General features: G+C 57.8%; 13 protein-coding genes and 1 non-coding gene across 20 annotated transcripts; 4 read left to right on the plus strand and 10 right to left on the minus strand.

Moving 5' to 3' along the window:
* Nucleotides 1-18,513: 18,513 nt before the first annotated feature.
* WNT10A (Wnt family member 10A) lies at nt 18,514-35,541 on the minus strand. Its single transcript, XM_076340786.1, has 4 exons — nt 35,267-35,541; nt 32,149-32,411; nt 23,861-24,237; nt 18,514-19,016 (listed from the first exon to the last, which is right to left on the minus strand). Exons 1-4 carry the CDS (start codon nt 35,323-35,325, stop codon nt 18,549-18,551), a joined length of 1,167 nt encoding a protein of 388 aa, XP_076196901.1. The 5' UTR covers nt 35,326-35,541; the 3' UTR covers nt 18,514-18,548.
* Nucleotides 21,488-21,560, minus strand: TRNAV-GAC (transfer RNA valine (anticodon GAC)). The gene has a single exon. It is a non-coding gene; the product is annotated as a tRNA-Val (tRNA).
* A 22,132-nt stretch (nt 35,542-57,673) lies between the features above and the next one.
* WNT6 (Wnt family member 6) lies at nt 57,674-71,007 on the minus strand. 2 transcript variants are annotated; one of them, XM_076340787.1, is made up of 4 exons: nt 70,662-71,007; nt 61,941-62,156; nt 58,656-58,957; nt 57,674-58,366 (listed from the first exon to the last, which is right to left on the minus strand). In XM_076340787.1, exons 1-4 carry the CDS (start codon nt 71,005-71,007, stop codon nt 57,905-57,907), a joined length of 1,326 nt encoding a protein of 441 aa, XP_076196902.1. In that variant the 3' UTR covers nt 57,674-57,904. The 2 variants fall into 2 exon arrangements, with proteins under 2 accessions (XP_076196902.1, XP_076196903.1); XM_076340788.1 differs by having other exon boundaries at nt 61,941-62,161; nt 70,662-70,811.
* Nucleotides 71,008-80,025: 9,018 nt separating this feature from the next.
* On the plus strand, nt 80,026-85,506 carry CYP27A1 (cytochrome P450 family 27 subfamily A member 1). The gene is made up of 9 exons (XM_076342837.1): nt 80,026-80,259; nt 82,399-82,589; nt 82,861-83,060; nt 83,137-83,334; nt 83,473-83,633; nt 83,979-84,145; nt 84,465-84,546; nt 84,633-84,833; nt 84,928-85,506. Exons 1-9 carry the CDS (start codon nt 80,026-80,028, stop codon nt 85,051-85,053), a joined length of 1,560 nt encoding a protein of 519 aa, XP_076198952.1. The 3' UTR covers nt 85,054-85,506.
* Nucleotides 85,507-86,842: 1,336 nt separating this feature from the next.
* Nucleotides 86,843-91,646, minus strand: PRKAG3 (protein kinase AMP-activated non-catalytic subunit gamma 3). Its single transcript, XM_076342840.1, has 13 exons — nt 91,614-91,646; nt 90,907-90,946; nt 90,364-90,599; nt 90,198-90,279; nt 90,053-90,111; nt 89,703-89,748; nt 89,519-89,573; nt 89,297-89,423; nt 89,022-89,187; nt 88,822-88,859; nt 88,446-88,592; nt 88,192-88,361; nt 86,843-86,970 (listed from the first exon to the last, which is right to left on the minus strand). The coding sequence occupies exons 1-12, from the start codon at nt 91,644-91,646 to the stop codon at nt 88,245-88,247; spliced, it is 1,146 nt and encodes a 381-aa protein (XP_076198955.1). The 3' UTR covers nt 86,843-86,970; nt 88,192-88,244.
* Nucleotides 91,647-93,277: 1,631 nt separating this feature from the next.
* On the minus strand, nt 93,278-120,533 carry TTLL4 (tubulin tyrosine ligase like 4). 2 transcript variants are annotated; one of them, XM_076342838.1, is made up of 19 exons: nt 120,497-120,533; nt 111,985-113,355; nt 111,166-111,275; nt 110,681-110,744; nt 108,852-108,976; nt 108,340-108,450; nt 107,271-107,347; nt 106,171-106,365; nt 106,005-106,087; nt 104,781-104,909; nt 103,987-104,109; nt 102,366-102,464; nt 101,664-101,798; nt 100,790-100,924; nt 98,861-98,963; nt 98,057-98,267; nt 95,686-95,756; nt 95,009-95,091; nt 93,278-94,177 (listed from the first exon to the last, which is right to left on the minus strand). In XM_076342838.1, the coding sequence occupies exons 2-19, from the start codon at nt 113,331-113,333 to the stop codon at nt 94,036-94,038; spliced, it is 3,345 nt and encodes a 1,114-aa protein (XP_076198953.1). In that variant the 5' UTR covers nt 113,334-113,355; nt 120,497-120,533; the 3' UTR covers nt 93,278-94,035. The 2 variants fall into 2 exon arrangements, with proteins under 2 accessions (XP_076198953.1, XP_076198954.1); XM_076342839.1 differs by lacking the exon at nt 120,497-120,533 and adding an exon at nt 117,965-117,985.
* Nucleotides 120,534-120,792: 259 nt separating this feature from the next.
* STK36 (serine/threonine kinase 36) lies at nt 120,793-133,875 on the minus strand. The gene is made up of 27 exons (XM_076342842.1): nt 133,835-133,875; nt 133,357-133,469; nt 132,213-132,353; nt 131,203-131,280; nt 130,665-130,795; nt 130,166-130,415; nt 129,668-129,761; nt 129,228-129,397; nt 128,810-129,009; nt 128,604-128,730; nt 128,349-128,492; nt 127,903-128,082; nt 127,585-127,682; nt 127,121-127,226; nt 126,580-126,721; nt 126,159-126,286; nt 125,443-125,547; nt 125,126-125,224; nt 124,818-124,912; nt 124,434-124,497; nt 124,128-124,238; nt 123,901-123,975; nt 123,292-123,463; nt 122,727-122,874; nt 122,346-122,505; nt 121,306-122,052; nt 120,793-121,206 (listed from the first exon to the last, which is right to left on the minus strand). Exons 2-27 carry the CDS (start codon nt 133,438-133,440, stop codon nt 120,991-120,993), a joined length of 4,065 nt encoding a protein of 1,354 aa, XP_076198957.1. The 5' UTR covers nt 133,441-133,469; nt 133,835-133,875; the 3' UTR covers nt 120,793-120,990.
* Nucleotides 133,876-133,977: 102 nt separating this feature from the next.
* RNF25 (ring finger protein 25) lies at nt 133,978-138,894 on the plus strand. The gene is made up of 10 exons (XM_076342843.1): nt 133,978-134,015; nt 134,128-134,202; nt 134,282-134,384; nt 134,484-134,551; nt 135,270-135,339; nt 135,466-135,537; nt 136,282-136,422; nt 137,243-137,332; nt 137,691-137,825; nt 137,941-138,894. Exons 1-10 carry the CDS (start codon nt 133,978-133,980, stop codon nt 138,664-138,666), a joined length of 1,518 nt encoding a protein of 505 aa, XP_076198958.1. The 3' UTR covers nt 138,667-138,894.
* A 3,781-nt stretch (nt 138,895-142,675) lies between these two features.
* BCS1L (BCS1 ubiquinol-cytochrome c reductase complex chaperone) lies at nt 142,676-147,399 on the minus strand. Of its 2 annotated transcripts, XM_076342844.1 has the most exons (8): nt 147,357-147,399; nt 146,049-146,425; nt 145,633-145,772; nt 145,323-145,517; nt 144,892-144,955; nt 144,366-144,535; nt 143,795-143,912; nt 142,676-143,099 (listed from the first exon to the last, which is right to left on the minus strand). In XM_076342844.1, exons 2-8 carry the CDS (start codon nt 146,366-146,368, stop codon nt 142,847-142,849), a joined length of 1,260 nt encoding a protein of 419 aa, XP_076198959.1. In that variant the 5' UTR covers nt 146,369-146,425; nt 147,357-147,399; the 3' UTR covers nt 142,676-142,846. The 2 variants fall into 2 exon arrangements, with proteins under 2 accessions (XP_076198959.1, XP_076198961.1); XM_076342846.1 differs by lacking the exon at nt 143,795-143,912.
* Nucleotides 147,400-147,480: 81 nt separating this feature from the next.
* Nucleotides 147,481-157,898, plus strand: ZNF142 (zinc finger protein 142). Of its 3 annotated transcripts, none has more exons than XM_076342847.1 (9): nt 147,481-147,569; nt 148,019-148,346; nt 148,950-149,588; nt 149,855-150,118; nt 150,641-151,453; nt 151,704-151,881; nt 152,571-155,808; nt 156,766-156,871; nt 157,264-157,898. In XM_076342847.1, the coding sequence occupies exons 2-9, from the start codon at nt 148,064-148,066 to the stop codon at nt 157,761-157,763; spliced, it is 6,021 nt and encodes a 2,006-aa protein (XP_076198962.1). In that variant the 5' UTR covers nt 147,481-147,569; nt 148,019-148,063; the 3' UTR covers nt 157,764-157,898. The 3 variants fall into 3 exon arrangements, with proteins under 3 accessions (XP_076198962.1, XP_076198964.1, XP_076198963.1); XM_076342849.1 differs by having other exon boundaries at nt 149,858-150,118; XM_076342848.1 differs by lacking the exon at nt 147,481-147,569 and adding an exon at nt 147,703-147,710.
* On the minus strand, nt 157,872-168,398 carry PLCD4 (phospholipase C delta 4). 2 transcript variants are annotated; one of them, XM_076342852.1, is made up of 16 exons: nt 168,341-168,398; nt 165,498-165,550; nt 164,997-165,155; nt 164,242-164,470; nt 163,897-164,026; nt 163,052-163,283; nt 162,466-162,667; nt 161,989-162,133; nt 161,358-161,510; nt 160,849-160,986; nt 160,325-160,481; nt 159,803-159,919; nt 159,338-159,516; nt 159,037-159,172; nt 158,794-158,943; nt 157,872-158,669 (listed from the first exon to the last, which is right to left on the minus strand). In XM_076342852.1, exons 2-16 carry the CDS (start codon nt 165,520-165,522, stop codon nt 158,563-158,565), a joined length of 2,259 nt encoding a protein of 752 aa, XP_076198967.1. In that variant the 5' UTR covers nt 165,523-165,550; nt 168,341-168,398; the 3' UTR covers nt 157,872-158,562. The 2 variants fall into 2 exon arrangements, with proteins under 2 accessions (XP_076198967.1, XP_076198966.1); XM_076342851.1 differs by lacking the exons at nt 164,242-164,470; nt 165,498-165,550; nt 168,341-168,398 and having other exon boundaries at nt 163,897-164,004; nt 164,997-165,081.
* An 857-nt stretch (nt 168,399-169,255) lies between these two features.
* CNOT9 (CCR4-NOT transcription complex subunit 9) lies at nt 169,256-188,046 on the minus strand. Its single transcript, XM_076342853.1, has 8 exons — nt 187,969-188,046; nt 183,406-183,585; nt 182,178-182,293; nt 176,220-176,329; nt 175,322-175,431; nt 174,270-174,368; nt 171,682-171,773; nt 169,256-170,969 (listed from the first exon to the last, which is right to left on the minus strand). Exons 1-8 carry the CDS (start codon nt 187,990-187,992, stop codon nt 170,801-170,803), a joined length of 900 nt encoding a protein of 299 aa, XP_076198968.1. The 5' UTR covers nt 187,993-188,046; the 3' UTR covers nt 169,256-170,800.
* A 335-nt stretch (nt 188,047-188,381) lies between these two features.
* On the plus strand, nt 188,382-223,826 carry USP37 (ubiquitin specific peptidase 37). Its single transcript, XM_076342854.1, has 24 exons — nt 188,382-188,426; nt 189,329-189,536; nt 193,121-193,292; nt 193,845-193,945; nt 195,290-195,471; nt 195,833-195,907; nt 196,494-196,591; nt 198,113-198,197; nt 199,128-199,289; nt 199,761-199,892; nt 201,991-202,114; nt 202,385-202,590; nt 203,672-203,789; nt 205,021-205,100; nt 206,470-206,634; nt 208,102-208,167; nt 209,345-209,495; nt 213,314-213,566; nt 215,994-216,160; nt 217,983-218,043; nt 220,241-220,356; nt 221,623-221,692; nt 222,065-222,203; nt 223,018-223,826. Exons 2-24 carry the CDS (start codon nt 189,381-189,383, stop codon nt 223,103-223,105), a joined length of 2,967 nt encoding a protein of 988 aa, XP_076198969.1. The 5' UTR covers nt 188,382-188,426; nt 189,329-189,380; the 3' UTR covers nt 223,106-223,826.
* A 3,485-nt stretch (nt 223,827-227,311) lies between these two features.
* On the minus strand, nt 227,312-233,055 carry VIL1 (villin 1). Its single transcript, XM_076340790.1, has 19 exons — nt 232,981-233,055; nt 232,683-232,757; nt 232,348-232,544; nt 231,983-232,091; nt 231,570-231,680; nt 231,270-231,472; nt 230,683-230,761; nt 230,462-230,560; nt 230,212-230,365; nt 230,003-230,103; nt 229,723-229,860; nt 229,396-229,554; nt 229,129-229,308; nt 228,868-229,013; nt 228,602-228,746; nt 228,123-228,311; nt 227,900-227,968; nt 227,576-227,713; nt 227,312-227,494 (listed from the first exon to the last, which is right to left on the minus strand). The coding sequence occupies exons 1-19, from the start codon at nt 233,053-233,055 to the stop codon at nt 227,381-227,383; spliced, it is 2,481 nt and encodes an 826-aa protein (XP_076196905.1). The 3' UTR covers nt 227,312-227,380.
* Between the last annotated feature and the right edge of the window lie 4,964 nt (nt 233,056-238,019).

The raw sequence follows: 238,019 nt of genomic DNA on the forward strand, positions 1-238,019 counted from the left end.
AGAGAGGAAGCAAGGGAATAGATGGCATGTGGGAAGGGGGAGCAGCTCCTCCCCAACACATCTGGCAGATGAACGTACCCCCAGACCCACCAGAGACCCTCCAGGCATTTGCTTGCAGCCCCCCAGGCAAATAGAGGTGCTGCAGAGAGAGGCTGGATCCGGCCCTGCTGACACCCTCCTGCCCTGTCTCAGCATCACGTGGGGGCTATGCCTGGCTAGACCCCACTGGCTTGTTGCAATCAACTGCCATATCAGTTGGGCATGAGGGCTGATAAGAGGTGCCCCACACCTCTGGGGCAGGGTGGAGCGGAGCATGGCTGCTGGAGGCAGCTCCGGCACCATTCGGCATGGCTTTGGCAGGTTCACTGCTATCCCACCGCACCCGGCTGCTGACAGCCGGCTCCTTGGTACCTCCCAGCTCCTGGTTATTAATTCATATGGATCTGCTTGGCTGGGCCTGGGGGAAATAAAAACTAGCTGGACAATTGCACATACACCCCCAAGCAAATATGGGAAGCGGGAAAGAGAGGGACCCAGCTTAGTGAGAAACTAGGAAAGCTATGGGGAGGGAAGCCTGGGAGCAGCTGGGAACGTCCCAGCATGGGGACAAGACCTCAGAGCCAGGGGTCAGGGGACTGGGGCCAGAAAATAGCACCCGGTGAGAGCTGAGAGGTCGCATTACCCCTGCAGTGTGGGATGGAGGGAAGCAAACCCAGCCCCTCACAAAGCTGCCTGTGCCCGTGGCCGGGGACAGTGCCTGGCCCAGCCCCAGCCCCAGCCCCGCACCGGCTCAGCCCCGGCCCCCAGAGCCCAGCGCCGGGTGAGCTGCCCGCACTCCCTCAGCAGAGGGCAGTGGATGCACATGCACACGCCTGCACACCTGTGCTGCACACCCGTGGCCACCCACCCCTGTGTGCCCGGGACACGGAGGGACACGGCGGCAGGGACCGGTTCTCGGTGCTCCCGATGCTGCCGGCGTGTTGAAGGAAGAGCCTGGCACCCCTTGGGCGAGAAACGGGTCCCCAGGGGCTGGCAGGCGAGGGGTGGCAGCGGGGTGAGCGCTGGCCCTGCAACGCTTCCCCAGGGCAGCCTGAGTGGGGACCACTGACCGGCGAGGGTCTCTGCCTGCATGACCCCAGCCCTTCCCCGTGCTCTGACCTTGTCCCCAGTCCTAACCCGTCTCTCTGTCCTCTCCCTGGTTCCCAGCGGAGGACACACTGTCTCCGGCCCAGGTGGGTGAGCCCCCACACTGCTCTGCTCACCCCTGCAGCTAGCCACATGCTGGAGATCCCTGCCTGCCCTCCGAGGCTCCCCTGCCCACTGGGATGCTGGAAGCTGTCTCTCCTGGCTTATTTTCATGGGCATTTACCACAGCAGCAATTCTGAGCCCTGGGCAGCAGGGATGAGTCTATAAAGGCAGCCCTGAGGCCCAGAGGCACAGGGAAAGCGTCCACACGATACTGTGGGCTGTTAAACTGGGACCCCATCTCTGTCACTGGGCAGGGGGAGGTGAAGAAGTGCCTACGTGCATGTGGGCAGCCTCCCAGGTCAGAGTGGTGCTGTCAGAGTATAAAGGGGGCCCCTATAGCTGCGTAAGTGGGGGTCCCTATAGTTATATCAGCAGGGGCACTATAACCATATAAGCAGGACCACTATAGCAGTGTAAGGCACATGACAGACAGCCACAGGATCCCCCCTCCAGCTGCAGGAGGGTCCCCAGTGCCAGCCCCTCCCTGTGGAAAATGAAGCAGCATCCCCTCCTGGTGCATCCCAGCCTCTCCCAGTATCTCTGGCCTCATCATCTCAGTGCTGCCTGGCCCAGATGTGCTGGGAAGAAGGAGGGGGCAGCCCCGGCAGCTGTGGAGCATTCAGGCCAGATGTGGAAGGTACACTTTGCGACAGCAAGCCATGAGGAGGCTGCTGAGCTGGAGGCCTGTACTTATCCGGCCACGACATGGCACAGGAAGAAAGGACATTCCTCCCTTAGGAACAGCTTGCGCACATGGCGTCATCCCCTCATTATTAGGAGGGAAGCCACAGAGAGGGTGTTCCCAGACCCCAGCCCCACCGCCCCCCCCCCCTCCGCAGGCCAGGCTGGCCCCAGGAAGGGCGGTGGGAGCCGGGCAGGGAGCAGGGGGCTTGTGGGATGCTGCCTTTGCCATTCGATCCCCGACTCTGAGTCGCTCTCAGCCTCTCAGTTTGCTGCGAGGGCAGGAGCCATCCTGGCCTGGATTCAGCCGACTCAGCACTTTGGGCTGAGCCCGGCTGTCACCGAGCCCAGGCTACGGCTGAGCGTGCTGGAGCCTTGCCAGATGCTGGTGTACATGTGCCTTCACTGGCCATCCCCTCGCGGCTCTCCTGGGCGATGGGGAAGCTTGCGGCAGCGCCGGCTGGAAGAGATTCCCAGCCCATCCGGATGGAGGCTGCTGTCTGCCTCGCTGGGAGAGGCCCGGTTTGAGGCACTTGGCTCAGCATCCCTTCCTCGGAAAACCCTCCTGGGAGAGGCCCCTGCCCTGGCCCAAGGGCAGTTGGGGCATGGCACTGAACCGCTCCGTGCTGGGGGTGGGACATGCCCTCTGTCTCCCCTTACTGCCCAGCAGAGCTCCTGCTAAGTCAGCAGGAGCTGGGCATGTCCCAGTCCCCAGGGCCTGGCCCACCAGCCCAGCTCTGCAACGAGTACCGGTGACACCAAGCCTCCAAGAATGATTTCCCTGCTAAGGGACCGTGATGCAGGGGAACCAAGTCGTCCCACCAGCAAGATCCTCCTCCCCGAGCCCTGCTCAGAGCTCACCCAGAGCCCTGCCGTGAGATGGGGCATGGAATGTCAGAGATGGGACAGAGCAGTTTGGCTTCAGAGCCAGGAATTAAAAGCTCAGAGAGATTTGCAGAGACCAGGGAAACCTGGAAAGCAGACCAGAGGGTTTGTTCCTGGCTCTGCCAAGGAAGGCTATCCGCTACTGGAGTGGCAGCAGGAAGCAGACTCGGTGATTCAGGGCAACAACAGCTTGGGTATATGATAGGACTTGCCTAAAGCCAAAGGATGCTCCAGAGTGGTGGGACAGAGGGAAGGGCAGAGCATTGCTGCTCCCTTTGGAGCTGGTTTTGTCCTGTCCGGAGTAAAGCTGCCTTGGTAATCTTTGAAAAAACCCTGCGTGTTTGGTGTCTCATGACCTGTGTCCTGGGAAGGGCAAACCCTGAGCCGATACCCTCCCATGGATTCCAAGGTCTTGGAGAGAAACTAACCCAGCCCCCCCACCAGTGTTTCCAGCGACCATAAGCCAGCAGCGATGCCGGGTGTCAGCCAACATCAGAGCACGTGTCTCCTGTCCGCACGGGCAAGAGCGGCGTGTGGGCGTCGGGACACGCCTGGCCAGAAGAATCCCAGCAAATTACTTCTCCTTGATGTCTGCTGGTTCGTCATGGCAGAAACACGGCGTGCAAAGGGCTTGGCTTTGAAGGAGCGCCGAGGGATGCCGGAGCCCGGTTGCTGCCAACTCACCTGTCACTCCTTGCACGCTGCCCCGGGGCTCGCAGGCTGGGGGGAGACAGGTGCTGGGGAGCCAGCTCGGCCGCGGAGCCATGGCCGAGGAAGCGAGCAGGTAGAGAGCTGCCTCTTCCAGGCTCCTCGCTCCCGCTCTGCCAGGCAGTATTTGGCTGTGGAAAGTGCAAGGCACTTCCAGCCTTGGATGTATTTTCCACACCCCCCATGACTTTCACAGAGGGCTTTGCAGTGGTGTCAGTGGGGAGGTTGTCCTGAATTGGAAGCGCTCAGTGGGGGGGGCACAGGACTGCAGGGCTGGGGGAGACCTGCTCACCCACCACAGCCAGCCCAAAAGCCAGGGGCTGGGTGTGTTGGGAAGGACCAGCAGGCAGGAGACCTGCAGAACAGCCTGTCCCACTCAGGGACCAGCTCTGGGGGCTAGGCAGAGATGAGCAGCAGGCAGTGAAGGGGCCATGCCTGCAGAAGTGGGGACAGTCAGAGACACTGGGGTCCATGGAAGCAGCTTGGGGAGGTGTCTGGATGCTGTGCAGCCTCTTGCAACCCATGAGGCCATTGCACAGTGTGAGCCAGACCCTTGTGCTTCTCCTCCATTCCATGTGAGCCAGCAAAGCCTCAGGGCAGGCGGGCTCAGAGGGGCTGAGGTACTCCCCTGCAGCCAAGCAAGGAGCCTGACTCAGGCTGGCTTTGAGCACAGGATCCTGCTCAGCAGAAGAGCCCAGGGGCATCTGTCCTGCAGTGGGACCTCCCCTGTGTGGGCACAGCTGAGGAGCAGATGGGGGCTGGTGGGCACGGACCCAGGGTGAGAGAGGAGCTGTGCTGCTGTGAACCTGAGCCCCAGCCTGGCTTGGTGGGGGTAAGTGTGTGAGCTGGCCAGGTCCTTGCCTTTTTTTGCAGGGTTTTAGTGCAGAGACACGCACTGTGTCTGGTTAGTGGCAGGGGATGTGCTGGGGATGGGCCAGGGTGGTGCTGGGGATGTGCAGCTCAGGGAGGGAGGTCAGCAAAGCAGAAGGCAGGGCAGTGTGGGCAGGGACATGCTGGCAAGTCCTGAAGACACTTGCCGGTTTGATTGAGGCACTGGCAAGCAGAGAGGTGGCATCACTGCCAACCAGGTTTGCAGGTGACGCACGGGCTGGAGGGTGCTGGCGGTGAGCAACACAGAGCCTGGCTACGTGGATGAGCACAGCGTGTGCAAGGCAGCGCTGGGACGAGGACAAGGGCAGGTTATACCTGCAGGACAGGAGGCTCCGCTTCAGCAACGTGCGATGGTAGAAAGGGCTATGGGTGCCCCAGAGCCAGCTCTGCACCGTGGACACCCCACGGACCCGTCTGGGGCACACACAGGGGAACTGAGGCCTCCCATGGGGAATTGTTGTGCTTTAGTGCATAATCCAGGTGTCTGCTAGACCCCAGTGCCAAGGAGATTTGGCACAAGAGAGACCTGATCTGTTTGTCCAAAGCAGTGATGGGTCTTCCCTTCTTGGCTGGTAGCACTGCAGGCAGCAAAATCTTCCCCTGGCAGGGAGGGGCCATGTCCCAGCACCGTTAGCCATCAGGACATCATCTCTAGCGGGCACGGGCATGCACTTGGAGGCTTGAAGGCTGAAGGAGCTTGTCCCAACAGCCAGGGCCTGTCTCCTGCCAGACTGGGGCATCTCTCACCTGCCTGGTGTCCTTCCAGGGGACCGTGGGGACTATGGGCTGGCCCAGCAGATGCTGTTGGCTCTCAGCAGCCCTGTGCCCTGGGTGTGAAGCCAACGTGGACCAAAACTTCTGCCCCAGGTGATGCTATTGCCAGTAGCCAGGACCATGATCGAGATGGGGGGGTTACAGCCTTCAGCCCACTGCTGCTGCCCTCAACCTGCATTCCAGACAAAGGCTGCCCAAGACAAGGTCAGGCTGTGACCACCGTCCCCCAGTTCAGATAGGGAGGCTTCACCCCCTCCATAACCCCCGCACCCCATGCTGCTCTCTCAAGGGTTTTTGAGGCTGCTGTTTCGCAGGGGGTTTGGCACCAGCATTTGGGATAGACCTGAGGCAGCCCCGCCCTGTCCCCCTCCCCTCACCGCTGCGTCCTGGTGAGGCACGGCTGCTGGGGAAGGTTTTGCAAGGCTCCGCAAAGCAGCCGCCTGGCTCCCTGTCATCAGAGCAGCACAGGGTGGTACCTCCCAGCCACGAAACCCCAGGGAGATACTGAACAAAGCCCAACTTGTGTAAACCAAGCCAGCCCTGGTGAGGTGTCTGCCACCTCCCTGGCCTCCTGCCCTCCCTGCTCAGCCTATCTCAGCCCACATTTAACAATTACCTCCTCTCCGCACGACTCCCCAAGTGCTCTGAGTGATGTGGGCCAATTCCCCGCTGGCAAATCCCAGCTGCCTCCCAGGAGTTACGTCAGTGGGGAGTTGGACCATACGCATCCTCTGTGCAGCACCTGGCAGTGTGGCAGCCAGCACCTCCCCTGGGCCTGCCAGGGCTGACGTTAGGCATCGGCCGAGCACCCCCGGGAGGCAACAGCATCCCTTCTCCCCCCCCAGCAATGGAAAGATGGTGCCCTACCCTTGAATTGCAGGGAAGGGGGTTCTGGCAGGTGTAGTTACCTGAGCTGGAAGTGGTCCAGGGTGGTGGATGTAACACCCTGGCTCTGGATGTAGGAGGGCATCAAGCCATCAGGGCATAAGGCAGCATTTTGCGTCCGATGCTTCCAGTAACGATCCCAACACTGGTCAGTGCCCTTGCTGGGGTGTGCTGAGATAGTCTGACCCAGCCATAATATGCCTGCCCTTGGCTAACAACCTGGCACTGTGCAGAGAGTCAGCCTGAGGTGCCTGGAAGCCACCACCCGTGTGCCCAGCGCTGTCCCCTTGCTGCCAGCACACACAGCTCGGCACATGGTATCTGGGCGTTACGGCCAGCAGGAATTGCTCCCACAAAACCAAGCGTCTCTCGAAGCATTGCCACTGCGTGTCCTGGGAAAGCCGTGCCCAGAGCCGTGCCCATCTGGCATGCCAGGGCACTGGACTCGCCAGCTCTCAGCCTGGCATCACCATGGGGTGACTGCAGCAGTGCGGGCTGTCCCGTCCCTCCCTCTCCCTGCATGGATGCTGCGCTGGCACCACGGGAGAGAGCGGCACTCCTCCCCACGCCGGCAGGACATGCACCACCTCCTTCCCCAGAGGGACCCAGCTGCACCAGGCTCAGCGCGGGAGGCTTCTGGTGACACCGGGCTGGGCGAGCAGCAGGAGCGGGGCACGGAGGGGAGCTGAGGAGGCGCACGGTGATGGTGAGCCAGCACTTGGGCAGAGGGGCCCAAAGCTCAGGAGCATCTGTGCTCAGGGCTGCATATCAGGGAGCACTGGAGGGGCTGGGAGGCGAGGCAGGGAGCGAGGGTCTCCTGCGCTCACCTCTCCCAACCGGGACAATCCTCTTTCACTCCATCACCTCTCCCAACCCTCTTCCACCCACACAGCCTCCCCAGCCCTTGCCCTCTGCTCCCCGCACACCTCCTCTCCTCTTCAGTGGTACCCAAGGGACCTCCGGGTAGGGCTGAGAGACAGGAGCAGGGAGCAGGACCGGGGGACACTGCAGGGATGTAACATCCTTGTGCATGGAGTGGGACATCCCACATGTGATAGTCTGGGCTCGCTCTGCAAGAGGTGACATCACTGGGGATCTTCTGGTCACCTCTCCTTGTGGGCAGCCACACCTCTCTGGTCTTGAAGGGTGCCCATCACCGAGGTATCTGAGCGCTTGCTCTTGGTCCGTTGGCTCTGAAGCAGCCACAGCCCTGGAAGTGGCGGTGTGAGGGAGCGAGATGGGTGGTGATGTGGCCCAGGGTGGTGATGTGGCCCAGCCATCCCTTTGTGCCTCCGGCTGCCAACCCTTCTGGGCACAAGATGGCTCTTTTAGCTCCTGGATGGCTGGTGCCAGCCCTGGCCCGGCTCTTTGAGATTCCCTGTGCCCTCACCCATCCTGTCGAGAGAGAGGGAGCCAGCGACTGGCCCAGGGGCTGGGAAGGGCAAAGAGACTCAGCTACCCACTGGGAGGTGGAAAATGGCCCAGAGCAGGCAGTGCAGCGAGGTGGGGTGTTGCCAGCTGCCATCTATTATTCCTGCCCGGCATAAAAAGGCCAAGATGAAAGTCTCCAGCCACAGCCCTCACAGTAACAATGTGGACCCCCCTCCTGAAATTACTGCTCCCATGAAGGAGGTTGCTTTTGCCTGAGCAGTGGAGGAGAAAGCCATGTTTACACACCAGGTTTCAAGCGCTGCTTGTCAGCTGCCTCACTGTAATTACAGTTGTTAGGAGGGGATGAGTTGCTGGGGCTCAGTGCTGGGGTGTTTGTTTGTTTGTTTGCAGCCCCAGCGTGGGGCAGCTGTTGAGGGAGGGCTGCTCTGCTGGCAGCTGGAGAGCCAGGCTCCCGCAGAGCCTGGCTGCCTGGCCGAGGGATGCTGTGGTCCCCAGTGAGTGTGGGGCCAGGCCAGCCCTGGGCTTTGCAGTGGCACAGGGGAGAAAGGTGCCTGGTGCGAAAGGGCATCTCCCCAGAAGGGCAGGGATGGAGCTGAATCCCCAAATCCTAAAGTGCTGTGACTGTGGCAACAGGAAGCCTGCAGTGGGGATGGAGAGTCAGGAGGGTCTGGGAACCACAGCCATCACGGACTGATTGCGGCTGCAACTCTGCTTGCAGCCTGAGTACCCCCTGAAGTGTGCATGGGCTGAGCAGGGACAAACCTCCTCTCTCGCCCCTTCTCCAGCTTCTGGTCCCCAAGTCAAGCGACAAAAGTCGCTTCAGCCTTGATTTAGCACTATGCTTTGCTGCAGGGCTCACCCGCCATGGGGATTCACATCCTGAGATGCCTCTGGGGGAGTCTCTTCAAGGCATCTCCTCCTGCTCCCTCCAGCAGCAGCACCAGGCTACAGAGACAGCACAAGGACCAGGCTCCCTCTCAGTCTGGGTGACACGTGGCATGGAAGTGGCACCAGGACCAGGACTTCTGGGTCCTATTCCCAGCCTGGCTGCTTCTTGCTGTGTTATCCACAGGAGCTCTTGTGCGCTGGCACTGGAGCTGACAGCATCCATCTTGCAGGCAGGTTGCAGGGCTGAGCTGTCAGCTGCAAAGTGCTTCTAGGGAAAGACTGCTTATCGTCCAGCACATCCCGGGTTTCCCATTGCTGCCAGGCTCCTCTTTCAGCCCAACCAACACCACGTGAAGGGAAGCCCCTGCAGTATCTGGGATATCTGCCCTGCAGCCAGGGCTGCTGCCCAGGGACCTTGCAGGAGTGGTTTTAGCAGGCAGCCACATCAAAGCCAGTCCAGGATGCTCCATCAGGCTTCAGCACCCATGAGCAGTGAGCATGACACATCATGACAGCACAGATTGTTTCTCCTTGTAAGGCTGAGCAGGCAGTGTGTGCGGGGCGGGATGTGAGGGGGCAACAATAGTGCTGCCCCCTTCCACTTCACAGCCACGTTGGGCTTGCTCTGGGTCCTACAGCTGGAGGAACGTGGCAGAAGTCTTCTCCTGATTTTGCACCTCTCCTGTCACAGCCCCCACCTCCTGAGGACAAGTGTCCTCAAAGGTTACCTACCCGCCTGGCTCAAATGCCTCCAGCACTGCAGGCTCCCCAGTCTTGGCCAAAAGCGCTTCAGTGTTCTGGCTGCTGGAAATGTGCCTCCTTGCTAGCCCAAATGTACAGAGTGTGAACTCCCAGACCTTGGCTCCCAGGAGGTCTGGAGAGCACCTTTAGCCAACACAAGGCTACCAACACCAGTCCAGACCTGGCTTTGCTCTGAGATGTCACTCAGCAAAAGTCCCTTCCTTCAGCAGGTATTTACCCCAGCTAGCCACGGCAGAGGATTTGCACTGGCAGTGTCATGGTGCGGTGCATCCTTATTATTAGGCAGCTGTTGCAAACAGCTGGAGACTTTGGCTTTGGCTTTTTTCCTCATTCTCTACTTGGAGTCAGCCCTTTAGGATGCCCCTGGGGATATGTGCATCGGTACCTGGGCTGAGGGCACAAGTGAGCAGAGAGTCTGGGACCTCTTGGGATGACATGTGCTCTTGGTCTGGTGCAGGCAGTTGTGATCAACGGAGTGGCAGAGGGGTGCAGCCTGTCCCAAGCAATAGGATCCTGCAGCAGCAGGGGCACAGTGAGCTGTGCGTGAGCAGCAGGGATGAGGCTCACATGGATGTGTCCCCATGCATGTGACAGGGATGCTGTCCATGTCCATGCAAGCAGCAAATGAGGGCAAGTCACCAGGCACCGCTACTTGTGCTTCTCTTCATTCTTTTACTGCCTTGCATATCTCCTGATTTCTGATCCTCGCTCAGCAGCTCCCTTGGCAATTCATTCAAGTAGCGATGCTAAGGCTGGAGGGATCCAGTGAGGCCACCCAGCCCACCCCCAGCCTCAGGCCAGGCCCACTTGCACCCCCTTTGCCAGGGAGAAAAGGGGTATTCCCCCCCTGCAAGACCCGTGCGCTACGTGCAGAGTGTGATGGGGAAGTGGGTCGCTGGCGGGGGGGAGCTCGCCGTTCACCAGCGCGAGTGGGAGGGCGAACTGGAAAGAGCCTCCTCTCCCGGTGGAGCACCACCGCCCAGGCTTGACGAGGCGTGTGCTCCTGCGCCACCCGTACACGCCTTGGGTGCCTCTAACCGCCTGGGACAGGTATTCATGGTCCGGCGGAGCATGCCCTATCATGCCTTCATGCCACGGTGCTCGGCAAGCGCCTCCCCTCCCTGCAGCTGCAGCCCTGCTGGAGCATTCTTCTGGGGAGGGCTGGCTCGTACCAGGAGGGATGGGGGGCTGCGGATGGCCACCCCCTGATCCCCAAGTGCACTGGGCTCTTCCCCACTGCAGCACCCTCATCACCTCTTCAGCTCGGTCCCTGCAGTGAGAGCCCACTGTGGCCATGGAGGCAGCGTTCCCGGCCGGCGCGGGGAGATATTCCCAGGAGCAATTTCAGGGCTGCTGTCCAGGCATGGGGAGAATCCTGGGGTGGCTGCACCCCTTCTTTCACGTGCGTGTGGCTGAGGGTGGTGCGACCCTTCCTGACTGGTGCAAAGCGGGAGCCAGATGTGGCAGGGGCAGGGATAGTGCGTTAGGGCTGGGATGTCCTTGCCCCACGGAGAGTCCCCTTCCAGCTCCTTGCTGAGGGTGGATGGGACTGCGGGGAGGATGGGGTATTCTGGAGGAAGTCAGAGCACTTCCAGATGTAGCCAAAAAGATGGAGTTAGATGGGATCTCCCCAGAGGGGCAATACCTGTGGAGCTGACACAACCCTGCTCTATGAGAGCCTTTGGAAGGGGAGGGTCCTACAGAGTGACACTCTTGCCAGGGGCTCGGATGAGATCCCTGGCCATGCTGCCAAGCACCAGTCCTCTTTTGTTTTGAAAGTGGGGTTGGGGAGAGGAAAAGCCCTGAGACAGGAGGGCAAAGGCAGCTTCTTGTGCTGCCCAAGCTCAGTCAGAGTTGCTTCTAGCTGAGCCCACCAGGTTCACATAGGCACGCAAAAGAAGGTCGGCATGGGCAAAACTGAGACAAGGAGGAAGGGAGACATATGGAGGACCCCCCATGGGTACCAGCTCTGCTGCTCCACCTGCTCCAAATCTGAGAAGAGAGCCCAGCATCCCTGCAGAGCCCAGCATCCCTACAGTCAGCAGTGGTGAACAGGAGACTGTTTGGCAGCAAGGTCATCTGCTATGGGAAAGAGCCCCCCTCCGGTGGCCTGAGATGGGCATGGAGAACGGAGATATCCCAAGTCACAAGTGCCTTGGAAATGCCACTTCAGTATCCGTTGTGGCCTGCATTCTTGGTTTGCTTTTGAGCAGTAAAGTAAGTGACCCAGTGACCCATCAGGATGGGTGCCAACTTCGTCTGCCAAGTTCTGCTGCATCCCTGGTACCCAGAGCCAAGCCCAGCAGGCAGGAGGGTGGGGTATGGCACTCAACAGGGGAAGCAGGGGAGAAGGACCAAGCCCATATGGCCTCTGCACCCCCCCACATTCATGCCCTCAGGGGGTGCCCCTAAGGTGCCGGCCCCGTACTGCCGCCGGTGCTGTTTGATCCAGGCTCTCCCCGGCTCAACCCGGCTCTTGCGTGCGTGTATATCCACCTTGGAGCTCTGCTCATCAACCGGCTGGGCTCATACCCCTTTCACCCTGCTCTGGGCCACTTCTTCCCGGAGCAGAAGGGACCGTGCCTGCTGGCTGGCCCTGGCCCCGGTGAGTTGCAGCATCCTGGGGCGTGCCGCGTACCGGGGTGCCCCCGGACCCCACGTGCGCCGGGGCCTGGCAGGCACTGGTTAAGTCATGTGTTTTGTGTTGGGTTTCTCCCCCTCCTGGAAAGTCCCAGTGCGGAGCGGTGGGGCTAAGCCGACCGCACACAGCTGCGGGCCACCACATGAGAAGAGCCAGCTCCCCGGGGATTACAGAGCCCCGGGAGCCTGGGGAGGAGGCAGGAGCACCCGCTCCATGGGCCTTTCATCTCTCCCCTGCCTCACTCCCCCTTTCATGTCTGCCTCTCTGGCCACGCTCTCTTTTCCTCTGCTGCCTTTGCTCTCTTTGCACTTGGCCTCTTTTCCCTGCCTTCCCCCCAGCCCTTCCCGCTGCACCTGGCTGTGCTGGCTGCCTCTGCACCGCTCCTGTCACCTCCCCCCCAGGACCCTGCGCTTTCATCCCCCGACGTCCAGCCACCTGCTCCCACCTCCCCTGCACTGGCATCCTGCCCCCACACCAGCTCTGCCCCTCCATCATCTCCCTCCCCAGCCCAAAACCTCACATTGCCATGGGGGGAAGGAGAGGGGTGGCACAAAGTCCCCCCAGGTGTTCTCCATCCATGTCCAGAAAGCTTATCCCCCTTTCTCCCATCAGTCCTGTTGTCCCCACCAGGCTGCTTCCAGGATCACCCCCCTCCCCACGTGTGTCCTGCACTGTCACAGCCAGGCATCCTCTTGCCTCCTCCATCTGCCTCATGGAAACAATGAGCTGGGGATGCTGGTGGACCCCGACGTCCCTCCCTGTTGCTGGCACAACAAGGGGGCTCCCTTCAGCTCCAGCTGGAGGACAGAGAAAAGGCACCCGTTCATGCAGCAGCCAGGGTTGGGCACTCCCTGTGAGAAGTCTCTGGTCAAGGGATAAAGGAAAGTGGTGGGTGCCCTATTCTTGTGGGTCACAGAGCTGTGCCAGGGACCAGTGTCCCTCACACACTCCTCAAGAGGCCTGGGGTGTCCCTGGTGTTTCCTGGGGCAGGGGACCACATGCAGGACTGAATATTGGGATCCAAACCTACCTGCAGCCATTGCAGCAGGGGGCACGTCACGAGCAAGGTGGTCTAACGGTTAGAGCATTTCCTCTGAGTCCACAGGCTCCCTGGGGAGACTTTGTGCCCACCTGCTTGGTGGGGATCTCAGCCATCGGGGTTTGGGCTGTGGAGGACCTCCACATCACCCCCTTCCCAGACATAGTATCAGCCTCCTTTCTCGCGCATCTCCCCCGCCTGCTCTCACTCTGGTGCCTGCCCACCCTGCTCCTCTGCACCCACTGCCCACTGCTCAGATCTTCTGCCTAAGGGGCTCAGTGAACCCCAAACTCTGCTCCCAGCTTGCTCAGCCCCTACCTTCCCCCTCCCTTGTCCAGCCTCCCCCGGGAGCTCTTCCTACCCCAGCCCTTGGAGCTGCCCTGGCTTCATCACAGCCTTCAGCCCAAGCCCTCCCTCTGCTCTCCATCTCCACATCCCACCTGTTTCCAGACACTGCTGGCCCTTCTGCAGGCACGTGGCAGCCCCGTGTCCAGGGGCACGCAGCCGTGGAGCACCAAGGGCTGGTGCAGCTGCGGCTGAGCAAGGAGGCCGCAGTCCTCCCAGGCAGCGGGGGCGCTCCTGCAGAGTTGGGCTGCTCCTGGCATGTCTGGTCACTCAATGAGCTCAACACAGTGGTGGCTGTAGCCTCCTCACTGGGTAGGTGACCCACCCCTCATCATGGAGGGCAATGCCACCAGGATGCTGTGCCAGGGGGTGGTGGGCAGGAGCTGGGCACGGCAGGGGGAGCACAGGACTCCTGGGCTCCTCTCCCAAGCCAGCTGCTGCCTCGCTGTAGGTACTTCGCCTTGCCAAGCAGGTCAGTTAGGGCCAAACTCTTTTTTTTTCTTTTTTGGGGGGTTGCACGGGTGCTGGTGCCAAGCATGACATGTTGGGGCTGAACTTCAGGAAAGCCTCGGAGCACCTCTCTGCAGCTCAGGTTGCAGCACAGTGCCAGCCAGCCTCTCAGGAAGGGTCTCAAGCCATGGCCACACGCTTCTCAGCCAGAGGAAGCATGGAGGCCAGTTGCCCAGACCAAGGCAAGGAAGGGTCTGCCCTCTGCTCCCCTTGGACCAGCAGATGCAATGAGGCTTTGCTCTCCAGTAACTTCCAGTAGCCCAGGTGCATCTGGCTGCTTTTGTGGGTCAGCAGCCCACCAGGCTCTGCCAGCCAGCATTGCCAGCCCTGCTCATGGCCATGCTCATGCCACCCCAGCTGGTGGGATGGGACAGGGGTACCAGGGAACCATCCCTTTGTGGCTCTGCTTCACATCGACTCTGCTGGGAGCAGGAATGGAATTTGGATGGGGCTGGGCGTTCCCATGTAGTGATTCCCCCGGGCAGGATCTGGCTCTGATGACTGTTCTGTGCGGGGAAGAAATACCAGAGGAGTTACTCACGGCTCATTGGGGCATGATGTAGCAACTCCTCACCGGTTCCCCCCACCCTCCAGCCAAAGTTCCTCCTCTGATCTCCTGGGGAAAGTCCCAGCCCCCCCACTCCCCCCCTGCCACCCCCAGAGACCTTCCCCACCCTTGCTGGAGCTTTCCAGAAGAAGGAGATGAGCTGGGGCTTTGGGTGAGAAGAGAAACGACCAGAGCAACCTGCTGTGCTGGAGGGAATCCGCTGTCCCCTTGGCTCTTCCACGCTGTATCTGGTGATGGGCACAAGGCCAGGGTCTGAGAGAGCACCAGCCTGGGGTATTCACATCTGGACAGCCACACACCTGTCTTCAGACCTGGCAGAAGTGCAAACCTACTGGGCCAGCTCAGGTCTCTCTATTGCCTTTTCGGCGGTCAGACTCAGGTCAGGTTTTCCCATCGCTCTCCATAACTGCAGGGGCAAGAAGCGAGATTTACTTTCAGTTTGCTGGAAGGAGTTGAGAAGCTCTCCTGCTTCTGGGACTGGGAAGTTCAAACTTTGAGAAAACCACCGGACTTCGCACGGCTCTAGCAGAGCCACCAGGCTGGTGGTCCCCTCTGCAGCAGGGACCCTCAGGGATGGAGGAATCTCTAGAGCTTGGGCCAAAATACTTGACAAAACTGGAGTAAGTTCCACCTGTTTTTGCCAGCACGGACTTGCTGCTGTCTTTAGAAGTCTTCACTACCCTTTTCACAACATGCACGTGAAAGAAATGGCCATTTCTTTTTTAGTTTTGGAACTTCCTTAGTGATTTGCCTCTGCGGGGAGATGATAGAAGAGCGTTGGGAAAATCTGGTCCCCTCTGCTGAAAACCACCTCCATCATCTGCCTGGGCTCTTCTACCCTGATGGTCATTCCTCTCTTTTGAGTGAAGCACCTTGAACCTTCCCATTTCAGCCCAGCCCCATGTGCAGTGCCCCGCAGGGTGGAGGTGTCCCTCACGGGACAGGGGGGCTGTCCACCAGAAGGTGCAAGGTTGAAGCAGCTCAACAGGATCAGATAGTCCCTCCATGTAAGGAAACATGACTCTCTGGTGGGACTGGGACAGTTCCCACCTGTGGATCAGGAATGAAGTGAAGCAGACAAACGGAGGGACATGGAAGGAGACAAGCCAGTTACATTGAGTGCCCAAAGCCAAAGGATTGCTAATCCAAGCCCCAGAAATCCTCCATGGCTCCAACTACGCAAAGCCAGACATCACCCCTCTTCCCAGGCCCTAGCGAGGTATATGGGGCATTTATTTCTTGGGGAAGGAGGGAGGCTACACTCAGGCTCCACGGAATAAGAGAGGTTTGGGATGCCCAGACTCCAGGGAGCCAAGTCCTTGCTGGCAACTGGCTCTGGAGGCTCAGCAGTGGCCGTGGAGAGAGGAGGTGTCCTGCACGCTCTCTGTGCCCAGCGGTGCGGTTGTTAGGATGGCTGCCCGGCAGCTGGTTCCCGGTTAGGGAAGCATGGAGACACTGTCTTCATAACCACAGGCACGCTGGCATTTTGCCTGGGGCTCTCAGACACTTGGCAAGGGAAGCCACCAGAACAGATCTTGAAGGTTGGTATTGCGTTGAGAGCCGGCGGGCCCCAGGAGGGAATGAGCTCCTGTGACCAGGGAGCCTGTGCCCTGGAGCTGCCTGCACCCAGAGCATGCCGCCTGCACCTAGACCACACTGCCTGCAGCCCAGAGCACCCTGCCACACCGCACCCCTACAGCACAGCACTTGCACCCCTGACCATGCCACCTGCAGACCCACCAAGATCAAGGGTTATCTTGTTATGTTTTCCCCTGAATGTCCCAGGGTCCCAAGCTCAGACGGGGTCTCTGCAGAACCAAACAGCACCAGGCACTGTGGCTTGCCAGGCTCAGTGGCCAGGCTGTGCTGGGAGTCTCACTCCAGTTGTGCTGGCATTACTGGTGTGCCATTTCACAGTGCTATGTTCCCAAAATGGGGGACAAGGGGAGAGCAAGCTGCAGTCTTTGTAGCCCCAGGATGCTCAGAGATTGGTCCCTCACTGGGGGATGCGAGATGTGCTTGGGGGGAATGGCCCTGCCCTGCATCCCCTCTCTGCATCATCAAACACACCTTGTCCCTACTCTGGTCCCCTCCCCAGCTCAGCCCGGCCAGGGGAGCTGTGTGCTGGGACACAGCTGCTGCAGCACAGGTGGCCTGGGATTAGCAAGCAGGGGAGTGAAGGGGCCAGCGTGGTGCGGGGAGAGCTCGGTGGTGAGTCAGTCATCACCCCAGGCAGCCCTGAGATCACAGGCGCCTGCAAAGGAGCCCCTGGGAGGTGGGAAGCCAACGCCACCTACAAAGTGCCGAAGCATGATGGATGTGCAGAGCCCCACCGCTCTGGGCAGCACAGCCCTGGGGACATGGGGGTTTGGCCAGCTTGGGAGGGAGGGGAGAGATGGGGTGGCTAGGGGACATCAGGGGGTCCAACTAGTGCTTGGGCAAAGGGCGAAAGGCAAAGGGCTTGGGGATTTGGAAAACGGGCCCTGATGTTGGAGATGGATATTGCTGGAGATGGAAAAGCAGGACCTCAGGAGGGAAAATGAACTGCTGGAACATGCCCTGCCAGAACAAACCCACCCTGCGGGAACACCGGGGTTTCATGCCCCACAGGGTGAACCCGGGTGCCCTGAGCCCCAAGCAGAGATCCTGTCTCTGCAAGGTCACCAGCCCCAGGTCTTTGTTGCCAGGAGCCACTGCGGTGGCCGTGTGCCCTGCTGTCCCTGCTGCACTGGCAGACGAAGCTGCGCAGGTGCCACAAGGCCACAGGAGCTCCCACACTTCCCTCCATCACCTCCACCACCCTCCTCTTCTCCTCAGCCCCTAAAACACAGCTAGCTCCAGGGACAAGGACGCCATCCACCCAGTCCCTACTGGAGGGGCAAAGTCAGCCATCCCGCCCAGGGGTGGTGAAGGGCAGAGCATCAGTCCCAGCTGACCCAGCTCCCCACTGCCTGCGGAAGCGTTATGAAACAAGGACACGGGGCCGCTCCCCGCTGGGCCCGGGGCGCTCGCTTCCTTCCAGCCTGGTATTTTCCTCCTCGATTTTTTTTTTAATTCACTTTTTTTTTTTTTTTTTGCGTAGCCCCAAGGGGCGCACAGCCGTGGGAGGAGCGGGGAAGTTATCAGCCAGGAGATACCAGCAGCATGATTCACCGCCTGGCCCCCGCAGGCTGCCGCAGCCAGATGGGTGCCCTCCCTGCCACCGCAGTGAGGTGCCGTTTGCGGACCCCCATTGCCTGGCCTGTCCTCGCTGCCTTCCCCTCTCCCTGCTCTCCAGCCCCAGCATCCTTCCCCAGGAGCGCAGGGGGCAGTGGTGCAGCCCCCAGCCCCGACACGGCCGTGGGCGTGGGGCCAACAGCTGGGATTCCCGTGGGATGGATGGGGTCCAGCGTGCATCCGGCTGGGCAGGAGCCTCCCAGCAGCCACCTTGCAAGGGCTTGGGGTGCCCACGGGGGGTCCCCACCTCCTGCCAGTCTGCAAACAGCTCCTAGGGCTGTTGTTATGGAATGGCAGCAGAGCACCGGGGAGAAAGTCTCACACAAGTGGGTAGGCAGTACTGAGGGTCCCCCTCCATCCTACTGGCACCCTGCAGGAGCAAAGCGCCCCGGGCAGCAGGAAGAGCAGGGTGCCGCACCCCGAAAGACCCCATGCTGTCTCCAATCCACTTTTATTCACAATCAGAAAATAACTTACCATACAATAACACAGGCACGCACAGCACAGCCCCGGGCACCCTCCCCTCCAGCCACGATGCTACAGCCCAAGCTGGCCCAAGCTCTGCCCTGGCAGAGGTGAGCTCCAGCCTGGGGAGCTGTGCCCCCTCTCCATCCCATGGGATGCTCCATCCCCATCCTGCTCAGAGCACAGCCTCGCATGTGGCCAGAGGAACCTGTGCACGGTGCCAGTGCGTGTGCCCCCCCCCTCCCCGGGCTCCCCATGCCCTGCTGTCCCCCACCCCACCCTGCCCCGTCCCGCTGGGTGCCAGCGGGCGCTCCCCCACGCCTGTGCCCACCCTCCGCCCCCCCCGAGCAGTGCTGGTGTCGGTGGTCTGTACAGCATGGCTGTGCGCTCCCTGGGGCTGGGAGCCTTGGTGCTCTCATGCGGGGCCGGGCAGGCAGCAGGCAGTGGGCAGCCCTGCTCTCCCCGGGTGACAACAAAGTGCTGATTTTGGAGGGTGCCGAGCATCTCCTCTCCCGCTCCCCCCAAAGCGGAGGGAAGCAGGTACCGCAGCTCCATCTCCCCCCCCAGCGCCGATCCCCATCTCCCTCCCCCCCTGCGGGCAGGCGTGCTTGTCCCTGGCACCCTGGGGTGGGCACCCATCCCTGCCCGGCTACTTGCAGACGCTGACCCACTCGGTGATGCGACACTCCTCGCAGGCCACGAAGCAGCACCAGTGGAACTTGCAGTTGCAGCGCTCGCTGCGGGTCTGCCGCAGGATGTTGTGCCCGCGGCCGCAGCACAGGCTCTCGCAGTTGTCCATGCCCGGGCTGGTCTTGTTGCACAGGCGCCCTTGGGTGCCCAAGGAGTCCAGGGCTGGTTCCCGCTCGCAGAAGTCGGGTGACTTCTCAAAGTAAACCAGCTCGCTGATGCCGGCCCGGCGGCGGTGCCGAGCGTGGCCTGGCTCCAGCTGCCCGGCATTGCGGTTGTGGGGTCGGATAAGGGTGGCCCCGTAGAAGCGGTCCTTGAGCAGGGACCCCACCAGGCGAAACTCGGGTGTCACCTGCCAGCACGTCTTCAGCTGGCAGCTCCCCGAGGTGCCGTGGCATTTGCACTTCCTCCTCATGTTGTCCATCACCACCTGGGCAGGGAGGGGAGGGCAGGGCAGAGGGGTTAGCATGGAGGAGACATTTTTGGGGGACCGGAGAAGCCATCATGGAGCTCTCTGTGGGTTGGCACTATGGGAACACCAAGGGCTGGCACGAGCAGCCATCAGAGCCCTGGAGTGGCAAAGCCAGCAAGGCTGCACCCTGTTGCTGTGCCCAACGTCACCCATGTCCCACACCCTGTCCCTTCCCATCCTGGCAGTACCAACTGGCTTTTACACTCCAGCAAGGGACCAGCACCTAAAGGAGAGGGTGAGCTACCTGACCACAGGGAGGAGAAGGAGTCTGGATCTCACCTTCCACTGCGGCTTGGCTCCAGCAGCACCAACATGACCACAGACCCCAGTTAAAGCCGGTGTTGCTGCATCTTTGCAGCCCTACTGGGACCCCCCAGCACAGGGGTCCCCCACGCACCTCACCGGCCAGGAGCGCTGCAAGCGGGGCAGGTTGGAGGGATGCTTTCCTCTCCCCAGGGCTTTCCTGCCGTAAAGCCCCAGCTCCAAGAGTCCCAGGAGCAGCTCTGCTTTCGGCTCTTGCCTGTTTTCCCATGGGAGCCCTGGGTGCAGCGCCGGGTGGCCGAGGCGCTGCCTTCCACAATCACCCGAATTTCAAGCAGGGATTGGAGATGCTCAGAGCCCTGACCTGTGGTTTGGGGAGGCCACAGTGAGGCCGGTGCCACATGTCCACCCCTGAGGAGGGCCAGGGTGTGTGGGCTGGGCTGCAGCTGTGGTTTGGGCTGGCTGGGCAGACTGGCTCATGCAGGGGCCAGAGACCAGAGGCCAGTGCAGGAACAAGGAGGACCCTGGGCTCCTGCTGAGCCCCCAGGCTGCATGCTGGGGTCCCCCCTGGTCCCCCATCCCTGCAAGGGATGCTGCTGTGGCTGTGCCAAGGGAAACAGCTCATGCCCAGCAATCTCCAGGGACATGGAGTGGCCGCACATCCCTGCACAGCCTGGAAAGAGGCAGTTTATACCATCCTCTGCTCTGTTCCGAGGGATTCCCTGCTGGGTCGCGTGCCCCCATGCCCACACGCTCACACAGGGTCCAGCAAGTCCCCTTCCCATGGGGCCACCCAAGCCCCGCCGGGAGCCGGGCTGGGGCTTGCAAAGACTATCACAGGCTGATCCCCCCACACAGGGCCACGCTCTGGGGCTTGGGGGGAGCCCAGGGGACACGTGGCCTTGCGCAAGGTCCCGTCCCACGATGCCAGCCCTGCCCGGCTGCCCGGCTTCAGGCCTGACATGCGCTGCCTGTTCCTGCCCCCTCCCTGGGGGGGACGCGTGTGCGAGGAGTGCCTTGTTTTGGTAGGGGTGGGTAGTTTTTACTCCTTGTTTTCTTGTTTTTGAGTAAATCTCCTCGTTGCTAAGCAGTTATGGTAATGAAGGCAGGTCAGGGAAACACACCTGGAGCTCGGGGCACACAGCAGAGAGGTCTGGGCTGGGCTGGAGTTTGGCTTTCATCCTGCTGAGAGTCCTGTCTCCTGCCGGGAACAGCCTCCACCTCGCAGGTAATGAGCTGCCCGGCCTCTCTGCCGTGCCCTGGGTGTGCCGACCAGGAACACCGGCTGCTTGCCACCATCCTTGCCACCATCCACGGGAACACGCTGGCACCAGGACCCCATCCTTTCCCACGTCCCCTCCCTGCTCCCTTGGCTGGACCAGGGAAAATCTGCATATAGGGCTGTGGTCACCACCAGGATGGGGACAGTGGCGTGACAGCTGGACAGGGGCTCATTTGGGGCTACAGCTGGTCACAGCAGGGGCTGGAGAAGGCAGTGTGTGCGTGCCATCTCCATCACCCAAGCCATCACCACCAAGCATCCTGAGCCCCAGCACCACAGCACCCATCCATCCCTGCCCAGGGATGGCTTGTTCTCCCTCCTGCATGGGCAGTGCAGGGGGGACAGGACCCTGCCAGAGCCAGGAGACCCGAGAAGGACCCATCTGAGCCTCAGCCCCATGCTTTTGCCATCAGATCTCCTCCATGCACCCCTACCAAGCCACATCCTTCCCCCGTTTCACAGACACCCGGGTTCGGCACATGCCCGGACTCGCTGGTGCTTTCTTTCGCACATTCCCAGCTCCTCCCAGACACGCTCATAAGAGCTTTATCATAGGTCTTTGTTGTGAGGGTAATGGGTAGTTCCTGGCTGCCTTTCATCCTCTCGTGCTCTCTGATCTGGTGGGTTAGGAGGACCTGCAAAGCCTCTTGCACACTCCAGCTGCTCCTCGCTGGGGAACTTGCTCCCTCCCAGGGATGCAGGACACCCACCTCAGTCTTGAGTTGGAATAGGAAGCCCCGGGGCAACCAACAGTTGCCCCGGGGCTTCCTATTCCAACTCAAGACCAAGGTGACCACTGCCACCGTTGGAGGATGCTGCACATCCCCTGCAGCTGCAATCCCCTCTCCGGCTTCATAGCTGGATGCAAAAGAGGAAAAAATCAGCGTGTTTCTGCCTGGTTTCGAACCAGGGACCTTCCGCGTGTCAGGCGAACGTGATAACCACTACACTACAGAAACCCACATCCCATGGTCACTGGATGTGGCTGTTGGTGGGATTCTCACACACACACACACACACACCCCCGGCATTGTAGAGTCTGAGCCAGGAGCCAGGCTTACCCACACGCAGAGCACCCTTGGGACACACAGGGACCACGGAAAGGATGCTCAGCATCAGTGAGATGCTGGAGAGCCCTGGGTACCGCAGCTGCTCGGTGCACAGAGAGGGATGGCATGTGGCAGGGCATGGCACATGGCGTGTATGTCCACATCACTGCTCTGCTCAAGGGGTTCAAGCCTCGGGACTTGGAGGGGAGGACCACAGAGCTGCTGCATCCAGCATGGCCACTCGTCTCCTGGGAGATCCCAGCAGATTGCTCCTTACTGCAGCAGAAAGATGGTCCTAGGAGTGAGGAGGGCTTGGGTGGGTGTGGGACCCACAGCGTTGCTAAAAGAGCAGGATAGGAACTGGAGAACCCAGCCCCAGGCGTTGTGGACAGCCAGGTCCAGCCCCAGCAATAAACATGACACCGACAGGCACAGACCAAGCACAGCATCATCTCCTTGCTCCAATGCATGGCACCCACAACCACCACAACCCGACCTGCAGATGGGCTCACATCGTCATCTCAACAGGGTCCCTGAGCTGGGCAGCCTGACCAGCCATTGCTGCCCACCTGCACTGGCACCATCCCCTCCTTTAGCCCTTTGGTCCTCCTCTGCCTCTGCTTCCAGATCCCAGGCTTCTTCCCTCAGTCCAGCTCTTGTCTCTGAAGCCACCAAGAGCTGACATTGCCAGTCCCATGCCTGCCTGCTCTTGGGGACAAGCAGAAGCCAGGCATTTTTGCTGTTGCCGGATCCCACAGGCACCGCGTGGTGACATCCCCCCCCATGCAAATATTTCTCTCCCACCTTCTCCTTCTGCAGGGGGCTGTGTGACTTCCCTTGGGAAACGGGCAATGCAGACCCCAAATTTCTGAGCGCTGCCAAGAGCCCCAGTGATGTGGGGCATGCAGAGCCGGAGGGGAGCCAGGATGAGCCCTGCAGCCAGAATTGGGACGGAAGGTCTTGCCTGGCTTGGGGCAGAGCAGCCTGTGGAGGATTGAGCTACCTAACACTGAGCAAGCCTTCACCACGTGCAAGCAAACAAAGCCAAACAAGCAAAAAGCTCTGGCTTTCCCCAGGCATTTACAGCTTGGCCAAACTGGGACGGCTTCTTCGCAGTGGTAAAGCTCAGCTCCAGCACCAGGGAAGGGCACACGTCAAGGTCCTGCTCTGCAGCGTCCCCATCTCATAGCTGCCTTTAAACATGCTCAAAGCAAGAGGCACATCCAAATGTCTGAGCCATCCCGGGGAAACACTCCCTGTGGAATTCTGATCATTAATTACTTATTCCCGCAGCCACTACACACTCCCCTGTGCGGCCCTGGTAGTGTGTGGTTGGGGTCTTGGGAACATCCCACTGGATCCATGGGATGGGGTCTCCCTGGGGAGCAAAGCCGGGCAGGGAAATGCAGGCATCCTCCCAGCCCCTCCTGCCTGCGTGCTTCTTGTCCCCAATGTCAGGCTGCTTTTAAACATCAGCTTCCAGACAGAGCGAGCTACTAATTAGCACCTTTAATGATACCTGACATCATGAGAATGGAGGGGAGGCTGCCCTGCTCGCCCAGGCAGGCTCCGGCACCCCCTCAGAGCCGGGGGGACAAGGCTGTGTGCTGTCACCTCTGCTCCCGAGGGGATGCTGTGCTTCCCAGCTGGCACAGGTGCCCTCTGCCTGGCTCAGTCCCGCTCACGTCTGTCTCCTCGAGGCACCGGCTCCCTCTCCAGAGGCAGAGCCGTGGCTGGGTGCTGTGAAGCCTGTGCTGTGTCCCCTCGCTAGGGACAGTGCATTGCAGCACTTGCCTTCTCACACCATGCCAGTGACTTTCTCCTCCCCGACCATAGCTCCCCCGCGCCGCAGCTGCCCGACACCAGTTCACCCAGTCCCTGAGTGGCAGGAGCTGGACTCATCGCCGTGCCACCCCCATAGCACCGCTGCAGCACAGGCAGGTGACAGTGGCCTGGGGAAGTGTCCCTTAGCAGGGGGACAGCAGTGATGCTTGGAGGTGCCCTCCCCAGCAAAGATGCTCTGCAGCAGGGCTGCGCCACTGCCTTTGCTCTGGGCAAAACTGAGGAGAGGGGGTGCCTTGGGGGCAATCCTAGCCGCGCACACATGTCCCACCACAGCCAGCACAAGCCCCTCGCAGCCCTCCCTCGTGTGTCTTGGGGATGCTGTCCCCGCCACCATCGCCCCGCACCCCTGCCCAGCACCCACTCACCTGCCGGCCCACGCGGTTGTTGTGCAGCCTCATGCGGGAGTGGATGTCCCTGTAGGTTTCCCGGGAATCGAGGAAATCCTTGGAAAACTTCTCCCCATAGTCCACATCGGGGCTGCACCCTCCCCATTCCCAGGAGTCCTGAAGGCCGGGGGTCTCGGCCGGCATGTGCTCCATGTGAACCCCGTGAACCATGCCTTTGCCGCGGTTCATGGCCTCCAGCTGGAGACGATGCAGCTTGCGCCGAAAAGCCTCCTCATCGCCCCGGCGCTTCTGGTCGCAGCCGCAGGCCTGCAGCTTGCCGAGGGCACAGGCATTGGAGACGGCGTGCACCACGCCGGCGGCCGCAATGGCATAGGCGAAGGCGCTCTCCCGAAAGCCTGCGAGGAAGGAGAGAGCGGGGCTCAGGCTGGGTGGCGTGACCCCTGCAGGGGGCTGCATGAGCCCAGCATCATGCTGGGGTGTAGGCAGCCGGAGGTTCAGCTTGTGCCTTGCCTTGTCCTGATGCACCAGCTCCCACCTGGACCATGAGCAAATCCTCACTTGGTGCTCTCCATCCCCACCCGCACCAGGACACATTGCTGCCCTGAAGCCCAGCCCTGCCCTGGCCGGGACCCCAGCTCTCACCATCACCCTGCTCTCATATCGCCCTGGGAGATGCCACCACAGCATTGCTCAGGCATCAGCGTTACGGCTCTGATGGGAAAGGCAGTATCTCCTCCCCCCTCCACTCAGAGTTTCCCACTATATTAAATATAATGCTGGCTGAGGAATACTTCTGCTGAGGAATGGGCCATTTCTGCTTACCCACAGGGTGCAGGATCAGACAATAACGGGAGCAGGCAGCACTGCCTGTCCAGCCCCATCCGTCTGCCCATGCCCCTTCCCTCCCCGAGCCCCACCAGCTCCCGCAAGAAGCTCTAAATGCGATACCGCGCTGGAAAAATCGAGCATCCCTAGTTAGTTAGAGCATGCCGCGACCGCACCGCGCGCTGCCAGGGCCGGCAGCTGGTTGTTGTTAAAACGCCGGGGAGCGAGGACGTCCGCAAGTGTCATTAGCTGGGGATGGGGTGGATGGGGACAGGGACGGGTCCCACGGCAGGGGCTCCACGGGGCTGTGAGCGGGGGTTGCCCGAGGGCTGCTTGGCTTTGCTGCAGCCGGGTGAAGAGCCTCCCCTACCTGGGAACTTCTATTTTATTTTAACTGCAAAGTAGTATTTTATTTGTGGTTCCCAGGCCAAGCAGGGAGCCCACACTGCCCTTTGCTTCAGTGCACAGTGACCGGCCCCAGCACGAGAAGGGGAAGGAGGGAGAGCCAGATTTTGTGCCGTGGCTTCACACACGAACAAATAAATAGCTGGAGTTCACAAGCCTCTCTCCCTCCATTGGACAAGAGCAGCTTGATCAGCCCTGGCTTTGCTACAGCTGAACAGAGGAGAGGTTTTGGGGCGTTTTCTCCAGCAGATCTGTGCCATCAAATGGGGGGCTTGGGCAAACACCCCAAAGCACAGATCCCAGGCAGGAACTCTGCCAGCTCCCTGCCTGCGCCGCGGAGTCATGAGAGGTGAGAGTACTACTGCTCCCCGCTGCTGTCGCCCGTCCTGGGCAATGCTGCCCATCATGCATGTCTCCTCCGTGGTTCACTGCCACCCACTGAGCAAACGCTATGATCTTATTAAAGGGAAACGAAACGCAGCTCGGAAACCTGCATTTAAAGTCATGCTGCTCTTTTGTGTGTTAATTTGATACTGGTGCATTTAAAAAATTAACGAGGCGCTGCTTAAAAGCCAGCGGGAGCCTCTCCCAGCTTCCCTCGGTGTGGGACAAGCTTGCTCTCAGCCTGCTTCTTTCCATGCACAAGTTGAACAACATTTTTCAGCGGGCAGGTAATGGGGCTGCTGGTGCGTACGCTGCGCAGCCTCCCCGGGGAGAGCACTGGCAGGCAGCGCCTGCAACACACCCACATCGCTGTTAGAGCAGGACAGCCCAAATTTGGGGAACTTCAGCCCCCAGGTGAGCGGTGCAGGATGGAGAACCAGCATGGGAAGGTCTCCAGGATCCCCAAATCCACCCCATATCAGTTCTCCGCCCCCACAATCCGGGCCAGCTCCAGCCCTTCATGAGCCAAGGCCAGGCACAGCCCAAGAGCAGGGACCTGTCGCTGCCACCCCGCTCAGTGTCCCCGGCTCCTCGCACAGCCGGTGCCCGGAGATGGTGGCCGCAAACCCTCCACCTGGCACGACACGCTCCTCTCAGCCCTGCCTTTCCATTAGCCTCTTTCTCACACATTTCCTCAGCCTAAGAAATAATTTCCCATGCAGCATCTCCTTAAAAATCCCTTCTGGAGCCCAGACAGCAACTCTACCCCACCCAGTCCATCTAGCAAGCCCGTCTCCTTACAGATAAAAAGACCGGATTCCTTTGGTCCCTCCACGGCTGGGAAACCCTTGGGGTCAAGCCCCAGCCCTCCTCCTTCCTCCACTGCTTTCCAGCCACACGTGAGCTGATGGATGAAGCACGGGTCCTTGTCCCTGGAGCTGCCAACACCCGGGCTGCGGGCAGGGGACGGGCTGGTCCCCAGGACTTGACATCCCTGTGCTCTGGGAGTCTTGTCCCCACCTCACTGTGGTCATTTCCCTGCTCAGTATCACTCTGCCTGGCCCCACCGCTCCTCCCTGCCTTCTCCCCTCCTTCCCTTGCCCGCTCTCATGGAGAGCTGTGAGCAACGGGGAGGAGGGGCCAGGGCAGCACTGGGACCGCAGCAGCCATGCCAGCGTGGTTCTGCTCGGAGGTTCAGTTTACATTCCTCGCTCTACCCCGGCCACGCCAGAGCCCAGAGGATTGCAGCAAAGCAGCGAGCAACGTGGCTGCAGGCGACAACCACCAGCCTCGTGGGCTCGGTGAGGGTGGGAGCTTCCAGGAACCGCAGCCAAGCGCGGTGTGCGGCAGCCGGCCCCGAGCCCTTCGGAGGGAGGCTCTCCAGCTGCCCCAGCCACTTAAGACCTCAGTGCTGATGTTTGAGTCACCAGATCCCTCCAGAGATCGCAGAAGAGGTTGTAGCCACAGGAGGTGTGAGGGGAAGTATTGCATCCTGCAGGGAAGAAGGAATGGAGGACACCACCCTGACACCACCGCCAGCATCCAGCCTGCCGTGTACTTAAAGGACCGTGCTGGACAAGGAGGATGGATCTGAAATCTCGGCCCCAGATCAGATCCCAAAGTGGCTTTCTTAGCAGGGGAAAATTTTCCCTGTCAAGGTGCACCCAGGAGATGAAGGGACATCCAGCAGGACCCCAAGCCCCAGCTGGCACTGGCCCTGCCACGGATGCCGCAGTTTCTCCATCTCTCATGCGGATGCGGGACCAAGGCAACGGACCTGGCTCAGGCACAGCTGTGGGCTCCATGGACTGCTGGGGTAGGGAGGGCTGGAGTCATGGCCTTCCTCCCACTGCTCACCATCGCACCTGGGCAGCGACGCCCTCCCAGCACTCGCCACCACAGCACCCAGGTGGCATTGAGGGAGCAGGCAGGACAGCCTGGTCCGGGCACACCCTGGGGTACCCCAGGGATGCTCAGCCACCCCCTCCATGGGCAGCACCCCCCATAAAGCCAGCAGCACATCGCTCCGGCCCTGCTGGCTGGTGAGGCGGCAGAGAGCTTCTCCCGCCACCTCCCGCAAGGCCCGTGGAGACAGCCAGTCCCGACACGCCGCCTCTCCCCCAGCCCCGCTCCATCCCCTCCCCTCTCTCTAATTAAACTGCAGGTGAACCTGCCAGGGTCTGGCCCAGCGCCAGGCGCTAAACGCCTCCCTGCAGATCCCGACTTGCCTCCCTGCACCTCCTTGAGTGTGCCGGGGACAGCCCGCAGCCCTCGCTCCCCATCCGCCCACGGCGCTCCGAGCCGGCAGCCCTTGCCGCTCTGCGGGCTGCAGGGAGCCAGGCTCAGCCCCGCACCTCCAGGGATGCTGCCCTGTCCCTGGGGTCTCGCTTGCCACCATCAGTTGGGGGAAGGTCCAGGGGATGGGGGCACCCGCAGGGATGCAGCCAAGCATCCAAAGCACCCACGTGTACTTTGGGGCCAGGTGGGCAAAGCCCTTGGCTTGCCTGGGGGTACTGAAAACCCTGCCAGCAGCCCAGCTGCAGCTGCACCGGGCCAGGCGCTGCAGTCTGCAGGCACTGGAGCTTGGCCGGGGCTCTGCAGAGCCAGGTGCCGGGGTCCTGAGCTTGGCAACATCGCCCTGGACAGCCGTAACAGCACCTGCCCCCCCCGGCACGGCGAAGCCTCCCCAAGCTCCAGCTCGCAGCTGGCTGGGCCCCAGGACCTGGTGTTTCCAGCCTTGCAGGGAGTTCCCCCCTCCTTGCTGTATGAAATCAAGGGCATGCAAGCATCACCTGTCCCTCCAAAGGCTGCAGGAGGAACAGCGGGATGCTGCACTCCAGAGCCATGTCCCCTCAGGAGCCTTCAAGGACACCCAGCCCCTCCACGGGGGTCCCATTTCTTTCAGAGCTCCACATAGATGGGGTTGGGATGAGCAAAGGGGAATGCTCAGGGAAGAGGGATCCCTCAGCACACTTCAGACAGGCCCTGCCCAGCAGCCGGACGGTCCCAGCCCTGCTGACATCGCACCCACCCATGGGTGCACATGTACCAGACAAGGACAAGGGCTCGGTAACCCACCGCCATCCGCAGCTTCATTTTTGGCATGCACCCAAGCATGGTTCAGCCCAGCCAAGCCACACAGTGCCTGGCAGTCTGTGGATGCTACGGGGGGACCACATACTGGGGGCAACAGGCCACCCTCTCCAGCAAGGTGGACACGATCACGCTGCTCACCCTCGGAGCAGGGACAGGGGACCTGTCTCAGTTACTGGTACAGATGCAGCCACCTGCCTCCACCTCACCGCTCCATCCTCCTATATATGCCCCTGGGGCCAGGAGAGGATGTCTCTGCTGGCACCTGGAGGGAGAGGGAGGGTCAGCAGAGAGGGATGGGACCAGGGACATGACTGGAGGGTGCTGGCAGGGGTGACGGTGCCAGGGAATGGATAGGAGGGTGGTGAGGATGTAGGCAGCCAGCTGAGGAGCCAGGGAGGACAGGAGGAGGATTTGCAATGGCAATGCTGAGCCTGGATGCACATGGAGGGGATGTGGGCCAAGGAGGACAGGGGGGGCAGATGGCACTGAAGGCTCAGTGAGGGGTACAAGGGACACCCCACACCCCAAGGTGCAGCATCAAAAGACGAAACCGGCAAAACCCACAGCCCATGGGGGTGTCTGGAAAAAAAAAAAAAAAGCGGCTCTGTGAGAGCAGGGGTAGTAAATCCCTGGGCAACCCCCTCGGCTCGCCCTCTGCTAACCTGTTGTTGTGCCTCGCAGCCACTGTGCCCTGCACCCCAGGGACAGCTGCATCTCCCTGACGCATCCGGCAGGTCTGTGCTCTGCCCAGGATGCTGTCAGGATCCCTGTCCCCAGCTATGCTGCCCAGAAGCCCTGCCAGATTCCCAGCCCTGCCCAGTTTGAAGCCTCCCTGCTCCTTCCTGGCTCCCCAGAGCTTGCACTCAAACTTCTGGGATCAGATCAGCGGGATGGGGAGACAGGCACTTATTTGCCACTGTCCCCTGTTCTGTCCCCAGGGGATGAGCCCCCTGGCTCCACCAAGCACCTGGATGCCAGGCAGAGCGTGGGACAGGCACTGGTGCTGCACCCCACATGGCTCATGCCCGCAATGGGAAAGATGCGAGAGATGCAGGAGGATGGGGCGGAGGTGGGGAGCGGAGCCAAGCAGGGAAAGCGGGAGGGAGAAGCCAGCTACAAATAATTTAAAGTGAGATTCACGCACGGATGAACTGATGGCAGAAGAAGTGGGAAAAGGAATGAAAGATTAAAGGGGTCTGTCACTTCAGGTTACAAACAATGATCCTACAAGCACGTTGCGCTCCCAGGCATGGCAAGGATGGGGCAGGGTGCAGAGCAGAGACCTGGTCCCCGGGGGTCAGATGCATTAATGCCTGCGGCACAGAGCCTGCACCCCTCACTTCTGCTGCTCGCTTCTCCTCTGGCTCTGAGCTCAGGAGACGCACCCAGCATCCCTGCTCTGATGGCTGTGTCCGTAACAGCTGCAAGGCGGAGCTCAGAGCTCCAGCTCTGTTACTGAGGGACACGAGTGGGCTGGAAGTGGGCCAGAGCACCAGCCTCAAGGCTTGCTCCATGCCAGAATGGCTCCGAGCACCCGCATGGGATGGCCTGGGTGCTCGGGGCTCATCCTGCACCCCCTGCTGCCAAAACAGGAGTGCCATGAGGTGCCCGTCTGCTCTGCTGCTCCAGCCCTACCTCCATCCTTCCCTGGTGCCGGGTGCTGGGTCTCCATCCCAGGGAATGGGATCCCACTGGTGCTGGGAGCCTGGGCTGAGCCATACCCAAGAGCTCAGGACTGGGGCAAGAGTCGAGGGGCTGCGGGAGTCCCCACACCCACAGGTCACAGCCCTGACAGTGGGAAGGGCTGCAGTGGCACCTGAGACACAAGTGAGCTGCAAGTCACTGGCCACCACCAGATCTGGTGGGCTGAGGGCAGGATGCAGAAGGTCAATGTTCTCTGCTGCTGGAGCTTCTCACCCAGCCTGGTGGGACCTGGAGCAGGGAAGCTCGCCTGGGTGTGTGAGCGACTTGAGCCAGCAAGTTGTTGTCTCCTGCCGCCTGAGGAGACTAGAAGTGAACCGCATTCCTCAGAGGACCTGGAAATACCTCGATGCTTATCAGGGCTGACGGTCCCCACCCTCCCTGCCAGGCCTTAACCTGGGCGCTGCTCACGGAGGGAAGAGATGCTGCCCTTCTCCAGACACCAGCGGCCGCTCCACAGCAGGACCGCAGCCCTGATGCCACGCGTGCCCCAAGGTAGCATCCCCTCCAGCAAGGCTTTGCCCATCTGCCCTGGACATGAGGGACATCCTGGCACCAAAACGCTTCTGTGCTCCCCTCTCCAGCCATCTCCCCACCTGCCACAGCTGCCTGGGGGCTCCTGCCACCGCATCCCCTCAAAGGCATGTAAACCTCAAGCTGCCAACCTCTCCTCTGTGAGACTCTTCTCTCAGTCCCAGGGAGAGATGTTGCAGGGTGTGGATGGATGTTTGAGGAAGGGGGGACAGAGGCACCTCTCTGCTGGGCACCAGGCTAGGAGGCTCCCAAAGGGGGTAGGTGAGCAGCAGCTTTGGTAGTCTTCTCCTTCCTCAGGAGCTGGAAGAGCGATGTGTTTGCTGGGCACTTCGCCTCCCTCAGCACCCTGCCTGCCTGCCACTGGCACCACATAGTTCTCTCCTGCCCACAACCTGGGGCAACAGGACCTTTGGTGTGTGCCAAGGCCCAAGCTTCAAGAACGGTACTTAAGTGAGAAGATACATTCAAGTCCTACAGAAGGTCCCATCAGATCACAACCCCGATCTGCACTGTGCAGGGCAGCCCCTCTGCACCCCCAGAGTCCATTCCTGAGGGAAAGAGTATCAGCCGGGGAGGCTCTGATAGACGCAGAGCCGGCTATGCCTGCAAGGGAGACGAGGAGACCCTGGGCACTGGGGCTTGGCAGACAGTGGAGGGCTAGGAGAGCTCTCCCAGCAGTGCAAGTGGGGGCTCTGTGGGCAGGCGAGCTTCCAGGACAGCCTGTCCCCCTGCCCCTCCGTGCCACCATGCTCTGGGGTCCTACAAAACAGAAAGCCCTCAGCTCTCTGCACCGGGGAGCCAACACAAAGGCAGGACGCACGGGTGATGGGCTCGCAGAGCTACATCCCATTAGCTAGGGGTGTTTCTGCTCACCATGATGCACTGAAACACCACCCCCAGAGCAGGAATGAGCCAAGATGCTCACTGCATCCACCAAACCAAATCCCAGAGCATGGCATCCACCTTCAGACTCACCAACTGTGCTGCACACCCATGGCACCACTCCGAACGCTAGCCTACACCGCGTGGGGGGAAGATGTCAGAAAGCAGTGGGGCCTGGAAGGAGCCTTGGGACCAGCTGGGGCTGGGCAGGGAGGAGCAGCTCAGGACAAGGGCCAGCATAGGTACAAACATGCATGGAGAAGAGCCCAGCTTTGCCACAGTGCAGCGCTGCTTGGTCTGAGAGACCCTGAGGTTTCTCAGGCTCTGTCTGCCTTCATCCATGGGGATGCTGAAGAGCTGGCCTGGTCCCCTGGGCCAGGGAAGAGCTGTGCAGAGGCCCATGGGGAGCCCATGAGGGCTCCTGAGAGCAGGGGCTGAGCAGAGGAAGAGGAAGAGGAGGGAGATCGTCCAGCCCTTACCTCTGCTGAAGATGATGCTCTCGTAGGGGATCTTGTTCTTGGTCTCGAGGCTGGAGCAGTTCCAGCGCTGGTCACGGAACTGGTGCTGGCACTCGTGGATGGCGATCTGGATGCCCTGGATGGCCGAGGCGGTGACGTCAGGGTGGCGCACACACACCTCCAGCTGCCGCCGCGTCAGCCCTGGCAGGGTCAGGCACACCGTGTTGGCGTTCAGCACCGGCTCCGACGGCAGCTTAAGGCCCAGGATCTCATTGGAGCAGGAGCTGGGAGGGAAAGGGAAACCCGTGAGCTCGGAGCAAGGAATGTGCCAACCGCTCACTTCCCCTTCGGGGAGGGGGAAGAGCTTGGGGGAGGACGCACATGGGGAGGGGAGATGTTCCTCAACCCACATTGTGCCCGCTGCCTATAGAGAAGGCTGGGAAACACCTAGGCACAAGAGCAGCTCAGCCAGGCAGAGCTGCCCCAGCAGCACTGGAGCTGCAATCCTCTCCAGCCATGTCAGCACAGCCCAGACACCCTGGCAGCCTGTGCCCAGCGGCAGCCAAATTTGGCCCTCCTGCCCTTGGAGCCCAGCATCTCCCGGGGCTGCAACCCCTCTGTGTGCTCCCCCAGGGATCTCCCACCCCGGCCACGCAGTGCAGACTCTCGGGCACAGCCTGCCCCGGCTTGCCTTCCCCAGAGAGCGTGGATTTCCCCCTGGGAGAATCCAGAGACCCCGGAGCAGGAGACCCATCCCAGGTCCAGCTCCGTCCCTGCTGCTGGCTGATCTCCTCCCTGCATCTCCCGTATCCCCCTGGCACTGCTGGTCCTCACAAGGGAGGTAACCAGAGGGACCAGCCTTTTCCTGCCAGCTCAGCTGGGAAATTCGGAACCAAGCACCCTGCCAAACACCCTCAAGCCCAAATCCATGGTCACATCCCAGCCCCACCGGACCTGTCACCACAGAAGCACAGAGACCAGCAGATGGATGGGTGCAAGGGGAGGCACACGGTCCGTGGCAGGGGTGCAAGTACTTATACAAGTAGAGATGCTGCCTGGCGAAACAGGGAGGTAGATGGAGTATGGGGAGATGGACAAAGCATGTCCAGAGAGAGGTGCCTGGAGCTAAGACAGTGGTACACAGGACAGACGGATGCGGAGAGGGAGATGGAAGAGGAGGAAGTGTCTGCCCAGCTCCAGGGAATGGCTTGAAGGATCCTGGGATCCACAGTGTCCAAGCACAGGACCTGCAAATTGAGCAGTAGGCAGCAGGATGCCCAGGAGCATCCTGCAGCTTGCAGCAGGGTCCATCAGGAGCTCAGCACTGCCCCGCTCCTTGCTCAGGAGAGCTCCATCCCTGCTGAGAGCTCTCTCCAGGCAGGGCTCCCTTTTCCCCGAGACAGCCAAAAGCTGGGTCCCTAGGAGGAGCAGGGAGCTGGAGCCCTTTGAACCTTGATTACAAAAATGAGACTTGGAAGAGGATGCTGGAGGAAGGATCACAGCTGCCTTATGGAGCAGCCAGGTCCTGGGGACAAGGGTTACTCCCCCTCCACTCCCCCAAATCCTGCGAGCCTCGTGCAGGTACCTGGACAGAAGCAGCTCTTGGGGACTAGGGACTGACTTCCCCAGCTCAGCGCTCACCCAGCTCTGGAGGAAGGGCTCAGCCCCAGGGTCCCTGCTGACTTACAGCTTGCTCAGGGGGGAGGGGAGCTGTCAGGGTCAGGCTGCTGCTTTCTCCAGCTTCCCAAGGGTGTTTATACCCACCCCACCACTTGCATGGGTGATATGTGAGTCTGCCCCAGTGCAAATCCACAGTGACTCCAACAGGGAGAGTCAGAGTTGGGGGAAGCAGAGAGGAGGAGAGCGGAAAGGGGTGCATCCCTCCAAAGCCCCTACATAGGAGGGGGGAAATCCTCTGCCGGCTCTTGCGCTCATTCACCGTGTCTAAGGAAGCCCTAGATGAGAGGAGACGAGAAGCAGGTCCGCAGCTACCATCAGCCCCAAGCCCAGCAGCTCCTGCCCCAAGCACTGCAGGGACCTTGTCCCCTGCCTGTCCTGAGCCAGCCACAGTGCCTGCCACCTTCTCCCAGGGCATCCCGGGGGGGGCTGTTATGGTCCTTCTCCCCATCATGCAGCAAGGAAACTGAGGCAGGGGCCCTTGTGTAGGACCCCAGAGAGCGGAGGGCAGGTCCTTCTGCCTCTTGCTCCACCCAGGGCTCAGGGGGGCCAGGGACCGGCAAGGAGCTGTCACTGTCACCCTCCCTAAGAGGACACAGCGCTCCCCCCCCAGCTCTCTTCCCCCTTGAAATCTGGATTTAAACTTGATTTCACGGTGACAAGCCCCCAGGTCACAGGCTGCAGCGGCTGCTGCTTTAATTAATACAAGTCCCAACGTTAACAAATTATATTTAAAGGGGCTGGAGGGAGGGGGAAGGGCGGGGGGACCCCCCCCCTCACACCAGCACCAGGGTTAACCCCTGGCTGCCTGCAGCGCACAAATTTGGGAGCCGGTGGAGGGGAGCTGCCAGCCCCCCGGGGGAGACGGAGATGGATAGGGTTGGTGAGTGTCGGGGGCCTTTTTTCTGGAAGGCAGGCGGCCCCCTCTTACCCCCCTCGCCTTGGGGATCAGTGGAGCCGGGGAGGGGACGCAGGTGGATCCCCCGCGTCGGTGCACGCCCCTGTGGTGCGGAGCCCAAAGGCACCCATCCCGTGGGCACCGTGCCCCACGACAGTGGCATCCCCGCCGGCATCCCCCCTGGCCTCCGCGGTGCCCCCCGGCAGCAAGGCCCGTCCTCCGCCCGGGGAGAGCGGGGAAACTGAGGCAGGCAGGGCGGGCGCCGGGGCGGCTCCGGCCGGGGAGGAAACGGGACAACCTCCCGGAGCGCGGGGAGCCGCGCATCCCGCCGGCGCTCCGCCGGGACGGGGGAAAGGCGGGGGGGGGGGGGGGCAGCGGCCCTGACAGCGCCCTGAGCGGGGGGCTGCTGCCGTGCGGGGCCGGGCCGGGGCGGCGGGACCCCCCGGAGTCCCCCGGGCAGTCCGCCCCCGGCGCGGGGCTGGGCGCGGCGGCTTCCCGGCGCCCTCCCCGCGGGGCCGGGGCGCTCGGCGCTCGGCGGCGGGGCTGGGGGGGGGCAGCTCCTACCTGGGTACCCAGAGGCTGAGCAGCAGCGAGCAGAGTCCGTGGGCCAGGGCCGGGCGCATCTTCGCTGGGGCAGCGGCTGTGCGGGCTGCGGGCGGGCGGGCGCCTTTGGGGCAGGGGCGGCGGGGCTCGGCGCTGCTCTCTGCCCGCTTTGTTTGTTGTGGGTTGTTTGCTTGTTTGTGTTTTCCCCTCTCCTCCCTCTCACTGGCTCCCTGCGCGCCGGGGCTCGGCTCGCCGGGGCGGCTCTGCCATCCTCCCGGGATGCCCCCCCCGCCTCCCGCCGCCCCGGCGCCCGCCGAGCCCGGCGAGGGCTGCGCGCCCCCCGCCCTGCCCGCCGCCGCCCCGCCGCGCTCAGCCCCCCGGCTCAGCCCCCCATGGCGGGACGCGCCGGGGGGCCGGGGGGGCCCTCGGCCCGCGGGGCGCGCTCCCCCGCCGCTCCCCAGGGCGCCCCGGGGCTCCGGGGCCGCGGCGGGCGTGGGCAGGGCTCGCCGGGCGAGCGGCGCTGCGGCTCCCGCGGGGCCCGCAGGCACATGGGGAGCCGCGGCCCCCCCGCCGACCCCCGCCGCCGGTGTCGCCGGGCCGCCGGCGGAGCGGGCAGGGTCGCGGCCGGAGCGCCCCGGGAGCGCTGGGCGCGGAGCGGCGGCGGCGGCGGCTCTGCCTGGGATCGCGCTGCGCCGAGCATTACTCAGCGCCCGGAGCCCGAGTCCCGACACGTCCAGACAGGAGCCCGCGGGGGAAGGACGGGGCAGAGGGTGGCAGCGGGGCGGGGAGCCGGCGTGTCGCACGCAGCCTGCCGGGGAGGGAGCGGGCGGCGGGGGGGCGAGCGCCGGCCCGGGGGGAGCGGGCACGGCCGGCGGGGGAGTGGGCGCGGGGGGGGGGGGGGGAGGCGCGGCGTGGGGTGGACACGGCGCGGGGGAGTGTGCACGGGGAGTAAGAGGGGGTGCGTGGTGCGGGGGGAGTGGGCACGGCGTGGGGAAGTAGGGGCGGCGTGGGGGAGTACGCACGGGCAGTAGGGGGAGTGTGCACGGCGTGGGGAGCGTGCACAGGGAGTAGGGGGAGTGTGCACGGCGTGGGGGAGCGGGCCCGGTGTGTGGGTAAGTGTGCACAGCGTGGAGAAGCGTGTGTGGTGGGTGTGCACAGCGTGGAGGAGCGTGCGCAGGGAGTGGGGTAAGTGTGCATGGCGTGGGGGAGCATGCATGGTGTGGGATGAGTGTGTGCAGCATGGGGATTGAGTGTGCGGAGGGCTGAGTGTACGTGGCACAGGGGCAAGTGTGCACAGTGTGGGGGACTGTGTGTGGGGTGTGAGGTGGGTGTGCATGGAGTGGGAGAACATTCATGGGGACTTGGGGGAGTGTGCAGTGTGGGGGAGTGTGCACAGGGCATGGGGGCAGGGTGCTGTGGGCATGGGGTGAGTGTGCACAGGGTGGAGGCGCGTGCACAGGGTATGGGGTGAGCGTGCACAACACGGGTAAGTGTGCATGGCATGGGGTAAGTATACACAAGGTGTGAGTGAACGTGCACAGCGCGAGCTTGCTCCAAGTGTGGGTGATTGCACAGGGTGTGGGGTGAGTGTGCATGGCAGGGTGAGTGCATGGGGTGCGGGGTTAGTGTGCCTAGGGCATGGGTGAGTGTGCATGGTGTGGTTGAGTGTCCACTAGGTACGGGGCAAGGGTGCATAACATAGTGTGAGTGTGCATGGTGTGTGGATTGCACATGGTGGGGGTGAGTGTGTGTGGAGCATGGAGAAAATGCGAGTGGTGAGGGTGAGCGTGCATGGAGTGTGGGGTGACTGTGTACAGTCTGGTGCGAGTGTGCATGGGGTGTGGGGCGAGTGTGCATGGGGTGTGAGGTGAGTGTGGACAGCGCGGATTGAGTGTGCTGGGGGCATAGGGTGAATATGCAGGGTGTAGGATGAGTGCGTGGGGTGTGGAGAGAGTGCATGGTGTGGCGTGTGTGGGGAGTGAGTGTGCATGCAGAGGGTAAATACATGGGGCATGGAGTGAGTGTACACAGGGAGAAGGGTGTGCATAGCGTGGGATATGTGGGGGGTATGAGGAGTGGGGATGAGTGTGCCCATGGTGTGGGGTGTGCACAGGATGCTGGGGGTGCACAGGGGTATCAGGGTACATGCACAGGGGCTGGGGGTGCCTGGCAAGAGCTGGGGGTTTGCAGGAAAGTGTCCCTGCCAGTGTGAGGCACGTGGGTGCCTGTCTGTGTGCACAAGGGTGTGAGCGTGAATGGCACGTGCTGGGGGTGTGACTGTGTGTGTGTGGGCACAGACCGTGGCCACGTATAGTCCATGGAGGCGCCAGGCCTGTTTTGGGCTCCCCCAGCCCAGTGTCAGGGCTGGGAAAGCAGCGCCACGGGGCCAATGCCTTTGGAGGAGCTGCGGCTGATTCTCTGGCTTCCCTTGACGGGGCTGCTGAGCGCTCCCCACCTCAGTTTCCCCACAAGCCCTCCCGGGCTGGGCACCCAGGTTGTGCCTGGCTCCTTGGCACCATCACCCTAATGCTCTGGTACCCCTTTCCCTCATGGGGGTCCCTCTGGGCAGGGGGGGTCTCCCATCTGGGAGCTGTGCGGTGGCCTTGCAGGCTGTCCCTGTGTCCTGCTGCTGCTCCTTTGGGGATAGGAGGGTGGCCCTCAGAAAGCCTGGGGTAACTCGCAAACACCATCTGCCTCAATGCAGCCTCTTCCTGGCCACGGGGACACTTGGTGTCCCCTGAGTTTGGGTCCCCACCCTGGGGTGAGGGGGGCTCCTCTTGGGCGCTAGTGGCTGGGGGGCGGCAAGCAGTGCCCCTGCAGCTCCCCGGTGTCCCCAGCCGCCGCGGCCCACGCCACGCTGGTGTTCGCACTGTAAACAGCCGGGCGGCAGCTGGCAAAGAGCTCTCCCCCCAGGCGGGCACCGCGCGTCTTCGCGCCGGCACAGCAGCGCTGGCAGGGGCTGCCAGCACTGCTTGCGTGTCGGTTCCTGTTTGCACTGGGGAGGAAAATGTGTTTCCTTTGGGAAATGAGTTGCAAGCCAGGGTTGGGCCTGAAGACTCTGCTGTGCCCCCTGGGCTCTCTGGGTGCAGGGGGGGTGGCATCCCCACTGAGGTCTCTTTTGCAGTCCTGGGGGTGCTGGCTGTTCTCCTGCCCCCAGCTCCGCTCCCAAGCTGTGGGCAGGTGGGAGAACTGGCATGGGGCCGGCATCTACCCTCCGACTTCCCTGCCCACGCAGTTTGGCAGGAGGGGGGTTGCAGACCCTCTGTCCCTGAGTGCACAGAGAGGTCCCTTGCACAGCATCCCCTCAGCATCGCTGCTCCCATAGCTGCTGCCCTCCTGAATCCCCCCCAGCACCCAGCAGGTGATGTGGGGTGTCCCACAGGAGTTTGGTAGTGATCTCGGGACCCACCCCAGCCACCTGCCACTGTAGGTTGCTTGTCCCCTTGCTGCAGACTTTGGCTGATGGGAGGTGCAGTGTCACGGCTGTGCAGAGCACACTGGGGGACTTGGAGGGGTGGCACTCACTGGACCGCGATGTAGGGGCCACTGCTCCACCACCCAGGCATGTGCTGCCCTCAACCTGGACCCACTGGAGGGTGTCCTGGGGTCTCCTTTTGGGGGTCCCCTGGCAAGTGTGGGGCTCCTTCCCACCGGAAGGCAACTCCCGCGGCTCCAGGGACCCTGGCGCCCAGGCCTTGGGAGCGCAGATGTTTGTGTGTTCGTTAGGATCTTGCGCACAAATAGATGCCAAGGCAAATCAGAGGGGAAATGCTTTCATCCTCCTCCAGCCCTTAATGACATAATCGCTTCCAAGAGCGGGTGTCTCACTCGCACGCTCCTGCTGACTTGGGGAGGAGGCTGGCCGCTGCGTCCCACCGTCTCAGCGCTCACAGTGGGGGCAGGCACGGGAGGACCTGTTTCCTCATGTCCCAGCAGCGTCCCAGGGCTGAAGAAGAGTGAGGTGAGCCCTTTGCTCCAGCCTTTCTTCTGTGTCACACCACCAAAGCCCTTAAGCACAAAATTAAGCATCTGTTGTGGCCCAGGGAACCGGAGGCCTATGGGACAGGATCTGGCCCCTCCAAGCAGGGGTGGGTGCAGGCAGGCGTGTGAGGCTGGCAGAGGATGCCCTGGTCCTGGTGGAAGCATCAAGGCTCAGGGCAAAAGCTGGGCCTTCTGTGGGCACTGCATCTGTCCTTGTCACTGCTGCAGCCCCTTGGTTGGGGACACAGGGACACAGGGCCATGGGACTTGCCACCTTCCAGCTACTCTCCCACCTCCAGCACCCCTCAGCAGCCCCATGCTCTGCAGAGGCCAGCCAGGGATGTGGGAAGCATTCAGAGCTGGCATAAAGGGTGTTGATCCCCAGAACCAGGGCGGGAAAGGTGATGGGGTGTCCCTGGCACAGGGCACCATGGGGACACCCCTTGAAGCTTCCCTGCCCAGGCCAAAGCCCCCAGGCAGTTCCCGTTCTTCAGCAGCTTATGTGGTGCCCCAGCATGTGCTTTGTACAGGGGACTGGGGAAGCATACATCCCTCTTTGTCTCCATCCTCCCTTCCCTCCATCCTTCTATCCCTCTGTCCTTCCATCCCTCTTACTGTCCCTCTGTCCCTCCATCCCTCTTGCCATCCCTCCATCTCTACACCCCACATCCTCCTGCTCAGCCCCCAGGCTGCCTACACTTTCCCTGCTCCTTTCACCTTCCCTCATGCAGGAGCAGGTCCTGCCAGCACCCAGTGCCACAGGCTCCACACCCCCAGGAGAATGGGGCTGGCTCTTCTGTTGTCATCTCTATCAGGACCCCTTTCCAGCACCTCTCCACGCAGCCCATGGCTCGCTGGCTCCGTTTCCCCCTTCCCTCCTGGCAGGTGCCCTCCTTTAGCCCCTTCTGCCTTGGGATAAGCAACCTTCAAGCCCTGTGCCCTGGACAATCATGCAGTGGTTTTCATAGGCACTGGATGGAAGGTCTTTGGCATCTCCTTGGAGCAGTGGGTCATCTCTCTGGGGCTTTGGGATGTCCAAGGATGACCCCCTAGAGACCCACGGCAGGGAAGGGCAGGGGTCAAGGTCTCTGTGCTGTATTATGCTGCTCCCACTTGATCTCCCAGACTGGCTGCAGGCCCACAGATGGGACTGGAGGACAGCACAGGGAGAGACCAGCCTGCTCCAGCCAAGCACAGTCCTGGCCATGCTGCAGCCTTGGAGGGGCTGATGGCCCCCGGGACCACCAGGTCCAGCCAGTCTGTGCAGGATGGGGCAGCTCTGCTAACACAGAGCAGGGGATGAAGGGGGAAGCACTGGGGAACCCCAAAGCATGGTGGAGCAGGAGGATGGACAGAGGTGGAGAAGCACCAGGACAGACAGTCTGATGCCACTGGGCCCTGGAGGCCATAGGGGGAAGGGTGCTGGGAGCCACTGCGTGGCTTGCAGTCTGCAGCAGGGCATGCAAGCTGGTGAGGAGGAGAAGGAGGAGGAAGGAGAGGTTCGCTGGGAGCCCATGCAGCTGGCCACTCATCCAGTCTTCGCCATCCTGCAGCACAGCTCTCCTCGCTCCCCTGCCCAGCAGCACCCACAGGACCGGAGCGACGGCTGCATGAGTCAGGGCTGGGCGTAGGGTCGGGGCGACCCTGCCTTTTGCGGCAGCGTTAGTCACCATGCCAAGCTGCCCCAGCCCGGCAGCACCGGAGCCCCCAGCATCGCTGTCCTCCCACTGGCTCACACCCCGCGACCTGCCCGAGTCTGCTCGCCATGACTCAGGAGTCAACCACACGGCCACCCGGCCGGCCCAGCCAGTCCTCCTGGCTGCCCGGGGCAGTGGGTGCACACCAGCCCCAGCACCAGCACTCGGCCACACTGCCCCTCGTGTCAGGGCAGAGAGGCAGGATCTGGCCACCTCCAGCCATCCCCGGGAGCATCCTTGCAGTGAGGCAGAGCTCCCCTCCTCATCCTCCTCCCAGCACCCAGCAGTGGGTGCCACAGTGGCAGCAGGGTGCAGGGGAGTGGTTGAAGCCCCACTGTGGGTACCATCCTGCGGGAGCTTCGAATGCCAGGGCTGGGGCGGACCCCCACCCACGCTGCCTCCCCCACACCATAGGGACTGGCTGTGCAGGGGGACACCCCGTGGCAGAGCAGCCTCTGAGCTGGTTGGAGGTGCTGATATGACCGGGATGGGGCATCCCAGCCCTTGCACTGCCTGGGGCAAGGAGAGCGCATCCCCAAAGGGCCAAGCCACCAGCTGGGGCAGCGGGGAGGTGGCTGGATCAGGACTGGCCGAGCAGATCTGTGCGGCACTGCCACGGGCACCTCTCCACCGCAGAGGGGGATGCACAGCCCCAGGGATGGGTGGAGGGTGCTGGTCCCCATACGGTGTGAGCAGGCCATGGAGTCGCCTCAGCAGCCCCTTCACCCGCAGCTCCCCCCTCCAGGGGTAGGCATAGTCAGACCCCCCTCCCGGGAGATGGAGGATGACTGCTGCCTTCATTACAGGGCGAGTAACTGGGCTGTGGGAGTGGGGGGATTTGGATAAGGTGAGATGTTGGTAGTTAGAAACAGAACCCAGGAGTGGGGGGTCTCTGTGGTGCCCCTCTGCCAGGGGGGATGAGGGGTGCCCTGGGGGGGCCCCAGCTCTCTGCCAGCTTCCAGAGCCCACCACCCTTGCAGATGCTGCTTAGTGTGCACCATGCTGGCGTGGCCAGCCCTGGAGTGTCGGGGCTGCACAGACAGAGCAAGGGCCAGACACCAGAGAGGGTCAAGGAAGGGAAGGCTGGGGGACACAGAGCACTCGCATTCACAGGCAGCATCTCCAAACGGCGTGCCTGGGGGTCCTTGCACACCCCATCTCCTGCCTGTTGAGGGCTCATGCCCACTGTCTGCACCCTGCTTTGGGTGCCTCGGGTCCCAGCGCATCCCCTTGCCTGGGTGCTTGGAGATGCTGCAGCAGGGCTGGTCTGGACAGCCCCCCCCAGCGCCCATCTCCCCCTGCCAGAGCCAGTCACCGCACGCACCAGAGCCATCCCGGGAACAGGGCAGAGCCGGGAGCAGGGGGCTGCGGTGAGTGAGCAGAGCCCCCATGGCAGGCAGGAATGAGCCAGACCCTCCTGGGCAGGTCAGGGTGGATGTGACCCCGTGGCTGCATGGGTGACATCTGTCACTGGGAGCTGGAGTGGGGACAGAGGAGAACAGTTGCAGGCAGCTCCCTGGAGGGAGCAGCAGAGCCTGGAGAAGGAGAGTTAGAGGCCTCCCGGGAGAGCAGGGCTGGGCAGGCAGCAGCCCTGGCTGGGACCCAGCTCCACCAGCCGGGCAGCCCCCTGCTCGGCACCCAGCAATGAGCAGGCAGAGGGACCGCAACCATGAGAAAGGGGTTTGTCGGAGGTTTTGGGTGCTCCTGTCTGAGCCTTCCCTCGGCTGAGCTTGTATCTGGGTTTCTCAGCCTCCCCCTCATAGGCCTATCTGCGTTGCTCCAAACTTTCCTAAAAAGCTTCTTTTTTTGGCAAAAACATTCTATTTTTGGTCTCAGTCCAGAAGGATTTTTTTTTCCCAAGTTTGATTGAATTAATCTGTCCGGCTGTTTTCAACTTGGGCAATTGAAGGGAAAATTGTGCTCTTCCCATTTGAAAAAAAATAAAATGAAGCCATTAATGTTACAGAGGTTTGGGATTCTTTTTTTTTTAACCCAAATATTATAAACTTCCTTTTTTTCCCTTGGGAAGATCCTGCAAGTTTTGCAATGTAAACTGCCCAGCACCAGGGATCTGGGCTACACACGCACATGTACGGCTACACCCCTGGACTCTACAGCTACACGTGGCAGCCCCACAGCCACCCTTGTGCACCCCTGGCTCACACCAGCCCCCCAGAGCTGGGTCCTGCCTGAGCACTGCCCCCAAGAGCATGGGGCCAAGAGTTTGGGAGAGAATCGGGGGGCTCATACATACTCACATGCACACTCCCATGCGCTTCCTCCCAAGTACAATCCCACACACACCCATATACGTACACCCCCATGCACACAAGTCCCCATGTACAGCTCCCCAAGCACAGCCACCTGCACACCCCTGTGAACCTCCATGAACCCCCGTGCACACCCACACTCATGCAGCCCCACGCACATTCCCCCATGCACACCCCTATACACTCCCCACCATGCCCTCCCATACACACCCCTGTGCAAACTCCCCGGACACCCTCATGCCCCCCCCTCCATGCACACCCCCGTACACCCCCCCATGCACTCCCCCATGCTTCCCATGCACACGCACCCCCGGACACCCCCCGCCCACTCCCATGTATCCTCCCATGCCCTCTCTCCATGTTCCCCATGCACCCCTCTATCCCCTCATGCCCACTCCCCGTGTTCCCCACGCACCCCTCCATCCCCCCATGCCCACTCCCCATGTTCCCCACGCACCCCTCCATCCCTGCCACGCACCCCCATGCCCACTCCCCGTGTTCCCCACGCACCCCTCCATCCCCCCATGCCCACTCCCCGTGTTCCCCACGCACCCCTCCATCCCCCCATGCCCACTCCCCATGTTCCCCACGCACCCCTCCATCCCTGCCACGCACCCCCATGCCCACTCCCCGTGTTCCCCACGCACCCCTCCATCCCCCCATGCCCATCCCCCCATGCCCACTCCCCGTGTTCCCCACGCACCCCTCCATCCCTGCCACGCACCCCCATGCCCACTCCCCGTGTTCCCCACGCACCCCTCCATCCCCCCATGCCCACTCCCCGTGTTCCCCACGCACCCCTCCATCCCCCCATGCCCATTCCCCATGTTCCCCACGCACCCCTCCATCCCTGCCACGCACCCCCATGCCCACTCCCCGTGTTCCCCACACACCCCTCCATCCCCCCATTCCCATCCCCCCATGCCCACTCCCCGTGTTCCCCACGCACCCCTCCATCCCTGCCACGCACCCCCATGCCCACTCCCCGTGTTCCCCACGCACCCCTCCATCCCCCCATGCCCACTCCCCGTGTTCCCCACGCACCCCTCCATCCCCCCATGCCCACTCCCCATGTTCCCCACGCACCCCTCCATCCCCCCATGCCCACTCCCCGTGTTCCCCACGCACCCCTCCATCCCCCCATGCCCACTCCCCGTGTTCCCCACGCACCCCTCCATCCCCCCATGCCCACTCCCCGTGTTCCCCACGCACCCCTCCATCCCCCCATGCCCACTCCCCGTGTTCCCCACGCACCCCTCCATCCCCCCATGCCCACTCCCCGTGTTCCCCACGCACCCCTCCATCCCTGCCACGCACCCCCATGCCCACTCCCCGTGTTCCCCACGCACCCCTCCATCCCCCCATGCCCACTCCCCATGTTCCCCACGCACCCCTCCATCCCCCCATGCCCACTCCCCGTGTTCCCCATGCACCCCTCCATCCCTGCCACGCACCCCCATGCCCACTCCCCGTGTTCCCCACGCACCCCTCCATCCCCCCATGCCCACTCCCCGTGTTCCCCACGCACCCCTCCATCCCCCCATGCCCACTCCCCGTGTTCCCCACGCACCCCTCCATCCCCCCATGCCCATTCCCCATGTTCCCCACGCACCCCGCCATCCCTGCCACGCACCCCCATGCCCACTCCCCATGTTCCCCACGCACCCCTCCATCCCCGCCACGCACCCCCATGCCCACTCCCCATGTTCCCCACGCACCCCTCCATCCCCCCATGCCCACTCCCCATGTTCCCCACGCACCCCTCCATCCCCCCATGCCCACTCCCCGTGTTCCCCACGCACCCCTCCATCCCCCCATGCCCACTCCCCGTGTTCCCCACGCACCCCTCCATCCCCCCATGCCCACTCCCCGTGTTCCCCACGCACCCCTCCATCCCCCCATGCCCACTCCCCGTGTTCCCCACGCACCCCTCCATCCCCCCATGCCCACTCCCCGTGTTCCCCACGCACCCCTCCATCCCCCCATGCCCACTCCCCATGTTCCCCACGCACCCCTCCATCCCTGCCACGCACCCCCATGCCCACTCCCCGTGTTCCCCACGCACCCCTCCATCCCCCCATGCCCACTCCCCGTGTTCCCCACGCACCCCTCCATCCCCCCATGCCCACTCCCCGTGTTCCCCACGCACCCCTCCATCCCCCCATGCCCACTCCCCGTGTTCCCCACGCACCCCTCCATCCCTGCCACGCACCCCCATGCCCACTCCCCGTGTTCCCCACGCACCCCTCCATCCCCCCATGCCCATCCCCCCATGCCCACTCCCCGTGTTCCCCACGCACCCCTCCATCCCTGCCACGCACCCCCATGCCCACTCCCCGTGTTCCCCACGCACCCCTCCATCCCCCCATGCCCACTCCCCGTGTTCCCCACGCACCCCTCCATCCCCCCATGCCCATTCCCCATGTTCCCCACGCACCCCTCCATCCCTGCCATGCACCCCCATGCCCACTCCCCGTGTTCCCCACGCACCCCTCCATCCCCCCATGCCCATCCCCCCATGCCCACTCCCCGTGTTCCCCACGCACCCCTCCATCCCTGCCACGCACCCCCATGCCCACTCCCCGTGTTCCCCACGCACCCCTCCATCCCCTCATGCCCACTCCCCATGTTCCCCACACACCCCTCCATCCCCCCATGCCCACTCCCCGTGTTCCCCACGCACCCCTCCATCCCCCCATGCCCACTCCCCGTGTTCCCCACGCACCCCTCCATCCCCCCATGCCCACTCCCCGTGTTCCCCACGCACCCCTCCATCCCCCCATGCCCACTTCCCCATGTTCCCCACGCACCCCTCCATCCCCCCATGCCCACTCCCCGTGTTCCCCACGCACCCCTCCATCCCCCCATGCCCACTCCCCGTGTTCCCCACGCACCCCTCCATCCCCCCATGCCCACTCCCCGTGTTCCCCACGCACCCCTCCATCCCCCCATGCCCACTCCCCGTGTTCCCCACGCACCCCTCCATCCCCCCATGCCCACTCCCCGTGTTCCCCACGCACCCCTCCATCCCCCCATGCCCATTCCCCATGTTCCCCACGCACCCCTCCATCCCTGCCACGCACCCCCATGCCCACTCCCCGTGTTCCCCACGCACCCCTCCATTTTCCCATGCCCACTCCCCATGTTCCCCACGCACCCCTCCATCCCCCCATGCCCACTCCCCGTGTTCCCCATGCACCCCTCCATCCCTGCCACGCACCCCCATGCCCACTCCCCGTGTTCCCCACGCACCCCTCCATCCCCCCATGCCCACTCCCCGTGTTCCCCACGCACCCCTCCATCCCCCCATGCCCACTCCCCGTGTTCCCCACGCACCCCTCCATCCCCCCATGCCCACTCCCCGTGTTCCCCACGCACCCCTCCATCCCCCCATGCCCATTCCCCATGTTCCCCACGCACCCCTCCATCCCTGCCACGCACCCCCATGCCCACTCCCCGTGTTCCCCACGCACCCCTCCATCCCCCCATGCCCACTCCCCATGTTCCCCACGCACCCCTCCATCCCCCCATGCCCACTCCCCGTGTTCCCCACGCACCCCTCCATCCCCCCATGCCCACTCCCCGTGTTCCCCACGCACCCCTCCATCCCCCCATGCCCATTCCCCATGTTCCCCACGCACCCCTCCATCCCTGCCACGCACCCCCATGCCCACTCCCCGTGTTCCCCACGCACCCCTCCATCCCCCCATGCCCACTCCCCGTGTTCCCCACGCACCCCTCCATCCCCCCATGCCCACTCCCCGTGTTCCCCACGCACCCCTCCATCCCCCCATGCCCACCTCCCCATGTTCCCCACGCACCCCTCCATCCCCCCATGCCCACTCCCCCGTGTTCCCCACGCACCCCTCCATCCCCCCATGCCCACTCCCCATGTTCCCCACGCACCCCTCCATCCCTGCCACGCACCCCCATGCCCACTCCCCGTGTTCCCCACGCACCCCTCCATCCCCCCATGCCCACTCCCCGTGTTCCCCACGCACCCCTCCATCCCCCCATGCCCACTCCCCGTGTTCCCCACGCACCCCTCCATCCCCCCATGCCCACTCCCCGTGTTCCCCACGCACCCCTCCATCCCTGCCACGCACCCCCATGCCCACTCCCCGTGTTCCCCACGCACCCCTCCATCCCCCCATGCCCATCCCCCATGCCCACTCCCCGTGTTCCCCACGCACCCCTCCATCCCTGCCACGCACCCCCATGCCCACTCCCCGTGTTCCCCACGCACCCCTCCATCCCCCCATGCCCACTCCCCGTGTTCCCCACGCACCCCTCCATCCCCCATGCCCATTCCCCATGTTCCCCACGCACCCCTCCATCCCTGCCATGCACCCCCATGCCCACTCCCCGTGTTCCCACGCACCCCTCCATCCCCCCATGCCCATCCCCCCATGCCCACTCCCCGTGTTCCCCACGCACCCCTCCATCCCTGCCACGCACCCCCATGCCCACTCCCCGTGTTCCCCACGCACCCCTCCATCCCCTCATGCCCACTCCCCATGTTCCCCACACACCCCTCCATCCCCCCATGCCCACTCCCCGTGTTCCCCACGCACCCCTCCATCCCCCCATGCCCACTCCCCGTGTTCCCCACGCACCCCTCCATCCCCCCATGCCCACTCCCCGTGTTCCCCACGCACCCCTCCATCCCCCCATGCCCACTCCCCATGTTCCCCACGCACCCCTCCATCCCTGCCACGCACCCCCATGCCCACTCCCCGTGTTCCCCACGCACCCCTCCATCCCCCCATGCCCACTCCCCATGTTCCCCACGCACCCCTCCATCCCCCCATGCCCACTCCCCATGTTCCCCACGCACCCCTCCATCCCCCCATGCCCACTCCCCGTGTTCCCCACGCACCCCTCCATCCCTCCATGCCCACTCCCCATGTTCCCCACGCACCCCTCCATCCCTGCCACGCACCCCCATGCCCACTCCCCGTGTTCCCCACGCACCCCTCCATCCCCCCAGCCCACTTCCCGTGTTCCCCACGCACCCCTCCATCCCCCCATGCCCACTCCCCATGTTCCCCACGCACCCCTCCATCCCCCCATGCCCACTCCCCGTGTTCCCCACGCACCCCTCCATCCCCCCATGCCCACTCCCCGTGTTCCCCACGCACCCCTCCATCCCCCCATGCCCACTCCCCGTGTTCCCCACGCACCCCTCCATCCCCCCATGCCCACTCCCCGTGTTCCCCACGCACCCCTCCATCCCTGCCACGCACCCCCATGCCCACTCCCCATGTTCCCCACGCACCCCTCCATCCCCCCATGCCCACTCCCCGTGTTCCCCACGCACCCCTCCATCCCTGCCACGCACCCCCATGCCCACTCCCCGTGTTCCCCACGCACCCCTCCATCCCCCCATGCCCACTCCCCGTGTTCCCCACGCACCCCTCCATCCCCCCATGCCCACTCCCCATGTTCCCCACGCACCCCTCCATCCCCCCATGCCCACTCCCCGTGTTCCCCACGCACCCCTCCATCCCCCATGCCCACTCCCCGTGTTCCCCACGCACCCCTCCATCCCCCCATGCCCACTCCCCGTGTTCCCCACGCACCCCTCCATCCCCCCATGCCCACTCCCCGTGTTCCCCACGCACCCCTCCATCCCCCCATGCCCACTCCCCATGTTCCCCACGCACCCCTCCATCCCTGCCACGCACCCCCATGCCCACTCCCCGTGTTCCCCACGCACCCCTCCATCCCCCCATGCCCACTCCCCGTGTTCCCCACGCACCCCTCCATCCCCCATGCCCACTCCCCGTGTTCCCCACGCACCCCTCCATCCCCCCATGCCCACTCCCCGTGTTCCCCACGCACCCCTCCATCCCCCCATGCCCACTCCCCGTGTTCCCCACGCACCCCTCCATCCCCCCATGCCCACTCCCCGTGTTCCCCACGCACCCCTCCATCCCTTCCACGCACCCCCATGCCCACTCCCCGTGTTCCCCACGCACCCCTCCATCCCCCCATGCCCACTCCCCGTGTTCCCCACGCACCCCTCCATCCCCCCATGCCCACTCCCCATGTTCCCCACGCACCCCTCCATCCCCCCATGCCCACTCCCCGTGTTCCCCACGCACCCCTCCATCCCCCCATGCCCACTCCCCATGTTCCCCACGCACCCCTCCATCCCTGCCACGCACCCCCATGCCCACTCCCCGTGTTCCCCACGCACCCCTCCATCCCCCCATGCCCACTCCCCGTGTTCCCCACGCACCCCTCCATCCCCCCATGCCCACTCCCCATGTTCCCCACGCACCCCTCCATCCCCCCATGCCCACTCCCCATGTTCCCCACGCACCCCTCCATCCCCCCATGCCCACTCCCCGTGTTCCCCACGCACCCCTCCATCCCCCCATGCCCACTCCCCGTGTTCCCCACGCACCCCTCCATCCCCCCATGCCCACTCCCCGTGTTCCCCACGCACCCCTCCATCCCTGCCACGCACCCCCATGCCCACTCCCCGTGTTCCCCCACGCACCCCTCCATCCCCCCATGCCCACTCCCCGTGTTCCCCACGCACCCCTCCATCCCTGCCACGCACCCCCATGCCCACTCCCCGTGTTCCCCACGCACCCCTCCATCCCCCCATGCCCACTCCCCGTGTTCCCCACGCACCCCTCCATCCCCCCATGCCCACTCCCCATGTTCCCCACGCACCCCTCCATCCCCCCATGCCCACTCCCCGTGTTCCCCACGCACCCCTCCATCCCCCCATGCCCACTCCCCGTGTTCCCCACGCACCCCTCCATCCCCCCATGCCCACTCCCCGTGTTCCTCACGCACCCCTCCATCCCTGCCACGCACCCCCCATGCCACTCCCCGTGTTCCCCACGCACCCCTCCATCCCCCCATGCCCACTCCCCGTGTTCCCCACGCACCCCTCCATCCCCCCATGCCCACTCCCCATGTTCCCCACGCACCCCTCCATCCCTGCCACGCACCCCCATGCCCACTCCCCTTGTTCCCCACGCACCCCTCCATCCCCCCATGCCCACTTCCCGTGTTCCCCACGCACCCCTCCATCCCCCCATGCCCACTCCCGTGTTCCCCACGCACCCCTCCATCCCCCCATGCCCACTCCCCATGTTCCCCACGCACCCCTCCATCCCCCCATGCCCACTCCCCGTGTTCCCCACGCACCCCTCCATCCCCCCATGCCCACTCCCCGTGTTCCCCCACGCACCCCTCCATCCCCCCATGCCCACTCCCCATGTTCCCCACGCACCCCTCCATCCCCCCATGCCCACTCCCCGTGTTCCCCACGCACCCCTCCATCCCCCCATGCCCACTCCCCATGTTCCCCACGCACCCCTCCATCCCCCCATGCCCACTCCCCGTGTTCCCCACGCACCCCTCCATCCCCCATGCCCATTCCCCATGTTCCCCACGCACCCCTCCATCCCTGCCACGCACCCCCATGCCCACTCCCCGTGTTCCCCACGCACCCCTCCATCCCCCCATGCCCACTCCCCGTGTTCCCCACGCACCCCTCCATCCCCCCATGCCCACTCCCCGTGTTCCCCACGCACCCTCCATCCCCCATGCCCACTCCCCGTGTTCCCCACGCACCCCTCCATCCCCCCATGCCCACTCCCCGTGTTCCCCACGCACCCCTCCATCCCCCCATGCCCACTCCCCATGTTCCCCACGCACCCCTCCATCCCTGCCACGCACCCCTCCATCCCCCCATGCCCACTCCCCGTGTTCCCCACGCACCCTCCATCCCCCCATGCCCACTTCCCCGTGTTCCCCACGCACCCCTCCATCCCCCATGCCCACTCCCCGTGTTCCCCACGCACCCCTCCATCCCCCCATGCCCACTCCCCGTGTTCCCCACGCACCCCTCCATCCCTGCCACGCACCCCCATGCCCACTCCCCGTGTTCCCCACGCACCCCTCCATCCCCCCATGCCCACTTCCCGTGTTCCCCACGCACCCCTCCATCCCCCCATTGTTCCCCACGCACCCCTCCATCCCCCCATGCCCACTCCCCGTGTTCCCCACGCACCCCTCCATCCCCCCATGCCCACTCCCCGTGTTCCCCACGCACCCCTCCATCCCCCCATGCCCACTCCCCATGTTCCCCACGCACCCCTCCATCCCCCCATGCCCACTCCCCATGTTCCCCACGCACCCCTCCATCCCCCCATGCCCACTCCCCGTGTTCCCACGCACCCCTCCATCCCCCCATGCCCACTCCCCATGTTCCCCACGCCCCCCTCCATCCCCCCATGCCCACTCCCCGTGTTCCCCACGCACCCCTCCATCCCCCCATGCCCATTCCCCATGTTCCCCACGCACCCCTCCATCCCTGCCACGCACCCCCATGCCCACTCCCCGTGTTCCCCACGCACCCCTCCATCCCCCATGCCCACTCCCCGTGTTCCCCACGCACCCCTCCATCCCCCCATGCCCACTCCCCGTGTTCCCCACGCACCCTCCATCCCCCCATGCCCACTCCCCATGTTCCCCACGCACCCCTCCATCCCCCCATGCCCACTCCCCGTGTTCCCCACGCACCCCTCCATCCCCCCATGCCCACTCCCCATGTTCCCCACGCACCCCTCCATCCCTGCCACGCACCCCCATGCCCACTCCCCGTGTTCCCCACGCACCCCTCCATCCCCCCATGCCCACTTCCCGTGTTCCCCACGCACCCCTCCATCCCCCCATGCCCACTCCCCGTGTTCCCCACGCACCCCTCCATCCCCCCATGCCCACTCCCCGTGTTCCCCACGCACCCCTCCATCCCTGCCACGCACCCCCATGCCCACTCCCCGTGTTCCCCACGCACCCCTCCATCCCCCCATGCCCACTCCCCGTGTTCCCCACGCACCCCTCCATCCCCCCATGCCCATTCCCCATGTTCCCCACGCACCCCTCCATCCCTGCCATGCACCCCCATGCCCACTCCCCGTGTTCCCCACGCACCCCTCCATCCCCCCATGCCCATCCCCCCATGCCCACTCCCCGTGTTCCTCACGCACCCCTCCATCCCCTCATGCCCACTCCCCGTGTTCCCCACACACCCCTCCATCCCCCCATGCCCACTCCCCGTGTTCCCCACGCACCCCTCCATCCCCCCATGCCCACTCCCCGTGTTCCCCACGCACCCCTCCATCCCCCCATGCCCACTCCCCGTGTTCCCCACGCACCCCTCCATCCCCCCATGCCCACTCCCCATGTTCCCCACGCACCCCTCCATCCCTGCCACGCACCCCCATGCCCACTCCCCGTGTTCCCCACGCACCCCTCCATCCCCCCATGCCCACTCCCCGTGTTCCCCACGCACCCTCCATCCCCCCATGCCCACTCCCCATGTTCCCCACGCACCCCTCCATCCCCCCATGCCCACTCCCCGTGTTCCCCACGCACCCCTCCATCCCCCCATGCCCACTCCCCATGTTCCCCACGCACCCCTCCATCCCTGCCACGCACCCCCATGCCCACTCCCCGTGTTCCCCACGCACCCCTCCATCCCCCCATGCCCACTTCCCGTGTTCCCCACGCACCCCTCCATCCCCCCATGCCCACTCCCCATGTTCCCCACGCACCCCTCCATCCCCCCATGCCCACTCCCCGTGTTCCCCACGCACCCCTCCATCCCCCCATGCCCACTCCCCGTGTTCCCCACGCACCCCTCCATCCCCCCATGCCCACTCCCCGTGTTCCCCACGCACCCCTCCATCCCTGCCACGCACCCCCATGCCCACTCCCCGTGTTCCCCACGCACCCCTCCATCCCCCCATGCCCACTCCCCGTGTTCCCCACGCACCCCTCCATCCCTGCCACGCACCCCCATGCCCACTCCCCGTGTTCCCCACGCACCCCTCCATCCCCCCATGCCCACTCCCCGTGTTCCCCACGCACCCCTCCATCCCCCCATGCCCACTCCCCATGTTCCCCACGCACCCCTCCATCCCCCCATGCCCACTCCCCGTGTTCCCCACGCACCCCTCCATCCCCCCATGCCCACTCCCCGTGTTCCCCACGCACCCCTCCATCCCCCCATGCCCACTCCCCGTGTTCCTCACGCACCCCTCCATCCCTGCCACGCACCCCCATGCCCACTCCCCGTGTTCCCCACGCACCCCTCCATCCCCCCATGCCCACTCCCCGTGTTCCCCACGCACCCCTCCATCCCTGCCACGCACCCCCATGCCCACTCCCCGTGTTCCCCACGCACCCCTCCATCCCCCCATGCCCACTCCCCGTGTTCCCCACGCACCCCTCCATCCCCCCATGCCCACTCCCCGTGTTCCCCACGCACCCCTCCATCCCTGCCACGCACCCCCATGCCCACTCCCCGTGTTCCCCACGCACCCCTCCATCCCCCCATGCCCACTCCCCGTGTTCCCCACGCACCCCTCCATCCCCCCATGCCCACTCCCCGTGTTCCCCATGCACCCCTCCATCCCTGCCACGCACCCCCATGCCCACTCCCCGTGTTCCCCACACACCCCTCCATCCCCCCATGCCCACTCCCCGTGTTCCCCACGCACCCCTCCATCCCCCCATGCCCACTCCCCGTGTTCCCCACGCACCCCTCCATCCCCCCATGCCCACTCCCCATGTTCCCCACGCACCCCTCCATCCCCCCATGCCCACTCCCCGTGTTCCCCACGCACCCCTCCATCCCCCCATGCCCACTCCCCGTGTTCCCCACGCACCCCTCCATCCCCCCATGCCCACTCCCCATGTTCCCCACGCACCCCTCCATCCCCCCATGCCCACTCCCCGTGTTCCCCACGCACCCCTCCATCCCCCCATGCCCACTCCCCGTGTTCCCCACGCACCCCTCCATCCCCCCATGCCCACTCCCCGTGTTCCTCACGCACCCCTCCATCCCTGCCACGCACCCCCATGCCCACTCCCCGTGTTCCCCACGCACCCCTCCATCCCCCCATGCCCACTCCCCGTGTTCCCCACGCACCCCTCCATCCCCCCATGCCCACTCCCCATGTTCCCCACGCACCCCTCCATCCCTGCCACGCACCCCCATGCCCACTCCCCGTGTTCCCCACGCACCCCTCCATCCCCCCATGCCCACTCCCCATGTTCCCCACGCACCCCTCCATCCCCCCATGCCCACTCCCCGTGTTCCCCACGCACCCCTCCATCCCCCCATGCCCACTCCCCGTGTTCCCCACGCACCCCTCCATCCCCCCATGCCCACTCCCCGTGTTCCCCACGCACCCCTCCATCCCTGCCACGCACCCCCATGCCCACTCCCCGTGTTCCCCACGCACCCCTCCATCCCCCCATGCCCACTCCCCGTGTTCCCCACGCACCCCTCCATCCCCCCATGCCCACTCCCCATGTTCCCCACGCACCCCTCCATCCCCCCATGCCCACTCCCCGTGTTCCTCACGCACCCCTCCATCCCTGCCACGCACCCCCATGCCCACTCCCCGTGTTCCCCACGCACCCCTCCATCCCCCCATGCCCACTCCCCGTGCCCCCCCCCGGCACCCCCCGGACACCCCCGCCCCGCCGTGCCGTGCCGTGCCGCAGCTCCCCCTGGCGGCCGCTCGGCGCCGCGCCGGCCGCCCCGCCCCGCATCCCGGGTTGCCACGGCGACGGCGGGGATGCTGCGCCCCCCGGGCTGGGAGCTGCGGGCTCTTGAGGGGTTTCAGCGGGCTCCTAGGGGTCTGGAGAGCTGGGAAGCTTCTAGGGATTTCGGAGGGGGGGGGCTCCCGGGGCACTGCTGGGGATCTGGGGGACTGCTAGGGGGATGAGGGACTCCTGGGGACTGCTGGGGTGCTTCTAGGAGTCCGGGATGGGGTCCTAGTGGATGGGGAGCTCTTGGGGAGCTCCTGGAGGTCTGAGGAGCTGGGGGAAGTGCTAGGGTGCTGGGGAGCTGGGAAGATTGCTAGGGGGCTCTGCTGGCTGTTCAGCCCTCTCCAGACCACTGGGCCAGGTCCAGACGCTGCCCGGCTACCAGCATCGCCTGCCTATGCCAGGGCCTCTCCTGGCTACCAAGGGAATGGATTTGGCTTCTGCCAGCTCAGGGTGAGCAGGGAGCAGTGGCAGGGATTTGGCAGTCCCCACAAGAGCTAACCCTCCTCCACAGTTGGACAGGGCACTTGGAGATATCCCGGAGGTGCAGAGGAGTCACCGCACAAACAGTGGCCATGTGCCTCTCTCCAAGTGGGACCCCCCTGCCCCTGTGCTAGCTCCATTTTCTGGCTTCTTCCCCCTCCACAATTTTGGCTTTTGTGGTCTCCAGCCTTCAGGAGCTGTGATCTGGGGCAATGGCAGAGAGGACACAGGTCAGATCCCCTACTCACAAGAACTACCTTACTTCCCCAGGGTTTATCCATGATCCAGACCTCCAGAGCCATGTCCATGCAGCCAGGAGCATGAAAACAGCCCATTGTGGGGAAACTGAGGCAGACTCCAGAGGAGCTTGCTGAAGGTCAGAGCTGGGATGGAGCTCTACCGGGCTCAACCCATGCACTCTGACATCTCACAGAGGGATTCAGAATCACCCAGTATAACTGGCCTCAGACTGGGATGGCTCCAGGGGAGAGCAGGGGTGACCCAAATTTTCACAGGACCTGCCTGAACTGAGCTCACCTGATGGGCAGCCCAGGGCTTGAGGTGTGCTTCAGTGTTCCTAATTCAAAGGGACCTGCTCAGCCTACGAAATGGGTCCCCACATCTCCCAGCACACAGACCCTGCATCCCTGCAGCTCCCTTCCTGCAGGGCCCTCCTGCACCCACGCATGTCCTCCCTGTCCCAGACACACCTGCACAAACACAGTAAGACACGTGCAAACAAACATGCTCGCACACAGGCACACACGGGGACGGTGTCACCAGCACACACACGCTGACAATTTGCCATGTATTCATAGACACGCATGAAGACACGTGGGCCAACTTGTTTGCACACCCATGAGGGGCTCACACGCACAGTGATGGGTATGCACACAAGCTCACACACACACATATGGTCATGAACACACGTAGACGTGTTAACTGTGCACGCACACACATGCACACTGAGCTGCTTGCATGCACAGGTACCTTCACCCACACCCACCCAGCCCCGCTCACACCCACCCATGTGTTCCCACGGGCAGGCGCGTGGGTGGGAGTTCCCGGGAGCCCCGTGTGCCTCCCCTCTCCCAGCGCCGCTGTGGCAAGCCAGGAGGTAATTTCCAGCTGCAAAGCTGCAGCTGACAGGTATAGAGGCTCCCGCCCCAGCGCTCGCTGGGCCAAGTTAATGGTTCACCAGCACCCTGCTTCCCGCTGGCTGCCTGGGGGCAGGCGAGGAGGGACCCGCTGGTGGGCATCACCAGCACTCCACTGCAGCTCCCCTTGCCTTGCAGTGTGCCCATGACTGCGAGCTCCGCTCCTGTCCTGCCTGGCAGTACCCAGTGCGCAGGGCATTGCCTGCCTCGGCTGAGAGCCCCAGTAGCCCTTTTGCAGAGGGGTGGACAGGCAAAGCCCCCGTGCCCTGCATTGTTACAGCATGGAGGGCAGGCACAGGAGCGTGCACAGACCTCTCTGCCCAGGCTCTGGTTCTGCTGACATCCCTCAGGGGCTCCTCTGCCCAGTGTGGCATTGCCAGCCGAGCGGGTGCTGTGCACACACATTCCCCTCTGCAGTTACCTAAACCCCCACACTGGGTAAGGCTGGAGAAACCAGTTCTCATGGGTTCCTTGCAGCATGGGAGGGACCCCCTCGGAGACCCCTGGAGCCTCTGGAGCAGAGGGATGGCAGCCTGCCCTGCTGGGCAGCCAGGCGGGCTGCTCCTCGCCCTGTGTTTGCCCACAAGGGGCACAGGCTGATCAGGTTACCAAGACATGCCTGGCACCATGCCGGCCAGGTGAGGCTGCACGTGGCCCACAGCATGCCAAGCGAATGCCTTGCATGCCACCAAGCCAACAGTGTCAGCACTGCACAGGGCTTCTTCGTGCCAGGCCCTGTGGTGGGGACTGCAGCAACAGTGGCTGAACACGGAGTGAAAAGAATAGAGGATACCTTCAAGAAACTCAGAGCCCATCACCATGGTGTCAGGGCAGCTAGCCATACCTCCTGCATGAGGGGTGAGTGGAGGGACCGTGGACTGCAGGTCACCGCAAACATCCCAGGTCAGGTGGTGGTGGGACACAAACTGGCATCCCCAAGTGATGGTGGCCACGGATGATGGGAGGAGAGCACTCACCCAGCCCAGGGGCTGCAGAGCAGGGCAGGAGAGTGCTCGCCCTCATCCACACTCATCTCCTGGCTCTACAACCACAGAGAAAAGCAGAAAGTGGATAAAAAATGAGCCAGGCTCTGCCAAAGGTCCCAGCACAGCCAGCACAAACAGGAGGCTGGAGGAAGTCCAGCTGATCGGGACTCACAGCCGGGGCAGGACGGCTCTCTGGCCAGTCCCTTCCCGGTACGGCAGTCAGCGCTTCCCAGCCCTCCCCAGGAAGCGCTGTGCCACACCGGCTTTAAATAGCTTTATTAGTGGAAGCTCTGCACCCGCAGCCCCCACCACGGGGGCCGTGGGGATGCCATGCAGCCCCACGCTGTCCCCTGGGGAAGCCAGGACTCCCCAGGACACAGAACTGGGCTCACCCACGCTGTCCCTGCCACCAGCTCAGCCTGTCTCTGTCCCAGGGGGGCCATAGCATGAGCCTGGGGGTGGCCCCCCAAATTGTCCTCGCCCAAAGCCCAGGCCATCAGATGCAGAGGCTGAGCTCCTGACGGACGGAGCACTTGCGGCACTGCACCACGCAGCACCAGTGGAAGCGGCAAAGGCAGTTCTCCTCCAGCACCACTGTCTCGTCCCGGTGCCCTCGCCCGCAGCACAGCAGGTCGCACCCGCTCGTGTCCATGGCTGTGCTGTTGCAGATGCGGCCCCGGGTGCCCAGCGAGCCCGTCTTACGGTTAGCAGAGCAGAAATCAGGTGAGTCGGCCGAGTAGATGAGGTCCTGCTTGTCGGGAGGCTTGATGTTGTCGCCCACAGGGATGAGGGTTTTCCCATCATTGCCTCCCATCACCTTGAAAGCCCCATTGAAGCGCTCGAGCAGGCGGTCCCCCACCTCGCGGAAATGGGGCATCTTCCTCCAGCAGGTCCGCAGGGTGCAGGAGCCCGACAGCCCATGGCATTTGCACTCTGTCCTCATGTAGCTGCGCACCGCCTGGGGAAGAGATGGCAATGCTCAGTCCTTGGTCCCCCACCTCCCTGCCCAGCACCCCCAGCCAAAACCCTGCCTCTTGGTGCTGCCCTGGCCCAGTGGATGGTGCTGGGGGGGGCACAGGGGGTTTCCAAAGCACCTGCGAAGGGGGGTCCTGAAAGATATTGGGTCCACATTTCACCCAAAGCTGGTGCAGGTACATGGCTCGGGGGAGATAAAGGTGGAGAGTTGAGCTGGGTAGGGGCACGGGGGGGTGATGCTTGCAGAGGGGCAGGGAGCGCGGGGGCCTTACCAAGCGCCCAGCTTCGTTGTTGTGCAGGTCGATAAGAGCTCGGATGTCATTTTTGCCTTTCTTGCTCTTGGCATCCATGAACTGCTGGGATTTCTCGTAGCCGAACTGCACGTCGTCCCCGCAGCCCCCCCACTCCCAGGCCGTGCCCTCCATGCCCGGACCCACCGTGGGCGAGGGGGGAGCCCGGCTCCGCGTCAGCTCGCAGCCGCACTGCAGCAGCTCGCCCATGCTGCAGGCCTGCGTGATGGCGTGGCTCACCCCGGCCGCCGTGATGGCGTACACGAAGGCTGTCTCCCGGATATCTGCAGGGGAACAGCCAGGGCCAGGATGCACGGTCAGCTCTGGCAAAGGCTCTGAAAGCAAAGCATCCCCCCACCGACATCCCATGGGGGCTCGGACCTCCCTTTCTCCCCCTTCGTCTGTGCTTGGTGCTGTTCCCCGGGTGATGCACCCACCCTGGAGCCGGCTGCCTGGGGCAGGAGCTGTCTCTTGCAAGCAGATATGCAGAATCTGGGGGATAGCCAGGCCCTGCCAGCGTTCCTCCACCCCACCTGTAGGGTCCTAAGCGCAACAAATCTCCTGCCTCCCCTTGCAAGGATGGGTGCTGCCCCATAGGAAAGAGGGGAGCTCAGGGAGCAGGGGGAGTCCCGGGTGACCAGGTGGTACCCACAGCTTCCTCACACTACCCTGCAATGTTCCTCCAAGCAGTAAAAATCCCATCCCCAGCTGCAAGCTGGCACCTGGAGAGGAGAGAAGTGCTGCAAGGGACACCACAGGTGCCACTCATCCCTCTGCAGGGTGGCAGCGATGAAGCTCTGCTGCCCGCTCTCCCCCCATACCCGCTTTGCCATGGGGTGCTGCCTGCCCCCCTCCCTCCACCAGCACAGCCTCCACCCGGCAGGATTATTTATTATTAGTATTTGCTCCTGTCTCTCTCTGCTCCAGGACACGAATTCCAAGCATCTTTCCCCTGCCTGGACCTGCCGCTCACAGCCGCAGCCAGCGGGGGATTCTGGCAGCGGGGGCGCGGCGCCCTGCTCGGGGGGCTCCCGCACTCCCCCCGCCCCGTGCCAGGCAAACCCCTGCCCGCCTGAATGCCAGGGCAGGGCTGGCCCAGGGTGGTGACACACAGGGGGTGCCTGGGGCATGGGGATGGAGGGGAAGGTGTGTTTTGGGGGGTGCCCCATCCCTCTGTCTCCAGCACTCTGACTTGGGAGGGCTGTGGGAAGAGGGGTTCCTGGGCACCAGCTCCATGAGTGGGTCCTCCACAAGCCCACGCGGCACCTGATTCCCACTGGTGTTGGTAGGAACTGGGCACACCGGTGCCTTTCCAGCAGTGCCACCCTGGGGACAGGTGTCCCCTGCCCTGGCCCTCCTGCCCCCCCTAAGCCACACGACCACCCGCCTGCTCCCACCTGGGGCTGGCAGAGCCCTCGGCGGGCAGCCCGCAGCTGGCAGAGGTCCCCGTGCCACCCTGCCAGCCTTGGCCCCGGGGGGGATGCCACTCCTCTGACAGCTCCTCCAGACACGTGGCTGCCCCCAAGCCAGCCTGCCCTGGCATGCCACGCCTGGCACAGGCAGCAGGGAGGGAAGGGGGGACGGCTGCGACTGCGCCAGGGAGGCCACGGCCGGGAACCAGAGCCTGCTGCAGCATCCTTGGAAAGAAGAGGCTGTCGGATGGGAGGTGCCCATCCGATGGCAGCCGGGAACCCCCAAAATGCTGGAATGGTTTACACAGTCCCTGCAGGCTTACAGGGAGGCTGGTGCCTGCTGGCACCTCTCAGTGCAGGGCAAGCTCTCTGCTTCTGACACCCACGATGCAGCCCTGGGGACCTCCATGCCTCTAGCTGTGATGTCCCATGTCCTCAGAGTGCCAGGGGCTCCCAAAGTCACCACTGTCCCCAGGACATTGCTCATCTCCACTGCCCCAGCAGCGAGGCTGGGCCAAACAGAGCGTGGTGACTCCTTCAGCATCCCCATGCCTGATGTGCCTGTGTATCCTCTAACCCAAGCTGCCCCCGGGTACCTGACAGCTCATCCGCCAGCATCACCCACTCACCACCTGGTCTGGCCCTGGCATCTTGGCACCACTCCGCTTCCAGCCTGGAGCCCTGCCTGGCACAGATCTTACCTCCTTCGCTGCCAGGTCGGTGTGAAAATAGGTGACTCCAGAGGCAGGAGTGTCCCCCGTGGGCCCTGGCTCTCCGCCCCTCGACTGAATACACCTCCCTGTGCTGGGGGGAACCCACACTTGCAAATCAGCTTCTTAAATGAGCCTGCGCCCCCGCCGCAGGCCGGTGTCTCCCTCGGGGCCCCAGCTCTGCCCCACAATGGTACTTGCAGCTGCCGGGTGCCCAGGGCGCTCTGCCCTTGCCAATGCCCCCAGGGAGGCCACCCTGACCCTCCTTCAAGGCCCAAGGGCATACCCGCTCTGCCTTGGCCCTGTGGATGCACCAGCAGGAGATGTGATGGACGAGGAGACCAGGGCTCACTCCAGCATCTTCATTTGCCCCAGCACAGGGACCAACGTGGGAACAGGGGTAGGACTAAACTCACCACCCACTAAGTGGCCCTACCAGCCTGAAGTGCTTCGAGCATCCCCCCCTTCCCTATCCACCCCCCAGCCTCTCTCCCTGGGGAGCGCAGCAGGGCTTTCCCATCCCTTACAGATTCACGGCTGCCCCCTCGCTCTGCCCCTGCTCTGGCTTTGATGCAGCTGGGCCAGGCTTGGACCATTGTATCCACCTGGCTGGAACCTGCACATCCCTCCCTGCCACTGACATCAGGGTGCCCACCCAGGGACACAGGGATGGGGGGCAAGCGCTCCTCTCCTCTGCTCCCTGCAAGGACAAGGAGGAGGGATCTGCAGGGCACCCATGGGGCGAGGGGCAGCTCCCAGTAGCTGCACGCTGCCTCCCACCTGGGCCCCTTTCCCCAGCACACCCCGGGGTCCTGGGGGAGCAGTAAATCACTGCCAGACGAGGGTGCATTCTTGGGCTTTGTGAAGCCCTGTGCTGTCTGGGAGCATTGGTAATTGCTTCATTACAACACGGGAAGACATGTCTCGGCAGTAAAACCTCAGCGTGACTGCACCAGGGAGCACTGAGCAACCCCCTACACACACACACACACACGCGTGCACGTGCGCGCAAACACACACACACACACACACACAGAGGTTTGCACGCCCAGACTCTGCTCCAGGAGTCCCGGGGAGGCACATGACTGGGCAAAAAAGCTGGAGGCTTTTTGGGAGATGGGAGGCTGAGGAAGTGCTGGCCTTACCCTGCTGCAGGATCTTGCCGAAGTACTTGCTGTGGCTGGTGCAGTTCCAGCGGCGGAAGCGGAATTGGTACTGGCACTCCCGGACGCCCAGCTTGGTGCCCTTGGCCACCTCCTGCACGATCTCTGGCTCCAGCTGGCACAGTTCCGCCTGCTTCCCTGCCAGCCGCTTCGTCTTGCGGCAGATGCTGTTGGGGTCCATGACCAGGGGGCTCCCCACTGCCCTGCAGGAGGGACAGCGAGCAGAGCAAAACCAGCATCCGAGCCTGGGGGGGGACTGGGGTGGGGATGGGGCATGGCCAGACCTACTCCCAGGGACGGACCTGGGCCACAGGGCAGTGCCGGCTCAGCGCTGAGCCTGGGTGACAAAGGGACAGGGAGAGGTATGCATGGAGGCCAGGACAAAAGGTATGGGTGGCACCTGTGTGCCAGCGTGCCAGCACCCAGGGGATACCTTGCCCTGCCCAGCCAGTCGGAGATCCCCCACTGTGGGGCTGGCTGGAGGATGATGCTGACACATGCCACTCCACACCCCGAAGCCCTTGGGGGCATCCTTGGGGGTGATGGCAGTGTCCCTGATGGGAGGTGGCAGAGACGCTGTGCTGCTCAGCACCTGCTCTTTGGGTCTGGCGCTGACCCGGCACAGCCCTGGCATCGCGGTGTGACCGATGCCCAGTGCAGCTGCAGCTCCTGGAGCCCCGTGGGCACAGCAGGGAGCCCAGCCAGCGTTCTCAGTGCACCTCCCCCTTTCCGGGGGGGGGGCCTCGCTGCTTTACCCCGTGGGAGACAAGCCGAGTGACCTTGCCAGCGATAAAGCCCCTTGGCTGCTGGCCAGGCTCCCATGCTTGCCTCTCCCTACCCAGGCACTGGCCCCGGGGGGAACAGAGCCACAGGTGGACACGGGTGTGCGAGAGAGGGATGCAGGTGGCATCGCCAGCCATGCCAATGCCAGCGCGGGAGGGCAAGTCTCGGCTAGGCCCATGTCAGAGGCGGCTCCTCCTCGCCAGCACAGCTGGAGCGAGGTGCCTGGCTCTACGGGCTGTAGAGGCAAAGTTTGAGCACGATGCTGCACTCCTCAGTGTGCCGCCAGCTACAGAAACTCCTGTACTTTCCCCACACATTTCGCCTGGAGTGCCCTCCGTGGCACGGCTCGTGCAGCTGCACAGCTTGCCAATGCCGTGCCCCGTGCCCTGTGCCGGGGTGGGCAATGATCCAGCTCCGCTGTGGGCAACGTCGGGGCTGCAGCAGGCAGAGGGCAGGCACGCCGCGCTGACGGCCTCCCACCCACCCATGCCACCTGTCCCATGGCACGGAGACCGCGTGGCCATGGGCACCCAAATTTAGCATGCCCCAAACACAGCCCCACTCAGCCCCCCTTCGCCTCCAGCGCTGCTCCTGTGGGCTCAGAGCTCGTCCTGCTCGATAACATGATTTTCCTGGCTGTGGATGCCCACAGGACCCCAGGGCTGGACTCAGCATCCCCCAGCGTTTTGGGATGCCAGAGGACTACGAGGCCACGTCCCCTGGAGAGCAGCACCCGGGCAGCCTGTGCTGCCAGCAGCCCCACTCACTGGGGAGCACCGGCTGTGCTGCAGCTTCCAAACCCAGACCTTTATAGTCTGGCCAAGCCCCAGGGGCTCGAAAATCACAAGCTGAATCTCAGTGTTTAACTATGTTCTACGTTTCCTTTTCGCTCTCGCACAGCTGGGGCACTGTCTTTGGGACACGAGGCTGCAGGACTTTGCTTGCCATCCTGCCCCCAGTGCAAACCCCCTCCGAGCCCCTTGTTTGAAGCTCGAGGTCCTGCCAGGGTCCCCCTGCCCCAGGTCAGGCTCCCAAGCTGCCAGCATCTCCTGCCCACCAAACCCCAGCTGGGTTTGGGGAGGATGTGTCCTCTCGCACAGCCTGAAAAAGGAGACTTTACACTTTGGCTGGAGGTTTAAAGGGTTAAACAGCTCAACCAAGAGGCACAGCCTGGAAAGGTGACCTCCATCAGGGAAACTGAGGCAAGTCCACACTGCTGCTGGGGAACATCCATCTCCCTTTGCTCCCCCACAGCTCGGTTTCCCTTTGCTGCATGATGCACGGGTGCCTCTGCAAAGGGATGGGGCATCTGGGGAAGCATCATGGGGCTGTGGCTGGGCTGACACAGGTCACCCATCAATGGGGAAACTGAGGCCCATATGGAAAGCCATCAGCGACCCTGTCCCATGATGACCACATGGGGATTCAAGCCTCCATGCTGGGCTCCAAGCTCGCCCTCCTTAGGGACCGCAGGCTCCCGACATCCCCAATGGGACAGCAGAGGTTTGGCCGCCTGCTCCGGTGGGGTGGGGAAGAAGGGGAGCTGGAATGGGACTTTCATTAAGAGATGACTCTTTGTACTCATATAAAAATGATGCGCCAGCCCCCTGGGGCCATCAGATCAAATGCTGAACTGTGGCTCACCCCAGCCCGCCAGATCAGGCCAGGAAGAAGAGCTCAGCCCCGCAGGGCCGGGGGGCGGCGGGCAGCTCGCCGGCACCATGGGGGTCCCCACCCATGGCCCGAGTGGCGGCGAGGCCGGCGGGAGTGCGCGGGAGCTCGCCGGCTGTGCCGACGAGGCGTGGGGTGGGCTGCCTAAGTCCAGTGCGATATTAATTTCCGCTGGGCTCCACTTTCTGGCGCGGGGAGGCTGCTGGGAGCCCCAGAGCTGTTTTGCTTTGGAGGGGTTGGGGGGGGGGCGGGGGGGAGACAAGGGCAAGAAAAATGCTGCCAAACTGCTACCGCTTTGGCAAGGGCTCCGGCGCGGGGCCCAGATCTGCCTGAGCTTGTCCTGCTCCAAGGCCTCCCGCATCTACAATTAAGGTGCCCCACCTCTGCCGCCGGGCACTCCTCCCCCTGCCCTGGTGAAGGAACCGGGTCGCCAGCCCAGCTCCTCCAAATCCGCCCAGGGCACCCCGGCCCCCCGCCACCTCCTGCCCGGCAGCCCCCGGCCAGGCTCAGCGCCTCGGCAGCATCCCTCCCGCCTGCCCCCAGCGCCCTTCGCCTGCTGCCAAAACTGCTGCCGCGTCACTGCTGCCTCGCCCCGAAAGGAGCCAGGACAATGAGCCCAGCTGTCCTCCCTGATTCCCAGCACCTCTGTGCAAAGGAAACAACCCCTGTTGCTGAAGGGGGAAACTGAGGCACAGAAGAGGAGCTGCAACATGCTGCCAACCTGCTGCTGTCACCCCTTTGGCTGATGGAGCTGCAGCCTGAGCCCAGTCCGGGTGACACGCAGGAAACAGGAGTCACTGGGGCTTCTGATGCAACCCCTGTGCTCTGGATGCAATCCCTGCTGCGACAGAGCCGGAGGCTCCTAAAAGCCATAATCACCAGCTTTTCCGGCTCAGCTGAAGGGTCATGGAGCCTCCAATATGTCGCAGTCTGGTTCCCAGCCAAAATCATAGACCAAGGAGCCTGGCACAAGTCCCCATCTCCCCCTTGGACATGGGAATGGCGTGGAGCAGGGCTTCTCCTGGCCCCTGCCAGCGGACCGTGATTGAGGGGAGCCAGTGAGGTCCCGGTTTGCAGGGAGCCGATGGAGAGGGGCTGGCAGAGCCATGCAGTGAGGAAGAGGATGGTCAACCTTCACAAACAGCACCTGCATCTTGGGTGGAAAAATGTCTCCTTTGGTCCTGATGGCCCTGAAACCCTGAGGGAGAGCGGCAGTTGTGCTGTGCCACTCCACGTGGGACTGGCCAGGTCCGCACCCATTGAGTACTGCTGCCTGGGTGTTCCCGTGTGGCAAGGGGATCCCGCTGTGGGGTAGCAAGGGTATGGCTTGCCTCACATCCAGGTCTCCATCCCAGCCCCTGGATGCCTTCAGGAGGGGGATGCAGGGTGCCAGGGTACCTGGCCCATCACCCTGAGCCCACAGGCACTTCTCCACCTGCTTGAAGAGGTGAGAGCCACAGGATGCCAGCCCTGGAGAGCTGAGCTCCATCCCTGGGGGGACATGTCACCCCGCATCCCACCCAGTGGTGTCACACTCAGTGACAACCCTGCAAGGCAATTGGACCCGACGGGAGCCCATCTCTTTCCAAGCTGTGCAAACAGGGCAAGGGGGGACACACATGAATTTTCACCCGTCCAGCTTTCCTTTCATCCCACGCGGGCGCACGACAGGTACCCGGCCCCTCACTCGGGGCGATGCGTGGGTGCTGCCACTAACTGGGGCAGCTGGGTGTGGAAAGCAGAGCAGGAGGCACACGGCGGGTGAGTAAGCAGCAAGTCACTGCCCTCAAGGGCACTGCCAGGGCTCAGCAGCCAAGCAGCACCGGGGGCACCAAGGGAGCAGGAAATGCCGTGGGTCGAGGAGAGCAGGGGGACCCCGTCCCCTGCCCTCCTCCTCGCACCTCCTCAGCAAGGATAGGATGCAAATATCTGGGAAACCGCCCAAAGGAAAGAGGCTTTGGCGTGGCATGGTGTCAACCCACGGACCTGCAGGCTGCAGGGTCACGCCGAGGCCAGGCGCTCGCGGGCAGGAGCTGCCCAAGCTTGTGCTGCGGGTACCAGGGGGGGTGGAAGGAGCACATGCCCGTAGCGGCAGTCGGTCCTGAAGCCATGTCCAAGCCCTGGAGGGGCTGGGTTGAGAAGAAAGGGGTCCACCCACCCCTGGTCACTGTGTCCTTCCTCCAGGTGCTCGTGGAGGCTGGACCTGGGGTGGCATGAGGACTGGGCCAGTGTATGGCCAAGTGTGGGTGCCACGTGTGGTAGCAGGACCCTGTACATCCGTGACACCACCTGAGTGAATATCGAGGTGTGCCCAGCTCTGCCCAGCACCCTCCTGCACAGGGAGGGATTTGAAGGGGTCAAGCTCTGATGCAAAGCCCAGCCGAGCCCTCCAGCTTGGGGCACACGCAGGGCAGGGCTAGGCAGGCTGGGTGTCACCATGGGAGAGTGGAGGTGACCAGGAGTAGGGACGAGGGATGGCATGGGGGAAAGCTCAGCTGTCTTTGGGGGAGGACACAAGTAGCCCAATTCTGGAGCCGGTGCCATCTCAAAGAGCACAAGGGAAACATTTTCCCTTTGAAAAACCCAGCTGGTCAGAGGCTGCTCCAGAAGGGGCACAGGGAGATGCTGCTGGGCAAGGGGTCCTACGCTGGGAGGTGCTTTGCTGCCCACACAGCACTGCTCTGGGGGTGAGGGCATGCCCGGGACAGCCAGGCAGCCCAGTCTGCCGGGCGCCATGGGGGACTGTGGGCTGTAGGGTGGCGGGCATGGGTCAGCAGGCCCGGGGGGTGACTCACAATGCTCACCCCAAGGCACACAGGCAGGGCCCTACAGCCCAGCAGCCTGCCCTTACAGGTTCCGCGCAGTGTGGGTGCTGGTTGGGGCGGCAGAGGAGAAGGGGAGGCCATCGGCACATGAAACCCGGGGGTGTGTGGCTTCGGAGGGCATGGGGCCGGGACCCCCTCGAGCAGGGGTGCAGCCACAGGTGCCAGCGGACGGGTCCTCCCTGAGCCAGCATCTGGAGGAGCTGTACAGAGAGCTGCAGACGCACTGCCTGTGGGCATGCATGGGAAGGGGATGCAGGGCAGGTGTCCGTCCCTCCGGGCCCCCTCAGACCCGCAGCTGGAGTGGAGAACATCTCACCCGGGATGGTTTTCCCCCTTGCTCTCTCTTCCACCTCCCAACTGCTCTCGGTCATGCGCATGGAGAGCCGATGTGCACTGGGGAAGCCTGGCTTTGCTCACCCCCATCCTCATGGTGCCTCCATCCCTGCGAGCACAGCCCAACCACAAACCGGCTCAGCTGAAATCCTGCCCTGAGCCTGCCCGGGGCTCCTGAGACACCAGGTTTGCCTGCCCGGTATCCCTGTACCCTCCGGGCCAGCCCGGGAGCCCCAGGCGGTCCCTACCTGTCTTGCTCAGGGAGGGACCGCTGTTGCACAAGGAGCCGGGTGAGAAACATGAAAAGATGAAGGGAGGAGGAAGAAAGAGATTTTACAGGGCTGGTGAGAACAAGGGGAGCCTATTCCCTGCAGCCTGGCACTAACCAAGGGACCAGCAGAACCTGAATGAAACATCTTCCCCATTGGCACTGACCATAGCTGGCTCCCCTGACCATAGCTGGCTCCCCTCTGCCATGGAAAGGTCCATGTGTCTGCCCATCCCCCTGTCCCTCTGCCTCTTCTTAGACACAGGGGCACAGGGGGTATAGGACAAGGATGACTGTATCTTCAGTGAGCCCTTTGAGGACATCCTGCCACAATGAAGATGCTCTTTCTCAGGCTGTGATGTCATCAGCATGATGTCACTGCTCAGACATCACACCTGAACCTTTCTCTGTAGATGCAGCCGTCTGCCAGGATCCCAACTGGCGCCATTACCACCTGTGAGTGGCCGAGCCCTGCTGTGTGCCTGGGCTTGGGGGCCATGCCCCCTGGGACCCAGCCCCGCTGCGCCCTGCCGTGCCACTCTCGCAAATCAGTTTGTTTGTCACCAGCATGGGAAAAAATGCCTCAAACAGGCAGCCCCTGCATCCCCCCCCACTGCACAGCCAATGCACCCAGAGGTGGGATGGGGGGGGTAAAGACCTTCCTTTCCTGCCCAGAGGAACATGCCCTGTGAGTGCCCCAGATGAGTGTGCAGAGATGCACACGTGAAGGTGTGCCACCAAGGTCCCTACGCATCAGTGACAGGGACAGTAAGGAACAGCTCTACCAATGCCACCAGCCCTGGGGCTTCCAGGAGCCCTGGCACAACACACAGCTGTAGCCCTGAACCCCCTCCTCACCAAAAGCAAAACCCACAGGCACCAGTGCTACCCAGACCTGGGAGAGGGGACGGGTACCCGGAGCAGGCACGTGGGAAGATGCCCGTCTTGAGCTGGCTCAAAGGGCCGGGCAGCGCCTGGACCTCTCTCCCCCACACGGGAAGAGCTCCTTGGAAATGAGGGATGATCTCAGCCAGGGGCCAGAGATCTCAAGCTCTGGGGGAAGCAGCTCATGAATCAGCCAGCTGCTCCAGTGCCCCGTCCCGGGAAGCCCGGCACATCCGTTTGGTGGTGCTGGTGGCCTCATCCACACATCACCTCCTCCCAGCTCACTGGCTCCGGGATCCAGAGCGAAGCAGAGTGCGTGCTGGTGATCCCCCTGTGGCTGCTCCGCTGCCTGGAGCATTCGGCTGTGCTCCGTGCAGCTGGGTTATTATTCTTAAATTAAAGGTTCCTTTTCTTCTTCTTTTTTAAGAGAAGAAAAAACAAGTTTGACCCCTTGCCCTCCTCTGCCAAATACTGCTAATCTCCCCAAGCTGGCACTGCCAGCGCATGCACGGCATGGTCACGGCACCAGCAGGACCCGGGCTCGGCAGCGAGACACGTCTCTGAGCAGCCAGGGCAGGGGGCAGCGGTACCCCAGCACCCTGCCCTTGCCAGTGCCGTCCACCTGCCCCCAAATTGAAGGCACAGAGAGCTCCCGCTTCACCCCTGCCCTCTCCAGCCATGGGCTGGGTGGTATTGATGTCCCGGGAGATGGGATGTGGGGCACGAGCTTGGGGGTGAGGGCTTACTGGGTGGGTAGTAAGGATGGGGCAGAGAAAGCAGGGAGAGCTGAAGGGACAGCCTTGTGTGTGGAGCAACAGTCTGAGAATTAGCCAGGGGAAAACCAGCAGGATGGACCGTGCCCTGGGATGGCACACCTACCCCAAGGGGGTGGTGGGGAGCAGGGGGACCCTCAGCATGCACCCTGCCCCGGCCAGGGCTCTCCCCTCCTCTAGCAAAAAAACAAGGCAAGCCCCTCTCAGACCTGCTTTAACCCCTTCCCCGGCAATAAACACAGTGCTCGGGCTCCAGGGCCAAACTCTCAGCTGGCATAAAACCATCCATAACGGCATGATTTATACCCACCAAGCCCCCCCCCCCCGCCTTTTGCCCTGCACCCCTGGAGCCAGGGCTAGTGAAGGAGATGGAGCCACGGAATAAATCACTGGCGGGCAGGCGGGGGACCGGGAGGGGAAAGGCTTATGGAGAGCTTTATTTTAGGGGTCAAAAGAGTGTGACAATGTGGAGACGAATAGCCTCAGATAATGAATGATAGCCCGGACGGCACGCCGGGGAGCTGGAATCTAAGCACTTAAAACCGGATAAAGACAGGCTGGGTGAAATTCTTAATAGATTTAAATAGTTCATGTTTCGACAGATACCTGGGCTTTTCCAAGGCTGGGTCCCAGCTCTGCGCCTGTAATGAATCCCCCACCCCCTCCAGTATCCTGCAAGGCACCGTCTCTGCGTCTCTGCCTTTGATGAAGGCACCATTACAAACAGGGGTTTTGTCCCCGCCGCGTCCAGGCCACCGCTCAGGAGGGGACACCATAGGGACCCTCGGGCTTTTAATTAAAGTTGACTTATTGGAGGGGTCTTGAGGCCTCTACCCCCCCTTCTCCACCCCACAGGCACACAACTCTCCCAGGCTGCAGGCTCGGGGTGCGGGGAGGCAGGCTGCAGCTCTCTCCACAGGACCTGGGTGCCCCGTACTCCCAGGGGTCCCCCAGCCTGCTGTCCCCAACACACTCATGTGCCCGAACCCTGACAGCATGGGGGTGCCCCCGAGCTGGATCTACCTGGCCAGCGAGCAGCGGTCCCCACCCAAGGGCTGCCCTCGGTGTGGGGGACTCTGTCCCCAAGGTGGTGTGGGGGACCACCCCCAGAGAATGAGGGACCCTGCGCGCCCTCCCGGCACCCACCCCGGGATGTCCTACTCACCACCAGAGCCCGATGATGTTGGCGGGGCAGAGGAGGATGAAGAAGAGCCCCAGCTGGGTCCGGGAGGAAGGCAGCATCCTGCCAGGGCTAGGGGGAGCGCCGAGCCCCCTCCGCGCCCCCCGCGGGGAGCCGGGCAGCCGGGCTCGCCGCCGCCCCGAGGGTCCGGCCGGGGCCCCGGCGTGTGGGTGCCCGCTGCCTCCCTCCGCCGGGCCGGGGCGGGCGGGCACCGCGGCCGGCGGGGCTGGGCTGGGCTGGGGCTGGGCTGGGCAGGCACCTCCGGGCGGCTGGAGCGCGGCGCGGAGGCTGCTCCGGAGAAGGAGGAGGAGGGACGGGGCTGCGAAAGCATCTGCCTCCGACAGGGAAACCGGAGCCCGGGGGGACGGACAGGGCGGGCCGGCGGGGGGACTCCTGGGTGCCAAGCTCGGCTCCCGGCGCGCAGCCACGGACACGGCGTGGGCACGGCCACGGCCACGGGCACCCTCCGGCAGCGGGACGGTGGCCGCAGCCTGCCCGGCCCCGCGTCCCGCCACCGCGCTTGGACGCACACCACTTTAGCGGGGTTTGGCTGGCACAGCCATGTCCGCCGCAGCCCCGGGGACCTGGCACGGCCCTGCCTGGCACGTCCCCACCTGGCACAGCCCGGCTCAGCCCTGCAGCCCTTGCGGGAGCCTGCCTGGCACAGCCCTGCCTGGCTCCGCTTGGGGTCCTGGCACAGCACTGCTAAACTTGACCCGGCCTCGAGGTCCCCCCCGACACCTGCTCATTGCTCTCCTGCTCGACCCTGACACCCCTGGCATGGCCTTGCCCAAACCTGGTGCCCCTGCATTGCCCCCCAGCACAGCCCTGCCTGGCCCCTGGCCCCATACTGGGTCCACCTGGCACAAGCCTGGCTCTGTGGCACTGCCTGCCCTCAGACCGGTCCGCCCTGCCTGGGGACACTGGAGGAGTGACCCCTCAAGCATCTTCCAGCACTCGGCTCCAACTCCCCTGGGGAGACATCCCTGGGGCAGGGGGACACGCAGGTGGGTGACGGGAGCAAGCTCCAGGAGCAAAGAGACCTGGAGAAGAGTGCGAGGAGGGCCGGCTTGTTTACGGTGATCTCATCTCAGGTGCAGCTGGGACCCAGGAGGGAGACAGCCCCCAGCACCGGCTCACAGCAGGCAGCAGGAGCTGCCTGGGGCAGGAGGAAGCTGAGGGGCCTGGGACATAACGGGGGCCACACCAGGGCTGGGCAGCCGGGGGCAGGAGGAGCCCGTGCCTGTAGGCTGCCATCCCAATTTTCTCCCCCCCGTGCAGCCTCAGGAATGGTTTCCCAGGGCTCGTCCCAGGGCCCTGGGTCTCCGCTTCCTCTTGCACCATCCGTGACTCACAGCAGAACTTGGGAATGCAGCTCCCAGTCCTGCAACATCGGGGCTACGGATCCTGGGGCTGGGACAGCCACCCTGGGGGACCCTGATCCACCTCTGCTCCCACCTCCGCTGAGCATCCATCCAGCCCACTGGGTTAAAACGGGGTGTCTGCTACCAGTGTTGGGCAAAGCAGTGCACCCTCACTACTGGTGAGCTCACCCCTCCCTCCAGGAAAGATCTGGGCTCTGTCCCCCTTACTGGGAGGGTATTATCCCCCATTCCCTGCCCATCTCTAGCCCCTGGCTTGCCCATCAGTGCTCCCTTTGCCTCCATCACTGGCAGCTTCTCTGCTTCACCCGGGCACGTTTGCTCCCCGTCAGCAGTGTTTGGTGGTGAATGACTCAGGTTTTATCTGCGGCTTGGCACGGTTCTCCTCTCCCTCCTGGGCGCAGGAGGTAAGAGACTCCCACCACCTCTGGAGGTTTCCCACCTGCTCCTTCCCTGCCTTCGCACACAGGGATCGGGCTCCCAGTCTGCAGCCTTGGTGTGGTGACCAGGACTGAGCTGTCCTGGCCACAGCACGGGGACACGGGGACCTTCCCTGAGCTGGGCACTGCATCTGGGCTGCTGCATCATGTCTGGTCCCCGGGGTCTTTTGCTTTCACTCACTAGCTTCCATCCTACCTGCCCCACGGGAGCCCTATCGCCTCAGATCTAGAGGAGAAGTCAGCAACAGGCAGCTCTTGGGAAGGGGACATCCCTGCCAAGGCCGGGGACAGGCTGACACCGTGCCCGGGGCCCCAGCCCCTGTGGGCAGAGCTCCGCGGCAGCTCGCTGCAACGCACGACTCATCTGCTGGCGTGTTGAAAGTGCCTGTTGTCCCCCCCGCCCCAAGCGCCCAGCCTCCTTGCAAAGGCAGCGTGGGGCAGGTGAGAAGCCTTTATCTGATTTCCTAAGGGCAGAAAAATCCCTTTGATTTTGCCCCGAAGAGGGGAGCAGGAGGAGGGGGAGCCCCATCCCAGCGAGCAGGTGCGGCTGGCGCACAGCAACTCGCTTTATCACGTCCCAGCCCCGCGCGAGGCTGGAGGGGGCCAAGGGGGTCGTGATGCCCCCAGCATCTATGTGGGAACATCACCTGGGTCCTGCGGCGGAACCCCCCGAGAGGTGCTGGTGGGGCGGGATGGGCAAAGGTAGGCTCCTTGCCTTGTGCTTGTAACAGGGGGGCTGGGACCAGGGGGATGCCTGGGGTTCGCCCCTGCCGCCCAGCTTTTCTCCCAATTGCATAAAAATCCCCTTTTAGCAAGGGGGAAACTGAGGCATAGAGATGCTGAGACCTGCTTAAGCAGCCGGGCGGTGATCGCCTGCTCTCCCAGCTGCAGGAGTTTGCTCACCCCACCTTCTGCAACAAGACCCAAAGGGCCACATCCTTCAGGGGACAAGGCCACAGTGGTGACACTGAGCCAAGGCTATGGGCAACGGGGATGCCACCGCCACCTCGAAGCAGCCTTCTCCACCGCGGCTGATCCTTTGTCTCTGCCTTCCCTCGCCTCTTGCAGCTCACCCCCCCCCCCGCCTTTTGTGTTATTACAAATTATAAAACAATTTTTTCCTGCCGTCCCGCATTCTTCTGCCTCCTGCAAGAATTTTAATGTATTTATTTTTGCTATCAGGGGAAAGCGCCGTGTTCCTCGGCCACCCCCGGGCAGCCCTGGCCCCGCTTGGCCACTGATGGAAATTAATGATGGGGGATGCAGCGGGAGAGCAGGCACCCCTGTACCCCTGCAGCAGAGAGGTGGGGGGACAGGTGTACCCCCAACCAGCTGCGGTTTCCCCAGTGGCAAGGTCTGAGTGTGGAGGATGGAGAGCTGGGCTGCAGTGGGGAAGAGTGATGGGGCAGTGGGGAATGGTCCCCAGGAGATGCTGCTGGTTATGGGCTGGGGAGGGGACGGCTGTTAGGTGGCTGGGCAGGGCCAAGGGGTGCTTTGGGGTCCAGCTGCAGGGTGCTGTGATGGGGAATCATGTCCCCATGTAGCAGAACGGCTTTGGGCTTCCCCTGGGGAAGAAGAGACTTCCCCCAGACACCAACCCACCCTGCCCCGTGCGACAGCATCCCCAGTGATCCTCATCCTGTTCCTGGGACACAGCCCCTCCCTCCCCGACCCCCCTCTGCCCCTAAGCTGGTGCCCCGGTGCTGCGCTGAGCTCTGGCTCTCGCTCCCCACCGCATGGCCCCAAGGGCAAGGATGGGGGTGCCCCGCTCCCTCAGCCCCCCTGCCCCACAGCCGCAGGTTGGGGGGGCTCTGGCCGCTGGGAGGGAGCGGACAGGGGGAGGAAGGAACGGGCCTTTCCCGCTGCGGGGAAGCAGTGGCGATTTCCAACCCAAACACCCCAGCGCTCAGCAGCCGCATACTTTCCCAGCGTCCCTCCCCTCCGTTATTCCCGAGGACATTGGTGATCAAACCCAGGTTGGCCCCATCTCCTGCTCCTGCAGTGAGGTCATAGAGCTGTGTTTGTGACATCCCGGCGTCTCCATGGCAGCGCGCTGTGATGTCATAAACCCAGGGTTGCGACCTCACGGCAGGAGGAGAATGATCTTATTAAAACAACATGGTCCCCATCCACAGCCGCTCGCGGCCAGGGGACTCCAGTGCAGCGTAACGGCCGGCAGAGGGGCTGGTGGCAGCCGGGGGGACACTGGGGATGGAGCCCTCCCTGGGGTCGTGTCACCAGTGGGAGCTGGTGGTGACACAGGGCACGATCCAGTTCCCAAAGCAGAGGGCAGCCCGCAGGACTGAGCTCCCTGATCGATGCAAACACGCAAGCCCCGTGGTGCTGGGGTGACAGTGAATTTGGGGACAGCCACGCTAGGGCTCACTGCTCGGGGGTCCCCCAGGCTTGGCTGCAGTGCTGCCCACCTCCAGGGCTGAGTGTCTGGGGCCTTATCGGGGCGCAGAGCTCTTTCATGTCGGGCTGGCGGGCGGCGAGCAGAGCTGACGAGGACCTGTCCCCAGATCAGAGCTGCCCGGCGCTGACAGCGACCGCGGGGCCCGTTCTTAAATTAGACGGGTCCCCCGCCTCCCTCCAGCCAGCACTCCCGGCCCCTGCCCCATGGCTGGACACAGCCCGGGACATCCCTGCCCGCGGCGCTCCGTGTGGCCAGTGTATCCCACACAGACACTGTGCACACTCATGGGCACACACCGTACCCCTGAAGAGGGCTGTTCAGTGGCTGGGCGTCACTCAGGCACCGACAGGCAGATGATGGATGGATGGATGGAGGGGTGAATGGGAGGATGGACAGACGGATGGGTGGGTGGCTAGCTGGGTGGATGGGCAGGTAGGTGTGGGGATGGGTGGGAAGAGTGATGCACGCATTTGTCAATGGATGGATGGGTGAGTGCACAGGCAGCTCAGTAGATGGATGGAGAGATGGCTGTGAGATAGAAAGCTGCATGCAAGTGTGGATGGATGGATGGATGGATGGATGGATGGATGGATGGATGGATGGACGGACGGATGGACAGGAGAAAGGATGGCCCTAGCACTCCTTAGTGAGCCCCTGTGGCCCTGGACATTGTTTCTTTTTCCCAACAACCTCAGTTTCACACAGCAGCAGCAAAGTCCCAGCTCTGTCCTGGGAGAGAAGGGAACATCCATGTCCCAAGGGGAGAAAATTTGCCTTTCTCTATGCGCAACAACTCAAGGGCCTGACCTTGTGCCGCTGCAGCAGTGCACCCTCGCTGCTAGCTCAGGATCCACTCTCCACTGCCCAGAGGGGAAACTGAGGCCAGAGAGGACCGGCTTGCAGTGCAGCAAAGCTGAAACCATCCCTCTCTGGGCAGGCACACCACTGTGGCCGGTCCTGCTCCCTCCAGCTCCCCGCACATCCGTCTGTCCGGCCATGGGAAGGACACACATTGCTTGTGCTGGGAGCGATGCTGCTGGGAGGGGGTGTCCTTGGGCCCCCGTGGGCTGTAAACATGATGTCATGTGGCAGCATACACAGCCCGCTCTGTGCACGGGTCCCCGAATGGGCTTCACAAGTTCTGCGTGGGAGGCATCGACCGTGGCCCACAGCCAAGGGAACTGGAGTCGGGAGATAAAATCAGGTTTGCTTTGGGCTGGAGCAAACAGCCTTTTGCAGGAGGAGTAAGGGACAGGGAGAGCTGCTGGAGGAGGGGGACACCTCCCTGCCTCGGAGGGCTTGGCGGGGAGCAGAGGAGATGGGGGACGCCCCAGAAAAGCCCAGTGCTGGTCTTGCCGGTCCCAGGTCGGCTCCCTTCACGCCTACTTGACTTAGAATAACTCCGTAGGCACTTGAAGTCACTAATCAGCCAGGACCACTTGAAAGCAGCCCGGGGCTGCCTCCCGTCTCCCACGATAACGGGCCGCCAGCCCTGGGCTTGCTCCGGTGTCCTGCTCCCACGTCCTCAGGGAAAGGTCCCAGCCCGCTGGGGTCCCACAGGGCACAAAGCGGGGGGAGCCCAAAGCAGAGCTCGCTGCTGGGTGCTGAGCCCTGGTGTGTGGGGGACACCATTGTGCTGGTTGATTTACCTCTTGTTTCAAAAGCTTTGTGCTGTCCCCAAGCTCCTGCCCAGGTCCAAACAGTCAGACAGAGGGAAACAAAGGGATGTGGACCTTTGGGAGAGGGACAAGAGGGTCCCACTTGAACACTCTATATGGGAGAAGAGCAGCTGTCTCCAGGCCTGGGATCTGTCCCCATCCCTCTGGATCTCCCCATGTCCCCCCTGTGCAGCCCCACCGGCCCCAGCATGGCTCATGACTCAGGCACTGACAGTGTGGTGACACACAGCTGGCGTGACAGGCCATCTCCAGTTAAATGCTGTGGGCTATTTACAGTCCCCGGGACCCCAGGCTCAGCCTTCTCACAGCCTGGGCTTTCCTGGGGGTGAGTCAGGGGGTGCCCTCCCCTGGGACCCCCCGCTCCCCCCCCAGCTGTGGGAGAGCAAATGGGGGTTAGTGAATGCAGCCCTGGGAAAAGTTTCCAGCTCCTGGCTGACAGTGCACAAGTCACGTAAAGAAGCTGTCACTCCGTCCCGGCAGCCAGGACCCTCCATGTTGGGGGCAGCACTCCATAAGCAGTGTGTGGTGGATGGGCAGAGCAGCAGGGGGGTCCCACGGTGCCTGTCTCTGCACCCACAAGTCCCACTGGTGAGGTGAGGTCGGACCTGATGGTGCGGCTGTGGGACGAGCGGAGTCGCAGCATCCTTGGGGCAGAGGGACACACAGGGTGGGACCTGCCGCCCCCAGCTCCCCAACCCCATGGATAAACGCAGCATTTGCACTCCTGCCTCTGCCCCGCTTGTCACCAAGCTGGGGCCAGGGCTGGCCCAGCGCTGGGGGACTTCCCAGGAGCTGGCGATGCCCCTGGCTCCCCGCGGCGTCCTCCAGCTGCGGATGTGTACAACACATGGCCCAGCCGCTTCCCTTCGGAAGTCCCCGCCGGGCGGCTCTGGGGGGGTCTGACTCACCCGACCCCCCCCTTCCCGCACGGCCTCCCCCACAGCCCTGGCAGCCGGCCCCGGCGGAGCCCCGGCCGGCCCCCGCCGCCGCTGCCCGCCGTCCGAGGGCGGGGAGCACAGCCTAGCGGCGGGAGCTGGAAGGAGCCGGGCTGCCGGTGCCCCCCCCGCCCCGGCCGGGCTGCGGGGGCAGCGGGGACCGGCCCGGGGAGCCGCTGCGGTCAGCGCTGCCATGGTAAAGCCTGCCCTTCCACAAGGCCAAGTGCGAGGTCCTGCACCCGGGCCAGGGCAACCCACGGTACCAGTACAGGCTGGGAGAGGGAGGGAGGGAGGGAGAGGGGGAGAGGGAGGAAGAGCAGCCCTGTGGAGAGGGATTTGGGGATATTGGTGGATGAAAAATTGAATATGGGCTGGCGATGTGCGCTCACAGCCCAGAAAGCCGATCGTATCCTGGGCTGCGTAACAAGAAAAGTGGCCAGCAGGTCGATGGAGGTGTTTCTCCCGCTCCACTCTGCTCTCATGAGACCCCACCTGGATTACTGTGTTCAGGTCTGAGGCCTCTAGCATAAGAGAGACATGGACCTGTTAGAGCGGGTCTAGAGCAGGGCCACGAAAATGGTCAGAGGGCTGGAACACCTCTCCCGTGGAGAAAGGCTGAGTGGGTTGGGGTTGTTCAACCTGGAGAAGAGAAGGCTTGGGAGACGTTATAGGAGCCTTCTAATATGTAAAGGGGTTTATAAGAAAGATGGAGAGAGACTTTTTACCAGGCCCTGTAGCTTTTACTGTTTTTACAAGGGGCGACAGTTTCAAACTGAAAGAGGTGGTGGGGTCCCACTCCCCAGCAAGGGGAAACGTGGCTGCAGCAGGCTGGGAGAGGCCGAGGTGTGCCCCTGCCACGGGGAGTGAGAGCCGCAGGGTGGCCGGGTGCCAGGCTGGAAAGCCCCGAGCAGGGCTGGGGCCTGGGCTCTCCCACTGCCCCCGGCTCTGAGCCCGGCTGGGGCAGGACGAGCTGCAGAGCTGGCTGTGAACAGCCATGAGATGGCGGCAGGCACTCATATTTGGCTGTCCCAGCCTGGGGTTCCTCACAGGTGTCTGCAGGCACAGGGGTGCCTGTATCCTGCACCGCCAGCCCCCGCACCGCTGGCAGGGACCATGTCAGGCATCAACCTGGAGCCCAGCCTGTGACATCCCTTGTCCCCCAGTGAGGCAGCACCGAGGGGACAACAGCCACTCACAGGACTCTGAGATGTCTGCCCTACCTGGGGACAAAACCTCCCCGTCCAGGGCCTTGAACCCACCACCCGATAAGGGTGGTTAATGATCAGTGCTGGGATGTCCCAGCCAGATGCTGACTACCCCAGGAGTGACACCCGGGCAGAGCAGTGCCCTGCCCCATGGCCCCAGGACCTGGTGGCAGTGCCAGAGGGGACATGCCCTGCACCCATGGCCCTGGACGCTGCCGCAGCAGAGCCCTGCTTGTGGGCTGGACAGCCTGGCCTGCACCAGGTTGGGCAGGAGCTGGTGCCATGCTCTCCCTGGTGTGAAGACAAACCAAACCTGCCTCCGGTTGGGTTGCCAGCAGCCGCACTGGGCATGCTGAAGTCTCCCCATCTGGGCTCCTGGCTGTCAGTGCCCGGAGGAATTGCTGAGAGAGGCCCTGGGACAGGTTGGACCCAGCTCCCTGGGGCATCGTCCTGCACCGCAAGGGGACAAGGCAGGGACAGGGGTATGACAGGCAGGGGGTGGAGACAGGGCAGGAGGGCTCAGGCCAGGAGGGTCAGTGCCCCGAAGAGCAGGCCCAGCGGTGAGCCCGGTACCACTGCAGGGTGTGCAGGGTCTGGGGTGCGGTACCCAGTACCAGAGTGCAACGCTGGTGCTGGCACATGATGCGCGGTGCCTGGTGCCTGGTGAGCAGTGCCCAGCACCCGCTGCCCGGTGTGCAGTACCTGGTGCTGGTACCGGTGCCACACACTACATTGTGCCCAGGGTGCTGTACCTACTGTGCCGTGCCGGTGCTGGCTGCCAGCTGCCTGGTGCACGGCTCCATTGTGCAGTGCACAGCGCATGGCACCCAATACCTGGTATGTGGCACCGGGTACTGCTGATGCCAGATCCTGGTACCTAGCGCTCGGTGCATGGTGTGTGATGCCGGTGAGCGGTGCCTGGTGTACGGCACTTGGTGTATAGCACGTGGTACCCGGTGTGCCAGAACCAGTACCCGGTATGCTGTAGCCGGTATCCATGGCCTGGTAGCAGGTGTGCAGTAGCTGGCACAAGGTGCGCGGTACGCACTGCCTGGTGCCCGGTCCCCGCTGTGCAGCACCCGGTACTCCGTACCCAGTGCGCAGCAGCGGGTACCGGGGCCGGTACCCAGTGCGCGGTACCCGCTGCGCGATACTCAGTTCCCGGTGCGCGGTCCCCGGTGCCGGTCCCCGGTTGCCGCCCCCGCGCCGCCCCCCGCACCGCCCCCGGTGCCGCCCCCCGCCGCCCCCGGTGCCTGCCCGCCCCGCCCCGTCCCGTGCGCTGCCGACGGAGCATGGCGGGCCCGAGCGGCGGGGCCCGGCGGCCGCTGCTGCCGCTGCTCCTGCGCCCCCGCCCGCCGCCGCCGCGCAGCAGCCCGGGGCCGCCGCGCAGGACCGGGGGCTCGGCGGCGGCGGCGGCGGGGCCGGCGCGGCTGAAGGGACCGGAGGAGCTACCGGGGCCGGGGCTGCTCCGGACTTTCGTCTGGCTCTTCCTGCGCGGCTACCTGCTGCACACGCACCGGCTCCAGGTGCGCCGGGGCAGCCTGGCCCGAGGGCTGCGGGGGGCCGGGGCTGCGGGGTGCGCGGGGGTCTGGGGACCCTGCACGGGTGCGTGGGGGTGGGGGGGCTGGGAGGGGGGCGTGGGGTGGAGGGGCTCCCGGGTGGGCTGCAGGGAGGGTGCTGTGCGGGGGGAGGGGGGTTTGCAAACGGGGAGTGGGTGCGTGCTGGGGGCAGGGTGAGATGGGCTCCGGGGGGAGGGGGCAGCCTACAAGTGACAGCAGGGAGTTGAGCGGGGGCGGCGGGGCGGGGAAGAGGAGGTGCTGGGCGGCGGGGAGCAGCCCTGCACCGTGGGGTGATGCTGGGGCGAGCAGCACTGAGAGGGGCCAGCGCAGAACCGGGTGGCCCTGGGAGGGAGGGTCCTGCCAGCCCAGGGCTGCTCCAGCATCCTCGAGCCAGCCAGGCAGCCGAGGGCAAAGGTGCGGGGGCGGCTCACAGGGTCCTGGCATCCCCAGGCAGCTCGAGCTGCCCTGGCTGTGACAAGCTGGAGGGGCCGCAGTCTGGGGGGCAGGCAGCCGGGCAGGTGTTTGGGCAGATGGTACTCAGGCAGGCAGGGGAGGGATAGGCAGAGGTGTTTGTTTTCTTCTGTCAACACTTCCTCATACATCGGGTGAAGCAAGCGATGCGCTTGGCTGGCCGTGAGCCAGGGTGGCATCTTCCAGCGCCCTGGAGCTCTGACCGGCCAGGAGGAGCATGCAGGATCAGGCCTTCCTGGCACCGCAGAGCACCAGGCACTGCTGTTTGGAGAAGGGGCTGTTGCAGGGCAGCAGGGTCTCAGGGAGTGGGTACGGGAGCTCCCTCTGCTCCCTCCTGCCCTTGGGGCCCCAAGTGTGGCCCGGCTTTGCAGATAGATGCCTGCATGCTCCGGAGGTGCCTTTCCCCAGATCCCGGCAGCTCCGGCTTCTTTCGGCCCTGCTCTCCCAGGCCTGCGCCGTGCCGGGTCCCGGCTGCCAGCAGATGCCGGCGGGCAGGCTTCAGCCCAGGCCACAGCTGCCCACGGCCCCACGCAGCGTGTTCACCTGGCAAGCCGCCTGCGGCACCAGGGCGGCTCTCCCTCCCCCTCCTCCTGCCACCACACGCGAGGAACGTCTCCCCGCGGTGACGAATCCAGCTGAATCCGGGCGCAGGCTGCGATGCAGTCAGTCACCAAGGGAGATTGTACCACGTGCATCCCCGCAGCCGCGGGGAACGGGGACCAGGGCTTCACTGCTAGGTCCCCCGCAGCCCCCTGGGCTTGGCCCCGCTCCACAGGGGCTCTGGCAGTGCCTGGGTGGGATGGAAAACACCCCTTGGACGTGGCCCTGTGCAGATCCACTTGCAAAGGGGTGCCCGGCTGCCCCCAAGGGATGTGCTCGCAGGTCACAGTGCTCCCCAGCAGGGAGGCAGGCATGGCACCCTTGGGTGCGGCTGAGGAGAGGCGACCTGTGACCGGCAGAGCCCAGAGCAGAGCTGATGCTGGTGGATGTCCCCTGGCTGGCTTGTGAGCCTGTGCCCCCAGGGCCATGCCCCGGGGGTGGCAGCCTGCCCTGGGAGCAGCCCAGTCCGGCCCCAGCCTGGCGCTGCCCTCCCAGCGCTGATCATTAACCACCCTTATCGGATGGTGGGTTCAAGGACCCACGCAGGGACTGTTGTCCCCAGGTTGAGCAGAGCATGGCTGGGACCATGCTGGAAGCAGCGGGGCTTGGACCTGCTGACAGCCGCTGCAATGGCCCTGCATCTCGGCAGAGCCCTGTGCTTGGCAGTTTTCCCTGTCCCTGCTGTCCCCTCTTGGTCTTGCCTCCCCAAAAGACCCACCACGCCCTCCGTGCATCTCTGGGGTGGGTGAGGGATGTTCCAGCCTGTGCCGGGGGTCAGCGCCTGCTGTGCTTAGTGCTGGCAGAGGACATGTACCTGGAGACACCAGCCCAAGCCATCTGCAGGGTGCTTCAAGGATGGTGCCAGCTTGGGGGGTCAGAGGCGGGTGCTTGGGCCCAGCTGGTGCTGAGGGGTCCCCTGGGATGGGTGCAGACCATGCTGGACACGTGCAGAGCAGGATCGGGGCAGGGAGGGACGGATCTAGCCTCAGTGCTGCCCCTGTCCTATTCACCCTGCCGTGCTCTGGTGCATCACAGCTGATGTCCCGGCGCATTTATGGCCCCATCTGGAAGTCGACCTTCGGACATTACGAGAACATCAACATCGGGAGCCCGGTGGTGCTGGAGCAGCTGCTACGGCAGGAGGGCAAGTACCCCATGCGGAGCGACATGGCCCTGTGGAAGGAGCACCGGGACACCCGTCGCCTGCCCTACGGACCATTCACCGAGTGAGTCCTGCCCTGGCTGCACTGTGCAGGATGGCAGGCGTCTCCTTGTCCCTTCCTCGGGTGTAGGGTCCGGGTGGCAGCTGGCATTGCTCCCTCTCCTGCAAACAGCGTGTCCCCCCCAAGCAGAAGGGCATGGCCATGGGGGGAGGAAAGACACCCAGGGTGGTTCCAGCCCAGTGCTGGGAGGATGCTGCCAGGGATTGGGAAGTTGCTGCCAGCCACTGCCCATTGCCCATCTGTGTCCCCGGCGCTGAGCCCTGTCCCCGTGCAGGGAAGGGGAGCGCTGGTACCGCCTGCGCCAGGTCCTCAACAAGCGGCTACTGAAGCCCTCGGAGGCGGTGCTGTACGCGGACGCCATCGGGGAGGTGGTGTCAGACCTGATGGTGCGGCTACGGGATGAGCGGAGCCGCAGCCCCTCGGGGGTGCTGGTGGGGGATGTGGCCAACCTGCTTTACCGCTTCGCCCTGGAAGGTAGGGTGTCCTCACCCTTGCCCTGCCCCGCTCTTCCCATCCTTGCGGGGGTCTGGATGCGGCCTGTCCCCCCCAGGGATCTCCTATATCCTCTTCGAGACCCGCATTGGGTGCCTGAAGCAGCAGGTCCCTGCCGAGACCCAGCGCTTCATCAACTCCATCAACCTCATGTTCAAGAACTCCATCTTCGCCACCGTCCTGCCTCGATGGAGCCGCAAGGTGCTGCCCTTCTGGGACCGCTACCTGGACAGCTGGGACACCATCTTCGCCTTCGGTGAGTGGTGATGATGGGGGCCCAGCACAGTGGGATCGGACCCCCTAAGGACCCTCCAAAGTGGGGCAGTCCCCATCCACATGTCCTTTTAGCCACCCTCACTCCATCAGCGCTGGGTCCTGCTTTCTGTCCCCGCAGGCAAGACCCTGATTGACCGAAAGATGAAGGAGCTGGAGGGGCAGGTGGAGCGGGGCAAGGAGGTGTCCGGCTACCTGAGCTACCTGCTGGCCAGCGGCAGGCTCAGCCTGGATGAGGTCTACGGCAGCGTGGCCGAGCTGTTGCTGGCTGGCGTGGACACGGTGAGAGCCGGGCAGCTGCTGCCAGGGGATCCCTGCTGAGCTCCATGCCGGGGGGGAGCCATGGGGCCACGCTCAGCTATGCTCCCCAGCCCCTGCGAGCTCTGGACTGGTGGTTGGGGGGCTGATGCCCCGCAGGGGCAAACCCTCAGGGATCGGTCAGTATAGACCCTGTCCTCTGCTCTGCTGCCTGCCTCAGTTTCCCCCGTGCTCGCTGCCCCTCACCCCTGGTTTCCCTGTGCACTGGACCAGGGGCTGTCTGGTACCATACTGGTGCCATGCTTGGCACAAGGCTGCTCGGGTACCGGCCCCATCCCCCTCACTCCCCTCTGTGCTCCCCTCCCCCAGACCTCCAACACGCTGTCCTGGGCCCTGTACCACCTCTCCCGGGACCCGGGCATCCAGGAGACCCTGTACCAGGAGCTGAAAGCCGTCGTGCCCACCGACCGGTTTCCTGGTGCTGAGGATATCCCCAAGATGCCAATGCTTCGGGCTGTTATCAAGGAAACACTGAGGTACAGCCCAGCCTTGCCCCTGCCCCAGGGTTCCTGTCAACAGCCTCTTCCCCAGGGCCAGGGGCAGCCCCTTCTCCCCCCCACATTGGGGGATGCACCAGCTAGGGTGGCTGGTGATGGGGGACATGGAGGCATGGGCCAGGCAGGGTGCAGGGCTGGATTTCAGTCCCTCAGGGCTGCATCCATCCACCTCCTCCCTGGGGAGGGGGATGGAGCTGCTGAGCAGCAGGAGATACCCCCCCTTGTCCTGCCTGTGGCTCTCTCCCTCTGGGGTCCCCAGATGGGTCCTGCTCCCCCTCAAACTCTCCCCATATCCCAGGGTCTACCCCGTGGTGCCCACCAACGCCAGAGTCTTCTATGAGAAGGACATTGTCATTGGAGACTACCTCTTCCCCAAGAACGTGAGTGGGGGCCGTGCCGTGGGGACCCCCGCTGCGCTCAGTGGGGCCGGGCGGTGGTCGTTAAGTCCCCCCTTCTTGCCCCGCAGACCCTCTTTGTCCTAGCGCACTACGCGATGTCCCACGATGAGACCTATTTCCCCGAGCCCGAGCGGTTCCTGCCCCAGCGTTGGCTCCGGGGCCATGGCTCCCCCCACCACCCCTTCAGCTCCATCCCCTTCGGCTACGGGGTCCGTGCCTGCGTTGGCCGCCGCATTGCTGAGCTGGAGATGCACCTGGCCCTCGCCAGGGTGAGTAGGGACCCCCCACCCTGGGCAAGTCGCCACAAGCTGGGATGGGGGCCCCAGGGAGTCCCAGAGGCACTGCCACCCCCTCTCCCCACAGATCATCCAGGCGTTCGAGGTGCGGCCAGACCCCCGCGGCGTGGAGGTGACATCCGTGTCCCGCATCGTCCTGGTGGCTGACAAGCCCATCAACCTGGAGTTCATCGCTCGCCCGGGGGCCCCCTGACTGCGTGCTGACCCCCCCCCACCCTGGGTGCCAAGCGAGGACCCCCGCTGCCCCACAAGGAGGGGCAGGAAGGCAAACCCACCCCAGCACCCACCCCCTGCCCAGCTTGGGCCGGGGGCTCCCAGCCCCACTGTGGGGAAGGTAGGGGGGGGATGAGAGATGCCTCCAAATTATCCCTGGGGCACTAGTGTCCCCCTGCCCCAAATCAGCAGGAGGCTTGGGGAACTGCTGTGCCTTTCACACGCCACAAGGGGTTGTGTCCCCCCCCCCCATCCTGTGCCCAGCTGGGCTGCATCAGGGACCCGGGAGCTCTGCCGGGGTTGGGGGGGGATGCGGGGAGGGGGCTTGCAGCCGTTTGGTGTCTCCTTCGTCCCGTCCTTGTGTAGCTGCGCGTGGATCTGTGCCTGGAGCCAGGACATCTGGGTCCTCTCTGAACAGCTGACCTTAGCCTCAGCCGCTTCTCCGTGCCTCAGTTTCCCCCCTGCCTCCCTGGGGAGGGTTGAGCTGCCAGTGGGGGTTTAGGGTTTGCACCTGGTCCCAAGAGATGGAGCCAGCGCTGGCCCTGGGCAAGCAGAGCAATAACACAGTATGTCCCACCCAATGGGGAGGGGGCCTGTCACCACTCGGCGCTGGCACCGCGTCCCCTGGCAGAGCCAACCAGCACATGGTGGGTGTGGAGCACCCAGGACCTTTTGCTATCAGCCGTTATTTCACCGAGATGCTGATATGGGGGCACGGGAACGGGGGCAGGATTTGCTCTGGGTGAAGCAGCTGGGAGAGGATCAGCTCAGCTTTCCCAGTCCCCAAGAGGGGACATGGGGCTGACACCCAGGGCCATCACAGGGGGCTCAGAGCTGGCAGCAGCCACAGGCAGGGAAGGCATTGCCGCTTGCCCGAGCTCCTGGAGGGCTGGGGTACAGGGCACCCCCATGGTGAACCCCCTGCACCTTCCTGCTGCTGGGCAGCCCAGCTGGACTGGGGGGAAGCGGCAGGCAGAAACTTTGCTGGCACCAAGGCTGCTGTCCCCAGGGTGTCCCCAAGGGGACGCGTTAACCACTGCCACGGTGGAGCCATTAAGGTTATATGACCTGCGGTGAGCCAATGTCCCCGTCTGCCTAGCTCTACCCACACCACCTTCACTGCAGCTGGTCCTAGTGGGCATTCCAGGCTGGGTGCCCCAGCCCTGCTGCACAGCTGGCATCCCCTCCCCAGCCCGGCTCTCTCTGGAGGAGCTGTGCCCAGCTGCACCCCAGAAAGGCAGGGTGGCGGTGCCTGGAGCAGGCTGCTTTATTACAACAAGGCTGAACAGACCAGCAAATAAATAAATACCCCCCACCCACCCCAAAACGTGCACAGGGTCCCCATACAAGTGCCGGTCCTGGTGCCAGCTCTGGCGCAGGCTGCGCCTCTGCCAGGGAGCTCCAGCCCCACGTGACCCTACAATAAACAAGCCTGCGTGTGCAGCTGAGCCTACACTACTGGCCACCGGGCACAGCCGGTGGGACTGTGCTCACCGGGGCGGGGAGCCACGGCCAAAGCGCTTGAATCCAGCAGCAGGATGGGAGCAGGGTGGCCGAGTCCGCTGGGGCCGTGCAGGACCATGCGGGTCCCCATGCCCAGCTGCGGGCATGGCACGGCTCCTCGCGGCACGGTGCCTATCGAGCATCACCGTGTGCTCGCTGGCGGGAGGCACGCCCAGGCCCCCTTTTCCCTGCTCCCTGCCTCCCCGAGGCTGGCAGGATCTGGCCCTGGACTCAAGACGAGCCCCAGGACCAGGGCGGGCAGGCAGGCCCTCCCCGTGGAAAGCCTCCAGGGTCCAAGCCTCCTTCCATAGCCCCAGGGCCATGCAAGAGACCCCCAAGTCGGATGAGACAACGGCACTTCCCTGGTGTCTTCAGAGTGAGGATCAGTCAATGCCTGTGGGGTGAGAGAGCACGTGAGGCCATAACCCCCCGGAGGGCACCGGTGCCAGGCTGGGCACTCTGCGGCATGGCCCTCTGACCTGCCCTGGCGGCCACGGGGACAGCACAGGGGACAGCAGGGTCTTGCCTCCATCCCTGGCTTGGATGCAAGCCCTAGAGTAGGACGGGGGCACTGGCCCAGAGGGGGACATCCCAGTGGCCCCCCAGCAGCTCCTGGCACAGCCACCTCCATGGGCACCAGGGATGGGGTGAGAGAAGGCAGCGTGATGGGGAAATGAGGGGGGAGGGTGTCCTATGTCTGGTGTGGTTAACACACACCACTCCCAGGCTCCTTCTGTGTGGAGCAACTGGGCACTGCTGGGAGAACTGGTGGGCATGGGGCTGTTCCAAGCCTGTTCCCCACCGCCATCTCAAAAAAGCATCATTACCTTCAGGAAGCAGCTGGGCACCGGGACCAGCCCCCCCCTCCCCAGTTCACCCCTAAATGGGTGCCACGGTGGGTGCCAGCGCCGTGCCCACCCATCGCCAGTGAGGACTCACCAGGCAGTGGGCGAGCGGAGCCAGGTGCAGGCGGCCGAGCAGCACGGTCCCAGCGCGCCCCGGGAGTGAGCCCCATCCCTGGCTCAAGCAGTTTTGGGGCCACTGCAGGTGGAGGGGGCGGTGGGCTCCGCCAGCCATGGCTCGTGGGTTGGCCATGCTGTGCACATGGCTAGTGGTGGGCAGCATGTCCGGGGTATGCAAGTGGGGGTCTGTCCCCTGTGTCCCCCGGGAATGGCACTGGAGGGGCTCAGGTCTCAGGGGGGGCTTTGAGGTGAGGTCAAAAAAGGGCTTTTGTCTTGGGGTGCATCACACCCCAAAACCTTCATCCAGCCCAAAGTCCAGGGACCTGCAAAACCTGCATCCCACACGCTGCTTGGATGGGGGTCTGGGGGTGTCTCCATGGCAGGTGCCCTGATCCTTCCCCACAGACACCAGGGATTAGGACCCCAGAAGGGATCCCCTGTGATCCTTGTGTCCCCGGGGACAAGCAGCATCCGGGTCCTGCCGTCCCCACCTGGGCACCCAGCGCTGCCGGACCCCCATCCCAGCCTCCTCGGTCCTCCAGGGCCGGTTTGGCTGGGGTGGAGGCGGGTGGCCCGAGCAGGGAGGTGACGAGGTGTGGGTGACCCAGCAGCAGGGAGGGGACAGGCACGCAGTGGCGGGGGACGGCGCCTACCTGAAGTGGAGAGAAATGGAGGGTGCAAGTGGAGAAAGATGGAGCGTCGCGGGCTAAGAGTTAAGAGCATCGATACCTGCGGGAGTGAGCACAAGGGCCTGGAGGATGTCGGAGAGGGAGATGATGCCCCGCGGGTACTGGTTCTCATCCACCAGAACCAGGCGATGGACCTGTGGGCGCAGGCAGAGCATCACAGGCATGTCGGGCAGCGGGCGGGGGGGCTGGCGTTAGTGCGAGGCAACCCGGCCGCTCACCTGCTCCTTGGCAATGCGGTCGATGATGTCTTCCATGGTTTCATGGGGGTAGCAGGTGAGGACCCCCTCCAGGCAGATGGTGCGCTGCTGCAGTGCCTCCCGCACGCTGATGTCCAGGTTGTTGTAGGTCTTCTGGGCTGCCAGGTGCTGCAGGAGAGGTGGCCCCGCTCAGCACCCCAACGTGTCCTTGCACCCCATTGTGCTGACACCAAGGGGGACACCGAGCCCCAATGACACACAGGGCAGATCTGCACTGGCACATGCATCAGTGCATGTGGGGCAGGTTTGCACGGGCACAGGCATGCGTGAGCGCCCCACCAGCAGAGTGCAAGGTGCCACACTCGTGCCAGGGCGTGCAAACACATGGGGTACTCACAATGACGTCGAACCGAGAGTAGAGGCCGACCACTTGCCCTGCAAGGAGAGACAGCACAGGGGCTGGGGAGGGGGCCCTGAGGACCACCCACTGTGCTCCCCCTGCACCCCAAGAGCCAGGCTGGTGGGAAAGGGTGGGGATGGGGCCGGAGCCACTGGCAGAGGGAGATGGGGGGAGTCACTGGTCCCCTCCCCAGGTACCAGATTCATTGATGACGGGCAGGGCGGAGACACGGCGGTCCACGAAGATCTCCAGGGCAGCATAGATGGGGGCAGTCTCGGGCACGACGGCCACATCACGGAAGGTGCCAACACACAGCTCCTGCACTGTTTTCTTCAGGAAGCGTGGCTTGGGGATGGTGGAGCCCTGTGGTGGGGCAGGGCAGGGCTGGGCTAGCACCTACACGCACCCCGACACCCTTGCTTGCGCCCCTACACACCCACCATGTGTGTGCACACGCAGCCCTGGCACTCACGAAGATGTGGAGGAACTTGAGGATGCGCTTGTGCGTCAGGATGTGCAGGACGTTGCCCGAGACGGGCTCGATGACGGGCAGGCGGTGGATCTTGTGTTTGATCAGGGAGTAGACAGCGTCGAAGAGGCTGCGGGTGATGGGGACATCGTGGGGAGGAGGATAGGGCTGCATCCCGGGTACACTCCCCACAGGGTGTGCTCTCCCCAGTGGGCAGGCGCTCACCTATTGCTCGGGGAGATGTAGACCAGTGGCTTGAAGGAGCCCTGCAGGTACACCTCTGCCAAGGGAGAGAGGTGGGAGAGGGGGTCCCCCAGGCCCCTCATGCAGCCCTGTACCCCCGGAGCCCACCTCCATGCCCTGTGCAACATCCCCAGCCCAGCCACCCCCATCGCCCCCTACTTTTTACCTCGCCAGCTCTCAATCTTGTGCTCCTCCACCTCGTAGATCTGAACCTGAGGGCAGGGAGATGCCCTGGTCACAGTGGCCCCACGGGGGACTGAGGGGGCTCTGGGGCACTGCCCTCTTCCCCGGGCATCCCACCCCATCGCTCTGAGTGTGCAGGGATCACATCTTGGGTGCCAGGCAGAGGGACACCAAGTGGATGCTGGGCTGGCCCAGAGCATCCCCTGGTCACAGTCTAGTGATGAAGAGGGGACCAGGAGAGGGAAGAGGGGACCAGGAGAGGTGGGGACAGCCCCTCCCTGCCCCATGCCTGCCCCGATTCCCCAACCCCCGTGCCCTCCCCGCCACACTCACCAGGGGCGAGCGGTAGTAGCGGTGGAGGATGTTGATGAAGTCGGTGATGGTGAGCATCCCTGTGGAGACACATGGGGCTGGCAGCGCTGCCGCACCCCTTGCTGCCGGGCAGGGGAAGGGGCCGGGCGGTGCTGCTGGCACTCACCCACAAAGCTCTGAGTCTTGCTGTCCCAGAGCGGGGCAGCACGCACCCCGTTGGCCACCAGCGCCACAAAGGCTTTCTTGATCTGCTGGCAGAGTGGGGAGGGAGTCAGGGGGTCCCCGAGCCCACTCCCCCCCCGCCCGTCCTTGCCAATCCCCTGCTTTGCCACCTCCAGGGAGATGTCAAAGACGACAAGCTTGCAGCTGGTGGGGACAGCGTCGTAGCAGCAGTGGCTCCTCATGAAGTGCATGTAGACCTCGGCGTCAGGGCTCTGAAACTCACTTTCTGGGCCCAGCCCCAGCATCTCGTTGCCCAGTGTGAAAGTGACGGGTCTTGGGGTCCTCCGCCTGTCTTCTTCCTCCTCCTCCTCCCCCTCCTCCCTGGGACACAGGGCCCCCGGGAATCCTGCAGGCAAACCCACCCCAGCCCTGGCCAGTGAGCTGAGCTGCCAGGTCTCAGTGCCCTCCTGCCTGGGGGGAGCGGGGGGATGCTGCGGGAGGCGGTGCTCCCCACAGACCCCCCCATTCCCCACTCCACAGGGGCCACACACAGCACTGCGGCTCTCCAGCCTGGGGGCACCAGGAGCTGCTGGGAAGGAGCTGAGGAGTGGGGCGACGAAGGGTATGGGCAGGGTGGGCAGAGGACCAATGCGCTCATTGCATGAGTGAGCCAGCACCCCCTCCTACATGCCTAGGTGCTGCCTGCTACCCACCTTCCTCCTCGGGGCGGGCAGTGGCATCCAGCAGCGCCACCTGAGGGGGCACACAGCGAGGGGGGGTCAGCAGCCCAGCCCACAGCCCCGCCAGGGAGCCCCCCGTCCGCTCAGGACCCCTGGAGCCTGCTGCCCCCGTGGTGGCTCCAGCCCAGGACTCCTAGCTCGTTCCCCGACTCCGGGGGGGGGCAGCGGGGGTCCCCGGGTCAGGACGGGGGATGGCAGGACCCCCCGGCTCCTCTCTCCACTGCCGGAGCCGAGCGCGTCCCGCAGCGGCTCCGCGCCCATCCTCTCCCTTCTCCGACCCCAAGGTGTAAATCCCGGTCCTGCTTCCTCCCGTGCCGGGAGACCCGCCAGCCCCACCTGCCCCCCCCGGGGACCGGGTCCGCACCGAGAGACCCTACAATAACAAGGGGGGCAGCCCCAGGCGGGAGGGAGGCGGGGGCGGCCGGCCTGCTGACCCCGTGCCCCCGCTCCCCGGGAGACCCTACCATAACAAAGCGGCACGCCCGGCGGGAAGAGCAACCCCGGACCACAAACCCGCTGGCAGAGCCAACGTTTTCGAGCCACCCTACAATAACAAAGGCGCGGGCACTGCTCCGCGTCCTTGTCCCCGTGGCAGCCCCCCCCAGCCAGCCACCCCCGGGGGTGGCTCGGCCCCAAGCGGGGGGCTGTCGGGCCGGGCCCCCCACCCGCCCCGGCGGTACCTGGGGCGCGGCGGGGCCGGGGAGTCGCTCCATGCTGACTGCGGGGCAGCGCTGCTATTCTGGGCCCGCGGCTGGCGGGGGCCTGGCAGATAGGGTGTCAGCGAGCAATGCCAGCCATGCCCCCGCCACCGCCGCGGGGGGGGACACCACCGCCACCGCCGTGCAGCGCCTGCAGGCGCTCTGCCACCCCGCGACCCCGCAGCACCGGGCTGGAGGGGATGGCCGTGGCCCCGGGGACAGCGCCGGCCCTGGGGACGCCAGGCAGGGGGTGATGGAGAGATGGCTGGGGGCAGAAAACCTGTTCCACCACCCAGCGGACCCCCCTCCTCCAGGAGCGGTGCTCAGCGCCTGCCCGGGATGCGTCCCTGCCCGCCCAGGTGCTGCCCCCACCCTGTCCTGCAGCAGGAGCGGGTGGGGGGCACAGCATCCCCCCACTCCCCCGGGGACGCTGGAGGAGGGCTGGATCTATCCCCAGGCTGGGCAGCAGCCAGAGCAGCTGGGGACTCTTTTCCCCCCATGCTGCCGCGGCCCCTCTGCCCCCGCCCGGGGTCCCGCTGCGGTTCAGCCATCCCCCGCCACCCCGGGTCTCACGGCGGGGCCAGCCCGCGCCTGCTGGGGAACTTCCTTCCTCGCCCGCTGGGCCACCCCCTCCTGCCCGCCCTCCGCTCGCTCCCGGCTCCATTTCTATTTCAGGAAGGTTCAAATAACCCCTTGGCCGGCTGCCGTGCCGGCGCGGGAGCAGCCATGGGCGAGCGGGCTGGTAGCTGCCGGGCCAAGGGGACAAAGTAGCTCCGGCTGACTCCCCGGGGGACAGTTGGACCCTGGCCTGTGGCGGGGTGCAAGGAGCAAAGCCCCTGTCCCCTGGTGCTACCCCAAGGCAGGGAGGAAGAGGAGGGATGAGGCAGGGAGCTCAGTGCTGGGGACAGGCCAGCAGGGCTGGGGTGACACGAGGACACAGTGGCTGCCCTGGTCCCAGGTGACCCTTGCCCCACAGCAGTGCAGGGGGTGGGATGGGGCCCGGCCCTTACAGCTGCACTGAGCCAGGCAGCCTGGCTCCAGTCTGGCCACCGCCGGGTGCTGGCAGCAGAGAAGGGAGCAGGCATCTCCACTTTCGGCAGCTATTTTCAGGGGCTGGAGAGAAGCCGAGGAGCAAAGAGATTGTCACCAAGGAGACCGGAGAAACAGGGCCCAGCTCCGGGCAGCGGGGGGCTGCAGGGAGAGGGGAGGGAAGGGCTTTCTGCAAGCCCCAGTGCCCGGGGCTCACCATGAGCAACTCGCCCAAGTGCCCAGCATCCCCCTGCCAGGCTCAGGGGACATAAGCCGAAACGGGCAAGGGACAGCTCAGGGGACCCAACCCTTCCTTCCCCTGCTGCAGGGCTGGGCTGCTCTGTCCCCCTTTGGTTAACCATCTGTGGGAGAGACCCCAGGACATCAGGCAGACCCCAGCAGCTATGCTGGAAGGCACTCCCCCATGCAGGGGGGCAGGCTTACCTGCCGTGGGGCAGCAGGAACAACCCCCAGCTCCGGGAAGGACAGAGGAACGGTGGGGTGGTAGTAGAAACCCTACCTGCACCGGAGCCTGGCAGAGTGCAGGGAGAGCTGAGCTGCCCCAAGGACCCAAACGGGCCAGGGAAATGGAGGCAGATGCAGGCCAGGAGAGCAGCTGAGTGTTAAACTTTAATAGAAATCCTTGAGAAATGAAGGGAAAATAGCAGAGCCCAGGAGAAGAGCACAAGCCTGCAGTCCCCACACACACTGCAGGTCACCCTCGAGAGGACGCTCCCTCCCTGGCAGCCCTACCGTCCCCACGACAAACCAGAGCCACGCTGGTATCCGTGGTTTCTCTCGAGCAGCGATGTGCAAGCCAGAGGTTTCCCACAGGCCCCGAGGCTGGGGGAGGGCAGGATGTTGGCACAAGCGTTCAGAAAGGATGAAAGGGGACGGTTAAAAGTCCCAAGCCCTGCTCCTTCCAGAGGAGCAGGGTGGTGGCTGGGGACTTTTCTCCACGGGACAGGCTGCAGGAGCAGACTCAGCTCCCAGCAGCTCAGGACAAGCACACGGAGACACAGGCGAGCAACGGCTCAGCCCGTGCTGGTCGGGGACGGGAAGGCCAGGCTAACCCCAAGCTCAGCCAGCTCCCACGCAGCAAAGAAACCACCATCACCACGTCAGGCTTTAAGAGCAGCCTAGGACAAAGGCCAGACAAACTCAACTTCCCCAGGCTTTGCCATTTGTTTTAAAAACGGAAGTCAGACAGCTCTCCCCTTTGCCCAGCAAAACATCCCTCTCTAAAAACAGCCCCACAGGCAAGTGTGCAGCGCAGCAGGCTCCCACAGTCCTTGCTCTCCAGAGCCAGCTCCTGTCTCTTCCTTTGAGGTAGGTTGAGGTGTCCCCAGGGAGGGACGGCAGCTGCTTGGGTGCATCACATCACCGGGGTGGTGTCCGAGAGGCAGCCAGCAGGTTTCTGGTCGGCTCCACCAGTGCACTTGTTGAGAGGTAAGCTCTGAGTAGGGCTGGGCTCCAGGTATCTTGTGAGGTCTTCACCGGCTGAAGGGAGGAGTGTGCTGCAGGAGAAAGGAGACCCCATGCTGCTTAGGGACAGTGGGAAAGGATCAAAAGGGCCATGGTGCAACATTCACCTGCGGTATCATCACACACAGGCTCAGAGACGAGGCTGCCGGGCTCACCTACTCCATCCCTCACCCTGGGCAGCACCAGTCACCCCAAACAGACATCCAAGACAGTGATGGGACTTTAGGGTCACAGCTTGATCTTCCTGGCTGCACACAAACCCAACTCCATCCTGGCCTGGGCACAGGAGCAGGGATGCCCTTTTCCTTAACGCCAGAGACCAGGAAAGTGCTTTCCCTCCACTTTGGCTCACCCAGGTGAACTCCAGTCCTCCACCTCTCTGCAGGAGGCTATCGGGGCCAGCAGCACCCATTTTGCAGCACAGCTTTGCCTGGGGAAGCTGGCAGAGTGCAGCAGACCTGAAGGCCTCGCTGCTCCCACAGCCCCATGCTGCGGCCGAGAGCCTCTGCTCACTGCTGGCCACATCAGAGCCCACAGAAGTGGCATGGGTCCCTGTGGGGAACATCTTGTCAGCATGTCCTGACCATGACAACCCCAAATATCACCCAGTCCGGCTATTCTGGGCCTCACTCCCATCTGAGCTGGGCATACAGTGCCAAGGAGACATGTCCAGTCATGTAGACATCATGCCAGCCCCACCACTTGGCTCTCCAGAGAGCGGAGGCTGGCTTCAGAGCCTGCAAGCCAACTTGTTCCTCCCCCCTTAAACAAAGCTGCTTTCCCTGCTGGCAGTTCTCTCTCAGGACACCAGTCCTAAAGTCACGCTGTGAACATCATGCACGTCACAGCCAGTGCAAACTCACCCCAGCCTGCCCAGTTCCAGTTTGCTGAAGCCATTTGATTGAACACTGCTCTTCTGGAGGAAGAAAGACTTTGGCAACGACCACTGCAGGAGGAGAGAAAGACAACCAAATGGCTATTTAAGTCGTGGCAAAAATCCCTCAAGCCTGCTGGGCTCTGCTGTAGGCTGCCCTAGTGCGCTTCAGCTTGAACTGCCTCACATTGCTGTGCATCATCACTGCCACCAGACTGTTCCCAGAATAGCAAACAGAGCAGTCTTTGCTCTCTGCTTAATGAATCCCTCTGCTGTAAGTGGGAGCAGAGCATCTCGCGGTCAAAAGAGTGGGTTTCTTTCACTGGATCAGCCTGCTGTAAGGCACACAAGTGACAGACGGAGATGGCTCCATCACGGAGGGGAATAAAGGGCAGGCCAGGTGCCAAATATGTAGGGCTGTGCCCAGTGCGCCCAAAGACATTCAGATGAAAAGTACTTGCAGATCTGATATACTGGGTGGACTTCATGTTGGTGGGAGATAGAGAAGCGTGGGTTTTTCCAGACTCCTGGAGGCCTTGGCAGAGAGGGAAGAAGAGAGCAAACAGGTAGGGCAGGAGCCACAGGAAGCAGAACAAGCCAGCTCTCTGCCTAACTCTGCCCAGGCAAACAACCACCTCTCCCTAGCTTACCCACAGCCATACGCACCGTCTGGGCCAAATCCATCCCTGCCCCCGTGTGGTACCCTTTGACACACCAGTTCTTCAGTAGCTCCAGACCTGGGAAGCGACAGAAAAGACAGGAAGCGAGAATGAACAACCACGTTTGCAGAGAGTTAAGCCTTCCCAGCTTGGGGCACGCAAATATGCTGCATGGAGTGAACTGACCGTGTAGTACCTGCTATGCAATAACTACTTGAACACGTGCCTGAGCACCAGCAAACACAGAGTAAACCAAGGGCATTCACCCTTTGTACGAGCAAACACCAGTGAGCGCCAGCATGTGGGCTGCCGCAGTGCCTGCCTTCCTCCCAGGGAGCCAGACGCACCGTGCAGCAGGCTCAGCTAAGCAGGGAAACTGGGGCAACACGGGATTTGCCGAATTAGACTAGACTGGCTGTCCCCCTGAGCCCGGTGCCTGCCAACGGCAGCACCTGATTTGGGCTGCACCGGCGAAAGTTCCTACGGTGCAAATGTAGAGCAGCTTTGCTGTCACCGGCCCCTTTCCCAGAGGAGGGCAGCTCGGGCAACCTCCTCCTTGCACAGCGCCGATCAGCTGCAGCATCCCAGCGCATTGTCTCCTCCCTGCACGGATCCATCCGGAGCTCAACGTGGGCTGAGACCTGGTCTCCATCCCTGGCAGAGGGCAAGGCTGGCACGGACCAAGCTCACTGGCGGTGTGACTGGAAGGGACTGTTCCTCCAGACGCACACAAGATGTGCTGCTCCAGAGCACAGGGAGGTCACATTGAAGCAGAGCCATGTGTCCGACTGCACTGAACAGGCTCCACTTCCTCCAAGGCCTCCTCCCGCCTCCTGCTAGCTGTCCCTGCCACAGCCAAGCTCCCTGCTCTCTACTAATCCAGAGATCTTGAGAAATCCAGGACTGCTCCCTTCCCGTTTTCTTTTTTAAGAGCCTTAGAGCCACAACACAAGCTAAGGTGCCTTGAGATTTTTAAGAACCAGCAGAGCAATGGCCAGGAACTTGATGCTGTCCAGCTGGGGTTACCGTGCTTTGCTATATGATACCAGCCCTGGCTGTAGGAGGAATCCTTGCTGCCCAAACTCTGCTCCTCAGTGACCTTCAGCAAGCCCCAGGACCTTGGAAAAAAACCCCATGTGTTGGGGGCTGAGGGGAGCAGGGCAGCTCGGCAGCCCTGCCCCGGCTCTGTGCACCAGCCCAGGCTTTGCACCTTGCTGGCCAGGGAGAGAGGAGGGCTGCGTGGAACATACGTGAATGGGAAGGGGCCGGGGGCGGTTGGGTTTTGCTCAGAGGTGAAGAGCAACGAGGGGGTAGAGCAAATCTGCTTCGCTGGGCTGCTTCAGGGACGCTGGAGCACTGAACCAGGACCCCGGCCTGAGCGGCAAAGTTCAGGGCAGCACTTCAGTGCAGACAATGACAGGATCTTTCTTCCAGCTGACAGGAGAGCATCCAGCAAAGGTATTAGCGAGGCAAAGGATGACACATGCTGACAGCGCAGCTGGAGAGGGCTATGAGGTTACTGTCTCTCTCTGAAAGACTGTTACCGACCCCTTTGATATTTGCTTTAACACCAGTGAAAAGTGACAAAAGCATGTTTTTTTTTTTTCTCTGCATGACAGCCAGACTAAGAGCACACAAACGGTCGCCTCAGTGGAGGGCCAGCTCCTGCAGAAGCCCCTCCAGCTAGATCAGATGCTGAATGGAGAGCCCTGAGCCACTGTCTCTTTCTTTTTATGTTCTCTAACCCCTCAGACTAGACCTCACTGGTTGTCTCTCCTAAATAGCCTCTACTGCTGCCCTGATAGAGACAGCCCTGGGTGAGAAGGAATTGGTCCAGCCAAGCTGTGCCTCATTAAAGGATGTTTTTTATTAAAATACAGAGTTGTGTCCTGGAAAGGTGGAAATGATAGCTAGATTTCTAGTGTTTAGGAAAAATTCCTCTGTGTGCACACTGACAGTTTTTCATCAATTAGAAAGCAGCAGGAGACCAGGGAATAGGCCCAATTTTTCCATCACTTCACAGATTGCCTCTAAGGAGCAAAGCCCAATGACCCCAGCTGTTTCTCCCTCAAAAGAGGGCAGAGGAATGCAATAAGAGGCCAGAGCTACAGGTTGAAGGCAGAATCCCAGCCTGCTTCAGCCTCAGGGCATCCAGAAGTGCTGGTTCTGCGTTTACCAGAGCAGTCAGCACCTCTGATCAACTCAGAATAAGCTTTTCGTGATATCTGAAGCACTCTGGGAGGGTAACACGTTTCCTATGGCCAGTGTGGAGGCAGGCAGTGCCCCCTCAACATGCGTAGCTCAGAAGTCTCCCATGACCGCTGGCAGACAGCCTGCCTGACTCGGGTGACTGTGCCAGGCTCTCGGATGGCAGTTACCTTTGTGTTTATTCAAGTAGTATTTGAGCTCCCACTGGGTCACCAGGATGTTGAAGTAACGAGGCTGCTCGAAGAAGCGCAGGTACCGCATGGAGATGTGGGTGGGGAACACCCGCTCGAACTGCCCGCGCCGGGAATACTCATCCTCCGTCTCTACCAGGATGCGGACATCATCTGGGGTCAGGATGTCCAAGACAGAAGAATAAAAATCCTGCAGACGAGAGCAACCCAGAGTCAGGGAGAACTGAACTACATTTTGTCGGTCCCCCTTCCCACCTCCCCACTCCTCAAACCCTCTCAGGCAGAGGTCTCCATGTGTCTGAGATCTTTGGGACACAGACCACGTGGAAAATGAAGAAATCTAGGCTCAGTGATGACATCAACGCTGCACAGAGCTGAGAAGATCCCCAATTCTGCAGCCCAACCTCTCTTACAGATACTGCCAGGTGGCACACAAGGCAAGCGTCCCTGCTAACCTGCACGGGGTCAGCAGGCAAAGGCTATGAGAGTTGTGCAGAGACATGAGGAGGAACAGGCAGTGCTCAGACCCTGTTTGGAGACTGGTGGGTAATGTGCCCCTCAACATGTGCCTATTTTAACGTAAAGATGAGCCAGTGCAGCAGTGGCTTAAGCAAACCCAGTTTATTTCTGTCTTGTAACCCACTGAAGCCCAAGTGCTCCCCATCATCTGTCTGTCCCCACAGAGGGGCACAATCTGGAGAGGGACAAGTGATAGACATGTGGGACTGGTTGGGACAGTGGCTTGGCAGGATGGCGCAAGTATCAGAGGAGATTGTGTCATACCTGGTCAGGTATCTTCTGTGTCAAGTAATAGGCCTTCTTCATCTTCTCTGCTAGGAAATGCTCAGATGCTGGCTTGGGCTTCTCCTTCAAAGCACTGCCCAGACTGAGGACACAAGAAGAGGCAGTAGAGCATTTAAGCAGAGAAGAGAAAGTCCTGTCATGGCAGAGCTGCTCCCAGCAACTTCTGTGAGAGCAGTGACACCCTCAGGAAGATGCCATGGAGGAGAGAACGCTTTCTCCAAGGATTTCACTAGTTCCGAGATCAGTGATGCACCCACAGCTTTGTGCATCAGCACAGGACCCAGGAAGGATGTGGGCAGGGGAACAGGGAAGGTCCTGCCAGCTCCTCGCTAAGGCATTTCAGCATTCCTTCATCCAAAAGGTGAACCATCACCTCACACCCACATACGATACAAGAGGGCCAAAGACGCATCGTGACCCAATTCCCACACGAAGCCTGGTGGGATCTCATGTTTACATCCCGCTTAGAACGCAGCTTCCTAACTGTAACAACAGGACTGAGGGTACGAGTACTCGGTACTGACACTGTGCAAGGAAGGAGAGAACTCTTAGATCAAAAACTTCCTCCTGCAACATCCAAGAACTCTCAAGACTCGAATTCAGCTCCAGCTCCACATGCCATGGGAAATCTGGCCTTTTGTACGATCTGACCAGCAACCATCTAAACTATTCTAAGCACCCAGCTGAACCATTTGGGGATGCCAGAGTCTGGGAGATACTTGTCCAACACCTTTTAACACTGATATCAACGCAGCTAATTTGTTCTGCTGCTGCAAAAATAATTAGTTGTGCGCGGATCTAAACAGGGAGAGCAGAGCCTCGAGGCTGTGCTGCACAATGCTTGGGGAACATAGGGATCTACTGGAATTATGCCCATATACAAAAAAACTCTTCATATCCTTCCCAGGGCAGGAGATATGGTTAAGCAAGCTTGCCCCTGGATGCAGGAACTCTGGTAATACATCATCTGAACCATGTTAAGGATCTGCTTAATCCCCTGCAGGTCCCTCCGAGGACAACATCGCAAGCTGCAAATGAGCATGTAATCAAAGCGCCGCAGATGAGCTGGTGAGAGCTCCCTGGCTGGAACGGGCCCGCGCTCCAAGCTTCTCCCTTCACTGAAGGCACAGGGCAGGTGGAGGGCAAGAGTCCCAACTTTCGGCATGCCCATACATCACCGCGTGCTGGTGCGCATTCCAGCAAGCTGCTCCTTCAGTGACATACGGCCAGCAGCCGCTGTGCTGCAGGGAACGGGACTGGTTTCCCCCCCCCCATCAGGTTTGAAACCAGTATAAGCCCAAGCTGTGGTGAAACACAAAAGGAGCAGGGGCCTGGGTGGACACATGCCCAGGAATTGGCCTTATGCAATAAACGGTCACGTTAGCTGCAAGGTAAGACTGTGCACACCCCTACCTATAGGTCTACAGCCTCTGACACCTGCAGTCCTGCCTAAGGAACAGATCACTCCAGCCTTTGCAAAATAACAGGTGCTCCTCTTGCTCAAGGCAGCAGCACGTCAGCCCTGGGGTAGAGAGTAAGCGGATCCAGCCCCCACACAGCCAGCCAGCCCTCCAAGCAAACGGAGAGGCAGTGCGGCTCAGCATCGTGTTAGTTCTGGCAGGGGGAAGGAGGAGAGCACGACTCGACCAACTGCAGAGCAAGCACAGATTACGCTGGCCTCACTTCCAACTATGGACCTGCAGAGAGGGCATAAATCCTTCTGCCTTGAAGGGACCGCAGGAACCAGATACCCAGGCAATGATGCAAGTCCCTCAGACCCATAGCTGAAGGACCAGCAAGCACAGGCTCTCAAAAGCATAGAAACCAGCGTTTGCTGGGCTGCAAGCAGCCCCCAGATGATATCCCCCAAGAGAAAAGCCTGCCTCTCTGACAGAGAAGGGGGCTGACCTGCAGGTAGAGCCACTTGTCTGTGGCCTTGAGGCCACACTGTCCGTGCTGGGCAGAACGAAGCCGGCAAGGTTGAGGAGGTCCCGGATCATCTGGCCCTTGATGCTCACATCCAGCGGGGAGTTGGAGTGGAGGCTGTGGGGAGGAAGCATCACAGCAGTCTGGGCGCTAGAATGGAGGTGCTGAGCCCCATGTCCCTGAGATCACTCCCTGGGTTAATACTGACTGGGATACAAAACCCAGCCTGTCCCTCACCTCATCACAGCCAGCCATGAGACATTGAGAGAAAAATCCTGACAACAGCTCTTTGAATGAGGGCTCCCCACCAGAAATGGTTCATTTCTCCACCTCTTCCCAGCTTTGCTGGAAACCTGCAAATCCATCCCCAGAGCCCCGTCTGGGATCACAGCTCTGTGTCCAGCTCATGCCCATCCACTCTCGCAGGCAGGAGAGACTGTGCTCAGATACACCGCAGCTCCCGGCTCTGCCTGAGCAGCCAACACTGCGCAGATGGGTGCCGTCAGCAAGCAAAGAACAGTGCATGAGGCAGTGGAGCCGCTGATCACTTCTGCCCACACAAAGAAGAAATCTGTGCCATCACCCATTCCCTACATGACACATCCCTCCTTGGCCTTCCTTTTTTAATGTACTCTTCCCTGGCTCTAGCTGGAGCATGCCCAGCGACGCTTTCTGAGCTGCGGATGGATGTTGCTTTCACAGACAGGGAGGACTTTTGATTCCTGCAATCTGGACAGGGAGGCTGCAAAGCCCACAGTCTTTCAGCACAGGGTGCAGGGTACATCATGAGCCAAATTCACTTTGTGGTAAAAGAAAGGCCATTATCCACTCTGCTGTGACTCAGAATCTGCTTTACCTTGGAGAAATGTTGACCTCTAAGATCCAGGGCTTGAGGTTTTCATCCAGCATGATATCAAACCCAAACAGCTCATGGCAACAATAGGGCCGCCGCACGTACATCTTCACCAGGCTGTTCACATAGGGCTCAGATCTGCAAGCCAAGGAAAAACACTTGTTTCCAACAGTCAGACAGCAGAGCTTTGGCTATTCACAGTACATGCTGCCGGTTCTGAGAGGGTATGCAGCCACATGGTGCGGGAGCGGGTGGGCTGAGGGACCGATGCAGGCCTGTGAGCTGCTGCTGCTGCACTGCATATGGATCCAGCACTGCATCCTGAGCATCCCTGCCCTGTCGGGCATGATCTCTGAACACAAGATCCATCCTGCACCAGGGGATCTTTCTTCTCAGGCACCCTGGCCAAGCAGGGGAGCGGGTGGCAAGCTGGGTGGAGTGTCGGGTACACCGCACCCTTCTGGCCTCCCCCCTGCACTGCAGGCAGACCCAGGAAATGTAAGGTCTATTTACCCATTGCAGCTACTGCAGCATGAGCATAAGTAACAGGATGAAAGGAAGGATCCAGAGAGAAATACTGAAGCCAACAGCGGTGGTAGCATTTAGATTAAGAGCAAAAGGACCGGGCTGAGAGGGGACTGGAGAGCCAGAGTGGCCAGGGTGCACCCCACAGCCAGGCACAGAGCAAGGGGTGCCAGGACTCACGCAATGATGGTTTTGATAACGATGTCCTTAATCTTCTCCCAGATGGCCTCGCTATTAACTCCCTTCTGGGTCAGGTAACTCCAGAGAGCTTTGAGTGCCCTGGGAGAGAGAAAGCAAAGGAGGTAGCTCCGTAGTCCCTTGCTGCCCAGCCCTGCTAGGTGAGTGAAAGCAGCAGAGGGGAGCCTTGACAAAGCTCTTCCCTGGCACGGCCATCCTTCTGCCATCCTCAAACCCCTCAGCTCCTGGTTGCTGCCCTCCCCAGCCTGGCCCCTGGTCTTGTAGGCCCAAGCTACCAGGAACATAAATCTGTCATAAATTTGTCCCAGCACTGGAGTAATAGGTCCCAAATTAGCACATGAGCAAGGTATGTCAGGCCCAGATCTTCTCTTCCCTCCCCCTGTGTGTCCTCAGCAAACCTCCCCTTCCTGCAGGCCTTCCCCCACAGCACTGCAAAGCAGCTCAGCAGGAATCCAGCAAGACCCCCATAAATCTTTTAGCTAGAGCCATTTCACTGAGGCTTCGGGGGTGGAGAAAGATTTTTGAAAAAGGTGGAGAACAAGATGGTAGGGGGTCTCTGCTTTTATAGGAGTTTCCCACACCACACCGAGTGCTACAAGCTGCTCTGACACTGAGCCAAGGATGCCCAGATGTTGCTCAAGTGAGACCGTGTGGCAAAGGCCAGGAATCCAAAGGTCACGCTTCCTGCATACGAGATGGAGTGGATTACAGCCACCCTCATCTTTAATGTGGGAGCAGTCAGCTTTGACTTGCATGGCGGTACCAAAAACTCACACAATCTCACCCCCATGGGATTTCAACTGGGGGACAGCAGACCCTTCTCAAAGTCCCAGTGGAGAAACAGACCACTGCACAGCAGGTCCAGGTCTGAGAAAGCAATCCTACGGCAGCAAACCACCTTCTGCAGCTCTCTTTGAAGTGAAGTAGCCCTGCCCAGGCCCATGAATTGAGAACTCTATCCTGCACTATTTTTAAAAGAGTTCAAACACGGCTGTGGAATCAGAGACAAGTGCCTGAGGCCACCCACGGGACAGCAGGGAATGGGAACTCCTGCAAGACTGTAGCCCTCCTCCCAAATGCCTAGAAATGGCACCACTGCTCCTATTCACACCGAGTAGCACATAAATTATCAGTTTTGCACTGTCCCTTGACTGTTCCTTTCTCTGCCTCCACAGGAAAGTCAAGAGTGAGACGGGCAGAAGCTCCCATCTAGCCAATTTAAGCATCACAACTACCCATTCAAGTTCTAACAGCAAAAAATCAGATTCTGCCTTAACCACATCACATCACTCCCGCAATAAGGCAAGGGGATAAATGAGCACAGATGAGAGCAGCGTTGGAAGCAGGGAATGGCACAGACAAAGGCAGGATGAATGGCAACCACAGCCCAAGCAGCAGCGGACAGGATGAGTCACAAGCCAGGGAGACCGTCTGGATTCCATCGACACTAACCCATGCTAAAAATCACCCTGCTCCTCCAGTTTCCCCGAGCGGGAGCAGACGATACAGGAAGCACCTTCAAGTTTTGGGTAGGAATACTGAAAAAAGGCTGACTTAACAGGGAATAGAAAGAGCTGCCCTGTGCCCTAAAAGCAGCACCTACCATTTGTGTCCCTGACAAGCAGTCTCATCCGAGTTGGACTTGTACTCCGTGTTCTTCTTGTTCACGCTGTAGTTGGTCAAGTGCACGAACTTGTTGCTGAGGCTCTTCATCGAGGAGGAGTACCTGGAGGAGGCAATAGGAGCACAAGCAGTCTGAGCTTGAACTGGCTGCCCCCAGGCCCTCGGGGCAGGCAGAAACTCTGTTCTCTTCTCAGACCACTCTTGGCCACCCACCAGCCCTGCTGCCTCCCTTTCCCAGGCTGCTTGGAGCTCTCTGCCCCACGGGCCTAGAGCTGATGGGACAAAGCATGAGACACAGAGCACGCTGCCTTGGGGCACCGGGATGCAATCCCACCCTCAGAGCATGTCCTTAAGAAAAGACCAGAGCATCAGTGAGCACTGACAGAACCGCAGCAGCCCGAGGCAATATGGTCAAAACTGGAAGAAACATCTCAGTTTCTGGTACACCAGCTCTTATGCAGTATGAAGCACAGACAGCATATTTCAAGAACTGCTTTACACTGAGCTGATCTTGCCTTGGGAAAGGTGGATGAACGAAGCATCCTCTCACATTCCCTTTCAACACTGCCACCTGCAGTGACCCCGTGTTTCCAGACTGCTTCTTAAGCAAGCAAGCTACAGCTTTAAGCATCACCGTATACAGGATGACTCCCTCCTGCCCCAGCTGAGGCAGGTACCACAGCCACACACGCCTCAGTGCTGAGGCAGCCCCCCCAGCCACACACGCCTCAGTGCTGAGGCAGCCCCCCAGCACCGCTCTCCCGCACAACCTACTTGCAGCTAGCAAAGCGAACCAATCCATCCTTGAACAGGTAGACCCTGAGGGGATCGTAGCAAGTGACATAAACGTAGATCCTCAGGTCAAACTTCTTCCCGCCAATGAGGTAGGGTTTGTGCAGATATCTGCAGAGGGAAGCAAGCGCCAGGGGAGAGTTATGATTTCCATGTGCAGGAACACCTCTAGCCCCCACCTCAGAAGGCTTGGCAAAACCAGGGATCAATGCAGAAGCCCTTTTGCACAGCATTTCCAAGTTCAGTGCCTCACAGTCAAAATGAGAGAGAAAAAAGCTCTCCCATGCACAAGGAGATCCTGCAGCACATGAACAGTAATTCCTTCTGCTCAGTTCCATTTTGAAGAGATTTCCCTGGCTCTAAGGCACAGTAGCTTTTCCACGCCCACAAGACTGATCACAATATTCAGGAACATCTAAGACATGCAGTGGGCCACAGATGGTTTGGTTCAGTGAGCAGAAACAGTTGGAAATTTTCATCCAAATCATTTGATTATTCACCCCAGAAGTTCACGATTTTCCAAAGGAAAGCTTATCACTTTGCAGAGAGCAGACAGGGAGAACAGACAAGCCAACACAGCAGTTCCCTGTCTGCCAAACACCGGACAGTTTTCCTGCCCTCACAAGAACCTTCCCAGAAAGCAGCCTTGAACCAAGATGAGCTATTCCATTTTTCGGCAGTAGGGGAAGGAGATTCTGAAAATCCTGTTATTTCAAGAAAACCCTTTGACCAACATCCACACACACAGAGGCTCTTACTGACCCATTCTAACTTGGATAAGAACAAATCTTTGACAATTGCCACCTCTTCCCCGGGACTTCTCTCCCCACTATGCTTGTGGGCACTGGATAAGGTTTGTTTGCCTCCAAAGATGCCAAACCCCAGAGTACAAAGCAGTGGGAGCAGGATCACAGCAGAGCTGAAGCTGATCACCTGCCAGACAGAAGGTCCAGAAAGCCCGTGGAGCCAGTTGGTACCCGAGACCTCAAAAATCTACGCAGAGACAGCAGCACTCCGGTAAGCCCAGCTGCAGCTGACAGAGCCAGACTTCGAGCAGCAGCTTTACACCCAGGCAGCTGAGAAGTTTCCGGAGGCAAATCAGGTGCTTCTGCTCTGCCACGTAGTGGCAGTGGCCCAGACCTCGCCAGAGAGACTAGACACTAGGAGGTCCCAGGCTGTGTGTCAACTTTGCTTTCCTTCACTCACCTCTGTACCAGCAGCGGTCTCCTTTTGGGGAGCTGGCTCCATTTGTGGATGACCTGGATACCAATGCCTCTTGCTGATGCTGGCTGCAAAACACAAACAAGAAAGGATCAGATCTTCTCCCTGCAGCTACAATGGGACAGAGGATTGAGCTCTGCTTTGCGCTTACTGGTTTCACAATCCATTTCTGGCGGCTAGCTCCTTCCTCCCATGCTTTCCTGAGTAATTTGATGTCCTGGGGCAGGATGAAGGACTGGGGGAAGAAGTTAAACTCCTTCTTCCCACAGCGAGCCTGCATCTTCAACAGGTTGCGCCACAGACGATCCTTTCTCCCAATTTGAAATGAACCGGGGAAGTGGTTTAGCTGGAAAGGAACCCAGATGCGGTGAGATCTCCCTGCTTCCCCACCTCCCTGTCCACCCCTTGCTGCCCCCTGGCCAGAGGATACATCCTTTCTGAACACAGTGCAGGGTAACGCTCTTTGATCCCCTCTCAGGATTGCACCAAGACAGGACCCACCTGCTCCTGAAGCTTTGCAGGGACAAACACCCACACGGTGACCCACACCGGCTACAAAGCCAGCAGCTGCCACCTTGTCCCTTCTGATGTCTGAGCAGCTGCAGGGCACTAACCCTCAGCCTTTGAGCTTCCTCTGGCAGTATCCTCCACCCCAGCAGTTTCCCACTTGCTTCTAAACTGTATGCCAGAGTCCTGCCCATGCAACACAAGCTCTGGGGACAGAAAGACCCTGCAGCAGGACAGGAACAGGGCTGGATGCTGCCTCAAGACCGAGCAGTTTGGAGCATCACGGCTCTCCACAACAAACGTGTGTGTGATAGATATCAAACCTCTGGTCCCTCGCATGTTCCCCAAGCCCCGGGCCACTCCTGACCCTTTTGCGATCTGCGTTAGGTACATCCCCTCTGGCTGCACTGGCCGGGAGGGCACTGGCCCTACCACTCAGTTCTGCCAGAGGGAGGACTGCTTTAAGCAACAATGACTGAATTTAGACAAGCTCACAAGTGAACACAGCTTGACTACAGCCTCAGTCTGTACAAGACCCGCCCGCACAGCGAGGATGCTCACCCAGCTGTGCCTGTCTCTTAGGCTCATCTGCCAGCACAGGAATGCCAGCTGCCATGCTCTGGAAGAGACACTGCAGGGGACAGCCTGCACAGCAAACACCTGGCCCTGAAGAGAGGGGCATCCAAACTGCTCCCAACACACTCTCCATGCATGTGAAGGAGGTCAGCCCAAAACATCCCCTACCTTCTGGTGCTCCCTGATGGCTCTGAAGCTTGGGGATTTCATGTGGTGGCCCCAGCAACCCAGCCAGTCATTGCTTTCTGCAGGAAAAACAGAACAGTCCATGACCGAGTACCCTGCCACCCATAATGCCCTCTCAACCCACCAGCACCCCATCTCCTGGGGCTAACAGAAGTGTGCCGGGGATGCTGCACAGCAATAGCACAAAGCACTCATACTGGCTACTGCAAAGCTGCCAAACCAAGGGCTGTGAGTGGGATCCAGTTAACCAGGTGGTTCATATCCTTGCAAACATGATTGTTGCAGGGATCTGGGCAGACACAGGGACAAAGGAATGCCTTTAATCCCCCAGCACCCTGACTTCCCTGCTTTACAGCAGGTGAACAAAGCAGTTGGCTAATCAGCGCTGCACTTCAGAGGAACATGTAGGATTGCAAGACTTCCTAGCTCTTGCTCTGCCCTGTGTGTCCCATTATAAACCCAAAACGGTCTGCGCAGAGGTCTCCTGATATGCACAGGAGCCCCATAAGTAATGCTGGGAGATCACACTCCAGGGTGTGGATCATAGCTGCAAATGCTCAGTGCTTCCCCAGCCCCAGCCCTCTCCTACACATCTCTTCAGCGACAAGATCCCAACCCTGAGAGCTCTCTGGCTACGGTCAGAGAGGATGGTTTCTTCCTCAGCACATGGAGACAAGAGACAGCAGTGCTGGCGTCGGCACTAGATGAGTGCCAGCCTCCTTAGAGTGGCAGCACCATCTAGAGGCACAGCTCAAAGAAGCCAGAGCACAGCTCTGCTGCCCCACACGCTGCCTCAGCTCCTGACAACCCAGGAGTAAGTCCTTGTGGTCCATGCCAGGGACAAGTCAAGAGGGAGATCAGGCCCTGCCAGGACCCACAGAGCTTGGACACTGCAGGTCAGACAGGCAGAAACGGGAACCCATCATCCTGCAGTGCTAAGCCTGTATCGCTCCTGCACTGCTCTTCGCAGGCAGTCTGCCTTCTCGTGCCCACGGGCTGGAGGCGAGGGAGGACACGACGTGTCAGATGCTGCCAGCCTCCCACAACTTACTTTTGCTGACTCTGAAGTGGGACCTGCCAACGGTTTGCTTCACTATGTTTGGTGTGACTGTGCACATTTTCCATCGCAGCAGCTTTCTCTGCTCCCAAGGCAGCTTTTCCACTAGGAAGGCAAAAAGATAAGGACAGAAGGAAAACAAACATAATACCCAGACTTTCTACAGCTGCACCCAGAGAAATTCTTATGGTTTGCTGCACAGGCACCAGGCCTGCAAAGGAGGGTGCACAGCCCCCTTCGCAGAACTAGCACAGAGCAGAAGACTCCACGGCTGAGGGAGATCCAGGACGCTGGAACATTTGGTGGCAGCCTGACTCATGCTCCAGGCTGCAGGAGCAGCCGTCATTTTACTCCAGCCCTTTGGATCTCACAGCAGTGCTGGGTCTCATCACGGGAAGGGTGAAGGGGAGCTGCTGCTGGCCAGCTCCTGGCTGTGCGCTGGCACCGCTGCTTGCTAGTAACAGGCTGGCTACTCTCACCCTGCACAGCAACAGACCCCGGCTCACCTCTCTCATCCCGAGTACTGAAGTAGATGGTTGGAGGCACATTAGGGAATAAACTGCAGACAAGAGCTGGTTTGAGCACTTTCTCCTGAGCCTCAGTGGGCTGGGCCAGGCACTCAATGCAGTTCCTAGGAGAGATGAAGCGGTAGGCAGTTGGCTAAAGGTGAAAAGTAGCAGAGGGAGGAAGGGGGAAGCCGGAAGGAGCCTTGATCCTGGTATCGGGAATTTATATCATTGCAATGTGGTGCAAACAACGGGCACTAAGGTCAGTAACCCAGTCCGCAGCGACAAGGGGGTAAGCTTGCGATGAATGCACATGCCAAGTGTTATAACCCCCGTGGGTTTTGTGGGGGCAAGGGGTGGAGTTTGTTACATGACAAACCTAGTCCACAGGAACAAGGGGTGGAGGTTATAATGCATATATGATTCAGCAATTGTAACCCTCTTGGCTTTGGTGTGTTGCAGGGAAGAGGGCTGGAGTTTTATTGACTGTACGTACACCTTCTTACCACAGCAATCCCTAACACCTGGGAGGAAGGGTAGAATTTATAACATATCTATTAAGGTGATGATGCTAAAAGTAGAGTTTATAATGAACATATATTCAAATATATGCCACTGCAGCCAGTGGAAGAAGCCACACCAGAGCAATCCACTAAGGAACAAAGAGCAGCAAAAGAAAAGGAACCACAACACACTGACCCCAATCTCCCAGGCCACCCCTTGCTTTGCCGAAGGGACTGAGTGTAGCCTGTGGCAAGGGGGTTGGAGACCAGGACGGGGGAGGAAAAGGTGTTTTCCCTAAGTCCTTGTATATATTTTTTTTTTTTCAATACCAAATTCAGTAATTAAAAGTTTGTTAATTGGCAATAAATTATATTGACTAACATTCCCTGGCACAAAACTGGTTTTGCCCACAACAGATTGAAAGCATGAGACAGCTGCAAAGGCTGAGGCCAGCCCAGTGCACAGCCTGCACAGAGAAGTGGCCAACATCCCTTCCTCCCTGCCGCAGGAGGCATTTGGCCCTAGTGCTGCTCCCCCCGATCTGCCACCAGAGGCCAACCAGCCATGTCCTGCCAGAAACAGCAGCTGGTCCCTTTTATGTCACCTCTGCAGGACTTTCACAACCCAGAGCCCTGCAGCACCCTGAGGTTCAACACTTGCTCGCAGGAAGCCTTCATCATCTCCCAGGTGAGTTATGGCATGATGGAAAGCAGCAAGTTGTCGGGCAGACAGCAAAGCCTGAGACAGCCCTGGTGCAAGGGGCAGCACAGCTGCAAGGACCAGCTCCTCTTGCTGGATGGGCAAGAACAGGTCCCACAAAGGTCTGCCAGGAGTCATGGAGGCAGGGCTCAGATGACCACAGGCTGACCAGTCCTCCCCAGAGAAACCTCCTTCCAAAAGTGAAAGAAAAACCCAGGCTCCGGGACTTGTTTCTAGGATGCCATGCTGAGACACAAGACCCCAAGGAGCTTTTGCAATCTCTGGCTCAGGACGCCTCCACTCTGCTTCATCTGCAAGGCAACGACACTGCAAGAGCACAATTTAATCCAGTAAACCTAACCCAGCAACTGGCAGTGGCGCTGAAATTAAGACCCCTGTTTTGCTGTAGTGGGTGCACCCTCAGCACTTTGCAGGCTGCTGTCTGTAGCAAGAGAGGTAGCTTTGGTCTGCAGGGTAGCAGGGAAGCTCATTTTGGTTGGGAAGCCTGTTGCTACCTTCACTCCATTCCCCCACGTGCTACAGCTCTCCTCTGTCACCAGGGAGGGCAAAGATGGACAAGTTTGGGCAAAGATGCCAAGTTCAATGCACTATTTACAGCTACTAACCTTGATACAAGAGCCACAGAGCCACTGGATGACACACCAGCAACAGAAGAAGCATCTGAATCACCTGCAGGAGGGGACAGACTCAAGTTTTGTCTCCATGGGGAGTGAATGCACACAGAGTTAGGAAGGGAAGAGAGAAAACAAACGCTCCAGGGGACAGACCCTTCCCAGCTGCCCCAAATCCTTGGATCCTGGGTTTTGCCCGCTAATTGGTGGCATAAAAGGCAGGGTAGGGGTTGGAGCCGACAGCCCTGGATAGAGAGGAGACAGGTGAGTTTTGGAGCAAGACAGTGGTGAACCCTAGCCTGCTCCGCAGAGGAACCCATGCAGTTCCTCCTTGCTGCTACATCGCTTTTGGGTTCAGCACATTCTCTAGGTCATCCTGAAATGACAGCATGAATGTAAGACAGGAGGGCAGCTGTGCTCCCCCACACTCCCCACCTCGAGGCACGGAGCACAGCCCTCCCCAGGGAACCAGCACTCACTATCCTCGTCCTCCTCCTGACTGCAGCTCTCCTCCAGGCCATCAGGAAGTTCTTCCTCCGCTTCATCCTGGGGATGGCTTGGCTCCAGTGGCAACTGCTCAGCAGTGACACTGGGACAAAGGACATCACATCAGAAGGAGTAGCATGTGCTTTCTGGGGCCAAAAGACCCCCAAGCCCACAAGGCAGCATAAGATAATGTGGGCAGGGGAGTGACAGCACTGCCCTCCCCAATGCTGATGTACAAGCACTCATCCCAAGCTAGCAAGATAGAGAGGCCCCAGGGCACCCTGAGAGGGAACATTTTCCAGAGCAGACAGAAAGAAAGAGGCACAAGGACACCCTCTCCCAGCAGGAGAGCAGGAGCAGGAGCTCTGTGTCCTTGCACCCTCCGTGTCCTGCATCAGCTCTGCATTCCTTTAGGAACCCATGTCTCTGCCCAGGAAAGCCTTGTTGGACCTGGCTCGACAGCAGGCTTCACCCAACATACGTGCAGAGCCTGCCACAGCAGACAGGACCCTGTGACTGTGCGGGGAGTGAGCTAGAAATGCCACACAGCAATTCCACGCTGTGGCTGAAGGAGAAGGTGGAAGGGCTCGGAGCCACCCCGAATGCCTGCATCAAGCTGGGGACGGCAGGAAGGCTCCCCCTGCACCAGGATGCCACAGATGGGTTTTGCTCAGGGACACAGCCCATGGTTATCCTTACGGCCACCCCCATAGTGCCCACAGTGCATCCTCTCCCAACACACACAGATGCAAGAGCCAGCCCAGCCCAGCCCATCCTGCCACAGCCTCCCTCCTCCTCCTGGCTCTACTTACCCAAGCTTTCCCGGGAGCACAGCCTGGGCCCATTTCTCCTCTTTCTCCAGTTGGATGGTGGACATCTGAGTTGCCACTTCGGAGACGGCAGCGAGGTGCGGAGGCTCTGCTCTCGCCACTCGGTCCCCGCCACACGGGCTCAGCATGCTCACAAACTGGCAGTCGGCGTTGCGGTCGGGAGAGCGAGCGCGCGAGGCCAAGAGATGGACGCTGATACGCTTAGTGCAGACGACAGCACCATCGGTGCCTATAAGGCTCGAGTTACCGTTAAGGCGATGGCTACCCAGCTCCAAGTTCAGGGGAGCAATGGTTTCTTTTGGGGTGAGCTGTGCTATGATGTGCCGCCCCCACCTGCTGTTCCAATTGGACAGGCTGCCCACGTTCATAAGGCCAGAGTTTTCGACTTCGCGTCCAAAGCCGTTGCATGTGGCAGTCTGTCCGGCTAGCTGCTGCACAGCCTCCGTGAGGCTGATCTCCGGCTCCTTCTCTTTTAAGCTGTGCGCTCTCCTCTCAGCGTCCTCACACAAGCACTGGTCCTTCCTGAGGATCACACTTCTGGGCACAAGGGTCAGGGAGGGGACCGCAGTTCGCTCCAACACAAGGTCGCTGCTTTTCACTGCTCCGTTGACCAGGCTGCCAGGGGAGCTCTCTTCATCGTCCCCGGAGTGGGGCCACGAGGCAGCGGGGAAGCTGTGGGTGTTTTTCACCTTCTTGATCTCCAGCGACTGCAGCAAAGGCACTTTAGCACTGCTTGGCCGTAGGAAGGAGTTGTTATTGAGCACTGGTCTATAGGAGCTGGAAGCCTGCCGACCTGAGCTGAGGGCAGAGCCTTTGACCCCAGTCCCAGAGTGCTCCTCCGCCAGCACAGGCAGCAGGCAGGGCTCCATCAGCAAGGAAGACATCACCCTTCCCGTGGCAGGGCTGGTGTCCAGAGGGCTTCGGAAAGGAAACCTGTAGGGCTTGGGTCTGAGGCAGGAGCGTCGGTAGAGCAGAGCACTCCCGCCCAGGTCCAGGCAGGGCTGGGCCAAGGGCAGGCTCGCGAGGGCGTCTTCACCACGGTGTGCGTGGCATAGTGACGGTGGGCACAAGGAGCAGGATTGCTGCAAAGGGATCCCTGAGGGCAGCAGGCTGCGATCCTGGAAAGCACTCACATACTTCTTCTCTAAATTCCAGATGGTTTTCGCCTGCTGCTGAGCGAGGTGCCAGGCCCGGTGCCGCTGAGCTCTCCCTGCCAGAAGGGTGCCTGTCTCAAGCCCGACGCTCTTCTGTTTGGGGCCCAGATTAGCGCGTTCTGGTCCTGCAGAGGCCATGTGGAGCCATAGCACATGAGACACGAGCGAGTCAGTCATCTACAGCAGCATCTTTGCTGGCCTGAAACAAGACGACAGCATGAAAAGCACTGTTACTCCGGCAGGGCAAAGCATCCAGCCAAGTACCCCAGGAGGGGAGCAGGGCAAGCTGCTTTCCCTGCAGGATGAAAAAACACATCTCCATCTGCTGAGCTCCCAAGAGTCTCCTGGGACCAAGTCAAAGGAAGAGGTGGCATCTCACATGAAACCAGAGGATGCGAAGGACAACTTAGGGAGGGCCCTGGGAAAAGTGCCATCCGCAGGAAAGCTTGTACCCTGCAAACATGCAGGGGTGCCTGGCTGCCAGCCAGGGCCACGGGGCAGCAGTCCCAGCACAGCAGCCCCGGCTGCAAGGAGAGGCCACCTGCCCACCTGCCTTGGACCCGGCACGGCAGCCAGAGCCCTCTCCCACGGGTCTGCATCTCCAGACTACACCATGTGCTCCACCACCAGCTCTCCCGACTCCACCGCAAGCCCCAGAACGTCTGCTTCTTTTTCTTCTCCCCACTCCTTAAAGCTTCAGCTCCCAAGGTCACACAATTAGGCGAGAACCTCAGCCCTTACTTTTAAAAGGAACACGTTTCTCGCTTTTGTAACCCCATGGAAAAGCTCAGCGAGGGCTGAGGGCATCCTAAAAAGCTCAGGACTGAGAAGGCAGCAAGGAGCAAACGCAGGGCTGTTCTAACATCAACACCTCAATTTCCAGCAGACACTGGCAGTACCACACACACACATTCCTCCCCATGGCAGTCCTACAGAAAAAACTCTTGCAAGGAGCAGCTGGCAGACCACAGAGCTACAGAAGTAGGTGTCCTGAATCCTCCTAAAATTAACTATTGCACCATGCCTGTAAGATCCTCTTGCCTGGGGAGAAGGGAAAGAGAAAACAAACCATGTGCCAGGTATTTGTCTTGCTTTAACACATGCCTGGAGGGCCCCTAGATACAGCCGCGATAGGAATTTGTATCCCAAGCAGGCTGGCTGGCTGGCTTGCTCTTCCACCTTCCAGCTCTCATAAGCTTGCACGTTTAAAAAAAAGTATAAAAAGAAGGGTAAGCAGAGCATCAACCATCACCCTCTTAGTTTTCTTGCAATACACATACACGCTCCTTTCTCACCTGAAAATCAAGCCTTGGCTGCAGTAGTTAGTGTAACTAGGAGACCCCGGGGTTGCTCCGTAGCACCATGACAGTGGCTCACGCCCACCACAGGGCTGGGTCAGACAGACCTACACCCCGCACACCTACACCCACCAGGCCTTCTCAACCTGTGAATCAGGCCCCAGTCTCTAGCGCACATCAGGTCAGCAGCATCCCAACCAGAGGCTGTATGAGGTGGGAATGTCCCACGCAAGATCCCAGAGGAGCTATACGTCCTCAAGGAGAGCTGCTGCCCTGCCATGCTCTGCTAGGAAGTATGGAAGGGGTCAGGTCCGCTCCATGCCCATAGCTGCACTGCTCGTTAGCGCTTGTACAGTCACGCTGAACTCTCCCAATGAGGACGGGGCAGCTGCATCCCTCTGCAAGCTGCAGCCCAGAGGGGCTCCGAGGCCCGGGGAAGGGAATCCCACGCGCCATACACAACTGAGCTGTACCGCACTATCCGATCGCTACCCGATCCGTGCCCAGCAGCAAACCTGGCCATGTTGTGACATTCACAGCGATTAGCACAGAGCGAAGAGGCTGCGGCTCAGATGCCGCCACCTGCCCGGCTCAAATTTCCCCCAGTAAACAAGCGAGCGAAGCTCAGCTTCCGCACGCCATCCCTCCAGATGTACCCAGGTCGCAAGCGTGCTCCAACCACAAAGCGACCCTAGCACACCAGCAAACGTAGATGTGAAAAAGCAAAATAAAAATACAAGGAGGTGAATGAAAGCGTCCCCGATGTCCCTGCCTAGAGGGGACTGTCACTGCAGCATCACCGCACGCACGCTGCCAGCTTGGCCATCTCCCACGCTCTCACCCAGCTGTGAATGACTTTGCAAAACCAGCCTGCAGTGAAAGTCACCTGTGCCTCGTCTCCACCCAGCTTTACAGCTATCAGTGGATCATCCTGCTATAAAAATAAAAGTAATTTGGCCTAATGAAGCTGTAACAAGGGACATGAATCCTACAGCCGGCTTAGACACGGGCGTGAGTATGCCAGCAGAAGCCCTGCGTGACCCTGCTCTGGAGTAAGTGACAATGGCGGCACAGATGTGACCAGCACAGGCATGGGGGCACCGCCGGCAGCCGCGGCTGCCAGGGTGGAGGTCTGGCCATGGCACGGCCTTAGCCGCCACAGCCTGCTCGGCCAGGGCTGGTCCCCAGCCCCGCAGTGGCAGAGGAAGAACATGCTGAGCTTGCCCCTCTCCAGAGCGGTTTTGTTGCGGAGCTGAAGAAGCGGCTGGGCGGGCACGGGGCAGGGGTGCACTGGAAGCAGTGGCTGCAGAAACGGCAGGGCCCTTCGTACAGTTTCCAGGCAAGGACTGTGCCGGTCAACGGCTAGTAACCACCACTGTTTTCCTGTGGAGACACAGGAGCTCAGAGATAGGGGCAGGAAGGATGAAAGGAAGAACGCGCCCCCGCAAGGGGCAGGTCCGAATGCATCCGGACTGGCAGCACCAGCTTATACTGCCTGTCCTTCCCCGTGTCCACACTCCTGTCCCACCTCCTGCGTGCCAGCACAGCCACCTCTGATGTCTGCCTGCAAACCAGCTCCTGTCCTCGCTGCAAGCACAGCTCGGCAAAGCAGCTGCTGAACATCCAGGAGAACCGGGGGAGACGGAGGCACCTTCACATGTCAGACTGTGGGCACAACAGGACAGCAGCTGCCACGTCCCCGTGGCTCTGGGCACGAACCATGTCACCTGCCCCAAGGTAAATCCCCGCTGGTTACCAGTCAAGGAAGTTTCCCCTTTATGTTTAATGCGGTCAGAGTTTTGGGGTGGAGGAAGGTCACAGCTTGATGCAATCCCCAGTTCTGCCGACCCAACCCTACGGCAAAGGAGCAGGAGTCTGTTCAATAAAACTACACTTGGAAATTTTATTGTAGAAACATGAGCTGGGAAAAGCCCAGGGTGAACCGGCTGGGCTGGAAGTCAAACCCAAACATCATTACTAAGTAATTAATGGATTTTGGCTTGGACTTACTGACACACAATATAGAGGCCAAAGTTGTCACTGCTGGAGTGACTGTACAGCTGCACTCGCTTACAATTATTTCGCTAGCACCTTTTATTATCGCACAGCCTGGTTGCAAGCTTCGGGATGTCAGCTGGAGCGCTGCCACAGCCTTTACGAATGTTACATCACAGGTGCGCAGAGGCCACCACGCACCCCAGCCTGTGTGCACCCCACTAAGCATCAGTGGAAGTCCCTTCTTCCAGCCCGAGCCTCCCTGCGGCGTGCGCTCCTCTAACGGCAGCGTGGCAGCTCCTCGCAGACCTATTTCTAACAGGAAAAGACGAGACCGTAAGAGCCCAGGTGTGCACATCATCCCTCTGTCACGTGAGTTTGGCTGGGGAGGTTATTTTAAACGCAGTGGTGACATGCTTAAAATAATCAGAGCTTGCAAAAGAGCCACAAGCTGACCTGATAACGTGCTGTCAGCCTCACGCAGCCCAAAGTCACAATGGGGGCGGGGGGGCGAGGAGGGGGTTCAGACAACTGTGATTTACTATTATTTTCTATGCCATTGCAGGGTGCAATTTCTGTTGTTTACAATTAGAAGGGATAACATCTTTTTCTAAATGAGACTAGAGTTCACGCCAAGTTCCTCACTTGCAGCTCTGGGGCTTTTGATTAAAGCTTGAACAAGCGAGTTAACAACAACGCAAAATAAACAGGTTTTAAAACCAATATACATTTCAAAATAAGGGTTTGTACCCCTTCAAAAAAATTAAAAAGCTTTCAACAAGATCAAGTGCATTGATCTGAAACCAATTGACTAAGAGTGCCTAAAGCTGTTCTTACTCCTGGTAGCTAGGTACAAACTCTTGTGTCTCAACAGCACGGAAACAACCCTCACCTACATCAGCTCCAGGAAACAAGTGGCCTCATGTGGTCACGCACCGAGGCAAAGCAGCACCCGAGGCTATCCACGAGTTCAAACTGAAGAGCAGCGGGTCCTGCTGGCCACGAGAAGTCGTCCATGAGGACAAGACAGCTCAGAGGCAGCTCGGCCACCGCAGAAATGCCGGCAGCACAGGGACCAACAGCCTGGCGTGCCACTTTGCCATGCATTTACGCACTGCTTTTCCCTCTCAGCTCCAGTATCGTCCTGCAGAACCACATTTTGGGTGCAAAACCAGAGGCACAGGATGACAACCAATATCTCTCCTAATCAAGACACCAAGGTTTTGCTTAGCCACTCAGGTCAAAAAAAAATACCAGTGAGAAACCACCCACTGTGAGGATGTGTCAGCAAATTCCACCTGCATCCCGGGATTACATTTGTGCCTGGCATTTGCGCTGGGGCTAGTAATTTCAATTCAACTGAACTGCACTCCACGCTGAACAGAGAAGGCGTGAGAAGTGCACGGCTGCCCAAAATGATCCTTTAACTAAGCAGAGCGCTGCCCTGCAAGAGCAGCAGAGCAGCTCTGGCATGCGTTCCCGTTCCCGAGGTGGCAGGGAAGGAGAGAGGCAGACCTTACAGGTGGCAGAGTGCCGGACCAAGCCGCGGGAGAGCTGGAATCCAGCCACGACCTCACTCTGCGCCACAGCAAATGCCTCCCTCCACGCACACACGGGCTGGGCTGGGGACTGAAGGCTCATGCGTTCGAGTTCACAGGGGACTTTCTCACCGCTCTCAGGCGTCAGAGCACGGTGTCAGACGAGGTGAGGGACTCCAGCGTGGTTAGGCAGAAAATCCAGGGCTGCAGCTCTGCCATGGAGAGAGCACACCGGAGACATCTAAAAAAAAGGGCTGGCTCAGTGCTCGCCCTGGGCGGGCTGACCTGGCTGTGACCAGAGAGTGCGGGGGCCACACCAAAGGGCGAAAGGTCCAGAGCGTGGAGTCACCATCGCTATCGAAGGATATTGACTCTTCTGCCCTGACAGAGTCCCCAGGCCACCGAAGGGGACCTGCTGCACAGCAACAGTGGACTGCGCAGCTCTGTTATTTCCCCAGCAACGAAGCTGGGAAGTCCCTGCTCTTGCTCCTGCCCCTGATTTTTACTTTCTCATTGTCTGGGCTATAGGAGCAGCTGTATCGCAGCATAAACTAAAGTAGGAAAACGAGTCTGGGTTAAAAGCAACCAGCTAAAGCATGGGGAGGTCCTTTCAGTGAGGAGGTCTAAAGCACCTTCCTGCAGATCCAAGCAGGCAGCAAACCGAAGGGATAGCATTCTCAGTTGAGCTTCACAGTGGGAGAAAAGGTACAGGAGAATTACACAGCGAGACCTGGGGAGAGCTTGGCCGCCAGTGCAGGAACTGACAGGCGGTCAGCACAGCTTGATCTGGTTTTAGGCAGCCTGGCCGCACTCTCAGCCTTTGGCAGAGAAATAAAATAAAGGTGGAACACCCGGGGTGAGTGGAACAAATATGAACTATCGATATGTAGCAAGGAGACAAGAACTGCCCAATTAGTTCAAAACACATAAATTCTTTGCCCATCCTCTTTTCTTGATACTTTTTTCTGAAACATATCTGGAACTGGAAGAAAAAGCTCCCAGGTCTGTCCTTCAGTATGTGATGAGGACTCTTCGATGTCTTGACCAGGGTGGGAAAGATTCCTCTGTAGGCACTGCAACCACCTCACTCCACACAGCTGTCTCTCGGAGCTCAGGAATGGAGCAGAAACAGAGATTCAAGTTGGGAAGAAGCCGCCAAATACTCCCAGACTTGCTGCACGGGAGAAATCCAGGAAATGCCAAGGAATGGCACCTGGCCAGGCCAGTATGGCAGCCAAAGCCCCCGACTTGCATCAGTGACACAACATCTCCATGCAGGCATCATTATCTGGGGACGGTGGCATTTGGCCCCATCAATGTCCTCCTCGCAATGCAATCCCTGCTATGCTGAGAAGGGCCCCGGGCATGACCGAAGAGTGGGAGGGTCCGATTTGTCATTAACAAAGTTTGCCTAATACAAAACTTACAGACTGCAGCAAGAAAGCAACGCAAGGACAGACAAGTGCCACTATCTGCTGGGTACAACCGCTAAGAGTCCAGGAAAAATTATTAGATAAAACTGTAATCAGACCAACAATTTGCTGTTAATTCCCCCAAACTGCCTAGGAGCCACTGGAGGTCACACACCCGTTCAGTGGGGAGCACACAGCAATGAGAAAGAGAAGCCGCATCGCAGGGAGTCACATAGGGACGGTTTTGATGGGGAGCTGTGGGGCTGAACTCTGCCGCTCACGAGATATCCGCAGCCTGGCCAGGCAGGGAGACAGCAGGCTGGCACAGCGCCACAGGGCTTCCCCACTCCTGCGCCCCTCATTCCCAGCCCAGACCCTGGAGGCATTCCAGGCTTGTCTCAACTCTTCTCGCAGATCTGCCATTCATCTTTCAGACCCATCGGCTCCTTTTTACAACACCAGAGCAGCCAAGCCAAGACCCCAGTGGAAGGATTAACAGCTGGGCTGCCCCAGGACCCCACTCAGGTCCGGTCAACCCCAGCTCCATCCTCACTGCTGCTCCAAGTGCCGTTGGGGAGGCTCACTGGGGCCGTGGCTCGCTGGGGAGCCAGCTCTTCTTCCACCCTGGCGCTCACCTGGGGAACACGCTCTGGTTCTCATTTCTTCAGGTAAAAGTCTTTGAGGCCAAAGGCGCTACCGGGACACGCCGTCCTGCCCCAGAAGCGCCAGCCAGGACGCCGTCCCCAGCACGTCCCGCCGCAGAGCATCCCCGTGCCATCTCCCCAGCCCCACGGGGCCCGGCCCGGCGCACCCCAAGGGGACACAGGATAGGGCCACAGCGAGCCCCGGCGGGGAGGCCTGGGGTTGGGCAAGGTGCCTTCTCGGGGCCCGGGCACAGGCCGGGTGGGTGCTGGGGGCACGGCGGTGGGGCAGGGAGAGCCGGGAGCCCCGGCGAGGCAGCTGGGGGCGACCAAGGGCCCCACACCCCGGGGGGAACTCTGGGGATGGCACCCGGGGGGCACGCACTCCCCGCTGGGGGAAGGGCGCCGCTCCTCGGAGGGAAGACACGCTCGGGCCCGCCGCCCCCCCGTACTCACCGCCCGCCCGGCGCCCCCGGGCGCCGCCGCTCCCCGCGCCGCCGCCGCCGCCGCACCGCCCGCCGTTACCATAGGGATCCGGGGCGGCGCCGCCACGTGACTACACCTCCCGGCAGCCACCGCGCGAGCCGCGCCGGCGGACTACGCCTCCCGGCGTGCCGCGCGAGCGCCCCCTAGCGGCGTGGCGGGGAGGCGGCCCGGGCGCCGGCGCCTGCCGTGGGGCTGCCCCGGGACAGAGGAGCAGAGTCCCGCGGCGCCCTGGGCGGCTGCCCGGGGCCGCGTAGAAAGAGGCGGTTTCTTGAGGCCCACAGGCACTTTTCCAGGAACGGCTTCCCACGGGGAGGGCCCCTGGGTAAAGCTGGCCGGGCAGCGTCCCCCTCGGGGCGGACGAAGTGGGTTCCACGGAAGGTCGGGGCTGGAGCCCGAGGAGGGTGAAGAAGGCGTTTGTCCCGTCCTGCTGAAGGCAGCGTCGGGCTGAGCCCAGGCGTCGGCCCTCAGCGCTGGTGCGGGGCGGCAGACTTGCCGGGATCTGGGGGGCCAGGGGCGCTCCCGGCACCGCTCCCGCAGGCGCCGCGCAGAGGTGCGAGGAGGCGGAGGAGCTTCTCACAGTGCCGGGCAGAAGACGGCCGGGGGCTGCCACCAGCAGCGGGCTGCAAGTCGCCGCTGGCCAGCGCGGCCAGCTTTTCAGTGGCTCTGAGGGACAGCAGGACCTGCGGAGCGGAGAGGGACAGGAGTCACCTGCCAGCCTGACCCCTTGTCCTCACAGCACCGTCAGGTCCCACCAAGGAGCCGAGGTCCCCGTGCAGTACCCGCTGTATCCCGGGGTGCTGGCTGAGGGCCCGCAGCGCCATGAGGGCTCCCTCTCGCACGCTCTCCCGGGGGTCCCGGCAGGCCACCTCCAGCAGGACGTGGGGGGCCCTGTTCTCCATCAGCAGGTCCCCCAGCTCCGCCGAGCGCCGGCCCAGGTTGCCCAGGGCCAAGGCCGCGTTGCAGCGCGTCCTGGCCTGCGCGTCGCTCAACAACCACATCAGCCTGGGCACGGCCCTGCCCAGGGTCCCGGCCGGCAAGGACTCGTGGTAGGCGGCGTTGCCGACTGCGAAGCTGGCTGCCTTGCGCACGCTCTCCTCCCGGTCCTCCAGGCACCCCAGCAGGCTCTCCAGCAAGCCAGGCTGGCTCTGCAGTGTCTGGGGAAAGCCGTGGCCGTGTCGGAGCAGGTTGCCCAGCAGGTTGCAGGTTTTGGCCCGTATCGCATGTTGCCGGTGGCCGAGCAGGCGGGTCAGTGGCTGGTCGGCCACATCCAAGCCCCTCAGGATCCTCTGGAGAAAGGGCAGGTGCTCCGGACAGGCCCGGGCCACGTGGGTCAAGAGAGACAGGAGGTCAGTTGTGAGCGTGAGGCTGTCTGTAAACAAGGCAGACGTCAAGAAGGCAATGACGTGCTCTGAGGCGGCGGCTGCCCTCACCATTTGGTTGATGACCTGCTCATCGGACACAACGAGGTGGCACAAGAGGCTCATGGGGAGCTCGGTGTACGAGAAGGGCAGATGGTGAGAGCAGACCTAAGGAGAAAGGAGAGAGAACGGCGCTGAGTGCGCTGTCCTCGCATGCGGGCCAGAGAGCGGTTGAGGCCTGACCCATGGCAAGTCAAGCAGCAGCTGAAAGCTGCCAGCAGGTTGCTGCAGAGCTCAGCTGCCGGCCAAGCCGCTCTGAGGGCTGCATGGCACCCGAGTGACATCCCTGCGTGCAGAAATCACCAGCACGGTGTGAAGTGGTGCCACACATCAGGGGCCACAATGTGGGGAGGTGTCTCCACAGTATGGGGTAGAAGAGAAACGCGGGGCCAAGAGGGTACCTGCAGCAGCTGGGCAGGGATCTGGGCATCTCTCACAGCCTCCATGACCAATGCTAAGGTGTCTCCATCCACATCCAGGGCAAAAGGGAAACAGAGGAGCTGGCAGGCCTGGATCACCACAGCTGGGATGAGCTCAGGGTCCCCATCCTCTCCTGCTTGCCTGAATTTGTTAGAGAGAGGGAGCTTAATACAGAGGTGATCAGAAAAACATCAAGGCAAGAGGCAGAGAGCATTCCCCACACCAGGCACTAAGGAGAGGCTCTGCAGGTGAGCTGCACCCTGCAAGTGCCAGGTCAGTAATTTCTCAGCCCTCTGTGTGCTCGTGTCCAAGCCCCGTTCAGCGGCTGAGCTCTGCCCGCTTCAGCCCTCTCCACAACTCACGTCTGTGCCAGGCATGCCAGGAAGCCAGGGGACAGCAGCCTCTTCAGCGTCACCATGAGGACACCGTGGGACTGGGTGAGCTGAGGCAGGCACTGGTGGGACTCGCGAGTGAAGACGAAGAGGGCCAGGCTGAGGAAGAGCAGGGTGCCTGCAGGGGCAACAGCACAGCAGAGGGGCAAAGCTAGGGAAGGCTGAAAAGTCTCCTCTCTTCTGTCTGCCTGTACTGCCTCAAGGCTGCTCCAGGGTTGCTTCTGTGCTTCCCTGCCCAAGACCAGACCAATCTCCACCCACGGTGGTCACATCTGCCAGAGTGAATGTTCCCCTGCAGCAGAGACACCCTTTCTTGTTCCTCCATAGCCAGCTCATCTGAGCTCCTGCCACCTGGGCACAGCATGGGCCAGCCCAGCCCTCTCTCCCCGGAGGACAACAGCAATCCTCAAGAAAAGTCCCCCGAGCGCCTCTGGCCTCAGGGACCAGGTGCAGATTGGGACAGGCGTGGGCAAGTCTGAGGGCAGATTGAGGAGCAGGGTCCAGGGCAGGTGCCCTGCCATCCTGCAGCTCCTACCTTGAGGGGAGAGGAGGTTCCAGTCCGGCTCTGCCGTGGGGTGACCTGCCCCTGGAGGGTCTCCCTCCAGCACTGCCCTGTCACTGCCCACGCGAAGCACCGCAGCAACACAATGCCACACCACGCTCCACAGCTCTGAGGCAGCAAAGCCCTGCTCCATGGCCACGTCCTCCTAAAGATGGGGAGACCGGTGTCGGAGGGTGTCCTGGTCCCCCATGAATCCCCAGGGTTCTGGTCCACGTCCCTGCCAGCCTCATGGTCCTGGGAAGGTCAGGCCTGGACAGATGTGGCCCAGGGGGAGGAGAGGGGGCCAGGCAGCTGGCAGCCCTGCTGCGCTTGCTGACAGTGCCAGTCCCCAGGCATATCTGCTCTCCCTCACTCCAGTGTGCCCATGAATCACCCCTCCCTGCCCACCACCCTCCCACCAACCCTCCAGAGCTCCACTGACAACCCAGGAACATTAGGTGACTTTCACAGGGCTGCACAGCTCAGCCAAAGCTGCCCGGTTCCCTGGTTTGCCTCAGCCTCCATTACCGATCCACATTTGGGCCTTTTTGCCCCCACACCCTTTAGCAGGGACCAGGCAAAGGGAGATAGGTAGGCTGGTACCTGGGCAAGCAGCTTCAGCAGGAGGAAAAAGATCCCATCATAGAGACCAGCACCCATTGGCGGGGGGAGCTGCAGCTATAAGAGAGAGTAGGGGACAGGCTGGAGCTAGGTGCTGTGTCTGAGGGCGGCAGCACCACACCTGCACCCTTCTGACCCTGTCTTTGACTGCACACCTCCACAGTGGGGTGACAGCATGGCTCCCCTGCTCCTCTGTCCCCATCCTGTACCTCAGCAGGTGCCGTCAGCATGTTTGTCACCACCGGTAGGACCTCTTCTCCCCTGAGCTCCAATGCCACCCCGTGCCGACTGAGCTGTGTCAGGACGAATGCTGCAGCACCCTGTGGGACAGGGAAAGCTCAGCACCTTTGGGACTTTCCCATCTGCCCGCTCAATGCTGACTCTTCATCCCTCGGCCCAGGGCAGGGACAGCCAGGCTGCGCCTGCCCCCATCCCACCCTGAGCAAGCAACCCAAATGGGACATGGGGTTCTGCAGGGCTCTCAGTGACGGCTCTGGCAGGGTGGGCAGACTTACCACAAGGGAGACGACAGGAGACTGGGTGATGAGATCCATGGCCAGGGTAACCACCTCCTCAAGCCTGAAACACAGGGACCAGGGGAGAGGCACTGTGTTCCCACAGCTTCACATCCCACAGAGCAGCAGCATCCAAATATCCCCAGGGCTGGGAAACAGCCATCTTGCAGGAGGAGCGAGCCCTGGTTCGCAGCACCTCCTTGTCCCCGCTGGGTCCTCACCGCATCCCCAGCACCCACCCACACTGCCCAGCACTCTGCTGATGTGTCCGGATTGCAGGGATCAGTGGGAGCAGAAGCCCAGCTCTGGGCAGGGTGCAGGCCAGAGGGCTGTTCAGGGCAGGGCATGTTCCTCTCCCACCCATGAGCAAAAGCGGGTGCTTACCTGGGAGGGGAGGCCTGGAGCTGCAGGGTGAGCAGGGCCAGCAGATACAGTGAGGCCTCGCAGGCTGCCCCCTGGGCCACCACCGCCATGGGGACCTGCCAAGGGAGCAGGAGTCACAGGGGGACAGCAAGGCTGGGAGGGGAGGAAGGGACGTTTCTGGGCTCTGGAGGAGAACTGCACTCTCCAGACTAAGCTCCCCCAAACTCTTCTCCCCACACGTCCCCCAGCTTGGTCTGAGCAGCGCTCAGAGGAATGCACCCTGCTTGCCCACACTCCTACCCCACCACCGGGGCTGCGGTCAGGCCTACCTTGCCTTTTGAGAGCTGCATGAGGGAACCCCACAGCCGCTGGCTCCTTCCCAGGTGCTGGCACAGGCTTGGGCTGGCATGGCAGCCAGCGTAGAGGATCTGCAAGGCAGAGGGGAGAGATGCATACCAGCCTCTGAGAACAGGGACATGGTGACCAGGCCCATCCCAGTCACAGCCCATTTATTCAACAACTGACACCAGGGAGATGGGAGTCATTGAGGGCTGAGCCCATGGTTCCCCCTTCCCCATGCTCCTAACCCCAGACCAAAGGTCCAGGCACCTCTGGGGACAGCCAGATAAATGGATGGGACCATTACCTTGAGCACGTTCAAGGAGCAGCTTGGGTGCTCCAGTCTCCCCAGCAGCCTCCCAAGCTGCTGGCTCTCTCCCTCCATAAGCTTTTCAGCTACCTCCTGAGCGACCTGCAGAAATCAGCCTGTTTTGCACCCTGGGCACCTGAAGCACTGCACAGACTTAAGGAGTTTAATGCTAGCAACAAATTAATAAAAGAAGGCATCTGCTTCCTACATGTTGCCTGCGTTCACAAAGGGATGCCCATCTGCCATGACCCAGCATGGCTTTGATGCACAGTCCCACAGCTGAGATGAGCAAGGTGAGATTCCTCCTCTGTTTCCCTCCTTGTTGACTCAGAGCCGAGTTAAAGGATCAAATGTAAATCTGTAGTTTTGTTTTCCCTCTTATTTATTGTCCATTCAATTTCAGATTTCCTACAGTTCGTATCACTGTCATATAAGAATTCTTCATGTTTTCTCTGCATTGCCTAGTTCTTTGCTTAGCCCATCCCGCAGTTCAGATCCTAAGTGTGAGTCTCTTAATTGACATAGGAGTCCTTAGACTCCTGAAGCTCAGCCGTTGGCTGGGAAGGAGCAGCCTGCAAGCACCAGCCCTGCAGCCACCAAAGCTGGAGGACCCCAGCCCTCCACTCTGCTGCTGAAAAAGAGACCCTCCTGCAAAGGGTTGCTGTTCCTGTGGGGACCACACCTCCTTGCCCTGCAAAGAGAGCTGGCCTGACCTGCTGCTTGGCTTTCCGACAGCTGTTCCTCTCCAGGGGGATGCTGCAGGCAGCAGCCAATGCAGCTGTGAAGAGGTCTGCCACACGTAAGCTCTGGTCATGGGCTGACCTGGCCTCCATTGCTGCACCTGCACAAGGAGAGAGCTCGGGAGACGTGCTAAGGGTGAGGGATGCTGAGGGGCAGCAGGACAGGGCTGGAGGCCAAGAGAGGAAAGGTCAGGCTTCTGACATGAGGAGGGTGAGATCTGGGACTGAGGGAGAGAACAGGAGAGCCCTGGTTAGCAGGGGTTTGGGCAGATAAGCTTCAGCCACCTCCTCCAGCCAACAGCACTGCAATGGCAGTCAGTGCTCCGAGGGAGCCCAAGGGCAGGAGGGAGAGGGGAAACCCCAGGAGAAGGTGGTGAGCTGCCACCACCGCTACCTCGCAGAGCAGGCTGCTCTGAGATGGATTCCTGGAGGAGTCTGTTTAGCAGGGGCTGATGCTCCTCTCGCAGGCTGGCATAGAAGGAGGCAGAGACGGAAGGGCACGTCGCATCCAGGCTCTCACAGAGTAGGGTGAAGCACTGGGGGAGACACAGGGGTGGCCATCACTGCAGATCAAGGGTGGGACGAGAGAGAAAGGCAATGGGGGAGGAGGCTGTGGGGGAACAGCAGAGATGGGAAAAAGACTCATGTGCTGGAGCTGCAGAGACCTCCAAGTGTTCTCTCCAGCAAGGTTACCGTGTGGGAGCCAGTAACTCTGGCTGAGAGAGGGGTACACATGGAGGCACAGCCAGGGAAAGTGCCCCCTCAGAGAGCTTGTTTCTGCATGTAATCCCCCCCAAAACCCCCAGTGGGTGAGACAGACCTCACAGCTGGGAGCAGGGTCCTCAGCCTGCATTCCCCCTGACATGCACACCCAGCCCCACAGCTTCTGTCCCTGGGGGAGAGGGTGGAGAGAAGGGAGACAGGGGCACCCTTACCAGGAGGCTTTGCTGGCAGAGTCTCATCTTGCTGTCGGCTGGCTCAGCCAGCAGCTCTGGCAGCAGGGCTAGGAAGCAGCCAGCACTCTCCTGGAAGGCCTGCAGGCTGGGGGAGGCAGCAGGGGCAGAGGAGAGCAGAGAAACACAGGCCCTGGCTGTGAGGACAGGGTCTGGCCAGGCCCATATGGCCCTGGCTAATACAGCAGGCAGTACACACTAGCACTGTGAGCCAGTGCCAGCAGGCAGCACAACCGGACTCTAGTCAGCTGTGCCTTCCCCTTAATTAGTCCCACTCACAGAAAGCGCTCCTCTGTGGGCACAGCAATATGGCATGAAGCACTTGGTCCGTGATGCTTCCCCACGGAGACAGCTCCAGCCACAGAGTATGAACACCACCCTCCCGCCTACTGCTGGGTCCCCGCAGTGGCCACAAGAGACCTCAGAGCACAGAGGGTTGTCCCTACCTGTCCTTTTGCCCACCCTCCTCCAGGCTGCATTCACTGCTGAAATAAACTGTGGTCACCATGAGGAGGTCTGTCAGCACCATGATACACCAGGGCTGCTGCAGGATCCAGAAAGAAACAGCAAGTGGGGATTGTCTGCTGGCCATCCCAACACCACCGCGGCGGGATCCTTCCGTGCCAGGACCTCCCCCTTCTCAAGGGGGCCTGGAAGAGGCACTGGTCCAGTGAGCCAGCTCCAGCAGGACACCAGGGCCTCCTCAGCACCAGCACTCTGCAGGGCTGGAAGGAGCCCAAATTTCTCTGGGATCCTACACCCACCTGCTTGGTGCTACCACTCTCCAGGATCTGCTTGGCTAGACACATCAGGGACAGAGGCACATTCAGCTCTCGGCAGAAGTGGTCCAGCAGCTCAGAGTCACATCGGGTAGCCAGGAGGTTGCCCACGACGCGGAGCACAGGGCGGAGACGGGAGGCTCCCTCCAGCATCCCTTCCAGCACCTGGACAGAGAAGCCAGAACAGCTTGTGATCAGCAGTGGTTGTGGCCTCTCCATCAGGCACGGGGCAGCCCTCCACCCCTTCAGGCAGGGGACAGCAGGGGAGCAGATGGCAAGCTAAGTGCACAAGACAGCTCCGGCTCCTGGAGAAGCAGAGGATCTCCTTGCTGGCTGGACTGAGGACTCCCCCAGTGCTCCCGACCCAATCTTGGGGAAGAAGGCAGCATCCATGTCCCCAGTCATAGCTGTCTGAGCCAGCCATCACTCACCTGCTGAGCAGAGTCTGCCAGGCGGTCCTGGACACGCTGCCGGAAGGTCAGGTCCCTCAAGAGGCTCAGCGGTGTGCTCAGCTGCATGGCCAAGGGCTCTGTGGCCTCGATTAGGTGCTGCCACTCCTCATCGCTCTCCAGCTCCTAACCACGGAGGAGAGAGGGTTGGTGCCACAGACCCTGCCTGCCCCAGGGTCTCTGTACCAGCCCCTGGGGACTGGGCTCTGCTGTCCTCACCACAAGACACCGTCTTACCTCACTCTCCAGGTCCACGGTCTCGATGCTGCCCCTGCCCCGGGGCTCTGCCCTGCCAGTACCAGGCTGCAGAGGGGCCCCTGCTCCAGGAAACTCCCGCTCGTAGTCTCGAGTGATGCTGTGCTCCCTGGCCAAGGAAACAGTGCAGTCAGTGAGCGACCCTGCCTTCCCCTCTTCCTCCTCTCCCAGCCCCAGCCCTCCCTCACCGTGGGTTGGGTGGAGGCTCCCCCAACTCCCACTCTGCCATGCTGCTCTTTCCTTGCAGGACACTGGGGTTCTTCTCTTTGGAGGCAGCCGGTGGCTCCCCCTCCACGAGGGCTGCCTTCCCAGGAGCTGCTCTGGGTCTATGCCCTGGGCATCCTTTGCCAGAGTCCTTCATAGATGCATCACCTGCCTTCAGGTGCCCCTGGATGATGGCAGAGAAGTTTGGTCAGGGCAGGGTTACTCAGCCAGACAAGCCCCCTAGACCCCACCACCCCAAGGACCCCACATCCTGCCTTGTGTGTGGCTGACACCCCAGCCTGACCCATGTACCTTCTGTCTTTCCCCCCAGCTCCCATTTCAGTGCCCCTCCTTTGCCCTGACTGTGGGACACAGCCAGGGGAATCCCACACTTTCCTCCACCTTTTTCTGTGCCTCCTCAGCCATCTTCTGACGGGCCTTTCTCAGGATCCTGGACTGACCGCTCCTGGGGGCCAGGGAATGGGCTTGCTGCTCCTTCAGGGCCTGCAGCTCTGGGGACAGCTTGGTGGTGAAGGGGTTTGAGATCCCGTGCTCTTCTGTGTCATCAATCACTGGGGAGGCGAGGGGAGAACTTCAGCAGCAGCTCTCCCTTGGGACACAGGGAGAGTGACTGGATCTGGGATCCCAGGGGAATCCTGGGGGACCCAGAGCAAGCCCGGGGCAGGAGCTAGGGGTCAGTGCTTGGAGGAAGCTGAGAGGAGGGAGGCAAAAAACAGGGTAGTAAAAAAAGCAGGGCAGGGTTGTCCTCCCAGCCTCCAGGCAGTAGGAGGAAACAGGAGGAAACAGACCTGGCCAGCGCTGGAAAAAGAGCTGGTACTCACCAGTAACCCGTCCAGCAATGAAGGGGTGAGAGAGCAGCTCCGGCCACGACAGGCGCTGGTGGGGGTCCTTCATTAGTAGTCCCTGCAGGAAGCTCTACAGGGCAGCACAGTGCCAGGGTCACTGACACATGCTCGGCACCCACCAGTGAGCACAGTGTACCCACCAGTCTCCCCCAGTGAGGGTACCCAGGAGGTCTGCGTTCCCTGCCTGGCTCTGGGGAAGGAGTGGCTCTAGTGCTTAGGGCAGACGGGAAGACACTGCCCTTCCCAGCCCAGTAAATCACTCCTCTGCTGTCGGTCCCAGTTTCCCAGCTTACAGAGGGACAGCAGTGATAAGGGTCCCCCTCCCAGGAGGCCAAGCTCTCATCCCTTCTCTATGTTCTGAAATCCCTGTTAGGGGACATAAAACCTAAGAGTGACCCACCAGGGCAGCAGATGAGGCCAAAGCTGCTGCCGCATTAACGGATCTCAACCCACAGGCAGGGCCTTCGCCCCTACCTTGAAGACTGGGCTTATGGCCTCAGGCCATTTGACGGGGTCCTTGACGATGAGGCTGACGAGCTGGAAGATGCTGCTGGTGTAGAAGGGAGGAGTGCCCACAAACAGCTCATACAGGATACAGCCCACAGACCACAGGTCCGCTGTGTGGTCGTACGGCCGCTCCTCCACCAGCTCAGGGGACATGTACAGTGGGGTGCCCTTGATAGAGGTCAGCACCATGGTGTGGATGCTCATGGCACGGGCAAACCTGCTCAGAGCAAAGCACAGATGGCCAGTTCAGGCTGAAACATCCGTTGCAGCTCCCAGGGAGATCCCTACGAGTTTACCAACACCTCTCCCCTCTGAAGTCCAAAATCCCCTATCCCTGCTCAACCTCTAAATATGCACAGAATCCAAGTCCCCTTCCACACACACCCCTCCTCCTCTACAGCACCCAGGACACCCCTTGGCTGCCCCAAGCCCAAGTGTCCCCCTCAAGTTGGCCCCCAGCACCCACCCAAAGTCACAGAGCTTGACGACGCCGTCTTTGCCCAGCAGGATGTTCTGGGGTTTCATGTCACGGTGCAGGATGCGGTGGGAGTGCAGGTAATAGAGAGCAGAGACCAGTTGGGCAGCTATGGTCTGGACCTGCCGGAGACACGGGAGCCTCACCCTGTGTCCTATGGTGCCACCAGCCAGCACAGTCATGGGGTCCCTTACGGGCTGGCTCCCCCAGTACCCTCACTCCTGCCCTTGCCCTGTTTGGGGCAGGGACTAGCCCCAGCCGTGGGCCAGCAGTTCCTCAGAGTAGGCTGATGGCCGAGGCAGCAAACCTGGTGTTGTTTTCCTTGGAGAGGGAACAGGGAAACTGTCCCACAATGCAACCTGGCTCCCTTTCCACCCCCTTCAGAAGCTCTGCCAGGTAAAGCCTCAGAGGCACCCTCACCCTCCTGATGTCACCTGGCCCACAGCAAAGACCTGCTGCTTGCAGGCAGACAAATCCTGTTCTCTCCACCCTGCAGCAAACACTGCGTGGCCACCACCATGAGAGTCACCTGGTCCTCGGGCAAACTCCCATCATCCTCCAGGATCTGGAAGAGCTCCCCCTCTGCGTAGTCAGTCACCACTACCACCTGGAGGGAAGAGCAGCACGGTGGGATCAGGCACTCACCTAGCCACATCCCCACCATGCCCTAGGGACCAGGACAGAGCAGAGCAGTAAATCGATGAGGGAGACACTGGGGTGTCATCATACGCAGCCCATCAGATTGGGCTGGGAGGTGGGGCAGGAGAGAGCCCCTGTGGCTGCACTGCAGCAAGGGCCTGGCATTTAGCAGAGCCCTTGCGGCTGTCCTTATCTCGGACAGCCAGCAGAAACCAGGGAGGAGGGAAGGACAGGACAAGCCCAGAATGGTATTTCCACGCCCAGTTGGTAGAATCACTCCCTTAAGCTTGTTTTGAATCTGTTGCGCAATTACTTTATTTCATGCCCCCATGTCCCATAGCATAGTCTTCAATCCTTCCCTATCACACTCTCTCCGTGCCAGTTTAGGCCAGTGAAAAGTCACAGCCTCTGAAGATCCCACTCTCACCCTTTGATCCCAAACCACTCCTCTTCCATCACACACCCCCCGCCCAGCTCCTTCATCTCTGTGCATGACCCAGTGCACCCCACACAGCCCAGCCAGTTGCTGGCTCCCCACACAGCACATACTGGAGGGCTCTGAAGAACACTGACCAGGCTGGCGTCCCAGTCCTTGTTCAGGCAACCCCCACGTAAGGTCCCTGCATGTCCTCAGGGAGGGTGGGAATGCCCTGTGGGCAGGGGACCTCAATGTGGCCATCTGAGGGAGCAGAGTAGGCTGCTGGCAGGATGGCAGCACCCAACGCAAGCCAGGAAGCGACTGGGAACAGAGCAAACCTGGCTGGCTGGAAAGGCTGCTAGAGCCCCGGGAGGGTGTTACCAGCATCTCCTGAGAAAAAGGTCCCTACGACAGCAGGGGACAGCCCTTGTTCCCCTGCCCCAGTCAAGCAAAAGCATCTGCCCCGAGAAAGTCCCCTTCACCTCCTTGTCGGTCTCAAAGCTGTCGAGCATCTGGATGATGTTGGGGTGGTGGAGGCCTCTCATGATCTCAATCTCCCGCTGCAGGTTCTTCAGCTCCTTCTCAGACCTCCCCACCTTGGGGATGAACTTCAAGGCCACCACCTTTCAAAGCAGGCAAAGCTGGGATCAGACCAGGCACCTGCCCTGGCAGAGGCTGCGTTTAACCCAATCAGGACTCAGCATTTTCCAGCTGAGCACACCGAACGAGACATTTGTTCACTGGATCCCTTGAAGCTGGGGCTCCCCCAGGCCCTTGCACATCGACACTGGTGCTCACGGTACTTTGCACATTAGCATATAAAGCAAACAATTGTAATCAGTGAGTGCAGACAAAACTAGGACTGACAGAAACACGGGACAGGAGGTAGAGATGCTGGCAGACAGCAAGCTAAACACGAGACAGCAGCGTGCCCCGGCAGTGAGGAGCACTAGCAGCACCCTGGGCTGTATCAACAGGCAGGAGTTTGAGGGAAGTGATTATTGCCCTTTACTTGTTAGACCATATTGGCAATATTGTGGCCATTTTTTGGCACAGAATGACATCAATAGGCCGGAGTGGGTATAGCAGAGGCCACCGGGATGGCGAGGGGGCTGCAGCACGTGGCGCACAAGTTGAGGCTGGGGGAAACGGGCTTGGTTAGCCTGGAGAAAAAATGCTCAGGGAAGCCAAATAGTAATTCTGTGATTCCCAAAAGGAGGTTTCAGAGAAGATGGAGCCAGGCTCTTTACAGACATGCAAGGTGGGAGGATGAGACAGGGATTACAAACTGAAACAGGGGAGCTTTCAAGTTGATATAAGGAAGAACCATTCAGCCCAAGTATAGTCAAGCACTGGCTGTGGGGTCTTTGTCCCTGCAGTTTGGCAGGATCTGAATTTAGCGCGGACTCTGCTTTGAGCAGGGGATGGACTGGGGACCTGCAGAGGTCCCTTGAACCTGAATGACTCCATGCCGGCAGGAGCCGGCCAGGAATGTCAGCAGAAAAATGAACAAGTGCCGAGTCCCAAAGCCCTGGCAGGACCCTGGAACCAAACAGCCACCAGAAATCAGTCCCCAGCGCCACACAACGGACCCCCGTCCCTCTCCCCTGCCGCCTCTTTCCTCACCTGGGCGCTGTGTTTCCGGCGCCCCTTGTACACGCGCCCGAAGGAGCCTTCGCCGATCATTTCCAGGACGTGGTACTTCTCCATCGCGGGCGTTCGGGGAGGGGGCCGCTGAGCTGCCGAGGCAAAGCGGCCGGTGAGGAGGCGCGCTTCGCGCTCTCTCCCCTCCTCTCGCCCTCCGCCACCGGCTGCCGTGGGGCGCCGACCCCCAACTCCAGACGCTGCAGGCCGCGATGGAGACGGGCAGTGCCAGTGCTGGGAAGGCAGGGCTGCACTCGCTGCGATCCCAAATCCAAAGGGCCGGGGCTTCCCCTCCCCGCGGGCATCCCCCCTCCCCGCGGTGCTCCACCCAGGGCGGGTGTCCCCCGGGGCCCCCCGCCGGGCTCTGTCCCTGCCCGCCGGCTCCACCTCCGCTCCCCCACGGCAGGACGAGACCCAGGCCCTGGGCGAGGCCCCCCGCAGTCCCCCGGGTGGGATTAACCTCGCCCCGCTCCGCTCCCGCCGCGGCCCGGCCGCCCCCAGGCCTGCCGCCGCCACCGCGTCGCCTAGCAACAGCCCCCCCCCCCCCCGCCGCGCGTGCGCCCTCCCTGAGGTTCTGCTTCCGGTTCCGGGGCGCGCGGGAAGATGGCGGCGGCCGGTGAGGAGGCGGAGGCGGCGGACTGGTAACCCACCCCCCCCTTCCCTGGTCCCAGTGCCTCCCACCCCTGGTGCCCCGCACCCCCAGCCCAGCGGGGCCGGCGGCGCCGCCGCCTGACTCCCGCCCGGTCCCCGCAGGGCGCTGCCGCCGGAGGTGGAGGTGTTGGAGTCCATCTACCTGGAGGAGCTGCGGGTGGCGCGGGGCCGCAGCAGGTACGTACCGTGGCCCACATCTCCCCCCGGGCCCGGCCCGGCCTGGCGCCACAGCCCTTCACCTCGGCCTGCCCCGCAGGTGGGAGCCCTGGGAGATCAGCATCACCCTGCACCCCGCCACGGCCCAGGACCGGGACTCCCAGTACGTCCGCTTCACCCTGGTGCTCTCCGTGCCCCCCCAGGTAGGCTGCCGGCCCCCCGCGCCCCCTTTCCTCCCTGCCCCGGGCTTCTCTGCCTTCCTTGTTGTGCTTTGGGTGTTTCTTTTTTTTTTTTTCCCCTAGTATCCCAACAAAGCTCCGGAAATCTCGATCAGGAACCCACGGGGGCTGTCAGATGAGCAAATTCAAAAGTGAGTGCCGGGAGGGAGGGGAGAGGGCGATCCTTTCCTCCGGAGATCCGGGAGGCAGAACTGGTGGAAAAGCCTTCTCTCAAATTCATGTGGCTCCCCGTGTCCAGTTAATGGATGGATACAGGTCCCTAAATCACCTTGTCTTAAATCTCATGGGAGCCGCTGGTGCCGAATTTGGCACCGAGGGGTCTGCCCTGTGCTTGTTCCCCTGTGGTCCCTCTGAATTGCTATCTAAATCCCCTGGGCCTTTGAAGCTGTTGGTCCTGCTTTGACAGAGGTGGGACTGAGCCGAGTCCTTGGGCAGCCCCTTATTGCCTTTGTGCTCCTGTCCTTGGTGCAGCAGAGTGTGTGCAGAGAGACCCTGGTACCTGCCGGCAGCATAGGAGTAACGTGGCTCCCACCAGACCTGCTCGGGGGCTGCTGTCAGACAAACGAAGCCTGAGGTTCACCAAAACTGAAGGGTGCTGGGTGAGCTCAAGCCAAGGAGCCATGCAGACCTGCTCTTGCAAGTCCTCTGACGACAAAGGCTTCCTGTGCACTGGCTTGTGGGGAGCACGTGAATATGTGTGTGCACATGTGCCCATCCCATGCTGCAGGCAAAGCCTGAAGGCCAGTGCTCTGTTTCTTCCTCCTGTCATTGTGGTGGGGTGACAGGTATGTGGGAGAGTGAAAAGGCATGGCTAAACTTGTGTTAAGTATTTCTGCTGCTTTGCTGTAGGATATCCCAGACCCTCAGAAGTGTTGCTGAAGCCAGGCTGGGGACAGAGGTGCTCTACGAACTGATTGAGGTGAGAGTTGGGGGAGACTGGGGGTCACCAGCCATGGACACTGGTCCCTGACTGCCCGAGGGGTGGGATGGCCCTGTGCCCACAGGCAGGCCAGTGAGCAAAATGTTTGCTTTAATGCTCCCGCAGAAGGGGAAGGAGATTCTCACTGACAACAACATTCCTCATGGCCAGTGTGTGATCTGCCTCTACGGATTCCAGGTAGGAACGTGTCCCCCAGCCCCGCAAGCTGGCTGGGAAGCGAGGCAAGAGAACAGGGAGCCTGGGGCTCAAAGCTTGGCATATTGGCCTGAGACCGGGGTGTGCCTCAGCAGCCCCCTGCCCCCCTGGTCTGTAGGCAGTCCTACTCAGCATGAACCTTCCTAAGGCAGTATATGCTACTCTTCCAGTCAGCCTGAAGATAGCCATCTACAGAAACAGGTTATAGGGGCAGCGAGTGACGCCGGAATGTCTCCAAGGGAGTAGGTGGGGTCGGGGGATAGTTGTTGGTTCATCTCAGCTTCCCTGTGTTGGTCAAACCTCACCTGGAGTTCAGCACACAGGTAGTCAGGAGGAACTGGAACACATCCATGCGGGTGCTGAGGTCTGCAGGGACAGGGGAGCTTGCCTTGTCCAGGTTGCAAGGAGAGGCGGTGCCTGCCTGGGAAGAACACATCAGGTGGGAAGGTTGCTGCTTACATGGGAACATATGCAGATAAATCAGTCACAAAAGCTTTGCAGCTTGACATTAGGAGTATTTCTCACTCTCGGAATAGGGAGCAATGTCCCAGAAAGAGCTGAGGAGGTAGAGATGAATCCCAGCAGAAGATGTTATGTGTCTCTGCCAGCAGTAGCGCTAGTTCCCCACTGCCAGCGCTGACATGGGAGTGAAAGCCCATCTCAGCTGGGGAGGCTACACAACCCTGTGCTCAGAAACCCTTTAAAGCTGCCCTTTCTCCTCTACAGGAGAGAGAAGCCTTCACAAAGACCAAGTGCTACCACTACTTCCACTCCCACTGCCTGGCCCGCTACGCCCAGCACATGGAGGAGGAGATCCTCATGCAACAGGAGGAGAGAGAGCAGCACCTGGCGCCATCCCCCAAACAGGTACCGGGCCCTGGGCTCTTCCCCCCGCCCCCTGCACAGGCCCTCATGACGTCTGTGTCACCCCCTTTGGGACATGGAGCGAGGGCTAGCCTGACCTGGCAGCACGGTCAGTGTCGTGCCTGCATTGAGAATCAGAGCAGTGATTAGACCAAGTGACCTCCAAGGGCCCCTTCCAACCAAAATTACCCTGTGGGCTTTTAGTACTTTAGCAGTTGGTTTATTGGATCTCTGGGTCAGGGCCTGCTGTGTGAGGGGGCAGGGGAGTTGGTAGCATTTTTGGACTTCTGGAACCACAGGAGTTAGAAGAGAGCGCTCCTTCCCTAGTCCTTGAACTGCAGGGGTGTGCGGCAGGATAAACATGATCACCTGCGTTCTGGGGTGATAAAACCTGCCTGAGCAGGTGTTGGAACAGTTGTCAGCCGCAGAGCAAACAGCACAGTTGAGTGTGAAACAAGTCAAAGGCTCCTTCCTGCAAAACCCTTTCAAAGAGGCGTTGCCTAGATGACGCGCTCCGCTTTGGAGTGGGGAAAAATAGATCCTAGGCTAAGGAGGACTGGAGCCGTATGTGCTGACAGAGGTGGTTTGTACAGCGGTCAGCCGCTGGAGCACAAATCCCGGCGTGCCTCGTGGTGGAGACACCTTCCGTAGCAGTCACTGAGGCACCAGACTGCTTTCATGCTGCTGGAACCCCCCTGGCTTTCACTGCCCTGGCAGAAGAGAAAAGAAGGCCACCCTGTTCCGCTTCCAGGCTGGGGATTATCCGGCAGCGCGTGGGCTGGGTCGTGGCTGGGGTTTGGTATCACCTCTCACCTCCCCGCAGGAAGTCGGTGTGCAGTGCCCCGTTTGCCGGGAGACCCTGGTCTACGATCTCTGTGCTCTGAAGGCAGCGCCGCCCCCGCAGCACCCGCTGGTAAGAGGTGGGGGCTCACCTGCCCAGCTGCGCCCGCTCGCTGGGTAGCTTCAACTGGGACAATATAACAGATGAGTGAACAGATGCTGCATGCTCTCAGGTCCTCCTAGGCAGCCCATCCAAAGGGCAGTTCATAAAACCTAGCAGGGTGACTCCTGATTGATTGATGTGTCCACAAAGAGCAGGCTTAGTTGTATAGCCCTGAGCTTTCTTCTCCTAGACCATGAAATGAGCTCTGTATCCTGTGTCCCTTGTGTGATCAAAGGAGGGTTTGCGGAGTAGCTCTTAGCACTGCCAGCTGCCTACCCGTGCCAGGTGTTGAGAGAGCCCTTACCCCGCCTCACTTTCTGCCGCTCAGGAGCCGTACAGGCCAGATGCCAAGACGCTGCAGCACCAAGAAGAACTGCGCTTAATTTTCAAGAGACAGCAAGAGAAAGGGGGCATCATTGACCCTGAAGCAGAGAGGAACCGTTACTTCATCAGCCTCCAGGCGGTATGGCACGGGGGCAGAGAGCTGGCGAGGGGGGCCCTGGACTGCAGGACTGAGTGCTGTCGTCGGCTGTGGCGCTGCCCTGTCCCTTTCTTAACCAGTGGCTTCTCTCTTTCAGCCTCCAGCTGCTGTTGATCCAAGCCAAGCAGCCGCTGCCTCTGAGCCACCGGTGAGTGCAAGCGCTGTGGACGTGCCCCAGCTGCCCAGCCAAGCCTCGGCTCCAGAGCCAGCCGGGGCGCCGGAGGCCAGGGCAGAACCCGGGCGGCCCGAGAGGCCTGCTGTGCCCAGGGAGCAACAGAGCAAGAGGGAGAGGTACAGAGGGGAGAGGCCAGGCCCCAGAGACCAGGGCAGGCAGTCGTGCAGCAGCTTGCAGGAACCGGCAGAGGAAGCCTGTCATCTGCTCCACGGCTCCAGGGGGCCCAGGGGCTTTAGCCGGAGACCAGAGCGGAGACCTGGTAGGAGGCACAGCCAGGAGTTTCCAAAGCCTCACAGCAGAAGCAGGGCTGCTGCCTTGGCTGAAAGAAAGGAGTTGTGCCCTGAAGACCCCTCACCAGTAACAGAGGCAGTGGACTTGAAAGAGGAGCACCGTGATGTGGAGAGATGGACCCCGGAGGAGGAGGCTGAGGCCCACGGCAGGGAGAAGGAGAACCTGGCGTTCAACCGCAGCAACCACAGAGCAGCTCCCAGCTGGCAGGGCCACCACAGGCCCTGGGATTGTGGGAGGTGGGAGAGATCCAGGGTCCAGGAGCATGGTTCCTACCCCAGAGCACCAAGAGGGCGAGGGGTGTTCAGGCCCGGTGGACGTCAAGAAGCCCATCTCCTTGAGAAAGAGAGTGGCTCCTAGCAGGAGTGGTGAGGGGCTGGGCTGGGGGAGGGAAGGGCTGTTTCTGGGGAGAACAGTGAAGGCTCTGGTGGAGCAGTAGCAAGTAGACACCGTACCCCTTGGGAGGGAGGAGGCAGTTGGCATGTGGCACAGCTTGGGACAGGCAGTGTCTCCAGGGCACGTGCGGAGCGAAGCATCCTGGCGTGAGCGACTGGCTGTCACCAGCGTTGGAGAAGCTGACTCCTGAGAGATCATGTCAGCCTTGGTCTCGGAGGACCCAGGGGGCAGAGGAAGCCTTGACTGGGGACCTGCAGCCATCATCCCTGTACGTGAGCTGCCAAGAAATGTGCATACCTACAGAGCAAATGGACTGAGCCCAGTACAGTGCCACGGCAGAGCCAGAGTTGTGGCAGGACCTTCCCTGGAAGCCAGCGTACCAGCGGAGCTGTGGTGGTGCCAAGTGATGAGGTTGTGCCAGGGCAGCAGCCTGGAGCTCAGCTTGCTGTGTCCCCCAGTCCTTCTCAGAGCGCCTTCTCAACTCCTGTCCCTGTCCCTGGGAGACAACATCGCTTCTCCCGCAGCCCTGACCGCTGCTCAGCTGGTGGGCTCGGCCAGGTGAGTCCTTTGTATGACAGGACACTTCCCAGTCCCAGCCAGGAGAGCTCAATTAAGCTTAAGTCAACACATTGGCAGGTCAGGGCTCTCTGGTGGCTGCGGCTTTGGGTTGGCTTCTGCTCCTCCAGGAAGGCTGAATTTAGCTGGAGCTCCTGCCCTGTCCTTCAACTGCTTTTGTGCAGGCAGTCTCCACCTGTGAAGAGCACTCTGCTCTGCGACCTGCATCTGTTGGGATCCCCCTCTAAGGCTAGGCTATCTCTTGGAGCTCCCAACAGCCCGGCGTGAAGACATGCCCCAATACTTTGGATACTCTTACCCTCCTTTCATCTTCGAGCTGATCTTGCTTCAAAGAAATGAGGATTTGCTGTTTAACTTGGTGCGGTTCCTTCTGCTGCTGCTTCACAGATGTAAACAGTGTCCCACTCCAGAGCCGTGACAGGCGATCTCAAGCCTCTGAAATGGGACACTGCTATTAAATTTATTTGTTGGGCCTTCTCCAGAGCCTGCTCCCTTTGTTTTCTCTGCCCTCTCACTCCTGTTCTTTGCTGTTTGGAGCGAAGGTGTTGATCCCTGGTATTGCTCACTCCCCTCCCTGCTCTCTACACCGGGGGCTGGGGCCAGGGCCAGGGCAGAGACCTTCCCCTGGCACTCCGGCGTGGCAGGAGGGCTCCCCGGTCCCTGCTTTGCCTGCCTCCATGTAAGCTGTCTGGCTGACCCAGACAATACTGATTCCTTCACACTTGTTCGTGCCTTGTGCCCCCCACCTCTCTTTTGGCCACACGTGCGTCATTTCTCCTCCTGCTGAGTGCAAAAATGGCTGTGCTGCAATGGACTTGCCAGAGCTTCGGGTGAGATCCCTAGGAAACCAAGGGCTGCGTGCTGGCCAGGAGGGCGTTGGTGCTGCATCTGCCCGATTGATCCTTTGGCACATGAAGGGTGCACAGAAGCTGTCTCGAATGGGCCCTCCTCACCTGCTGCCCTGCTCTCTCCACACCTGGCCTTGTCCTGAAGGGGTTGGTTTAACCCACTGCCCAAGAACCTTCCATGCTTAAATTTCCAACACTGGCCTATTTTCAACCCTAATGCTCTAAAAGCATTTGTTTTTTTTCCCCTCCTTGGTCTGAGCCTACACTACCTGTCCTGGGCTTAGGGATCTGAGCACCAGATGTTGTGCCCTGCTGGGGACAAGGGCTGAGCACTTGCTCCCTGAAGAGAGCCCTAATTTTTCTTCAGTGCTTGCTTTGTCCTTGTTCCAGCCGGTTTCTGGGTGAACAGCCTGTCCACACTTCAGTGAAAAGGTGTAAACTTTATCTGATTTATTGGTGCTTATTCTGCTGCCTCCTGCCTTCACTTGTGAAACTGCTGTGCTCCAAGAAACGCATCTGGTATGTCCTGAAAGAAACAAAGATCTCTGCCCCTTGCAGCAGCTGAAGCTCCTTGGCTTCCTCCAGTGAGCCAGGCTTACTCTCAGCAGGAAGACTGCTGTGCCCGATGTTTGGAGCACTGGAGTTCAGCCATGGAATCGGAGTGAGCGAGGACTTGAGTAACTTCAATCAAATGCCACACGTGTTAGAGGGGAGGGTTTTTTCCTGGGAGTAGGGATTTAGGAAGGGCCCTCACCTTTCTGACTCACTGCTGTCAGCCTGGAGCAGAGGATTTTGCAACAGCACGTGGAAGTGAATTTGGGCTAAGCAAAACAAACCTCCGGGTCAGAAGGGAGGAACAGAGCCTGCACCCTGCGCCTTGGGGCTCCTCATTTGGTGTCTGCCTGTATCACCCACCTACCTCACAGGGCTGTTGTGAGGCTTAACTGGCAAAAGCACTCGGGCTGGGCAGAAGGGTACTGGCAGCATCTGTAGCATTAACACTATTAAAAGCAGAGTGACAGATGTTGCCTGTGCTCTCTTGTGGTGGCATCGGGCCCCTCTGGTTCTCCCTCACCACTCCCCCATCCTCCTGAACAGCATGCTGTGAAGTGTTCACCAGTCACTCACTGGCCAGTTTTGACCCCCAGCTTTGAGGGAAGAGGCTGGAACCAAGCAGTCAGCCTCTGCGGGACGGCTGAGCACAGGGTTTGAGATGCCAACGGCAGCACCCTGCTCCAGGAGCCACCCTGAGTCACTAGAGACCCCCCCAGTGGCCACAGGATCAACCCTTCACTTGTGGAAACGTTTGTGCAAGTCTGGGGTTGCATCAAAGCAGCGCCTGTTTGTGCTGAAATTCAGCCAGGTGGCATCGGCTGGGCCCCTTTGTATCCCCGCGCACTCGGCTTCGCCCTTGGCCCCGCAGGGCAGAGCCAAGAGGATGGCTAAGCAGCGACCTAACAATTTGGGTTTGGCCTAGAACCAGCTCCCCCAGCCCCGCCAAGGTGATGCAGCCCCTGAAACAAGGACGTGAACACGGGGCTGGCTCTGGGGAAGCTGGTTTCAGGACTCTGAAACAAGGACTAGGGAGGGGAGAGGCTCTGGCTGGCTCGTTCTGTGGGTCAGCACGCACACCCTGACCCCTGGCTCTGTGGCATTGGGAAGGAGGCACAGAGCCTGCCTGCTTCTCGATTGTATTTTGGGCACCTGTGGCTCTACCAGCCCATCCAGGACTTTTGTTCCTGGCAGGAAGGAAGCCCAGTGACAGGGGAGAGGCTGTGAGACTGCCAGCAGCTGGCCAAATCCCTTCTTTCAGCCACACAGGGCCGCTCCTGCTGGAAGGAGACGCATAGTCACCTCCAACAGGCGTTTCTGCACCTCGCACTGGGCTGGCCTGGCTGCAGAAATTCATGTTGGGGTTAACATCAAGCTCTTGGGAAGATACTCTGTAACCAGCCAAAGCCTCTCGTCTGCAGCCACCTGCAGGCCTGCAGTAGCTCCAGGACCCTGCATCTCCTCCTCTGGCAGGAGGGACAGTCATGCCCACCCAGGAACGATGTCCAAGCAGATCTGCAACTTGGCATCGCAGCTGGCAGGGCAGGAGCTGTGGCACCAGCCTGCAGCCTGAGGGACAACAAGCTGTCTCTTGGGAGCTGCTTTTTTCTGAAAACACTCTGGATTTGCGGTACTGGCCATGCCAGGCCCTGGTCAGGAGGGCTCTGGACCAGCAGCTTAGTGGGGCAACTAGCAGGCGAAGGGACTGGAGAGCCAAGAGCCGTGTTGTGCAATTCACAGAGGATATTCAAACACCAGTGAAGACCATTCTCCCTTCAAAGACCAGCAGCTCTTTAGCAGTGCAGCACCCCAATGTCCTGCCCCAGGGAAATGCCCGTCTGGGGCACCCCCGGGCTGCCCCGTAAGGAAGGGGATTCACATCCAGGAGCCTTGGCAGCTTACGGCAATCCCAGCAGGAGGCACGAGCTGGCGAGCGGGGCCAGTGCAGTAGCACCCAAGTCTGGGGAGCAGCAAGAGCCAATCCCCTCTCCCTGCTGTAAGGCTGGCAGCTCTGACTCTCCGCATGTTTTAATAAAAAGCCAAGGCCTTGGAGGGGTAGAGGTGAACAGAAACCTGGCCTGCATGGCTGGGCAGCTCCATGGCATCCCCGGGATGGTCAAGTCCTTGTCCCAGTCCTCACAGCGACGTAGGGGAAAGCTGGCCCCTGGTCACAGCAGGATGGAGTGTATGTTTGCAATGGCTCCTTCGGGGTCCATCTTGTAGAGCATGAAGTGGCCCTGCACCTGGGCAGCGCTGATCTGTTTGGAGACTGCCAGCGCCTGCTCCGCAAACTGCTCAGCTGCAGCCGGGGGCTGCTCAGGGTAGAAACGCTGGAACATGCAGGCAAGCTGCCAGGGGGAGCAATGGCCCACGTACTGCTTGAGATCCACGCGGCCGGGGCGCACCAGGGCCGGGTCCAGCCTGTCGAGAGACACGGGGGTGTCTTGAAAACCTGATCAAAGTGCCCCTGCAGGGTGGGTCCTGCAGGAAGCCCCCCTCCACGCTAGCACAGCCAGTGTCCTATCTGCAAGGTGCTCTGCACTGTGGGATGGTAAAGGTGGGGAAGAAGTTTGTCCCTGGAGGGTTGAGGGGCGGAAATCCATCTAACAGAAATGAGAGAGCTGGGGAAGGGCTGGCTCTGGAGGAGAAGTGTGTCCTGGGAGACAGCTCTGCCCATCTCTGTCCCATGAGCAACCCCTGAACAACCCTCCAGGCCAGCTCGGTCTGGAGCGAGCCAAGCCCGCCACAGGGCAGCGTCTGGCCAGGTGCCATGAGCCCAGGCTGCATCCTGCCAACCCAATGTGCTGCGCGCGGGGCCAGCATTTCACTCACAGCACGGCCACAACCCCATAATCCGCAGATCCCCGCGGGCAGGAAGCTGGTACCTCTCCTGAAGGGCACAACCATGGTCTGAACAGCAAGGAAGCATCTCGGGCTCCAGCAAAGGGGATCCTGATTAGCAATCAAGGGATTTGCATCCCGAGGGAGGATTTGGGAAACCTGAACCCCCAGTCTTCACGCTGGAGGATGCAAATAGCTCTCCATAAAGGTCATCAAAGGGGAGCAAGGTTTTCCCATGCCGCCCTCCCTGTTCCCTCCCAGAGGGCAGCTCTAACCTGTCCACATAGTTGGTGGTCATGAAGACAATCCTGGCCTCTGTGGAGGCCACACCATCCAGCGCGTTGAGGAGGCCACTGAAGGTCAGGCGCCCCATGCCTTGGTACACAGACGGGTCTGGGGACGGAGGTGTCCGAGATCATATCCATTGGCCACTCACCCCGTGCAGTCCTGTGGGCCACCTCCCTATCACCCGAGGCTTAAGCCAAGATCCCCGCTCTCTCCTTCCCCTGAGGCTGACCCTCTGCCTCTCCCTGGCTGGCAGCACATTCACCTCCCCCGCCCACCCGCACCCTGGGAACCCAAAAAGAGAATGAGGGGGAAATCCACCCCCTCCCTCATGCTGAAAATAGCTGGGCAGAAGTGTCTTTGCCTGAGGATGAAGGACCCAAATCTCTCTTTATATGGCCTAGCCAAAACTGGGCAAGGCCCAGTTTGGGCCTTGAGGCCCCAGAGAGCTGCCCACTCCTGGTCTCTGCTGGTGTGGCAGAGCAGCCCAGAGTCCAAACCGCCCCCCAGCGCAGCCAGCAAACCCTCCGCTGCTGGCCTGGGAATGGGGGCACCACTCACTCTCAGCGGCGAGGTCCCGGCTGACGAAGGCAGCGTCCACATCCTCCAGCAGGATGATGCTCTGCTGCGGCGCCACGCTCAGGAGGTGATTGAGCCGGTCATCGGAGAGGCTGCGGTCGCTGAGGCTCAGCAGGCAGATACTGTACTGCAGCTCCCCGGCCAGGGCTGTGCTGGGAAGGACACAAACCACAGGGGTGAATCACAGCGAGAAAGCCCAGAGCAGAGGAAGAACCAGAGCTCCCTGCCCAGCAGCAGGGGAGAGGGCAGAGGCATCCTCCCCCAGTGGGGAACAGATACGGGAGGCAGGTGGGAGCCCCTGCTCAGCCCACTGGTGCCATGCAGCGCTGTGCAAAGCAAGGGCGTGAAGGGCTCGTCACCCTGACCTGTCACGGTGCCAGCAACGTGAACGCTGACACCAGGCACCACTCAGGAGGCACAGCCCACTCCTGCATTTCAAACCCAAACTCATCCACACCCTCTCACCAGCGACTGCTGTGCCCCAGAGCAGGCAGCTGGCAATACTCACATGAAGCTGCTTTTCCCGCAGCCGGGAGGACCATACAGCAGGTAGCCTCTTCGGTAGGGGATCCCTAGGAAGACAGTATCCTTTTAGGAACCAGCTGGGTTGCTCTGAGCTCTCTCCCCCAGAGCTGTGGGGCGACACCAGAGGAAGGCAAGCAGCAGGACAAAGTTTCTCTGCAGCTGCCTCCAGAGAGGACCACAAGCATCCTGCCCCACAGCAATGTCGCAGGAGCAATGAACTCCGTGGTTTATCCTGGTTTCCAGGATTGGATTGAACTGAGGGGAGTTTGTCCCTTTGCAGACCCAGGCCTGACCTCAGCACCTGGGCTCGCTCATTTGAAGGGTGTGCCTGAGGTGGTGCCCCACAGCCGTGGCTGCGGGGGGGTAAGGAGCCGCGCTGGGCACGGTACAGAGGACACCACGCCGGAGCCTTGCCTCTCTCGCTGTACCACTTGGGGTTGTCGATGAACTCCTTCACGTCCTGGACCAGCCTCTCCGACACACCTTCCTCTAGCACCACCGAGCTGAGAGGTCGGCGGCGGCGGGGGAAGCCGAACTGCCGCCACTCTGCTCCCATGGCCGTGTACATGATCGTCCTCCCCTCCTGCTGCTGCAGCGCCAGCTCCCGGGCTGCAGAGAGAGGCAGAGGGGACAGCTGGCAGGGAAAAGGATCTCCCGTGAAGCCCTGGGCGTCTCCAGGGAGCAGGCTGTTCCCAGCAGGGCCCCACGCAGCTCCGCTACAGACCTTCCCGGAGGATATTGAAGAAGATCTCCCGGTTGGTGCCCAGTGCAGTGAAGGTGACGGACTCCCAGGGGGTCCCCGTGTGCAGGTCGATCATCTGCTTCTCCCGGTTGCGCTCGATGCGAATCCACTTCCTGCGATACCTGGGGTGGGAAGACAGGATTGGGGGATGGCGGTCCAGCACCGCTCAGCTGAGCCCAGCTCAGGTCGTGCATCAAGGAGAACACTCATGTCGAGTAAAGAAATCACTTCACACCGGTGAATACAGACTCCTCTCACTACTCTCAATCTCCTGCCCTAATCCAGACCCAAGGAGGAGGCAGGAGCCTCTCTGCTGCCTCCACGGGTCCCCCCAAGTTGGAGTTTCCTTGCTAAAACGAGGGTCAGTCCCCAGACTGCTTTCCCCTGCCCTCCCTTACCAGATGAAATGGTTCCCAGGGCTGGGGACAAAGTCAAATTTGGTGCTGACACGCCCGCTTTCATGCTGCAGGTATGACGTCTCGACACTGAGGTGCTGCGTGTGCTTGGCGTGGTGGGAGATCCAGTTCAGCAGCCAGTGGTAGCTCTTATCCTTGCTGGGCACCTCCAAGGTGATCATATAATGGCGCCTGAAAGCCACCAGCCCAAACTGCGCTCCTTTCCGGGCTAGCGCCAGGGCTGTGCCCACCCCAACGAGGCCAAACCCAGCCCCGAAGTACGGGTTGTCCTTCAGTGCTAAGACGAAGTCAGAAAAGGGCATTGTGGGAGGTTAAGCGGCTCCTTTCCACAGCATCGTCTCTGAGCTCCAGAAACAAACCTGTGTGGAAAGAAAAGGACTGAATGGCAGAGGGAGACACAACGGATCTCCCGCAATTCCCTGGCCTTTATCGTGGCCGGTTCTCAAGGTGAAAGGCTGCCTGGCACATTCGGATCTCCCACAGCCGTGCTTATCTTATTGCCGGGGGTTCGGACAGCCGCTGGCCACAGGAGCCTCCTCCCTCTCTGCAGGCCACTGGGCGAGACAGGCAGGAGGGGGCCAGGAGCTGGAGGCTCTCAAGCAAGCACAGGAGCATCTGTTGCTTCTTCCACCACGACAACCAGCCCAGAGTCTTACACAGTATTATTCTTTAAACAGCTAGAAACCATGAGCACTGCAATTATCTAAGGTTTATTGTTTGAAAAAGCTGACGTGCATCCCCAGGCTGAGCCAAGAGCTGGTTCTTTGCTGCTGACAACAGGTGCACGACTGTGGTGGATGCAGCGTCTCCATGTCTGGATAAAGGGCACCAGCCACACGCTTAGGGGGCTTGAAGTTTCTTCGGCTCCCTCAGCAGGGGCCTGTCAGGTACAGGGGATGAGGGGGAGCCTCCCCTGACAGACAGGCAGACACACAGATCAAGCTGGATCCCACCTCCCCCAGAACAGGGTCTGACCTCACGGCAAGGCTCCTTCCTTTCAGGGGGCGTCCCCTACCCCACAGGAAGGCCTCGGGCCCACGGCAGGGTCCCTGCCCCGCAGTGGGGCCTCCCCCCCCCAGCCGAGCCTCAGCCCCGCGGCAGGAGTCCACCTTCCCCTGCAGGAGACCGGGCCCCACACCGGCCTTCCCCACAGCAGGAGCCCAGCCCCCATCCGCTCCACGGCGGGGCCTCCGCTCCGCTCCGCTCCCCTCGCCCCCACGGCGGCCCCCCCTCCGGCAAGAGCTCGGCCCCGCCGGTGCCGGCCTCAGCCGCGGCCCCGCCGCCCCTCACCTCCGCGTAGTGCCGCTCTGGCCCGCGCCGCGCCGCTCTCTATGGCCCCGGCCCTCACTTCCGCCCGGCGCCGCTTCCGGCCGGCTGCCGGCTCGCACCATAGAGCGGGGCCGGGGCGGGCGGTGGGGCCGAGCAGAGCGGCCGCGCGAGCTGCACAAAGGGTGACGCTCCCTCCCGCCCGGCGTGCGCTACCGAGATGCGCCGGGGCTGGAGGTGGGGGTACCGGGGCGACGGGGACAGGCCGGGGCTGCGGTGCGAGGGGGCCGGGACGGCCCCGGCCGTGCGGGGACTCGTGATAGGCACCTCCTCGCCGGGGGTTGGACCCCGGACTGGGGGTAGGACCCCGGACTGGGGGTTGGGCCCGGGTCTGGGGGCTAGGCCCGAGTCTGGGCCCACCTGGGCCCGGGGAGCAGGCCCTGGCTGTTGGGCTCAGGGAGAGGTCCCCGGGCGTCTTTGGGGATGGTACCGGGGTCCCCGTGCCCCCATCTCCCCCGTGGCAGTGGGTTTCGCCAGCAGCCCGCTTGGGGCATGGCAGAAGGGATTGAGATGCCCCGGTTCATACCCCTGCCTGGGGACTGGCACCACAGGCTGACCCCCAAAATCCTGTAGGACCCCTGGGCTTCTGGGTTCTCCCTTGTTTAAAGTGCTTTCTTATGTTTCAGAGCGAGAAGCCCTCCTGCCCGGCCCCAAGCCAGTGCCCAGTGGCAATGAGTGCAGAAGTGGCTGTGTCTGAGGGTGCCGGCAGGGAGATGGAGGCCCTGTGCTCGGAGCTGCTCCTGCCCACACCGGGAGAGGCAGGAGCCGTGGGAAGCCCTGGTGTGGCCAGCACTGGCCTGGCTGGGACGCCCCCACTGACTGCCAGCCAGGACTTGCTGCTGGCAGAGGCGTCGATGCCTGGGGAAGGGGCTCACGCTGAAGGAAGCAATGTGGAAATATTCATCGAGGCTGTGGCTGGCAACGTGACACTGAGCAACACAGCCAATGCCACAGGTACAGGGCATGGGGAGGGCAGCATGGACCCCTTGGCACTCAGCGGAGGGCGAGAGGTCCAGCTGGGGGTCCTGTCCCCTCCAGGTGGCACCCTGGGGACACCACGGTGCCCTCATGCCTCTGACCCCATGTGCATCGTGAGTCTGGTGCCACCATTCAGCGCAGACCTGGCACAAGCTGGGTGTGCGGATGGGGAGGGGTGGCTGTGGGAGCCTTGGGCCAGGTGAGGGGGTCACTCCGGGCTGTCAGTAGGGACCAGGCAGAGATCTCCACCCCAGGCTGCCTCCCCCAGCATGCTTCTCAGCTGGGTCCAGTGTGGGGTCATCCTGCTAGAAACAGGGCCAAGCCGGCCTCACATCTCTGCATGCCTCAAAGGTGCTAAGGGACAGACCTGGTCGTCGTGGTCACCCGGGTGGTGGTGTCCCCTCTCTTATGGGAGGTGTCCTGGGATACCCTGGGCAGGGGGAGGGCTGCGGTTCTCCAAACTGTAACTTGTGGCAACAGGGGTTTATCCTCCTTGTCCGGAGCTGGAACTGAACCGCCAGGCCCAAGCTCTGGGCCTGGTGAAAGCCCTTTCTAACGCTCGCCCCTCGCTCTCTGCAGAAGTGCTGGTCAAAGTGATGGAGCTGTATTTCTGCGAGAGGTGCGGCCAGAGCTTCCCAGAGGCCTCCCTGCTGTCCCAGCACCAGTGTCTGCTGCTGGCCCCCCCGGGGCACCTGGAGCTCCCTGGGGCTCTGTCGGCTTCTGCCAGCGAGGGCCAGAGCAAGCCGGAGGGCTTGGAGCTGCCTGGAGCAAGCACCCAGGAGGGCTCTGCTCCTGAGCGCCTGCTGTGCCCCGTCTGCCAGGAGGCGTTCGCGCAGCCCAGCGAACTCAAGGAGCACTTCAAGACCCACCGCGCCCCACCAGGAGCCCTGCCCTGCCCTGAGAAGGGCTGCCGCTTCGCCACGGAGGATCGCAAGCAACTGCGCGGCCACCTGCGCCGCCTGCACGGGGCCTCCCCCGTGTCCTGTGCCTACCGTGCCTGCCCCCTGCTCTTCCCCAGCCGCCCGGCCATGGAGCAGCACCACCGCACCCACTTCCCCTTCCACTGCAGCCACTGCAACTTCGTCACGGCCAATGCCAAGCTCTTCTGGCAGCACAGGAAGGGCCACGCCACGGAGCCTCCTGCCAAGACACCTGCGACAGGTGGCCCCCTGGGCTCTGCCCCCCACGGCCTCGAGCAGCGCTGCGTCCTGCCATTGGGTACGGCTGGGTGGGGGGGTCGGAGCCTGTGGGTGCTGCAGAGGCTGGCTGTATCTGTGCATCCCAGTTACAACCGGGAGGAGTGGGGGTGAGGTTGTGCTGCCGGAGGGCTGGAGAGCCCTGCGGTCCGGCGGCTCTCTGCAGCTTTCCTTCCTCCCTGCGGCACGGTTTGTGCCCCCCATCCCAGCCAGGAGGTTTTTAGCACGTGAGGGGGGGTGGCTCCCTCTCGCCTGGAGCATGATGATGTCTGTCTTTCCCCACTGAAGCAGCAGAAGAAGGGCAGGAGGAAGCAGGGAATTGCCACCCTGGCTGGGAAACCGCCACAGCAGAAGCCAGGCCAGCAAAGCCGGCAGGCACCGGGGAGGGCTCCTTGGAGGGGCAGAAAGCGTCAGCTGGAGAAGAGGAGTTGGACAGCGGCGGGGACGAGTCGCCAGAGGAGGATGGCGAGAGCCCCTGCGAAGGCGAGGCCAAAGAGGACAGGAAGGCGGCTCCTGAGAAAGCCAGAGTGCCGCAGGCACAGCACTTCAAAGGTAGGATGCGGGGCACCGTGGGGCCGTACCGGGAGCTGCCCGGGCTTTGTATTATGAACAAGCAGCGTGGCCTCGAGACTGGCAGGGAAACGTGGGCCGGGCTGGTGGGACATGTGGGCCCTGTGCTGTCCAGCAGCCTCGCGTCTCCTGCATGTACCAGTGCACTGTTCCCGCCTCCCCTGCCCAAGCAAACGCGTCCCTTCTCCTGTTGCCCGTCCTCAGCTGCTGCCAGGCTCAGGCAAAAGCAGGCAAAAGTCTGCCTGGCTTTGGGGACCGGGGCATGCAGGCAGGCCTCATTCAGGCTGCGCTGGATCGTCTTTGCCAGTTGGGCTGGAAAGAGCCCTCCTGAACCATGCTGGTGGCTTGGGATGAGGACAGTCCCGCCAAGTAAATGGCTGCTGTGTGACCGTGTATATGATAAGCCCTCACTCCGGCACAGCTGGATCAGGGAGAGAACATCTGCCTGTGCTCTTCTTCTCTGTCTCTTCCCTGCTGACGGCTCCCCCTCCTCTGCTCTCACAGGGGACATCACGGAGGGCTCTGAGTACCTCTACAAAACCCACATGTGCCCCGAATGCAAGCGATGCTTCAAGAAGCGGACACACCTGGTGGAGCACCTCCACTTGCACTTCCCCGACCCCAGCCTGCAGTGCCCCAACTGCCACAAGTACTTCACCAGCAAAAGCAAGCTGAAAATCCACATGATGCGGGAGACGGGTGAGAAGACCCACCGCTGCCCGCTCTGCCACTACAGCTCAGTGGAGAAGAATGCCCTCAACCGCCACATGGCCAGCATGCACGAGGACATCTCCAACTTCTACTCCGATGTTTACTCTTGCCCCGTCTGCGAGGAGAAGTTTCGCCTCAGCCAGGCCCTCAAAGAGCACTTGAAGACTCACAAAGCCGAGCCCAAGAGGCTGAACTGCTTCCAGGGGGGCTGCAGCTACTGTGCGGAGGACCGGAAGGAGTTTGTCCGTCACCTCAAGGATGCTCACGGCATCAAGGCAGTGGAGTGCAAGTACCACGCCTGCTCACTGCTCTTTGGCACGGCTGAGGCCATGGAGGCTCACCGAAAAACCCACTATGCCTTCCACTGCCAGCAGTGCGACTTCATCTGTTCCAACAAGCACGTTTTCCGCAAGCACAAGAAGCAGGGGCACCCGGGCAGTGAGCAGCTCCAGTGCAGCTTCTGCCCCTACGCCACTTTCAACCCCGTGGAGTTTCATGACCACGTGGGCAAGATGCACGCCAACGAGAAGATCCACAAGTGCACCGAGTGCACCTTTGCCACCGCGCACAAGAGGGTGCTCATCCGGCACATGCTGCTGCACACCGGTGGGTGTCTGCTGCGGGGGTCCTGAGAGCCAAGCTGGGATGGGGGGGTCCTGCCCCGGCTCTGGGTGGGCAGGGAGGGCTGGGTCGGGGCTCCTGGGTCCCATCACTGGCTCTGCCACCCTGGCGTCACTTGGCTGAAGTCGTGGCGTGGCCTCAGCCCTGCTGTTAGCCCCAGCTCCTGCTGAGCTGGTTTTCCCACGTGCTGCCTTGTCTAGCTGTCATGCTGAGGGCGTTCCTGTGTTGCCTGCAGGAGAGAAACCTCACAAGTGTGAGCTCTGCGACTTCACGTGCCGGGACGTGAGTTACCTGTCCAAGCACATGCTGACCCACTCCAACGACAAGAACTTCATGTGCACCGAGTGCGGGTACATCACCAAGTGGAAGCACTACCTGAACGTCCACATGCGCAAGCACACTGGAGATCTCCGGTATGACTCCTGGCCCTGCTGACCTGGCAGCATAGTCAGGACTCCCCAGATCCTGCTCTGGGAGTGTGCTGCTCTGGGCTGCGTCGCGTGCCAGACTCTCTCATGCCTAGGGGATGGCTACAGCCTGCTCTGTCTGGCACATAAGAAACATGGTCTTTGAGCTTGCAGGTTATTGCCAGCACGGTGCTGTGGAGGCAAAGCTATCTTTGGTGTCTCCATGCCGCCAAGGAGGTGTATTACCGCATCAGTGCAGCTCTGAGCTTGGGTTCATGGGCTCTACTGATGTTCGTGGGCCAAGGTCAGCTTGAGCACCTGCAGGACTCTGCAAAAATTTGTTTCTGCCTCTGTATTATCACCTCCTTTGGGTCTAAGCCTGCCTCCAGGGATGCTGGTGGTGCTGCTGGTGTGACATGTGTGGGGGGGCGTGACGTGGTCACTGTATGGGATACCGAGGGAATCTACCTCCCGTCCCCGGGCTGGGGGTGTAAAGCACCAGCAGTGCCAAGGGCTGCAGCAGGGAGGAATTGCTTGTGGTAAGAGCTGCCCAGGTGGCAAAGGTCAGATCCGGCAAACCGAACAGTACCCCTTCCCCATGTGTCCAGGACGGGGAAGCAGAGCTCAGCGTGTCTGACAGGGTTCAGCCTGCCCCGGTTCCTCACTCTTCCTGACCGATTCTGCTTTCCCCATAGGTACCAATGCAACCAGTGCTCGTACCGGTGCCACCGCGCCGACCAGCTGAGCAGCCACAAGCTGCGGCACCAGGGCAAAAGTCTGATCTGCGAGGTGTGCGCCTTCGCTTGCAAGCGCAAGTACGAGCTGCAGAAGCACATGCAGGCGAAGCACTCGCAGAACTACCAAGTGCCCATCTTCCAGTGCCAGTACTGCGCCTACCAGACCAAGTACAAGCAGGCGCTGCTGAACCACGAGAACTGCAAGCACACCAAGCAGAAGGAGTTTCGCTGTGCCCTCTGCTCCTACTGCACCTTCAGCAACACCAGCCTCTTCTTCCATAAGCGCAAGATTCACGGCTACGTCCCTGGTGACAAGGACTGGCTGGAAAACTACGCCAGCAAGGAGCTGGCGATCAGCTCATCTGAGGCGCTCTTCAGCTACGAGCTCAGCGGAGCCCTGCGTGGGGATGCCAGCTCCCCCCTCACCAGCAAGGAGCAGTGGGCAAAGGCGAAGCCGTCCCAGCTGGAGTCCCAAGGGGAAGAGGGCTACCAGCAAGCGTTTGTGGTGCCTCTCCTTGGGCAGGGTGCCGCTCCGCCGGAGAACGGTGGCGAGGCGGAGGGAGGAGGTGTGGTCGAGGGGGATCAGAGCTGTCCCACTGCTAGCGATGCCCTGGGAGATGACTGCATGCAAGGAGATGCTGCCACAGGCTCGACTGAGCTCGCCGCTTCTGGGGACGTGGCAGAGAGCTGCACGTTGCACTTGGAGGCGCTGAACGTCTCGTCTGACCCCCTCCTGGAGCATTTGACTGGAGAAGCCTGCGTGGCGCAGCCGGAGAGTGTGGAAATGCTGTCCTGCAAGGAGCCTCCCACAGCCTATGAGATGCTGGGCTCCCAGGATGACCTGGGCTTGGAGGACAATGACAATACGCTCGAAGACATCCCAGACTTTGAGGAAGAGGAGGCAGATGTACAGGAGGACGAGGCGGTGAGGCTGGAGGACAGGGTAGCAGCAGGAGACAGCCAGGGAAAAGGCTCCCTAAGGCAAGCCACGGGCCATCTTGAGGGGTCGTGCTTGGACCGTCACAAGCTGGTGGCAGACACCGAGATGAGAGGGACCAGCCAAGCTGAGCTGCCAGAAGCCTGGCTCAGCGTGCTGAAGACAGCTGAGCAGAGCCACCTGCCTGTCCCAGAGGACACGCCTGCCTCCGATGACGATGCCAGAGGCGGCTCGGAGTCAGTGCTGAAGGCGCTGCGGAAGCAGGACAAGGAGCAGGCGGAGACGTTGGTGCTGGAGGGCAGGGTGCAGATGCTGGTGGTGCAGTCAGAGAGCCAGATCTTTAAGTGCGAGAAGTGCTCGTACATCACGCGGAAGGAGAAGTCCATGTCCCTGCACTCCAAGGCCAGCTGCCAGAGCCGCCGGGCCCCGCTTGTGTGCCGCGAGTGCGGCGCCAGCTTTAAGCAGCAAAGGGGGCTCAACACCCATCTCCTCAAGAAGTGCCCAGTCCTCCTGAAGCGGAACAAGATCCTCAAACCAGCTGGTCAGGAGCCACCTGGCTTGTGCCAACCTGCTGACCAGCCTGGTGATAATGGTACAGAAACAGCAGAGAGCGAGAGGGGAGGCTCGGAGGAATCTGGACATGCCGAGAGCCCCTGGGAAGCTGAACTGCTGCCTGATAAAACGCAGGCAGCAGACAGTCCTTTGGCTGGGGAACGGGCCTTGGGCTGTCCTGCCTCTGAGAAACCCCTGCCGGGTGACAGCACAGAGGTGGCGGAAGAGCCTCCCCAGCAAGGGGATGGGGCTGAGCCAGGTGGAGCTGCTTGTTCCCGCCAGCCTGGGAAACCCTCGGAGAAATACCGGCTGGAGGGAGGGAAGCTGCACTGCAATGCCTGCTCCTTCGTGTGCTCCCGTGTCTCCACCATCAACTCCCACGTGGAGGACGGGTGCCGGAGCCTGGAGCAGTTCTGGTGCTCCCTGTGCCCTGAGGCCTTCCGCTCCCGGCGGGCCCTCAAGAGTCACTGTGCTGAGAAGCACATAGTGCATCCTGAGGAGGATGGACCCCAAAGCACCGAGCTCCCCAAAGGGGACCCGGCCAGCATTGATACGGGCCAGCCTGGTGAGCCTCCCCTGGACACAGCCCCCCCAAAATCCACCCTGCCCAAGAGAAGGCGTTTCTCCTGCCCCACCTGCCCCTTCACCTGCCACCAGGAACGGGCCATGAAGACACACAAGAAGAGGGGCTGCGTGGCACTGGGCGAGTTTCGCTGTGCCTCCTGCCCCTTCACCTCCAAGGCGGCCAAAGCCCTGCGGCTGCATCGCAAGCTGCACCGCAAGCACTACAGCAAGCGGCCGCAGCTGCAGTGCCGCCAGTGCGAGTTCACCTGCAAGCAGGCCCGCTGCCTGCGGCAGCACATCCGCATCAAGCACGAGGGGGTGAAGCCGCACAAGTGCCACTACTGCGAGTTCAGCACCACGCGGCGCTACCGCCTGGAGGCCCACCAGTCCCTGCACACTGGCGTGGGGCGCATCGCCTGTGGCATCTGCAGCCAGACCTTCGGCACCAACTCCAAGCTGCGCATCCACCGCCTGCGGGTGCACGAGAAGACGCCCACCCACTTCTGCCCGCTCTGCGACTACAGCAGCTACCTGCAGAACGACATCACCCGCCACGTCAACAGCTGCCACCGTGGCGAGCTCAACTTTGGCTGCTCCCGCTGCGAGGCTCGCTTCAGCTCCGAGACGGCCCTGAAGCAGCATGTCCTGCGGCGGCATGAGGAGAAGGTGTCCTATGGCTGTCCACGCTGCGGCTTCGTGTGCCACAGCGAGGCCACACTCAAGTGCCACGTGCAGAAGCAGCACCCACACCTGCAGTGCAGCACCTGCAAGGAGACCTTCCCCACCCGGGAGGCACTGGAGGAGCACAAGACGCAGCATTTCAGCCACCGCTGTGAGCTGTGCAGCTTTGCAGCCAAGGAGCGGCAGCAGCTGGTGCGGCATTACGTGGAGAGCCACGAGCCAGCTGCCCCCCAGGACAAACCCCTGCGGTGCCCCTTCTGCGACTTCGCCTGCCGCCACCAGCTCGTCTTCGACCAGCACATGAAGGGCCATGGGGGCACCCGCGTGTACAAGTGCTCGGACTGCGAGTACACCACCAAGAACAGGCAAAAGATCACGTGGCACATCCGCATCCACACCGGCGAGAAGCCCTACAAGTGCCACCTCTGTAAATACGCCTGCGCCGACCCCTCGCGTCTCAAGGTGAGAGTCCTGCTTGGGGATGGGGGATATAACCTACTGCATCTACGTGGGTTGGGGGGGATCCAGACATGGGGATTTGGTGAAGAAGAAGAAACTCCAAGGGGAAGTTTTGTTCTCTCCTCTTCTCTGTGGCCCCTACAGAAATAGGAGGCGAGCAGGTAAAACTCATGTGGGTACAATATGTTTCTGTCCTAAACCCTGCTCCCTGCTGTTGCAGATTAAGGGGAAGAGGGATTTGTAGCAAAGCAACAAGGTGGGCAGCTGTCCAGGTTCACTCTTCTTCCCGCTGACATCTCTAGCGTCCTCTGGGTGCAGCTGGCCGTGCCCCCGTCATGGGGCAGCCTTGCACCACACGAAGCCAAGTTTGGCTGCCTGCCGGCTAGCAGCGTGCCCTGTGGCACCAGTTAGACACGGTGCAGGGAAAGCTCAGCTTCCCTGCAAGCAGAGCCAGACCCTGCCCTCATTTCTGTAGGTGATTAGCATCCTCATGCGTGGTAAAGGGCCTTTCCTAGAACAGGAGGGCCAGGCGTGGGTAATGGAGGGGGAAATGGTCTGGTTTTGCTAAAAGAAATATTGACGTTTTTAATGGCCAGGCTGAGCTGGAGCCCTCTGGGGCTGCCTGGGCGAGGCTGCGCAACTTGCTTAGCTCAGGGCTAGCTCTGTTGGGCTGGGTTTTAACCTGGACTTTGCCCTGAATACCAAACTGGGGAGAAAAGCCTGTGCCCCTCCACAGGCTGGGACAGAGCAAGCTCAGCAGTATGGGGGTCTCATCCTGACCCTGCTGTGGATGCCCCCCTGCCCATAGTCTGCCAGGCAAGCAGACAGCCCTCATTGCCCCACGCGGTTTGAGATGTCAGAGCTGTCTTTGAGCCCCTCGCGGGCACCCCAGAGCCCTGCACGTTCCCAGGGCAGGTGGCATGGCCTCATCCTGACCCTGCCCTCTTGCCCTGTGCCCAGTACCACATGCGGATCCACAAGGAGGAGCGGAAATACCTCTGCCCCGACTGTGGCTACAAGTGCAAGTGGGTGAATCAGCTCAAGTACCACATGACGAAGCATACGGGTGAGTGCTGCCCGCCAGGGACGGGCCGTGGGGCACCGGGGAGGGCTTTGGGGCTGCGCGGACCCCAGCTCCATGTTTCCTTTGCTACCAGTGGCCCAGCTGGAGGCGGGGGAGGACCCCTAGCAGTTGGGGGGCAGCACATTCTTGTGTGCTGGTGAGTTGGGGACAGTGCCCCAGGGTGGGAGGGAAGGCGGGGCGGTATGGACCCCAGGGGCCAAGGCATGGTGCCTTGGAAATTTGGGGTTTTGAGGTGCCTGCTGGTAGGCTGCACCTTCCCAGCGCCGAGGATGGTGTGTATGGGGGTCCCTGGGGACTGATGCCATTACAGGGATGGGGAGACCCACAGGAGGGGGCACCGTACCCCCATCCCAGCCCCTTCCCCATCGCTGTAGGCCTGAAGCCATACCGCTGCGACGAGTGCGAGTACCGCACCAACCGGGCGGACGCCCTGCGAGTGCACAAGGAGACGCGGCACCGGGAAGCCCGCTCCTTCATCTGCGAGCAGTGCGGCAAGGCCTTCAAGACCCGCTTCCTCCTCAAGACCCACCTGAAGAAGCACAGCGAGGAGAAGCCCTACGTCTGCAATGCCTGCGGGCGGGCTTTCCGCTGGGCTGCCGGCCTGCGCCACCATTACCTGACCCACACCAACGAGCACCCCTTCTTCTGCCGCTACTGCCCCTACAAGGCCAAGCAGAAGTTCCAGGTCATCAAACACATCCAGCGGCATCACCCCGAGCGCGGGGCCGGCGACCCCAGCCAGGGGGTGGGCAAGGACCCCAGCACGCCCACTGTCCACCTCCATGCTGTGCAGAGGGAGAGGCGGGCTGAGGGGCCCCCCGGGACGGAGCAGGAAGGAGGGTGCCCCGCGGAGAAGAACAGTGCTTCGCAGTGAGGCCAAATCCTGACTGCTTTAAGGCCCCGGTGGCACAGGCCTGCTGCAGAGATGTATGTGTGTGTGTATAGGCATATATGTATATGGGATGTAAAATATGCGGCTGTATAAAAGGAATCTCTCAGCTCCTTTTAATCCTTTTTCTCTGGGCCGTTTGGAGCTCTGTGCGAGCCGTGGGGCAGGTGCCTGCAGGGAGAGAGTGCGAGCAGAAGCCCAGCTCCTCGTCTCTGTCCCCAGCGCCACTGCACCCAGACCCGAGCCTGCCTGTCACCGAACAATTTATTAAGTTGCTTACAGAGAAAGGACATGGCAAGGGTTAGTAACGGGCACCGGCCAGGAGCACCCCTGGGGGCTGTAGGATCCAGGGGCTGTGATGGGGCTCTGCAGGGTTGGGGGCAGTGAGGACCGACTCCTCTCCCAGCTCTGCTCAGCCCTGGGGTTTGCTCGGCTCCAGCCTTGCTCCCCTGGCGGGGGGGGACCAGCCCCTGCGGCAGAGCCGGGGTGCTGTGTACCATCTCTCTGCCCGCGGGCCAGGGAGGGCTGCATGTGGGGGCAGCAGGGGGCTGCACCAGTGCAGACCCCACACTCATGCATGGGAGGCAGCATCCCAAACCTGGGAAGGGGAGGTCAGTGCCTTTTCCCAGCCCCTGGAGGCTGCTGCAAATGGGGGCACAGCAGCGACGACGACACAGGGATGACACAAACAGCTCAACAAGAGGGCGATGCGGTTGGCTCTGCGGCCCCAGCTGCTCGGGGCCATCTCTATGGCTTCCATCCAGGTCCTGCTCGCCCCGTGGGCTCAGTCCTGCTCCGGGCCGGGCGGCTCGGTGATGTGGATGTGGACAAAGAGCGAAGAGGGTGGGATGCTGGTACCATCCTTGGAAAGGAGATGGATGTGGCGGTAGCCTGCAGGGGGGACAGCGAGGCTCTGGCTGATGGCTGCCCCCACCCTGCTCTCTAGCACCCAGCTGAGCCCAGACACCCCTGGGGGGCTGCCCTGGCACACCCCCCCCGGGCAGTAGCCGCTCACCGGGTTTGATGTTGGCAAAGGCTAAGGTGAACTGGCCCACGAAGTCGTTCCTGGAGGTCTTGTCGTAATCCTCCACCACGAAGCGGACAAGGGCCAGCTCAGGCACATGGAGCTGGAACTGGAGTGTCTCATCCCAGCGGGGGTTAAACCCTGGGAAGGGAGAGCGGGTGCTGGGAGGGTGAGGGAGGGCAGGGACGGGCTGCCTGGGTGCAACAGCGTCCCTGGTACCACCGTGGGGCTCACCATTGTTCTCAATGTACTTGGTCTCCTGGTGTGCCTGGTCTGCCGGGACCCCATGGATCTCCACGCGCACCAGCGGGTCGATGACGGCTCCGTCCTTGCTGTTGGCCACTTTGGGCAGCTGCTGCCCGCTGATCACCTGTGGGAAGGGGCAGTGACCCCATGAGCCGGGGAGCAGCCGAACCGATCTGCTGGGAGGCTGCTCGGCTCTGGCACGCTGCCCGGCAGCGTCCCCACCCAGCTGGGACCGACAGAGCCCCAGGACACTGTCACGGCTCTTCAGGGTCTCTCCTCAGTCCCGTACCTGGATCGTCAGGGTGATGGGGCCAGGGCCCTCCCGGCTGCTGGGGTCACTGGGGTTGAAGAGAGTCTCCTCATCCCTCATGAAGGGTGGTTTGAGCACGTAGCCGCAGCGGCCATTCTGGCTGAAGAGCCCATCACACAGGTCCATCTCCGTGCCGGCCGTCTGGAAGTTCAGGGCCACTGGGGGAAGGCAGTAGGGAAAGGGTTCAGGGCAGCTTGGACACCGTGCCTTTCTTGAAGGTGAGAACCAGCCTGCCCCCGTGGCCAGAGAGATGCGGGGCCACACAGGGGCCAAGGCACCAATACCTGGGTACCCCTGGGTTCCCCAGTGCAGGGCAAGAGCCTGCAGCCAGTCCTGGCCCCAGCCAGGGTTGTAGCTGGCACCAACACGGGCGTTGATGGTGCCATTTGGCACGGGACCTGGGGCATCTCCCCAGTCTGCAGCCCTGACGCCCCCCAGCCATACCTATCTGGCACCCCACGTTCCACATCTCCTGGGGGCTGTAGTTGGAGGAGTCAGTCCGCATCCCACTGGGGTAGACACGTGTCAGCTGCCAGGTGTTGTGGCGGACAAACTCATTCCCTAGGGATGGAGCGTGAGGGCCACTCATGGTCATTCCCTGGCCTGCACAGCCACCCACACCATGTGCTGTTCACCCTTCCACCCACCCATCCTCTCATCCACCCACCCACCAACTCATCTACCCATCCAAACATCCATCTATCCTCCAATCCATCCATCCACCCACCCACAAATTCTCATCCCTCTCCCCTCCCGGGAGCCCAGGCATCGTGCCTCATTTTCTGAGCCAATAAGCCCCCCTCACCCACCGGAGCCAAAACCCAGGGTACTGCCCCGCTGCACCCTCTTTCTCCCGGACAGGGAGGGAACCTCGGTGTCTGGAGGCTCTGGCCCTACGCCCAAGGAAGCCGCCTGCCCCCTCCACCCTGGCCCACTCCCTGCATGCCACTGCCCCCTCTGCCTCACCTGCATCCCGGATGAGCTTCCTGGCCTTGGCCTCAGCGAGGGAGGAGATCTCGGAGGGCCGGGAATGGCTGCGGGCCTCCTGGAAGCCCCGGAAGGACACGCTCTTGCAGTAGACGATGCAGTCAGACAACGCCTGCGCCAGGCTCTCCTTGTCCTTCTGCAAGGCAGAGCCGTGTTAGGTCCCCACGATGCGTGCACCGTCCCCCAGCGCTCACCCAGGACCGGGGCTGTAGAGCCCGGGCAGCTGAGAACAGCCAGGGGGTGCTGGGGGTGGCAGCATCCCCACCACAGGCAGCCTTCCTGCCAGGAACGGAGCAGGCAGGGGACCCCTGGCACGGTGCCACCACAGGGACAGCTGTGCAAAGAGGAGGCTGGCATGGCCAGGGGCAGAAAGGGCTGTTCCCCCTCCCTAGTGATGTCCCTGCAGTCTCTGCCTCTCTCCGTAGCACTGGGATGTCACCACGACCCACAGCTGTGTCCAGGGGCTCAGCGCTCCCAGCCGGTCCACAGCCCAGGCCACCCACCTTCACCCTCCGCCTCTCCTCTGCTTCTGCCCCGTTGTCATCATCAGACACATCGGGCGCCTCGTCACCTGGCCCGTCCAGCATGTCCTCCAGCCGCCCGATCTTCTTCCCCTTCAGCAGGATCTTGTGCTTCAGCTCCTGCGGGGTTGTGGATGGAGAGGTAGGCGCCCTGGGGTGCCCATCTCCTCCATGGGACCTGTTGTCCCCTGGGACCCCGCACTGCTGGGGGCCAGCACCACCAGCTCCCTGCAACACCGAGGAGGGGATAGGGTAGGAGGGCTCTTCCCTGCTGTCGCTCTGGCTCTGCAGGGCACGGGGAGACAACCTTGGGGACAGCTTTGAGACCCCTGTGAATGTGATGACATAGTGTCCCCAGGGTCCCCAAGTGCTCCAGCAGAGCAGGACGACGCTGGGACAGGGATGGCCTTTCCTCTGGACAGCAGAGCCACCTCCTCACCCCACTCTCAGGCAGGACAGTGATGTCCAGCATGGCCACGCTCTGTCCCTACCTCCGGGGATGGGAGCTGGGTGGGGACGCGCCCATCAGTGGTGGCAGTGAGGAGCTGCTCCCCCAGGATGGCCTTGAGCTGCTGGGCCAGGACCTCCTGCTGCTCCATGCTGCAGTGATTCTCCAGGGACAGGATCACTGGGTAGTCCGAGGTCTGGGGAGCAACGTGCACAAGTGGAGATCAGCCTCAGTGGAGTTGAGGAGCTCTCACAAGGGCTTTGCCCAGGCGTGATCAGCGCCAGGACGGAGCCCCTTGTGTGTGCTGGTATCCCCCTGACACCTTCATACCCCTCCAATCCCCCAGCATCCCCCATATCCCATCTCACTCCCACATCCCCCAGGCCCCATTTCACCACTGCACCCCCAGCAGACCATGTCTGCATGAGCCCCCATCCCCTGGCACGGCACGGCGCAGGGCTGTAGGTCAGACCCCCCCCAGTGCTGTCCCCCAGGAAGGGACACAGCCACCCTCCTCGCCTGCAGTGGGGTCAGTCCTGCTGCAGCACCAGGCGTGTGAGCCCCAGCACAGCTCCCCCTGCAGAGACCCATCACTGCCCCAAACTGCAGCCATGTCCCCCTGCACCTGCCGAGGGCCACCCATGACACCCAGCACCTGGGGAAGAGTGACCTACCTTGAAGGCGTACTTCCCCAGGGTGCTCACCACCTCCCGGAAGGGGATCTTGGAGGTGAAGGTGTGGCCGTGGTACACCATGGGCTCCCCGTTCGGCCCGTCCCAGCAATCCACCTCCAGGCACCGGCAGCCCCGTTTCAGAGCCCTACGGGTGGGTGGTCACCCCTGGGACCCCACACCCGGCCAGGGCACCAGCCCCCTGCCCTCCCCTCTGGCTGTGGGTGTCACCCCTGCAGGAACCAGGGGACAACCGCCAAGGTTGGAGATGCTGCTGCATGCAGGGCATTAAGAGCTGGGCTCAGCATCCCCAAAATGGACTCCCTTGCTGGGCACCACATGGCATGGCCACAGGGGTGCTGGACCAGGAGGGGGCAAAGGAGCTTCTCCTCTTGGTGGGTTTGCCCCATGGAGCTGCCCGGGGCATGGCACTGGGACAGGAGGGTGTTGGGGACAGCCAGGAGGGAGCAGCCCCTTTACCTGATGTAGCCCTCGATGCTGCTCTGGCCCCGGATCTGGTCCTCTATCAGGTAGGTGTTGTGGGAGGAGGAGATGAAGTAGTGGCAGAGCGGCTGGCTCATGTCCTGCCACAGCGCCTGGTGCCGGGGGTTGAAGATGGAGCCCTCCGGGGAGCAGAGGTACATGAGGAACCCATCAGCACTCAGCGCGTGGCGAGCCCGGGCTGAAGGCAGAGGGGGAGGCTCAGCAACAGCCGGGGACCCGGAGGGGACAGAATCAGGACAAACAGGGCTGCTGGCATCTCCTGGCATCCCCAACCTGGTGGGCATGGCTGCTGCCAGAGGCTGAGGCACAGGGAGAGACGCCCCGGGGCAGCAGCCGTGAGAAGGTGGGCAGCGGACCCCAAAGCTGGAGCTCGCACCCCATGGCTGGTCAACCTTCTACACCAAAATGGTCCAGGAATGGACCAAAAAAAAGGGGAACTGCATCCAGATCACACCATGGTGAGCCTTCCCCCTGTGCCCCCCCGCAGCAGGATGGGGCTGTGGGTCTCAGCCCCCTCCTTCCCCCTGTGCAGAGCACAGCCGATGTCCGGGCAGGCTCTCACCTGTCTCCGACGGTTCGTACTTGTCAATGAGTTCCATGGCCAGCTCCTCTGTGCCCTCATCCTCCAGCTGCTCCTGCCGCAGGAAATCCACCAGCTCCAGCAGCGTCAGCTTCTTCCCATCCTCAGAGAAGTCCTGGAAGAGGCTCAGCACCTCCTCACGCTGCGTGAGGGCCTTGTAGAAGAGCACGAACTCCTCCCCTTCCAGCGTCCCCGACTCCGACTTGTCAGCAGCCTGCAAAGGAGCTCACTCAGCACCCAGCCGGGGCAAAATGGGGTGTCCTGGCCACCCCATGGGGCTGTGGGGGGATTTGCCCACCCCCGGCGGAGTGCACAGAGCCTCCACGCCAGCGGCAGTGGTAGGCATCAATCAATGCATGAATGGATGGATGGATGGATTAGCAGATGGAGGGCTGGTTGGGTGGACTGATAGATGGATGGGTCCATGGATGGAGAGATGGACAAACAGGTGGAGGGAGGGAGGGAGGGAGGGATGGATGGATGGACGGACGGACGGATAGACAGCTGGCTGGCTGTTTGGGTTGATGGACAAATAAACAGATGGCTGGTTAGCTGGGTGGACAGATAAGCAGCTGGGTGGACAAATGAATGGGAGGGAGGAACAGCTGCCTTGGCTGGTTGGGTTGACAGATAAATGAACAAATGGATGTTTGTCTGGCTAAACAGGTAGTTGGGTGAACAAATAAATGGATGGATGGATGGATGGATGGACGGACGGACAGACAGAAGAAAGTGACCACATCCTTCTGCAGGGGGGTGTTGTGCAGCTTGTTTCAGCCCTTCCAGCCCCTCCCCAGCCCTTCCAGGTGCTCAGGTGCAGTGCCTACCTGGAAGAGCCGCAGGGCATGATCCTCATTCATGTCCACGTTCATCATCTTGAGAAGACGCTGCACCTCCTTGAAGTTCATGCGCCCATCCTTATTCTTATCGGCTTTCTGAAACCAGTCACGAATCCATGTGCGAGAAACCAGGGCAGATGTTAAGGGAAAGGACCTTGGCTAAGAGACGTGCAGCTGGGGAGCATCAGAGGGCCTCTTTTCCTTTTTCTGTGGGCTCTCCCTGCCCTGATGCAGATGGTGAGACCCAGAAGAGCTAAGCACACACTGGGGCAAGGCAGGAGATGGGGGAAGGACTGGGTGTGGAGGGCGGAGTGGTGCCTGCAGGAAGGATATTGGTCTATCTTCTCCCTTTGGTCCATGCTGGTGGCCACCTCGATGAGCTGGCGCAGGCCCTGGACCCAGCACTGCGCCTCCTCTGCCGAGCTGGCAATGAGGTCCAGGTTGCCCCGGCGGCCAAAGAAGACAATAGTGAAGCAGCGCTCAGGGGGGAACTCCTCGGCCAGGCTCTGCAGCACCTCCGACTGGTGCCCTTCCCGCACTGTCTCCACATCACTGATGGAGACTGGGGCAGAGGGAGGGGAGGCCTGTCTATGAGGGACAAGGACCACAGGGCAGGGGGCACTGCCCACAGTCATCTGTCCTTCCAGCCATCCCTTCTTCCACTCATCCATCCATCCCCCACACCCACTGAGCTACTCATCCATCCATCTAACCATTGAGCCATCCATCCATCCATCCATCCATCCATCCATCCATCCACCCACCCACCCACCCACCTATCCATCCATGGAGCTACTCATCCATCCACACCTCTGTTTGTCTGCCTACTCCTCCGCTGGCATGCCAGAGCTTCCACTTGTATCAGCTGCAATTTCTACTCAGCCCTTGTGACCATGTGTCTTGCTGGGGGCAGGATGCTCCATGGAGAGGTGTGGGTGAGAAGAGCCCACACATGCAGACAGAGCCTCTCTTGAATGCCCCAGCACCCTTCGCAAGCATGGCTCCAAGAATCTCCATACAGTCACACTCCTGTTCACTCTGAACCCTACTGATGGCCCCATGGACAACACAGAGCAGCCGGTACTCACAGGCAGACTCAGTTTTGCCTGTCCTCTTGGACTGATACCAGATGGTCATGCAGTCATCCTGCAGCTTGAAGTAACGCTGCTTCTTCCAGCTCTTGGACTTGACTTTGCGCATCAGCGTCCCTTGCTGCATCTGCTCCAGCGTGTCTGTGAGCTGGATGCCTGGGGGCAGTATGGGTTGCATCACTGAGGGCAGGGGTATCCGGGCACTGTGCTCTGCTACCTTGCTCCCTCCTGCCCGAGACCCCACGTGGTCCCTCGATTTAGGATGGAGGAGGGACGGACCCCAAACTCTCTTCACCACAAGAGGGGCAGAAGGTAATTCCCCATCGACCCTTCCCACCCACCCTCGGCGCTGCCAAGCCCGATCCCAATCGCTGCGGTGGAGTAGGGATGCTCCCAAGTGTGGCAAGGCGAACTCAACCCACGGGCCAGATTTGCCCCAGCGTAAATCCGGATGGCCCAGTGCCCTGCCCCGTGCCTCCCCTCCGCCGGGGCACTCACGGGCATTGCACAGCAGCGATGCCATGGCTCTGCCTCCTCCGCGCTGGCAGCCACTGGGGAGGGAAAAGAGAGGGCAGCTGGGGGGAGCGGGGCCGGATCCCCACCACCGCACCCGGGTCCCGCCAGGTGGGCTCCGGCTGTGCCCACCTGTGTGCGAGGTGCGTGTGCCCCTGCCCATGTGCGAGCGCACCTGCGCCTGTCTCCTGCTGGGTCATTGCTTTCCTTAAGTGTTGAGTTCACCCCGCCGTGCTCATGAAATATTAATTTGCGTTACCGGGAAGCCGGAGCTCGAAAGGTGTTGGAGGAAAACAGAAAAACTTGCGAGTGCAGCCGCCCCACAGCCTGGGGGGTATCGGAGCCCTGGTGCTCCCAGGTCACTGCTCCCCGGGGAGAAGCAGCCCCGGGAGCTGGGAAAAACTGCCCTGGGAGTGCCCAGGAGAGCCAAGAACAAGCCCCCACCGCCTGGGAAATGGCTCCCAACCAGCAAATTTGGACGTAAGGGAGAGGCTTACTTGCTGTAAGAGCAAGGAAGAGGGCGCAGAGCAGGACCCTCAGCTCCCCCAGCCCCTTCTCCCCGGCGAACGTCAGCACCCCGGGGCTGCGACTGCACTGGCAGCCATATGGGGAGCGTGCTGTGACGAGTGGGACTATAAATACAACTGGACTGACAATAAGGCTTTGATTAGGCTGTTAAGACTTTAATTAGACTGACAAATCTCTGAATGGGCCTGTCACCCAGCTGTTGGAGCTGGGCCCTCGAGGAGCAGATGCCGCAGCCAGTGGGCTGGGATTTGGGTGCAGGAGGGCACCCAGGGGTCCCTGGGGGCAAAGGGCTCTGTGCCAGGGTGCAGGGGTGGCAGCCGTGCCCCAGGCCCCTGACTCAGCACAGGCACTGGCAGTGCGGGGCTGGGAATAGCCCGTGCTGTCAGCGTGCAGGCAGCTGCCAAGCCCAGCTGCCAGACCCTCACAGGCTCAGGGGCCGGACGGTGGCCGTCCCCTGCTCAGTGTGGGGACAGGCAGAGCAGATTCCCAGCACGGCGCTGGCTGGGGCTGTGGCCCCACTCCTGGGGGACACGCGAGGCGTGGGGCTAGCAGTGGCCATTCGGCTGACCCCAGGGGAAGTGGGGACTGCCTGTCCATGCTCTTGGGGACCGCCTGTCCATGCTCTTGGGGACCTCACGTGTTGCTGGAGACACGGAGCGGCTGGGGTGCCATCCCAGCTGCCTCCCAGCAGTGCCCAGTGCCAGGGCTGCGTGTTCCCAGCACCAGCCCTTCTTGCAGGGCTCAGACCACAAGGACTCGCTGCAGTGCCTGCACCCTCCCGCATCTGATGTGCCTGGGGGCTACCGACACACTGGCCCAGGGCGCCCACACCCTCAAATGGAACGGTGGCACCACCACTCCTCTCAGGCCCTGCAGAGTGGGTGCCCTGATGCCCTCTGGCTTGCACAGCCCCAGGAGTGCCCCGTGCCCTCCCCCTGCACGCTCTCATCCCCCCTGCACCCCATGGCCTGCAGGGAACCAGTGAGGGGACAACCGCAGTCACCCATCTGCCTGCACCCTCCTGCCTCCTGGCAGCACCCAGCCTGGCGCAGCCGCTTTGCAGGGTCACAGCTCCAGGTGCCCACCTGCCCTATGCCCCCTGTGCTGCAGCAGGCGAGGGGATGGAGATGGGGATGTTTTTGGGAAGCCAGCGTGGAGGGAAAGGCACTGAGGCTGGAGGAGCGGATAGAGATGCTGGCCTGGGACAGGGAGGGGCTTGGTGCCGCCATCAGGTCTGTCCTCTCTGCACCCTGCCATGCATATGTGCAGGGAGGCAGCGTGCAAGGGAGCTGCCTGCAGCCCCCAGGCCCGTAACTGCACTGAGATTTTGGAGCTAAACTGATCTCCCCCAGTGCCAGCCCTTACAGGCTCCCGGCACGGCCCAAGTGTGCCCAGCCCTGCCCCAGCCACGGAGCCGTGCCTTCCCCACACATGCAGCAAAGAAAAGAGGATCCCTTCCAGTGCAAGGAAGATCCTGTGAGCGTGGACACAAGGACACGGCTGTTCGGCTCTCCCTGGCACGTGAGCGGTGCCCCGAGCCTGGCGCAGCCCGGCCCCATGCAGCCCCCCTTGCTCCCACGTGAGTTACACTGTCAAGGGGAGCGGGACAGGAGCCAGGGGCTGAAGAAACCCAACCCAAGGGCTTCCCGCAGGGCTGCTGCCTCCTGCCAGGGACGGCCCCAGCTTCCCAAGCACACGCTGAGCCACCACAGCTTCTCTCCTGGAGGTGACAGTCTCCAAACGGAGCCGGAGGGCCAGCGGGTGCACGCACTCTCCAGCCGCTCCAGCGCAGAGTCCCACGGCAGAATTAAATGCCACCGTGGGGGTGGCCGTGCCAAAGCAGGGAGGGATGCCCCCCCTCCCGGACACCCCCCCACCCTCCCGCTGTCCCGGTGTGCACACAGAGTGCCCGTGTCCCCGGGCTCTGCTCAGCCCCACTGCCCCACACAGCCTTCCCACCTGCCCCAGGACACGCTGCAGCACCCGGGGATGGAGCCTGACCCACGCAGGGGGACCAGCCGGCAGCTGACGGGGTCAGAGGGGTCGGGGGGGGTCAGACAAGGGACTCCGGGATGGGGCAGCACAACCCGGGCGGTGCGGGGCTCGGGGACAAGTGACACCTTAAAGCAGAGGAAACAAAACCGCCGGCACCTCTCCCCCTACCCCACCCCACGCCACCCGTGCTGCCGCCTCTGGGACGGCGCTGCCCGAGCCCGGGGGTCCCAGCCCGCCCCGCCGCCCCTGTCCCCCCGCAGGACGCCCGGTTTCCCCGCGGAGGAACCCGGCGCCCAGCCCCGTACCCGCTCTCCGGTGCCGCCGTGCCGTGCCGTGCCGCCCCGCTCCGCCGGTGCTCCGCCGCCTGCGGCCGCACGGGGCCGGGGCTGCCCGGGCTGCCCGCCCCCCGGCAGCGGCAGGGCGGCGAGCCCGCCCCCGGCCCCCCGCCCCCGCGGGACGGGCCCCCGGCCCCCTCACGCCCCCGCAGCCACCGCCTCTCAAGGTCGCCTCGGATTAAGGTCACGCCGCTCCCGAGGGAGGGTTGGGGGGTAAGGCGGCGGCGGCAGGGGTAGGAGCACCCTACGGTGCCCCCCCGCTTGGGGCTGAGCCCCCCTTCCCACCTCCCAGCACAGCCTTGTCCCTCCCCAGACCCGCTCGCACCCCAGCACAGCCCCGACAGGGCACAGAGGGTCCCCCGGTGTGTCCCCGTCCCCTTCCCAGGACCCTCCAGTTGGGAGAGGGAAAAAACAAAACCCCAAAACCAACCCATCCCATGGGGATCCAAGCTGGGGCAACCTTGGGGCAGGCCAAATTGGGTACGAGGGCTGCGGGGCAGGGACCAAACTTCAGGTGGCCGATGCTCTAAGGGACCTGGACCCCGAGGCGAGTGCGGCAGCACTTGCAAACACGCTGCGGGAAGGCAGCGAGCGCTCTCCCCGGCGGGCTCCATCCAGAGCCCGCCGGGGAGAGCGCTCGCTGCCTTCCCGCAAAGCAAGATGGAGCAGCACCTCCTCCCCAAAACCCCTCCGCGTTACCTGTGGTGGGAGCGATGGGGTGCTGCAGGGATGCAGCCAGCTCCCAACAGGGAAAGGCCAAGCACTCTCACCAGCTCACATCCCCAAGCTGGCACAGGCCTCCCCCCCGCTTCCTCCCGCCTGCAATAAATCCCCCCCCCAAAAATCACCGCTCGCCCTCCCCAAGAGACCAGAGCAGGAGCAATCTGTGCTGACTGGGGTTTTATTATTTATTAATCCGAACTTAGAGAAAGAAAAAAAAAAACAAAACCACAAACCAACCAAAACCAAACAGAAGCATTTTCACGCCCTGTCAAGGTCAGGGTGGAGGGGAGGGAAAAGAAGGCAATGGTTATAAAATGGGACCCCGGGGTCAAGGAAAAGGCCGTGCTCTGCCCTTGTTACGCAAGGCTGCGACGGGAGGAGGGAAGGGAAACGAGACGGGATTTAAGACACTGTTGGCACGACACGGCAGATGATCAGCAAAATGGGCTACTCGAGGAGGGGGGAGAAACCGAGTAGCTGCCCAGGCTTGCCTGCAGCCAAGCGCAGGCTCCGCAGCAGCAGAGCCCGGGAGCTCCTCAGCTGCCTCCGAGCGCCCGCCACAGCCGCACTAACCCCTCGGCGCAGGGAAGGCAGGTAAGCGTCTGCTGGTCCAGTTTAATTGTGGTGGGGCCGAGGCAGACGCCAAGGCAGGTTTGAAAGCTCAAATGGATGCAGCCGCTGGCAGAGATGAGCTGGAGGGGGGGGGGAAAGGGAGGGGGGCCAGGACTGAGAGACGCCTGGCAGGCAGCAGCGGGCACGGAAGCCGGCATACCTGGAGCCCGCAGGATGTCACTCCCAGCTGTCCCGCGGCAGAGGATCATCGGTCGGTGGCCTGCCGACCACCACAAGGCAGGTTTCCTAACGCTGAGCTGTTTGATGAGCCAGCCAGCAGCCCCGCTGGGCAAGAGCTGGGCTAGATGGGAGGCCAGCACACATCAGCCCCCGGCCGCTGGTTAGCTGCGGGAGCACACTATTTACAGCACAAGAGCCACAGTCCTGCTGTCTTCTCCTCCCCCAGAGCCCTGGGAAGCACGCTTATGACGCGTGGGTTCATCGCACGTAATCCACCCCTCCTCTTGGGGCAAGCACCGTGGTGGCCCGGCTCCAGCCACTGCCTCTGCGCCAAAGGGAAGGAAGAGAGAAGCTCGCTGCGCCAGCCGGATGCAGAGCCAGGAGCAAGGATGTGCTGGCAGGGAAGAAAGCTGTCCCTGGGCTACCTGCAGCTGAGCAGCAGTCTTAAGAGGGGATAAAACAACTGGATCAGCTTTTATTCAGCTTACGCATCTAAACAGACGTGTAAACAAGAAGTGACAAGGAACTGGAGGGACGTGGCACGCACACCCCGTGTCACACGCCACTTGGGTGGAGGCTGAGCTAGCTGGAAGAGCAGACATCCGCACCACCCCCTGCCTGGCGGTGGGGGGAGAGATGCCAGCCAAGCCTCCTGGAGAGACGGGGATCTTTACAGATTGTTTTTATTGATTTTTTTTTTTTTTTTTTTTTTGAAGCTGTAGTATCAGCATTTGCTGGTGTTGCGATCCCCGGAGGCATGCTGCACTGCTACAGAGCAGCCCTTTGGCTGGGTGGGATGGTCCGACAGGCCGGCAGCCAGCTGGCATGCCCAGTTTGTTGCGGAAGAGGTCACCTGTTCCTGGTTCTTTGTAAACCTGAGCTGTTTCTTCCCTGGTCCCCCACCTCCCCCAGCAGTCATTGCGGAGGAAGAGGGATGCCCCGTGGGTCAGTGACTTGACCCTCTTGCAGGTTCTTGACGAGCTGAGCCAGCCAGCGCTTTGTGGTGGTGTCATCCTTCAGGACCTGGGCGAAGGTGGTGTCCTTCAGTTGGTCAGGAAGGCACTGCCTGAGAGCTTCACGTGCCCTACATCAAGAGACAAGAAACAGGGCCCAACAAATAAACTCACAGGGGCAAGAGGGGAGCAAACCCCACTGGGGACACGGCGCTCCTTTGCCTGGGGGTCTCCCTGGCAGGGCCAGCCAAGGAAAGCACCAAGCAGCAGCACCGCAGCACGTGGCGCTCGGCCAGCCAGCACGGCTCCCATCCCTCACGCTAGACCCCCACCAAGCCAACCCCTGTGCCCTGACACCTGTCAGTCAAGAGCAATGTGATGCCAGGAAAGGCCGAGACAACAAATGCATACCCAGCGGCTTTGGGCAGAGCTGCCGATCAGCATGAAATCGGTTTGTATTCCCTCAACTGAATTTCATCTATTGGCTTCTACTGCTAACAGCCCACACGATGCAGAAGCGAGAGAGCAGAGCGTACCTTCCACCTCAGTCCCTCCCTCGTACCTAGTTCAAGCTACATTTGAGCTCAGGCAGTCGTAACCTGCACAGCTTGAATCTGCACAAGCCCCAAACAGTCACTGTTTCTCCCACATACCATAAAAGCTCCTGGGACTAGCAATAAAAAAACCAAACAAACCAAAAAATCCACCCATTTTCCACAGTGAGCTAAGGCTGACACAAGGACAGATAAGGAACCTTGACTCTCCCCGAGTGGGCACTGTGGAGAAGAACTGTACTTCCAAGGGAGCGGGAGAAGCCCCTGCCCAAACTCCTAAAATGCTTACCTGGGGTTATCGGAAAGGCGAAGGTAACAGCGGACGACATGTTTCAGTAGCCGTGCCGACGGCTCCTTGGAGAGCTGCAGGACCATTTTACCCTGTTTGACAGAGGCCAGTGCCACCAGTTAAAGTCTTTGTAAGAACAGCTTCACAATCAGCAGAGACTGGGAAAGACCATTACATCACTCGCTCTGGCTTCCCACACATCACAGCCCATTACCTTTCATCTCGATACCCCCGCATGGAGCACAGCACTCCGCTTGCCAAGATGCCTTTGAGAAGAGCAGCTAGCCACGACTTGGAAAGGATTCTCCCAGCAGCTCAGGAAAAGCTTGTCTCATCTCTATTTGGTTTTTACCTCCCCAGGACTGCTTAGTGGTCCAACTCGCTGCTAGATTAAAGAGAACCTGGGGTTTCCCTCTCATGGAGGAAGGCGAACGTATCCTGCACGCTTTGATAAGCTCAGGCTGAGTCACCCCGTGAGGTGTGTTCCCAAGCTCTGCAACACTCCCCGTTCTGTTCTGCGCTGCCTTCATTTCAATGCCCTTTTAAAACGTTAACAATAGCCTGGGAAGCCATGCCGAAGGACTGGGCTCACCCACACCACATATAGTAAGAGCCACATCTGGTCTTAACACGCACCCAAGAGTTGTATTTTCTCTTTCTGCCACGTCCCTCATTAAGCCACTACTGGGAAGCAAGAGCAGGGCAGATCTCCCCGGCCCAGCCTCCGTTTCTCACACTACGTAGGACTTTGCACATGGTTGCACCTTTGAATGCACCCAGCCTAGCGAGCAGTGCGGATGCCTTCACGCGCCTGCTTTGAAGGAGTTTAACAGTCTGCTTCCTCACATTTAGGAAACAACCAGCTCTGCCCAACAAGTTGGGTTTTTTCCTGTAAAACTACATTGGCTAGCACTAACCATTTTCCTCATTAGCCAAATTCACCTGTATTTGGGTATTCAGGCAGTTAGCAATTAGCAGGTCCCCCTCATCTGCCCTTTTGCAAGCTTCCTGTTCTCAGTAATTCCCCGGGATACCAATATTTCTTCGAAATAAAGAACAAGCTCCTCAGACAGCTCCTGGATGGGAAATACTAACTTGCTCTTTTAAAAGCATCTAATACTTGCTAACATCTTACTCAGTTATCAGCAGACAAGGAAGTAAATCATCACCCTCATGAGACAGGAGTACACCATCCCGATTTTTGAAATAGAGAACAGAAATGTCTATGAACATTTTCATCTTTCTCCGTACCGCTGTGGAATATTAATCACATCAGTGCTTCACCCCATGGTGGAATTATACCACAGCTAGGATTTCTTCCATGCTAACACAGCTTTACCCACCCACATCCTTCCTTTTTCGTACCCTTCCCAGCCACGGATTCTTCCTTCGTCTCCTTCCCTCCCCTACCCCAGGGTTTCTAATTGTGTCCTTCACTTTGCCCCCAAGTCAGATGTGCTTTCATCAAAGCTGATCCTTTTCTTGAATGCAAAAATCATGTCATATTATGGACATCAGCTCACAATTGTTCATATTCTGCTGTTTGTGGGCGACTTAGGAGGTAACATTTTCTTTATGTTTGGGAAAACAGACAGACAAATAAATATTGCCAATGAAAGCATCAACATTTAGGCACAGAACCAGCACTGCAAAGCGCTTAACTTAATGCTGCACTTCCTTCTCCTGAGACTGCTCTTTAAAAAGCAAACAACCAACCAAACAAACACAAAAGCAGGACAATAGCTATTCCAGGGCAGACATGTATTCCCCTCGGCGAGCTCAAAGATAATAAACCTCAAGTTGGGGCTATTACTCCTGGGATGAACAAATTATGAATACCCAAACTTCTCCTTCACAAGGGACAGGGAATGGACAAAAATTGTCTGCTCTCTCTGTGTTCCAACACAATAATTAGATCATAAGCAGCAGCTAGTAGGAGCCAGGTTCAAAGAGGAAAAAAAGCAGGTTGGCCTTCCACGCAGCAAACAGGAAACCTGTGAAAGTCCTTGGTAAAGGACACTGGATGCAAAAAGTTTCCATGGGTTCAAGGGGAGGATAGGACAAACACTGGGGGTTACTGCATAGAAAACCCACAACTGGCCCCAGAAATCCAAAGCTGAAAATAGCTGCGAGACAGTTACGAGGGCAAGTATCATATATGCTTGTCCTGCTCTTACTCCTTCGCTCAACCTGCTGCTCTTTCAACCTGTTGTGGGAGACGGAGAAGGGAAATGGATCCACGGTCTGAGCTGTGTGATCCTATGTGATGATAAAATTACATCAATTCACATCCAACCAACAACCCTGAAAACTCTTTTTCTTCTCTGGAGATGTTTACCCGGTTTATCTCGGGGACTTAGTATATTACAACTAATATACGTTCTCCTGACACGCAATTCAGAGATACACAAAGGAAACATGCAGAAGCAGAGAGGTACAGTGTCGCAAGCAATAAGCCCAAGAACGATTTGCCTCCCTCATCCTGTGCTCCAGCCAGAGAGCAGTAAAGTAGCTGCCGAAGAAGCTGGCTGCTAGAGCATAATTTTTTCTTTTTTAAAACATTTTTTTAAAGAAACAAATAATCTTACCAGTATCATGGCAACATGGGAAAACCGCTCGTAAGTCTGACAGATATATGCCAGCCCTGTGTCATCCAGAAGGATTTTCTGAAGAATAAACGTAGCAACCTGGAATGGGGAGAAAGCAGAAAAGAAAGCATATAAACAACTTATCTACCCTGAAAAGGGACAGCCTTTGTGCTGTACTCTTTTCAAGGCAGTCCCAGCACTGAAAGGCCTTTCAGCAGGCAGCAAATGTTTTACTCGGTGAAAGTTTAAAGCCAAAACGCAGGACACTACACAATGCTTGGCATCTCTGGCTAAAGAAAAGAGCTGGACACAAAGCAGTGTGTACAAGACCACTGGATGCAGGTTGCGTAAGACAGCAACTACTGCCGGGCCACTCAGGACAGCCTCAGGATTACAGCCACACTACTCTGGTCACAGAGCAAGAAGCAGGAGAAGGATCTGTCCCTTGGCCCTGCCATCTAGACGGCAAGCTGATTTTGGTTTTTTCATCTTGAGCGTTACCAATTCATCATGAGACATGTGACTTTCTGGAAGAACCTCAGCCAGCTATGCCAGCAGGCTTCACCAGAGAAGCGCGCAAAGACTAAAACCTGTGGCCAGCCTACCTGGGTCATCGGACCAGTCTGACCACAGATCTGAGCTCATGGGGGAAAGGGGCCCCTGATCAGAGGAAACAAACTGGTCCAGTGTGGTGAACATTCCCTTCATCACCACTAACAGCTGCCGCCCAACCTCTGCACTGCGTAGCTACAGCGTTTGTTCTCTCAGGCCAAGGAAAGTTGATCCAGCTCAGCCCTGAAAGTTACTTTGCAGGGCTGCAAAAGAGGAAACGGGTGTTGAGAGCAGCAAGATCTTTCCCAGCAAAACTACCAAGCTCAGGAACTCCAGCTTAGTTTGGTGAGTTTGGTTTGTTTGTTTTTTGAGGAGGTAAAAACTCCACCCAGAGTTGCCCCAGCATTTGCAGCAGGACACCAGCCAACTCTGCAGTTTACTGGCTGCCTGGTCAGTCAGAGATAAACAACAAGAAGTCTTAAGACAAAAAGAGTAGGTACCGTTTTGGAGAGTTCACTGCCAGACTCCATAATGCGTAAGCACAGGGGGATAATTTCTGTTGTCAATAAGAAATTTATCACTTCTTGCTCATCAGTTTTCACCAAGGCCCCTTGAAGGAAAAACAAAAACCAAAAATCAATAAATGGTAAATTGTTCCAAAAAAAATCCCACCTTTCAAATAGGGCCTGTGCTGTGTCCTCCCCAGGAATCATTAAGTCTGAATGGCAGGTAGAGCAACTGTCATCCTAAATATGCTGCAGCACGTGGCTGGAGAAAAAAGTGTTTTGGCAGCATAAAAGTAATCAAGCTGGGTTTGGGGGTTGTTTGTTTTTCAGAAAGGGGATGCATTCTTGGCTCTCCCCCAGTAGTAATACAAACACAAGAGGATCATGCCACCCACAGCAACCTCTGGGAAGAAGAAATGCATTTTAAGACCCTCTTACTTTATGCATTGAGAGAGAAATGTTTTGGGCAGAAAGAAGAAAAAAAACAAACAGAGTAAGGGGAAGACAGGGCAAATACACCCAAGTCAATCAATGACAAAGACCCAAAGCAAGCCCAGTCTGCACCCACCCATCCCAGTGTCTAGCTGGCTGGGCTGAGGGTGAAGCCACAACAAGCCTGCAGGTGCTTGTACTCACAGGAAACATTTTTGGCAATGCACCCAGACTTCAGTGTTTTCTTATTAGTGAAAAGCCCAGTTCCTACACACTAAGAGGAACCTGCCTCCACAACTGATGGAGAAGGAGCAGCTCCTCCTGTTAATACTACCAGGGCTCACAAGATCCCAATAAAGAGAGACCTGTGATTTTGGTCATGCAGGTCTCTATATCCACAGCATGAACTGCATCCAACTTGATAAGAAACCAGTGCTCCAGCATTAGTCTGGCTGCTTACCAATCACTCCGAGGCTCGTGAGCCGCAGGTACTCAAACGGACGTGTCTTGCTAACTGTGTGCAAGAAGGGGTACAGGAAGAGAGGGATATGAGCTGCCAGAAAAGCCGACCTGTAGGAAAGGGAGAACACCCAACATGAGAGACAAGGAAAACAAAGCGAGCACACAATCCAGCGTTACCATTCAGAGCCTCAGACTATTCCTGACAGACACCGTTGCTGCTTCTCCTCAAAAGAGGGTAACAGTTCGTTCTCTGATGGAAAGGTATGAAGTAAATTCCGCACTGGGCACAGCACAAAACCTAACACCTAAACTGCTAGTTACCTGCATCGCTGCTTCCAGCTGACCAGGAACAGAGCACGTCCTGTTGTTTTTATTACCCCTTTCTGCCACCCAGACCCTCTGCTTTGTACATTCACTGTTGCATTTCACCTTGCAGGCTCCCAGGGGCAGGGACAGTCAGACACAATGCACGTGCAAAGCCTCTGCATGACAGAAATCCAGACTGGCTGATCTCTAGGCATTACCACAGTTTAAATGTGCACAGCCACCTTTCCCCAAGAGTCCTCACGCTGCCTTCTGACAATGGTGAAAAATACAGACTGCAGGGAGAAACCTGGAGATTGCTCTGCTAGCAGAGGGAAGCTCTCTTGCACAATCATCCAACATTCTTCCTCCGTTTTCAAGTTTCAAACTGTAAATGTAAAGGTGTGTGGCATAAACTACCCTATTTCTTTGGATATCATAGAATCATAGAATAGTTTGGGTTGGAAGGGACCTCTAAAGGTCATCTAGTCCAACCCCCCTGCTGTGGGCAGGGACATCTTCAACTAGATCAGGTTGCTCAGAGCCCCGTCCAGCCTGACCTGGAATGTTTCCAGGGATGGGTCATCTGCAAGCTCTCTGGGCAACCTGTGCCAGTGCTTCACCACCCGCAGCATAAAAAATTTCTTCCTTATATCTAGTCTAAATCTACCCTCTTTTAGTTTAAAACCATTACCCCTTGTCCTGTTGCAACAGGCCCTGCTAAAAAGTCTGTCCCCATCTTTCTTATAAGCCCCCTTTAAGTATTGAAAGGCTGCAGTTAGGTCTCCCCAAAGCCTTTTCCTCTCCAGGCTGAATAACCCCAACTCTCTCAGCCTTTCTTCATAGGAGAGGTGTTCCATCCCCCTGATCATTTTCGTGACCCTCCTCTGGACCCGCTCCAACAGGTCCATGTCTTTCTTATGCTGAGGACTCCAGAGCTGGACACAGGACTCCAGGTGGGGTCTCACCAGAGCAGAGTAGAGGGGCAGAATCACCTCCCTCGACCTGCTGGCCACGCTTCTTTGGATGCAGCCCAGGATACAATTGGCCTTCTGGGCTGCAAGCGCACATTGCTGGCTCATGTCCAGCTTTTCATCCACCAGGACCCCCAAGTCCTTCTCGGCAGGGCTGCTCTCAATCCCTTCATCCCCCAGCCAGGATTGATACTGGGGGCTGCCCCGACCCACGTGCAGGACCTTGCACTTGGCCTTGTTAAACCTCATGAGGTTCACACAGGCCCACTTCTCCAGCTTGTCCAGGTCCCTCTGGATGGCATCCTGTCCCTCTGGCATGTCAACCACACCACTCAGCTTGGTGTCATCTGCAAACTTGCTGAGGGTGCACTCAATCCCACTGTCTATGTCACTGGTGAAGATATTAAACAGTACCGGTCCCAGTACAGACCCGGGCGGGACGCCACTCATCACCAATCTCCATCTGGACATTGAGCCATTGGCCACTACCCTCTGGATGCAACCATCTAACCAATTCCTCACCCACCAGACAGTCCACCCATCAAATCCATACCTCTCCAGTTTAGAGACAAGGATGTTGAGGGGGACCGTGTCAAAGGCCTTACAGAGGTCCAGACAGACGACATCTGTAGCCCTTCCCACGTCCACTGATGTAGTCACTCCATCACAGAAGGAGTTAGTCAGGCAGGACTTGCCCTTGGTGAAGCCACGCTGGCTGTCTTGAATCACCTCCCTGTCCTCCATGTGCCTTAGCATAGCTTCCAGGAGGATCTGTTCCGTGATCTTCCCAGGCACAGAGGTGAGACTGACTGGCCTGGAGTTCCCTGGCTCTTCCTTTTTTCCCTTTTTAAAAATGGGGGTTATGTTTCCCCTTTTCTAGTCAGTGGGAACTTCACCAGACTGCCACGACTTCTCAAATACAATGGATAGTGGCTTAGCAACTTCATCCGCCAGTTCCTTCAGGACCTGCAAATGGATCTCACCGCGTCCCATGGACTTCTGGACCTTCAGGTGCCTTAGATGGTCTCGAACCTGATGTTCTCCCACAGTGGGCGGCTCTCCATTCTCCCAGTCCCCACCTTTGCCTTCTGCAGCTTGGGCGGTGAGGCTCGAGTACTTGCTGGTGAAGACCGAGGCAAAAAAGTCATTGAGTACCTCCACCTTCTCCGTGTCCCGGGTAACCAGGTCTCCTATTTCATTCTGGAGCGGGCCCACATTTTCCCTCATCTTCCTTTTATCCCTAATGTACCTATAGAAGCTTTTCTTGTTGCCCTTGATGTCCCTGGCCAGATGTAATTCTGTCAGGGCTTTAGCTTTCCTAATCTGATCCCTGCCTGCTCGGACATTTCTCTGTATTCCTCCCAGGCTACCTGCCCTTGCTTCCACCCTCTGTAGGCTTCCTTTCTGTGTTTGAGTTTGTCCAGGAGCTCCTTGTTCATCCATGCAGGCCTCCTGGCATTTTTGCCGGACTTCCTCTTTGTTGGGATGCATCGCTCCTGAGCTTGGAGGAGGTGATCCTTGAATATTAACCAGCTTCCTTGGGGCCCTCTTCCCTCCAGGGCTTTATCCCATGGTACTCTGCCAAGCAGATCCCTGAAGAGGCCAAAGTCTGCTCTCCTGAAGTCCAGGGTAGTGAGTTTGCTGTGCGCCCTCCTTGGTGCCCTAAGGATCTTGAACTCCACCATTTCATGGTCACTGCAGCCCAGGCTGCCCTTGAGCTTCACATTCCCCACCAGCCCCTCCTTGTTGGTGAGAACAAGGTCCAGCGTAGCACCTCTCCTCGTTGGCTCCTCTACCACTTGGAGAAGGAAGTTATCATCGACGCATTCCAGGAACCTCCTGGATTGCTTATGCCCTGCCGTGTTGTTCTCCAACAGATATCGGGGTGGCTGAAGTCCCCCATGAGGACCAGGGCTTGTGAGCGTGAGGCTGCTCCTCTCTGTCTATAGAGGGCCTCATCCACTCGGTCTTCCTGGTCAGGTGGCCTGTAGCAGACCCTCACCGTAATGTCACCTGTCCCTGCCCTCCCTTTCGTTCTGACCCATAAGCTCTTGGTTGGCTCCTCATCCATCCCCAGGCAGAGCTCCATGCACTCCAGCTGGTCATTGACATAGAGGGCAACAACCTCTCCTTGTCCCTCCTAAGGAGCCTGTATCCCTCCATCCCAACACTCCAATCACAGGAGCCATCTCACCACGCCTCTGTGATGCCAATAAGGTCGTAGCCCTGCAGGCATGTGCACGTCACTAACTCCTCTTGTTTATTCCCCATGCTACGTGCATTTGCATAGAGGCATTTAAGTTGGGCCCCCGATGAAGCTGTCTTACTGGCTGGAGTTCCTTTGTGCTGCTCTTCAGGCACTCTCCTACTGACCTGTGATCCTTCTCCAGGCTCTGGGCACCTATTGCTGGCCCTGGCATCAAACTGGTAGGAGTGGGATGGACTGAGGTTCCCCGCCTCCCCAGCATCTCTAGTTTAAAGCCCTCTTCACCAGCTTGGCAAGCCTATAACCAAAGATGCTCTTCCCCTCCTCTGACAGATGGACCCCATCAGCCCCCAGTAGACCAGGTTTCTCAAAGTGAGTCCCATGGTCTAAGTAGCCGAACCCCTGGCTGTGGCACCAGTCCCGTAACCATTTGCTGATTTGCCAGATTCGACCGGCCCTTTCAAACCCCTTCCCTTTGACCGGTAGGACTGATGAAAAAACTACCTGCGCTCCAGAGTCCCTTACCGCCGCTCCCAGGGCTCTGTAGTCCTTGATAGTCCTCAGACTGCTCCTGGCTGTGTCACTGGTGCCCATGTGAAACAACAGCAGCAGATAATAGTCAGTGGACTGTACGAGGCTTGGTAGCCTCTTGGTGACATCCCTGATACGAGCCCCCTGGTAAGCAGCACACCTCTCTAGAGAGCACGTCCGGTCAGCAAATGGGTGCCTCCGCACCTCTCAGAAGAGAGTCACCTATTACTATCACCCGTCGCCTTTTCTTAGTGGCGCTGGTTGCTATATGGGGGGTGGATCGGGCTGCATTACTCAGCTCCAGCATCTCTCCTGGTATGTCGGGTCTTTCCTCTTCAGCCTGCAGAGCAGTGAAGCGGTTCTGCAAGGGCACCTCAGGCTTCGGGGGAAGTCTCTTTCTCCTGCTGGTCCTTGCCATTGCAATCGTCCATTCTTCTGCATTATTGGCCCCCCTCCCTCCCGTGTGTGCCGGTGGGGGAGTTTTTGGCTGTTTGGCTGTGGGTCCACTGCAGACTGCGCTTGGAACCAGCTATCTAACTCCTTCTCCGCCTCCCTGATGTTACGCAGACTTCTCACCGCCTCCTGCAGCTCAGCCACTGGCTGCAGGAGGTCCTCCACCTGGGCACACCTTTTGCAGGCAGGTCTGCCGCCTGTCCCTGCCCCAGGAGAGAGGTCTAGGCACTTCCTGCAGCCTGAGGTCTGCGCTGCAGCCTCTCCCTTCAGCAGTTCCATCTGCGTGGAGGCATTGGCCGCCGCTGGGGTAGATGGTACAGACCCCCCAGCCGGAGCCACAGCCTTTGTTCTCAGACAAATGCCTGCCATTCTGCCTTGAGGGCCAGGTAGGAGGAATGCCCTTGACCTCTGCCAATGGTCACAGAACGGTGCCCAGTTGCTGGGTTACGTTGTACTCCAAGTCCCCCACTCGGCCCGTGGAATGTCCCTCCTTTGAAGATGTGCCCTCCTGTGCAAACTGTCACACGAACTGCCGCGCTGCACCCTAGCTGATGGGCCTCGCCCTGTCTGCCCATCCTGGTTGCTAGCGCTTCCCAGGGCTGCCTTTTGCAGGAGCAGGGGGTGCCCGCCGTTACTCCTGGCCCTGCCCATGCCTCGTCAGCTGCCCTTGTGAGAGCTGCCGGCTCCCGGCGGGCCCCTGCGCTCCCCTGGGGTTTCCCCAGCTCAGGAAACCCCCCTGTACGCCACGATCTGCCGCTCCACTGCGGGATGCACCTGCACTGGAGCTGATCGCCTCTGCGAGTGGAGGGTTGTAGTAGTGTTTAACACTACTTTGCAGCAGCTGAAAAACGACTTCAGCTATGCAGCACTTTCTTCTCGCAGGAACAGAAGCATGAGATCATGGATCTCTGGGTAGTTTTCTTCTGAGTCTTAGCTACTGATTTTGGCTGAACCAACATCATCTTTTCCCCTGCTGACATGGGCTGGACACAGATTGAGAAAATCTGAAGTCAGGCACTGGCTGAGGACTCCAGACATGGCTCTGCTATTGCTCCCTTGCCACACACGGTCTCTGGGAAGGACAGTCCTGCTCATTCCACCCTTTGGACAGCTGGTCTAAATAACTGTAAGCTGCTGGTCTAAATAACTGTAAGCTCATTAAAACAATGATCCTGCACACAGCACTCAGCACAAAGGCACCCTTATCTCTGGCTGAGCTCCCAGGAGCTGCCACAACCCAACATTTTGGGAACTGGCAGGATCTCAGGATGATCCAGGGAATGCAATGCATTTAGGACCACCACAAAGCTGTCATCCTGATAATCCGTGCAAACAAGTGAAAGCAGCAGGCAGCTGCCTATCTTCCAGCTCTGTCCTCTGCTCCACTTCTCTTGGTAAAAAAGAAGCTTACATGCTTCTGGACTCAGACAGACAGGCTAAGCTGTCAACATCAACACCTCAGAAAACTCACACACTTGGAAACGCTTACCTCGTTTCAGGGTGCGATGCAACACACTGTAGTAGAGCTAAAGCATTGCAGACTCTGTTGGACTGATGGGCTGTCAAAGTTGGAGGGTTGATTGATGGATAAATATTTACAATTTCCTAAAAATTAACAGATGAAGAAAGTTAAAGGAGAAAAACATCAGAAAGCTGCACCAAAACACTTGCCCAGCAAGGAACTATGGTGACAGGAGATGACAGCCTGCTTTCACTAAGCATCACTTTGAAGTTACACGGCAGTCACCACACTGCCCAGGCAAGGGCAGAGCTGGGTCGGAGTCAATTTGACAAGGAGTCACAGGAATGCATTCAAACCTTTATTTCAGTAAAAAAGGGGTCATTTGATTTCCTGGCTCCTTACTAGTGTAGGGACTGCTTTGTTTTGAACTTCCAGATGGAAGAGGAGTGTTGTTCCTGTGCCTAGAGGCAGAGCACACCCACTCTCTTCATACTGTAGCTGCTGGTACTCTTCTAACTCAATGCAGGGGAAGCAGCTGAGGGCGAGAAATCACGTTCAGAAATCTGCCTGCTTCCAACTATAGCTCCCTTCTGATTTTCTTCACTTGTTTCAGGGCCGCTCCGAGAACAGTTTGACATAGCCAGTCTTGCACTCTTTTCTTTCCTTCTTCGAAAGAAATTACTAGACTCGGTACTGAGAGATAGCCAGTCATCAGCGGTAGAGTAGTTTGCCCGGAGATAAGCCGAGCCGCTTGGTTTCACGTGAAATGCAGGTACATTCCCTTGCAAGGACCTCTGGAGCAGCAAGCAGCATTCCCATGCTGCCCTTCCCACGGGCTCCCTGCAAGGGCAACCTTCTGACCGGGAAGTGCTCAAGCTCATGCAAAACAAATCAAATCAGAGATCTGAGGAGTAAGACTGTTGTAGCTTTGCTATGACATTATATGAAAATAAGCAGAACATGATCCACAGGGAGCTCATACACCCAAGAACTCACCCGTTCCCCTTCCAACTATGTAAGCTGTCTAATTAGAAATCTTACAGTCTCTGCACACATCGCCTTGCTAGTGATGATTAATGGCAAATGAGCTTCCCACATCTGCTCCCCTCACCACATGATCCAACATACATCATGCTCCCAGCAATGGCAATAAGGGACTCCACCAGCGCCTCCCCAGATCTGCCCCATGGACGCACACGCTCTGCAATGTGCTGGTGCTGCACCACGGCATGAATACGCCACCAGTCCTACCCACCTGAAGGAGCGCTGCGATCGTGCCAAACGAGTGCCACAGCATCGGGGCGAGGTCAGGCACAGACTCACGCTTCTTGCTCAGCTCCAGCAGCGCGTTCTCCCGCGTCTCAGGGCTGGACAGCTCATTGATCCACTGGTAGATCTTTTCGCGGTCAACCTGAGCCAGCGCTGTTGGCACAGGCTGGGAGGGAGACAAGAAAACTTCAGTCCAAACGTTTTATCCAAGTCTCACCCAAACCCTTCCCGCAACCTGGCAGATAAGCAAAAAAGCGCTCAAGAAACTCCTGACTGGGGGAGGGAGGAACTAAAGCTGCATTAAGATGCTCCGGATATGGATCCCTTCCTTAGATTAATCTTATTTTTTCACCTATTTGAAATGCAAAGGTTTTACTTTCTGGCCTGACTCGTTAGGACAGTCTCTCTTAACCCGCTTGTCAGGTAGTACCTTGTAACTTCATTCAGCAGTGCAAGAGAGCCATGCTACTGCCCATCTGTGCCAGCAGAGCTCCCGGGGAGGTCACACATATCATTTGCTATCATTTGCTCCACCTGCATTTAGCATGCATTCATTTCATGCTTCAGGTGCAAGCTTCCACAAATTCAAAGTAATGCAGACACTACCTTTTTCTCTCCAAAAACATCCATGACATTGGAGCCTGCCAATGGGACTCACCCAATGTACATGAGAATAATATTCATACAAATACTAGAAAAATTCTCACTACTCCAGCATCAGCACGACACCGTCCACAGCCGGTAACAGCTGCTGCTAAGAGACGTCTCATATTCAACCCATGTATCTTGTTTACATGCGTGGAGCTAAAAGGGAATTTTTCAAGACTGATTTTGTGCAAAAATTCCTGTTCAAAATAAACCCAGAGAAGGGCAGATCTGTATTCACAGCCAAGGTACACTACTCAGGAGAAACGCAGGATTTCTTTTCTGCCTTTCTTGGAACATCAGGGAAAGAACAGCGTCAAGTCCAACAAGTTTTCAAGCCAAAAAAATTGAGGGAGGGCTGGGGAGGAAAGGAAGAGAAACAGGGACTGTGGAATTGTAGCATAGTTTCTGCAGAGGGGGCAAGGCACAAGTCTTTCAATGAAAGTTTGTCTCATGCCTCTGCTGGCACAAGCAGCACTCACGGTGCAAACAAACGCTCAGCAGGCTTCCTAAGTAGACAGTTTGGTGATTCAGACACAAAATTTTGAGGAAGGCAAACATCAGCATTAAAACCTCCTGTGTGAACACTTCCAAAAGCCAGTTCAGAACCTATTCAAACATTCTGCCAGTATTTACTATTCAAGTAAAGCACAGCCCTGTTCGTAGGCTGCTGCTCCTGAGCTAGCCTGCATGCAACCAGCTCAGCATCCCCACGTGTACGGCAATCATGGCTGGGAACAGAGAATAGACTGTTTTTTTTTTTTTTTTTTTTTTTTTTTAAAACCCAGACTGAAACTCTTCATGCGCTTACCACAACAGATGTGAGCACTGCCTGTACCGCACTGACAGCAACGCTACTACTAAGCAGCTCATCACCCAGGCACTGAAGAGAATACAAAGGAGTTCAGGAACTGAAAGTGGCTGGAACCAAACCTGAAACCATATGCCAGAGGCAGGCTCCCAGAGCTGCAGGAGGGATGAAGGGAGACTTCTTAACCTTTGGCAGACACCTCCAGAGCTTTCTGTCTCTATTTCTGCAAAGGTTTCCCTCCTCCGTTCATCCACATATTATATCCATAGTCACATCCAAAGAAATTCTTCCCCAGCTGTGGGATTTATCTGTCCCCCCGCCACTTCCATTGTATTATTTAACTTAAACGTCTATATATAAGCCAACGTGCTGTTATCAGTCCCTATACTCTAGGGCTCACATACCTTTTTAGCTGTTCATCTTTCATCCTATCCTCTTTTTTCTCGTCTATTCATTTTTTTTCCCCCAGAACCTCACACTAAAGTAGCAATCCTGACAAATTTATTGCGCTCTTACAGCTGGGAGTGCAATTCCAATGGCAACTCCTACACTGGAGCTCAGAAAGAGAGGGAGAATGAGCAGAGCTCATTTGTTTTTATTTGGGATGGTAGAGTGACAAGCAGTGTAGCAATAATGTTGTTATAATTGTGTTATCTAAAGCTTCCATCTATTTTTCTAGACTCACTGAAAGTTTCAGTTCCTGTAAGCTTAAATACATTGACCCTTTAAAAGCACAATCATGTGCTTGTGATCCCTAGAGAACACTAAGTAGATTTTCCACACAATTAAGTTTATGATGTCCAATATCTGTCTTAGCCAGAACCAGCTGCTTTTCACAGGCTCTACAGTTGCTCCTCTCATTTTAGTTTAAATTGAAAGACATATTTTTTCCTAATTTCCTACTTCACTGTTGTCCCCCTTCTCCCTCTAAAACCTAAAATTCTGGGGAACCCGGAGGGCTACACACAAACCTTCCAAGCTCCAAGACAGAACCCCGCCAGGCAGACTTTCTTTTGCACACAGGGAAAGTAAAAGTTACCAACAGTATCTCAACACAGCACAAACTAGCCACCTCTGCATCATGAAAGATCTTGTAACACCTTCCTCAAGAGAATGGCATTACCTCAAACAAACATGCCCACGGATCTCCAACAATCACATAACGAACTGGATTTTGGCAACTGGCTTTCTCTTCCTAATTGAGCAGTTGCTGCTAGGCACACTGGTAAAAGTACTGGTCAACCAAAGCAGAACATTGCCTAAGTGGATACATGTGTTTTTTAAACTATTTTGATAGATCACCAACTCAAAAATACCAAAATGAACTTTGAACTTCAATAGCAGTGAATTAGCTGGTTTGAGTTGGGCTTTCAATGCCTTACTGCTAGTTATAGCTACATTTATTGGTTTTAGCCTGTTCTCGAGCCTCTAGCACATTATGCTGTCTTCAGGTCTGAAATCGAAGTGTCAGCTCTGCCACCAGCATCACCGTATAAAGACCAATGCTCTGGCTTACCACAGCTTTATCACGACAGCGTTCACGACACCCAAGGGGATTCCTGAGCCAATTCCTGACCCTACTAAGAGGTAACGTTATTTACCGCAGCTCCCAAGCACGTCTCCAGAGACAAACACCCTTCCCTGTCACTTGTAGTCTAAGCATACTAACCGACTGTGGTAGGAAACATTTCAATACAGAACTACCAGGTGGTGTGAATTATGTATAAATTAAATATACATTCAAATGAGTCCCAAAATAAAGTTGATTTCTATTCCCGAAACAGATTATTTTGTAAAATTGTCTTTTTAAAAAATCCTTTTACAGAGAGGTGACTAGAACACAGATAGAGGATTAATGGGAGAACACAGATAGAGGATTAATGGGAGATACAACAGTCCCTCATGCATTTCGACAAGCACTTAGGAATTACATTACTATAAAAATGTAAATGCTGATTAAAACAGTTCACTATGATCTTGCACCCCCTTCTATGCTCTGGAAAGCGTCACTTTTAATCAGAAGTATTTGCCAGCACTCCAAGAACCAATTTAAAGTCACGAGCACTTAAACAAAGTGGGAAGACCTAAAAAGTTCTCAACTCCTGCTCACAAGTACTTTTACTCACTCTTGTTTGCTTGTTAGTCCAAGCAGATCCTTGAGCTAAGTTCATCTGAAAACAGCTCTAACTGCTGTTCTTGCAATACACCTCCCAAACCCAATACACACCAGAGACTCAGTCGACTCTAGGAAGTCTTAAACAGGCGATGAACGTGCATTTGGAGAAGTGAAAACCAAAACACAAACCCACTCAGATGGGAGGTGAAGATGCAATAACCATGTCATTCAAACTTAGCTTCCGTTTTTGAACCCAACCAGGCCAAGGCACCGTTCCACTCCCACCAGCCTGAACACCAGACACCCCATCCCACCACGGCAGCTTCCTGAGGGGAAGGAGGGCAAGCACCAACTACGGACGGCACCGCAAGTATTGGGGGAAAAGGGAAGAAGGAACAGGCACCGTCTGCCTTTCCTCCCGCTTGCCTGCCGCCCTGAGGAACTTTTCGCTATCTCCTCCTTCCCTCTGCCGTCAATGCCAGAAATAAAAGAGCTCCCCAGAGGACAGAGTAGGCGGCTGGGCGTGCAGGAGGCGCCCCGGCGCAGGGAGGGAGCGCAGCGGCCAAGAGGAGGGAAGGAGGGAAAACCCTACGTGACACGCACCGGGCGGAAGGAGCAGAGCCGGGGCAACCTCCTGGCCCCTGGGCGAGCCACCCCGTCCCCGCGAGCAGCACAGCAAGGCACGGCCGCCTCAGGAGGGCACAGAGGAGTCCTCAGGGGAGCAGCCGGAGCAAGAAAGCGCTCCCTCAGCACCTCCTCGTTGCCAAAGGGATCCCGCCGCCCCAGCCGGCCACCGGGGCGCTGAGGGGAAGGAGCTCACCAGGGCTCCGCCACCCCTCCCCCCCCCCCGCCCCCTCGCAGCTACGAGCGGCCGCGCCCCCACGGCCCCGCTCCCCGCGCGGCCTGCGCAACGGGGTCCCGTCCCCAACCTCGTCCCGCCCCGCCCCGCCTCGCTGGGGCACGGAGCCGCGCCTCACCGCGGCCGTGGCCAAGCTGTGCATGGTGGGAGCGGTGCCGGCGCTGCCGCCGGGCCCGGCTCAGGAGGCCGCCGCCGCCGCCATAGACGCAGGCCCGCCCCGACCCCTCACCCCGCCACCCGCCCGCCCGCCGCGAGGGAGGCTGGGACAGGGGCGGGGCGAAGAGGCGAACGCTGCGCGCATGCGCGCGGGCGCCGGCGAGGCGGGGCGGGCGGTGCCGGCGCCAGGCGGGCCGCTTCGGCGCATGCGCCCGAGCGAGCGGGCGGGCGGTCGCGGGGCGCGCCGGGAAGGGCGCCGCCGAGCTGACGTGAGCGGGCGCGCGCGCGCGTGCGTGCGTCGCGCGGTGTCTCGCGCTGCTGGCCGGTTCCCGCCATCCGCCGCCGCCGCCCCCCTCCCCCCTTCCCCTCCCCCCCGGGCCTCAGCCCGCCCAGCGGCGCCGGGAACGCGCCGGGACGCAGGTACCGGGGCTCACCCCCCCCCTCCTCCTCCTCCTCCTCCTTTCCCCCCTCCGCCCCCCCCCCCGCGGCACCCAGCCGGCTGCCCCCCCCCCCCCGCCCCGCCGCGCGGCGCCTCCCCTCACAGCGGCCCGGCCCGGGGCGGCCATGGAGCGGCGGGGCGGGAGGCGCTGGCCTCGCCCCCCGTCTCCCTGTCTGGGCGGGCGGCGGGGCCGTGCCCGGGGGTGGCGGGGGGAGAGCGGGGCCGCCGCCGAGCCGGGCTGGCAGCGGCGGCGGCGCCTGAGCGCGGGCTGCCCGGGGGGACCCTCCTCGGCGGCGCCTCCCGAGCTGCGCGCAGGGGCCGCTTCATTCATTTCTTCTAATTTTTGTTTAAAATACGTCCCGCCGTGCTGACTGGGAGCCCGCGGCGGTGAGGGGGCTGGTTCTCGTAGCGCTGGGCCGGTGGCTTTCCCGGGCGGAGTGCTGGGGGGGAGCCGGCAGCGCAGGAGGGCTGCCCGGGCTGGGCCCCTCCAGGTGACCGTGCCTCGCGTCCCGTCGGAAACGAGCTCGTTTTCCCTCCTAGGCGTCCTCCGAAACTTTGGTTTCCATCTATTACCGACTTTCCTCAGGCACTCCCCCCCCCCCCCTTAAATCTGTTGAAGTTGCTTTAAGGATTTGCAAGAACTTCTGTGTCTGGATTGGGTCTGCTCGCCTTTTAACAGTGAGAAATCAGCGCATTGCTGCCCAAACTGGGAGAGATTTTACTAATCTAAGTTTCCTTGACTTGTGTCTAACTCTCCTTCACTGTGTCTAAAAATATCACCAAAACAGGTCTACCGAACTTCTACAGAAACTTTAAGCCACACTCACATCTTTCTGTAGAGGTTCTTTGGCCTGCCTAGTTACAAATTTCTCCTTTTTAACAGGTTTTTAAGGTGGAGTACGCTTACTCTTGTTAGCTCTTTTCCGTGAGAAAGCATGGCTCCGCTAAAGGTGCATGGACCTGTCCGGATGCGCAGCATGCAGACTGGGATTACAAAATGGAAAGAAGGGAGCTTTGAAATTGTGGAGAAGGACAACAAAGTGAGTCTAGTGGTTCACTACAATGTTGGAGGAATTCCAAAGACGTTTCAGGTACACCAAATATTAAGGCTTTTGTTTGAGCAGTGCATAAATTGTGCTCTTTTGTGAACAGCTGTCCTCTTCAAGGCTATTAAGTGTCATGCAAACTTCCCTCTGTCACTGTTTCTTGTTCCTCGATTCCTGAACACTAATCCCTTTGTGTAACTCTCCTGTAAATTATTCACGTGTATTGTTAAAGTATCTGCCAAGGTTGGCATCACGATACCACTGAATGGGAAGAACCAAAAAGCAGAGAAAAGTTACCAAAGTGTATAGCATCGTGGCTGACGTGTTCAGATTTTTGGAATGTTTCTATTACTGGCACATTTGCAGAATCTAGAGGTGAAGATCCTGAACACTTTGTACTAGAAGTTTTCCCAGCTGAAGAGTAATGGTGTTAACACACTTGTAACCTTTTCCTTGTTTATACAAGACTCTGCTGAACAACAATTGTTACAGTTTTAGGTTTTAAATATGCCAGGCAAAGTGGCTTCCTCACTGGGAGGCTGATGCAGATCACTGTTAAAGATTCTCTTGCAATATTCAGCCTAAATTGCCTTTTTTTTCATTCTGTAGTTGTTTTCAGCTTCCTAGTTTTTTGTGCAAAATGCCCCAAATTGAAAGAATGCAAAAGAGTGTTCTTCTGTAAGAAATTTCTATCTTGATTTAAAAATAGGTAGAGCATATGAGAGCAGTTGGAAGAAAAAAAAAATCCTATCTTATTTAGCAACTTTGTAACAGCCTAAACTGATCTAAATGTTGGCTTCCGCTTTGTCGTACGGTTGTTTTTCAGCAGTAGTGTTTGCCAGACCTGTCTCTGAGCCATTTATTTCTGTGTGTGGACTCAGTGAAAAAAAAGTTCACTTTATTTTTGAAAGATCAGGTTTTGCTGCCTTAGTGTGCTGAAAAGTCTCAGCGAAGAATCTGGCAGCCTGTGTTGCCTTGGAATCAAGGCGTGAGAAAATCATTAGCTGTGGGTAGTTCCTACCTCTGTTACTGTAGACTTGAAAAGAATCGTCTGCCTTCTTGCGCGCGATGCTGTGACTGCATGTTTGATTTAATCCAGCGTCAGACCATGTTGCTTCCGAGAAGAGTGCTCTCTTCTTCCCCTCATACTTTCCCTGGGTGCTTGTTCTCACACGCTCCTTTCTGCCTGGACAAGTGTTAACATGGTGTGACAGTGACTCAAAAGGTGGTTCTGTGGGGAGGATGAGCCTATAGAAGAGCTAACTGTGGCCTAAAGGAGCAGGTTTTGCTCCCAGCCTCTCACATCTGCTGGCTCTGCCACTCGTCAGATCTCTCTGTGAGCTCAGTGGAGGGTTTTCACGTGAATTAATTCAGGGAAAGGACCGAACGCGAGATCTGGTGGAGAGGGAGTGATACGGCACCATGCAGCTAGGACCGCAGCAAAGGAGGAGGAGGAAATGCCGCATCTTTAGACCAATTATTTTTTGTTTGGATGGTGGTTATTTTTCAGCGGGATCTGCTTTTTCAGCAGGATCTGCTTTCTGGTGCTGTTCATCTTGAAGCAATGCGGACACTGGCACAAGAGCATCGGTGGGAGCGAGCAGCAGGCAGGGAGAGCTGCCTGCCCCTTGCGCTGCAGGCTTGTGCTCGAGTGTAGTTTGTGTGAGCTGTCCCCAGCCTGTCATAGTGCTCTTGCATGCCACTTCAGGCGTGACAAATTCCTGATAATTTTGCTTTAGAAGTAGCATTCCCTTTTTTTGACAAGTTGCTCTGGGAGAGCTGCGGGTGATTTCCTCCACTTTTTTTACTTTTCTGTAATGGAATGTTTGGATGGATCCAGGGTTTTATTTCTTTCCACAGTGACTGGTGCATCATCGAATTTCTTATGTCAGATGATATGTTTTACTAATGTTTCAGAGCTTTGAGTAAGTTGTCCTAGATGCTGGATATGTATTAAAAGAAATATTTCGTTTGCCCCCACCTCCCAAGACTTTGTGAGGCTGACTGGGTCATAACAGGTGCATGGAGAGTATGGATGGAGCCCTCTCATGGTAGCATTTTGAGTTGAAATAGGTTGTTTTGCACTGAGATGGTGAAGTAACTGTAATCCCTTTGCACTGGGCTCAATGTTTTAAGAGAGGATGAAAAATTTGGAGCGCCCTTTTCAATTCTTAGGTCTTTGAAGACATTTTTAGCTTATGTTTTAAAAAAACAAACAAACCACCCACCCCACCAAAAAAGAAACCCCAAAACACAAGGATTGAGCACAAAGTATTTCAGAAGTGTAATTTTCGCAGCAAAATAAACCCTTAGTTTCCAATTGAGCTGGTTTTCCAGCCTCTCTTATAAACTGCTGTTGTGTCTAGATTGGCTGTCCAAGAAGCTAGAGATCTGCATGGGAAAAAAGAAATCTCACTGATGGACATGGAGTGCCTTTTAATACCTCGGTCTTTTATATACCTGAACAAATTTAAATAAAAATCGGGAATAATTGTTATTTTTAAACTTGTGTATAATTTGAAGGAGACAAGACAGGTTCTAGAGCAATGTATAGCGAAACTTTGGCGTTGGAGTGTAATTAGTGTTCATGTCTATTAATTCAACATCGTTATTTAGATTGGTAGTGTGGCAGTATGCAGTTCAGGCCAAATTAGGAGAAGACTCCAATCTGATGGGCAGTGTTTTACGCTGTCTTGTGTAGTGCCTAATGACCTTGGCTGTGGTTTCCAGTCTTGTATGAAGCACTGAGTATAGCAATATACTGGCATGGAGGTCATTGAACAGCTAGTGCCTGATCTTAGGCAAGGCTAAAGAAGCGGCACCAAAATGAAGAATTAAGCAGAAAGGGACAAGGGAATTGAAAATGAGAATATGCTTGGGTATGTATTGTCAAACTTCCATGCAGTCTGCAGATGCGAGATACTCTTTTGCTTCCTCTGCTTTAGGAGTTACCCTCAACCTGCATGGATAATAGAGCCTTTACTGAACAGCCAGCTCTTATAGGTGACTTAGCATTAAGTAATGGTATAATAAAGTAGCAGCGGCATTATTAGGGAGCACAAATTCTTACTAAAATTATTCTTGTGCTTGACCATAACCCTGAAAGTTTTGACACCGCTTAATTGCTATAATGTTGCATATAGACTAAGCATGTTTCTTACTGACTTACTCCCTCAGCAAATTTTTTAAGCTATGTCAAATCTGTCTTCCCTGAGAGCAAATTATAAAGTGAGTAGAAGTTTGTACTTAACATTTAAAACTTCCCCATCTTAAATTATATTTCAAACTTGATGTGGACGTTTCAGACAGCTAAATGGGACTGCGTGAAGCTCTTATTCCTTTACGTTCAAAAATGTCACACTCAATAGCAAAGCAAGTTTTAGAAAGCTTATCCAGGAATATAGGGACTGTTGAGCTCTAGTGATACTGTCCTTGCAGTTCCATCAGCTTCCAAGATCACCGATTGCACTAATTCTGTGAGGCTTAATGTTTGCTCGAAATGGAGCGGGGAGAAGTATTTCGGTGAGAGTGCCTCTTACCCTCTCTATTTGAAGTGTTTTGTTTGAATTTGTGAGTATTTTGCCCTTCTAAAAATGGGTTTATGTTTATAGTCACTTTCTTGTTTTCAGCTAAGCCATAACATTAAAACTGTGACCTTACGACCAAATGGTAGAAAACTGTGCTGCCTGATGCTAACACTAAAGGATACCAGCTTCCTGACAATTGATAAGGTACCATTTAAAGACGCGAATGAAATGCGGATGTATTTGGATGCAGTCCACCAAGACAGGGTTCATACTGGTAGGTGCAATTGTTGTAAATCATGTTAGTAACCGTTTGGAGAGGGGTCGGTGCTGTGTTTTCTTTTTTTCATCTTTAGCCATTTTGTCCTCCCTGTGTTACTGCCTTTCTTTGCATTTGTGTAAATGCTTCTTTCTGGCCCTGAACCCCAATTTTTGTTACATACCTTTCTCACAATGTATCTTTGTCATGCTGAACAATAAGCAGAGATTAAACACGTAGGAATTGTTTATGTTGTAAGTATGTTGGTATTTGAAAAACTCTTGCCTGTTTATCACTCATGCGTAGTCTCTTTCCTTTTTATTTTACCTCTTATTTTATTTTGTTCTTTTTAAGGGTAGGAACTTTACTGCCAACTGAGTAAATGACCAATATGAGGGATATCCATAAACATGTGCTTATGTCTGTGCACTCAGAATATTGTACTGTCTGTTGGCAAGAAATCTAGTGTGTCCCTTCCAAAATCAACTCCAGCTAAATAACTTCTTACAAATAAGAATGCCAATCAGTTAAATGACAATCAAATCAAATGTTGTGTACTTTTCCTGTCAGCTGGGAAACCCTCTCAGGGATCTGGCAGCTTTGGAGGTGTGCTGGGCAGCAGGACCACACAGAAGGAAGCTAATAGGCAATTCTCTTATATAGAGAACCAGGTTTGTTTAATTGTTCAAATTTTTCCTCTCCTTTAATTTTATTTCATTCATTTCCTCCTCTCGTTCTTTTATTGTATGTTGTAATAGCACTGTAAATACTTATTTTGCATCCAAAGTCTTTGTGATCTAGAGGGCTTGGAATAGATGTATACAGGGTGGTTAGCAATGGTGTGTCTTGCTCGGGAGGAGCCATATATTCTGTATGAATAAGAAAGGTCAGTGTCTGGCTGTGGAAGACAGAATATGTTCTTCATGCTGAGCTGTCAGTCAGGCAGAGGAGCCGCAGAAACAGAGGGAAAGTACAGGATTAAGACTTGCTTCTCACATAGTTCTGAATATCTCTTTGTACTGAACACCTTACGTAGCAGCTGAACATGTTATAGTCAGCATAGGTCTTAATGAGTTTAGCAGACTTCAGCCAAATGTATATATGGAAAAGCTGCTGACCCAGTTTTGTATCAGAATAAAGTTACTGAACTTGTGGCATTCTGCTCAGAATTTTGTGTAAATTTTGCAGACTTTTCCCCGAAAGTGGTTTTCCTTCAAAATATTTTTGTTCTTCCTTTTCTCCCTGCATAACACAGATTTTGTGGTGTATCTACTGGCTTTAATTTACTTCGTTATCTCTGTGAAGAGACTTGTATTACTGCCCTGAGGGAGAATATTTTTGACGTTGTCCCAAAACAAATTTTACATGTTGCTTAAAGGCAGTCTCACAGTAAAAACTCTAAGCCTGTGTATACAGTGGTGAGATTAGACGCGTTTAGTTTTTAAGTCTAAAATTGACCAACATTCCTTAGTCAACCAACTGTTAGCTCTTTCCATTGCGTTACATGTGGCGCTTGCTTGGCCCAAGGCTGTCAGGGCACTGTTCTAATTGTGTGGTTTTTAATTCGGCTTTTTTTTTTTTTTTAATGCCACCCAGGATTGATCTGGGGATAGTTAGGAATCATGCCTTGGGTTTTTTAATGTCAAAGCATGTAAAGGAGATTTTAAAATTGATGGTTGGACTCGATGATCTTAGAGGTCTTTTCCAACCTCAATGATTCTATGATGATTCTATGAAAAACTGAAGTTCAACTGACTTAGCGTTGGAAAATGAGAAGGGAAATTGGTTACTGCAGTAGAGTTTCACGTTTATGACTTGCATCGATACAGTCAAAATTTTACCTATGTCTAATTAGCGTTAAACTCTCTTAATCTAGTATAAGTAGCATTTTTCTGCTTTTGGATGCTACACTGTAGCAAGTAAAGCAGTGGTGTAAATGCTGGATTAGACTAAAGATGGTCATGTTTTTCACCGTTTCGGTTGTCTCCCTGGCCCCCTCCACTTGGGTTTTGCAGACTCCTCCCAAAAGAGTGACCGTGGAAAGTAAGGAGGAAAATCCGTTTCGCAAGGTGCTGGGTACCCCAGCAAGATCATCTGTTAAGAATTCCACTGGAACTGGAACACCTAGCAACAGGGTGAACATTTCAGCATCTCCTGCATCCTCAGTCCCTCACAGAACGGGCTTGTTGGAGAATCGGTAGGAGTGTTATCCTCTTATTATGAGATTGTTAAAATTTAGCTCTTCATAGAGCTGCAGGTGGAACTCAGTACACCTAGAAGTAAGAAGGGAATTTCTTCCTCTGGTTTTGCTGTTACTTTTAACAGGATGTTAATACGTGCTTTTCTAGCCTCTGGCTGGTACTGGCACTAGAGCTTTATGAACAACTTAAGAGTTGGGCAGACCAAATTCTTCTCTGTATGCTATGTTATGAAAGTGGAGATTGTGGAAGATAGGTGCAAAATGCACAGAAAGCATTGAGGAGTTCTGTTCAGTTGGAAGAGGATCATTTACTAGCCTTTCTGAAAGAATGACTACTTCAAAAATTTTCTGTCATCAGTGAAAAGAGGAAAAGAACACAACCTCCTGGTTCAGAAATGAGTGAAGATTATCCCAAAGAGAATGATTCTTCAACGTAAGTAACCGTTGTTTCTAGTTTCTGATTTTAAACTCTTTGTTCATTTGTAAAGGTAGATTTTTCTGAAGAGAATGCTCGAGTATTTCCTGTCTCAGCAACATGGTACAGGCCAGCCACTAGTCAGCTTCTGAACACACTGGGTGCTTGAAATGGGGTTTGCGTTCAGGATTAATGAGGGAAATACAACCTGCTCTAGCAGTTGATTTGCAGGAACTGGCACATGCAAATGTTTTGTCATCTTTCTTTTGTCAGTTTAGTCAGGATTGTCATATGTGCTATATGTGTATAGCGAGAGGTGCCTTCTTTACTGAACTTGCTTTGACCCTTTTCAAAACAAAATTCATAAAGGGAAATTGCCATTTGGAGAATAAGCTCCGTGTGTTTGAAATTGCATTTTATCATCAGTAAGAAGGCTTGTTTAAATGAATTGGTTAAACTTATCTGCGAGGTAAAGTTTAACTGTTCCATAGTCAAGTATTAAAGGTGATAGGAGAGAAATGCTTTAAAACAAGTTGTAAATATCAAGCAGGAATATCCTGTATCTTCTGTAACTACACTGACTTCCACTCTTGTTTATCTGTAGGAATAATAAAGCCTTGAGTGATCCAGCATGGAAGTACTTGAACAGTAGCAGAGAGAAACAGTTGAATCTGAAGCAGGCAGAGGAAAATAGGACATCAGGTAAAAAAGTAAAAGTAATGCCACCTGGCTTTGACCAGTATGATTTTACCCCTTTGATATTAGTTTAGAAAGTTGCTGCAGAGGTGGTTTTCCTAATCTGCTTTCCCTGTGCCACTAACTTTCTTGGTTCCTACAGAGCCATATATGAGATGCAAACAACTTGCCTTCGTTTTCAAAGCCTATCCTGCTCTAGTGTGACCCTGACCTTTATACTTGGGTGCTGATGCCAGCCCATGTGCCGGCTTGTTTGAAAATTCAACAAGCAGCTTCAAACTTTGCTCCAAGCTGCCCTTCCCCTTGGGAGGGGATTCCTGTAAACACCTGAGGATTTCCTTTTTGCTTCCTTTCTTGTTTATTTTTAAAGCTCTCCTTTGCTGTTAATGCCCACATGAATTGTAGGCTGTTTTTTGTGCTGAAAACATGCACTGTTTGCTTTTACTTCCCTATTTCTTCCCCAGAACTTAGAGGGGGAACTCTTTGGGGCCAGGACTTTCGTTCTCTTTGTACCAAAGTTCAGTTGGATACTGGTGTGTGACAAGGCTTTATAGACGATATAGGAATATTGACAGTATGTACATAAGTTAGTAAGCAGCACCATTTTTCAGTTTTACTAATAAATACTGAGCCTCTTTCCCCATAAAGGGGGATGCATTCAAGATCTTGTTTTTATGGGGAATGATGCTGAATGCATTCTTTTTTTAGTGCAGCTCTGATGGCACAAACACATTGCTGGAGGAGCCAGTAAGGTGAATGTCTATCACTGAATGAAAATCTGGTTTGCTCTTTAGAGTCAAAATTAGAACCTGTGAGTGTATACCTGCAAGTTTAGGTAACGGTATTGCGAACTTCCTTCATATATCTGCATTTTTGAAAGATGCATGGCTCAAACCATTTCAAGCTGGGATAGAAGCAAATGTTTATTCGTTATCCAAACTAAATTACGCTGTGATTCACTGTAATAGGTTTTTTTTGACTCTTGAGAGCATTTTTTTTTTATGTGGCACCATCAGAGGCATTAGAGTCTCAGGATCTGACACAATGCTATCAGAACAATGAAACAACCACATTTTGCCCCAAGCATGTAGTAATTTACAGTGGAATTTGGAGTGGGAAGAGAAACTGTTTTCACTTCTGCATATTTACCTTGAATTTTGAGAGCACTGTATTGGAAATCATTAGTGAGTTTTCTGTTATGTGTATCTTGTATATTTGAACAAGAGGTGGATATTTATTATCTTTCAGATAGTTAAGACCATTCGATGACTTTTTAATGTTTTGTATTGCAATTTGGATTTGATGGAGATTGTGGTATTAAATTCAATTAAAACTCCAGCATGTCTTTACTTACATATGATTAATATTCGTGTTAGTGCTTCTAAGTATGTGTGTTAGTACTTTCTGGAAAACAGTATTTGTGGATTTTTAAACTTTTTGACTAAATACTTTTAAATGAGTTGTATATTGTATAAATAGCTGAGTTACCTAGAACAAAATGACGTGCCCTTCTTTCTGTTTTTCAAGGTATTTTACCACTGCAGTCATCATCCTTTTATGGTAGTCGGCCCTCATCAAAAGAGTACTCCACTGGCAGTTCCACCCTGGACAGGTAGGACTGATTCACTAGCATGAACTGTAAATGACAGTTCTTTCCCAGGAATTAGGGTCTTCAGTTTCCTCTGTGTTTGTCACGTGATATAGCTTATATGCATAAAATGTGTGTGTGTGTGTGTGTATTATCCCCCCCCCCCCAGGAGTACAATCTAGGTATTCAGTGTGGCTACGATTGCTCTAGTTACATCTACCAACTCCAGTTACTGCTTGCAATAGACTTTCTAAAATCACTCAAGTCTATTATAGTCATTGTGAACGATCCAGATGATATCTAAACTCTGGATGGTTCAAATTCTATATAAACTCTGGAACTTCAGACTGAATCCTTGCTTCATTTTTCCCAAGTAGATAAATGGCATGAAATTCTGTATTTTAATAACATACTTTAGTAATACTGAATCCTGCTGAGGTTGCGATTCTTCTGTGTTAGATGCTGTGCAATCAAACTGTCGGTCTCTGCCCTAGATAGATGAGATACAAGATCAAGGAAGAAAAGAAGCGTTGTCCATGCTTTACACTGAGGTCCAGAGTGACCAGGTTACAAGAACAAGAGGCTGAGAATGAAGACTCTGGCCCAGATGTGAATTTTAAGCATATCTTAGGAGTGGTGATCTCATGCTACGCGATCGTTCTTCCTCTCATCGTACAGTGTGGGGAATTGTTAAATATCTTAAAGACAAAAGGCTTGGTTACACTGCATGCACACCTGTGGATGTAAGGAAATTTAATGAAACAAAGTATTTAAGTGCTCTGGAAAAAAGTTCTCCCTCTCACACCTCTTCTGCGTTATGATACATGCCAGTTATCTTGTGTGGCTTTACCAGTCCTTGTCTTCTATAGTGAAACAATTCCAGGGTCACGGACTATAGCTATTTAAGGAAGAGCATTAGAAATCTTACGCTTCTTATCCTTTTATGTTTTTTAGGTCTAGTGTATCCAGCCAGACCCCTTCAGCCAAAAGAAGCCTGGGATTTCTTTCTCAGCCTGCCCCTCTTTCTGTTAAAAAAATGAGATCTAATCAAGATTACACAGGGTGGAACAAACCCCGAGTGCCCCTTTCCACCCATCCTCAACAACAATTACAAGGGTAAATTTAATTTTCTTTATCTAGCATGCACGCTTTGATCATCAGAACACGCACATTCTTGTTATAGTTATTTAATGAAAAAACAAATCCTGACATCAATGAACACTGAGACAGGGAACACTTTTCCTAGTTTGGAAAATATGTATTCTTAAATTTGCTTCCTGAGAATTTGAGAGATATAATAATTTCCGTAATTCATGTTCCTTTCATACACTTTCATGATTCATTTCCCTAGCTTGTGTATATAAACACATTTTTTTTAATTTTGATGGTAGAAAATCATGGGTGCTTCCCTGGTAAATGCCAGCTCCCGTGAGTTTTCAGTTTAGTCTGAAGGGCAGGAGGACAGCTCCAGTAAGAAACTCTGTGGAGGGTGGCTGGGGTGAATGTCATACATGTTAGTAGTGCCGTGTTTAACACTGGCATGTTCACACATTGACATACATACCATGTTCAATCTTTTTTTTTCAGATTTTCAAACTTGGGAAACACCTGCTATATGAATGCCATTCTACAGTCCTTGTTTTCAATTCAGTCTTTTGCTAATGATTTGCTCAAGCAGGGTATCCCATGGAAAAAAATACCACTCAATGCACTTATCAGGTAATACTCACTTTCTGGGAAGGATATTTTCTCTTTCATTACTGAGAAACTAGTTTTGTAATACTGAAGCACCTTTGTAGAGGGTAATTTGCATGTGTAGGTAATAAAATAAATCCTAGAGCTCTCTGTATTTTGGAGTTTTACTTCAGAAATAGAAAGCAGGCTCTTAAAAATTGCAATGCTGAGTTACAGGCAGTCTTTTATATCTTCTATGGTATTTCTAGTGGCAGAGTGAAATGCTTCAGAAGAAAATGCAAGAAACTGCAAAATAAATAGATGCAGAATAACTTCTTTTTAGAACATTACCAGCTAGGGTTTAAGCTGATCACTAACTTCACCTGGTATGTGAGGGCTTACGCCTTTTTGGAAAATATCCTTTGTCTAGTAGCTGCGGAGAGTGTTTGAGTTCTGCATACTTAATCTTTTTCTAAATTCAGCTGAACTCTCAGTTCAGTCAAACCTCACGTCAAGAAACTCCAAAGGTTTCTGTAATATGTAAACCACTCTTTTCTCTTTGAAATTTTGAATTCCTGTGCCATTCAGATTCCATTGTATGTCTATCAGAAAGACAAACTGCTGTTTGCTCTATGTACTGCACTCTCTGCCATTTGGGATTTTTATTATACGTGCTCTTGTGCACCTCGTTTCTTTTCTCTCGCTAAACAAGATTCAGGATTATCAGAACCATTTCTGTTTCCAATTTCATAGTGTTTTCTATCTTTTGGGGTCATTTCTATTTTTCCTGTGTCATCTTGAACTCTTCCTATGCTACTCGGAATCAGAGGTTGTTCCACATGCCTCTCGAAATGTCCTTTCCCTAATTTTTGTAGGAAGACCTCGGAAGCTTGTGCCCCATATACCACACGGTAAACCGTGTGGCACAAAGCTTGTGCCATAGTACCTCTGATGGAGGGCAGTGTGTGATCCTGGGCCTAAGTACTACAAGTCGGAGTTGATACTCAGTAGCATCTACTTTTGGCTTCTATTGGTTTGGGTATGGGCACTTGATCTAACACGATGAATGTTTTTCTGGTTGAAAAGCGATTGCCTATTGTCGTGGGTTAATCTCAGTCAGCAACTAAGGTGGTGCTTAGAGATTAAACCACGACACCTATCAACTGCTTTGTGGTGAAAAAGGCATGTTTCCCAACATGCTTCACTGAGCAGTTGTAGAGGGTTAGGAGAGCACACACTGTTACTGTAGCTCAGCAGAATAACAGAAACTACTTGAGCTGCAGTAAACTGACCAGATTCTTTGGGTAACTGAGTATTAGTTGTTGGTTTGGGGTGGGAGGGGATTGCACAGGTCTTTTCTGTCTTTCTCTCCTTTTTTTTTGTGTGTGTGTCATGGAACATGACACTGTCCCATCACCTTCCCATGTATGTCCCATGACCAAAACTGTTGTGCTTGGAATATATTGGGTGTGTATTTCCTGTGAAATTGTAAAGCAGTTATAAAAGATAACTAAACCACAATAACTGAGAGGCACAAGTAAAGTCAATTTCAACAGTTTTTTAACAAAGTTACCAGTAACGCTGTATGTGGCTTGAACCAAGGTACTCCTTATGGCTCTTTTTGTTACAGCTTTTTTCTACTCTGTTGTAATGTTTTACTGCCAAAAGAAGTAAGGCTTGAAACTGAGTAGAAATTTAAAAATAAAAAAAAAAAAAAATAGAAACCAGTCTGACCATGCAAGTTGAATTTAATGATTTTGTGTTGCTCATTTTGTGCCATGTGATTTCATATCTCCTATCAGTGCAAATGTTTTCAAAAAGCATTGTGGTTTTTTTTTTCTCATTGTAAAAGATATAGCAGAAATAAGTTTATAGAACTTTATAAGGCTCTTCTCTTTACCTTAAAAGATTGTGGAATTTTTTTGTTCATTTGAGTCCTGTTCCAATGATGGCCTCAAATGAGATTTCAAAATACTTGAAATGGAAAGGTTAATTATATATGAGATATTTTCATACAGAACCCCTAAACCACTTATCACAGGAGAAAAGCTTTTAGAGACTCTTAAAATGAGGTATCATGAGTTTTATTTTGTTTCTCTAAAGTCCTAGAAAGCCAATCAGTCTTTTACATTGACTTCTGCAGACGTTTTGCCCATCTGCTTGCTAAAAAGGATGTCTGCAGCTCTGAGGTTAAGAAAGAGCTGCTCAAGAAGGTGAAAAGTGCCATTTCAGCTACTGCAGAGAGGTTTTCTGGGTACATGCAGAACGTAAGTACCATATTGTCTAGAAACAATTATGTGCAATTTGTTCAATGTTTGGACTACATTGAACGCCTGTCAAGCTTCAACTCTCTTTGACAGTGACTTGAGCTTTTGATTGAATGACAACGATCGCCTGCTGTTTGTTAGAGCAGAACTGCCTTAGTATTGCTGAATGCAATGAACTAAAACATAATTTCGCCAGTCTGTGTGTGTTTGAGAGAAAGATACTGAATGAAGTTGTACAAAATCACTTTGATGAGTTTACCCCGTTTCTAGGATGCACATGAGTTCTTGAGCCAGTGTCTGGATCAGCTGAAGGAAGACATGGAAAAGTTAAACAAAACTTGGAAGAGTGAGCCAGTCCCTAATGAGGATAACTCACCTGGACGGGCTTCTGATGACCTCTCAGCCACCAAAGTTTATACGTGTCCAGTTATCAGTAACTTAGAGTTTGAGGTTCAGCATTCTATCATTTGCAAAACGTAAGTATGCTTGAGAGCTTTTCTCATACTTACCTTAAAAGACTGGGAAGTGTTTCCATCTTATGTGACTTCATCTGCAGGCTATAACTAGAGCTGAGTTTCCAAAGCTAGATATTTAGAAAATATTCTATGGTCTAGAAATGCTGTAAACCTCACACCACGCTGTCTGCTGCTACAGGCCTTCTTTAAACAGTCTCATACCATCTAGTTCTTCATTACGTATCCAGTGGAAAGCCTCTGTGCTTTGCTTTTTGCGTACTGGTTGTATGAGAATAGAGAGAAAAGGGCGTTTCAGCCAAGTAATGTTTCCTCTTAAAAAAAAAATGTGAAACCATGTTTTTAATTTGTTCTTTCTAAGGGCTTGCAGGGAATGGCATTTTCTTCTGTCTCTCTAGGTTATTGCGGAAAAAGATGTAAACCAGTATGTCTGAGCATTCGTTGTGTATGACCCGTGCAGCAGATTCCCATATGGAATGCTTGCATTCCACAGAGTTTTCATGAACACAGATATTTGGGAATATTACTTTGTGTGTACTGCATTAGTTCCCTAAAATAATTAAAAGTAAATTGCATGCAGGTAATAATTATTGAAGACAAATGACTGTAGGGTCTTCCCCCCGCCGCAAACAAAAAGCATAAGGAAATTGAGATATTTTTTTTTTTTTAGATGGATTCTGCTATTTTATTTCTAAAAACAGTTTGAATGTATTTCTAGGCTTTCCCTTCTTCTGAGCTGGGCTCACTTCTTTTCTCCTAAGAATGCTGAATGAAGAAGACATGTTCAGCTACATAGCAGTCACTTTGATTTCGTGTATACCTGATCACTTGTCTCTCCAAAGCAGTCTGTGGTTTTTTGTTCTCACCCTTACACAAATGTTTCTTTCAACTTCTAAAGCATCCAAGTGAAATCCCAAAATTCAACCTTGTCATAAGCATCAAACAGTTTCATTCTGATGAGTAAAAATAGATTGATCAAGAGGCATATATTTACTGGGAAGCTACTTTAGCCTAAAAAATGTAAGATGTCATTAATTTCAAGTATGTTTTTCATCAGACTTACATAAGCGTGTTTCTTTTTTAGGTGTGGTGAAACAGTCACTAAACGAGAACAGTTTAATGACCTCTCCATTGACCTTCCTCGAAGAAAGAAATTGCTTCCTTCCCGATCGATCCAGGATTCCCTTGACCTCTTTTTTCGGGTACATAGTTTTGGGGCTTTTTTATTCACTGTGGAGTATGTGTAGGTTATGTACCACATGGAAATTTTGATTGTATAGCTGATTATTAGTTTCTGTGACAGTGATTGCAGGCATGTGAAATAATTAACTTTGCACTTTTTTGAGGTTTGTACATTAACAGTATACAGGAGTTTTTATTGTAAAATGCTGTGCAGAAATTAACTGATCCTTACAATACTGCTGTGAAATAGGTAAACTTCCCCATTTTGTGGTGGAAGAGTTGAGACGTAAACAAAAACAAAGGAGAGAAGGGAGGCTGTCAGATTGAGATAATCGCTCAGGAATTGCTGCTTCCTCTCCTGGGCTAGGATGCTTCAACAGCTTATGTACTGGCCTAAATTAGCATGGAGGAAAAAGGTCATACGGATATCATAATTAAAAAAATAGTTGTAATTTGTGGATGCTCATCTTGTAAGTAGAGCTTCAAGGTGAGGTTTCTGAAAGCTAAAAATGAGCCTTACATGTGTGAATTAGTTTTGTCATATCTTGAGACAGACCTGTATTTTTTTCTCCATTTACAGATAGTGTTTTCAACAGATAGAATAATTGATGTGCTTATTCTAAAACCAGGTGGAGGTCTTGTGGTTTAAAAAAATCTTAAAATTATAGTGGTGTCATTTGGCCTCACTTAAAGAAAAGGGCTGTGGAAATGTTTGATGGCTAAGTCATGTAATTTCAGCACCGTGATGCTTCCCCTTTTGCTGTCTGTTCAAAACTCTACTCTGGTGCAGCACATCCTTGACAAGTTTAGATCGAGAAAGCTTTTCAGGAGCAAAGTTGAGGTTTTGAACAAGAGAGAGAAAACTTCATGGCAAATTATCTTCCACCAAAGGTTATTAATAAAAAAAAAAAAACAAAAAAACTGTGTATGGGAGAGAAAACTGTAAACCTTGCAAGATTGTCCCCTCTCTTTGGAAGCTACTTTGTCTCAACTGTGGCTGATTCACTGGTCTGCAATTGACTTGCAGAAAAATTCCACCTGTATTAGTGGATATGTTGTCAAATTGTAAGCTCTGCTACCTGTCCTCTTATCAGATGCCCTCTTGTTGGGTCATGTTGAAGGTGATTATAATTTTAAGTGTAACTGCTATTTTGAAGAGCTTCCATGACAGCCAGAAGCAATGTGTTTACTGTTAAGATCCGATTGATGTGTCTTTTGTTCCACTAGTCATTTTTCTGTTCTCTTAAACAGGCAGAGGAGATTGAGTATTCCTGTGAGAAGTGCAATGGAAAGTCTGCTGTTGTCACACACAAGTTCAACAGGCTTCCCAGGTAAATGTTGACATCTGTTCCTCTCTTTCCTGGAAGGACAAAAAGTCCACAAAAGTGCAAGCAAAAGTCCTTCGAAAAGTAAAGCTGGGAAAACAGGTAGGACAGCATGTACGGTGGTCAGCATGTGAGAAAGATACACATGCAGGCAGTAGTCTTCATGCTGTTCTTCAGTTTCCCTCTAAAGAAACTCTCTTGGGCACCCTCTGCAACACTTCTTTCTTCCTCTCTATCGTTACACCAGGAGGGCTGAGTTTTCCCCTTTCCCTTTTTCTTGGGGTTTCTGGGATGTGAGGGAAGTGGAAACAGTATATATATTCTGGAAGTTTAATATTTTGTGCCTAGCTGACCTGATGGGCAGGACTGAGTTGGAGGCATTAGTGCCAGAAGGTATATAGAGGGTTTTGCTTTGATCAATTAATTCTTCCCATGCTGGTACCTGTTTTCTCTCTCAGTAAGCGTGGCACTTTGAGGAAGAAGGCAGACACTTTGAGGGTTAATGGCATGCTCAATAGTTTCTGACCTCGTGGTTGGGTTTAGTTCATTATTTAGAGTGGAAGTGCTTGGAGGTAGGGATCATTTTCTCATGGGATGTAAAGCTAAGTCTGTTGGATGACTTTGTCTGGCCTATGTCCTTGTCCCAGGTATACTCATACTGAACCTGGTAACTTGGTAGTTAGCTTGCGTTTTGCTTAAATAGTGTATTTATGCTAGCACTGCAAAACCCTTGTCAAAGTTTTTGAATATTAGCACAGCATAAGTGATGATACAGCTGCATGATCTAAATAGACAGTACAAAGTGCAGCATAAAGGAGAAGATTCAGTGTAAGGAGGCCTTTTCAGGCTCTTTATACTGTTGTGATCAAAAGCTCTTTCAAAGAGAAAGTGTCGTGACAGATAAACCAAGTACACATCTTGCACTGGGCACAGTTCCTCCTCAGTTTTGGGCAGCTGTGTGATCCCTCCATCACAGTCTTGAATATCTGGGAGTAATATGCTAGCATTCTGACCTATAATGATAATATTTCGATTGTTTCCTACCTCTCACTGCGTAGTAGAAATAATGAGTTTGGTACAAGCTGCTTGCTTCTGCTTGACTGAAGAGCAAGGTGATGCAGATCAAAGCAGGAAGCCTACTGAGTTGGCAGAGTCTGCACTCTGCACCTTGCACAAAGTTGAGTGATGGACAGGAGAGTAATTACCTGTCTCTTGCCAGATAAGAGATGGATAGTGTTTCCCTGCCACCCTGAAGTAATAATCTGCTTTAGAGTCAGGTGAATGCATTTTGTAAACAGGGCTACCTGGATTTTGAATAGGTTTTCTCTGACTTCTGTCTTGAGATTAACATTTGTCCTTCTTTCATACCTCTCAGGGTCCTGATTCTTCATCTGAAACGATACAGCTTCAATGTAGCATTGTCTCTCAATCATAAAGTCGGGCAGCAGGTGGTTATTCCTAGATACTTAACCCTGCTTTCACACTGTACGGAAAGCACTAGGCTGCCGCTGACGCTGGGATGGAGCGTCCATTCTGCAATGTAAGTGTACAACTTGTGATCGATCCATGCTGTGTTAAGCGCACATGCCACAAGGTGGGCAGTTGTCAGATCTCCTCCAGAAGATGTCTGGGCAAGGAAACACTAAATTATGCAGCTTCAGATGTGCACTGCTAGTTTGTAATGATGCCATCATGAGAACATGTATGGAAAGGAAGCATGATAGAAGCAGCAGGAAGAGTTGGTGGGGCATTATCTAGGGAATATTTGGTAAGATAATATTCTTCAGTGTCCTTGAAAATAACTTCCTATCCTTTTTAAGAGAGCTTCTGTTAGTAACTTCTAAAATTTATGCCTCTCGGTCCAAAGTAATCTAGATTACCTTTCCCTTCACAGCACGCTTAACTCTGCTTAGGAGACATAACATCCTACCTTTTTCTGCTAATTTCCATTTGCACCGTCCGTGCTATCATTCATTTTTCATTGTCTTTCCTGTGCCACTGTAGTATCTGAGCACTTCACATGCTGAAAATACTCTCTCCTTTTCCCTGTGACAGTTATTTCTGTACAGCTGCTTGTCCTGAGACACAGAGATTAAACGTGCCAGTTGTCACATAGAAAGTCTGTGGCAGAATAAGGAACAAGAAACCCTCAGGTCTCTTGTGGTCCCTGCCTAGTGACATAACCACGGTAGCCATTGTGAGTTAGGACACATCTGGTGTATGTTCAGCAGTGTGGCATGTGTTCTTGTGCTGAATGTTTAGTGGCTTTTGAGATTTACGTGGATGTTTCTCAAGAGTTTGCTTTAACAATAGAAATCTTAAACACAACAAACAGCTTAAGCTAACTAGAGCAGAAATACTTGAAAATATTTTTGAAATAGCTTTCCAATGGCTTTTTTTAGTCATTGAAACCATTCTGATTGACTGGAGAGTGGAAGGGTAACTAGGCTGGAGAGAAGCAGCCCTGGTTTGAGGGGGAAGATCAGAAAAGATTTCTGCACTTGCAGCCATCTGGTGGATAGATGTGTAGTGATAGTGATGGACTTTGAGGAGCCCATGAAAGGATTAAATGGAGCAGGAAGTTTGTTTAGAAGAATCTAGGTGTAAGGGAGGAGAAACGGAGATGTGGGACATGCCAAAAAACCGGCTGATCCAGACAGCAGCAGGAGACTGTGGTTTGGGAGAAGGAACTCAAGTGTTGGTGGGAATAAAAAATAAAGGAATGAGTTGTCTTGACGTGGGAGCCCAAAGCCTTTAATTTGTGAGCTTGTCCCTAAGGGTGCATCACTAGGAAGTGAATCAAGTTTAAAGGATTATATATGGTTTTGAACAACTGTTGTATATTCATAGCATGATGGAGTTACTACTCTAAATCTAAGCAATTAGCAAGTACATAATGGTATTCTACTTGTTTCTTTGGTCATGGATTTGCATGCATAGCAGACAAGTAAACACTTATTTTTTAAAGACTGTAACTGCTGCAATAAATACTTTGCTTTTTTAATAGTTCCCGTCCATTGAAAGCCTCCCAAATGGTGAATTCCTGTACTATAAGCACTTCCACACCTTGTAGGTGAGTTATAGCTTTGAAATGCCCATGTCCTGGGGTTTCATGGGATAATTTTTAAGGCATTTTAAGATTTTTCTAATTCTTCTTTAATCTTTCCACTTTTTCTATTTGTTTTCTTTTCTTTCTATTTTCTTCTATTGTAGTAAATTATTTCAGCTACTGTCTTTTTTCATATCTTTTATTGGTGTTACACGGTAGCTGAAATTAATAGCAATGGTACAATTTACCTAGTTGACATGATCACCTTAGCATGTCTTTTGAGAACCTTTGGGGACTTGTAAGTAAGCAAAGATGATTTTTTTTCAGAGCATCAGAATGAGAACTGGATTTAGTTTGTACAGATGATTTGTCAGTGCCAGATATCTTAAACTAGCTTGCATTTGTAGTTGCAAGTCATGTAAATAAGAAGCAAAATAGTTTAATCTAGCTCTTTTCTCTCTTCTGGCTCTATGGAGCCCCATTGTGTGTTTTGGGAACAGGTGGTTAATTCCTTAAGTTTATTTGCAAAGATGAGAGGGCATTGTTTTTATAGCCCATTTTGAAAGGCCAGTTTTTAATACAGTGAAAAATGTGATATCACACTGGATAGTTTTGCATTGTGGAATACTTAAAAGACCAGATTTCCTAATTGAGCAGAAATCGCGACTTCCCCACACTCCCTTGGTCTTCTGTTCTAAAGAAGCAAGGATTTATCTTAATGAAAGAACAAACAGGAAAACTGAAAAACTTGTGCAGGTTTGTGCTTTTTATGTCCTAGTAATGATGTGGGAAGTCCTGTGTCCAGCTTAGTAAACTTCAGAAGTCAAATGGTTTGTGCCGAGTTCTACATGTTACTGTGGACTCAACTCAAATGAGTACTGTCTGGGATTGCTAGGTAGTGAAGTGCAGAATCCTTGGCCTTAGAAGCAAGAGCCACACACTTAGTAACTTTTAACGTCCTAAGTTGCTATTGCAGGCTTGAGGTAGGTATGTCAGTTAACCTAATAAAATATACCTTTTCTGAAAACCCTGCCTGCTATGTTAATAAATTGTCATTGTCAATCGTTGCAGTTTGTTCCCCAAATTGTACTGCCCTGCAGTGTGGAAGTTGGATGTAACACTTCTTTAATGGTTACTTCAAAACAGATTTGTGCAATGCTACACTGCTATAAAGTTTTATAGCCATGTTTTTAATTTACAGAAAATACACTTTCAAGTCAAAGAGCTCTGCGGCACTCTATGTAGATTCTGACAGTGATGATGAGCCGTTGAAACGCTCTGTTGCCCATAGCCAAAGGTTGTGTAACATACAGAGTAGAGATCAGCAACAGCTGCAAGAAGAGCCAGAAAAGGTAAGGGAAAAAACCACAACCTTTCATATACATAGATCTTCTATGTGCTCATGTCTGGCCTGTGCTTTTCTTAGCACAGATTTTGAGTAAAATTGATGTAAGGTAAGGTTTTTTTTTCCTCCTAATTAGCACTGCAATGCTGGAAGGGAGTGCTTTGCTAATTGACCTCACTGTACAGTTGTCTTGGGTTCCCACTGGAAACAGAGGTAATTGCATTGCAACTGCACTTGAGTTTTCAGGTTATGTATACCAGCTGCTTAGCAGTTTTGTCAGTCCTTTGGGTAACTTTCACTAATAATGTTCCCAGGCTGAAATATAATGGGCTGTCAATAATAAAATGATGCAGTAAAGCCCTTGATTAAATTAGATCCAGTACAAGTTGGGCTAAGCAAAATAGTCAATTGAGAGAACTTCTTGCACATCCAGTCTGTGTCCCCTGTCAAGCGTGGCTTTTTAAATGCTTTTAGAAACTGAAGGTATCAGTCTTCGGAGGTGGACATGTAGAATTGTGTAGAGATCAAGTTCATTGGTGTAAAGGCACAGTTAACTTCAAGTTGTCTTTGAGCTCTTCATTGTGACTAGTATTAATGTTGCCAAGATATTTTTTGCCTCTATCAGGGCAAGTAGATGAGTTGTGTGGGAAGGAATGATGACCCAGAACGGAAAACAAGCTTAGAGGATTATCTTGCAGTACCACTTTCTTCTGTTAAGAGTGTTGCAGACCTAGTGCTTAGGACAAGCGTCCTGCATCTCTGCTTCTCTAAAGTTTTTGACAACGTTCATGGGGTTATTTTAATCAAGCGGAGACTTTGTGGTCTTGATTATGGCATTAAAGGACAGGCGTAAAGCTGGCTGAATAGCAATAGGTAACGAGGAAGATACCTACAGTTTCTGATCTGATAGGAAGATCAAACCAAGGGAGAATCCCAATCCACTCAGTATTTAATAAATGATAAAATAGATAATGAGTATTAAATTTACAGAAGACCCAGAGCTGGGAAGGGCTGCCAGTATCATGAAGCTCAGAACTACAGTTAAGAATGATCTTGACAAATCTGAGACATTGCATAAAAATAGGAGGGGTTGTTCGGTAGAGACAGGCTAAAGGTCTAATCTTAGCAGGACTAATAACTGTAAATGCGGGATGGGAAGAGCTGGGAAAGCAGTGGGCCTTCAGAAAGGGCGTGAAAGGTGACAGTCGGTCACAAGGTCAGGCTGGTTGAAAACAGAAGTGTATAGACAGAGGCATAGCCTGCAGGTTGTGTGAATCCTTTTTTTCCTCAGCATTGAGCTTCAGCTAGAAGAATGTAGCTACATACTAGAGTTCTGTATCCAGCTTTGGGCTCTGGACTGAAAAGAGTTATAGATTAATTGGAGAGGGGCCAGAAGAGAGGAACATGAATGGTCAGAAGCCTAGAAAGGAAGATTTGGGGGGAAAGAGCAGGCACGTGAACTCGGGCCTTTAGTTTAAGGAGAAACATAAGCAAGGCTTGTGTCTTCAAGGAAGGGAAAGAAATTAATAGAAACACTTGAGCTGTTTTCCGTGCCCATGGTGGATAGAACAGGAAGTAATAGACTAAATTGCAGACAGTAATTTTTCGATTAAATAGTAGGGAAAACTTCCTGATGCTCAGGATGTGTAGGGATGGAATGGATTGCTTTGGGAGAAAGCAGAAAACCCTTTGCTGAAGGTCTCGGGAACAGGGTAGGCAACTGCTGTCCTGCATGGCACATCTATAGCTGGCTGCGGGTGGGGGAAGGAAACTAGCTTGTCTTTGAAGTCCCTCTTATGTATAGAAAAAGTATTCCAAACTGTCCGAAGTGATTCTTCCTTGAGTTTTCTTTGTGAGGAAGTGTAGGTAGTCTCTATCGCATAAGCCCTGTGAGTGCAGAAATTGTGGGAATAAAGCCTATTAATTTGAATAGCAAATTAATTATAGGCTTTCCAGCCTGTTGTGGGAAAGAGACAGTGGTGGTGATGATTCCACATAAGTGACTTTATTCTTTGTGGCCATGCACATTGGCCACTCCTCAACCACAGGCCTGACCAGCCATCTGTTATCATTAACCAGATCCTCTGTCCTTCTCAGTGTTGTCCTGGGAGGTCCCGATCCTTGGAAGTGGCAGTGCCGCTGCTGCACCATTTCCCCTGGTATGCTTCTCATAGCAGCTGTGGATGGGGTTGCACTGGGGGCTTGGCAGTCACTTCGTATGGCTGGTATATCCCCTGCGGGGCACTGCTTGCAAAACAGTCCTGCCGCGTGGGAGAACAGCTGGAACAGAAGGTGTATACGACATCGGGTTGTAGGGGCAAATAGCAGTTATCCAGCTAAAGTGGGCAGAACTGCAATTTCTGTGATTTCTGCCTCTGCATATGAAGTAGTATTTGAAGTACGTTTTAAAAATACTTATTTAAAGCAGCCAGTCTTAGAGCCTAAGCTACTTAAAATCTATGCAAATAATTTCTAATAGAAAAGTTGTATTCAAATAATGCACAGATGCAGCCAAGTCTTTAAAGTCCAGCCACTGAATTAGTGGTAGTTGTTGGCAAAGTGCCTGGAACTAGGGTTTGCTGAAGAGCTAAACCAGGTTTGACATTAGTAGCCTACAGGTGCAGAGAGAGAAATCAGAAAGCTTAAAAAGCAGGTACTCTGCTTTCCTTATTCAGTGCATGAATAGATGTGAGGAGAGAGGTTTAAATTTGTCAGTACTAATTCTTGGAGGGCATGATGTCTAGAACAAGCAATTTAGTTGGCTAATTCATTTGCTAATCTTGTTTGATAAGCCAGTTTTAATACAAAATATTTGCTATATAAAACTAGTCTTGCTCATCAAAAGCTTGTTGTATTTAAGTAAAAAACAGCAGTAAAAATTATTTTTGTTCATTTTAATGAAGTTCTGAGATCCATCCAAATGCAGTTTGGAATAAGACCTGGATAAGTACATTCTGATAGAAACTATTTTTCCCCATTTTTAACATAGTATAGGGGAAAAAAAAAATCTAAGCATATGGTAAGTAGTGTAATTGTATAAATATGTATACATGGAGGTTAACCTCCTGATTAACAGTTAATATAAAAATGATTGAAATTACTGTATTAGTTGCAAATCAGTATGGTGTAGGAGTTGATGAGCGTCAGTTTTAGGAAGATAACTAAAAAAGGAAAAATTCAGATTAAGACTAAAGTGTTTTTCCTTTCTTCCAATTTAAAGTCATTCTGTTCTCCTTAGGAAAGAATAATTCCCCCCTTTCCCTGGTTAACTGTTTTCTTACTTGGTTTGCAGACTCCTGCCCCCCCCCCCCCCCCCCCGTCCCACAAGATTTCATATGGCAAGTCTGCAGCAGCAAACCTAATTTTAATTGCTCTTCGTACCAGCCTGATTTCAGTTCCCGTTCTTCCATCCCTGTGTTCAAGTTCAATTACTCTCATGTTGCTGCTTCAGCCTTTGTTAACAAACTTGCAATTTCGCTACTTGCACCTCAGCACTGACTTGCCAGAGGCTTGAGGATTCATCAGAACCTAAAGGTGGAACACGTGCTGGAGGAAAGGAAGGAGAAGGGAAGAGTTATCTTGTGTATGTTAATCTGCAGGGCCTGTAAAAACTGGTTGTAGTTTATATTTAAATATTATTCCTTGGAGTGAATGTAGCTACAAAGGTTGTCTCTCCATTGAGTCTCATAAATATCTGTTTAATGTTGACAGAGCTAAGCTCCCACTCCTTGGGGTTAATAAAAAAAAAAATCTCCACAGAAATGTAAAGCTGATGTTATATACCTGTTTATTCAAGGATTTAATCATAACTCCATTCATCTCTAGGGTTCAAAAAGAAGTAAAATGGAGGGTGATAAGCCTGAGCTGGGTAGTGCTGGTTTTGATGGGATGAGCGAAGATGAGCTGCTAGCAGCTGTCTTAGAGATTAGCAAAAGGGAAGCTTCTCTGTCTCTGAGCCATGATGAAGATAAGCCCACAAGCAGCCCAGACACTGGTTTTGGAGACGATGAAATTCAGGAATTGCCGGAAAACCTGGAATCTATGGAGATGGAGAAACCCAAAGCAGCATTAGACTCAGGTAAGGCGAAGTAACCATCTTAATTGGACTATAGCAAGCTAAAGCGGGTTACTGATAGCAGCAGGTTAGTAATGTATGGTGGCAGAATCTGGATGCAAGTGCACTGCTGAAACTGCCTGACTTCCTCAGAGTTTTCTTACAGTTTCCCTGTGTATAAAGCATTTAATGCATTGAACTGCAAAAATGTATTTTCTTGTCTGTCTGTCACCACTCTGATAAAGGTGCGGTCATCTTCAGAGTTAATTTCCATTTTTTTGTCTGCTGATTAACACATGCTTCCACTGGTTCCCGTACCAGACAATTCAATTTACTAAGATTTGGCAGTGTCTGGAACTTAATCTCCCATAATCAGAAAGTATTTTCATTTCTGTAGCTGTTGCAGCCTGGGCAGCACGGTAGCAGTGATCACATTGCTGGTGTGCAAGAGTGATGTCTGGGGTGCATAAGACTGAGAATGCTTTCATACATGCAGTTATTTTGTCACTAGTTACTAATGAATTTAGCTCTATCTCTGTAATTTTTTCTAATGCTTTTTTATGTGAGAGTAGACCCTTGAGCATAAGAGACTCAGCATGTGAATTACGGCCTCTGACCCAGAAACGCAGTTAAGTACAAGAAGGAACCTGTTTGATCTCAGTGTGGGGAAATTGTCTTCCTTTAGTTGGCTGAAGGAAATTTAAGTGTTTATCATTTGTTGTGTGCTACATGCTTTTGGTCAGATTTTTAATTCTACTAGCCTGGAAAAACAGGCCAACAATATGCTCTCCTTCTCCTCTAAGAGCCAGGAGGTTAAATATTGACAGCAAAAAAACCCACTCTGTTACCAAAAATCACACTTGTTTCAGTGGACAACTCTTGACAGCTTTCACGTTGGAAGGCAGTGTATAAGAAAACTGAGTCTGTGGTCAGCCTTATTTGTGCCCTCCTCTATATACACTAATGTTGCTTATGGTTGTGTGAGAGAGAGAGTTGTGAGAGTGTGGCCACATAAATGTCTCTCTCTCCAGGTTTTCTTTGGAAAGTATAATGTAATTATTTGAAGGCTCTATTGTGACACTTAAGCAAAAAGTATGTGTTTAATAAAAGTTTCTGTATTTTCTGATTAAGAATGCAGTTAAACACTCAACATTGCATTCAGCTTTCTGTATTTGACTGTGTATGACCAAAAACCACAAGTACTACTCAAAGCATACGCTTTGGCATTCACATGAGATGTGTGTATGTTGAGTTACCAGTTATGGCAGCTGAACGTAGCATGCTATGAGTTTGGTATGGTCTATTTAAAGGAAACTTAATTGCAAAGGATGCTTTGCTATATCGGACAAGATGATTCTAAACACGATGGATTTATCTTGGTCCATTTCTTGTTACTGCTAGTAATAAGTTTTTTGTAAACACTGAATGATTTGTGGTGTTTTCAAAAAAGGCTAATTTAGACAGGACAGAAGATGTCTTTTCTGCTACATGATCCTCAAATAACAGTTGTAGTTGAGCGAGTATTTCATCTTACGTTGGATGTTTTCAAAGGTCATGTAACAAATTCTGGAGTTTTTTTCATCTTAAGAGGATTAGACTGATGGATTATAGTTCTGGTGGTCTTGTGTTTAAGAGGTCACAGATACTGAGACTGCCTTCTATAATCCTTGCTAATAACTAATGAGCAGATGTTGGAAGTCTGCATAGGGCAAAACTATAAAGTTTCACGTGTTGCTGCATGATAGCTGTTGGAGCCGGTCCTGAATCTTTCTCAGCTGCAAGCAAATGGGAGAATCAAAGTGTCCTGCAACTGCAGGAGATGTATGCAGTGGTTGAACGAATGTTCATTCCAGAAGTTTTGTAAAATACTTCTGCCATAGCACTCACTTTAAAGGTGAACTGAAAAGTTGTCATCTTCTTGCACTTTTAAAGCTGTAGATAGTGTTCACAAGATTGAAGCTCTTACCTGAAGCAAAAAGTTGACAAATTTAAACGGTGCTTGAGATTTGTGCTTCCCTCCATCTTACATATGATTTGGCTTTAATTGTGGCTTCGTCTGTAGTGCTCCAAGGTATAATATGCAATGCAAATTTTTATAATCCATGGTTCCTTCTAGAGAAATTCAGGTGTCAGCTTCATGGCTGCAGAAACCTAGTGGTGTATGACATCTTACTTTAGTTGAAGTTGCTGTTTCTGAGTGAACATAAAAGACTAAGAAGAGAACAGGTTCAGGGATTAATCAAATGGTTCATCTTACACCTGTTAAAATCAGTGTAAGACTGCGCTTTGGAGCTTTTTCCATTTGACTCCTGTGTGGTTTTCTTATGGCTGGTGAGCTCTCCCTGTCAATAGATGTCACTGTGCTGCAAGGATTGTGGTGATGTAAAGAGGATTTAGCTGGTAACAAACAGAAGACCCAGGAAAGCATAACTGTACTTCCTGATTCCTCAGGTCCTGCCAATTTCACCGAGATAACTAAAGATTTTGATGAGAATAAGGAAAACAAAACTCCGGAAGGCTCCCAGGGGGAGGTTGACTGGCTGCAGCAGTACGATATGGAGAGAGAGAGGGAAGAACAAGAACTTCAGCAGGCGCTGGCTCAAAGCCTTCAAGAGCAAGTAAGGAATAAAGCTTGCTTCCTTGAGTTATCTTCCCTAATACTGGAAACCTGATGGCTAAAGGAAAAGCTTGTGTTCAGGCAGTAACTGCAAAGGGATTCTGCTGCTTTTTTGAGAGAACCAGATGAAAAAAGGTTTCGGTTTCTTCTAGCTCCAGTGTCAGTAGAGCGATGGCACTGGATACGTCTGGGCACGTTTTGCATGTGCTTTCTCGGAAACCATATATCACATCACAGACCTGCAGATTTCTCAAAGCTTTCTGTGCACATTTATACACTGGCTTGTAACTTTATATAAAAATGATGATAAACTGAACTGAACTCTTACTATCTGTCGCCAAGAACCAAGCCCACCTTTAGCTTCCCTGGCAGTTGCTTCTTGCAGCGTGTCGTGTCAAGACTCAAAGTGAAAGAGGCAGGTTTCAAAGCAAAGGCTAAGAACGGCCATGCCAAGTCAGGTTAAAGATCTGTCTATCCCAGTGCCTTGTCTCTGGTACTAGCAAGTAGGGGACGCTTAGTGAAGAATATAGGAACTGAGCATATATGTGAACCTTCCCTATTTGTAAATTGGAAAAAGGATCCCAAATAATTTAGTCTAAAACAAGTCCTTTAAATTAGACTTGGAAAGAATTGGGATCTCGGGTTGTGTGCTAACCATCTGTATTCCACTTGAATTTCAAGACCTGTAACTGATTTTCACAAGTTTAACCGAGCTGCTGAGTGTGAAGCAAGCACTTAGCCAGGTCTTTCTTTAAATAGGTGCCCTTGTCTGCTCTCTATTAATACTAAAGCTGTCATGGTTTTCCTTATGAGATCTGATGTTTCCATGGCTCTTGGATTTTTCTCTCCCATTACTCATTATGAGGTGCTGGTTGGTATGTTCCATGCCAGATGTAGCTTTGATTCAGCGATGCTGAGTAGTTTAACAAAGATTCCCAAATGCTTTAGAAATAGTGAGATAAAAGGCCTCATGCTAATAATGTAAAGCTGCCCTTTGAGTGTTGTTCTGCTACAGTTCTGAAGTGAAAATCTGCTATTCTAATGATTCAGGCATGGAAATGCGGTAGCTGTGGTTATCTCGGTTTGAAATACGTAGTTAGGGTTCTGCGTTCAGGTGCACTGAAAGCATTCAAACTCTGAATTAAGAAGCCAGTTCATTAAATACTATTGACTGGCTTGCTGTAGCTCTGAGCTTTCAAGAGTGGTGGGAGGAACAGGGGCATGATATTATCCAAAGATTAGAAGGGTTTGTTGACTTGAGGTTTCTTTGCTACTTGTTTATGGTAATATTTTTAATACCCGGTTGTTTAGTGGTGTCTTTTTTTGCATCCTACCTTTGTGAATTACACCTGTTACATAGAACCACTGGCTCTACTTTCAAATGGCTTAAAAATAATACAATCTGTCAGGATTTAACGACTCTGTCCTCAGCTGGCTTTGGGCAGAAGTCTAAATTTTGCCCAAGTGTGAGGAGCATTGTGTGTAAGTGACAGCTTTCCTTAGCGAAGGGTTGCAAATTCATTCAGATGCTTTTCAAATTAATGATCCAGAGAAAGCATTTGGTGTTACTAGAGACTTGCTCTGCTGCATACCAAACTTCAGGAGCTTTGACGAGCCTTAATGAAGGTTTGTCCCAGGTTCTGTTGCACAGGAACATTGGACTCTCGCTGGTTGCAAACATTCCTTCACACAGAACCTTTAATTTACAATGTCAGGTTTGTTGTAGAAACCAGAGCAGCACAGTTTCAATGGAAAAAGAGCACCACAAGAATTTTAAACAGTGAAGTGTCTCAATAAGCTAAGTTTTGTTCTCTTCCCATCAGGAGGCACGAGAACAAAAAGAGGATGATGACCTTAAACGAGCCACGGAATTAAGTCTACAAGGTGAAACTTATTTAACTTCTTCCAGGATGTTGCTTTTGAGGGAAAATAGATCTGTATGTATGAGTGCAGCTCTTGAGTGTCTGTAAGACAGCTAGGATTTCATGCTCTTTTGGTGTATGCTTTGTTGCGTTTGGCTTTGCTCAGGTCAGCTTTTCTTGCTCTTGGTTGTGAAAGCAAATGCCAGGAAAATCTGAATGTGAAAAACAACTTATTTCATTCTCTTCAGTTTCTAATTAGAGAGAGAGAGATGTAATATATATTAAATTATAATATACCTTTAATATATAATATTGATACAGAGGGAGCAAAATGGACCTTGAAATTTTGCATTCCCAGCAGAAGCCAGCATGCTAATGGCTCTAGTCAGAACATAAGGATTATTTCTTACTTGCATTGATATTTTAGTGCTAATTAATGAATGCACTGGCCTTGCCCAGGAAAATTAATAAGTGCTCTATCTGATACGGTCTAGGAGGGAGACAGACCTCACTGCAAGGTATAGCTGTTGGGGGTGAAAAAAGAAACCCAAAATACACTATCTGCCTTTTCCAAATCCAGGCAGTGTGGTGAGCCTCAGGCACTGTTTAACATTTGTATGAGGCTGCCATGCGAGTGATTTCATACAATCTGGCAGAGCAAAGCATAACTGAGAGAAAATTCCTGCTCCGAAGAGGAAGAGGGAGGGGTAACAAAGTATTGTGTTAAGATACTCGTAGTTGCTCAGACACCTTTAAAGGCCCTCAGGTATTACTGGTTGAACCTGTGTCTGCTTCTGAAGAGAAGTAAGTTGGGTGCTGCTAAAATGTCCCTCAGCCTGAGTCCTGTCCCCTGATGAGCTCTGGCAGACTGAGTGCCCAGTCCCTCTCGGGTCTTCCTTGATTCATGGCTGGGAAGAGTTCAGCACTAGAAATCCTTCCTCCTCCTGATTTGCAGGCGCTTGACTTAAACGTGAGCATTGTCTTGTGCTTCTCAGCTTGCTACCGTGTCATTTGTAAGGCATCAACAAGCAGTTGTTCAAGGAGATGCTAATAATCTTGAGCATGTATCTGGTAGTATTTGTCTTAGAAAGGTTCCCAGTAGTGGTGCAATCAAAGAACCACTAGTCAACCGAGGACTGTTGGTGAAGTGGCGTTTAGCAATACCCGTGGCAAGTGCTTCATGCAGAGACCTACCTAAGAGGCTGCATTTCTGGGCTGTAGTCTAGCTTACAACAGCCTGAATAAGTGTGGAAACCAGCAGTAAAATATTCTTAGTTAAAGGGATTCATCTATAAACTTCCCAAGAAGATTACATTAATCCAGCGTCTGATGGTTTAACAGGGCAAGCAGTGTGAGAATCTCTTTGGCAAAACATCTCCATCGTAACTGGCGTGATAGTGTCCTTAAAAAAAAAAAAACAAAACCCAAACATATATATATCCTGAGCAGTGTCCTGTTAATCTCAACTTCTCATCCACCCAGGACTTCATAGCTTTGCTTTAGCTGGTGAAAGCATAGCTACTGCTCCTAATGAGTACTGTACAAAATCTTAAATTAGTCGGGTAGCTGCAGAATCCCAGGAAGTTTGGAACAGCGTGTACGGGGAGCAGTGGTGCCTTCCGGCTCTTTACAGAAAGCTGCCTGCATTTTGCTCAGCCAAGCAAGCTGGAAGTTCCTGGGGTGAGCAGCCTTCTTACCATTGAAAACAATGAAAAGATGCCTGCTGCCAGCAGGTAGCGTTTTGATGCCAGTTTTAATTGAAAAATGCACTTTGTTAATGCAACTTATAGTTAAAACTGTATTTCATAGCTTCTTGTTGCAGAAACTTACAGTTCACTGACCAGACTGGCTGTACTTCTTTTAACATTGGTTCTGGCTGCAGACCACCAGTGCTCTGGAGCGAATTGGGTGTTTAACCGCTCTTTTATCACCCAGCTGTCATTGCCATAGTGCCTTTTTGTAAAACTATGAGAGAGATGATGCTAAAATTAATTTTGTAGTCCAAGATATTTTTCTTAATTATTGCTTTCACAAGCTGGGGAAGGGAGAGAGAGTTTTTATTTGGAAATTCCAATATCTCCTGCTTTCCTTGGGAAGGAAGCTTGAAACGTTAGCATTTTATTGTGCTTGTTTATGTGGGCAGATATACCTCAACCGGTTGTGAATTCTTGTGCATGCCACGGCTTCTCACGCAGGGTCGTTGTTTCCTTGCTATCTAGAGTTTAACAGCTCTCTCCTGGACAGCGTTGGTTCTGATGAAGACTCTGGGAATGAGGACGTTCTTGACATGGAGTATTCAGAAGCTGAAGCAGAAGAGCTGAAAAGAAATGCTGAGGTGTGATCCATGATTTCAAAAGCTAACTGAGAAATATACCCCCTCTTTACCATCAGTTTAGTGTTTCAGGTAGTTTTACAGAGCAGATGTACTTGTTTAGTCTTAGAAAAGTCTTTTATGTTCAGACATGAAAAGGTAGAAAATTTCTATCCTTAAGAGTCTGTCCTACTGCGTTATTTTAATTTTAAAAAAAACAAAACAAAACAGCTGCAAAGACCTTCTGAGTCCCTCTAAGATGTGGATAATGGTGAAAAGGAAACAGTAGTTTTATACCATAAATATTCCAGTGCATGTAAAGCAATGGGCCTGAAATTTTTACTTACAGAGAGAGGGGGCTTCAGCCAGCGTGGTAGTTTAGTTGCAACGCCATGGGCTTCTAGATCCTGCGCCACCAGAACTGAGAAGTTGTGGCGAGATCTTATGCCCATTAGGTGAAATGTAACTGTAACCTAGGCTGTGCTGCCAGCTGCTAGCACTCTCAGACTCCACACGGCGGTGTTGTGAAAGTTACCTGCCTGCCTCAGTGGAAGGAGTACTGTGTAGAGTAGAAAAGGTTAAAAAATTGGAGTTTCCTTGAGCAGTTTTATTTTCTTACAATTCTTTACCAATTTCCTTACCCTTAAACCAAGAGTTGCATTTTAAGAGTATTGTAGTGAATTGTGTCAATAACATTTCCTGGTCAGAGAGAATTAAAAAATAATTGTCAAAAGCCAATTAGCATTGTTTAGTTTTATTGTCAGTGAATAGACAGAGCACGTTTCCTGCATGGAAAGAGGGTGTTGTCTGCTGACCTTACAGGTGCAGGACAAGAGAATCTGGGCTACATATCCGGTATTAACTGTTAAATCTATATACCATTATCAAGGGTATTTCTTTGATATTTCAGAAGTAAGCACGGTGTTCCCTTTTTGCTTTTCTATGTTTATTTGGTGGATTAATTCTGACATCGGTGGAAGTCGCTCAGGAAATGGTTGTTTAGAAAACTTTGCAGTGTAGAGCTGATGTCAGCATCTGTTCTGAGCTCAGAGTGACTCCTTTGCATGTTCTTTGGTTTGCTGAAAGATTAAGTAAGATGGGAGGCTTTTTCCCAGTTCTGGAAGGACTCCTTATTTGGTCTGAACTGGTCTGTTTCTGTAATCTTTGATTGGGTTGCAGCTTTGAATACAGTAGCCAAAGCCCATATCTCAGGTGTATAAATTGTCTTGTCCATAAGTTACGTGGGACAAAAGTGAATGCCTAAAAGCTTTAATTGGACTTTATTTTCAGACAGGAGAGCTTCCTCACTCCTATCGCCTCATCAGCATTGTCAGCCATATCGGAAGCACATCATCATCAGGTAAAAGATACCATATTTTATTCTTCACCTCTTACCTATCTTAAAAATCTGTGATACAGAATTACCGTAGCAGGATTATTTGCAGAGAAGAATTCAGGCAGCAAAACAAGTGTTTCATCTTGCTGGTAGGGGAGCAGGTTGAGGATGTCATGGTGCCTAACTGCAGCACATGGACAAAATACTGCTTTATGGGGTGCATGGAATTGCTTGTGCTTGTTACCAGCTCATTGACCAGGAATGATGGAGGGAGCAGGGTCTGAAGGGTCTTTTAGCATTTAAATCTGACACAGGTTGCTGGACCAGGGTATCTAGCTGACCAGCTTACTGGTTGAACTGCAGCATGAAAAGAAAGGTGCGTTCTCTGTTTTTAAGGTCATTATATCAGTGATGTCTACGATATCAAGAAGCAGTCCTGGTTCACCTACAATGACCTGGAAGTGTCTAGAACTCTAGAGGCCACCGTTCAGTGTGACAGAGACCGAAGCGGCTACATCTTCTTCTACATGCACAAGTAGGTGTCTTGGGGAATTTCGGTGCTAGTAATTACCTGCTGTTTGTGAGGAATTGGGTTTCTCTTCTTCCTCTAGTCCTCTGCTGGGATGAAAAGTGTCTCCATGTATTTGTAAGAAGAAATCGTGGTCAGAATTACATGGAAGAATGACAAAATTGAAGTGCTCTGAGTTCAGAGGCATGGAATTGTATGTCACTAATACACAGGGTTTTAACAAGATGCATTAAATCATCTTTTAAGAAGGGGATTCACTGTCTCAGCTATGCGCTCGTTGCACCAGGAATCATAATGGAGCTTGAGTTCTTTCCTTAAGTGCTGTGACATTTGTAAATGCCCTTATCCCTGCTCCTAGCAGTTGTGTTGTTGCAGCCATGGTCATCTCAGGACATGGGCAAGATGAGGTGTGTAGGTAGAAGTGATAGCTTTTCAGGGACACGGAACTGAAGAAGGGGTTTTGTGCCTGTTTGTCCCCTTCTTCTGTCTTTACTGGTTGCTCTAATAAAGGATATTACTTCATCTACAGACTGTGTCCTGTGTTGCTTCTGATCCTTTTACCAGCCAGGAGTTATTTTCACTATTGTTACTGTTCTCTGAGGCTTACCACTGACCTTATTCATTGTAATAAATGAAAAAAAGGTGCTGTGGGATTCAAGGAGCCTTGCTTAGAGATGCCAGATAAGACACCTTTCTCTGCCAGGACCTGTGACGCTTGAGTCTGTGGATTAAATCCAGTTGCTGATTCCCTCAGGGCTGTCTTATGTAGCAGTTTGTTGTTGTACATAAGTTTCACTATTGGTCTTTCCCTCTGTTCTAGGGATATCTTCGATGAGTTACTAGAAACAGAAAAAAATGCACAGCCACTTAGCATGGAAGTAGGAAGATCGGTTCGTCAGCCTCTGTGAAGAGTAAAACACCTTGTTCCTCCTGAGGAACAAGGAAGATTCTGAACTTGTGCCAGACACACAGGAGTAACAAACAGCTCAGGGCCAAAACAAGAGACAAAAGGTAGAAATATGGGATGCTCGGTTTGTTGAACCATCTGTGCGAGTCCTGGGCCTGAACCACGTGTTTAAACCTTGAACATCCCAGAGCGACCCTCCTGTGGTGAAGTTTTTATTGTTCCTCAAATAATTTTGTCAGCATGGAGCCTTAAAGAGTTGCATCAAGCCACAAGACTACAGCTGCTCATAAACTGAATTAAAAAAAAAAATAGTGCAAAAAGAGACTCAACTTTAAAAGCCCATTCACCCGTGAGAAGTGAGTGGCAAAGATTTACATATCACTTGGCATTTTTTTTTTTCTCCAAGAGCAATTTAAGCAATAGATTCTGTAACCTGGCGTGTGTTGTGTTAGTAATATTCACTGGAAACCCAGATCACTGAGTACGCTCTTGCCGGTCATCTCGCTAGCAGGCATTTTGGAATCACTCAAGCTGATGCGTTTTGACATTCATGGGTTTGTAAGAGCTCCGCTATTTACATGCGGTTCCAGGAAACAAACTGTCGGTGCTGTGGAATGTATTGCATACCTGGTGGCAGCTCTGTTGTTTTTTTACACCATTCACTGTCATCCTCCTTTAGACGTGAGATTATATTTGTGATTTCTTTTGTTTTACAAGTTCAATTATTTGATTGCATTTCTTCATAAGGTTGTTGCATAAGGACCGTTTGAGAGGAGAGGTCTCTCTTTGGGCGTGCAGTATTTCCACTGAAGTTATATTGCTTAGGGCTGCTTCGATGTAACTGGGGGCAGGCGAACGCCTGGAGCAGACTGAGAGCAGTAGCAGGAGGTGAGCAGCAGCCACTTGTCATCTTCTGGGAGGGAAGGAGCGTTCTCAGCGTTACCTTTTCTGCACAGGCCTGGGTCATCGGGAACGGTGGGGAAAGGCAGGGTCTGCAGGGTGCCGCTTGGCACTTGAATTGCTCTTTGATTGAGCCATGGTCTTGCCTTGGTCTTCTCGTATCCCAGGGTAAGAGGGTTTTTACTGCAGCTATGCCTCTGTTCTCCTTTCTGAGGAGTGCAGAGCGCTCAAACTGTGAAACTAAACCAGGTGGAAAGCTTTCAGAAAGCCCATGTTCAGCATTAACAGAACACGGTTAGGAGGAAGCGTTGCGTTTTATTGGATTTAGAGACGTGATGCTTCTCTTATAGCTTGTTTCAGCAGGGGGGGGAAAGCCTAGTGACTTCATTTTTTTCAGCACCTTCACACTTACTTAGCAGGGGCAGATGTTTCCTTTCGCTGGCATTTACTCATTTCAGAGAAATTGTTGCTGTTAAGCAGAGTAGTTGCTCTTGTTTTGGCCTCTAGTTCTTATTTTTGCAGCTTGAGTTTTAGAGGTGAAATACTTCTTTTAAAAAAAAAAAAAAACAAAACAAAAAAACCACCTTTTTTGCTGTCGAGATAGTTTCTGGGTTTTTTAAACTGTCGTTAGGAGTTTCTCAGGAATAAATCAGCTGAAGCAAAGCAGACAAAACCATCGATTTAGGAGACAGCAGGCACCTCTTTCATGGGCAGTTCCACACTAGAGTTTATCCTAGCGGGCTGGCACGGGGATGCTACCTCAGTGGCCGCTTCTCACCTCTGTGCGCAGCGGTGAGCGGCAGCCGCTGGTACTCCTCCCCAAGCCGAGTACTGTGGGGACCCCGGCGTGGTGAAAAGACCCGCTGACCTTGCAGCCCACGTGTGGGATGAGCCTGGTGGACCTGGTCAGGGTGACATCCTTCTGGTTTCCGAGCTAGGAGCGAACATTTGGTTGTGAACACGACGGAGCGTTTACCTTGTAAGATGCAGCCGGTGTGGGTGTATATGTTAATTTATTACAAAGCGTTATACTTTTCTATTGTCGATACTAATTTTTGGTAGAATTCTGGGCGATGGGAAGAGGCGGTGACGTGGGAGTTGTCCTTTGAACTGATCGCCCCTGCGAATGTGATGAAGGGACTGCTCCATCCAGAGGGCAAATCTGTTTTCCCCAAGCGCATCCTATGCTAGTGCTGTAAATAACCGGTATTCCTATAGTGTCAGAAGTCAGCTCTGCTTTTTTTGGTGGCAAGGTTGTTTTTGCAAGGCGTTGCACTCCAGTTAATTTATAATAAAAGCAAACGTTGCCTGACTTTTCAGTGCAGTAACTTTTGTATAAAACCGGTTTTTGTTTGGGTCAAGGTGCGAAAGCTGATGCTTGAAACCAGCGTTCCTTGTTTTATGAAAAGTTCTTGCTATTATTCTAGCCATTAAGAATTTGCAGACATCTATTAATTAATTTAAGCTTTTTTGTTTGGCATACGGCAGCTCGGCTGCACCTTCACCCTGGCAGGAGTGTCCGTGGAGCCCCTTCCTTGCAGCAGCCAGCTTTCTCCCTGTCCAAGAGCAGCGGGGAGGAAGACGGGTGTGTAATCCTCAAGGGGTGTGCTGCCCACCGGCTGTAACGTTCCCACTGCTCATGCTGTCGCAGGAGCAAGTTCGGTAAGGTCGTCCCTTCCAGGTGGGATACCCATCCTGGGGTATATGTAGCTGGAGAAGTTCAGCTGCGGTCCCTGAACGCGTGCAGGCTCTCCCTCAGATGTACAGAGTCACGGTTAAACATTTACCTGCTCCTGAATCAGCCTAGTTTAGTCCAAGTGTGATTCAGCACATAAACGCAAGGCTGTTCTCAGGCTGCCGTTCCTCTCGCCCCTTCGTTGTTTGACTGCGGTAATTTGGTCTTGATTTACTCCCCTACTCTGAGAGGTGCAAAACCGTTTGTGTCAGTGAACTGGAGCCTGTGTGCGTGGGTCCCTGGGGAGGCCTGGCCAGCGGGGCTGCACAAAGAGCCTTTGCAAAGCAAGGACTGGCTTCCCGACCGGAGCGGCAGCCTGAGACCGATGCGAGGAGCTCAGCAGGAGGAGGAGCGGGGCTCTCCGACGCCTGTGGCCATGGCATCGCCTTCCACCTCCTGCTCGTTGCAGCACAGATAACCATCGCCTGTGCATCTTCCTTCCCATCCCGCATCCCAAGGAAGGGCTGATGGCCAGCCCAGCGCTTCCTGCTGCGGTTCACCCTGGCACGGGGCACGTGGGGATCACCGTGCTTCGGGGAGGGGGGGGGGCTGGGAATAACTCATCTGCTTTGTTTTCTTTTTAATGGAGCTAATTATCCCTGTAATTGCCCGCCAAAGAGAGAAAAAGGGGTGCGGGAGCCCTGGCAGCTGCTGTCCGTGTAGCTCTGCTGACGGACTCCAGCCTTGCCTGCTGCGGGGTGGCCGCTGCCGGTTTCTGCCTGCACCCTGACTTTCTGTTTCTTTACACTGTTGATGTGGAGCAGCACTTTTCTCTGTGTTTTAGCAGACCTGTTCCTCTCTGTTCTTTACAGTTTTTGCTCTTGGGTTCCCCCTGCCCCTTTTTAAATGATGTGTAGATAGATTTTTGTGAAATTAAAACCTCTTTATTAACCCTCTCTTGGTTTGGGATCTTATTTCCACGCTGCCTGGGCTGCTGCCTCTTGGATGCTGCAGACGATGGGCACCGCACCTCCACCCCCCGTTGGACGTTGGGACTTTGCTCAGTTGCCCGGGAACATCGTGTGTGTGTGTGTGTTCAGCGCCTCCTGGCACATACAAATCCCGGTCCCCCCGCCAGAGATGCGTCCCTGCGGGGGAGCCCCCAGCCCCTCTCCAGGTCCCTGTGGATCCCAAGCTGGAGGAAGACGCCCTCCTCCCCTCCTGGGGCAAGGACAGGTGATCCCTGGTGTCCGTCCCCACACACGCGCCACCCCGTCAGTGTGTGGCTTGTTGCTTTTACCTTTGGTACCGCGCATGTTTACTGAGGTTCACCCGATAAAGGAAGGAGCGGCTCCAGCTTTATATCAGACCTTTAGCCCCGAGCTGCAGCTGCTGGGGTGGGATGGGGGAGCCCTGGCTCCCTGGGGGTGCCCAGGGGGTGGGCAGCTTGTGCATCGCCTCTGAGCGCAGGGGGTGCAAGGGAAGGACCCGGGGAAAAGGAGCTGAGGGTCCTTCCCTGCGCTGCCTCGGTGCCCGGTCAAGACCCCTGTCCCCCCGCGTGCCACCTCTTCTTTGCCAAATAAGCCCCACGCCTGGGCTGAGCCCAGGGGTCGGGGGGGGAAGACACAGCCCTGCTCTCCCAATCCATTTTATTTAATAAAAGTAACGAATTGGGGTTGTCCCTGTGCCCAGGCTCCTGCCCTAGAAGAGTCCTTTGTCCTTCTTGAGCTTCTGTTGTTTCCACAAGGGCAGGTTGCTGAAGGCGGAGTGGCTCATGCCAAAAACAGCCTGGAAGTCCTGGTCGGAGAGGTGGTACTGGGGGAGGAGAGAGGAGGCTGAGCTAAAGCTGGGGGGCTTCCCCTGGTCCCCCCCAGCAGCCCCCCAGCCTCGTCTCACCTCCTTCCTGCTGGGATCCACACCCTGCGGCAGGTCCTCGGCCGAGGTGTTCACCAGCACGTCCAGGGGGAAGGTCTCCAGTTTGTCAGGGAGGAGGGTGGTGGTGGTGGTGAAGACCTCTTGGTTGGATGTGAGCACCTAGATGGGGCGTACAGGGTCACGTCAGGGGCTGCCCCAGGGACAGAAGCACGGGGCTGGCTCCAGGTGTCCCCTCACCAGAGGACATGTCCTTGCAGCTCCTCGTGCCACCTGCCAAGGGGACAGAGGGGCTTTCTGTGCCCCCTCCCACCCACCCCGGCCGCTCCCTCTCCCTGTGCCACTTACTGAGGTGAGCTGCCCGAGGCTGCTCTCATCCCCCAGCTCGGCTCTCAGCGCCTCGTAGGATTTCTTGTCCTGGGAAGGGGACAAAAGCACTCAGCCCCTCACCACGGGCAGGGATCAGGCAAACCGCTGCCCGCACCCCGGAGATGCTGGCTGGGGCCAGATCCACATCTGGTCCCATCTGTGAAGGGGCCTCCTGGTCTTTCCAGTCCCCTCCATGACTCACGGCCCAGATGAGAGGGTCCCAGGCCAGGAACCAGCCGGTGAAGGTGGGGGGCTCGTGACCCTGCTTCACCACGATGATGGGGGTTTCGAGGTCACGCCCGCTGGGGTGGCTCCGCAAGTACTCCTGCACCATCACTGCCGCTGCCTCCTTCTCCGACTCATTGGCGCCTTTCCCAATCCAGAAGAAAACCTGCAACGAGGTCACTGTGTCCAGCACTGGAGTGAGACGGGGCCCTCTGGGGCCATGCCCAACCCATGGATGGGGCACACAGGATCTGTCCATGGGGAAGGACACTGGGAGTCCATTCTCAGCCATCCCTGGAGCCAGGGGGCTGGAAAAAAACAGCGTGGGGCCAGGGACATGGGGGTTTCCAGCCTCCCATCCTGCCACCTCTGGCTGCTGCAGGTCCCCCACCCACCCTGGGGACATCAGCTTGTGGGATCAAAGGTGTCCCCCCACCCCGTGCCCCCCCAGCTCACCTGGTCCCAGGTGTCCAGCAGGTAAACGTCATCCTCCTCCAAGTCGTCCTGGGTGAAGTCTAGGATCTCCGTGGCCAAGAAGGTGCCTGTCTTGTTGGAGCACTCAAAGAGTCGCGGGGACACAGAGGGGTTCTCCTCCTGCAGCCTGGCGAGGGCAACGCAGCGATGGTGGTGGGAACAGGGCTCACCCCACTTGGGGATTTCGTGGCCCATCTTACCCCTGAGGGTGGGTAGGGACAAGGGACCCCTGGGCACAGGGCTGGTACCTCTTGCTGTTGGCATACTGGGACCTGCCCCCCAGGGCCACCCAGAACTCAGGTGGCTCCTGTCCCTCTGCGATCACTGGCTTCTCCGTCTTGGAGATGATGTCAGCCACCGTCTTGCCCATCTCACGCTCGTCCCCGCTGCAGCCCTGCCAAGCAAGCACAACTGCTCCATCACCAGCCCTGGCCAAGGAGGAGGAAGAGGAGATGGGGACATTTCTTTTGGGGGTGGCAGCACCGACCCCGGTGCCCGGCGGTACCCACCTTCCCATACCAGAGGTAGCAGCAGCTGGGAGTCTTGAGCACAAAGACGTCATTGGAGTTGAGGGAGGAGGCACGGACGGGCACCTCGAAGGCCTTGGTGTTGTACTCATTGGTGCCATGCACATGGAAGAGGCGGGTGGAGGGTGTGGGCTCCTTGCTGCCCGCCCGCGAGGTGCCACTCTGGGGGGACGGAAACAGGAGGTCACCTCCGGTGCTGCAGGCTCACCCGCCTGCCTGCTCCCCACCCCCCAGCAGCCCTGTGCTTACCATGTACACCACCATCTTGCCCTTGAAGATGGCCATCAGGTGGGCTGGCTCCTTGCCCATGGTGACGCGGACCTGCACAGGCTCGTTGTTGTACTTCTGGTCCAGGATGACGGATTGGTAGGCGGAGGCGGCCAGCTCGTCCGTGCTGGCTTGGCGGCCCTGGGCAGGGCAGAGAGGGGCTCAGTGCCCACCACAGCCCCCTTTTCCCTCTTGGGAAGAGGGAACCCTCATGCTGTTCCCATGGGGTCATGCATAGGGGCAGAGCACCCCCGGTCCGGGGAGGTGCCTGTGTCCCCCACCCACGGGTCAGTGACCTGGGGGTCTCACCTGCCAGAGATAGATGATGCGGTTCACCTTGGGCCCCACGAAATAGGTGTAGAGCACCAGGTAGCAGTCCCCACCATAGAAATGGCCCAGCCACTTCTTCTCCACGGGCACCAGCTCCTGGTTCTCCACGCGCCAGACCTGGTGGGATGGGGACAGGGATGTGCTGCTTCGAGGGCTGGTGCATCCCCCTGCCCTGCAGCCCCTGGACCCCACAGCATCCCCTGGTACAGACCAGGGGGGTGCCCCAAGAGGGTCCCACATTCTGCCCCGGCCACCCTACCTCCACCTCCCCGGATCCGTCATCCACCATCTTCTGCTGGGCGGCCATCTGGGGCTTGGCGTGCAGCGTGGTTGCATCAAACTTCACCTGCTCCACCTTGGCTGCGGGGAAGGGCAGAGGGCTGAGCCACATCCCATTGGCCATGGAGGTCCCCACAGCTCCCCCATCCCAATCCAAGGAGTCCTGCAGCGTTGGAAGGAGACACTCACCCACTTTGCCCACAGTGTGGGTCTTGCCCAACCCGCTGGTCTGGTTGGGGACAGTCCATTTTTGGAAGAGCTGCCTGAAGATGGTTGACTCGGACCCATCGTTCTCCACCTCCACACTGGTGCTGGCCGGGTAGTTCTTGGCTTTGATGAAGCCCTGGGGGGATTCAGACCCAGAACATGGGCATGGGGTGCCCAGCACCCCAGGGAGCAGCCAGGCTATCCCATAACCAACCCCTAACCCAGCACCCACCAGCGCCCTGCTCATCGCCTGCTGCTTCTCCTCCTTGTTGGCGTTCTTGCCCTTCCACACGAAGATCTTGAGGCCTCCTTGATCAAGAATGTAGCAGTCCTTGGAAGGGGGACAACAGCAGAAATTAGGACTTTGGGCAGCTTTAACCCTTCAAAAGCCGATTTGGTGGGCTTTGCCCACCAAAGGAAATTGGGCACCCCCCAGCATCCCATGGGTGACACCTCATGCAGGAGCATGTCTTGAGTCAGGGGTCGAATCGCCACCTCCTGTACGACCAGGTTCCCACCGGCATTGGAGAGGCTGGCAGGGGAAAAGAGAGGAGGAGGGGTTAGAAATGGGGCTGGAAAACCCGCTCCCCATCCCCACCTTGGAGTGGCAGGGTTGGGTGGGGGTGTCCCCTCCCCATCCCCTTCCCCACCCTGATCATGGCAGAGGTGGTAGCCAGGGACCCTCTTGCCCTGCCATGGTGGCAACCTGGTTTGCAGCTTGCCCTGCCATGCAGCTCACTCATAGCCATGAGGAGGGACAAAGGGGTGTCAGATGTGATGGGGCCACTCAGGGACATTGCCACCGTATCCAAAGGTCATGCTTGCACAAGCATCTCCCCATCAGGTACCAACCCTGTTGGCACCAGGGACTCCCCTTGCTCCAACGGCATCCACCGTTGTCCCCATCCCTGCGCTGGCCTTGACCCCTCCTGGTGGCTGTCCATGGGGAGGGGAGTTGTGGGACATAGCAGAGCTGGGTGCTGGGTCCCTCTGGCACCCTGCGAGATGCCCCCACGGCCGACCCACCCCCGGCAACTCACTGGTAGAGCTTGAGGGAGGACTTGAGCTTCTGGTCCACTTTGTCATCGGGGGTGGCCGCCTTGATGTCCCTCTTCTTGCCCAGCACGTGTGTGAGGACCTGCATGAGCCCCGGCGAGGCGCCCTCATCCTCACCATCCACTACGCCCACCTTGGCACGGCCCCCGCGCTCCCGGTCCCGGATGTCCTTGGCCAGGGTCATCGCCTGCACCCAGGGGAGAAGGGGTCAGCCCAGGTCGGGGAGGGGGTGATTGGCCACCCCCTTCCTCCAGAGGGGGATCCTGGGACCCCCCTGGCCATACCTTCAGCCTCTCGTTTCGGTTGCTCTCAGGGCCGTTCCACTGGATGATGAGCTGGCCGAGGTCCAGCAGGAACACATCCCCCTGGTTGAAGCTTTTCCAGCTCATCTCCACCTGCAGCAGGATGGGATTGGGTGGGGGGTTCAAGCAGCAAGATGCCTGGGTCCCCCTGGCTCCATAGCCCCTGCCTGCCCTGGTTCAGTGCTAATGCCTCCAGCCTGTATTCCTCCTCCCTATCCCAAGAGGGGCTTTTCGGGGTGAGGTCGATCCTGAGGCAAGGCGGCGTGGCCCCACACCCACTCTGTCCCCTGCTTGAGGACAGCTGTGTCTGGGGGGGCTCTGGCCTGATCCTGACCCCAAACAGCGTCTCTGCATAGAAGTTGGTGGCTGGGGATCCCCGACATCCCATAACTCACCTCTTCTGCCACCACGTTCTTCTTGCCCTTCACATGCAGCAGGCGCTGGATGTTGTAGGTGTTCATCTCCACATGCTTCATGCCCGAGGACACCCCACCCTTCTTATAGCTGGAGGGGGATGGACACGGTGTCAGCCCTGTCTCACTCCACTTCTGTGCACAGGGAGGCATTCAGGGACCCCCACCCACCCATGTGGGTGATGGATGGAGCGAGACCAGCTCCAGATCCTCCTGCTGCCTCCCCCACCTCACTGGGACAGGGATGTCCCTATCCCCACTGGGGATGTCCCCATGGGGGGCATGCAGAGGACTTCTCCCCACCGTCACCCACTGTGAGAACAGGTCCCTGGGGGTGACTGACGTACATGAGTCCCTGCTTGAAGTAGGAGCGGAAGGTCTCACTCTCATGGCCCTGGACCTCGCGGTGCTGCACGGCCACTGTGCCCAGGTGGTCATCCATCTGGGTGGTGTAGATGGCAGCTGCCCCCTGCTCGTCCTGGCTCGACTCCTTGCCCAACCAGTAGTGGATGTTGTAGCTGAAGCTGCTCCCAGTCTTGCGTGTCTGCAGGACACCAGTCCCCGCTAGAAGAGCCCCCTGTGTCCCCAGGCCACTCTGGCCAGGGACACCCCTCCCTGCACCCCAGCCCCCTGCGGGGCAGAGCCCATCCCCGGTCCCCCGCAGGACCCCAGGCTGCCCTACCAACAGCAGGACGTAGCAATCCCCCTCGTAGAAGTTGCCGTAGCTTTTGGTGGGCACTGGCACCAACTCCATGTTCTGCAGAAGGGAGGGAGACGTCAGCCCTGGCGGGGACCCCCCCCACCCCAGACCCGCACACCCTGCTGCCCTCAGCCCCAAAACCTGGGCGGGTTTAACCCCGGGTGACGCACTGAGACCCCCCCAAACCCAGGCACCGAGGACACAAAGGGGGGGATCTTCCCTTCCGCAGCCCCCCCAAACAGCCCGGTGATGGGTGCCCGGGCTGTGCCCCCGTCCCCACCTCGATTCGCCATATCTGGAGGCCTGGCGTGGTCTTGTTGAGTGTCCTGCTGACTTTGGTGCTGAGCTCCACCATGGTGACAGGTGCTGCAGGCAAGGGGACCTGCCGGGGCATCGGCAACACCCTCGTTAATGGCAGGCAGTGTCATTAAGAGCTGGGACGGAGCCAGCCTGCTGTGCCATCTGCTGCCCTGCCTGGTCTGCAGCCAGCCAGGCCATAAACCCCCTGCCCAGAACTGCGCAGGGTAAGGGGACCCCCCGGCACCCCGGTGCCAGGGCCGTGGGCACGCAAGCAGGGCTGCTGTCCCCCTTGGCCTGGCTGGCACCACAGCTAATGGGGGCTGTCACAGCTCTGTGCCAGGGTCTGCGGTGGGCAGGAGCGGGGTCCCCTGAGTGCCCCAGTGCCCCGGTGTCCTGCTCTGTGCCTGGGCACGGAGCAGGGCTGCACAGGGCATCCCCAGCGCAGCAGCCACAGCTGGGTGACACTGCTGCGCAGTGGCCTGCTCCTCCCCAGCGCCGGCAGGAACCGACCCTGCTCAGCCTGGTCCCGGCAAGGCTTGGCACGACATGGCACAGCATGGTATGGCCACTGCTGGTGGCCTTGCACACACACGCATGCACGCGCACACACACACACACACACACGTGTGTGCAAGCACACTCTGCCTGCTTCAGCCCCCCCCTCCCACTCCCAACCCCACCGTCCATGCTCCCCAGGGAGGGCACAGCCTGGCCCCACAGAGGTGCCGAGCGTGCCAGGGCTCAGCCCCGCTGCTGCTGAGGTGGCCCACAGCCATCCCTGCCAGGCTGGCAGTGCTTGCCAGCAAGCAGGCAGGGGGTGTCAGGCAGCCGGCGTTGGGCAAAGCCCCCCGTGTACCCTGGCAGGGGGCTGGCAGGGAGAGCCAGCAGTGCCCAGCAGAGAGGTCTCTGCTCCCCCAGCCCCGCAAAACCCCGCCTGGTCCCACTGCGCTGCCCTGAAAGCACCCACATCCCGTCCCTCAGGTCCAGGTAGTGACGTCCCCCCAGTGCAGCCCCAAGGTGGGGCATGGGTGGCTCCCCGAGCCCCGTCCCCAGGCCACCCCCGTGCCAGGAGCATTGGTGGCTGTGGGATGTGCTGCCCCCACCATGCCCACCCTCCGGCCCCCCACCCCAGCCCCTCACCTTCCCCGCAGAGCTGGGCACAGGTGAGCGCACCTGGGCAAAGTGCTCGGGTGCCAGCACCCAGGAGACCTTTGTCCCCTCCTGTCCCAGCCTATGTTCACCATATAAGGGCAGGAACAGCCCGGAGTCAAGGTCCCCATGGCCCTCCAAGGCTTTGAGGCACCTGAGGAGCCCCGTTACTCATGGGGTGATTGCTCCCCAAGCGCTATTGCAGCACAGGGCAACCCCAGGCACCCTGCCCACGGGCTCGCTGTGCCCAGGGTAGTACCTGCTGCCCTTCCCAGGTCTGCTCCCCTCCTGCCACCCACCAAAAGGTTCCCCAAAGTGATAGCAATGGGCTGAACCAGGCCAGGGGGGGTGTCAGCCACAAACATGGAGGTGCCCTGATGCCACGGGGATGGGCTCTGCCACTGGCCTCCACTCCCCAGTCCCCAAAACCCCCAAACCCTCCCAGCCATGGAGCAGTAAGCTCGTGGCAATGAGTTTTTTTGGTGCCTGCCCCCCCAAAAAAAAGGTTCCCCAAAGTGATAGCAACAGGCTGATGCCACAGGGCTGGGCTACGCTGCTGCCCTCCACTCCCCCAGTCCTGTGGCGATGGGGTTTTTGGTGCCACCAGCTCAGAGCCACCAGCAATGCAGCATCATCTTCCCGGGGCATCCCCTCTTCCCACCCCACAAGTCCCCATGTCCCACTCCCTACTTGGCACATCACTTCCCTGCCCACGGGACTTCCCCAGGCTGTGCCACCCCCCAGCTGGAGGCCAGATCCCTGCTCACTACCCGATGGGCTTTGCCTTCCTGTGTTGGGGGTCTCTGCAGCCCCAGCCTTGGGGATGGGGCACGTGGCTGGGGTTTGGGGGCAGGGGGCAGGGCATAGGGCGGTGGCATGGCTAAGCCCTATGCCCTGTCCTGTGCCCCCAAACCCCAGCCCCAAGGGGTGGTACCTGATGATGCCCTTGATGTTGGCAGAGGAGAGGGGGCTGGAGTCCTGCCCAGTGGCTCCCAGTCCCGAAGGTGGTTTTGGGGGATGACCAGGGGGTACATAAAGCTTGGAGGGGAGGGTTCGCAGCAGCATGCAGGCCCCTGGGCTTCCCATCCCGCTCTTATCTCTTCCACAGCCCTGCAGGATTGCCGCAGCCTTATCTCGGCTGCCATGCTGAGCCAGCAGCCCTGGCCACGAGCGCCACGGGCATCCCGCACGCCAGCCGTCACCCCGGCACCAGGCCTGGGCTGCAGTGAGTCCCAAGTCGTGCCTGCCCCCGACCCAAGGAACCCCGAAGTGATGGCCATGGGCTGAACCAGGCCAGGGGTGTGTCAGCCACAAACAAGGGGGTGCCCTGATACCACAGGGATGGGCTCTGCTGCTTCCCTCCACTCCCCTGGCCCCCAAAACCCCCAAACCCTCCTAACCATCCCACCCAGCTCCCACCCCCTGCACCCCACACCAGTGTCCCCTGTGGAACCCTTACCTCGGTGCAGAGCCCCCGGTGGGGGTGTGGGGCTGAGTTTTGGGTGGGGTGTGACACCCGGGTGGCCGTGCTCCGCTCAGTGGCTGTGTCGCAGGGCTGAGCCTGCTGGTGTGGCACAGGGGTAGGGGACCCCATGCCAGCCCCAGAGGGCTCACCCCCTCCCCGGGGCCCCCCAGCTGGACATGCCAGGCCACTAATGAACCCAGTAATTAGCGCAGCCATCAGGGAGGACAGAGACTTCGTTAATGAGGGGAGGCACGGGGCCAATGAGGGCACGGGAGGGGGGGGGCATCTAAGAGACACCCCCTCCAACACCCCACTGCCTGCATGTTGGCAGCAGCAGGCTGCCCCGGGGGTGATTCACAAGTCCCCCCCACTGACCCCCAGTCTATGCGGGGCGGGGGGGGGGAGGGTGTCGTGACACCTTATTTGGAGGAAACTGAGAGAGCACCCCCCCCTCCCCAAGACCCAAAGCTGGGGGGCACAGCCCACATGGTAAATTCAACCCCCCCTTGTTAAGGGGCAGGATACCCATCGCTGTGGCACCAGGGTCCTTTTTCCAGGAGGAAGGGGAATGGGTTAGAATGGGGGTGCCAGGGCAGCCTGAGGGGGGGCTGCCCTGGAGCCCAAGGGTGGCCCCTTGGCACTGGGCAAGGGGTGACCCCCCCAACCCTGCAGCCCGAGGGTGCACCCCCAGCATCCCCCCCTTCCTGGGGGGATTTAGGGGATCCTGGGGGCTCTCTGCCCCCGCACTGTGCACACCCACTAGTGACATGCACATGGCACATCCCCGTGCCCGTGCGTGCACACACTCACACACACACAGGACTCCCCTTTCCAAGATGGTTTGACAGCTTTAATCACATGAAGGCACTTGGATCTGGTCCCCCAGCCCTCCCCAGCCTCCCCCAATGCTGCCTCCGGCCCCCCCGGGCCCCCCAAGGGTGCCCAGCGGAGGGGCTGTGCTCCTCGGGTGCTGCAGCACCCATGGGTGCTTGCTGGGCAGCGGGCTTCGCTGGTGCCGTTTGACTTGTCTAATATAAAGTGCTGAGTTCAACCCTCCTGGAGGGGCAGGATCAGGCCCGGGGCAGGCAGGGGTCCAGGGGGGGCGGGTGTGCCACAGCGTCCCCCATCCCACCCCTCTGCCGTGGGGCAGGGGGTGGAGGCAGGGGTGTGGGCAGGCCTGGGGTACCCCTGCCTGTGCCCAGCACCCAGTGTTGGGAGAAGGGCAGTGCCAGCAGGAGCCGGCCAGACAGCACCAGAGAGCTAAAACCCCTCACATCACCCACCCCCAAATACTGCCCCCCCCTTCCCTGGCACAGCGGTAAAAAGGCACCCATGATTTTTTGGGAAACCGTTGCTTTTTCCCCTAAAAAGATATGAGACATTGTCCATATTGCGATGCTAAAAAAGGCCTGGCTGAGCTCAGCGTGCCCCCACCCCACCCCCCCCGCCAAAAACCCTCCCTGAGACCCCCCAGCCCCTCAAGGCTGGGGGACACCCTGGCACAAGCCCAACCCCACAGGGGTCAGGGTAACCCCAGGCTGCAGGGAGGGGGGGGGCCCGCAGTGCTCCCCACCCCTGCACCAGCTGGGGGGCCGGGGTAAGGCTGGGGGGGGGCACACTAAGGCTTGTATGGGGGTCCCTCCCCCCTAGGAGTCGCAGCCTTTGGTAAAGCTGCAGACGGATGAGGAGGGGGTGCGTGTGTCCCTCCCGCAAGGGAGGGGACCCCCCCCCCGTTGGTGACTGGAGTAGCTCCCACTGACACAGTGTAACTGGAGGGGGGGAGGCCACCAGACCCCCCCCACGGGAAGAAACTGAGGTTGGAGGGGGTGAGCCCCCCAGGCACACCCCTTGCAGGGCTGGGGGGGGGGCAGAGAGACATGGTGTCCCAAGGCACATGGGGGGCATTTGTGGCCAGGGCCTCAGCCCTGAGGCCAGGCTGCCCTCTCAAAACACAGCCCCCCTAGGCAGGGGGCAGCAGAAGGCACGAGGGGAGGGGTAGGGACGTGCCCCCCCCAAGGTGATCAGCTGCACCAAGGGCAGAGCGGTGGCCCCGTGCACCAATGGGGCCAATAAGGCCCCCTCCCCATTTTTTGGGGGTGGTAAGGGGTTAACCCTTCTTGTGTCCCCCTGCAGATAGGGGCCAAGGGCCGCCAGCCCCCCCAGCAGGCAGAGCCTGGATGGGGGGGTCCAGTCCCCCCCAAAAGGCAGTGGAAAGCAGCAGCTGCTGACCCCCCCCTCCCCACTCAGGGGGACATGGAGGGGAAAAGGACCTGAGAACCGTTTCGGGGAGGAGGGATGCAAGTGGGGGGGGGAGGTGGGACAGTGGGGGAGGACGGGACCCCCCCAACAGGTCCCCAGCACAGCAAGGCCGCAGGTCACCCACGGCCCCGCCTCCTCCACGGGAA

This window comes from Aptenodytes patagonicus, chromosome 6 (genome assembly GCF_965638725.1).
Source record: "Aptenodytes patagonicus chromosome 6, bAptPat1.pri.cur, whole genome shotgun sequence".
Lineage (NCBI taxonomy): Eukaryota > Metazoa > Chordata > Aves > Sphenisciformes > Spheniscidae > Aptenodytes > Aptenodytes patagonicus.

Excerpts from the sequence above, each read along its gene's own strand:
- WNT10A (XM_076340786.1), bottom strand. The coding sequence starts at position 35,325 with ATGCGCCCGGCCCTGGCCCACGGACTCTGCTCGCTGCTGCTCAGCCTC. Across the intron at positions 32,412-35,266 it reads CTCAGCCTCTGGGTACCCAG|CTCCTGCTCCAATGAGATCC; the intron begins GTAGGAGCTGCC and ends TTTCCCTCCCAG. Across the intron at positions 19,017-23,860 it reads ACAACCGCGTGGGCCGGCAG|GTGGTGATGGACAACATGAG; the intron begins GTGAGTGGGTGC and ends CTCCCTGCCCAG.
- WNT6 (XM_076340787.1), bottom strand. The coding sequence starts at position 71,007 with ATGCTTTCGCAGCCCCGTCCCTCCTCCTCCTTCTCCGGAGCAGCCTCC. Across the intron at positions 62,157-70,661 it reads AACATCATCGGGCTCTGGTG|TGGGGAGCCCCCTGGTCATG; the intron begins GTGAGTAGGACA and ends CCTGCAGGGCAG. Across the intron at positions 58,958-61,940 it reads CGGCAAGATCCTGCAGCAGG|ATATCCGGGAGACAGCCTTC; the intron begins GTAAGGCCAGCA and ends GTTCCCCTGCAG.
- CYP27A1 (XM_076342837.1), top strand. The coding sequence starts at position 80,026 with ATGGCGGGCCCGAGCGGCGGGGCCCGGCGGCCGCTGCTGCCGCTGCTC. Across the intron at positions 83,634-83,978 it reads TGCTGGCTGGCGTGGACACG|ACCTCCAACACGCTGTCCTG; the intron begins GTGAGAGCCGGG and ends CCCCTCCCCCAG. Across the intron at positions 84,547-84,632 it reads ACTACCTCTTCCCCAAGAAC|ACCCTCTTTGTCCTAGCGCA; the intron begins GTGAGTGGGGGC and ends CTTGCCCCGCAG.
- PRKAG3 (XM_076342840.1), bottom strand. The coding sequence starts at position 91,646 with ATGGAGCGACTCCCCGGCCCCGCCGCGCCCCAG. Across the intron at positions 90,947-91,613 it reads CCGGCCCCGCCGCGCCCCAG|GTGGCGCTGCTGGATGCCAC; the intron begins GTACCGCCGGGG and ends GTGCCCCCTCAG. Across the intron at positions 90,280-90,363 it reads TCTTTGACATCTCCCTGGAG|ATCAAGAAAGCCTTTGTGGC; the intron begins GTGGCAAAGCAG and ends CTCTGCCAGCAG.
- TTLL4 (XM_076342838.1), bottom strand. The coding sequence starts at position 113,333 with ATGACTGACTCGCTCGTGTCTCATGTGCTATGGCTCCACATGGCCTCT. Across the intron at positions 107,348-108,339 it reads CCACTTCAGAGTCAGCAAAA|AAAGCAATGACTGGCTGGGT; the intron begins GTAAGTTGTGGG and ends TTTTTCCTGCAG. Across the intron at positions 102,465-103,986 it reads GCTTGTCAGGGACACAAATG|GGCACTCAAAGCTCTCTGGA; the intron begins GTAGGTGCTGCT and ends TCTCTCTCCCAG.
- STK36 (XM_076342842.1), bottom strand. The coding sequence starts at position 133,440 with ATGGAGAAGTACCACGTCCTGGAAATGATCGGCGAAGGCTCCTTCGGG. Across the intron at positions 132,354-133,356 it reads GCCGGAAACACAGCGCCCAG|GTGGTGGCCTTGAAGTTCAT; the intron begins GTGAGGAAAGAG and ends CTGCTTTGAAAG. Across the intron at positions 128,731-128,809 it reads GAGCCTCCACCCAACCCACG|GGAGCACAGCATCACTCGAG; the intron begins GTGAGGGAGGGC and ends TTCCTTGGCCAG.
- RNF25 (XM_076342843.1), top strand. The coding sequence starts at position 133,978 with ATGGCGGCGGCCGGTGAGGAGGCGGAGGCGGCGGACTG. Across the intron at positions 134,552-135,269 it reads TCAGATGAGCAAATTCAAAA|GATATCCCAGACCCTCAGAA; the intron begins GTGAGTGCCGGG and ends GCTTTGCTGTAG. Across the intron at positions 137,826-137,940 it reads ACTTCATCAGCCTCCAGGCG|CCTCCAGCTGCTGTTGATCC; the intron begins GTATGGCACGGG and ends TCTCTCTTTCAG.
- BCS1L (XM_076342844.1), bottom strand. The coding sequence starts at position 146,368 with ATGCCCTTTTCTGACTTCGTCTTAGCACTGAAGGACAACCCGTACTTC. Across the intron at positions 144,536-144,891 it reads TGCGGGAAAAGCAGCTTCAT|CACAGCCCTGGCCGGGGAGC; the intron begins GTGAGTATTGCC and ends TGTCCTTCCCAG. Across the intron at positions 143,913-144,365 it reads CCGGGACCTCGCCGCTGAGA|ACCCGTCTGTGTACCAAGGC; the intron begins GTGAGTGGTGCC and ends CTCCGTCCCCAG.
- ZNF142 (XM_076342847.1), top strand. The coding sequence starts at position 148,064 with ATGAGTGCAGAAGTGGCTGTGTCTGAGGGTGCCGGCAGGGAGATGGAG. Across the intron at positions 149,589-149,854 it reads GCGCTGCGTCCTGCCATTGG|CAGCAGAAGAAGGGCAGGAG; the intron begins GTACGGCTGGGT and ends TCCCCACTGAAG. Across the intron at positions 155,809-156,765 it reads CCGACCCCTCGCGTCTCAAG|TACCACATGCGGATCCACAA; the intron begins GTGAGAGTCCTG and ends CCCTGTGCCCAG.
- PLCD4 (XM_076342852.1), bottom strand. The coding sequence starts at position 165,522 with ATGGCATCGCTGCTGTGCAATGCCC. Across the intron at positions 163,284-163,896 it reads ATGCCCTGCGGCTCTTCCAG|GCTGCTGACAAGTCGGAGTC; the intron begins GTAGGCACTGCA and ends GCTCCTTTGCAG. Across the intron at positions 158,944-159,036 it reads CAAGTACATTGAGAACAATG|GGTTTAACCCCCGCTGGGAT; the intron begins GTGAGCCCCACG and ends CTCCCTTCCCAG.
- CNOT9 (XM_076342853.1), bottom strand. The coding sequence starts at position 187,992 with ATGCACAGCTTGGCCACGGCCGCG. Across the intron at positions 182,294-183,405 it reads CGATCGCAGCGCTCCTTCAG|GAAATTGTAAATATTTATCC; the intron begins GTGGGTAGGACT and ends GTTAATTTTTAG. Across the intron at positions 175,432-176,219 it reads CACGAGCCTCGGAGTGATTG|GGGCCTTGGTGAAAACTGAT; the intron begins GTAAGCAGCCAG and ends TTTTCCTTCAAG.
- USP37 (XM_076342854.1), top strand. The coding sequence starts at position 189,381 with ATGGCTCCGCTAAAGGTGCATGGACCTGTCCGGATGCGCAGCATGCAG. Across the intron at positions 209,496-213,313 it reads TGCAAGAAGAGCCAGAAAAG|GGTTCAAAAAGAAGTAAAAT; the intron begins GTAAGGGAAAAA and ends ATTCATCTCTAG. Across the intron at positions 220,357-221,622 it reads AGCTGAAAAGAAATGCTGAG|ACAGGAGAGCTTCCTCACTC; the intron begins GTGTGATCCATG and ends CTTTATTTTCAG.
- VIL1 (XM_076340790.1), bottom strand. The coding sequence starts at position 233,055 with ATGGTGGAGCTCAGCACCAAAGTCAGCAGGACACTCAACAAGACCACG. Across the intron at positions 229,555-229,722 it reads GCATCATCTATCTCTGGCAG|GGCCGCCAAGCCAGCACGGA; the intron begins GTGAGACCCCCA and ends TGCCCTGCCCAG. Across the intron at positions 227,714-227,899 it reads GCCTCGGGCAGCTCACCTCA|GTGCTCACATCCAACCAAGA; the intron begins GTAAGTGGCACA and ends CGCCCCATCTAG.